Source organism: Ranitomeya imitator, chromosome 1 (genome assembly GCF_032444005.1).
Source record: "Ranitomeya imitator isolate aRanImi1 chromosome 1, aRanImi1.pri, whole genome shotgun sequence".
NCBI lineage: Eukaryota > Metazoa > Chordata > Amphibia > Anura > Dendrobatidae > Ranitomeya > Ranitomeya imitator.
In genome coordinates, this window is record NC_091282.1 from 905,048,200 (window position 1) to 905,285,127 (window position 236,928).

Genomic DNA, 236,928 nt, shown 5'->3' on the forward strand with positions numbered 1-236,928 from the left:
TATAGGATTTCTGAGGTTCTTAATCCTGTGTCTTTTCGTCTGACCCTTCCAGATTCTTTTTCCATACATAACGTATTCCATAGGTCATTGTTGCGGAGATACGTGGCACCTATGGTTCCATCTGTTGATCCTCCTGCCCCGGTTTTGGTGGAGGGGGAATTGGAGTATATTGTGGAGAAGATTTTGGATTCTCGTGTTTCTAGACGGAAACTCCAGTATCTGGTTAAATGGAAGGGTTATGCTCAGGAAGATAATTCCTGGGTTTTTGCCTCTGATGTCCATGCTCCCGATCTTGTTCGTGCCTTTCATGTGGCTCATCCTGGTCGGCCTGGGGGCTCTGGTGAGGGTTCGGTGACCCCTCCTCAAGGGGGGGTACTGTTGTGAATTCTGTGGCAAAGCTCCCTCCTGTGGTCACAAGTGGTACTTCGGCTGATTCTCTCTGTGAGCTTCTGTTGGTGGAGGGAAGTGGTACTGCGGCTTCTGAGTTTCCTCCCTCAGGTGATCTGGTGAGGTCGTTAGGTGCTTCTCTACTTAACTCCACCTAATGCTTTGATCCTGGCTTCCTGTCAATGTTCCAGTGTTGGACTTGCTTTTCCCTGGATCATTCCTGTGGCCTGCTGCTCTGCATAGCTAAGTTCTTCTTTGCTATTTGTTTGCTATTTTTTCTGTCCAGCTTGTCTAATTTTTTGCTGGAAGCTCTGGGACGCAAAGGGTGTACCTCCGTGCCGTTAGTTCGGTACGGAGGGTCTTTTTGCCCCCTTTGCGTGGTTTTCTTTAGGGTTTTGTGTAGACCGCAAAGTTACCTTTTCTGTCCTCGCTCTGTTAAGAAAGTCGGGCCTCACTTTGCTGAATCTATTTCATCTCTACGTTTGTCTTTTCATCTTAACTCACAGTCATTATATGTGGGGGGCTGCCTTTTCCTTTGGGGTATTTCTCTGAGGCAAGGTAGGCTTATTTTCTATCTTCAGGCTAGTTAGTTTCTCAGGCTGTGCCGAGTTGCATAGGCAGAGTTAGGCGCAATCCACGGCTGCCTCTAGTGTTGTTTGGAGAGGATTAGGGATTGCGGTCTGCAGAGTTCCCACGTCTCAGAGCTCGTTCTATGATTTTGGGTTATTGTCAGATCACTGTATGTGCTCTGACCTGTATGTCCATTGTGGTACTGAATTGCCTTTCATAACACCAACCTACCCTCCAGCTGCTGGATATACTGGAAGGATTGCTGTTTGTCTGTCATCACTAGCCAGACCCTGGCGCTAGTGTAATGTTAGGACTGGCGGAACGCACCAAGTAAGATGATATAGATGCGTTCGCAGTCCGGGGTCCACCGTGCAGGCGAAACCCGCTGCTAGTGAATGACAGACTATATGGCGGTACTAAAAGTATAAACACGTGGGTTAAACCTCACCCAACGTGAAGAAATCGATCTTGTTAAGTCACAGGACCGCGGTACCGCACATAGAGCACGAGCAAGTAGTCAGCGAACTTAACCCCGAAAGGGATTGAAGTCCGATTAGACCCTTGCTGGCACAACACCGCAACTGGGGGTGTAATGAACCTTATTAGTAATAAATGAGCACAAGAGTGCGTGCGATGCCGCACTGACGGACGCCACTAACCACCCAGGCTTGGGTATGGAAAGCGCAAGGCAAGCGCACGGCGCCGTACTGGCAGGCACAGCTATAGGACGCTGTGATGTGTGTAACATACAGATGGATAGTCGGGCGCTAGAGAGCTACCATCATCCGCGAGCAATCAACAACTCTAGGGAGGGATATTTAGGAGCTTTCATCCATCGACATACATCCATCTACACACACACATAATAATTGTACACTAGCGCATGGCCGTGCGGTCATGCGCAGTTTATATAGTTGCAGGACAGGAAGTGGCCACAGAAACTTTGCCCTTCCAAGACCTGCCAAGAGGACCAATGGAATGCGCTGCAGAGCCTGAGCACATGACCCTCGATCTCCAACGGGAGATCTTGCCCTGGGCATGCTCAGTGTGCGCAAATAAGGACTTAGTCCCAGAGAAGTCCGCTCGTTGCTGACCAGCACTGACTTTAATGGCAGGAGCTGAAGAAGCAGCAGTAACTCTCTGTACAGAGCGAGACCGAGCAAGACGCTGGGACCGACGTCATTGCTGAGCAGACTCCACTGCGGCTGGATAGGAATGGGAGACCGCAGAGGAGACGGCCCGAGATTCCCCCTGTGCAGAAGTGGGAACTCGAGACCTAACAGATACCTTTCTACCTTTGACTCTCTCTGTCTTATTGAATATAGGTTCTAATCGCTTTTCTGAGGTAGCCTATGTAGACTCTGGAGCTGCAGGGAACTTTATTCAGCTTGAGGCGGTCAGCAAATTCCGGATTCCCATTAGATCACTGGAGACTACCCGGCAGATAGCTTCGGTTGACGGCAGGCCCTTGCGGGAGACCGTTACCCTGGTCACTGAAGAACTGGAGCTATAAATTGGAGCCTTGCATCGGGAGAAGATTGCTTTCTATGTGTTGCCTTCACTGTCTTATACCTTTCTTCTGGGTCTTCCTTGGTTAAGAATTCATGAGCCCGTTCTGGATTGGCGTTCTGGTGATATTCTTCAGTGGGGCCATTCCTGCCAGACTGGATGCCTGCTCCCCATTCAGCCTGTAAGGTCTTCCCGGTCAGTGCCTGCAGATTTGCCTTCGGCCTACTCCTCTTTCGCGGATGTGTTCGACAAGAAGGAAGTGGAGAGTCTACCTCCACATCGTCCATATGATTATCCTATCAACCTCATTCCTGGGTCTAATCCTCCCAGGGGTCGAATTTATCCGCTGAACCCTCTTGAATCCCAAGCCATGACCGAGTATGTCCAGGAAAACCTAGCCAGGTGTTTTATCCGGAAATCCTCTTCACCTGCGGGCGCGGGTTTCTTCTTTGTTAAGAAAAAGGATGGAACTCCTCCTCCCTGCATCGACTACCGAGGTCTCAACAGTATCACAATTAAGAACAAATACCCGCTCCCTCTCATTCCGGAGCTCTTTGATCGGTTACGAGGAGCATGAATATTTATTAAACTGGATCTCCGTGGGGCTTACAATCTAATCCGTATCCACTCCGGAGATGAGTGGAAGACGGCGTTTAACACCAGAGATGGACACTATGAGTATTTGGTCATGCCCATCGGTTTGTGTAATGCTCCCACAGTGTTCCAGGAATTTGTTAATGATATCTTCCGAGACCTTCTGTACTCTTGTGTGGTAGTATACTTGGACAATATTCTTGTTTTCTCTCCAGATTTGTCAACCCATAGAAGGGACGTCCGTCTCGTTTTATTGCATCTGAGGGAGAATCGTCTTTACGAAAAATGTGCCTTCGAATTGTCGTCTCTTCCGTTACTGGGCTACATAATTTCTGATTCTAGATTACGCATGTATCCGGAGAAGGTATCCGCCGTGCTCAACTAGCCACGTCCTCATGGTATCAAAGCAATCCAGTGTTTCCTTGGCTTCGCATATTATTATTGGAAGTTCATCCCTCACTTTTCGTCTTTGATCAGTCCTATCACTTCTTTGATTCGCAAGGGGGCCAATGCTCACATCTGGACGTCTGAGGCCGAAGATGCCTTTGTGTCTCTGAAACAAGCCTTCGCCACAGCTCCCGTACTTCTGTAGTGGAAGACCTGTCAGTTCCTATTATGGTATCCATACTGTGGTGAAATTAATGCGATTTTGGTGGTGTCTGCCCATAATTTTTGGAAATGTGAACACTCCTGGTTGGGTGTTCATGTCCTGGGTTGGGTGCGGTGGAAGACCTGTCGGTCCCTATTGTACTATTTGTACTGTGTTGAAATTGGTGCCACTTCTGTGGTGTAACTCTCTCATTTGTTTAAATATGAACAATCCTGGTTGTGTGTCCATCTGCAGGATTGGGCGTAGTGAAAGTCTTGTCGATCCCTATTATACTATTTCTACTGTGGTGAAATTGATGCCATTTTGGTATTGTCTGTTAATAATTTTTGGAAATGTGAACACCCCTGGTTGCGTGTCCATCTGCTGAATTGGGTGTAGTGGAAGACTTGTCGGTCCCTATTATACTATTTCTACTGTAGTGAAATTGATGCCACTTTGGTATTGTCTGCCAATAATTTTTGGAAATGGGAACACTCCAGTTTGGGTGTCCATCTGCTGGATTGGGTGTAGTGGAAGACCTGTTGGTCCTTATTATACTATATCTACTCTCGTGAAATTTATGCCACTTCTGTGGTGTAAGGCCCTCATTTGTTTAAATGTGAACACTCCCTTGTTGGGTGTCTATCTGCTGGATTAGGCATAGTGGAAGACCTGTCGGTCCCTATTATACTATTTTTACTGTAGTGAAATTGATGCCACTTTGGTGGTGTCTACCAATAATTTTTGGAAATGTGAACACTCCTGGTTGGGTGTCCATCTGCTGGATTGGGTGTAGTGGAAGACCTGTCGGTCCCTATTATACTATTTCTACTGTAGTGAAATTAATGCCACTTTAGTGGTGTCTGCCAATAATTTTTGGAAATGTTTACACTCTTGGTTGGTGTCCATCTGCTGGATTGGGTGTTGTGGTAGACCTGTCAGTCACTATTTTACTACAGTATCTATACTGTTGTGAAATTTATGCCACTTTGGTGGTGCCTGTCCAATAATTTTTGGAAATGTGAACACTCCTGTTTGGGTGTCCATCTGCTGGATTGGGTGGAGTGGAAGACCTGTCGGTCCCTATTATACTATATCTACTCTCATGAAATTTATGCCACTTCTGTGGTGTCTGCCAATAATTTTTGGAAATGTGAACATGCCTGGTTGGGTGTCCATCTGCTGAATTGGGTGCAGTGGAAGACCTGTCGGTCTCTATTATACTATTTCTACTGTAGTGAAATTGATGCCACTTTGGTATTGTCTGCAATTAATTTTTGGAAATGTGAACACTCCTGTTTGGGTGTCCATCTGCTGGATTGGGTGTAGTGGAAGACCCGTCGGTCCCTATTATACTATATCTACTCTCCTGAAATTTATGCCACTTCTGTGGTATAAGGCCCTCATTTGTTTAAATGTGAATACTCCTGGTTGGGTGTCCATCTGCTGGATTAGGCATAGTGGAAGACCTGTCGGTCCTTATTATACTATTTCCACTGTAGGGAAATTGATGCCACTTTGGTGGTGTCCATCTGCTGGATTGGGTGTAGTGGAAGACCTGTCAGACACTATTATACAATCTATACTGTGGTGAAATTGATTCCACTTTGGTGGTGTCTGCCAATAATTTTTGGAAATGTGAACACAACTGGTTGGGTGTCCATCTGCTGGTTTGGGTGTAGAGGAAGACCTGTCGGTACCTATTATACTATTTCTACTGTCGTGAAATTTATGCCACTTCTGTGGTGTAAGACACTCATTTGTTTAAATGTAAACACTTCTGGTTGGGTGTCCATCTGCTGGATTGGGTGAAGACTTGTTGGTGCCTATTATACTATTTCTACTGTGGTGAAATTGATGCCACATTAGTGGTGTCTGTCAATAATTTTTGGAAATGTGAACACTCCTAGTTGGGTCTCCTTCATGCGTGTTGCCTGTAACGGTAGGCCTCCGAGAATGTCAGGCCTCCACTTCCTTGGACTCAACTACCCGTGTTACTATCCTTAAATTTTTCTGACAATGGTAGTCTATGAAACTGATATTTGTGCCACCTGAATGTGCCTCAGCATGAGATGTTACATGTTGTACCAGGGCTCCCAGCAAAGGAGGCCTACACCGATACCTCACCCTCCTCTTCTTACTGTGACGTTCAATTGAAAGCTGTAAATGCTGTCCCAGACCCCAATACCTCATGCCTGGCTGATTGCTGCAGTTCCATGCTACAATTTGTACTGTGGGTGAATTGATGCCACTTTCCTGGTGTCTGCCCCTCATTTGATGTATTTGACAGCATTTGGGGCCGTTATAAAGTGTTGTGCATGCGTTTGTCTTTGCCTCCAATTGACATACATGGCGTTCGGTTATTATTATTATTTATTGTTATAGCGCCATTTATTGCATGGCGCTTTACATGTAAGGAGGGGTATAGATAATAAAAACAAGTACAATAATCTTAAACAATGCAAGTCATAACTGGTACAGGAGGAGAGAGGACCCTGCCCACAAAGGCTCACAATCTACAAGGGATGGGTGAGAATACAGTAGGCGAGGGTAGAGCTGGTCATGCAGCGGTTTGTTCGATCGGTGGTTACTGCAGGTTAAAGGCTTGCCGAAAGAGGTAGGTCTTCAGGTTCTTTTTGAAGGTTTCGATGGTAGGTGAGAGTCTGATATGTTGGGGTAGAGGGTTCCAGAGTAGGGGTGATACGCGAGAGAAATCTTGTATACGATTGTGGGAAGAGGAGATAAGAGGGGAGTAGAGAAGGAGGTCTTGTGAGGATAGGAGGTTGCGTGTAGGTAAGTACCAGGAGACGAGGTCACAGATGTATGGAGGAGACAGGTTGTGGATGGCTTTGTACGTCATGGTTAGGGTTTTGTACTGGAGTCTCTGGGTAATGAAGGGTAATGAGCCAATGAAGGGATTGACAGAGGGGAGAAGCTAGGGAATAGCAGAGGGACAGGTGGATTAGTCGGGCAGCAGAGTTTAGAATAGATTTAAGGGGTGCAAGAGTGTTCGAGTGGAAGCCACAGAGCAGGGGGTTGCAGTAGTCAAGGCGAGAGATGTTGAGGGCATGGACTAGGGTTTTTGCAGATTCTTGGTTGAGGAATGAACGGATTCGTGAAATATTTTTGAGTTGAAGTCGGCAGGAAGTGGAAAGGGCTTCGATATGTGGTTTGAAGAAGAGATCAGCATTAAGGATTACCCGAGGCAGCGAGCTTGTGGGACTGGGGAGAGTGGGCAGCCATTTACTGTAATGGATAGATTCGTTGGGGGGTCATGTGAGATGGGGGAAAGATGATGAATTCTGTTTTGTCCATGTTAAGTTTCAGAAATCTAGCGGAGAAGAAGGATGAAATAGTGGACAGACATTGAGTGATTCTGGTTAGTAGGGAGGTGATATCTGGTCCAGAGATGTAGATCTGTGTGTCATCAGCATAGAGATGATACTGAAAGCCATGAGATTCTATGAGCTGTCCCAGGCCAAAGGTGTAAATGGAGAAGAGCAGGGGCCCTAGGAATGAACATTGTGGGACTCCGACAGATAGGGGGCGAGGTGAGGAGGTGGTGTGTGAGTGGGAGACGCTGAATGTCCGGTCTGTTAGGTATGATGAGATCCAGGATAGGGCCAAGTCTGTGATGCCAAGGGATGAGAGGGTCTTTAATAATAGTGAATGGTCCACTGTGTCAAAGGCAGCTGACAGGTCCAGGAGGAGGGGGACAGAGTAGTGTCGCTTGCTCTTGGCGGTTAAGAGGTCATCGGTGACCTTAGTTAGGGCAGTTTCAGTGGAGTGGTGTGACCAGAAGCCAGGTAGTAAGCGGTCAAAGAGGGAGCAAGAAGAGAGATGGGAGGACAGTTCAAGGTAGATGTGTTGTTCCAGTAGCTTGGAGGCATAGTTGAGAAGTGATATAGGGCGATAGCTAGATACAGAGGATGGGTCAAGAGAGGGCTTTTTGAGGATAGGTGTGATAGAGGCATGTTTAAAGCTTGAGGGGAAAACACCAGTTGTTAGTGAGAGGTTGAAGAGATGGATTAGAGTTGGGATGAAGACTGTGGTGAGGTTTGGGATGAAGTGGGATGGGATCGGGTCAATTGCACAGGTGGTGAGATGTGATCTTGAGAGTAGTGTGGAGAGTCAATCTTCTGTAATGGTGGAGAAGTTGGTTTTGGAGGTGGAGGGCTGGGAATGTTACGAATATTCAACAAATTAATTGGTGAATATTGCAAATTCGGCAATTGTAATCTGAACTGAACATTGAAATAATCGTTCCTCTCTAATCCTGACAAAAGAACAAAATTAGCTTGTTTACTGAATTGGTCAACCACCAATCAAAATCAGTTTTCCCACCAGAAAGAGGCAAATCTGTGGTTAAATCCATGGACAGATGAGTCCATGATCTCTTGGAATTGGCAATGGAGCCAATTCCCTGGCCTGCCGGTTATGATAGACTTTACCGTGTGCACAGACTTCACAAGCAGATATAAAATCTTTAATATCGTTATGCATGGACAGCCACCAAAAAAGTCTAGCAATGTCTTTCTGTGTAGCAGTACTCCCAGGATGACCACTCAAGACGGAATCACGAAACTCTTGTAATAGATACAATCTTAGGTACACAAGCACAAATAATTTGGACCCTGGAGTAGCGGAATGAGCCAACAACTGGACTTTACGGATCTCTTAAGGAACTCTTGCAACTCCGATGTTACCATAGAAACCAAAATTCCCTGAGAAATAATGGAGGACGGAGGTTCTGGAGGAGAAATTGGATTGACACTGCATGAAAATACATCAACTTTCACATTCTTAGACCCTAGACTGAATGTGATAGAAAAACTAAACCTAGAGGAAAAACAAGAACCATCTGACCTGTGTAGGAGTTAGCCCTTTAGCTGATTCAATGTAAGCTAGATTCTTGTGATCATTGACCACAGTAACTGGATGAACCGCCCCCTCCAAAAAATGCCTCCATTCCTCAAAGGCCAATTTAACGGAAAATATTAACTCACAATTCCCAACATTATAGTTTCTTTCCGTAGATGAGATTTTTTTTAGAAAAAAAAGCACATAGACCTAAGTTAGTCAGAGTTTTGGGCCCCTGCGATAAAACTGCCTCTACTCTGACCTCCGAAGCTTCCACCTCCACAATGAATAGTTCTTGGAGATCAGGTTTGATTAGAATGGGAACAGACATGAAATATTCTTTTAAGTTTGTTAAAGCCTTGATAGGATCCAGTGATCAAACCTTGTGGCTTGCTTCCTTATATGTAAGGTCAGTAAAAGGTTTAGCATTCTGAGAAAAACCCTTGATAAATTTTCTGTATTGTAAAGCTTTAAGAGCACAAGGTTGAACCCAATCAATTATGTCCTGCACCTTCTCATGGTCCATTTTAAACCTTTCTGCTGTCAAGATAACTCCAAGAATGAAATTTCCTGAACAAAAAAAAAATATTTTTCTCTAATTTAGCAAACAAAGAGTTCTTCCTCAACCTTTGTAATACAAGAAAGATATGTTACTGATGAGAGTCCAAATCCGAGAAAATTAGAATATCATTCAGGTAAATCACAACATATCTTCCAATGCAATCAGAGAAAATATAATTCATAAAATTTTGAAAAACAGCCGGTGCATTGGATATCCCATATGGCATGACAACATTTTCAAATAGACCCTTCGAAGTTAAGAATGCCATTTTCAACTCATCACCCTTCCGGATGCCTATCAAATTTTAAGCCTCCTCTAAGCTCAAGTTTAGAAAACCACCCAGCCCCCAGAAGCTGATAATATTGGTTGGGGATGAGTGGAGGTGGGTAAAAATTTTCAACTGTGGTTTTGTTTAGTTCTCGGAAATCGAGGTAGGGATGGAGACCACCATCTTTTTTTTTTACTAAGAAAATCTGGAAGCTACAAGGAAGGAGGCAGAATGGATATGACCCTTCCGAAAACTTTAATTTACATATTCTTTCATGATGGTGCATTCAGACCCAGAAAAATTGTAAAGGCGAGCTTTAGTTAATTTAACATTAAGGACAAGATTAAAAGCACATTCATAAGGACGATGGGGAGGTAGTATCTCAGCCTCTTTTTCTGAGAACACCACCGAGCTCATTCAGGTATCCCGGCAGATCCTTCAGACAAGCAGAGTGTATTTGTACAGACTTTAGACATTTATTGTAACAATTGGGGCTCCATTTAACAATCTCCTTCTGACACTAATCAATAACAGGATTGTGAATATGCAACCATGGAAGCCCCAGTGCCAACCAAGCAGGTAAATTATCTAAAACAAACCAGGACATGGATTCAGAGTGAAGTGTTCCCGCTTACAGCGTGAAATCTACCGTTACCATCTTGACCAAATTCTGGATTAACGGTGTTATGTCAATAGCAAAAATTTTAATTGGTCTTTCCAAACAAACTGTCCCTAATCCTAACTTCAGAACTAGCCCTGATTCAATAATGTTAGCAGCAGACCCACAGTTAATGAATGCCAATGTATTTATCAGTACTTTATCAGAGGAAGAAAAAGGTACCTCAGCATCTGTGTGACCCCCTCAGCCATCACTCAGACTCAGAGAACAAGGGGTGTCATGAAGTACCAGAGCTTCCTTAAGAATTTCGTAAAGTCCTTAGTGGAAAAAAAATATATATATATTTCTAGGCGCTTCCGGAAGACAAGGATAGTTCAAACTATCCTTGTCTTCCGGAAGCGCCTAGAAAGGAATTTTTTTTTTCTCTAACCATTGTATTCACATGCAATCCTTGGATCAAGACTGGCATAGTTCCTGCAATAGTGCTGCATACCAGAATATTATAAGGCGTGGATCCATCATACGGATCAATTGAATGTACATACAAGACATCCAAAGGGTGAGTGCAACAATATATATTTCTTGCTGTGAATATACACCTACACTTAGACTCTGCGCCCCTTGTCTCCCTTTTTATATCTCCTTCCGATATCCTTGTAAAGTCCTTAGTGGAACTAGAGCTGCATCTTTCCACAAAACTTCAGTGGACCACTGTCAGAATTCAGTTCAGTAGTCCTCAGCTGTGCGACCCCTCTGTGCCAGGTTCATGTTCTTACCCTTAGGAACCTGGATCCTGTCGTGTTAGTCATAGATCAGACCTAAAGTGTCAAAAACGGCATCCTCAGAAGACCATTCTGGGCATTGAGGGGACAAGGAAAATGCCCATAAGGACATGATTATTCCCACCTGCTGGAACTCATCCCCTGACGACTGGGGACGCAGGGTAAAAAATAAACTGCAACTCTCCCTCAACAACCTAAACTGGACTTTCCCGCCTGAAAATCTATCAGGAAGGGCCATTACAGGTTCGGTAGAGACCAACTGTACATCAGCGGGTACTGACATCACAGCCACTGACAGCAGTGGAGGGATATAGGAAGTATTAATAAAATTATCTGACCCTGCTCTTGATATTGTGATGACTACAGACTATGGCATTCCTTAGCCAGATCCTGAGTCATCTGCATTTAATTCGCCACCTAGTTATTAAGTGTGTGAGCAGGATCCCTACTGGTGAAAAAGAAAAACGTATATGCCAGACGTAATGTGATGCCAAGTCATTAATGTGACGCTGAGACACCTCTCACGGACAAGGCGAGCAATCACCTTGGACAAAAAAACACCTGGAGACAGTTCAGCACTTCCCAGCCTCAAATTTGATGGCCGGGCTGTCAAAGTACTGACAGCTTCAGCACTCCCCTGTACCAGATTGGACGGCTGAGCCGTCAGTAACTGCATCACAAACACACTGAGGGATAGAATCGTGACTTTTTTTTGAGGGTTTGCATTCGTTCATGTAAAGAATATGCCTACAACTGTGAACATTTGTTTTTCTTTTTATTATGAAGCAAACAACAAATAGGACATAATAACTGAATATGTCAGTGTATATAGCTATTCACATTCCCTAAAGTCAGTTCTTTGTAGAGCTTCCTTTTCCAGCAATAACAGCTGCAAATCGCTTTGAATAAGCCTTTGAGCTTTACACATCTTGTCACTGGGATTTTTGTCCATTCCTCAAGGCAAAATTGCTCCAGCTCCTTCAAGATAATTGGTTTCCTCTTGTGAACAGCAATATTCAAGTCTGACTACAGAGTATCAATTGGATTTATGTCTGGGGTTTCACTAGGCCACTCCAAAACATTTACACCTTTAAACCACTTGAGAATTGCTTTAGCAGTATGCTTTTGCTCATTGTCTTGTTGGAAGCTGAACCTCTGTCCAAGTCTCAAATCACTGACAGACTGAAAGAGGTTTTCCTCAAGTATATCCCTGTTTTTCACACCATCTTTCTTCCCCTTGACTCATACCATTTTCCCTGTCCCTGCTGCTGATAAACATCCCCACAACATGATGCCACCTGTTGTGAGTTCTGTTTTTGGGCTCCCTCTGGTGGTTACTGATGGTACTGGGTGATTTGTGTTCTGCTGTCTCTGGTGTCCACCTGTTCTATTAGGATTTGGGAGTTTCCTATTTAACCGGGCTTTCTTGTCATTTCCCCGCCGGCTATCAAGGTTATCAGAGTGTTTTGTTTCCTCAGCTTCTGGCTTCAGTAATCTTCAGGACAAGCTAAGTTTTGATTTTCTTGTTCCACGTTTTGCTTTATTTTTGTCTTGTCCAGCTTGCATATAATTGTCTCTTTGCTGCTGGTTGCTTTAGTGGGCTGTAATTGCTCCTCATGTTCCATGAGTTGGAACATGAGTTCAAGTAATTACAGGATGGTTTTTTGAAGGGTTTTTTGCTGACCGTGCAGTTTACTTTTGTATCCTCTGCTATCTAGTTTTAGCGGGCCTCATTTTGCTGAATCTGTTTTCATACTGTGTATGTGCCTTCCTCTCATTTCACCGTCATTATATGTGGGGGGCTGCTATTTCTGTGGGGTATTTCTCTGGAGGCAAGAGAGGTCTGTGTTTCTTCTAATAGGGGAAGTTAGATCTTCGCCTGGTGCGAGACGTCTAGGATCAACGTAGGCACGTTCCCCGGCTATTGTTATTTGTGTGTTCAGGTTTAGGGTCGCGGTCAGCTCAGGTTCCATCACCCTAGAGCTCGTTGGTGCTTGTCCTTTTGTGATTCCCTGCCATTGGAATCATGACAGCCACCACCATGTGGTGATGATGTTCTTGGGTTGATGAGCTGTGTTGGATTGGCACCAGACATAGCATTTACCGTGGTGGCCAAAAAGTTACATTTTGGTCTCATCTGACCACAAAACCTTCGCCATACATTTAGGGAGTCTCCCACATGTCTGTTAGCAAACTCAAAACGAGCCTTACAATTTTTGTGTAAAGGCTTTTTTTCTGCCCACTTTTCCATGAAGGCCACCTCTGTGGAGTGTTCGGCTTATTGTAGTCGTATGGACAGATACTTCAGTCGCTGCTTGGGAACTCTGCAGTTCCTTCAGAGTTACTTTTGGTCTCTGTGCTGCCTCTCTGATTCATGCCCTTTTTGCCCGGGCTGAGAGTTTTCTTGGCAGGTTTGTTGCGGTACCATGTTCTTTCCATTTGATGATAATAGATTTGATGGTGCTCCGGGGTGAGGGATCAGTGACCTGTCAGAATCCATACTGATGAATACATAATCAGATACCCTCATGAAGACCTGCTCCGGAGCACAAGCATTTCATTAACTCAAAACTGAAAATAAAGATTAACGACCACCGATACACCTTTTAACGGCGGCAGTTAAGGGTACTAATTCCTCAATGCTGCTTTTTTTTTTTTTTTTAAATAGTTTTTTTTTTTTTATTGAAAGCAAACATGCACAATACAATTTATGCACTGTCCAGTATTTTACAAAAATTTTAACATTTTCCAAACCCCCAACAATCCCAACCATACCCAAACCTCCCCCTCCCCTGACAGCTCCTTCCCAGTTATACTTTTGTTACCAGTATTGATGGTTCCTTGAGCCATTTGACTCACTTATGTTCGCTTGTTCCTCTAGCACTCTCTTCCTTTCAGAGGCTCTCACTCTCCCATTTCCCATAACTACTCATCCCAGCTCGAGCCACGGAGACCACATTTTGTCAAACGTTTCTATTTTCCCACGTCTTTTATAGACCCCCTTTTCCAGATTGAGACCATGTTTAACATAATTCAGGAATTCACCCCTCGTAGGCGGTTCCTCCTTGATCCAGTTCCTTGCTATTACCTTCCTTGCCATGTATAATAGCCTAGCTATTGCTATCTTCCAGATGTTATCCACTCTAATTTCCTCTACATATCCTAGTATACACACTATCGGATCTCTCGGCACTCTGCATTTATACGCCCCTTCCACACGGCTCATTACCACCAACCAGAAAGCAACCAGTCTTGGACATGTCCACATCATGTGGTATATTCCTGCATTCCCAGTCTTACATCTCGGGCATTCAGAGTCAGCAAGCAACCCCGCTCTGCACAACACTTCCGGTGATTTATAGACTCTGTGCAAGATGTACAGCTGCGATAGTCTATACGGCTCGCTCAGCGACACTCGTGGAACCGACTCCAACACCGATTCCCAGGTTTCATCCTCCATTGGGCCTAAATCTCTTTCCCATTTCGCTCTCGCTTTTAAAGGGAAGTCTAACAAATATGCATGTAGAAGGTCCTTATAAAGGGTGGTAATGACTCCCCTTGTGGACCCTTCCCCACACACGTATTCCAGAACTATGTCCTCTTGGATCTCAACACCACCGCCCCTGTTTTGAGCTTTAAAAGCATGTTTCATCTGAGCATATTGATACTCCCCAGTCGGTCTCAGTCCAAACTCCCCTTGCAGCTGCGAAAAGGACTTTAATCCTCGTTGTTGAACTATCTGAGCCACCAAGTGGATTCCTTTGGCCCTCCACTCCGTCAGCACTCCAAGGGCCGCAAACTCAACCAAATTATTATTAAACCATATCGGTGTAAATTTAGTCAGCCCCGTAACCCCCCGAATCTGTCGCAGTCTGGTCCATAATTTATATATCAAAAACATAGTTGGGTATAATTTCCCCAATACTCCCAAGGAACCATCCTCCAGACACTGCGCTACCGGTCGTCGGTCTGTCACCCTCTCCATCAAGCGCTGTACCGCACTGGAGGACACCTCCCGTGCCCAGCCCTTCAAATGTTGGCTCTGGGCTGCAAGAAAGTATAACTCAGGATTGGGTAAAGCCAATCCTCCATCTTCCTTGGGTCGCTGAAGCGTCTCCAGGCGAATACGTGGGTACCGCCTCCCCCATATCAGACTTCTAAATAGAGCATTAATCTGCCGGAATTTCCCACGTGGAATCCAAACTGGCGCGTTATGTAGGACGTAGAGTAATTTGGGCATCAGAACCATTTTAATTAGATTAACCCTCCCCACCACCGATAAGTGCAATTTATTCCATGCATCCACTTTTGCTTTAAGGGCGCCCACGAGAGGTGTCAAATTCCTATACAGAAACTCTGTAACTGGCATCGAGATCCATATTCCCAGGTATCTGAAAAGGGATACTACCCTAAGCCGCCCCTCTCCCAATGGCTCACTTCTGCTCTCCTCCACCCCATCCACCTCAAAGAGGACCGATTTATCCCAGTTTATCCTCAATCCCGATAAGTCTCCAAATTTCCCAACGATCTCGATAGCCCCATTCAAGGCTTCATCCGGGTCCGCTAGGAACAGTAGGATGTCGTCTGCATATAACGCAATCTTCTCCTCAACACTCCCATAACTGAACCCAGGGACTTCATCCGACTGTCGGATCTTGGCGGCCAATGGCTCCACAGCTAAGGCAAACAGAAGGGGCGACAGTGGGCAACCCTGCCTCGTACCTCTGGCCAGCTTTATAGGCTGAGAAAGTTCCCCATTCACTCTAATTCTAGCTGTTGGTAGTGAATATAACAGTTGAGTCCACGCCACAAATTGCGGGCCAATACCCATACATTTCAACACCCGCCAGAGATATCCCCACTCCACACTGTCAAACGCCTTATGGGCGTCCAAGGATGCAATAACCCTTCGGCCACAATTGTCAGACTTCAGCTGCAGGTTCATATGCAGCCTCCGCAGATTAACCGCTGTAGATCTGTCAGGCATAAAACCAGACTGATCCGGATGCACAAGGTTAGTAATGACACTAGACAGACGGGTAGCTAACACCTTGGCCAAGAGTTTGACATCAATGGTTAACAGAGAGATTGGCCGATATGACTCAGGCTTCCCCAGATCCTTATCCTCCTTCGGAATAACCACTATAATAGCCTCCCTCATAGATGCTGGGAGATACCCTTTACATCCAGCCTCCTCCAGTACTAACTTTAATCTGGGAATCAGCACTTCCTCCAAACTTTTATAGATTTCGGCTGGTAACCCATCAACCCCAGGTGCCTTCCCATTGGCCATAGACTTCAGCGCCCGACTCAGTTCCTCCTCGGTGATAGGGGCATCGAGGCTCACCCTATCCTCCTCACTCAATTTCGGAAGACCCAGACTCTCAAGGAAAGTCTCCGTATCTCCGGCTGATTCATTGACCCTGGAGGAATATAAGTCCGCGTAAAAGTCCGCAAAGACCTTTATAATATTAGGTGTTTCAGATACCCTGCTCCCCCCATCCGAAACCAACGAGTGTACATATGAGGTACTACGCTGAGCCGCGGCTACCACCGATAGCATGTGTCCCACTGTTTCTCCCTCCTGAAAATAAGCCACCCTCTGAAACTCCCGCTTCCTTTCAGCTTTTCCCAGCAGAATCTTTTCCATACAATTTTGCGCTGTTCTCAACCTTTTCTCTGCCTCGGAGGTCCCCAGTACTACCATCTCGTCCTCCGCGGCTTTAAACTCTTCCAATGCCACTCTCTCCGCTTCCCTTGTCCTCCTCTTACACCTACTAATGTCTCTAAAAAGTAGCCCTCTCAGGTACGCTTTCATTGCATCCCAAACAGTCAGAGCATCAGTACTCCCATCATTTAACGCAAAGAATTCCGTCACCTCCTTCCCTATACCGTCCAAGTCAATACTCTGTAACCAGTTAGGATGGATCTTCCATTCTCTCCCGCTTGTAGTCCGTGTCCCCAACAACCTAACCTCCACCTCAATTGGACTATGATCCGAAAGGGCCCTCGGCAGATAACGCACCTCCCCCACCATTGTGTCCAACAGGCGGTTACCCAGTGCCATATCAATTCTGGATAGCATAGCATGAGCCGGCGAATAGCACGAGTATCCTCTCTCCCCAACATGTCTGACTCTCCATAGATCAATCATGCCTAATTCACGCACATAGGTTCCAAATGTTGTAGTGTGCCCCTCCGACCTATTCTGGGCGTTCTTATTTTTATCCCAAAAGTCATCGCATATATTGTTCAAATCCCCAATAATTAAGAGTGGCAGTGGTTCCCATCGTTCCACCCTCTCCAATACCTCCCTGATCTTCTTACTTGAATATGGAGGTGGAATATACATTGCCGCAACACACAATCTCACTCCATACAATATACATTGTATCACCACATACTGACCCTCAGCATCCACGCATACTTTCACCTCTTCATACTGCACTCCCACCGGCACCAACACTGACACACCTCTTGAGTACGTCGAGAAGGTAGAGTGATACCCTTTCTGTATCCAACGTCTATTTAGTACGTCCACTTTCTCCTGTATCAAGTGTGTCTCTAGCAAGCATATCATAGAAGCCCGTTGATCCTTCGCATACTGCAAGCTCGCAGCTCTCCTAGACTTATCCGCCAGGCCTCTCACATTCCAGCTCAATATCTTAAAGCGGTCCCCTATTATGTGACTCATCATCCTTAGTTATGTCAATACTCCCGGTTCTGAGCTGTCTAACTTCCCTCCCCACCCTCACCCCTCCCCCCCCCTCCCCCACACCCCCCAATATTATACATTCTGCCTCTTATCAAGAGTGGGGCACCATCACCCGTTGCAAACACTCTTGCTAAACCTTCTCTTTCCGCCTCCCGCTACCGTTTATAACAGAATTCGGCGCAATTCTTAGAAGAACAGTATAATTAAACCTGTATTATATTACAACTGCAAGAAACTAAATAAACTTTTTAGTACGCTGCACACCCTTCCTCCCTCATATTTCACCGCCGCACCAGCTCTCCCAGTGCGTTCCCTGAGTAATACCCAACTCCACCCTTCAACCTTCACATTTCAATTACCAGTGTACTGTCAGTCAATCTCTTTTTTTCCCCTTTTTGAAAGAATTAAGATACCTCCCGACCAACCCGCCCCACATTTTCAATCTCCTTTCCCTTTAAGTTTTTTAGCGTTAAGATCTATCCACTGGGTAGCGTCCTCCGGCGTCTGGAAAAAGTGAATCTTATCCATCGCTACCACTCTCAGTCGTGCCGGAAACATCATGGAGTATTGCACTCCCAGTTCTCTCAGCCGTCTCTTGATACCCGTGAACATCATCCGTTGTTTCTGTACCAGGGCGGAATAGTCAGGGTAAATAGCAATTCTTTGACCTCCAATTGTCAGATCCGTCATGTCTCTAGCCTTCCTCAGGATAATGTCTCTGTCTCTGTAGTTTAGGATTTTGGCAAGCATGGTACGGGGACTTGCTCCAGGGACAGGTGGTTTCGGTGGGACCCTGTGGGCTCTCTCTACCGCAAATACTTTTGTCAGTGCTGCATCACCAAAAGTCTCAAGGAGCCAGCTTTCCTCAATGCTGCTTTTTAACAGAAGAGAGGAGAGAGAAATTGGGTACCTCCGGGGTCCCTGGACCTTCCTCCATCCCCCGTGATGTCCCCCGGCCAGCGGCGTCTTTCGGGAGGAAAATGACGGGCGCATGTGCAGTGCGCCCACATAGATCTGCCGGACTATTGGTTCATTTTGATCACTGTGTTAGACCCTATCACAGAGATCAAAATAAAAAAATTTAATCAAACCCCCTTTTATCACCCCCTTAGTTAGGTAAAACTAATAAAATTAAAAAAGTATTTCCATTTTTCCATTAGGATTAGGGTTGACCTAGAGTTAGGGTTGGGCTAGGGTTAGGGTTGGGGCTAGGGTTGGGTTAGGGTTGTGGTTAGGGTTATGATTAGGGTTGGGATTAAGATGTGTTGGGATTAGGGTTGGTGTTAGAATTGGGGTGTTTACACTGTTTAGGCACATCAGGGGGTCTCCAAACATGACATGGCACCCACCATTGATTCCAGCCAATTTTGCATTCAAAAAGTCAAACGGTGCTCCCTCCCTTCTGAGCTCTGCCATACAGTGGCTTTCCCCCACATACGGGGTATCAGGCTACTCAGGAGAAATTGCACAACAAATTTTGTGGTTAATTTTCTCCTGATACTCTTGCGAAAATAAAAAAAAATTGGTTCCAAAGAAATTTTTTGTGTGAAAAAAGTAAAATGTAAATTGTAAATTTTTTTCCTTCCACGTTGCTTTAGTTCTCGTGAAGCACCTAATGGGTTAATACACTTCTTGAATGTGGTTTTGCGAACTTTGAGGGGTTCAGTTTTTAGAATGGTGTAACTTTTGGGTATTTTCTGTTATATTGACCCCCCAAACTCACTTCAAATGTGAGGTGGTCCCTAAAAAAATGGTTTTGTAAATTTTGTTGGAAAAATTAGAAATCGCTGGTCAACTTTTAACCCTTATAACGTCCTAACAACAAAAAATTATATTTCCAAAATTGTGCTGATGTAAAATTGACATGTGGGAAATGTTATTTATGAACTATTTTGTGTGACACCACTCTCTGATTTAAGGGTACAAAAATTAAAAGTTTGAAAATCAAAAATTTTTTGCCAAATTTCCGTTTTTTTCATAAATAAACGCAAGTTATATTGAAGAAATACCTAGTACAAGATGTCACCAAAAAAATCTCAGAATCAGTGGGATACGTTGAAGCGTTTTCCAGAGCTATAACCTCATAAAGTGACACAGGTTATAATTGTAAAAATTGGCTTGGTCATTAAGTGCAAAATTGTCACTAAGGGGTTAAACAACAACCACAAGATGGATTTCACAAACCAGGTATCATTTTAATCAGTATAACAGTGCCAACCTGACACCGTCTGTAGGTTATTCAGCACAATCGTGCTGACAGGTTCCCTTTAAGCAGTTGCACAACTAGAGTCCGATAGGCCCTAGTGAAAAAATTTTGACCTGGGCCCCCACTTACATGTTGGGTAGATGTACGGGCCCTTGTAGCATTCTAGATCCTATAAAGACAATGCGTGTTCGCACCCCATGTAATAATGTGTCCCATTCTGGCTTTTTCCTGTGATAATCTCCCCTATCATGGCCTCCCAACCTGTTGTAATGTTTCATCCTATGCCCCTTATAATATTCCCATTTCCTGGTATCATGGTATCATCCTGGCAGATTGCCCCCCATCCTGCCCCCCCTTCCTTTTACAATGCCCCCCATCCTGGGCCCCTTCCTTTTACAGTGCTCTCCATCGTGGGCCCCTACTTTGTATAATTATCCCTATCCTGGGCTTCATGCTCGTATAATGTTTCCATCATATGTCCCTTCCTTGTATAATGCCCCAAATCCTGAGCCCCTTTCTCGTATAATGATTCTCATTCTGGCCCCCTTCCTTGTATAATGCCCCCCATCCTGGCCACCTTCCTTGTATAATACTCCCCATTCTGGGCCCCTTCCTTGTATAATTCCCCCATTCTGGCCCCCTTCCTTGTATAAATGCATCCTCTCCTGGGCCCCTTCCTTCTATAATGCTCTCCATCCCATGTCCTGGCATAATGTTCTGCCACTCTTTTCTAATACATTAAATAAAAAAATAAACAATACTTCTTTCTTTCCTCTGCTCCCAGGACGCCACTGCCATGCACCACTAGTGACTGGCACGCCGACATCAGCGTGTATTATAGTGCAGGGATCCGGTGGCTCCCTGCGCAGCAATACATTTCAGCTGAATCTGCTTCTTTGGATGCACATTCACCTGAAACAGGCATTGGAGTCAGCGGGCCTTTGAATATTTGTACCACAATTGGTACCACATTTTTCTGTAGCACAAATCAGAGTGTTGGCAGGAAAAACACTGTGTAAAATATTTGCGTTTTGATGTTTTTACTTGCACTTTTTTTCTTATTTATTTGAGTGGGTGAAAAACACTGCAAAAATGCAGAAAGAATTGAAGTGCTGCAGATTTGAGAAAACTCTTTGCAAATATGGAAGGAAAAGTGAGCAGAATGTGCATGAAATTCCCGAACTCTCACTCACTTTGCTAGTTCTGTAAAAAGCCCTTTTTTCTGCAGCAAAAGCCCAGCATGTGAACAAGCCCTTACTCATAAGCGGCATCTATAAGCAGTTTAACGAGGTTGGCCAAAGTTGGACGATGTGTTAAAGACCTGGCTTTAATCATTATTTTTCTAGGAATTTGGATGGGCACACACAGTGGCGTAACTACCATGGTTGCAGAGGTCACTATCGGGCCTGGCAGGTGAGGGGCCCACCAACACCAGCAAATACTTCAGCTGGATGTTCGTCTCTCGATGCACATTCAGCTGAAGTGTATTGCGCCGCACAGACCCATCTGGTTCGTGTGCCGCAATTGACACTGCTGGCCAATAAGAGGCAAGCAGCTGATGTCGGTGTACATGTGACTGAGGGCCTCTGTACTGCCTCTGTACAAATCCCTGGTTAGACCGCATATCGAGTACTGTGTACAGTTTTGGGCACCCGTGATTAGGAAGGATGTAATGGAACTAGAGTCAGAACAAAGGAGGGAAACAAAACTAATAAAGGGGATGGAGGAACTACAATGCCCAGAGATATTAGCAAAATTAGGATTATTTAGTCTAGAAAAAAGAAGACTGAGGGGTGATCTAATAACTATGTATAAGTATATAAGGGCACATGCAAATATCTCTCCGAGGATCTATTTATACCAAGGAAGGTGACGGTCACAAGGGGGCATTCTGTGTGTCTGGAGGAGAGAAGGTTTTTCCACAAACATAGAAGAGGATTCTTTACTAATAGGGCTGTGAGAATCTGGAATTGCTTGCCTGAGGAGGTGGTGATGGCGAACTCAGTCGAGGGGTTCAAGAGAGGCCTGGATGTCCTCCTGGAGCGTAACATGCGGATTCATCTGCGTTCAATAGACAGCAGCGCTTTTGACGCAGCACATAAATATAAAAAGACTGGTTTATTTTAAGTGTAACATGCTGCATAAATTGCTACAACTAACAGATAATAATTATAATATGTAACATTGCAAGTATGATTAAAACTCTTGTAGCCATCTTTGTATACTGAGGCCTATTTGATTAACGAAGTACTAGAAAATGAATTAAAGATATAATAAATCCACTCCATCATAGTTCTTCCTAGGCAGGTGTATTGCCTTTTCATTTGCCTGCAAAAAAGCCATAAATCATGATTAAAAAATTAATATTTGTTCAGAATTCTGCTGCTTGCTTCTAGAAGCAGACCTTAGATTAAACACTGAGAAGATGCCATAATAGCGAAACTCTGAGGATATGTTCCCGCAATCAGTAAACACTGCGTACTTGTGTGTCCAACCCGCAGCATCCATATGTTACAAAATAGCGGAACTGTGTGTCCAGTGATGCCCATGAATCATCTGCGGAGACGGACATGCAGCGCCTCTCTCCATACCGCAGCATGTCAATTTCTCTTGCTGAGACGCTAGAGAAATTTCACCCATAGGATGTATTGGACAGGGTGAATCCTCCCGCTTCAGTGAGCACATGCGGATTCACCTGCGTTCAATAGACGGCAGCGCTTTTGACGCAACGAACATATGCTGCGTCCAAAATGCTGACAGTTCCGGATCATGGGCACATAGCCTGAGTCGAGTAGATGACCTCGCTCCAAGGTTTTTATGTGCATTGTAACCAGCGTGCTTTCTGTGACTATAAGAAAAACTTTCTTGTGATTGTGCATCTCCACAGAGCTTCACCATTGGGAGGACGTGTCCCCTTTCTATTTTATTTTATGATAAGGAGATGAGAGACACCAAATTAGATGGTGTGTGCGACATGACATGTATCTTACAGTTATTAGCTTCTTTAGAAGGACGTAGATCTGGGGATTTATTCTGATGGAATATAGGCTGAACTGGATGGACAAATGTCTTTTTTCGGCCTTGCTAACTATGTTACTATGTTACTATGTCGCTTGCACGCTATAGTCAGCTGCTGGCTTCAGAAGAGGCGTGGGATTTTTTTCTATACATTAAAGAACACCAACTGAACGGGGGACATATACTAGAATGGGGCTCAGCATAAGGGACATATATCAAGATAAGTGAAATATACCAGGATGGGGCCCAGCATAAGGGACATATACCAGGATGGGGGATATACGAGGTATATCAGGATGGGGCCCAGGATAAGGGACATATATACCAGGATTGGGGACATATATACCAGGATGGAGAGGGGCGCAGGTCCAAATCTTGCACCAGGGCACAAAACTCATCGTAACAGATCAAAAGTCTAAAGAATCGCGACTCTTCTGTAAAGTGGTGTGGTGGTACTCTATAGATCACCCTTCCTCCCCTCTTGCATGTGGCCATTTGACCATGTGCCTCTTTAAGTGAAAGTAGATTGCATCACTATAAGTTTTGCAAAAAGTTTTTTTTCCCTGAAAACAATTTTCAAGATAGTTTAAGATCATGGCAGTTTAACATTTTAACACAGTTTAACTATGCTGGAGGTGAGACTTTCAGTGTTTATATTCAGTAGGTTTTGGTGAAATATGCTTCTTAATATAGTAGTTTTACAATAAAACTTCAAACAGAAGAATATAAAAAGACTGGTTTATTTTAAGTGTAACATGCTGCATAAATTGCTACCCACAACAGACAATAATTATAATATGTAACATTGCAAGTATGATTAAAACTCTTGTAGCCATCCTTGTATACCAATGCCTATTTGAAAAGAAGTACTAGAAAATACTAAAGAAGTACTAGAAAATTAATTAAAGGTATAATAAATCCACTCATCATAGTTCTTCCTAAGGAGGTGTATCGCTTTTTCATCTACCTGCAAAAAAAAGCCATAAATCATGATTAAAAAATTAATATTTGTTCAGAATTATGCTGCTTACTTCTAGAAGCAGACCATAGATTAAGCCCTGAGAAGATACCATAATAGCGAAACTCTGAGGGTATGTTCCCGCAATCAGTAAACACTGCGTACTTGTGTGTCCAACCCGCAGCATCCAGATGTTACAGCATAGTGGATGGGATTTCAAGAAATCCCATGACCACTGTGTGTCCAGTGATGCCCATGAATCATCCGCAGAGACGGACATGCAGCGCGTCTCTCCATACCGCAGCATGTCAATTTCTCTTGCTGAGACGCTAGAGAAATTTCACCCATAGAATGTATTGGACAGGGTGAATCCACCCGGTTCAATGAACACATGCGGATTCACCTGCGCTCAATAGACGGCAGCGCTTTTGACGCAGCGAACATATGCTGCATCCAAAATGCTGACAGTTCCTGATCATGGGCACATAGCCTGAGTCAAGTAGATGACCTCGCCCCAAGGTTTTTATGTGCATTGTAACAAGCGTGCTTTCTGTGAGTATAAGAAAAACTTTCTTGCGATTGTATATCTCCACGGAGCTTCACCATTGGGAGGACGTGTCCTCCTTTTATTTTATTTTGTGATAAGGAGATGAGAGACGCCAAATTAGATGGTGTGTGCGACATGGGCGAATAAAAGTCTTGACATCCGTTTGGATAACACTCGGGTGGAAGTATAAACAAGATCAAGAATTTACTTGTAAAAGATTACTGTAGATTTCAATAAAAGTCCTGTAATTGCTCTCCAAATAGTGATTTACTAGTCCTTGACTGTGCAACTGATTTTCATAGATTAGAGAATGTTCAGTAGTGTTAAAAATAGTAGCAGTCCAATATGACTAACCAAATTAATCACTGTTTTTGGAATAAATATTACTACAAAGAATTTATGAGTAGATTCTGAGAAAACTAACAGACTCCACATTCATGATCTGCATGTTTTTGAGTCTGTGTATTAGAATAATTAATTGAAAGGGGATGTGTTCAAAATAATAACAGTGTGGAGATCAATTAGTGAGGTCAATCATTCTGTGAAGAAACAGGTGTGAATCAGGTGGCCTTTATTTAAGGGTAAAGTCAGGATATGTTGTACATGCATTTCTCCTTGAAAGCATGAGAAATATGGATCGTTTGAGACATTGTTCAGTAAAACAGCGTATTTTGATTAAAAAAGTTGATTGGAGAAGGCAAAACGTATAAAGAAGTGCAGACAATGATAGGCTGTTCAGCTAAAATGATCTCCAATGCTATAAAATGGAAAACCAAACCAGAGAGACGTGGAAGAAAACGGAAGACTGCCATTCAAATGGATGAAAGAATAGCCAGAATGGCAAAGGCTCAGCCAATGATCAGCTCCAGGATGGTCAAAGACAAGTTACCTGTGAGCAGTGTGACAAGAGAAGATCCCTGTGTGAAGCTAATCTCTTAGCAAGAAGTCCCCACAAAGTCCCACTGTAAAAAAAAGACATGCACTGATGTGGATACAATTTTCCAAAGAACACATCACCTGGCGTAAAGAGAAATGGGGAAACATTTTGTGGACTGATGAAAGTAAAATTGTTCTTTTTGGGTCCCAGGGCCACAGACAGTTCATCAGACGACCCCCAAACTGATATGGGCATGTTTCTCTTACTATGGTGCCGGATCTATTTACCGCATAAATAGAAAAGGATTGGAGGGCACCACTAGGCAATATTTTCGTGGTTCTCCATAGGCATATAAGAAATGCTATGAAATAGAGAGGGAAAGAACATGCCCACAAGAATGGGAACACCCTCAACAAATGAAAGACATATACTTTATTAACAGATCCAAAAAGAGAACAATTAAACAGGACACAACAACAGCAATGTTAAAAACATTTAAAAACCACCAAGGGTATATATGCTAGTCATGCCTTAAAGGGAACCTGTCACCCCGTTTTTTGAGATTGAGCTATAAATACTGTTAAATAGGGCCTGCGCTGTGTGTTCCTATAGTGTATGTAGTGTACCCCGATTCCCCACCTATGCTGAGAAATAACTTACCAAAGTCGCCGTTTTCGCCTGTCAATCAGGCTGGTCAGGTCGGGAGGGCGTGGTGACATCGCTGGTTCTTCCTCAGCTTTACGTTGGTGGCGTAGTGGCGTAGTGGTGAAGACACAGCGCGCGATCTGCGCTGTCATCCCTTTCGTCGGTGGGGGCGGCCATCTTCCTGGGGCCGCGCGTGCGCAGATCGAGTGCTCTGCTGCACGGGGCTTCAGGAAAATGGCCGCGGGATGCCGCGCGTGCGCATTAGAGATCGCGGCGGCCATTTTCCCAAAGCCGAGTTTGCATCTCGGCTTTGGGAAAATGGCCGCCGCGATCTCTAATGCGCACGCGCGGCATCCCGCGGCCATTTTCCTGAAGCCCCGTGCAGCAGAGCACTCGATCTGCGCACGCGCGGCCCCAGGAAGATGGCCGCCCCCACCGATGCAAGGGATTACAGCGCAGATCGCGCGCTGCTTGTTCACCACTACGCCACTACGCCACCAACGTAAAGCTGAGGAAGAACCACCGATGTCACCACGCCCTCCCGACCTGACCAGCCTGATTGACAGGCGAAAACGGCGACTTTGGTAAGTTATTTCTCAGCATACATGGGGAATCGGGGTACACTACATACACTATAGGAACACACAGCGCAGGCCCTATTTAACAGTATTTATAGCTCAATCTCAAAAAACGGGGTGACAGGTTCCCTTTAATATAGAGGCAGTGACGGCCCACAAAACATCCCCTCAAAGCATAGAGATAAATATAATATGGCTCGCTAAGAAAATCACTTGGATAACAACAATATATTACTAAAAATATGGCATGGTCAAATTATCATATTAGGGGCCATACTTATTCACAGTACTGTGTAGTCAAAAGGCAGCAGTCACATACTGCAGAGAAAACGGTCCTGTATGAGAATACATACAGACAGTAACACATGGGTGAACCGAATAACTAACAAAGTACTGAAAATGTACCAAGTTGGGTCCAAGGTAACAAGGGTCACACAGCATTAGAAATTAATAAGAACGTTACCAAACTTTTTCTTGTAGTGAGAAAAAGAGAAAAGCCCAAATACTCAGACCAAAAGATGTGGGAATCCCCAAGTCCTAAACAAAGCCATGGTAGCTAAGAGGAAAGGAAGTGTGGGATGAACACCCACGCGTATTGCCAAACTAAATGCGACTTCTTCAGGGAAAGTAGCAACCTGAAGAAGCCAGACCTATTTACCGCATACCAGGGATCATAGACCAGTCTGCATATATTAAAATACTCTAAGAGGTCATGCTGCCTTATGCTGAAGAAGATATACCATTGAAATGGGTGTTCCAACAAGACAATGACCCTATACACACCAGTAAACGAGCAAAATCTTGGTTCCAGTCCAACAAAATTGAGGCTATGGAGTGGCCAGCCCAATCCCCAGACCTTAATCTGATAGGACACTGTGATGTGACATTAAAAATGTCACTTCCGTGGCAAAGTCAACAAATGCCAAAAAATTGTGGGATGTAGTTGGTTGATTTTAAGCAACATAGATGTGAAGCAGGTCTAAAAAACTTTAGGCATACAACTAAATATTAGGTTAGTGATTCACAGGAATGGTAAATTCATAAAACAAATAGTACATATTGTGAGTTTTGTAAAGACAAAAGCAGACACTGCTATTTTTGATAACAGTTCAATGTCCATTTTTTGTTATTTTTTTGTAAATTATATACATTTCTCTTCTTGTTTAGAATTAGAAAACAGTGTGCAATGTTCCCAATGCGTGGAAATAAAAATTGATTCTGTGATTAACTCATGTTTTTGAACACACTGCTGCTATTTTGAACACTACTGTAGATGGCCATTAACGCTGCAAGTTTACTGGCCCCAAAGGTTTTAACCCTGGAGTTATCCTGTTGTGGTGTGCAGTGCTCACTGACTACTTGCATTCTCCTCATGCCATGAAGGATTAAAGTTCCTGTCCTGATGTGGGACACTTCAATCTGCCTTCCTGATCCATTCTTGGGTCATGTAGCACTCGCATGATTTTTTTTCCAATATTACCCACTTAGCCATAGTTATTATGTGCATATTGCATGTATTAAAGGGAACCTGTCACCCCCCAAAATCGAAGGTGAGCTAAGCCCATCAGCATCAGGGGCTTATCTACAGCATTCTGTAATGCTGTAGATAAGCCCCCGATGTATTCTGAAAGATGAGAAAAAGAGGTTAGATAATACTCATCCAGGGGCGGTCCAGGTCTGTTTCTGGTGCGATGGGCATTGCTGGCCAGTCCGGGGCCTCCCATCTTCTTACGATGACATACTCTTCTTGTATTCACGCTGTGGAACTACTGCAGTGCGCAGGCGCCAGGAAAGGTGAGAGAGGCCCGGCGCCTGCGCACTACAGTACTTTGCTCTGCCCTCAACAGGGCAGACAAAGTACGCCTGCGCCGGAGCCGCAGCTTGAAAACAAGAAGAGGACGTCATCGCAAGCAGATGGGAGGCCCCAGACCGGACCTGCGACGCCCATCGTACCGGGACCGCCCCTGGGTGAGTATATTCTGACCTCTTTTTCTCATCTTTCAGGATACATCGGGGGCTTATCTACAGCATCCCAGAATGCTGTAGATAAGCCCCTGATGCTGTTGGCTTAGCTCACCTTCGATTTTGAGGGTGACAAGTTCCCTTTAAATTGCTTACTTGTAGCTATCTTCTCCTGTTTATAATGTGGTCCCTGTCCTCTTCTTCACCATGTGATGACAGTTCTGACTAGCAGGCACTTACAGCAACTTCTTTGTGGACCAGAAGTTGCTATTTCAATGTAAGCCTATGAGAGCCTTGATGTGTCTCATCAGACTTACATTGAGGAAGTGACTTATGGTCCACACAGAAGACACCAGTTTGTACTGCAATCACAAGATGCAGAAGAGAACTGGAACAGCACTATAGACATGAGAAGACTGTGATCGGTAGTTTAATTCATATACTGTACACTAAATAGGAAGGGCTAAAATATAATTAAAAAAAATGCTGCTATCTGGCACTTGCTCATTTACAGGGAAAAAAAAGTCATATGCATTAACTGCTCTATCTATAGTCTATACCTTCTCTTTGTGATACTGGGTTTAACTATTCTAACTTTTTCAATAGGTGTAGTCTTTTGTGCAGCTTAGACACCACATCACTATGTGTGTCTTTAGTTTACCCCTAGTTATTCACAATGGTGGACATTATTATGCATGATCCTGTGGCCTGACACTTCTCTGATTTTTTTTGCGGCTAAAAGGTTTCTTTCTAGACAGCTTTTACAGCATTGTGCATTTCTGTTCTGATTATACTAACTGGCAAACATAATTCTGCTGGCAAACAGAATTTTGTCTACCTACAGGATGAATGATGATTTTTTTATATACCTTTTTACCATTATCATCTGATTACTTAAATCTCTAAAAAAAGGATGTTATGTCCAGTATACGTTTTTTCCACTGCATCTCCATGTTGACACGAGGCATCTTTTAACCAAATTTTTACTTATCTATGTGTTGTAATTTAATAAACTGTATGTCTATTCTACATATGAATACAGACACTCCTTTTTATCAGATTTGATCTGGGTTTTTGTTTATGCATATTGTGTATGGGGTGTGACCTAGTCAAGGTCTGATGGAGGACTAATATGTATACTCATGCAGCACTATGTGTATAAATTGGATGGAGAACTATATGGACCCATTATTATTATTATTATTATTATTATTATTTATTTATATAGCACCATTGATTCCATGGTGCTGTACATGAGAAGGGGTTACATACAAGTTACAGATATCACATACAGTAAACAAACTAACAATGACGGACTGATACAGAGGGGCGAGGACCCTGCCCTTGCGGGCTTACATTCTACAGGATTATGGGGAAGGAGACAGTAGGTTGAGGGTTGCAGGAGCTCCGGTGTTGGTGAGGCGGTAGCTTCGATAGTGATGAGGCGGCAGCGGTGTCAGTGCAGGCTGTAGGCTTTCCTGAAGAGATGAGTTTTCAGGTTCCATCTGAAGGATCCGACTGTGGTTGATAGTCGGACGTGTTGGGGCAAAGAATTCCAGAGGATGGGGGATATTCGGGAGAAGTCTTGGAGGCGATTGGATGAGGAGCGAATAAGTGTGGAGGAGATAAGGAGGTCTTGGGAGGACCGGAGATCACGTGAGGGAAGATATCGGGAGATTAGTTCAGAGATATATGGAGGAGACAGGTTGTGGATGGCTTTGCAGGTCAGTATTAGTAATTTGAACTGGATACGCTGAGGGAATGGGAGCCAGTGAAGAGATTTGCAGAGGGTGGAAGCGGAGGAGTAGCGAGGAGAGAGATGGATTAGTCGGCCAGCAGAGTTAAGGATGGACTGGAGAGGTGCAAGGGTGTTAGCAGGGAGGCCACAGAAAAGGATGTTGCAGTAGTCAAGGCGGGAGATGATGAGGGCGTGCACAAGCATTTTAGTAGATTGGGGGTTGAGGAAAGGACAGATCCTGGAGATATTTTTGAGCTGGAGGCGACAGGAGGTGGAAAGAGCTTGGATGTGTGGTTTGAAGGACAGGGCAGAGTCGAAGGTTACTCCGAGGCAGCGGACTTCGGGTACGGTGGAAAGCATGATGTCATTGACTGCGATAGATAGGTCAGGTAAGGAAGATTTGTGGGATGGAGGAAAGATGATGAGTTCAGATTTGTCCACATTGAGTTTGAGGAAGCGAGAGGAGAAGAAGGAGGATATGGCTGATAGGCACTCTGGGATTCTGGACAGCAGAGCGGTGACGTTTGGGCCAGAGAGGTAGATCTGAGTGTCATCAGCATAGAGGTGGTATTGGAATCCATGGGACTTTATGAGTTGTCCCAAGCCAAGTGTATAGATTGAGAAGAGTAGGGGTCCTAGAACAGAGCCTTGGGGGACTCCAACAGAGAGAGGGTGGGATGAGGAGGTAGTATGGGAGTGGGAGACGCTGAATGTGCGGTTGGAAAGGTACGAGGCGATCCAGGATAGGGCGAGGTCTTTGATGCCAAAGGAGGAGAGGATCTGTAGTAGGAGGCAGTGGTCAACTGTGTCGAAAGCAGAGGACAGGTCTAGAAGGAGGAGTACAGAGTATTGTCCAGTAGCTTTGGCGGTAAGTAGGTCGTAAGTGATTTTGGTCAGGGCAGTCTCAGTTGAGTGATGGGGGCGGAAACCAGATTGTAGATTGTCGAACAACAAGTTAGATGAGAGGTAGGAGGAGAGTTCAGCATGGACGTGCTGCTCCAGGAGTTTGGAAGCGAATGGGAGCAGCGATATTGGGCGATAGCTGGACATAGCAGTTGGATCGAGGGTTGGCTTTTTAAGGATAGGCGTGATTGTGGCATGTTGAACGCAGAGGGGAAGGTGCCAGAAGTTAGTGATAGGTTGAAGAGGTGGGTTAGGGATGGGATAAGTGTGGTGGTGAGGTTGGGGAGGAGGTGGGATGGGATGGGGTCGAGCGCACAGGTGGTGAGGTGCGATTTGGAGAGGAGACAATTAAGCCCCCCTTCAGTGATGTTGGATAGGGAGATTATGGGGTTTGGGCATTGGTCTGGTATACAAAGGGGTTGTGGTGGTTGAACAATAAAGACTTGCCTTGTCTGGTTGATCTTATTTTTAAAGTGTGTGGCAAAGTCCTCGGCAGAGATGAGGGAGGTTGGAGGGGGCAGTGGGGGGCGGAGGAGGGAGTTAAAGGTTTTCTGTGTGGAACACTATGTGGGTCCATTATCCTCTATAGAGCACTATGTGAGGCTAATACCCACTTTTGGGGCCATTATACTATATTGGGCACTATGTGGAGCTAATATACTGTCTGGAAAGCAATGCAGGCCCCATAATACTGTATGGAAGACTATGTGGGGCCAATTATACTATATGAAGCAGTTTTCTGTGGTCATTATACTGTATGGAGGGCTGAGTGAGGATTACCCCATACTGTGATAGGAACACCATATTTTGCCGGGGAGGTTGAGGGAAGGGGGGTACAGTAGAGTCATCATACCGTGCGTATGGATGGTACGGTCTAGGAATTCACTGTTTGGGTATCTTACTGTGTTTGGGGGACACTATTGTTGTCTCCATACTTTATTATCTGTATTCTTCAAGGTTTATTATCCTTTGTTATTACAAATACCCTATGAGGGGGGCTACATTATTATGTGAGGGGGCTACATTATTATGTGAGGGGGCTACATTATACTATATGAGGGAGGCTGCATTATATTCTATGGTGTGGGTTGCATTATACCCTATGAGGGGGCTGCATTATACCCTGTGAGGGGGCTACATTATACCTTATAAGGGTGTTGCATTATAACCAGAGGGGGCTACATTATATTCTGTGGGGGGGCTGCATTAATCCTATGAGGGGGCTACATTATATTCTATGAGGGGGCTGCATTATACTACGAGTATATGAGGGGGCTACTTTATATTCTACTATATATTCTATTGTTTATATTCTACCCCATCCCCTGCTACATACCATAATTAAGACGTGTACTACCTTATATTATACGCTAATATTAGTGTGTTTTACCACACCATTGGTGGTCTTGAATTTATTTCTATGTAGCTACAAAGTGGGCCCAAGAATGATTTTCTCTGGTGGACCCAAGGTGCTCCAGTCCGACGCTGGTATTGCAGATGTGGTCCATTGCAATCTGTTGAACACCATTTTATGTATCTATATCACATGTTAAAAATAGAAAAATGAATTAATTTGCATTTATTTATACAAATTATTTTTTTTACCTTGCTCATCTCAGACCCTAATTATGGAAACATAAACTTCTGGAGAAGCAGCACTCATCATTGTGGTATGAACTGTCCCTCTAAAGTGAGAGAAAAATATACCGTTAAAACAAAGCACATTGTATAGTTCAAATAGACAATGTCACTACAATTCTATATTCCAGCTCTGAGTCTCTGCCTTTGCTCCGGTCTCCATTGTTTGGCTGCAGTGGTAAACTGATATCTAAAACTGATAGTGTCTCTATTAGAGATAACATCATCCTGATGTGACTTCGGGTGACTGATGTTTCATAACGTCATATGCTAATTCCCCACTAACATATTGGCTGGAGCCAAAAGAGGGCAATGGTGGCTTGCATTTCGTAGTAATACTTCCCTAAGGCCGGTGACCGTGGTGGTGGTGGTGACGCTTCTGTTACTGCTAGGGGTGCCTACATTATTACCTGTGATTTTTTTTTAATATTTTACACTACCTTGTCTATTGCTATTGCCACTTTTTCTTTCACCATACATTTTACACAACAATAGAATTAACTTTCTACAATCTCTTCAACCCCAACTATTCAACTCTTATATGCCCAGAAAGCAAAATGTGGCTGCAGTAGATGTGTGGCATGTATGGTTCCAAAATTGGACTGGTAAAAAAGTGTACCAATCAGAAATGCACAGTTAAATGTATACATTTTGTACAATTCTTTATCGATGTTTTTCAACAAAATTCAAAAATGACAAAATTAGAAATGCTAGGTTAGTGCAAGGTCAAAAAGCCAGCACCTGCTACATGGCGCTCTATTGATTATTTATTACTTATTATTTATTATTATTTATATAGCACCATTAATTCCATGGTGCTGTACATGAGAAGGGGTTACATCAAAATACAAAAATCACTTACAGTAAACAAAACTGACAATGACAGACTGGTACAGAGGGAAGAGGACCCTGCCCTTGCGGGCTTACATTCTAAAGGGTGTGGCATATATGGATGGAATATATGACTAGTAGAGCAAATATACTAAATTGATTGTGACACACACTTTGTGAGGTATACATTTGTAATTACCGTATATACTCGAGTATAAGCCGAGATTTTCAGCCCAAATTTTTGGGCTGAAAGTGCCCCTCTCGGCTTATACTTGAGTCACGGTGGGTGGCAGGGTCGGCGGGTGAGAGCGAGAGGGCGCTGAGGCATACTTACCTAGTCTCGGTGATCCTGGCGCTCCCCCTGCCGTCCCACGGTCTTCGGGTGTTGCAGCTCTTCCCCTCTTCAGCGGTCACGTGGGACCGCTCATTAGAAAAATGAATATGGACTCCACTCCCATAGGGGTGGAGCCGCATATTCATTTCTCTAATCAGCGGTAACGGTGACCGCTGATAGAGGAAGAGGCTGCGGCACCGAAGACCAGCTGTCCGGGGGAAGGAGCGGGACGCCGGGAGCAGGTAAGTATCGCATATTCACCTATCCCCGTTCGTCGCTCCATCTTCCTGGCGTCTCTCCGCTCTGACTGTGCAGGTCAGAGGGCGCGATGACGCATATAGTGTGCACGCCGCCCTCTGCCTGATCAGTCAGTGCGGAGAGACGCCGGGATGGGACGCCGGGACCTGCAAGCAAGAAAGGTGAGTATGGCATTTTTTTTTTATTGCAGCAGCAGCAGCAATGGCAGAGCTTTCTATGGTACATCAATGGGGCAATAATGAACGGTGCAGAGCACTATATGGAACAGCTATGGGGCAATAATGAACGGTGCAGAGCACTATATGGCACAGCTATGGGGCAATAATGAACGATGCAGAGCACTATATGGAACAGCTATGGGGCAATAATGAACGGTGCCTAGCACTATATGGCACAGCTATGGGGCAATAATGAACGGTGCAGAGCACTATATGGCACAGCTATGGGACAATAATGAACGGTGCAGAGCACTATATGGCACAGCTATGGGGCAATAATGAACGGTGCAGAGCACTACATGGCAGAGCTATGGGGCAATAATGAACGGTGCAGAGCACTATATGACACAGCTATGGGGCAATAATGAATGGTGCAGAGCACTATATGGCACAGCTATGGGGCAATAATGAATGGTGCAGAGCACTATATGGCACAGCTATGGGACAATAATGAACGGTGCAGAGCACTATATGGCACAGCTATGGGGCAATAATGAACGGTGCAGAGCACTATATGACACAGCTATGGGGCAATAATGAATGGTGCAGAGCACTATATGGCACAGCTATGGGACAATAATGAACGGTGCAGAGCACTATATGGCACAGCTATGGGGCAATAATGAACGGTGCAGAGCACTATATGGCACAGCTATGGGACAAAAATGAACGGTGCAGAGCACTATATGGCACAGCTATGGGGCAATAATGAATGGTGCAGAGCACTATATGGCACAGCTATGGGGCAATAATGAACGGTGCAGAGCACTATATGGCACAGCTATGGGGCAATAATGAACGGTGCAGAGCACTATATGGCACAGCTATGGGGCAAAAATGAACGGTGCAGAGCACTATATGGCACAGCTATGGGGCAATAATGAACGGTGCAGAGCACTATATGGCACAGCTATGGGGCAAAAATGAACGGTGCAGAGCACTATATGGCACAGCTATGGGGCAATAATGAACAGTGCAGAGCACTATATGGCACAGCTATGGGGCAAAAATGAACGGTGCAGAGAACTATATGGCACAGCTATGGGGCAATAATGAATGGTGCAGAGTACTATATGGCACAGCTATGGGGAAATAATGAATGGTGCAGAGCACTATATGGCACAGCTATGGGGCAATAATGAACGGTGCAGAGCACTATATGGCACAGCTATGGGACAATAATGAACGGTGCAGAGCACTATATGGCACAGCTATGGGGCAATAATGAACGGTGCAGAGCATTGTATATGGGGCACAGCTTTATATGGAGCATCTATGGGGCAATAATGAACTGTATGGAGCATTATATGGGGCTCCTGATTCAATATGGATATTCAAAAACACTTAACCTACTGATGTCTTAATTAATTTTACTTTTATTGGTTTCTATTTTTTTTTTGACATTAACCGGTAGCTGCTCCATTTTCCACCCTAGGCTTATACTCGAGTCAATAAGTTTTCCCAGTTTTTTGTGGCAAAATTAGGGGGGTCGGCTTATACTCGGGCCGGCTTATACTCGAGTATATACGGTACATGCCTGGATTTTAAGGAATTTTCTTTTGTATTTCAAAAAAAAAAAAAATTATTCTCCCTTTGCTAAAAGGACTGCATAAAAAAATGAATACCTTAATACAGTATCTTGTAACAAGCAAGTACATCATCTGACACTGATTTCAGATTTTTTTCTGCGAAACTATTATGTTGTCTTGTCTGTTCTTTTTAGTGCATTAAGAATGTTTGTAATTGTATTTCAAATGCAGCAGTACAGATGGCAGCTACACCAAATAACTGACTAGTGATGTGGAGTAGCTGGCATCTATGCCTCTATCACCTCTTCTATCTGTCGCTCTGATATTATTATTATTATTTATTATTTTAGCGCCATTTATTCCATGGTGCTTTACATGTGAGATATCAATTGAATCTCTAATAATCTATAATTTGCAGATTTCTACTCTCATCTTCATTACAGCAGTTATTCATCATATTACTGTCTGGAATATTTTACAATGCTTTACCGCTTTCTCTTCCTTTTTCTGAGCTGTGAGCTCTGAAGAAATCTATCTTAAAATCACTCTGACATAGAATTTTACACAGGCTCTGACAGTCCCTCTTGGTTGACTTGTCCATATTATGTGATGCGATAACTGCAGAGCATTATGAAGAAGCTAGCAAAGTATCGATTGAGATCATATCAGCATTCTATGATTGATGCAATCTTCTTCAATGTGTAAAATGGTGGTGGACTTTTTTTTTGCGATTTGCACAAATTAAATCAGAAATTGCTTGAATTTGCTGTGACCTGTAAATTTCAGAAAATTCAACTTGAATTTGATTCACATTCAATTGATTGGCTCATTTCTACTACTAACAGGAAACAGGCTAGAAAAGCCCTTTATATAATTACTTCTGCTTACCCAATTGTTTCATTGCTCATCTACCATTTTCATACCTTTGTATGTCTTGTGCTTAGATTTGCGGGCTAATTCATCAACAAGTTTTCACCAGAATTCTGATGTAGGACTGCTTGAAATGTTACTTTTTTTTTTTTTTTTGCAGAATTCAAATTTGTACAAGAAAATTTAAAATGTTATGTTTTATGCAAGTCTTGGCATGCTACTACAAATTTTTAAAAAGTGTGAGGGGCTAGGTCAGGATGGGGCCACGCATGCCCTACAAATTCAGCATAACTTATACCAAAAAAATCCCAGATGTACATTTCTGGTGGTGGCGCGCTGCAGGAGAAAGTTGTGCCAAAATTATTACAGAGGTGAATGCTTCTTAATGAAGTTAGCCCATCTTGCCCCGTTCAAAACGCTAGTCTTAATGAATCAGGGCCTAGATGCATAAATGCAGGACAAGCACATAAACTTTGATTTTGCCAGGCCTGTATCATGTAGTATCTGTCAGGACCTTTTTTCCAACTGTACTGAAAAGTAAACTACGGTATACTTTTCGATACAAGTGGATCCTGTTTTTTATTGTGGGAGTCAAAGTGTTGGGATTGAAGGACAGATATACATAGTATGCTAATAGATCTCATTAGCATATAGACCTGTGCATTAAATGTATTGTGTACAGAGTAAGAAATGTTTTAGAATGCAAGTAGATTTAAATGTGATAGTTCTACAATATTGAAAACTTGAATTAAAGCTCATCTAATAACCGAGAACTATATAAGGAAATAGTGGCTTGTAAATGTGACATTAGATGGAAGGACTATGCTGATATTGTGAAGTGTATGTATACAACTACTGTTGGACTTGCTTTCTTATTTCTTTTATACAGCAGTAATTAACTTTTCTGATGTTTAGTTAAAAATATCCTACTATTCGGGTATATTCACAGGAGTTAGATTATTTTTGTGAAATTTTGGTGACTAAAAATGAGACTGATTCATGCTAATAGGGTTGTCCTGGTGGTAATGATGAATGTCTGCACATCTCAATCCGATAAATGGTAAAGTAGCAGAAACCTCTCTAAGAAATCTGCTCTGTGAATTCACAATTCCTTGTGCTCAGTCGCTGTGCAGAACTATGGGCCCAAATCATTGTTGTGTGGGGGCGTGGCTATGTAGCTGAAGAAAGAGGATGCACCCTGGGAGAACTCCTAATATCCTGACTACATCCTGCCTTTAAGACCCCTTCTAAGTGTGGGCTACCTGTTGGGTCTGAGGCCCTTTGGACCCTGGAAGGTGTACGGCTGCTGCAAAGGAGCGCTGTGAGGACCTGAGAGATGCTGGGAGCCGAGGGAGCCTGCACGGTCGGCAGGATCCATGTGAGGCGGTGGCCATTTTACAAGCACGCGCTCTAACAAGCTACAGAGCGGCGCCAACTTCTGCCAGTGCCGGGACTCCCCCCTGAGCCTTGGGAAATCCCCGGTACCTGCAGGTGAGTGCGGCGGGGCTCTGGTGTGCTGGGAGCTGGAGGGACTCGGACTATAGTGCCGGTGTGAGGCGGTGGTCACTACACAAGCGCACGCTCTGACAGGAGGAGACGCGACGCTGATCACCATAATTGCAGCACTGTCTAGGAGGTGAGCACACATTCTGAACTCTATTAAGGGGACGGACGGTGAGTGCTCTGGAAAATTGGGCCCCACGCTCCCCTATCAGGAAGACACTTACCCTACCAGTGCTATTACTTTGGAGGGTGTGGCCCCCCTCCTTGCTGTTGCCTCTGCGGGTGCTGTGGCCCCCCCCCCCCGGTGCATGGAGCTCTAGTGCAGACTGGGAACTGCTGCATTTATTACTCTGAGCACCTCACCCATTTAGTGCTGCCTCATAATATAATATAAATACTTTACACTAGCCCTGCCATCTCTGTGACTGGAACTTGGCACTATTCCACAACTTCGGTTATTTTGCTGCCTCTCACTTCTGTCAGCTATGCAGCACTCCAAGGGATCAGGAGCTACAGACAGATTGAAAAGATATGCCAGAGATAACCCCTCGGATGGTGTGGGAACCCTTAGAAATAATCCTTTGCAGGCTCAGCGCAAAAGCTGCCCTTTTGATAGTAATGAAGAGGGTGAACAAGAAGAACTGACCCTCAAACAAGTATGTGAACAATTAATGCAAGCTATCTCCTTAACCAGATCATCTCTCACTGAAAAAATAGAAGATGTGCACACTGAGGTGGGCCATCTAAGGCAGGATATGCAAGCCATGAGAGGACGTATCACAGAGGTGAAAACGAGAGTGTCACAAATAGAAGACACCATCACGCCCAAGGAGGCTAAGTTGACAAGGGTGGCTGGCACTATAAACGCCAGGAAACAAAAAGCAGATGATTTGGAGAACAGACTGCGTCGGAACAATATCCAAATTATTGGTCTGCCGGAACGCTCAGAGGGCCAGCAACCTGAGCAATTTTTAGAGGGCTGGCTTAAAACCTCTCTGGGAGATGAATTCTCCTCAACATTCTCTGTGGAAAGGGCCCACAGGGTTCCCATAAGATCTCTCCCTCCTGGAGCCCCGCCGAGACCTTTTTTGGTGTGTCTTCTCAACTGCAAGGATAGAGACGCTATTCTACGACTGGCACGGCAGAAAAGCCCTATCAAATTTCATAATGCCACAATCTCGATCGTTCCGGATTTTTCTATGGAGCTTCAGAAACAACGGGCGCGGTTCATGGAAATAAAGAAACAACCCTAGACCAAAACGTTATGTACTCCATGATTTATCCAGCTCAACTACGAATTGTTCATGAGGGTTCTTCTATATTTTTCACTGATCTGGAGGAAGTGGCTGAATGGCTTCGTACCCACTGGGCGTCCAATGCAAAGAAATCCTAATGTATTTATGATACTACCAGAATTCTTTTTTCTCCTTTTTCTGATAATTGTATAATGGAGCTCTCTGTGTGGGCTGTTGTGAATTCTGTGGCCAAGCTCCCTCCTGTGGTCGTGAGTGGTACTGCGGCTTCTGAGTTTCCTTCCTCAGGTGATGAGGTTAAGTCGTTAGGTGCTGCTCTATTTAACTCCACCTGGTGCTTTGATCCTGGCCTCCAGTCAATGTTCTAGTATTGGTCTTGCTTCCTTCTGGATCGTTCCTGTGGCCTCTCTATCCTGCATAAGCTAAGTTCTGCTTGTGTTATTTTTGTTTGCTATATTTTCTGTCCAGCTTGCTATATTGGTTTTTTCTTGCTTGCTGGAAGCTCTGAGACGCAGAGGGAGCACCTCCGTACCGTTAGTCGGTGCGGAGGGTCTGTTTGTAGGTTTTTGTGTTGACCGCAAAGCTATCTTTCCTATCCTCGGTCTATTCAGTAAGTCGGGCCTCACTTTGCTAAATCTATTTAATCTCTGTGTTTGTATTTCATCTTTACTCACAGCCATTATATGTGGGGGGCTGCCTTTTCCTTTGGGGAATTTCTCTGAGGCAAGGTAGGCTTATTTTTTCTATCTTCAGGGCTAGTTAGTTTCTCAGGCTGTGCCGAGTTGCATAGGGAGCGTTAGGCGCAATCCACGGCTACCTCTAGTGTGGTGTGTTAGGATTAGGGATTGCGGTCAGCAGAGTTTCCACGTCTCAGAGCTTGTCCTATGTTTTTGGTAAATGTCAGGTCACCTTGTGTGCTCTGAACTTCAAGGTCCATTGTGGTGAGCAGCACTTTTAGACCTAATACTATCTAATAGACCTGACAGAATAACAAATCTGCAGGTGGTTGGGCATTTAGGAAATAGCGACCACAATATTGTACAGTTTCACCTGTCTTTCACTAGGGGGACTTGTCAGGGAGTCACAAAAACACTGAACTTTAGGAAGGCAAAGTTTGACCAGCTTAGAGATGCCCTTAATCTGGTAGACTGGGACAATATCCTCAGAAATGAGAATACAGATAATAAATGGGAAATGTTTAAGAACATCCTAAATAGGCAGTGTAAGCGGTTTATACCTTGTGGGAATAAAAGGACTAGAAATAGGAAAAACCCAATGTGGCTAAACAAAGAAGTAAGACAGGCAATTAACAGTAAAAAGAAAGCATTTGCACTATTAAAGCAGGATGGCACCATTGAAGCTCTAAAAAACTATAGGGAGAAAAATACTTTATCTAAAAAACTAATTAAAGCTGCCAAAAAGGAAACAGAGAAGCACATTGCTAAGGAGAGTAAAACTAATCCCAAACTGTTCTTCAACTATATCAATAGTAAAAGAATAAAAACTGAAAATGTAGGCCCCTTAAAAAATAGTGAGGAAAGAATGGTTGTAGATGACGAGGAAAAAGCTAACATATTAAACACCTTCTTCTCCACGGTATTCACGGTGGAAAATGAAATGCTAGGTGAAATCCCAAGAAACAATGAAAACCCTATATTAAGGGTCACCAATCTAACCCAAGAAGAGGTGCGAAACCGGCTAAATAAGATTAAAATAGATAAATCTCCGGGTCCGGATGGCATACACCCACGAGTACTAAGAGAACTGAGAAATGTAATAGATAAACCATTATTTCTTATTTTTAGGGACTCTATAGAGACAGGGTCTGTTCCGCAGGATTGGCGCATAGCAAATGTGGTGCCAATATTCAAAAAGGGCTCTAAAAGTGAACCTGGAAATTATAGGCCAGTAAGTCTAACCTCTATTGTTGGTAAAATATTTGAATGGTTTCTGAGGGATGTTATTCTGGATTATCTCAATGAGAATAACTGTTTAACTCCATATCAGCATGGGTTTATGAGAAATCGCTCCTGTCAAACCAATCTAATCAGTTTTTATGAAGAGGTAAGCTATAGACTGGACCACGGTGAGTCATTGGACGTGGTATATCTCGATTTTTCCAAAGCGTTTGATACCGTGCCACACAAGAGGTTGGTACACAAAATGAGAATGCTTGGTCTGGGGGAAAATGTGTGTAAATGGGTTAGTAACTGGCTTAGTGATAGAAAGCAGAGGGTGGTTATAAATGGTATAGTCTCTAACTGGGTCGCTGTGACCAGTGGGGTACCGCAGGGGTCAGTATTGGGACCTGTTCTCTTCAACATATTCATTAATGATCTGGTAGAAGGTTTACACAGTAAAATATCGATATTTGCAGATGATACAAAACTATGTAAAGCAGTTAATACAAGAGAAGATAGTATTCTGCTACAGATGGATCTGGATAAGTTGGAAACTTGGGCTGAAAGGTGGCAGATGAGGTTTAACAATGATAAATGTAAGGTTATACACATGGGAAGAGGGAATCAATATCACCATTACACACTGAACGGGAAACCACTGGGTAAATCTGACAGGGAGAAGGACTTGGGGATCCTAGTTAATGATAAACTTACCTGGAGCAGCCAGTGCCAGGCAGCAGCTGCCAAGGCAAACAGGATCATGGGGTGCATTAAAAGAGGTCTGGATACACATGATGAGAGCATTATACTGCCTCTGTACAAATCCCTAGTTAGACCGCACATGGAGTACTGTGTCCAGTTTTGGGCACCGGTGCTCAGGAAGGATATAGTGGAACTAGAGAGAGTACAAAGGAGGGCAACAAAATTAATAAAGGGGATGGGAGAACTACAATACCCAGATAGATTAGCGAAATTAGGATTATTTAGTCTAGAAAAAAGACGACTGAGGGGCGATCTAATAACCATGTATAAGTATATAAGGGGACAATACAAATATCTCGCTGAGGATCTGTTTATACCAAGGAAGGTGACGGGCACAAGGGGGCATTCTTTGCGTCTGGAGGAGAGAAGGTTTTTCCACCAACATAGAAGAGGATTCTTTACTGTTAGGGCAGTGAGAATCTGGAATTGCTTGCCTGAGGAGGTGGTGATGGCGAACTCAGTCGAGGGGTTCAAGAGAGGCCTGGATGTCTTCCTGGAGCAGAACAATATTGTATCATACAATTATTAGGTTCTGTAGAAGGACGTAGATCTGGGTATTTATTATGATGGAATATAGGCTGAACTGGATGGACAAATGTCTTTTTTCGGCCTTACTAACTATGTTACTATGTTACTATGTTCTGAATTACCTGTTTATAACAGTGGGCATCCAACCCAACAACAATACCGGATGCTGAACCTAGCGAGGGTATCCCCGTTTTCACTTAGTAATAGGAGCACAGGATTTCACTCCTATATTGTTTGGTTTTTGCTCTGTTTTTTATTTTATGTTTGTTCTATTTGTTATTTAGGTAGAAATCACCGCCAACAGTTCTGTTGTCCTCTGTGTGATGTCCCTAGACTCTGCCCGGACACCAATGTATACCATATTTTGACGTGTAAGTATGGGATCTGAAATAGTATGTATGGCCTGGAATGTGCAGGGTGTCAAATCTCCCCAGAAAAAAAATCAAGGTATTTTCACAGATCAAACACTATCATCCTCATGTCGTGGCGTTGGTAGAGACACATTTGACTAGAGACACAGCCCAATGTGTACAGAAACCATGGGTACAATGGTCCATTGACGCGTTTCACACTAGCTACTCGAGAGGGGTTTCATTGCTAATTCATAGAGATGTTAGATGGTAGGTTGGGGAGGCCCGGAGGGACTCTGAAGGTCATTTCGTTTTTGTACATGCATTAATTAACTCTCGTGAATACGTAATATTATGTGTTTATAACCCTCCTTCAGCTAATATATCAGTTCTTCGGATGGCAATGGGTTTTGCCCTAAACTTTCCAGACGCAAATGTCATTTGTATGGGGGATTTTAATCTAGTTATGGATAACCGCCTTGATAGACTGAGATTGGGTGATAAGATAGTTGGAGAGCCCCACTCTCAAGCTCCATCCCAATTGGCTTTATTTATGGAGGGAAGTGGATGGTTGGATCTGTGGAGAATACGCCACCCTGATATAAAAGGATATACTGGTCACTCATCCACCTGACGTTCTCTCTCTCGCATAGACTATATATTTAGATCTGAGGGATTGGCAATGTGGGTGGATAGCATTGAACATGGTAATAGGGGAATATCTGACCACAGCCCGCTCATTCATTAACATAAATACGGACAATCAAATAATGGCATAGTGTTAGGTGTCGAGTTCCCGCCTCTGCACAGAGGGAATCTTGAACCATCTTTGCTGCGGTCTCCCATTCTTTTCCAGCCGCAGTGGAGTCTGCTCAGCAGAGACATCGGTCCCAGCGTCTTGCTCAGTCTCACTCTGTGCATAGGGTTACTGCTGCTTTTTCTGCTTCTGCCATTGAAGCCAGTGCTGGGCAGCGGCGAGCAGACGCTTTTGGGACTAAGTCCTGCTTTTTCCCTTCTGAGCATGCCCAGGGTGAGATCTCACATTGGAGATCGAGGGTCACATGCTCAGATGCTGCAGCGGTTCTCATTGGCCCTTCAGGAAGGTCCTGAAGGTGCTAAACTTCTGTGGCAGCTTCCTATTGGTCCTTTATTGGAAGGTCCTATACATGCTGCAGCTATATAAGCTTCGCATGACCGCACGGCCATGCGCTAGTGTACAATTGTAATCGTGTGTGTGTTGATGAGTGCAAGTCGTTCCTTAAAAAACCCATCCCTTGTGTATGACTATTCGCGTAAGGTGTATGGCTGCAATCTAGCGCCCGGCTGAACTCACAGCGTTAACACACGAAACAGCGCCTACTGCTGTGACCGCCAGTACGGTGCCACGCGCCATTAGAGCGCTTCTTTAACCCAAGTCAGGGTGGTTAGTGGCGTCCGCCAGTACAGCACAGTTCGCACTCTCGTGCTAATTAATTATTAGTTTTGTTACGTGCCGTACTGCGGCCCTGTGACGCAACAGGGTTCGCTTCCTTCACACAGGGTGAAGTTAACCCGTGTGTGTATTCACATTGTACCGCCATATAGTCCGTCATTACTTGGCAGCAGGTTCCATCTCTGCACAGTGGACCCCGGGCTGCGAACGCACCTTATTCTATCGTATTATTTGGTGCGTTCCGCTAGCCCTAACATTACACTAGCGCCAGGGTCTGGCTAGTAATGACGGACAAACAGCAATCCTTGCGGTATATACAGCAGCCGGAGGGTAGGTTGGCGGCTCTCGAGAGCTCAACCTCAGCTGTGGATGTTACCGCAGTTGCTGTACAGGCTGCTAGCGTGGCTGCAGCAACCTTGTCCACTGCCACCCCTGTTCCGACATTATCTCGCCTCCCGCTGCCAGAAAATTTTTCTGGAGATAGCAAATCTTGTAGGGGATTCATGCGTCAGTGCTCTATTCACCTCGAGCTCCTGGCTGCACGTTTTCCCACAGAGCGGGCTAAGGTGGGATTTATTGTGTCTCTCTTGTCGGACAGGGAATTGGAATGGGCTACGCCGCTGTGGGAGCGTGGCGATCATGTGGTGCAGAGTGCTCCGCTGTTCCTGAGCACTCTGAAACAGGTCTTTTTAGGACCTCAAGTCACCCATGATACTGAGCTCCAACTGCTGGCATTAACTCAGGGTGAGTCCTTGGTCAGCCATTTTGCCGTCCACTTCCGCACTTTAGCTTCTGAGCTGGAGTGGTCAGATAAAGCCCTTTATTTTGGAGGGGGCTGGCTGATCACGTGAACAATGCTCTGGCCACTAGGGAGATTCCTGCCACACTGGAGGAGTTAATAACTGTCTCTACTCGTATTGACCTCCGTTTTAACGAGTGGAGGTTAGAGCGAGCCCAGTGTAGGCAGAGGTTTCGGCTGGCTCCTACCTTCGCCAAACCTCTGGAATCTCCGGTCCTGGTTCCTGAGTCACATGAGGCCATGGAAGTGTCACGAGCAGGATCTAAGTCCCGGACCGCTTGTGCACTCAAGGTCTGTCATGTTTGCCAGCAGTCAGGACATCTTGCCACCAGATGTCCCCAGCGGTCGAGGAAACGTCAGCATCTAGTGGTAGTAGGTGGAGGTACACTAGACACGGCGACGTTTGCCTCCAAATTGTCCTTTAAGGGGACAATTATTATAGGCTCATCCTCCCACTCGGTAGAGCTCTGCGTGGATTCTGGGGCGGAGGGCAATTTTATGTCGTCTGCCTTCGCCCAACGTCACGCAATACCCCTGGTTATGCTAGCTCAACCAGTAACGGTATGAGTGGTGAATGGGTTGACACTGCCCTCACAGATAACACACCAGACCATCCCTTTTACTCTGTCCATGTCGCCATCCCATCAGGAGATTATATCTCTGCTCGTCATTCCTGAGGGAATTGATGAGGTCCTGTTGGGGATACCTTGGCTACGGTACCACTCTCCTCATATCGAGTTGTCCTCAGGCAGAATTCTGGGATGGGGTGAATCTTGTGGGGGTAGGTGTCAGAGGGAGTGCGTTCAGGTTGCTACTACAGAGGTACCCGAAGATCTATCCTCTCTCCCCAAGCAATATTGGTCTTATGCAGACGTGTTATCCAAAAGGGCGGCGGAGACCCTTCCGCCCCATCGCCCCTATGACTGTCCTATTTATCTCTTGCCTGGTGCTGAGCCTCCCCGGTGTCGAGTCTATCCGTTATCTCTCCCGGAGACGGAGGCAATGTCACAGTACATCCAGGAAAATCTGGCAAGAGGATTCATTAGGAAGTCAGTGTCACCTGCTGGGGCAGGGTTCTTCGTGCAGAAGAAGAATGGGGAATTGCGTCCATGCATAGACTACAGGGGTCTTAACGCCATCACCGTTAAGAATAAGTATCCTTTGCCCTTGATATCTGAGCTCTTCGATAGGCTTCGGGGAGCAAGGGTATTTACTAAATTAGATCTGCGGGGTGCTTACAACCTGATTCGCATCCGTGAGGGGGACGAATGGAAGACGGCTTTTAACACCAGGGATGGGCACTATGAATATCTGGTGATGCCTTTCGGGCTCTGTAATGCCCCAGCCGTTTTCCAAGACTTTGTGAACGACATCTTCTGAGATATGCTCTCCACCTCGGTCGTAGTCTATCTGGATGATATTCTCATCTACTCTCCAGATATTGACTCCCACCAGAGAGATGTTTGCAAAGTCTTCGACCTCCTATGGGCAAACTCCCTCTATGCCAAGTTGGAGAAGTGTATGTTCGAGCAGGAGTCCTTACCTTTCCTAGGCTATATCATCTCCGCCCAGGGATTGGCTATGGATCCTGCCAAACTACAGGCTGTGATGGACTGGCAGGAACCTCATTCTCTTAAAGCGGTGCAGCACTTTATGGGGTTCATTAATTATTATCGCCAGCTCATTCCGCACTTCTCAACTTTGGTAGCTCCCTTGGTTGCCCTCACCAAGAAGGGGGCAAATCCCAAATTGTGGTCTGAGGAGGTCTCCAAGGCCTTTATCTCCATAAAGTCACACTTCGCTAGCGCTCCCATCCTACATCGCCCCAATGTAGATAAGCCATTTATCATGGAGGTGGATGCCTCATCTGTTGGTGCTGGAGCAGTCCTCTTCCAAAAGGATGCTCAAGGTCGGAAGCATCCTTGCTTCTTCTTTTCTAAGACCTTCTCACCAGCAGAGAGAAATTATTCAATCGGGGACAGGGAGTTGCTAGCCATGAAGTTGGCTTTCTCGGAGTGGAGACATCTCTTGGAGGGAGCTCGTTTTCCCTTCCAAGTCTTCACAGATCATAAAAATTTGGTGTACCTGCAGACAGCCCAGCGGTTAAATTCTCGCCAGGCCAGATGGTCCTTGTTCTTCTCCCGGTTTAATTTCACCCTCCATTTAATTTCTGGGGAGAAGAACATTCGGGCTGACGCTCTCTCTCGCTCCGTTGTGTCATCTGTGGAGGAGGAAGAGGAGCCTCGGCTTATTGTCCCCACTGAGAGCTTGAGAACTGTGGCCCCGATTTCGCTAGAGTCTGTGCCTCCGGGCAAGACTTTTGTACCATCCAGTTTGCGACCGGAGGTTCTCTCTTGGGCACACTCGTCCAGGGTGGGTGGACATTTTGGTTCCAAAAGGACACCTGAGTTACTGGCGAGGACATACTGGTGGCCGCATATGGCTCGTGATGTCGCAGAATATGTTCGGGCGAGTGTCTCTTGCAAGACATCAATCAAAATAAATGGAATAGGAACTAATAAATCTCAGTGTGTACATGTAATCCCTTTAAAACTTCACTTTTAATCATCTACATATAAAACCCTGACCCAGTATAAAACTTGGTTTGATACCATATATGATACAAAAATATATACCACCAAATAGATCACCTATTAAGGTCCTACACACAACTTACTGCTCATGCCTGCCTTACTGTGGAGGTTGGCACCCTAAGAAACAATTTTTTGGCGCCCCCACTCAACGCAGGCTGTCCCTCTCTTCCCTACAATATCCCTCTCAATATAGGTGGGAAAACAATATAGTAAAGAGCAGTGGTGAAAAAAAGCACACAAATATGCACACAAATAAATAAAACACCTTAGAGGCCTCAACAGGCACCCCCAAATACCATTAAAATGATCCAACACACTGCATAGATAACAGCTCAAACCATCAACCAATATTCAGTCCAAACGTGACTGTAGTTGTCCCATATCCATCATGGACAAATAATCATTCCATTGCAAGCCACAGTCCATTCAGGACCCACATAAATAAATAGAATATTTTGGTAGATAATGATGAAAATGACTTAGCGTGTGCTGGTATCGCCCCGACGCATTTCCCCGTTAACACTGTTCATCAGGAGGAAATCATGTGGTCATTGATAATGCCGGATGCTATACAGATGACTAGCATACCAAATGCCGGATGCTATATAGATGAGTAGCATACCAAATGCTACTCATCTATATAGCATCCGGCATTATCAATGACCACATGATTTCCTCCTGATGAACCGTGTTAACGGGGAAACGCGTCGGGGCGATACCAGCACACGCTAAGTCATTTTCATCATTATCTACCAAAATATTCTATTTATTTATGTGGGTCCTGAATGGACTGTGGCTTGCAATGGAATGATTATTTGTCCATGATGGATATGGGACAACTACAGTCACGTTTGGACTGAATATTGGTTGATGGTTTGAGCTGTTATCTATGCAGTGTGTTGGATCATTATAATGGTATTTGGGGGTGCCTGTTGAGGCCTCTAAGGTGTTTTATTTATTTGTGTGCATATTTGTGTGCTTTTTTTCACCACTGCTCTTTACAATATTGTTTTCCCACCTATATTGAGAGGGATATTGTAGGGAAGAGAGGGACAGCCTGCGTTCAGTGGGGGTGCCAAAAAATCGTTTCTTAGGGTGCCAAACTCCACAGTAAGGCAGGCATGAGCAGTAGGTTGTGTGTAGGACCTTAATAGGTGATCTATTTGGTGGTATATATTTTTGTATCATATATGGTATCTAACCAAGTTTTATACTGGGTCAGGGTTTTATATGTAGATGATTAAAAGTGAAGTTTTAAAGTGTGTCTCTTGCGCCAAGAACAAGTCCCCTTGGCAACGGCCAGCTGGTTTGCTTTACCCTCTGCCGGTGGTGAACAGGCCCTGGGAGATGGTCGGGATGGACTTTGTGGTGGGCTTACCCAAGTCTCGTAACTGCACCATTATCTGGGTGATCACCGACCATTTTTCCAAAATGGTGCACTTGGTGCCTCTTCCACGGCTACCTTCTGCACGGGCTCTGGCTGTGTTGTTCATCAAACATATCTTTTGCCTACACGGTATGCCAGACAAAATTGTTAGTGACCGGGGTCCCCAGTTTGCGTCTCGATTCTGGAGAGAGCTTTGTCGTCTACTCAGTATTGAGTTGAATCTCTCTTCGGCATATCATACCAAGACGAATGGGTTGGTAGAGAGGGCCAACCAGACCTTGGTCACATATTTATGACATTTTGTTTCTGCCAGACAGGATGACTGGGCATCCTTGCTACCATGGGCAGAGTTTGCGCTTAACACCGCCGTAGCCAACTCCACCGGTCAGACTTCATTCCTCCTAAATTACGGCCAGCATCCGCGTGTTCCTGTGCCCATGCCTGTGTCTTCCGTCGACTCCAGGGTGGCAGACTGGGCTGAGGAGGCATGGGACATTTGGGACCGCACTCAGGATGCCATTCGGGCCTCCAAGGAGAGAATGAGGTCCTCCGCTGATGCTCATCGGCGCCCCACTCCAACCTTTGCTCCTGGCGACTTAGTGTGGCTCTCTGCCCGTAACATCAGGCTGCGTGTTGAGTCCACTAAGTTTGCACCTCGCTACTTGGGTCCCTTCAAGGTCCTTGAACAGGTTAACCCTGTGGTCTACCGTCTGGCTGTTCCTCCACGCTTGGGTATCACCGACACCTTTCATGTGTCCCTCTTGAAACCCGTATACATGTCCCGGTTTTCCGAATCATCTGCCTGGACATCAGGTTTGTCTACGGACGATTACGAGGCGAACGCTATTTTGGGGTGCAAGGTGGTACGTGACAAAAAATTCTATTTGGTGGATTGGAAGGGTTATGGCCCAGAGGACAGGTCCTGGGAGCCTGCTGAACACATTCGAGCTCCACAGCTCATTGCTGCCTTCGAGCGTAGCAAGGTCCAAGGAGGGGGGGCCATGTTAGGTGTCGAGTTCCCGCCTCTGCACAGGGGGAATCTCGAACCATCTCTGCTGCGGTCTCCCATTCTTCTCCAGCCACAGTGGAGTCTGCTCAGCAGAGACGTCGGTCCCAGCGTCTTGCCCAGTCTCACTCTGTGCATAGGGTTACTGCTGCTTTTCCTGCTTCTGCCATTGAAGCCAGTGCTGGGCAGCGGCGAGCAGACGCTTTTGGGACTAAGTCCTGCTTTTTCCCTTCTGAGCATGCCCAGGGTGAGATCTCACATTGGAGATCGAGGGTCACATGCTCAGATGCTGCAGCAGTTCTCATTGGCCCTTCAGGAAGGTCCTGAAGGTGCTAAACTTCTGTGGCAGCTTCCTATTGGTCATTTATTGGAAGGTCCTATACATGCTGCAGCTATATAAGCTTCGCATGACCGCACGGCCATGCGCTAGTGTACAATTGTAATCGTGTGTGTTTTGATGAGTGCAAGTCGTTCCTTAAAAAACCCATCCCTTGTGTATGACTGTTCGCGTAAGGTGTATGGCTGCAATCTAGCGCCCGGCTGAACTCACAGCGTTAACACACGAAACAGCGCCTACTGCTGTGACCGCCAGTACGGTGCCATGCGCCACTAGAGCGCTTCTTTAACCCAAGTCAGGGTGGTTAGTGGCGTCCGCCAGTAGGGCACAGTTCGCACTCTCGTGCTAATTAATTATTAGTTTTGTTACGTGCCGTACTGCGGCCCTGTGACGCAACAGGGTTCGCTTCCTTCACACAGGGTGAAGTTAACCCGTGTGTGTATTCACATTGTACCGCCATATAGTCCGTCATTACTTGGCAGCAGGTTCCTTCTCTGCACAGTGGACCCCGGGCTGCGAACGCACCTTATTCTATCGTATTATTTGGTGCGTTCCGCTTGCCCTAACATTACACTAGCGCCAGGGTCTGGCTAGTAATGACGGACAAACAGCAATCCTTGCGGTATATACAGCAGCTGGAGGGTAGGTTGGCGGCTCTCGAGAGCTCAACCTCAGCTGTGGATGTTACCGCAGTTGCTGTACAGGCTGCTAGCGTGGCTGCAGCAACCTTGTCCACTGCCACCCCTGTTCCAACATTATCTCGCCTCCCGCTGCCAGAAAATTTTTCTGGAGATAGCAAATCTTGTAGGGGATTCGTGCGTCAGTGTTCTATTCACCTCGAACTCCTGGCTGCACGTTTTCCCACAGAGCGGGCTAAGGTGGGATTTATTGTGTCTCTCTTGTCGGATAGGGCGTTGGAATGGGCTACGCCGCTGTGGGAGCGTGGCGATCATGTGGTGCAGAGTGCTCCGCTGTTCCTGAGCACTCTGAAACAGGTCTTTTTAGGACCTCAAGTCACCCATGATACTGAGCTCCAACTGCTGGCATTAACTCAGGGTGAGTCCTTGGTCAGCCATTTTGCCATCCACTTCCGCACTTTAGCTTCTGAGCTGGAGTGGTCAGATAAAGCCCTTATCCCCATATTTTGGAGGGGGCTGGCTGATCACGTGAACAACGCTCTGGCCACTAGGGAGATTCCTGCCACACTGGAGGAGTTAATAACTGTCTCTACTCGTATTGACCTCCGTTTTAACGAGTGGAGGTTAGAGCGAGCCCAGTGTAGGCAGAGGTGTCGGCTGGCTCCTACCTTCGCCAAACCTCTGGAATCTCCGGTCCTGGTTCCTGAGTCACATGAGGCCATGGAAGTGTCACGAGCGGGATCTAAGTCCCGGACTGCTTGTGCACTCAAGGTCTGTCATGTTTGCCAGCAGTCAGAACATCTTGCCACCAGATGTCCCCAGCGGTCGAGGAAACGTCAGCATCTAGTGGTAGTAGGTGGAGGTACACTAGACACGGCGACGTTTGCCTCCAAATTGTCCTTTAAGGGGACAATTATTATAGGCACAGTATAGTATGGCACAGTTCGCACTCTCGTGCTAATTAATTATTAGTTTTGTTACGTGCGGTACTGCGGCCCTGTAACGCAACAGGGTTCGCTTTCTTCACACAGGGTGAAGTTAACCGGTGTGTGTCTTCACATTGTACCGCCATATAGTCCGTCATTACTTGGCAGCAGTTTCCATCTCTGCACGGTGGACCCCAGGCTGTGAACGCACCTTATTCTATCTTATTATTTGGTGCGTTCCGCTAGCCCTAACACATAGTCTGGAAGTTGAATCCATTCTGGCTAAAATTAATAGACTCCAATGATAGGACTGTTAACCAGTTGAATTGCTTCATTTCGTCCCTCCCGGAGCCCCAAAACACCAACCTATTTTGGGATGCCCTTAAGGCGTATCTAAGGAGATGTTTATCTTCTACAATCTCTTATATAAAAAGATGACCTCAAGAAGAGGAAGATGACGAGATGGAGCAACAACTGAAAGACTCGGAGACCACATATATATCTGATCCAACTAATGGTAATAGAATTGAGTGGCTAACTTCCCAGAGGTTATATGCTCAGCATACAGACACTAAATCTAAACGTAAATTATTTTTCACTTGTCAATCCTATTTTGAATTAGGAAGCCAAGCTAGTAAATTTCTGGCCTTCTTGGTACGCCATCACAACATATCTAATACTATATTACAGATTCGAACACCAGACGGATCACTAGAAATACTTCACTGTTTCCACGATTATTACAAGTCGCTATATACATCTAAGTGTGACTTTGATATTCTGGAAAACTTGGATTATTTATCGGATGTAGCATTTCCTGCACTGAGTTCAGCCCATCGAGCCTTCATGGATGCTGCATTCACCTTGAAGGAGATAGAGTGTGCTGTGATGGATATGGCCTCTGGGAAGGCTCCTGGTCCAGACGGGTTTCCCATTGAATTATATAGGAAATATCGTGACACACTGGCACCACTTTTATTGAGAGTGTTTCGGGGGATGTGGGAGGAAGGATCTATGCCTGACACCTTTTATGAGGCAAACATTATTATACTTAAGAAGGAGGGGAAAAACCCTTCGGAATGTGGATCTTACCACCCTATATCGTTGGTAAATGTAGATTATAAAATTTTTACGAAAATTCTAGCTACTAGACTAAACTCGATTATATTAGACCTTATACATCCGGACCAAACGGGCTTTATGCCGGGTAAAAATACTTCTATTAACATTAGACGAGTCCAGTCGGTGGTTCAATATAGCTCATTGGTGCCAGACAACTCCTGGGCATTGGCATCGCTGGATGCGGCCAAAGCCTTTGACTCCCTCGAGTGGCCCTTTCTATCAGCATGTCTGCAAAAATATGGTTTCGGGGATAAATTCTTAAAATGGGTAGGTCTATTATATATGAAGCCTAGAGCCCGTATAATTGTAAATGGCTCCATTTCTAAACCCTTTTCACTATACAGAGGGACCCACCAGGGGTGTCCCCTCTCCCCGGCCCTCTTCGCCCTCGCGATAGAGGCACTGGCGATACGCGTAAGGTCTTCTCCCGACATTAGAGGTATAGACATAGCTGGTCGTGTGGATATCATCGGTCTATACGCTGATGATATGGTGATATTTATGGATAAGGCGAAGGAAACATTGCCACAGGTAATTGCCACTATAAACAAATTTAGTAAATACTCAGGATCTATATACATAATTGTCTAAGGGGTACTTCCGTCTGTCTGTCTGTCCTTTTGTCATGGTTATTCGTTCGCTGATTGGTCTCGGCAGCTGCCTGTCATGGCTGCCGTGACCAATCAGCGACGGCCACAGTCCGATTAGTCCCTCCCCTACTCCCCTGCACTCACTGCCCGGCGCCCGCTCCGTAATGCCGCTCACACAGGGTTAATGGCAGCGGTAACGGCCCGCGGTGTAACGGACTCCGTTACCGCTGCTATTAACCCTGTGTGTCCCCCAACTATTTACTATTGATGCTGCCTATGCAGCATCAATAGTAAAAATATATATAAAAAAAAAAACCTGCTATACTCACCCTCCGCCACCTTTCTCGCTCCTCGCCACGCTCCCCGGACCGCTCCATTGCAAGCGGCAGCTTGCGGTGAGGTCCCGTCCCAGGGCTGGTGTGCGGCAAGGACCTGCCGTGACGTCACGGTCATGTGACCGTGCCGTCATCATAGGTCCTGCTCACACCAGCCCTGGGACTTGCAATGGAACTCGGCTTCAGGAAAATGGCCGCCGCCATCTCCATCTGCGCACGCGCGGCATCCCGCGGCCATGTTCCTGAAGCCCCGGACCTCCGGAAGATGGCCGCCGCCAGCGATAATCCGTAGACAGTGTTACAACGCCCCTGCGGAAGGTGAGTATGTGTTTATTTTTTATTTTTTTGCACCTGTGTCATACGTGGCTGGGCAATATACTACATAGCTGGCCAATATACTACATAGCTGGGCAATATACTACATGGGCTGTGCAATATGCTACGTGGCTCTGTGCTGTACGCAATATACTACGTGATTGGACAATATACTACATGGCTGAGCAATCTACTACGTGGCTGAGCAATATACTACGTAACTGGGCAATATACTACGTGACTGAGCAACGATACCCCTTAGACCCCAGTCCAGAGCCACTCACCTAGCCAAATTAGTTCTCATGCTTCGCACTGACGAGGGCCAACAGCCCGAAACACCGTGTCTGCTAATTGAGATACTAATTTGGCTTTTATCCTAAGTCATATTGCATGACTCGTTAAAAAGTTGATTGTGACTTGTAGGATCGCTACTTCCAACAGGTGGCGCTATAGAGTTTAAGTCCTCTTTTTCTCCGAAGAGGCAATTTGCATATTATACTCCCCTTGATCCATTAATTTGTATATTTGGAGTATGGGAGGAGGAGACTTGGGATCATTATATTGATATTTTCTTACGAGAGACGCTCTTTATGGCACGGAATGTGTTGGCACTGCGGTGGTTGGGGAGCTCATGTCCATCTCTGAGAACTTGGATCGACCTGGTAACTTCGATTATTCCATGAACGTACGCTGTACCAGAATAGAGGGTGTCTGGGCAAATTTGAAAAAATCTGGGGTAGATGGAATTCTTCCCATCTTACGCTATAGATATGTCATGATTGGCTTTGGTGCTGGTTGGGGGTATCGCATAGGGGACAGACTTTTAACAACTTGCATGCTCCTCCGTCAAAAATGTTACCCCAGTGATCAACTGCAGTAACATTTCTGGCTTAGGGTATGTGCACACATAGAAAGCTCCTTTGCGGATTTTTCCGCAGCAGATTTGATAAATCCGCAGTGCAAAACTGCTGCGGTTTTTCCTGCGGATTTATTGCGGCTTCTATTGCGGATTCCGCTGCGATTTTACATCTGCAGTTTTCTATTGGATCAGGTGTAAAAACGCTGCGGATTCCACACAAAGAATTGACATGCTGCGGAAAATAAAACGCTGCGTTTCCGTGCGTTTTTTTTTCCACAGCATGTGCACTGCGGATTTCGTTTCCCATAGATTTACATTGTACTGTAAACTCATGGGAAACTGCTGCGGATCCGCAGCTGCGGAAACGCTGCGGATCCGCAGCAAAATCCGCAACGTGTGCACATACCCTTAAGGTACCCCACAACTTTCCAATAATTTTTCGGGCAGGCTTTGACACACTCCCTCCTCATTAGCTTCATCCCACTTTGGCATAGCTGGACGAAACTAGCGTGAAAACATCAAAAGTTGCAACATTTTTCAAGGTGTTTTACAACAGAATTCTGGCAGAAACGCCCTTGTGAATCGAGCTCTTTGTGTCTTCACTATGTGTTTAAATTGATTTTACAGTCATATTCCTCTTCGTCTTTCCTCTCTTTCCTTAAGGCCCCTTCACATTAAGCGACGCTGCAGCGATACCGACAACGATCCGGATCGCTGCAGCGTCGCTGTTTGGTCGCTGGAGAGCTGTCACACAGACCGCTCTCCAGCGACCAACGATGCCGGTAACGAGGGTAAACATCGGGTAACTAAGCGCAGGGCCGCGCTTAGTAACCCGATGTTTACCCTGGTTACCATGCTAAAAGTAAAAAAAAACAAACACTAGATACTTACCTACCGCTGTCTGTCCTCCAGCGCTGCGCTCTGCTTCTCTGCTCTCCTCCTGTACTGGCTGTGAGCCGGAAAGCAGAGCGGTGACGTCACCGCTCTGCTTTCCGGCTCACAGCCAGTACAGGAGGAGTGCAGAGCACAGCGCTGGAGGACAGACGGCTGTAGGTAAGTATCTAGTGTTTTTTTTTTTTTACTTTTAGCATGGTAACCAGGGTAAACATCCGGTTACTAAGCGCGGCCCTGCGCTTAGTTACCCGATGTTTACCCTGGTTACCAGTGAAGACATCGCTGGATCGGTGTCACACACGCCGATCCAGCGATGTCAGCAGGAGTCCAGCGACGAAATAAAGTTCTGGACTTTCTTCAGCGACCAACGATCTCCCAGCAGGGGCCTGATCGTTGGTCGCTGTCACACATAACGATTTCATTAACGATATCGTTGCTACGTCACAAATAGCAACGATATCGTTAACAATATCGTTATGTGTGAAGGTACCTTTACACTGTATATTATATACCGTACATGGTAACATAGTAACATAGTAACATAGTTAGTAAGGCCGAAAAAAGACATTTGTCCATCCAGTTCAGCCTATATTCCATCATAATAAATACCCAGATCTACGTCCTTCTACAGAACCTAATAATTGTATGATACAATATTGTTCTGCTCCAGGAAGACATCCAGGCCTCTCTTGAACCCCTCGACTGAGTTCGCCATCACCACCTCCTCAGGCAAGCAATTCCAGATTCTCACTGCCCTAACAGTAAAGAATCCTCTTCTATGTTGGTGGAAAAACCTTCTCTCCTCCAGACGCAAAGAATGCCCCCTTGTGCCCGTCACCTTCCTTGGTATAAACAGATCCTCAGCGAGATATTTGTATTGTCCCCTTATATACTTATACATGGTTATTAGATCGCCCCTCAGTCGTCTTTTTTCTAGACTAAATAATCCTAATTTCGCTAATCTATCTGGGTATTGTAGTTCTCCCATCCCCTTTATTAATTTTGTTGCCCTCCTTTGTACTCTCTCTAGTTCCATTATATCCTTCCTGAGCACCGGTGCCCAAAACTGGACACAGTACTCCATGTGCGGTCTAACTAGGGATTTGTACAGAGGCAGTATAATGCTCTCATCATGTGTATCCAGACCTCTTTTAATGCACCCCATGATCCTGTTTGCCTTGGCAGCTGCTGCCTGGCACTGGCTGCTCCAGGTAAGTTTATCATTAACTAGGATCCCCAAGTCCTTCTCCCTGTCAGATTTACCCAGTGGTTTCCCGTTCAGTGTGTAATGGTGATATTGATTCCCTCTTCCCATGTGTATAACCTTACATTTATCATTGTTAAACCTCATCTGCCACCTTTCAGCCCAAGTTTCCAACTTATCCAGATCCATCTGTAGCAGAATACTATCTTCTCTTGTATTAACTGCTTTACATAGTTTTGTATCATCTGCAAATATCGATATTTTACTGTGTAAACCTTCTACCAGATCATTAATGAATATGTTGAAGAGAACAGGTCCCAATACCGACCCCTGCGGTACCCCACTGGTCACAGCGACCCAGTTAGAGACTATACCATTTATAACCACCCTCTGCTTTCTATCACTAAGCCAGTTACTAACCCATTTACACACATTTTCCCCCAGACCAAGCATTCTCATTTTGTGTACCAACCTCTTGTGCGGCACGGTATCAAACGCTTTGGAAAAATCGAGATATACCACGTCCAATGACTCACCGTGGTCCAGCCTATAGCTTACCTCTTCATAAAAACTGATTAGATTGGTTTGACAGGAGCGATTTCTCATAAACCCATGCTGATATGGAGTTAAACAGTTATTCTCATTGAGATAATCCAGAATAACATCCCTCAGAAACCCTTCAAATATTTTACCAACAATAGAGGTTAGACTTACTGGCCTATAATTTCCAGGTTCACTTTTAGAGCCCTTTTTGAATATTGGCAAAAAGTGGCAAAAAAAAATGGTGATAGATATTATAAAGCTCTAGCTACACAATTAAGAATATTTTTAGTTGAGTATCTTTGAAAAGTTCCTAGAATTTGTACTTATGAAGATATGGGACAAATAAACTAAATTTTAGCAACGGTTCAATACATACCATTTCAGTCAAGTTCCCACAATGAGTATTTGGTGCGTTTTTGTGTGTGCAATAAATGCATCATTTTACTGTTCCAGCAATGCGTATTGGATTTATAGAAATCATACGTTCATTGTGTTTGTTTGTTTTTTCACTGTGAAAACTGACATCTGGTAAGATTTTAAAAAATCTGCAAAATGTCAATTCCTTCTGTGGTAAATACTGTATACAATATCTTTTATTTACAGATTAATCTTATATACTTAAATGAGACGAGAAAACAGATAAAAATGTGTTTTTACTGCATTTCTGTAGCAGAAAAACAATAAAAGCACATATAATCCGCACATGACCTTATCAATAAAGTTTTATCAAATTTAAGTATTAGGAAGTTTTAAAAACAAAGCAATTTGACCTACAAAAAAGGGCCAAAATCTGCTGCTGAAAAAAACATAGTAAAAACGCATGTAAAATAATGCACTAAAATACACAATGAAAAAAATGCAAGTCACATAATTTAGCTAATTGGGGAAGAAATGCTGCAGTAAAATTGTAACATCAGAAACTGACTAAATACTTATAGTGTGAACCTAGCCTTGAAGTAATTTTTGAGATGGCAGACATTGGACATTATACCAATACAAAATGCATCAAATAAAATTTACAATATACTGAGCAGAATTGAGTAATGAATATATTTTAGGTGCTTTCCTTACCGATTAAAAACTGGACGATTTGATAAAACCTTCAAAAGGGTAAAGAAAAATGTCACCTTAGTTATGGGTCAAATGAGGATGTATGGAATCAGTACAAAATCCAGACATAACTAACAGGAACAGTTTACTAAGCTTAAAGGGAACCTGACAGATCCCCCATGACCCTCAAGCTGTCAGCATGTGTTTATTCTTATGCTGACACTCTGCCTAATAAGCCTTTTGTACAATAAAAAAAGAATGTGAAAAATCTCTTGCAATATAATAATTAGTGTCAGACTAGTGGAGGGGACGTTGTTTCCCAAAACTTGTGGTCCTAGTTATTATATCACCGTTTCCCTGATAACTTGATTTGCAAGAGCCGGCAGTATGCGAGTCTCACGAATGTGTGCAACTTTCATCATTTTGTCTCTGTGCTCAGTGTAACCTGGTGAACATTCCTTGTCTTAATGGGGGATCTATCAGGTGTCCTTTTAATTGAAAACTTGTCATCTTTTAGGACAAATAATAGCATTTACAGTACAATGCCAAAGCCAAGTTAGCTTGTCTTTGGACAAACTGAAAAAACTGCTATAAGCTATCTTCACACATTGCATCCTGTAAAAAAATGGATTGAAACAGATATGTGCACAAAAGTATCTCAAGCTGATAAGCATTTGACATATATATATTCTATGTACAGTTGTGCTTAAAAGTTTACATACCCCGGCTGAATTTTTGCTTTCTTGTTTGCTGGTACTCAGTGTGTGTACAAAAAAGCTAAGTGAGTTTCTGGAATCCAGACAGACTCTATCATCTTTCATCCAGCCACTGATGTTTCTGGATTGTGACTCATGGGGAAGTCAAAAGAATTGTCAATGGATCTACGGGAAAAGGTAGTTGAACTGTATAAAACAGGAAAGGGATACAAAAAGATATCCAAGGAATTGATAATGCCAGTCAGCAGCGTTTAAACTGTGATTAACAAATGGAAAATCAGGGGCTCTGTAAAAATAAAACCACAGACAGGTAGACCAACAAAAATGTCGTTCACAACTGCCAGGAAAATTGTTCGAGATGCAAAGAAAAACCCACAAGTAACATCAGCTGAAATACAGGATTCTCTGAAAACTAGCGGTGTGGTTGTTTCAAGATGCACAATAAGGAGGCACTTGAAGAAAAATGGACTGCATGGTTGAGTTGCCAGAGGAAAGCCATTACTACGCAAATGCCACAAAGTATCTAGCCTACATTATGCAAAACAGCACAGAGACAAGCCTCAAAACTTCTGGAACAAGGTAATTTGGAGTGATGAGACCAAAATTTTACTTTTTGGCCACAACCATAAACGTTACATTTGGAGAGGGGTCAACAAGACCTGTGATGAAATGAACACCATTACTACTGTAAAGCACGGAGCTGGATTGCTGATGTCTTGGGGATGTGTGCGCTACAAAGGTACAGGAAACTTGGTCAAAGTTGAAGGAAAGATGAATGCAGCATGTTATCAGCAAATATTGGAGGTAAATTTGCAATCATCAGCCCGGAAGCTGGGCACGGGATGTACTTGGACGTTCCAACATGACAACGATCTAAAACACAAGGCCAGGTCGGCCTGTCATTGGCTACAGCAGAACAAAGTGAAGGTTCTGGAGTGGCCATCTTAGTCTCCTGACCTCAGCATCATTGAGCCACTCTGGGGAGATCTCAAGTGTGCAGTTCATGCTAGACAGCCCAGGAATTTATAGGAACTGGAGGCATTTTGCCAAGAAGAGTGGGCAGCTTTACCATCTGAAAAAAAAGACTTCTAGCTGCAGCGCAGCATGGTGGCGCAGTGGTTAGCACAGCAGCCTTGCAGCGCTGGAGTCCTGGGTTCAAACCCCACCAAAGACAACATCTGGAAAGAGTTTGTATGTTCTCTCTGTGTTTGCGAGGGTTTCCTCTGGATACTCCAGTTTCCTCCCACATTCCAAAGACAATTCTGATAGGGAATTTAGATTGTGAGCCCCAACGGGATAGCGATGATAATGTGTGCAACCTGTAAAGCACTGCGGAATATGTTTGCGCTATATAAAAAAAAATAAAGATTATTATTATTGATGATGTTAGAAGGAGCAAAAAACGGTATTAAAGCATGGGGTATGTAAAGTTTTGATCAGGGTCATTTGGATGTTTTGGGTTGTCATTATGACTTAAAAAGAGACACCACATTAGTTTGACAATAAATGGCTTCACCCAACCATTAACCATGAGTGGAGAAAAAGTTTTGGTGTTATCATTCATATTCTCTGAAAAAAGGCCAAGAAAGCATAAATTCTGCCGGGGTATGTAAACTCTAAGGCTATGTGTCCACGTTGCAGAATTAAAGCAGAATTTTCTGCTTCAAGTCCGCACACCCTTGGCAGGAAAAACGCATGCGGATTTAGACGCTTTTTATACACGTTTTTATGCGATTTTAAAGCGTTTGTCTAATGCATGTCTATGAGTGCGTAATTGCAACGATTCCGCAAAAATAGTGAACATGCTGCGTTTTTTACTGCGATGCGTTTCCGCCATGGAAAAAACGCAGCATGGGCACATCAATTGCGGAATACATTAGAAATTAATGGGATGCTGTTTAAGCGTTTTAAATCACGGCAAATAGCTTAAAAAACACAACGTGGGAACATAGCCTAAATGTAAAAACAAACATATCTACTTTTAAAAGCATTCTTTACAGTACAAATGGATATGTTCAGTACACCACAAAACAAGCCTAAATTGCAGTCTATGGAAGGCTAATGCAAACAAATTGTCATACATCTGCATTTGTTTTTTTTTATACGTTTTTTTTCCATGTTTCTTGTTTTTCAGAAATCTAGGCACATGATTTCCCAACACTTCCCACACCATGTGACTTAAAAAAAAATCTGTTTTTTTTTTTTTTTTTTTTTTAAAACAACCTGTCAACACATTTTGTAATGTAAAATAAAAACAAGGCTGTAATGGCGCTGTAATACAGAATAAATGGATTCCTTTGGTGAAGCAATCTGTTTTGTTCTTCTTTATTTACCATTTGAAGTTTTCTGCAATTTAGATTTCAGTGCACAGGGGCCGGACTGCACACTGGGTTTTTTCTCCCTTTTTGTTATTCCCCAGTCCCTCTGCCCTGAATGACAGCTCGCTGATAAGATTTTAGAGGTAAGTCATTCACAGACCGGAGGTGAGAAAAGGGTCTCAGGAATCACAGACAGGGAGAAGACCCAGTGCACAGTCCTGCCCATGTGCCCCAAAACCTAATTAGCAAAAACAACTTCAAATGGTGATTAAAGAAGAGCAACAAATCAGATTTCTTCATAAAAGATATCAAATTAATCTGTATTGCAGCACCATTACAGCCATGTCTTTACTTCACATTACAAAATTGTGCTGACAGGCTCTCTTTAAATAAACAGACATTTTTTTAACAATATGTAAATGTGGTGTAAAACAAGCCTAAGAGGTGTGCCCCAATACTTTTATCCGTATAGTGTTGGTATATACAGTATTATATAAACACACAAAAAGTAAGGTGCACAGGTCAAAGGGTGTGTTAGATAGGTATATACATATATATAGAAATAAAGTAGATTTAGAATTATACAAACCTTATATAATGTATCTTTATTTATATTTTCCTGCCCAGTTGCATTTAAGTCTTGGTTTGCAGTATACCTTTAGGGTATAAAACATAGTAAATATTCTTACATTTGCACTTCAGTTTGCCTAATATTTTTTAGACTTTAGTTAAAGGGGTATTCTGGTTGGAAAAAGTTATCAAGTCTCCACATGATTGGTGATGAGACCCCCACTTATTGCCAGAAGCACTTTTTTTTCTTTTTAGAATGAAGAAACAATGCACATGTTCAGCGTTATGTGGCAGTCCCTTAAAGGAAGAATGAAACGGTGGTCAAGCACATGCACAGCTCTTCCCTTCTAAGGCTGCCGTCACACTAGCAGTATTTGGTCAGTATTTTACATCAGTATTTGTAAGCCAAAACCAGGAGTGGGTGATAAATACAGAATTGGTGCATATGTTTCTATTATACTTTTCCTCTGATTGTTCCACTCCTGGTTTTGGCTTACAAATACTGATGTAAAATACTGACCAAATACTGCTAGTGTGACGGCAGCCTAAGGCCGGGATCACACAAATGCGAGAAATACGTCCGAGTCTCGCATAGTAATACCCGGCATTGCCGCCGTCTCTCTGGAGCGGAGCGTGCAGCTCCATGTATTGCTATGCGGCCGCACTCTCCGCTCCTGAGTGACGGCGGCAATGCCGGGTATTACCATGCGAGACTCGGACGTATTTCTCGCATGTGTGATCCCGGCCTAATGGGGATAAAAGTGCTCTGTTCTGGTGATCAGTATGGATCCCAGCAGTCTGAGTGTGAGAGATCAAGTATGTACAGCTGTTTATCGCCATAGGTTCTTCTGTATAAGTCCATATGCTCCGCTGCATAAATCCGTATCCAGTGTAATTCCACTCAAGTTGCCGACTCTCACCTGATCTGATATTTCATGTATAAAAGACTAAAAAGACACACACTCACTATATCAACGCCACGGTATATATAAAAATAATTAAAATAATCTTAAGAAATAAAATACTTAAAGGGAACCTGTCACCCCGTTTTTTCAGATTGAGCTATAAATACTGTTAAATAGGGCCTGCGCTGTGCGTTACTATAGTGTATGTAGTGTACCCTGATTCCCCATGTATGCTGAGAAATACATTACCAAAGTCGCCGTTTTCGCCTGTCAATCAGGCTGGTCTGGTCAGGTGGGCGTGTTCACAGCGCTCTTTTCTTCTCCAGCTTTCCGTTGGTGGCGTAGTGGTGTGCGCATGTCCAAGGTCCGAATTCCCTGCGCCCACGTGAAGACACAGCGCGCGATCTGCGCTGTAATCCCTTGCATCGGTGGGGGCGGCCATCTTCCTGGGGCCGCGCGTGCGCAGATGGAGTGCTCTGCTGCACGGGGCTTCAGGAAAATGGCCGCGGGATGCCGCGCGTGCGCATTAGAGATCGCGGCGGCCATTTTCCCAAAGCCGAGTTTGCATCTCGGCTTTGGAAAAATGGCCGCCGCGATCTCTAATGCGCACGCGCGGCATCCCGCGGCCATTTTCCTGAAGCCCCGTGCAGCAGAGCACTCCATCTGCGCACGCGCGGCCCCAGGAAGATGGCCGCCCCCACCGATGCAAGGGATTACAGCGCAGATCGCGCGCTGTGTCTTCACGTGGGCGCAGGGAATTCGGACCTTGGACATGCGCACACCACTACGCCACCAACGGAAAGCTGGAGAAGAAAAGAGCGCTGTGAACACGCCCACCTGACCAGACCAGCCTGATTGACAGGCGAAAACGGCGACTTTGGTAATGTATTTCTCAGCATACATGGGGAATCAGGGTACACTACATACACTATAGTAACGCACAGCGCAGGCCCTATTTAACAGTACTTATAGCTCAATCTGAAAAAACGGGGGTGACAGGTTCCCTTTAAAATACTTTTTATAAAAATGGATATATATAGTGTATAGGGTGTGTGACACGGAAAAAAGTGGAGCCCACTCAGTATATAGAGAACACCAAAACCTAAAGCAAGGATCAAAAGAAGGAGGACCACCAGGCTAGGATGTGCAAATATTCAATTTTATTATTTATTATGGTAACAAATGGTAATATAGTATTATAAAATTATTAAAAAGATGTGCACTGCAGGATATATACTGCTATAAATATTACATAGGTATATACATAATAGTAACCCTCAGTAAAAAAAGGGGAAGGCAAAACCTGATGCTGAAAAGAGAAAAATATTTTTTGTGGAAAAAATATATATCTGTATAAAATATATATACCGTATATACACATATATATCTATAAGTGAATAAAGTGCTCAGGTGCTATAATAAACAAAGTGTTTGCACTGGTCCAGAATAATATAGGGCCAGCGTAAATATCAGAACACCGCTATGAATGTAAAAATAGTGATAAAAAGTAATTAAGAGCATACAGGTACCTTAGTGGGGTTACTGTCCTTGTGCACAACGCGCCCCGACGCGCATTTCGGTACAGTTTCCTTCGTCAGGGGGGGTAAATAACAGTATAACGCCAGGTTTTTATAATGCGTGCACTACAATGATTAGCCGCGGTCCGAGTACCCACAGCGCATGCGCAGCCAGGAGGTCCCGGAAGTCCCGGAGCACGACGTCACATGACTGGACGCACGGCATTATGGATCCGGCGTAACCAAGGCCACAGCGACGCTACACTCCAGGGCATTGGGGCACAGACCACGCATGCGCACAACTAGGAGCACGCAACCATTGGGTACAGATAAACAACAAGGTAACTAAGGACAGCGCGATCATCATATAGGAAATAAGTGGGGATTTATTCTAAAAAAACATATGGTGATTAAAAAAGGTCCCTAATTAGCCCATAAATGTGAGTCAAAAAATCCCGGAGTCCCGCGTCACGTGACCAGACGCACGGAGAAATCCGGCGTTATCAAGGCCACAGTGCAGCAATATCAGGGGCATAGACCACGCATGCGCATAACCAAAAACACACCCACAGTGGACGCAGATAAGAAGATAGAGTGACAATGGACAGCGCGATCATCATGATCGAATAGCGGGGGTGGCACTATTATGTATGTAAATATAACATGCAAAAGCCATTTAGCAATATCAAATATAACTAATTAGCTCAAACTAATATGGGTCAAAAAAAAATACCACAAAGGGACTGCAATGATATTATATATACATATATAGAGAGCCATATACATGGACAAAACGTGAAAGAGAAATATAAAAATAAAAAAATATATAAAAAAATAAATAAAAATAAATAAAGTAGAAAAAAGAAATAAAAATAATGAATATAAATATAAAAATAAATATGAAAATAAATATAATAATAATAAATAAAAATAAATTGTTAATAAATCCCCACTTTTTTGCATCACAACACCCTGGAGTGTGCTAGTCACTTTATATTGTATACGTTCAGGTTTGGGCACCTATGACTGTGCACCTCCCCTATTTAGGCTGTGCTTAGCATCTTCTATATCACAGCTTTATCCAGTAAACTTTTCTATTTAATCTGATTATTGATAAGACATTTCCATGCTGTGCTTGTAGCGATTAAAAAAACCCCGCCAGAATTGTTTTTTTTGGTCGCCGCAACATTGCATTAAAATGCAATGATGGGCGATCAAAAGAACATATCTGCACCAAAATGGTATCATTAAAAGCGTCAGCTCGGCACGCAAAAAATAAGCCCCCAGCCAACCCAAGATCACGAAAAATGGAGACGTTTACAGGTATCGGAAAATGGCGTAATTTTTTTTTTTAAGCAAATTTGGGAATTTTTTTTCACCACTTAGATAAAAATTAACCTAGACATGTTTGGTGTCTATGAACTCGTAATGACCTGGAGAATCATAATGGCAGGTGAGTTTTAGCATTTAGTGAACCTAGCAAAAAAGCCAAGCAAAAAACAAGTATGAGATTGCACTTTTTTTGCAATTTCACTGCACTTCGACTTTTTTTTCCCATTTTCGAGTACACTACATGCTAAAACCAATGATGTCTTTCAAAAGTACAACTCGTCATATTGACGGAAAAATAAAAAAGTTATGGCTGTGGGAAGAATGGGAGCGAAAAACGAAAACGCAAAACCTAAAAAAGCTGGGGTCATGAAGGGATTAAAGTCACTATAAGGCTGGAGTCACACTCAGCGTAAGACAATACGGTCCGTAATATGCTGAAAAGTCCCCAAAATAGTGGTCCGTAGCTCCTCCGTAGGCAGGGTGTGTCAGCGTATTTTGCGCATGGCATCCTCCGTATGTAATCCGTATGTATATATATTATTACTTCATACAGCGCTAGATAGCTTTAACCCCTTAGCGACCGCCGATACGCCTTTTAACGGCGGCCGCTAAGGGTACTTAAACCACAGCGCCGTTAATTAACGGCGCTGTGGAAAAAGTAAATAGCGCCCCCCAAAGTCGGATTTTCTCCGGGGTCTCGGCTGCCGGGGGTAGCCGAGATCCCAGAGAACATGATTCAGGGGTTTTTTACCGACCCCGCATTTGCGATCGCCGGTAATTAACCGTTTACCGGCGATCACAAAATAAAAAACGATATCTCTTATTAATTTCTCTGTCCTCCGATGTGATCGCACATCAGAGGACAGAGAAAAGGGGTCCCAGGTAGCCCCCGATACTCACCTATCTCCCCCGGTGCTCCTCGTGGCTCCCGGTGGGCGCCGCCATCTTCAAAATGGCGGGCGCATACGCAGTGCGCCCGCCGGCCGGCATCGGGAGAATCTTTGGGGTCTTGGCTGCCGGGGGTACCCGAGACCCCAAAGAACATGATCGGGGTCGGTTTTACCGACCCCTGTTTTGCGATCGCTGGTAATTAACTGTTTACCGGCGACCGCAAAAAAAAAAAAAAAAATCAAAGTGTAATTCTCTGTCCTCTGATGTGATCGCACATCAGAGGACAGAGAAATAGGGGGATTCGGGGACCCTATCATACTCACCGGTGTCCCTGGATCCTCCTGCTGCTCCTCCTGGCTGCCGGGGAAAAGAAAATGGCGGGCGCATGCGCAGTGCGCCCGCCATCCATCGCCATCTGCCAGCCGACAGGAGAAGAGCAGTTGGGGCTAAAATTAGGGTTAGGGCTAGGGTTAGGGCTAGGGATAGGGCTAGGGTTAGGGCTAGGGCTAGGGCTAGGGTTAGAGCTAGGGTTAGGGCTAGGGTTAGGGCTAGGGTTAGGGTTGGGGCTAAATTTAGGGTTAGGGTTGGGGCTAAATTCAGGGTTAGGGTTCTTTCACACTTACGTCGGTACAGGGCCGTCGCAATGCGTCGGCCCGACATACCGACGCACGTTGTGAAAATTGTGCACAACGTGGGCAGCGGATGTAGTTTTTCAACGCATCCGCTGCCCAATCTATGTCCTGGGGAGGAGGGGGCGGAGTTACGGCCACGCATGCGCGGTCAGAAATGGCGGATGCGACATACAAAAAAAGTTACATTGAACGTTTTTTGTGCCAACGGTCCGCCAAAACACAACTGATCCAGTGCACGACGGACGCGACGTGTGGCCATCCGTCACGATCCGTCGGCAATACAAGTCTATGGGCAAAAAAACGCATCCTGCGGGCACATTTGGAGGATCCGTTTTTTGTCCAAAACGACGGATTGCGACGGATGCCAAACGACGCAAGTGTGAAAGTAGCCTTAGGGCTAGAGTTAGGGTTAGATTTGGGGTTAGGGTTTGGATTAGAGTTGGTATTAGGGTTAGGGTTGGCATTAGGGTTACGCTTGGGATTAGGGTTAGGTTTGGGATTAGGGATAAGGTTAGGGTTGTGATTAGGGGTGTATTGGGATTAGGGTTAGGTTTGAGGTTAGAGTTGAGATTAGGATTAGGGGTGTGTTGGATTTAGGGTTTTGATTAGGGTTATGGTTAGGGTTGACATTAGGGTTGTTTTGGGGTAAGGGTTGTGATTATCGTTAGGGTTAGTGATTAGGATTATGGATCGGGTTTGGATTAGGGTTAGGGGTGTGTTGGGGTTAGGGTTGGAGCTAGAATTGGGGGGTTTCCACTGTTTAGTTACATCAGGGGGTCTCCAAACACGACAGCCAATTTTGCGCTCAAAAAGTCAAATGGTGCTCCCTCCCTTCTGAGCTCTGCCGTGCGCCCAAACAGTGGGTTACCCCCACATATGGGGCATCAGCGTACTCGGGATAAATTGGACAACAACTTTTGGGGTCCAATTTCTCCTGTTACCCTTGTGAAAATAAAAACTTGGGGGCTACAAAATCTTTTTTGTGGAAAAAAAAAATATTTTTTTATTTTTACGACTCTGCATTCTAAACTTCTGTGAAGCACTTGGGCATTCAAAGTTCTCACCACACATCTAGATAAGTTCCTTGGGGGGTCTAGTTTCCAAAATGGGGTCACTTGTGGGGGGTTACTACTGTTTAGGTACATCAGGGGCTCTGCAATCGCAACATAATGCCCACAGACCATTCTATCAAAGTCTGCATTCCAAAACAGTGCTCCTTCCCTTCCGAGCTCTGCCGTGCGCCCAAACAGTGGTTTACCCCCACATATGGCACATCATTGTACTCGGGATAAATTGGACAACAACTATTGCGGTCCGATTTCTCCTGTTACCCTTGTGAAAATAAAAACTTGGGGGCTACAATATCTTTTTTGTGGAAAATTTTTTTTTTTTTTTTCACGACTCTGCATTCTAAACTTCTGTGAAGCACTTGGGCATTCAATGTTCTCACCACACATCTAGATAAGTTCCATGGGCGGTCTAGTTTCCAAAATGGGGTCACTTGTGGGGGGTTTCCACTGTTTAGGCACATCAGGGGCTCTCCAAACGCGGCATGGCGTCCAATCTCAATTCCAGACAATTCTACATTGAAAAAGTAAAACGGCACTCCTTCTCTTCCAAGCTCTGCGGTGCGCCCAAACAGTGGTTTACCCCCACATATTGGGTATCAACGTACTCAGGAGAAATTGCACTACAACTTTTGTGGTCTAATTTCTCCTGTTACCCTTGTGAAAATAAAAATTTGGGGGCAAAAAATCATTTTGGTAGAAAAAATGCAATTTTTTTATTTTCACGGCTCAATGTTATAAACTTCTGTGAAGCACATGGGGGTTCAAAGTGCTCACCACACATCTAGATAAGTTCCTTAAGGGGTCTAGTTTACAAAATGGTGTCACTTGTGGGGGGTTTCCACTGTTTAGGCACATCAGGGGCTCTCTAAACGTGACATGGCGTCCAATCTCAATTCCAGCCAATTCTGCATTGAAAAAGTCAAACGGCGCTCCTTCACTTCCAAGTTCTACGGTGCGCCCAAACAGTGGTTTACCCCCACATATGGGGTATTGGCGTATTCAGGAGAAATTGCATAACAAAATTTATGGTTACATTTCTGTTTTTACACTTGTGAAAGTAAAAAAAAATGGTTCTGAATTAAAATGTTTGCAAAAAAAAGTTAAATGTTCATTTTTTCCTTCCACATTGTTTCAGTTCCTGTGAAGCATGTAAAGGGTTAATAAACTTCTTGAATGTGGTTTTGAGAACCTTGAGGGGTGTAGTTTTTAGAATGGTGTCACACTTCGTTATTCATATGAGGGCGCCCTCTGCTGGTTGTCCTCATATGAACTCGAGCCTGGGAGCTTTCTAGGAAAGTTTCCACGCTCCAGGAACAGCCAGCAGAGGGTGCCTCACCGCAAATGAAGGTAAATATAGGTAATTGACCTACTTTACCTTCATTCTCCGGGTTTTTCCAGCAAGGAGCAGCGCTGCATTAGCAGAGCTCCTGGCTGCAAAATTTTTTAACATCTTCAGATGGATTTACATCGTGGGACCTTACAGATCTTCGGAAGGTATGTATATTGTTGGTTTATTTTTACTTTGTTACAGAGCGAGGGTCTTCAGAAGGATTGAGCGTAGAATAAATTATTAAAACAACCTTTGTTTTTATTTCATTAAAATAATTTTTAATAATGTGTGTGGTTTTTTTTAACCCTTTACTAGTATTGGATTAATAATGGATAGGTGTCATAATTGACGCCTCTCCATTATTAATTTGGCTTAATGTCACCTTACAATAGCAAGGTGACATTAAACCTTCATTACCCCATATCCCACCGCTACACGGGAATGGGAAGAGAGTGGCCAAGTGCCAGAATGGGCGCATCTTCCAGATGTGCCTTTTCTGGGGTGGCTGGGGGCAGATGTTTTTAGCCAGGGGGGGGGGCAATAACCATGGACCCTCTCCAGGCTATTAATATCTGCCCTCAGTCACTGGCTTTACTACTCTGGCGGAGAAAATTGCGCGGGAGCCCACGCCAATTTTTTCCGCCATTTAACCCTTTAATTTAATAGCTAGAACGGCCAAATTTTGCATATACACACTACTAACATTAGTAGTGTGGAATATGCAAAAAAAATGGGGATATGAGATGGTTTACTGTATGTAAACCATGTCTCATATCATGTCGGGTTTAGGAAGGAGATAGCAAAAGCCGGCAATTGAATTACCGGCTTTAAAGCTATCTAGCGCTGTATGAAATAAAAATATATATACATATATGTGTCTCACTGACATTATATATATATATATATATATATATATATATATATATATATATATATATATATATATATATATATACATACCTATTCTATGTGTACACATTTATTCTGCCTATTCTATTGTAAGCTGTCAGTGTGATTTTACTGTACACCACACTGAATTGCTGGCTTTTCTCTCTAACACCGCTGCGTATTTCTCGCAAGTCACACTGCTGGTCCGTGTGTAATCCGTATTTTTGGGGCTTCCATAGACTTTCATTGGCATTTTTTTGCGCAATACGGTGACAAACGCAGCATGCTGCGATTTTCTACGGCCGTAGAAAGCCGTATAATACTGATCAGTAAAATACGGCAGATAGGAGCAGGGGCATAGAGAATAATTGGGACGTTTGTTAGGCGAGTTTTACGGACGTATTTTATGCGCTCATACGTCCGTAAAACTCGCTAGTGTGACGCCGGCCTAAGGCTCGAGGCACACACAATGTATAAAAAATCTGTCCGATTTTGTCTGCTGAGAATCGCACAAATGTTCTCCGTATGGTGATCCGTATCTCATCCGTGTGCTATCCCATGATGCTTTTTTTTCTCATTCGTATGGTGAGATTTTCTCACACACTTGCAAAATGAGCAAATAATGGCTGAGCCATTCCTGTCATCTGCCCAATGCCTGAGAATTTCTCGAAAGTCACCCTGATGGTCGATGGTCCGTGTGCTGTGCAATTTTTTCTCACACCCATAGACTTGCATTGGCGTTTCTCAGCTGAGATACGCAGACAATCGCAGCATGCTACGATTTCACTCGCATGCGTAATACGGACGAGAAAAAAACAGATGATGGGAGCTGCCCCATAGATTAACATTGGTCCAAGTTCTATGCGATTTTTTATCGCATAGCACTCGCCCGTATTACAGACTAGTGTGACCCCGGCCTAAGAAGTGCGTCATCATAAAACATCCAATGAGGTTCTGCTGAAGTCACCTGCAGTCAGAGGCTGCAGCATTCCTGCTGCTGGCGGAACGGTGATGTCTCCTCTTCCTTTGTCAAAGTGCTTCTACCACAGCAGGTCTCCAAATCACAGCTCTCACAGAGCTGTGCTTGAAAAATATCTGTAGATCGAAACGTTGCCACAGAGGGCAGAATAAAGGAACTGCGATTCTTCACCAACGTATGAGGTGCTGTCTTCATTCTCTATTTGAATGTTTGGATATTTTCCGGCAAGGACTCTCTGGAATTGACGTGCGCCTCTCTTGTGGTAATAGTTAGCCCTTTATTTGCTACTAGATGGTGGCCCGATCCTAACGCATCGGGTATTCTAGAATATGCATGTCCATGTAGTATATTGCGCAGTCCACGTAGTATATTGCACAGCCCACGAAGTATATTGCCCAGCCACGTAGTATATTGCCCAGCCACATAGTATATTGCCCAACCACGTAGTATATTGTCCAGCCACGCAGTATATTGCCCAGCAACGCAGTATATTGCCCAGCCACGCAGTATATTGCCCAGCCACGTAGTATATTGCCCAGCCACGTAGTATATTGCCCAGCCACGTAGTATATTGCACAGTCACGTAGTATATTGTCCAGCCACGTAGTTTATTGCCCAGACACGTAGTATATTGTCCAATCATGTAGTATATTGTCCAGCCACATAGTATATTGCCCAGCCACGTAGTATATTGCCCAGTCACGTAGTATATTGCCCAGCCACGTAGGATATTGCCCAGTCACGTAGTATATTGCCCAGTCACGTAGTATATTGCCCAGCCACGTATTATATTGCCCAGTCACGTAGTATATTGCCCAGCCACGTAGTATATTGCCCAGTCACGTAGTATATTGTCCAATCATGTAGTATATTGTCCAGCCACATAGTATATTGCCCAGCCACGTAGTATATTGCACAGCCACGTAGTATATTGCCCAGCCACATAGTATATTGCCCAGCCACGTAGTATACAGCACAGCCACGTAGTATATTGCCCAGCCACGTAGTATATCGCCCAGTCACGTAGTATATTGCACAGCCACGTAGTGTATTGCACAGTCACGTAGTATATTGTCCAGCCACGTAGTATATTGCCTAGACACGTAGCATATTGCCCAGTGACATAGTATATTGCCCAGACACGTAGTATATTGCCCAGTGACGTAGTATATTGCCCAGTCATGTAGTATATTGCCCAGTGACGTAGTATATTGCCCAACCTGTTGTGAATTCCGCTCTTGGGCTCCCTCCGGTGGTTGTAAGTGGCACTTTTGTGAGTTCTGCTCTTGGGCTCCCTCTTGTGGTTTCTAGTGGTATGACTGCTCCTTGGAGTTAGCTGTCATCAGCTGCCTCCACTTATCGTCTGCTATTTAAGTCTGGCTCTTTCTTCAGCCTGTGCCACTTGTCAATGTTTCCTGGCTGGATTCTCATCTCTGCTTGGATTTTCCTGGTTTCCTGACCAGTTCTGCAAAGATAAGTTCTGGCTTTGCTCATTTCAGTCCACCTGTTGTGGACTTATTGTTCTGTGCATTCTATATTTGTCCAGCTTGTCAGTATGGATTTTTTCTGTTAGCTGGAAGCTCTGGGAAGCAGATTTAACCTCCCCACCTTTAGTCAGGTGTGGAGATTTTGTAAACTCTGTGTGGATTGTTTTGTAGTTTTTATACTGACCGCACAGTATCCTTTCCTGTCCTATCTATCAAGTTAGACTGGCCTCCTATGCTAAAATCTGATTTCATTTCTGCGTATGTTATTTTCCCCTCCTCTCACCGTCAATATTTGTGGGGGGCTATCTTTCCTTTGGGGATTTTCTCTGAGGCAAGATAGGTTTCCTGTTTCCATCTTTAGGGGAAGTTAGATCTTAGGCTGTGCCGAGGGGTCTAGGGAGAGTCAGGTACCCCCATGGCTATTTTTAGTTGCGCTGCTAGGTTCATGGTTTGCGGTCAGTACAGATACCACCTCCTTCAGAGCTTGTCTCATGTTGTTCCTAAACCACCAGATCATAACAGTACAAGTGGCCAAAAATGAATTAAATGTATCTCAAAAGAAGGAAAAGAAAGTTCTGAACCATTTTTTTTCTGTGCTTTGGTTTGTCTTTTTTTTTTTCCTCTTGATATCTGGGTGGTTCAGGATATATGTTTTGGCATGGATGTTCAGGGTTTGTTTTCTCGTGTGGATCAACTTGCTGCAAGAGTACAGAGTATCCAGGACTATGTTGTCCAGACTCCGGCTTTAGAGCCCAGAATTCCTACTCCTGATTTGTTTTTTGGGGACAGATCCAAGTTTTTGAACTTTAAAAATAACTGCAAATTGTTTTTTGCTTTGAAACCCCGTTCTTCTGGTGATCCCATTCAGCAGGTGAAAATCATCATATCCTTGCTGCGTGGTGACCCTCAAGACATTATTGAATGTAGATGCATTTTTTCAAGCGCTCGGATTATTGTATGACGAACCTAATTCTGTGCATCATGCAGAAAAAACCCTGTTGGCCTTGTGTCAAGGTCAGGAAGCGGCATAGTTATACTGCCAGAAATTTAGAAAATGGTCTGTGCTCACTAAATGGAATGAAGAGGCTCTGGCTGCTATTTTCAGAAAAGGTCTTTCTGAAACCCTTAAAGATGTTATGGTGGGCTTTCCTACGCCTGCCGGTTTGAGAGCGAATCTATGTCTCTAGCCATTCAGATTGATCGGCGTCTGCGCGAGTGCAAAGCTGTGCACCATATGGCAGTATCCTCTGAGCATAGTCCTGAACCTATGCAATGTAATAGGATTTTGACTAGAATAGAACGGCAAGAATTCAGACGTCAGAATAGGCTGTGTTTTTACTGTGGTGATTCGGCTCATGTTATCTCTGATTGCCCTAAGCGTACTAAGAGAGTCGGTAGGTCTGTTACCATTAGTACTATACAGCCTAAATTTCTCTTATCTGTGACCCTGATTTGCTCATTGTCGTCCTTTTCTGTCATGGCATTTGTGGATTCAGGCGCTGCCCTGAACTTAATGGACTTAGAATTCGCCAGGCGCTGTGGTTTTTACTTGCAGCCTTTGCAGAGCACTATTCCTTTGAGGGGCATTGATGCTACACCCTTGGCCAAGGATAAACCTCAGTACTGGACACAGATGACTATGTACATGGCTCCTGCACATCAGGAAGATTGCCGTTTTCTGGTGTTGCATAACCTGCATGATGTTGTTGTGCTGGGATTTCCATGGTTACTGGAACATAATCCGGTGCTGGATTGGAAAACTATGTCGGTGACTAGTTGGGGTTGTCGAGGAGTACATAGTGACGTTCCTTTGATGTCCATTTCCTCTTCCCCCCTCTTCTGAGGTCCCTGAGTTTTTGTCGGATTTCCAGGATGTATTTGATGAGCCCAAGTCCAGTTCCCTTCCTCCACATAGGGACTGTGATTGTGCTATTAACTTGATTCCTGGTTGTAAGTTCCCTAAGGGCCGACTTTTCAATCTGTCTGTGCCAGAGCATGCCGCCATGCGGAGCTATGTTAAGGAATCTTTGGAGAAAGGGCATATTCGGCCCTCTTCGTCACCATTGGGAGCGGGTTTCTTTTTTGTTGCTAAGAAGGATGGCTCCTTGAGACCCTGTATTGATTATCGTCTTCTTAATAAGATCACGGTCAAATTCCAATACCCCTTGCCTTTGCTCAGATTAAGGGGGCTAGTTGGTTTACTAAGATTGACCTCCGAGGGGCATATAATCTTGTTCGTATTAAACAGGGTGACGAATGTAAAACTGCATTTAATATGCCCGAAGGCCATTTTGAATACCTTGTGATGCCATTTGGGCTCTCTAATGCTCCATCTGTGTTCCAGTCTTTCATGCATGATATTTTCCGCAATTATCTTGATAAATTCATGGTCGTATATTTGGATGATATTTTGATTTTTTCCAATGATTGGGAGTCTCATGTGAAGCAGGTCAGGATGGTGTTCCAGATCCTTCGTGATAATGCTTTATTTGTGAAGGGGTCTAAGTGCCTATTCGGAGTTCAGAAGGTCTCTTTTTTGGGTTTTATTTTTTCTCCCTTGTCTATAGAAATGGATCCTGTTAAGGTCCAAGCTATTCATGACTGGATCTGTTATGACCTGGTGGTTAGGAGCACCCGAAATGACCTGATGGTTAAACCGATACAGGACAAGCTCTGGGAAGTGGGAACTCTGCTGACCGCAATCCCTAATCCTATCACACACACTAGAAATAGCCGTGGAGCGTACCTGACATGGCCTAGACGCCTCGTCACAGCCTAAGAACTAGCTAGCCCTAGAGATAGAAAATAAAGCCTACCTTGCCTCAGAGAAATTTCCCCAAAGGAAAAGGCAGCCCCCCACAAATATTAACTGTGAGTAAAGATGAAAGTCACAAACACAGAAATGAAACAGGTTTTAGCAAAGGGAGGCCAGACTAACTAAATAGACAGAGGATAGGAAAGGTATCTTTGCGGTCAGCACAAAAAACTACAAAAGACCACGCAGAGTGTGCAAAAAGACCCCCACACCGACTCACGGTGCGGAGGTGCCACTCTGCATCCAAGAGCTTCCAGCTAGCAAGACAAAATCATGAAAGCAAGCTGGACAAGGAAACAATGAGCAGAAAATAACAATCGGGGACTTAGCTTCTTGCAGGAAGAGACAGGTCACCAGAAAGATCCAAGAGCGAATTGAACCAGTACAGGAACATTGACAGCTGGCATGGAGTAACGATCTGAGTGGAGTTAAATAGAGAAGCCAGCCTAAGAATAACCTAGGTCACCTGTGGAAGGAACCTCAGAACCAGCAACTCCACTCACAGCCACCAGAGGGAGTCCATGGACAGAACTCGCCGAAGTACCATTCATGACCACAGGAGGGAGTTCGATAACAGAATTCACAACAGTACCCCCCCCTTGAGGAGGGATCACCGAACCCTCACCAGAACCCCCAGGCCGATCAGGACGAGCCAAATGAAAGGCACGAACCAGATCGGCAGCATGAACATCAGAGGCAACAACCCAGGAATTATCTTCCTGACCATAACCCTTCCACTTGACCAGGTACTGGAGTTTCCGTCTCGAAATACGAGAATCCAAAATCTTCTCCACCACATACTCCAACTCCCCCTCGACCAACACCGGGGCAGGAGGGTCAACGGAAGGAACCATAGGTGCCACATATCTCCGCAACAACGACCTATGGAACACATTATGGATGGCAAAAGAAGCTGGAAGGGCCAAACGAAATGACACAGGATTGACAACTTCAGAAATCTTATAAGGGCCAATGAAACGAGGCTTAAATTTAGGAGAGGAAACCTTCATAGGAACATAACGAGACGACAACCAAACCAAATCCCCAGCACAAAGTCGGGGACCAACACAGCGACGGCGGTTAGCGAAACGCTGAGCCTTCTCCTGGGACAATGTCAAATTGTCCACTACGTGAGTCCAAATTTGCTGCAACCTGTCCACCACAGTATCCACACCAGGACAGTCCGAAGGCTCAACCTGCCCTGAAGAAAAACGAGGATGGAAACCAGAATTACAAAAAAAAGGCGAAACCAAAGTAGCCGAGCTGGCCCGATTATTAAGGGCGAACTCAGCCAAAAGCAAGAAGGACACCCAATCATCCTGATCAGCAGAAACAAAACATCTCAGATATGTTTCCAAAGTCTGATTGGTTCGTTCGGTTTGGCCATTTGTCTGAGGATGGAAGGCCGAAGAAAAAGACAAATCAATGCCCATCTTAGCACAAAAGGACCGCCAAAACCTTGAAACAAACTGGGAACCTCTGTCCGAGACGATGTTCTCCGGAATGCCATGCAAACGAACCACATGCTGGAAAAACAATGGCACCAAATCGGAGGAGGAAGGCAATTTAGACAAGGGTACCAAATGGACCATCTTAGAGAAGCGATCACAAACCACCCAGATGACCGACATCCTTTGAGAGACAGGGAGATCTGAAATAAAATCCATGGAAATATGCGTCCGGCAAGGGCAAAAGCAACCCACTGGCACGAGAACAGCAGGGCTTAGCCCGAGCACAAATCCCACAGGACTGCACAAAAGAACGCACATCCCGTGACAAGGAAGGCCACCAAAAGGATCTAGCCACCAAATCTCTGGTACCAAAGATTCCAGGATGACCAGCACCGAACAATGAACCTCAGAGATAACTCTACTAGTCCATCTATCAGGGACAAACAGTTTCTCCGCTGGACAACGGTCAGGTCTATCAACCTGAAACTTCTGCAGCACCCGCAGCAAATCAGGGGAGATGGCAGACAAAATTACCCCCTCTTTGAGAATACCAGCCGGCTCAGGAACATCCGGAGAGTCAGGCACAAAGCTCCTTGAAAGGGCATCAGCCTTCACATTCTTAGAGCCCGGAAGGTATGAAACCACAAAATCGAAACGGGAGAAAAACAGCGACCATCGAGCCTGTCTAGGATTCAACCGTTTGGCAGACTCGAGATAAGTCAAATTCTTGTGATCCGTCAAGACCACCACGCGATGCTTGGCTCCTTGAAGCCAATGTCGCCACTCCTCGAATGCCCACTTCATAGCCAACATCATAATTGCGCTCAGCAGGCGAGAACTTTCTAGAAAAGAAAGCACATGGTTTCATCACCGAGCCATCCGAACTTCTTTGAGACAAAACAGCCCCTGCTCCAATCTCAGAAGCATCAACCTCGACCTGAAACGGGAGCGAAACATCTGGCTGACACAACACAGGGGCAGTAGAAAAACGACGCTTCAACTCCTGAAAGGCCTCAACGGCCGCAGATGACCAATTGACCACATCAGCACCTTTCTTGGTCAAATCAGTCAACGGTTTAACAACACTAGAAAAATTAGCGATGAAGCGACGCTAAAAATTAGCAAAGCCCAGGAACTTCTGCAGGCTCTTCACAGATGTAGGCTGAGACCAATCATAAATGGCCTGAACTTTAACAGGGTCCATCTCGATAGTAGAAGGGGAAAAAATGAAACCCAAAAATGAAACCTTCTGAACCCCAAAGACATTTAGACCCCTTCACAAACAAGGAATTCACACGAAGGACCTGGAACACCATTCTGACCTGCTTCACATGAGACTCCCAATCATCCGAAAAGACCAAAATATCATCCATATATACAATCATGAATCTATCCAGGTACTCTCGGAAGATGTCATGCATAAAGGACTGAAACACAGATGGAGCATTAGAAAGCCCGAATGGCATAACCAGGTACTCAAAATGGCCCTCGGGCGTATTAAATGCTGTTTTCCATTCATCGCCCTGTTTAATACGCACAAGATTATATGCCCCTCGGAGATCTATCTTGGTGAACCAACTAGCCCCCTTAATCCGAGCAAACAAATCAGACAGTTCTGGGACAGATAAATTGAACAGTCGGCCCTTAGGAAACTTACTACCAGGAATCAAATCAATAGCACAATCACAATCCCTATGAGGAGGTAGGGCACCGGATTTGGGCTCATCAAATACATCCCGGTAATCCAACAAAAACTCAGGGACTTCAGAAGGAGTGGAAGACGAAATTGACAGCAGTGGAACATCACCATGTACCCCTTGACAACCCCAGCTGGACACAGACATTGATTTCCAATCCAATACTGGGTTGTGGACCTGTAGCCATGGCAACCCCAAAACGACCACATCATGCAGATTATGCAACACCAAAAAGCGAATATCCTCCTGATGTGCAGGAGCCATGCACATGGTCAAATGAGTCCAGTACTGAGGCTTATTCTTGGCCAAAGGCGTAGCATCAATTCCTCTCAAAGGAATAGGATACTGCAAGGGCTCCAAGAAAAAACCACAGCGCCTGGCAAACTCTAAGTCCATCAAATTCAGGGCAGCGCCTGAATCCCCAAATGCCATAACAGAATAGGATGACAAAGAGCAAATCAGAGTAACGGACAAAAGAAATTTAGACTGTACAGTACCAATGGTGGCAGACCTAGCGAACCGCTTAGTGCACTTAGGACAATTGGAAATAGCATGAGTGGAGTCACCACAGTAAAAACACAGCCCATTCTGACGTCTGTGTTCCTGCCGTTCAGCTCTGGTCAAAGTCCTATCGCATTGCATGGGTGTTATGAACAGGTAATTCAGAATCACAATGGACCTTGAAGTTCAGAGCACACAAAGTGACCTGACATTTACCAAAAACATATGACGAGCTCTGAGACGTGGAAACTCTGCTGACCGCAATCCCTAATCCTATCGCACCACACTAGAGGTAGCCGTGGATTGCGCCTAACGCTCCCTATGCAACTCGGCACAGCCTGAGAAACTAACTAGCCCTGAAGATAGAAAAATAAGCCTACCTTGCCTCAGAGATATTCCCCAAAGGAAAAGGCAGACCCCCACATATAATGACTGTGAGTAAAGATGAAATACAAACACAGAGATGAAATAGATTTAGCAAAGTGAGGCCCGACTTACTGAATAGACCGAGGATAGGAAAGATAGCTTTGCGGTCAACACAAAAACCTACAAACAACCACGCAGAGGGGCAAAAAGACCCTCCGCACCGACTAACGGTACGGAGGTGCTCCCTCTGCGTCTCAGAGCTTCCAGCAAGCAAGAAAAACCAATAAAGCAAGCTGGACAGAAAATATAGCAAACAAAAATAACATAAGCAGAACTTAGCTTATGCAGGATAGACAGGCCACAGGAACGATCCAGGAGGAAGCAAGACCAATACTAGAACATTGACTGGAGGCCAGGATCAAAGCACCAGGTGGAGTTAAATAGAGCAGCACCTAACGACTTAACCTCATCACCTGAGGAAGGAAACTCAGAAGCCGCAGTACCACTCTCATCCACCAAAGGAAGCTTATAGACAGAACCAGCCGAAGTACCACTCACGACCACAGGAGGGAGCTTGGCCACAGAATTCACAACACATGGGCTCAGGCCTCTGCTCAGAGAGTACCACCAAATGGTGCACAGCTTTGCGCTCACGCAAACGCCGATCGATCTGAATGGCCAAGGACATAGACTCATTCAGACCAGCAGGTGTGGGAAATCCCACCATAGTATCCTTAAGGGTTTCCGAAAGACCCTTTCTGAAAATTTCCGCCAGGGCACACTCATTCCACTGAGTAAGCACAGACCACTTTCTAAACTTCTGACAATATACCTCCGCTTCATCCTGACCCTGACACAAAGCCAGCAAGATTTTCTCTGCCTGATCCACTGAATTTGGTTCATCATAAAGCAATCCAAGCGCCAGAAAAAATGCATCAACATCACACAATGCAGGATCTCCTGGCGCAAGGGAAAATGCCCAGTCTTGAGGGTCGCCACGCAAGAAAGAAATAATAATTTTCACTTGTTGAACGGGATCACCAGAGGAGCGGGGTTTCAAAGCAAGAAACAGTTTACAATTATTTTTGAAATTCAGAAACCTAGATCTAGCCCCAGAAAACAAATCAGGAATAGGAATTCTAGGTTCTAACATCGGATTCCGAACTACAAAATCTTGAATGCTTTGTACCCTTGCAGTGATATGATCCACACAAGAGGACAGACCTTGAATGTCCATATCTACACCTGTGTCCTGAACCACCCAGAGATTAAGGGGAAAAGAAAGACAAAACACACTGCAGAGAAAAAAAAAATGGTCTCAGAACTTCTTATCCCTCTATTGAGATGCATTAATACTTTGGGCCAGCTGTACTGTTATGACCTGGTGGTTAGGAGCACCCAAAATGACCTGATGGTTAAACCGATACAGAACAAGCTCTGGGAAGTGGGAACTCTGCTGTCCGCAATCCCTAATCCTATCACACACACTAGAAATAGCCGTGGAACGTACCTGACATGGCCTAGATGCCTCGTCACAGCCTAAGAACTAGCTAGCCCTAGAGATAGAAAATAAAGCCTACCTTGCCTCAGAGAAATTTCCCCAAAGGAAAAGGCAGCCCCCCACAAATATTAACTGTGAGTAAAGATGAAAGTCACAAACACAGAAATGAAGCAGGTTTTAGCAAAGGGAGGCCAGACTAACTAAATAGACAGAGGATAGGAAAGGTATCTTTGCGGTCAGCACAAAAAACTACAAAAGACCATGCAGAGTGTGCAAAAAGACCCCCGCACCGACTTACGGTGCGGAGGTGCCACTCTGCATCCCAGAGCTTCCAGCTAGCAAGACAAAATCATGAAAGCAAGCTGGACAAGGAAACAATGAGCAGAAAATAACAATCGGGGACTTAGCTTCTTGCAGGAAGAGACAGGTCACCAGAAAGATCCAAGAGCGAACTGAACCAGTACAGGAACATTGACAGCTGGCATGGAGTAACAATCTGAGTGGAGTTAAATAGAGAAGCCAGCCTAAGAATAACCTAGGTCACCTGTGGAAGGAACCTCAGAACCAGCAACTCCACTCACAGCCACCAGAGGGAGTCCATGGACAGAACTCGCCGAAGTACCATTCATGACCACAGGAGGGAGTTCGATAACAGAATTCACAACATGGATCCAACCCACATCTGTGAAGGGACTTCAAAAATTTTTGGGCTTTGCTAATTTCTATCGCCGTTTCATTGCCAACTTTTCCAGTGTGGTTAAGTCCCTTACTGATTTGACGAAGAAAGGCGCTGATGTGACGAATTGGTCCTCTGAGGCTGTTGAGGCCTTTCAGGAGCTTAAACGCCGATTTACTTCTGCCCCTGTGTTGCGTCAACCGGATGTTTCTCTTCCTTTTCAGGTTGAGGTCGACGCTTCTGAGATTGGGGCAGGGGCCGTTTTGTCTCAGAGGGAGTCTGATGGTTCTTTGATGAAACCGTGTGCTTTTTTTTCCAGAAAGTTTTCGCCTGCGGAACGCAATTATAATGTCGGCAATCGGGAGTTGTTGGCTATGAAGTGGGCGTTTGAGGAGTGGCGACATTGGCTTGAGGGAGCTAAACACCGTGTTGTGGTCCTGACCGATCATAAGAATCTGATTTACCTCGAGTCGGCCAAGCGGCTGAATCCTAGACAGGCTCGATGGTCCCTGTTTTTCTCCCGTTTTGATTTTGTGGTCTCGTATCTTCCAGGATCTAAGAATGTTAAGGCTGATGCCCTCTCTAGGAGTTTTTCGCCTGATTCTCCTGGAGTCCTGGAGCCGGTTGGCATTCTTAAGGAGGGGGTGATTCTTTCTGTTATCTCCCCTGATTTGCGGCGGGTGCTTCAGGAATTTCAGGCTGATAGGCATGACCGCTGTCCAGTGGGGAAGCTGTTTGTTCCTGATAGATGGACAAGTAAGGTAATTTCTGAGGTTCATTGTTCAGTGTTGGCTGGTCATCCTGGGATTTTTGGTACCAGAGATTTGGTTGCTAGGTCCTTTTGGTGGCCTTCCTTGTCTCGCGATGTGCGTGCTTTTGTGCAGTCCTGTGGGACTTGCGCCCGGGCCAAGCCTTGCTGTTCCCGCGCTAGTGGGTTGCATTTGCCTTTGCCGGTCCCTGAGAGGCCCTGGACGCATATTTCCATGGATTTTATTTCGGATCTTCCTGTTTCCCAGAAGATGTCTGTTATCTGGGTTGTTTGTGACCGGTTCTCTAAAATGGTCCATCTGGTACCTTTGCCTAAGTTGCCTTCCTCCTCAGATTTGGTTCCATTGTTTTTTCAGCATGTGGTTCGTTTGCATGGCATTCCGGAGAATATTGTGTTTGACATATTTTATCACTGACTGCCTCCTTTGGCCTCACTCAATGGTCCTCTGAGGCCACTCACAAAGATGGCCACACGCTGGACCTCATCTTCACCCGCCTCTGCTCCCTTACTAATCTCACTAACACACCCCTCCCCCTGTCTGACCACAACCTACTGACATTCTCGTCCCTCTCCCCTCCTAGTGTGCAACCCTCACTCCACAAACTCACTCACCCTCGCAGAAATCTCAAACATCTCAACTTACAATCACTCTCGCCCACTGCCCCTCTTAGCTGCTCAACCCTGCTCCTCCAAAACCAGCTTCTCCACCATGACAGAAGATCAGCTCTCCACCCTCCTGTCAAGATCACACCTCACCACCTGCACGCTTGACCCGCTCCCATCCCACCTCATCCCTAACCTTTCCATGGTCTTCATCCCAACCCTAACGCACCTCTTCAACCTCTCACTCACAACAGGTGTCTTTCCCTCATCCTTCAAGCATGCCAAGATCACACCCATCCTCAAAAAGCCCTCCCTCGACCCATCCTCTGTGTCTAGCTATCGCCCAATATCTCTTCTCCCTTATGCCTCCAAATTGCTGGAGCAACACGTCCATCTTGAACTGTCCTCCCACTTCTCCTCCTGCTCCCTCTTTGATCGGTTACAATCAGGCTTCCGTTCCCATCACTCAACTGAAACTGCCCTAACTAAAGTCACCAATGACCCTCTAACTGCCAGGAGCAAGCGACACTACTCTGTCCTCCTTCTCCTGGACTTGTCTTCTGCCTTTGACACTGTTGACCACTCCCTTTTGCTACAAATCCTCTCATCCCTTGGCATCAAAGACTTGGCCCTTTCCTGGATCTCGTCATATCTGACAGACCGAACATTCAGTGTCTCCCTCCCCCACACCACCTCCTCACTTCGCCCCTTGTCAGTCGGTGTTCCTCAAGGCTCTGTTCTAGGACCCCTACTCTTCTCCATCTACACTTTCGGCCTGGGACAGCTCATAGAATCCCACGGTATGCAGTACCATCTCTACGCCGACGACACGCAGATCTACCTCTCCGGACCTGACCTCTCCTCCTTGCTTACCAAAATCCCGCACTGTCTGTCTGCCATTTCAGCCTTCTTTTCTGCTCGCTTTCTACAACTGAACATGGACAAAACAGAATTCATCATCTTTCCCCCATCTCACTCTACCCCTCCACCACATCTATCCATCAATGTCAATGGCTGCTTACTATCCCCAGTCCCACACGCCCGGTGCCTCGGGGTGATCCTCGACTCTGCCCTCTCTTTCAAGCCACATATCCAAGCCCTTGCCTCCTCCTGTCGTCTCAAACTCAAAAATATTTCCCGGATCCGTGCTTTCCTTGACCGCAACACTGCAAAAACGCTAGTGCATGCCCTTATCATCTCCCGCCTCGACTACTGCAACCTCCTACTCTCTGGACTCCCCTCTAGCACTCTGGCACCACTCCAATCCATCCTTCACTCTGCTGCCCGACTAATCCACCTGTCCCCCCGCTATTCCCCAGCCTCTCCCCTGTGTCAAGCCCTTCACTGGCTTCCTATCGCCCAGAGACTCCAGTTCAAAACCCTCACACTGACATACAAAGCCATCCACAACCTGTCTCCTCCATACATCTGTGACATGGTCTCCCGGTACCTACCTACACGCGACCTCCGATCCTCCCAAGACCTCCTTCTCTACTCCCCTCTCATCTCTTCTTCCCATAACCGCATCCAAGACTTCTCCCGTGCTTCCCCCATACTCTGGAACTCTCTACCCCAACACATCAGATTTGCGCCTACCATAGAAACCTTCAAAAAGAACCTGAAGACTCATCTCTTCCGACAAGCCTACAGCCTGCAGTGATCCTCAACCTACTGAACAGCCGCACAGCCAGCTCTTCCCTCTCCTAGTGTATCCTCACCCACCCCCTGCAGACTGTGAGCCCTCGCGGGCAGGGTCCTCCCTCCTTATGTACTCGTGTGCCTTGTTATCTGCTCATGTTTAATGTAATTGTCTATATTTGCCCCGTATTCACATGTAAAGCGCCATGGAATAAATGGCGCTATAAAAATGTATAATAATAATAACAGAGGTTCTCAGTTTGTCTCTAGATTTTGGCGGGCCTTTTGTGCTAGGATGGGCATTGATTTATCTTTTTCTTCGGCGTTTCATCCTCAGACTAATGGCCAAACTGAGCGAACTAATCAGACCTTGGAGACCTATTTGAGATGCTTTGTGTCTGCTGATCAGGATGATTGGGTGTCTTTCTTGCCGTTGGCCGAGTTTGCCCTTAATAATCGGGCTAGTTCGGCTACTTTGGTTTCACCTTTCTTTTGTAATTTTGGTTTTCATCCTCGTTTTTCTTCTGGGCAGGTTGAGCATTCTGATTGTCCTGGTGTTAATTCTGTGGTGGACAGGCTGCAGCAGATTTGGACTCATGTGGTGGACAATTTGACGTTGTCTCAGGAAAGGGCTCAACGTTTTGCTAACCGCCGTCGGCGTGTTGGTCCCCGGCTTCGTGTGGGGGATTTGGTTTGGTTGTCTTCTAGTCATGTTCCTATGAAGGTTTCTTCTCCTAAGTTTAAGCCTCGGTTTATTGGTCCTTATAAAATTTCTGAAATTATTAATCTGGTGTCTTTTCGTTTGGCTCTTCCTGCCTCTTTTGCCATTCATGATGTTTTCCATAGATCTTTGTTGCGGAGATATGTGGTGCCCGATGTTCCCTCGGTTGACCCTCCTGCCCCGGTGTTGGTTGAGGGAGAGTTGGAATATGAGGTTGAGAAGATTTTGGATTCTCGTTTTTCGAGGCGGAGGCTTCAGTATCTTGTCAAGTGGAAGGGTTATGGCCAGGAGGATAATTCTTGGGTTGTCGCCTCCGATGTCCATGCTACCGATTTGGTTCGTGCTTTTCACTTGGCTCGTCCTGATCGGCCTGGGGGCTCTGGTGAGGGTTCGGTGACCCCTCCTCAAGGGGGGGTACTGTTGTGAATTCCGCTCTTGGGCTCCCTCCGGTGGTTGTAAGTGGCACTTTTGTGAGTTCTGCTCTTGGGCTCCCTCTTGTGGTTTCTAGTGGTATGGCTGCTCCTTGGAGTTAGCTGTCATCAGCTGCCTCCACTTATCGTCTGCTGTTTAAGTCTGGCTCTTTCAGCCTGTGCCACTTGTCAATGTTTCCTGGCTGGATTCTCATCTCTGCTTGGATTCTCCTGGTTTCCTGACCAGTTCTGCAAAGATAAGTTCTGGCTTTGCTCATTTCAGTCCACATGTTGTGGACTTATTGTTCTGTGCATTCTATATTTGTCCAGCTTGTCAGTATGGATTTTTTCTGTTAGCTGGAAGCTCTGGGAAGCAGATTTACCCTCCACACCTTTAGTCAAGTGTGGAGATTTTGTAAACTCTGTGTGGATTGTTTTGTAGTTTTTATACTGACCGCACAGTATCCTTTCCTGTCCTATCTATCAAGTTAGACTGGCCTCCTATGCTAAAATCTGATTTCATTTCTGCGTATGTTATTTTCCCCTCCTCTCACCGTCAATATTTGTGGGGGGCTATCTTTCCTTTGGGTATTTTCTCTGAGGCAAGATAGGTTTCCTGTTTCCATCTTTAGGGGAAGTTAGATCTTAGGCTGTGCCGAGGGGTCTAGGGAGCGTCAGGTACCCCCCACGGCTATTTTTAGTTGCGCTGCTAGGTTCAGGGTTTGCGGTCAGTACAGATACCACCTCCTTCAGAACTTGTCTCATGTTGTTCCTAAACCACCAGATCATAACACCAACCACGTAGTATATTGCCCAGTGACATAGTATATTGCCCAGTCACGTAGTATATTGCCCAACCACGTAGTATATTGCCCAGTGACGTAGTATATTGCCCAGCCATGTAGTATATTGCCCAGTTACGTAGTATATTGCCTAGTGACGTAGTATATTGCGCAGCAACGTAGTATATTGCCGAGTGACGTAGTATATTGCCCAATGACGTAGTATATTGCCCAGTGACGTAGTATACAGCACAGAGCCACGTAGTATATTGCACAGCGAAGTAGTATACAGCACAAAGCCACGTAGTATATTGGCCAGTCACGTGGTATATTGCCCAGCTACGTAGTATATTGGGGTGGGTACACGCTGCGGACCATCGCTTTCCAGTGCCTGCTCAGGTAATTATGTAGCTACTTTGGGTCAGCCTCTGTGCGGCCATTACTAGAGATACTATGTCTATGGTCTACATATATGTTTCCTGGCATGGCCGGGTATAACATTGTACTCTTGTTTGTTTCCCCTGATTGTTATAATACAAGTCGATTCTACTTATATCTCCTAAAGTGGATTTTGTTACATTGCTACTAATGTGATGGTGCTCATGCTTGTTCCCCTGCCATTTCCTTGTGCACATTGTGGCTTGAGTACTTTTTTCCTCTCCTCCTGGCTTTGCCAAATGTCCTGTTTTTATAACTTATCAATAAAGATTTTGTTATATTTTCTCTTTAATTTTATTGTTGGGTGTTTTTTGATCGTACTTTTTTCTTTGGTATTATGTAGTATATTGCCCAGCCAGGTTTGTCACAGGTTAAAAAATAAAAAATAAACATACACTCACCTTTCCGAGGGCCCCTTGTAGTCCACGGCAGCTTCCGGTCCCAGGTTTGGTATGAGCGCTGGACCTGTGATGACGTCGCAGTCACATGACCGTGCCGTCATGGCAGGTCTTTCTAGCACAGGCGCGCAGGGCCTGTGATGATGTCGCGGTCACATGACCGTGATGTCATGGCAGGTCCTTCTCCCATACCATCTTTGCCACCGGAACCTGCAATGGAAGATGGCGGCCGGCGCATGCGACTACGGAGGGTGAGTATAGCAGGTTTTTTTATTATTATTATTTTTAACATTACATTTTTTACTATTGATGCCGCATAGGCAGCGTCAATAGTAAAAAGTTGGGGACACACAGGGTTAATAGCGGCGATAACGGAGTGTGTTACCCGCGGCATAACGCGGTCCGTTACTGCCGACATTAACCCTGTGTTAGCGGTGACCGGAGGGGAGTATGCGGACGACAGGCACTGACTGCAGGGAGTAAGGAGCGGCCATTTTCTTCTGGACTGTGCCCGTCGCTGATTGGTCGCGGCAGCCATGACAGGCAGCTGGCGAGACCAATCAGCGAATGAATAACCGTGACAGAAGGACAGACAAACGGAAGTGACCCTTAGACAATTATATATAAGATGAGGTGCTGTGAATTGTTTATTCTTTGGATAAGTATCAGAAAGTCATACTAATAAGTCAAAATCCCCAATCCCCCCCACTTCCAATTGTATTTTTTGCACACTTTTTTGCACTTTTTCCGTGTGCGCAGCATTTGTGCTCTTTCTACTCTTTCCGTAGCGGCAGCACTCTGATTAGTTCCGCTGCTGATCAAAGTCTTCGCCAAGGGACTTTTTCTTTTTTTAGCTAGTTAGAGTAGAGGACGTTACAGTGTAACGTTTTAGAAAAAAAGTAGTACAGTGTAGTTTCATAGATCGTGAGGTAGTGTGCTAGAGTAGCGGATGTCACAGTGCAAGTGACATCCTGTTTTGTTTTAGAAAAAAAATTAATAGTAATTATTACAGTGCAGTTTCATAGATAGTGATGTAGCGTATGTAGCGGATGTCGCAATGGAAGTCATGTTGAATGTTGTTTTCGAAAAAAATAATTGTGCTGAATACATTTTAAGGTAGTGCATTAAGGGAGCGTACTCCACATTGTTATTGCCGTCTGTTTTTCTTTTGCAAAAAAAAAAAAGAATTGTTTGTGTAACACCCCAGGTAACCGGTTGTTACAGTGATATTGCCTTCCTTTTCGGGGAGGGTGATATCGTGCTTGGAGGCAAGGAGGAATCCCTTTAACAGGTAATACACCTACAAGCAACACATTCTGAATCCAGGCCAGCAGGGGGAGCTCTGAACTCGGATTCAGGGGAGCTTCCCCAGATATATATATTCTGGACTGGAGGAGGAGTTGGTTTGTTGGTCCAGGGAGACTAGAACAGACAGTTGGAGTTAGACAGTGGAGGAGAGCGAATCACGTGCAGCTCCAGTAGCGGAAGAGAACCTGAATGGTTGCAGTCAGTAGCGTAGCTACTGGGGGGGCAGAGGGGGCCATCGCCCCGGGCCCCGCACTCTGAGGGGGCCCACCGGGAGCTATGCTACTGCAACTGCATCGGCGCCCGCAGCGCGCCGATGCAGTTACATTCTGCGACAGAGCAGGGAGAATCGATCTCCCTGCTCTGTAGCTATGGGGCCCCTGGGCAGGCGGGGGGGCCCGGTGCCAGCAGTGGGCCCCCTGCCTGTCATCGCATGGTGAGCTGTATCAGCATCTAGCCGATACAGCTCACCGCAGTGATGAGGGAAGGAGCGCTGCGCTGTGCTCCTCCCATCATCCCCCACACCGTCTGACAGCGGGCGCGATGACGTCACCGCCCAGCGCCCGCTGTCAGAACAGCAGGAGCAGGAAGCACCGCTGGAACAAGGAGGAAGTGAGGTGAGTATTTATTTGCTATGTTTCTATGTGGGCTGCCTTATTCAACAGTATCTGCCTATAGGGGAGGGAGTGCTGCCTCATATACAGTATCTGCCTATAGGGGGGAGTGCTGCCTCATATACAGTATCTGCCTATAGGGGGGAGTGCTGCCTCATATACAGGATCTGCCTATAAGGGGGGGGGGGGGAGTGCTGCCTCATATACAGGATCTGCCTATAGGGAGGAGTGCTGCCTTATATACAGTATCTGCCTATGGGGGAGGGAGTGCTGCCTTATATACAGTATCTGCCTATAGGGGGGAGTGCTGCCTTATATACAGTATCTGCCTATGGGGGGGTAGTGCTGCCTTATATAAAGGATCTGCCTATAGGGGGGGGGGGGGGGGAGTGCTGCCTCATATACAGGATCTGCCTATGGGGGGGAGTGCTGCCTCATATACAGGATCTGCCTATGGGGTGGTGCTGCCTTATACTACAGGGTCTGCCTATGGGGGGTGCTTTAAACTACAGGGTCTGCCTATAGGGGTGCTGCCTTGTGCTATATTGAGGACTATCTGGCACATTATACTATATAGCGGTTATCTATGGGGCCATCATACAGTGTGGGGATTACAGTGTTGGAGCCATCAAACAGTTTGAAGGCTACTAAGGGGTCAGTATACTGTGTGGGTGGTATTATACAGTTAGGGGGCATTATACTGTGTATAGGGGAGCTGTACGGGGGGAGACTCGGGACATTATTAAATTTAAAGTGGGCACTTATTGTAATAGGGGAACTCAGGTTACTGTGACTATCAAAGGGGCACACAGAGGGCATTATTACTTTCTAGGGGGCAAAATGTGGGCTCTGTTTTCTAGGGCACTTGCACCCGACATTACTATATTATAGAGGGGTGCTTTAGAATTTAGAGGGTACAGAGAACCACAGAATAGGTGCAGTAATAGGGTCACATACGGCAGCAGAGGCTCAGTATTGGGGTATCAGGTGCAGTAATAGGGACACACGGCAGCAGCGGCTCAGTATTGGGGTATCAGGTGCAGTAATAGGGACACATACGGCAGCAGCGGCTCAGTATTGGGGTATCAGGTGCAGTAATAGGGACACATACGGCAGCAGCGACTCAGTATTGGGGTATCAGGTGCAGTAATAGGGACACATACGGCAGCAGCGGCTCAGTATTGGGGTATCAAGGGCAGTAATAGGGACACATACGGCAGCAGCGGCTCAGTATTGGGGTATCAGGTGCAGTAATAGGGACACATACGGCAGCAGCGGCTCAGTATTGGGGTATCAAGGGCAGTAATAGGGACACATACGGCAGCAGCGGCTCAGTATTGGGGTAGCAGGTGCAGTAATAGGGACACATACGGCAGCAGCAGCTCAGTATTGGGGTATCAGGTGCAGTAATAGGGACACATACGGCAGCAGCGGCTCAGTATTGGGGTATCAAGGGCAGTAATAGGGACACATACGGCAGCAGCGGCTCAGTATTGGGGTAGCAGGTGCAGTAATAGGGACACATACGGCAGCAGCGGCTCAGTATTGGGGTATCAAGGGCAGTAATAGGGACACATACGGCAGCAGCGGCTCAGTATTGGGGTAGCAGGTGCAGTAATAGGGACACATACGGCAGCAGCGGCTCAGTATTGGGGTATCAGGTGCAGTAATAGGGACACATACGGCAGCAGCGGCTCAGTATTGGGGTATCAAGGGCAGTAATAGGGACACATACGGCAGCAGCGGCTCAGTATTGGGGTATTAGGTGCAGTAATAGAGACATACGGCAGCAGGGGCTCAGTATTGGGGTATCAAGGGCAGTAATAGGGACACACGGCAGCAGCGGCTCAGTATTAGGGTATCAGGTGCAGTAATAGAGACACATACGGCAGCAGGGGCTCAGTATTGGGGTATCAGGTGCAGTAATAGGGACACATACGGCAGCAGCGGCTCAGTATTGGGGTATCAGGTGCAGTAATAGAGACACATATGGCAGCAGTGGCTCAGTATTAGGATATCAGGTGCAGTAATAGAGACACATACGGCAGCAGCGGCTCAGTATTGGGGTATCAGGTGCAGTAATAGTGTTCTGCCCATCTTAATGCCAGTGCCAGGCAGCAGCTGCCAAGGCAAACAGGATCATGGGGTGCATTAAAAGAGGTCTGGATACACATGATGAGAGCATTATACTGCCTCTGTACAAATCCATAGTTAGACCGCACATGGAGTACTGTGTCCAGTTTTGGGCACCGGTGCTCAGGAAGGATATAATGGAACTAGAGAGAGTACAAAGGAGGGCAACAAAATTAATAAAGGGGATGGGAGAACTACAATACCCAGATAGATTAGCGAAATTAGGATTATTTAGTCTAGAAAAAAGACGACTGAGGGGCGATCTAATAACCATGTATAAGTATATAAGGGGACAATACAAATATCTCGCTGAGGATCTGTTTATACCAAGGAAGGTGACGGGCACAAGGGGGCATTCTTTGCGTCTGGAGGAGAGAAGGTTTTTCCACCAACATAGAAGAGGATTCTTTACTGTTAGGGCAGTGAGAATCTGGAATTGCTTGCCTGAGGAGGTGGTGATGGCGAACTCAGTCGAGGGGTTCAAGAGAGGCCTGGATGTCTTCCTGGAGCAGAACAATATTGTATCATACAATTATTAGGTTCTGTAGAAGGACGTAGATCTGGGGATTTATTATGATGGAATATAGGCTGAACTGGATGGACAAATGTCTTTTTTCGGCCTTACTAACTATGTTACTATGTTACTATGTAATGTGCAGAGAGTTAATTATCATGTTATTCAAGTTGTGGCCACTGGAGGTCATCAGTTGCCTACTTTTCATGTTGTTTACCAACCTTTCCCTCCTAAGAGCAATGTCTTATGGGTTAGTTCCGCCCACATTCTTCTTGTGAAGACAAGCTTCAGTAGCCATTTTTTCCTGAGATCTGCAGAGAGGCACACGTGCTCCTGTCTCGCTTACTTTCTTACCCCTGTCCTAACGGATCTCGTTTTTCACCAGTCATCCACTATGATCAGTCATCCACTATGATCAGTCATCCACTATGATTATTCATTGAACATCCACTTTGTACATCAACATCATTCACTATTCGATCATCTACTATGAATACTGTCCACTATTGTTGTTCAACGTTATAGTTTTGGTTATCATCACCCTAATAAATAAGACTTAAGCATCAACACAGTCTGTTTACTGGGATGTGGATGAAGGTTTAGCCATATGTTGGAATCCACACAGCATCCTACGTGGAGGAAGACAGAACAAATAGGGACACATACAGCAGCAGCGGCTCAGTATTGGGGTATCAGCAGGATGAGGGGTTTGTGCAGGTTGGGAATAGATGGTGATGGCTGGAATGTGAGAAGTGAAATGTGTCTTTGTTGTTTTCTCTGCAGACGAGTTGTAGCTGGAAGAAGTTGTCATGTCGGTCTGGGCCAGATGGAAAAGATGGGAAAAGTGACGATTCCATTATAAAGAACGTCAATGGTAAGTCATTATCTATAACTGTGCTGTGATCTCTTATATGTTCTGTAGGGCTAGTATCTACCACTGACCATATGGCGGTAATATCCAAGTTGGTCGTTATAAAGAGATTATCTTCAGTAATAGCGCGGTCATCTACTGGGGTTCTCCACTATTAGGGGGCGTCATCGAGTTGTAATCAAGGTTACCTGGTTAGGGGCCCACTCAGAAGCTTCGCCCCCCCTGGACCGAAACCCTAGCTACGCCTCTGGTTGCAGTGATAGCATGTGTTGGAGTAGAGAAGCAAAGGAGAGCAAAGGAGCTCGGAGCGGAACTGTGATTGGGCACCCTCTGAGCTGAAGGGCAGGAACCGGGCACCAGGAGCCCGTACTTCAAGTCCCACAGCAGAACCAGAAGGACAGAAGATTGCAAGTCATCTGTCCGCACCCACACCTGAAGGTGCAGCAGTACATAGAGCCCGAGTCGTGATAGAGACCCTGTAAAAAGGCTCACATTACCTACCATACGGGTTACTGTCCCAGGACAGGAGAGAGAGAACTTTGTAAGGGAGCCACAGGCAGCAAGGACCTCGCTTAAGAGCGTGAGTAGAAAGGCTTACAAACCTCACCTGGGAGAGGGATCCACCATGGTCTCTGGGCCGGCCGGACCACATCACCACTTGTTGCTGGTACCCTGGACTGTGGCTTACTACAACCAGTAAACCAGGTAAAGAGACTGTAATCCTGTTACCTCTGTTTATTCTGGTACCACACCATGCTTGTCAAATACACCGGGAGCCCTGGGGACCCAGCTTCACCTGTGGGAAGCTATACCATCCCAGCTGCAGTACCATCATCGCCAGAGGACCCCCTTAAGCAGAGTTGGTCATCCCTGACCGAGTAAAATAGGTGGTGTCACAAACTTTTATTATTTTCACAATCCCTTTAAAGACTATCCCTTTTACTTGGGCGCACAGGGCCACGGACCGGGTCGCTGCCACCGTGACCACCCCTTTAACGATGACTGGACCCGGTATCGAGTGCCCCACGGACCTGGTGGGCGTTCTATTTGCACCAAGAAAAATTTTAGGCAGTGCATTAGGGGAGCGTACGTCACATTGTTAGTCTGTTCAAAACAAGTGCAAAAAAAAAAAGATTAGTTAACACCAAATAACTTTATAGGTAGTGCATTAGTGTTGTGAACGTCACTGCAGTTTTTTTTATTAATATACAAACTTTTCTTTTTTTACATCTACTGATTTTTCTTTTCATTTTTTTCTTCTAAGTGTACCTTCTAAATTTTTCCTTTTTTACTTTTTTCTCTACTTCTTTCTTCACTACTTTTTAATAAATAGTACCATTTAACTCCCATTCAGACGGTGACGAAAGTGGAAAAGAGGGTAGTAAGACTGACTGTGGTATAAATAGCAGAACCTCCTCCTGTCGCCGGAGACGTAAAAGAGGAAAACGGGCTGAACAAATTGCACCCTCGGAGAAGAGTGATAAAGAGGAGACAGGGACAGGTGCCAACAAAGATAATGTCCTTGAGATAAAAGACACTTTGTCCTTGACAAAACTCAGCACTGAAGTAGCCGAGGAAGTGGGAAATTTAAAACTGTCCCTGGGTGGTGGTAGGGCTCCAACAGCTGGTATCGCAGTTGGAGAACAACTCCAAAGAAAAATGCAGGAGAAGCTGTCACCACCTAAACAGGTCACATTTTCTGGTATGGCTGCCCCCGCCATCCTGACATCACCTTGTGGAGCACTGTCATTCCCCTGTGTCAGTGTTTCTGTCAGCACACCATTGTACTCAGTCCTAGCGGTTGCTACTGACAAGGACACGTCAGTCACCCCCGGAGTCTGTGTCACACCCCACAGTATGGTAAACCCTCAAGTTCCTTTCTAACAGGGTGTCAGCTTCAAAGGTTTTATTTACCACATCACTGTCAGTCCTCTGGGGGTACACGTCAGGAAACATCATGTCGGTAAGTTGGGCAGATGAACCCTTCACACTGGTTACCCCAATGTCTGACCTGTCAATTCTAGGACGTATTACTGACTTAACGTATGCCACTGCAACAACAGAGAGACTTCCATCCTCCTGCTGTAGAGGAACGCCCTCCCCCCACAAATCCGAGAATAACTTACAGTCCCGGCCTACTATCACCGGACAAGGTAAGTTTGGAACTATGGCGGCCTCCAGACTTGAATGGCCGCTGACCGTCTCGAGTTGCACCAAGGCCACTGAATAAATCTTAGTGTCCCCATGGATGCATAAATCAAGTGTAGATGACGGACAGCACTCCCTTACTTGGGCGCTCGTTCCATATCCAGGGAACCCACCTGGGTAACACGTCACAGTCTGCACAAAGGAACAGCGCTCCACCGGGTGTATCGATAAAAATAAATCCTTTATTTAGCCATAGAACAAAAGCGACGTTTCGACCATATGCTGGTCTTTTTCAAGCATACAAACATGGCTGACAGGCGGTCTTAAATATCGTGGACACCACACAGGGAGCCAATCGCTACCAAGTACCGCCCATCTCACAATATAAATCAACATTATGTAAACATATATAAAATAGACATCAGGCATTATAATATACATATAGATAAAGTAACATTCATTCCCTTCACAATACCAGTGAAAAACGATCACTTAAAGCACTAAAACCCAATATTTGTTTACACTTTAGCTCTCCTCGATCTCACCGCCTGTATACGTTGCCATAGTGAACAACACTTCCTGTATGTGACTAGCACACGTACCGCACTTAGCATAGCCAATCTCATTTGGTCTAACATAAAGCATCTAACATTAACCAATCGTATGATCTCTTATACTCACATATCACTACCGGTATCCACCAACGCTATGATTACTAACCATGTCCGAAGGCAGTGGGGCGCAGGCACAGCCACGTCAGAGCAGTGTCCACACGCTAAGTGCGGTACGTGTGCTAGTCACATACAGGAAGTGTTGTTCACTATGGCAACGTATACAGGCGGTGAGATCGAGGAGAGCTAAAGTGTAAACAAATATTGGGTTTTAGTGCTTTAAGTGATCGTTTTTCACTGGTATTGTGAAGGGAATGAATGTTACTTTATCTATATGTATATTATAATGCCTGATGTCTATTTTATATATGTTTACATAATGTTGATTTATATTGTGAGATGGGCGGTACTTGGTAGCGATTGGCTCCCTGTGTGGTGCCCATGGATGCATGTGACCTCAATCTACCTTTCAGATATTACAAATTTATGCTCTACAGCCCTTACTAGGGTCACCGAGCTCCCCGAATCGACCATACCAAATACCTCTTCTACATCTGCGTTCAATTCTAGTACACATCCACGTAACCTCTTGCCGGGTGGGTAGTTCATAGAGCACATTGGACACACATAGTACAATTGCCCCAGGCAACAGTTCGATGATGCATTCACTGCCGCCTCTTTTCCTGCTACCACCTCTATTTGGGTTACCGCCCCCTTTTGGGAATCTGCCCTCTTTAGGTTCACTACCCCCTTTTGGTACTCCACCCCCTTTTGGGCAACTACGCTCTTTTGGGATACCGCCCCCTTTTGGAACTCCACCCCTTTTTAAACAACCATCCCTGTTTGGGTTACCGCCCCCTTTTTTGGGGACACCACATTATTAGGGACACCACCCCTTCTCTGGGGTACACCCAACGGTACTCTCAGGCACCAGTTCACATATGTCTATTTGGGTCGCACTGGCCCTTTAAGATTCTGCAAAAAGAAATTTTTTTTTTTTTTTCCAATTCTCCAGCTCCTGCTGGTAATCACAAGCCGCTGCTGCTGAACCTCTTGCTGCAACTGCAGGTGCACTCCACAATGCTCTGTACTGCTCCACTGCAGACTTCGTGGACCCGCCGATCCACAGCAAGACGCTTGTCACCTTTGTAACCACGCCGAGTTACAGCAAGACGCTTGTCAACTTCGTAACCCCGCCGAGTTACAGCAAGACGCTTGTCACCTTCGTAACCCCACCGAGTTACAGCACAAACACAATTTCTCGGACCCACCGAGCCACAGCAAACTTTGTGATTGTATTGGGGAACCGTTCTGCCCGCATTCGAAACACCAATTGTAGCGTTTCACCCACTACGTGTCTTGGGGAACACTCGCTTGGCAGCAGAATAATCATAGACAGGCACGTTTTTTTCAGATAAACAGTCCATGTGGTTTATTATACTCAGCATAAACCACTGTAGGCCATGTTTCATATCACATACCTCACATAGTCCTTTACTTCATCATATATGGCTTTACAAATCATTCATTATTCAAGCCTGTATCTCTCCAGTCACCGGGTGACTGCACAGTTCAGCAACTGTCCTATGTTAGTGCACACAGTTCTTTTCCCCATGCCAGGGGTTACCTCTTAGGAGCTCCTGCTCCACAGGTTGACTCCACGTCAGTCCAAGGTCCACAACAGGACCGTCCAGGTCAATGGTCTCACAGTGCTTCCAGGACAACTCCACTCCCACGAGCATCCAACACTGACCATGCAGAACCTACAGCACACAGGCTACTCAGTGCCAAAGCCCAACCATGTGCTATTCAGGAATTCCCAGGATTTCCAACACAGGCTTCCAGGGCCTTGCACTTGGACCATACAGATCCAAACACAGGAACCACACAGGCACATGTGACCCACACCCTGGTCACGTTATATACCTTTTAACCACTCCCCTGGGTGGGAGTGTGGGTGGCTAGTTTGTCCCACCCATCTCACACAACTAGCCCTGCCAATCTCCCATTAGAACTTACACATTTACATGTGGGACTACAGGTCCCAGACCACAACATAACTTTAGATTGACAGCGCAGAGTGTCCTCCTCTGCGACACACATACCTGCCATCTACAATTCTGCCAGTCACTGTTTCATCACATTTATGCCTACAAGCGCATCTTGAAGCACACACACAGCGCCCCCTGGCTGTAACGTGGGTCACTGCACCACAATATACATTTATTTAAATATATATATATATATATATATATATATATATATATACTTATATTGGTACTGCTACACAATCAAGTGTATTACCGTGTCTTGGTCACTATGTATATATCTTATGGCATATTGTCTCTCTTATGCTTTTATCTGTTAAATGTATATATTGATATGTTATGTGCCTGTTAAATAGGGAGAGCGTAGTACTGAAGTTTGTCCACTAGATGGGAGTATCTTAGAATAGTGTAAATAGCACTAGAAAGGAGTTCCACATAGTTAGGCACTAGTTAATGTAGGAGGGGTCAACTGCAGTTAAGAGAGTTAACTTCCTCATTAGAGTCAAAAGTGCCCGGGCACCCAAACAGTCCATACGGGCTTGAGTGCCCAGGACAATAGCAACAACCCCGCAACGTTCTTTTTTTTAAGAGTAAAAGCCCAGCCATCCACAGCAACGGACCGGAACAGCAAAGACCAGTAAAGAAGCAGGCAAGGAGAGAAACAAGACAGTACGGGGGCACACTTAGCCCTAAGATGTGGCAGCTTATAGTTTGGGTGGATGCCCTCAGTACCGAGGTGAAGCGGTTGATGGGGGAGCTTCCAGAAGCAGTGAGCTTGGAGCAGGAGGACGTTGGGTCACCACAAAGCACAGTACAGAAGGGCAGGTCGCTCCTCAAGTGGCAACTAGCTTCGGAGATGGAAACTATCTTGTCTGGGACGAAATAGACAAAGGAATGCCTAACCATAGCAGAGCTGAATTGGGAGGACACTGAGGAACCATGCGGCACGGGATGACCCTGGTATGTGTTGTGTGACAGGAAGGAAGGTGCAGGGAAAGAAGAAGAGATGTGTAATGCAAAGTCTGTTTTAAATGCTGTGAAGAATCTGGATGTGCTGCGTAAAGCTAACAGTAAAGTTGTTTATTTGAAAGTTGAAAAGGACTGTATCTCAATCTTTATTATGCCGACTGATGGGAACCCACAGCAAAGCAGAGGTGTCCCTGACGGTGCAGAGAGTGGAATTAGTGGTACACAAAGTAATGGACAATGTTTTCATGTATCGGGAGACCAGTGTTGTGAATTCTGTGGCAGAGCTCCCTCCTGTGGTCACAAGTGGTACTTCTGCTGATTCTCTCTGTGAGCTTCCGTTGGTGGAGGGAAGTGGTACTGCGGCTTCTGAGTTTCCTCCCTCAGGTGATGTGGTGAGGTCGTTAGGTGCTGCTCTACTTAACTCCACCTAGTGCTTTGATCCTGGCTTCCTGTCAATGTTCCAGTATTGGACTTGTTTTCCTCCTGGATCGTTCCTGTGGCCTGCTGCTCTGCATAGCTAAGTTTTCCTTTGCTATTTTGTTTGTTTTTTTTCTGTCCAGCTTTTCTATTTGTTTGCTGGTAGCTCTGGGACGCAGAGGGTGTACCTCCGTGCCGTTAGTTCGGTACGGAGGGTCTTTTTGCCCCCTTTGCGTGGTTTTTAGGGTTTTGTGTTGATCGCAAAGTTACCTTTCCTATCCTCGCTCTGTTCAGAAAGTCGGGCCTCACTTTGCTAAATCTATTTCATCTCTACGTTTGTCTTTTCATCTTAACTCACAGTCATTATATGTGGGGGGGCTGCCTTTTCCTTTGGGGTATTTCTCTGAGGCAAGGTAGGCTTATTTTCTATCTTCAGGCTAGCTAGTTTCTCAGGCTGTGCCGAGTTGCATAGGAAGCGTTAGGCGCAATCCACGGCTGCCTCTAGTGTTTGTTGGAGAGGATCAGGGATTGCGGTCAACAGAGTTCCCACGTCTCAGAGCTCGTTCTATGTTTTTGGGTTATTGTCAGATCACTGTATGTGCTCTGACCTCTATATCCACTGTGGTACTGAATTGCCTAGTCTTAACAGTACAGGAAGCCAAAAGTACTAATGATTCTCAATAGAGGGAAAAAAGAAGTTCTGAGACCATTTTTTTTTCTCTGCACTGTGTTTTGCCTTTTTTTTCCCCTAGACATTTGGGTTGTTCAGGACACAGGTGTAGCAATGGACATTAGAAGTCTGTCTTCATGTGTGGATCAGCTCTCGGCAAGAGTACAAAAGATTCAAGACACTATTGATCAGAAATCTATGTTAGAACCAAGAATTCCTATTCCTGATTTGTTTTTTGGAGATAGAACTAAGTTTCTGAGTTTCAAAAATAATTGTAAACTATTTCTGGCCTTGAAACCTCGCTCCTCTGGTGATCCAGTTCAACAGGTTTTGATCATTATTTCTTTTTTGCGTGGCGACCCTCAGGACTGGGCACTTTCTCTTGCGCCAGGAGATCCTGCATTAAGTAATATCGATGCGTTTTTCCTGGCGCTCGGATTGCTGTACGACGAACCTAATTCAGTGGATCAGGCAGAAAAAAATTTGCTGGCTCTTTGTCAGGGTCAGGATGAGATAGAGTTATATTGTCAGAAATTTAGAAAGTGGTCCGTGCTCACTCTATGGAATGAATCTGCGCTGGCAGCTATGTTCAGAAAGGGTCTCTCTGAAGCCCTTAAGGATGTCATGGTGGGATTTCCTATGCCTGCTGGTTTGAATGAGTCTATGTCTTTGGCCATTCAGATTGGTCGACGCTTGCGTGAGCGTAAATCTGTGCACCATTTGGCGGTATTACCTGAGCTTAAACCTGAGCCTATGCAGTGCGATAGGACTTTGACCAGAGTTGAACGGCAAGAACACAGACGTCAGAATGGGCTGTGTTTCTATTGTGGTGATTCCACTCATGCTATCTCTGATTGTCCTAAGCGCACTAAGCGGTTCGCTAGGTCTGCCACCATTGGTACGGTACAGTCAAAATTTCTTCTGTCCGTTACCTTGATCTGCTCTTTGTCATCGTATTCTGTCATGGCATTTGTGGATTCAGGCGCTGCCCTGAATTTGATGGACTTGGAGTATGCTAAGCGTTGTGGGTTTTTCTTGGAGCCCTTGCAGTGTCCTATTCCATTGAGAGGAATTGATGCTATGCCTTTGGCCAAGAATAAGCCTCAGTACTGGACCCAGCTGACCATGTGCATGGCTCCTGCACATCAGGAGGTTATTCGCTTTCTGGTGTTGCATAATCTGCATGATGTGGTCGTGTTGGGGTTGCCATGGCTACAAGTCCATAATCCAGTATTAGATTGGAAATCCATGTCGGTGTCCAGCTGGGGTTGTCAGGGGGTACATGGTGATGTTCCATTTCTGTAAATTTCGTCATCCACCCCTTCTGAGGTTCCAGAGTTCTTGTCTGATTACCGGGATGTATTTGATGAGCCCAAGTCCGATGCCCTACCTCCGCATAGGGATTGTGATTGTGCTATCAATTTGATTCCTGGTAGTAAGTTCCCAAAAGGCCGATTGTTTAATTTATCTGTGCCTGAGCACGCCGCTATGCGCAGTTATGTTAAGGAGTCCCTGGAGAAGGGGCATATTCGCCCGTCATTGTCGCCATTAGGAGCAGGGTTCTTTTTTTGTAGCCAAGAAGGATGGTTCGCTGAGACCTTGTATAGATTACCGCCTTCTAAATAAGATCACGGTTAAATTTCAGTACCCCTTGCCGTTGTTATCTGATTTGTTTGCTCAGATTAAGGGGGCTAGTTGGTTCACCAAGATAGATCTTTGTGGTGCGTATAATCTTGTGCGAATTAAGCGAGGCGATGAATGGAAAACTGCATTTAATACGCCCGAGGGTCATTTTGAGTATCTTGTAATGCCATTCGGACTTGCCAATGCTCCATCAGTGTTTCAGTCCTTTATGCATGACATCTTCCGAGAGTACCTGGATAAATTCCTGATTGTGTACTTGGATGACATTTTGATCTTCTCGGATGATTGGGAGTCTCATGTGAAGCAGGTCAGAACGGTTTTTCAGGTCCTGCGTGCTAATTCTTTGTTTGTGAAGGGATCAAAGTGTCTCTTTGGTGTGCAGAAGGTTTCATTTTTGGGGTTCATCTTTTCCCCTTCTACTATCGAGATGGATCCTGTTAAGGTCCAAGCCATCCATGATTGGACTCAGCCGACATCTCTGAAAAGTCTGCAAAAGTTCCTGGGCTTTGCTAATTTTTATCGTCGCTTCATCTGCAATTTTTCTAGTATTGCTAAACCATTGACCGATTTGACCAAGAAGGGTGCTGATGTGGTCAATTGGTCTTCTGCTGCTGTGGAAGCTTTTCAAGAGTTGAAGTGTCGTTTTTCTTCTGCCCCTGTGTTGTGTCAACCAGATGTTTCGCTTCCGTTCCAGGTCGAGGTTGATGCTTCTGAGATTGGAGCAGGGGCTGTTTTGTCGCAGAGAGGTTCTGATTGCTCAGTGATGAAACCGTGCGCCATCTTTTCCAGGAAGTTTTCGCCTGCTGAGCGAAATTATGATGTGGGCAACCGAGAGTTGCTGGCCATGAAGTGGGCATTCGAGGAGTGGCGTCATTGGCTTGAAGGAGCTAAGCATCGCGTGGTGGTATTGACTGATCATAAGAACTTGACTTATCTCGAGTCTGCCAAGCGGCTGAATCCTAGACAGGCTCGTTGGTCGCTGTTTTTTGCCCGTTTTGACTTTGTGATTTCGTACCTTCCGGGCTCTAAAAATGTGAAGGCGGATGCTCTGTCTAGGAGTTTTGTGCCCGACTCTCCGGGTTTGTCTGAGCCGGCGGGTATCCTCAAGGAAGGAGTAATTGTGTCTGCCATCTCCCCTGATTTTCGGCGAGTGCTGCAAAAATTTCAGGCTAATAAACCTGATCATTGTCCAGCGGAGAAACTGTTTGTCCCTGATAGGTGGACGGATAAAGTTATCTCTGAGGTTCATTGTTCGGTCTTGGCTGGTCATCCTGGAATCTTTGGTACCAGAGAGTTAGTGGCTAGATCCTTTTGGTGGCCATCTCTGTCGCGGGATGTGCGTACTTTTGTGCAGTCCTGTGGGATTTGTGCTCAGGCTAAGCCCTGCTGTTCTCGTGCCAGTGGGTTGCTTTTGCCCTTGCCGGTCCCGAAGAGGCCTTGGACACATATCTCTATGGATTTTATTTCAGATCCCCCCGTCTCTCAAAAGATGTCAGTCATTTGGGTGGTCTGTGATCGCTTCTCTAAGATGGTCCATTTAGTACCCTTGTCTAAATTGCCTTCCTCCTCTGATTTGGTGCGATTGTTCTTCCAGCATGTGGTTCGTTTACATGGCATTCCAGAGAATATCGTTTCTGACAGAGGTTCCCAGTTTGTTTCGAGGTTTTGGCGAGCTTTTTGTGGTAGGATGGGCATTGACTTGTCTTTTTCCTCGGCTTTCCATCCTCAGACTAATGGCCAGACCGAACGAACCAATCAGACCTTGGAAACATATCTGAGATGTTTTGTTTCTGCTGATCAGGATGACTGGGTGTCCTTTTTGCCTTTGGCTGAGTTCGCCCTTAATAATCGGGCCAGCTCGGCTACCTTGGTTTCGCCATTTTTCTGCAATTCTGGGTTCCATCCTCGTTTCTCTTCAGGACAGGTTGAGTCTTCGGACTGTCCTGGTGTGGATACTGTGGTGGACAGGTTGCAGCAGATTTGGACTCATGTAGTGGACAATTTGACCTTGTCCCAGGAGAAGGCTCAACGTTTTGCTAATCGCAGACGCTGTGTGGGTCCCCGACTTCGTGTTGGGGATCTGGTTTGGTTATCTTCTCGTCATATTCCTATGAAGGTTTCCTCTCCTAAGTTTAAACCTCGTTTTATTGGTCCGTATAGGATTTCTGAGGTTCTTAATCCTGTGTCTTTTTGTCTGACCCTTCCAGATTCTTTTTCCATACATAATGTATTCCATAGGTCATTGTTGCGGAGATACGTGGCACCTATGGTTCCATCTGTTGACCCTCCTGCACCGGTTTTGGTGGAAGGGGAGTTGGAGTATATTGTGGAGAAGATTTTGGATTCTCGTGTTTCAAGACGGAAACTCCAGTATCTGGTTAAGTGGAAGGGTTATGCTCAGGAAGATAATTCCTGGGTCTTTGCCTCTGATGTCCATGCTCCCGATCTTGTTCGTGCCTTTCATGTGGCTCATCCTGGTCGGCCTGGGGGCTCTGGTGAGGGTTCGGTGACCCTTCCTCAAGGGGGGGTACTGTTGTGAATTCTGTGGCAGAGCTCCCTCCTGTGGTCACAAGTGGTACTTCTGCTGATTCTCTCTGTGAGCTTCCGTTGGTGGAGGGAAGTGGTACTGCGGCTTCTGAGTTTCCTCCCTCAGGTGATGTGGTGAGGTCGTTAGGTGCTGCTCTACTTAACTCCACCTAGTGCTTTGATCCTGGCTTCCTGTCAATGTTCCAGTATTGGACTTGTTTTCCTCCTTGATCGTTCCTGTGGCCTGCTGCTCTGCATAGCTAAGTTTTCCTTTGCTATTTTGTTTGTTTTTTTCTGTCCAGCTTTTCTGTTTGTTTGCTGGTAGCTCTGGGACGCAGAGGGTGTACCTCCGTGCCGTTAGTTCTGTACGGAAGGTCTTTTTGCCCCCTTTGCGTGGTTTTTAGGGTTTTGTGTTGACCGCAAAGTTACCTTTCCTATCCTCGCTCTGTTCAGAAAGTCGGGCCTCACTTTGCTAAATCTATTTCATCTCTACGTTTGTCTTTTCATCTTAACTCACAGTCATTATATGTGGGGGGCTGCCTTTTCCTTTGGGGTATTTCTCTGAGGCAAGGTAGGCTTATTTTCTATCTTCAGGCTAGCTAGTTTCTCAGGCTGTGCCGAGTTGCATAGGGAGCGTTAGGCGCAATCCACGGCTGCCTCTAGTGTTTGTTGGAGAGGATCAGGGATTGCGGTCAACAGAGTTCCCACGTCTCAGAGCTCGTTCTATGTTTTTGGGTTATTGTCAGATCACTGTATGTGCTCTGACCTCTATGTCCACTGTGGTACTGAATTGCCTAGTCATAACAGACCAGGTCACAGTTACATCAGAGTGTTCGGCCATGACTACCGCCCTGGTCCAGCCCCTTACAGTGGCAAGGTAAGATAAGGACATCCCTTTTTTTCCTTATACTTGACCACTAACATGTTGCCACTGCATTGGGCTCTACTGTCGCCCTTTCTCCACAGGTGCCAAATTAGTGGTTAGGGAGGCTTGATTTTTTTGCACAGTGCCACATGCAACTGTACCTCTGACACAGAGGGTCTTGAAGAGTGGGGTGCTGGGGTAAAAGTTATCTATGTAGAGGTGATAACCTTTATCCAGCAGTAGGAGCAGAAATTCCCACACAATTTTCCCACTCACCCCTAGGACAGGGGGGCATTCAGTGGGTCAATATGGGTGTCCTTCCCTTCATAAACCCTAAAGCTGTGGGTGTGCCCTGAGGTACTTTCATACAGCTTGTACAGATTAATTCCTTAACAGGCCCTATTGCTGGGCAGGTATAGTTGGAATCTTAGACTCCCTTTGAATTGAACCAGAGATTCATCTATACAGATGATCCTTTGGGGGTTATGCGCCTCAGAAAATTTTCTGCTGAAGTGGTCAACTATTGGCCAAATTTTACATAGACAATCAAAGTTAGGGGAGGACACTGCGCATTATCACTATAATGCAAAAATGTTTGCATTGCTTCAAATCATGTCCTTTTCATAGCCATACGGAATATTGTAGAGTATATTACTCCAGTATTGCCGAAGCTCTGTTTTTTTTACTATGTCCATATGCAACACAATGTCCAGCTAGCATATGGCGACGTGGGATTTGGAGTGAAAAATTGATGGGCATACAAATTTGTCTGGGCCATCACAAGATAATCTATTTCAGTGAGGCCTTTAACATCAAATTGGATTCCTGAGCTGGCCATGAAATCTGGAATAACAGGCTGATAATTTTCTGGAGAGTGAGTCCATATTGGATCAATTGCTTTAGGGGTTGCCTGGATCCTAGGTCGCCCTGCTGGGGTTCCCTCCTTACTACAGTAGATGAGTAGGAGGAGAAATAGGAATAGAGGAACGTGGGAGCTTCCTCACTGGCTGTATCCGTGTCGGAAGCAAGGAAAGTCTCCTCTGGTGACTAGAGTCTTGAAGAATAGGCCATTTTTATTTTATTCTTCAAAACACTGGGGATGTGAGTGTAAGTGGTGCTTTTACACTTGTATTGTGTGGGGCTTGTGTAAGGCTACGTTCACACTATCGTTGTGCGCCGCTGCGTCGGCGACACGACGCACAACGCACCGAAAAACGGTGCGTTTTTCGATGCGTGCGTCGTTTTTTGATGAAAATCGGACGCAAGAAAAATGCAACTTGTTGCGTTTTCTTGGTCCGACGCTAGCGTCAAAAAAGACGCACGTGTCGGAAAACGCAACAAGCAAAAACGCATGCGTCTCCCATGTTAAACATAGGGGCGCATGACGCGTGCGTCGCCGCTGCGTCGCCCGACGCTAGCGCGACGCACACTAGCCGAACGCTAGTGTGAACGTAGCCTAATTCGACCGCTATCACCTGACAACTAGAGGATAAAGTTGACAAGCTGACCAAGGAAATGTGCACATGGAAAGAGCAAGCCAACAGCTTTCGCCAGGTAGAAGCGCACGTACAAAGCTTGGAAAGAGCGTGAAAAGGTCTGTCAACAGCTGGCAAAGGAAAGTTTGAAGGTGGCGAGCATGGAAGTCGCCAACTCTGCGCAGCTGGATCAGGTGCGTCACCTGGAGTCCGAGCTCTCAGCAGTCAAGGCCCGGCTTGTAGCGAAGGAAGCACAGCGGTTCCAGGAAATTGCTAGAGGATTATCTCGTGAGAAGGAAATGGTGGCAGATTTACAGGCCGAATTAAAAACACTAAAAGGGCATCTGGAACAAGAAAAGGCCCTGAGACAAATGGCGGAGAACAGGTTGGATGAGCTGGAGAAGGACATCTCTGAGCTCAGAGGTCACCTGACAGCGTCGCACAGTGTGAATAAGGCCTTAGGCGAAAATGTGGTAGTGCTCCGAGAAGCCGTAAGAGGTCTTCTGCCAGAGGAGAAGTTACGGGTTAGACACGTACAGCAGCCATGCCCGAGTGATAACAAGGCGGAGCCGCAGATGTCCATCTTGGCAAGGAATGTTGAGAAGTGTGAAGCGGAGGAAGAATTAGCGCTAAAAGCAGAACAAGACAGTTGTCCGGTCGCGGCAGATGTCTTGATGGAAAGGTCCGAGGTAAAACAGGAGCCGCCCGTCCATGAAGAGAGTGAGACCCCGCTATTCAAGTGTGTGATGGATGTACCCGAAGATGTGCAAGAAGCCTGTAGCGGTGAAGGTGTGCAGGAGGCCTTTAAGAAGGGGGTTGAAGCGCATAGTGTGAACTGGGCCCCAGAGACGAAACAGTTGGTGATACTGTCGACTAAGGAAGTCACAGTGAAGCGGGTGGCTATTCTGAAGGATATGCACCCACAGTGTCTCCGTACGAAACGGATGATCTTGTTGAGGAACAAGGAAGCAGCTCGACGTTTGGAGCATGCCAGGAAAGCGCAAAGTTGGCTGGGCTTTGTGGAAGACGTCATTCGAGTACCCAGAAGTCTGGTGGGGAAAGTCATTTGTAGGTTTGGAAAAGTGATGCAGGACCTGGTGAATAGATCCGGTGTGGCAAGAGTGAGGATTCTAGATGTTGGCGAAATCCAGGTAACTGGTGAAGATGAGATGGTTCCATTTATTGTAACTGGCTCAGTAGATAGCCTTAGGAACATTCGAGTACTTCTTGAATACCGGGTGACATATTTAAAGGAGATAGAGCAGCTAAGACTGGAACGTCTGAAGATTAATAAACAGCTGCAGAATATAAGATGGCGACCACTTCCAACCCAGGGTATGGAGGTACGAAAAGGTACCCTAAAGAATAGAAGAGTTCAAAGTAGTGACTCCTCTGTTAGCTCGAGGCTGAGTGACCCAGGTGGGAGACCTGGTAGCAGACGTAGTAGCAAAGGGTCAGACTCAGACCAGACAGTCAGCTCGACTGTAAGTGGGTTGACCAAAAAGGGTCTTCTGACACAGACAGATGGTGACTCAAGGGTTGAAGCCCAAGGCCGACAAACTGACCGCTGGGGGTGGGAGAGGCCTATCAAAGGTGACGTGGGTTCCCGGTATCGGAACCACGGGTTTATGTCATGTGTCCACCCCAATAGGGTTGAACAAAGGGGGGAGGTATGTGGTGCAGTGACCCACGTTACAGCCAGGGGGCGCTGTGTGTGTGCTTCAAGATGCGCTTGTAGGCATAAATGTGATGAAACAGTGACTTGCAGAATTGTAGATGGCCGGTATGTGTGTCGCAGAGGAGGACACTCTGCGCTGTCAATCTAAAGTTATGTTGTGGTCTGGGACCTGTAGTCCCACATGTAAATGTGTAAGTTCTAATGGGAGATTGGCAGGGCTAGTTGTGTGAGATGGGTGGGACAAACTAGCCACCCACACTCCCACCCAGGGGAGTGGTTAAAAGGTATATAACGTGACCAGGGTGTGGGTCACATGTGCCTGTGTGGTTCCTGTGTTTGGATCTGTATGGTCCAAGTGCAAGGCCCTGGAAGCCTGTGTTGGAAATCCTGGGAATTCCTGAATAGCACATGGTTGGGCTTTGGCACTGAGTAGCCTGTGTGCTGTAGGTTCTGCATGGTCAGTGTTGGAGGCTCCTGGGAGTGGAGTCGTCCTGGAAGCACTGTGAGACCATTGACCTGGACGGTCCTGTTGTGGACCTTGGACTGACGTGGAATCAACCTGTGGAGCAGGAGCTCCTAAGAGGTAACCCCTGGTATGGGGAAAAGAACTGTGTGCACTAACATAGGACAGTTGCTGAACTGTGCAGTCACCCGGTGACTGGAGAGATACAGGCTTGAATAATGAATGATTTGTAAAGCCATATATGATGAAGTAAAGGACTATGTGGTATGTGATATGAAACATGGCCTACAGTGGTTTATGCTGAGTATAATAAACCACATGGACTGTTTATCTGAAAAAAACGTGCCTGTCTATGATTATTCTGCTGCCAAGCGAGTGTCCCCCAAGACACGTAGTGGGTGAAACGCTACAATATGTATAAATATATAAGTGGTGGTAGTGCACTTAAATCATATGTTAACCTATAGGAAAACACTGATAACATATGGCACCAGGACGAGAGAGAAGGGCAAAGGCATAAACATATTTTACCATAACCCCTACACCACTGTCAGAGGAACCACAACACAAGTCCCAAAGCCAGATTGTATTTTGGATTATAATAAGTACATGGGGGGTGTAGATCTCTCAGATCACATCTTCAAACTATACAGTGTCATGCGAAAAGCTAAAGTATGGTAGAAAAAAATGGCCGTGCACATTGTACAGATGTCACTGTACAATTCTTTTGAACTGCAGGTACTACAGGGACATTTCTTCAGTTTCAGGAGGTAGTCTTCAAGGTCCTAAAGTTTGGCACTCAAGAAAGTGAAGGTCCCAGTACTTCTGAAACTGATAGTGCCCGTATTGTCCCAGGTCAAAATTCTCCAGCAGATATTGCCCACACTGCAAAGAAGGGAAGAACACAAAAAAAGGTGCAAAGTATGTTCCAAGAGGGCAATCCAAAAAGACACAATTTACTGTTGTGAAACCTGGCCTTTGCATTAATGATTGCTTCAAAGAGTACCACACGTCCACAAATTTATAAAACTTTTTACCCTATTGACACAACACACTTTCTGATGTACTCCACACAACTTACACATACCATTTCATTATAAATGTAAATGTAAGGGGGATGACCAGACCGCTGGTACCTGCGTGCAGGGTCCAGAACTGAAAAGGCTGCATCCCCTGTTCCATGAGGGAAGCTTTAGTGAGGCACACCTTCCCCTGTTGCCTGGGGGAGGCTTTGGGAGCTGGACCTTCCTGCTGACAGAGAGGTGGGACTCTATAAAGGGGAGAGCGCGCACAGCAGCAGAGCAGTTTGGTGCGAACCCAGGGCAGCGTGCAGAGAGGTGAGCAGTGCGCTCTGCTTCCCATTCCCCCACCGAGTACAATTCCCCCATCAACTGCAAAGGGACCACACCAGAGAAGGAGATAAGCCGGGAGTGCTGCAGCAGTCCAGAGAGAGAGACTGCTGCACTCAGGGAAGCAGTACGCTCAGCAGCAGCTCAGAGAGAGACTTGGTGGGACCAGTGAGTGCTGCGGCCCCAGAGCATTCGTACAGCGCTGACCCATGCACAAGTACCGCCACCACTGCCAGAGACTGTGAGGAGTGACGTGCAGGGTGCCCATTGGTCACCACGGTGTGAGGCGTGGAATGTACTGGGCTAGTGAGTACTGTGTGCTTGCTGCCAGAGAGAAAACGGGCGCAGTACCCCGCCAGAGTAGAAGCGCGCCAGTGGTTGTCGGCGCTCCAGTCTTAGCAGGAACAGGCAGCGCACAGCATAGAGAGAAAAGTGCAGTGCGCCCAGTAGCTGACAGATCGAGGTGCCGTGTGCTTCATGACTGTGAGTACAGCGCACTTGCCGCAAAGAGAGAACCGAGTACTTTGGTAACCCACCTTACCAGCATATATTTTCCCGCTCACGGGAAACCCTGATTGTGCTGCGGCCTTGTTTGCTCTGGCCGCATATGTTCATGGACTAGGGGCTCAGTGGAAGGTACCGGACACCGACCACTGCCACCAGAAGATGGGAATTGAAGCCCATAGGACCCCATAGGAAAAGACACTGTGTCGCCCCTTGCCAGCGCCATTGACTTCCCAGCTGGAGTCACAGTTTGAGGAACTTCAGATACAAGTGTTTCACAAGAACTGCCACCAACTGAACCATTGTTTTTCAACTCACAATATCCTTTGCCATGTGAACTATTTCATCCCCTTTACCTCCCTGCGTGGAGTATTCCCCTGTTATTAATCTTGTTAATCCTTGCTCTGCCTCCTGTCCATCACTGCATCCCGCGCACTTCTTACATTTGGCGTAGTCAGCAGGATGCAGTCTACGGGCGCAGAGGTGGCAGACCAAGCGGTTAGGGGAGCTCCAAGGGCCAGTATAACACTGGGGAAAATATTGAGTAACCTCCCTAAGTTTACAGGGAACAACATTGTGCTCTGGAGCTGGACTGAGAGAGTCAGGGGTATGTTGAGGATGTACCCCATGACCCCCCCCCCCCGTAATGGAGGCAGGGATTGCCGTGATGGCTCTGGATGGAGAGGCTAGGATCTCCATTATGTTACGGCCTCCCCATGAGTGCGATACCTTAACAAGGTGCTACAAATTCTAGAAGAGATGCACGGAGACTCCACAGATGTCAGAGAATTGCGCAAGCATTGTTTCCGCCGTGTACAAAGGGAGGAGGAGTCCATGACCCAATACATGAATGCGCTGCAGGAGATCCATGCTGCGATTGTAAAGCGAGGTGTCATAGGCGTAGGACCCCCTGACATAATGCTGCGAGACCAGCTAGTGACAGGCTGTAGAGATGCGCTGCTTAAGCAAGCCTTGCATGAGCGCCTGCAAGCTAACCCATTCATGGCTTTTTCAGAAATGGGGCAGAAGCGCACAAAAGAGAGCAGGAGCAGGGATGGTAAGGAGCCGCGATGTACCTACCCCGAACAAGGAATAGCCAGATTGGTCCCGCAAATTACGGCAGGGAATGCAGAAAATATGGGAAGAAATCGAGAACCTGAAGGAAGTCCTTGCTGCCAACTTGGAGTCCACACTCATACCCCAGGGTAACTTACGTCAAGAGAAGAAAGATATTAGAGGAAAGATGCAGAGCATAAGGGAAACTCCAACTGCAGCCCCAAAATTTACTTCCAGATCCTGGTGTGAAGAGCAACTACAGAGGGGGTTTGTCTCTCGGAGAGGACGGCGATCCAGACCAAAGTGTCCACCAGACATGCCCAGAAGTGGTTGTTGGACGTATGAAAGAATGGGGCACCTGTCGAGAAGTTGCCCCACAAGAGAAAGCGGACAGCGAAGATCCGCTTCCCCCTCTGAAAGTCCTGCTAATTGAAGAGAACGCTTCTCCTGGAAGAAATGGTACAGTGAGCGAAGGGGAACCTCATCCAGACCAAGGCAGAGCCATGACATCGGACGCTGAGAAGGCATTGTCTGCCTACAGTGAGATGTCTGCACTGCTCAGACGTGTGGAGGAGAATCGGGTGGAACGCCATATTGGATCCAAGGGTCGAGTCTGTGAGGATCAACCCGAAGGGGAGAAAGTGCCAAATGTCTCTGAAACACCCACTACCACAGTTCCATATTGTGAGGAGGAAAAACCACTTGCTTCTTTCCTTGAAATGGAAGGGTCATTGCCCTCTAGCCCAAGGGAAGAACATAGGCCTGAAACTCCAGAGATAGTTGCTCCATCGAACTCAGACGTACTCCCGTCTTCTGCAACCCAACCTGACTCTACCATTCAACCTGAAGTTCCGAATAACCCTAATGAGAAAGTCAAGAGGAGCATCAAGGTACTCTGTATGACCATGCAGGTGATTCGCCCCTGCGAGAGGCACAGGACAATTCCTTTAGGGAGAACCTGGTGCAAGAGAGGCAGGCATGGATGCGAAAATTGTGGGCATTGATCCCACCTCCGAAGAACATAAAGGAGCATGAAGAACTCTCGCCCGTGGAATGGTGAGCTAAAGGAGAGGGGGAATATAAGGGGGATGATCAGACTGCGGGTACCTGCATGCCAGGTCCAGAACTGAAAAGGCTGCATCCCCTGTTCCGTGGGGGAAGCTTTAGCGAGGCGCACCTTCCCCTGTTGCCTGGGGGAGGCTTAGGAGAGCCAGACCTTCCTGCTGACAGAGGGAGGTGGGGGTTCTATAAAGAGGAGAGTGTGCGCAGCAGCAGAGGAGTTTGGCGTGAACCCAAGGCAGGGCGAAGACAGGTGAGCGGCCACTCTGCTTCCCTCATCGAGTACCGACGCTGCGGCAGCTCCATCAACTGAAAACCGCACCAGAGAAGGAGAGAAGCCGAGAGTGCTGCAGAGAGAGAGAGACTGCTGCGCTCAGGGAAGCCGTGCACTCAGCAGCAGCTCAGAGAGAGACTTGGCGGGAAGATAGTGCACCTGGGACCAGTGAGTTCTGCGGCCCCAGAGCATTCGTACAGAGCAGGTCCATGCTCAAGCACCGCCACCAGAGACTGTGAGGAGAGACATACAGGGTGCCCATTGGTCACCATGGAGCATGGCGTGGAATGTACCGGGCTAGTGAGTACTGTGTGTGTGCTGCCAGAGAGAAAACGGGCGCAGTACCCTGCCAGAGAAGCAGCGCGCCAGTGGTTGTCGGCGCTTCAGTCTTGGCAGGAACAGGCAGCGCGCAGCATAGAGAGAAAAGTGCAGCGCCCCCAGTAGCTGACAGAGATCGAGGTGCTATGTGCTTCATGACCGTGAGTACAGAGCACGTGCCGAAAAGAGGGAACCGAGTACTGGATAGACTTTTGTAACCCACCTTACCAGCATATATTTTCCCGCTCATGGGAGACCCTTATTGTGCTGCGGCCTTGTTTGCTCCGGCCGCATATGTTTATGGACTAGGGGCTCAGTGCAAAGTACCGGACACCGACCACTCCGGCCAGAAGACGGAGCATTGAAGCCCATATGACCCCATAGGATAAGACACCGCGTCAGCCGTTGTCGGTGCCATTGACTTCCCAGCAGGAGTCACAGTTTGAAGAACTTCTGATACAAGTGTTTCACAAAAACTGCCCTTAACTGAACCGTTGTTCTTCCACTCACAATATCCTTTGTTAGTTGAACTGCTTAATCCTCTGTTTAACCCTTTACTGCCTACGTGGAGTATTCCCCTGTTATTTAACTTGTTAACCCTTGCTCTGCCTCCTGTCCGTCACTGCATCCCACGCACCTGCTTACATATACACCAGTAAAACCAAAAGTATTATTAGCATTTCTATAACTTTATAAATCCCTTTAGGGTTTAGTTTCCAAAATTGAGTCACTTGTGGGAGATTTCCACTTTTTAGGCACATCGGGGCTCTCCAAATGAGGCAAACTGTGTTTCAGTGACAAATCAGAAGGCCAGATTGCCACTTAAATATCGTTAGGTATAACAGTGTTCAGGCACACTATCTAAGAAAATAAATAGTGATTGTGTGTGACATAGTGACTGACTGTGGGCCTAAGGTTGTGAAACAGCAGGTTGCAAGAGGGGAATGCTACATACAACATGAGTGGGAAAAAGCAGTATCATGGTGGAAGGGGGAATAGAGTTTGTGTTCGACATGTACCTGGGTTAGCTGTTCATGAAAGTGCAACTGAACAAACACCGTCTTGTCCTATCCAAAGTCCACTGACAACATCCGTTACTGGAAGGCCTACTCGACTCCCTTTCTTTGGCAGCCGCTCAGCAATATGCTTTGCAGATGAGACTCAGAAAGGTCACATGCTCCAGTGGATGGCAAGCGCTGCATCAGATGACCTCGCCTCCTCCTTAACATCACACACAGTACAATTCTCAGAGGTGGCACCTCAATCACCCTTGTTTCACCCTGCATCACAAACTTCCAAATGCCCAACTGACTGTGGGGAACCACAGATGGGTAATTTTGCAGAGTTGTTCACACATTCTATTCCATGGTCATCAGAGGTCTGCTCCGAAGAATCACAGAATCCAGAGGAGGCAAGCATCTGCACTGATGCCCCCAAGTTTTTCATGTTGGATCCAGACACTGACAAAGTAAAGTCTGAGCAGAATCCGGACCCTTGCCATGAGATGTGAACCTCCGGGGGTGGAGGTGATCCTGATGAGACTCAGATACTAGAGACCGTACTGTGGTATCAGGGCAGGAAGAGGAGGAGAATGACTCTCAGGATGAGGAGTGTGAGAACAGAGAATGACAATGAGGTTTTAGAACCCACTTGGTGTGAACCCAGAGGTACGTAGCTGAGTAGCTCAGCAGAGGAGGAAGACAAGGAGGTTATGTTGCGGCTTCCCATACAGACACAAAGTGATGCAACCATAACAAGCACTGCATCCTCAGCCCCAACTCTGGCTGTCGCCAGCACTGGTCGCGAATGTGCAGTTCACATTGGCGGCAAGGGTTTCCTAGCCTGGGCCTTTTTTGAGACTGCAAAGGATGACCCAACTCACATTATCTGCCAAATTTGCAAAAAGAAGACTCAGTAGAGGCAAAAATTGCAGTCATTTGATAACTGCATGACTGGACCGGCACATGCCTGATAAACAAACCTTAGTGTGGGAATCTCACTGCACTAAAATGCGGACTAACTGGCCTCGCCAACCACCGGCCATCCCATCAACCAAATCTGCTGCTTCTTCCTCCTCCGTCACCGTGCTAAATGTTCTCACACATGTCTCCAGCCGCAGAAACTCCACTTGTTTACCCTCTACAGTTGGGGTGAGTGAGAGCCCATCAGCTGTTATGGAAGTGGGCATGACTGCTGTTTTTGTGTCACCTAGCACAACACATCTTTCTCAATCCACTATAATATCTCCACCTGCACCTCACTCACAGTCCAGCATTTGTCCTGTTCTTCGCACTCCACCCTCTTTCAGCACAGCAGCCTGCCTTCAGTTCTGCAGTTGTGGCATGCTACACATGCAAAAACTAAGAGCTTGAATTCCACCATCTCCTATCTGTTGGTCACAGAAATGCTGCCTTTCCACCTGGTGGTTACAGACGGTTTCAGAAAGTTGATGGCTGTTGCAGTCCCTTAGTACCATTGCCCAGTCACCATTACTTCTCTAAGAAAGGTGTGCCTGCACTACCCCAGCATGTCGCAGACAACATCATACGTTCCCTGAAAAAAATCAATGCCTACCAGGGTGCATTTCACCACTGACACCTAGATGAGCAAACATGGAAAGGGGTGTTACATCTCACTGACTGGGTACTGAGTGACTCTGGTGGCATTGTGAGCAGATGGTCAAGGGGATGCTCCACAAGTCTTTGAATCCCCAAGGCTTGCGGGACAAACCTCTATATCTAACAGTTCCTCCACTGCTTCTGGCTCCGCCATCTCCTCTAGGGCATCCACTTGTGCCCTCAACCTCTCCCATAATCAGACACGCATTCCAACTGTGCAGATAGAATCCCCCCACCTCTGTACTGCACAGCGAGGGCTCACCACAATCAGGCAGTGTTCAAATTAATATGCCTTGGAGATTGCAATCGCACAGCTCAAGAGTTGTGGGCAGCTATTCAGGTCGAGTAACAGCAATGACTGTCTTCAGTGAACCTGGAGCAAGTGTAGGCCGTGTGTGATAACGGTGCAAACCTGGTGGTGGCCCTATTCCGTTGGCAACCTCACACATGTGCCTTGCATTGCTCACATTCTCAACCTTGTACAGCAATTTTTCAGCCACTATCCCGGCCTGGATGTGCTGCTGCAGAAAGCATGGTCGCAGTGTGCTCTCTTCCGCCGATCGTACCTCTCAGGTCATCGACTTGCATCGCTACAGAGGTCTTTTGGCCTACTGGTTCACCATTTGATTTGTGATGTTCCGACACGGTGAAATTCCACTCTGCACATGTTGAAGCGACTGTGGCAGCAGCAATGAGCCCTGGTGCAGTATGTCCTTTTGCATAGCTTGGGGCAAAGCAGTACGGACATAGTCCAAATCACGCTTATGTAGTGGGCACAGATGAAGGACCTCTACACCCCTCAGCATAGCTTTGAAATGGCTACTAAGATCATTAGCACTGACAATGCCGTTGTCAGCATTGCTATACTGGTCACTTACATGCTGGAGCACACTTTGAACAGTCTGCGTGAAGAGGTAATGGTCCCAGAGGAAGAGGTGGAAGCAGAGGATGCGGAAAGGATAATAATATCTCAACTTTCTGATCTGTGGTTGCAGAGGCAGGTGTCATGGTAGTGTGGCTTACAATGATGGAGGGGCGCTCATGGTACCAGACAAACTGTTGGTGAAGGTGTAGGAGCTGAGGAACAAATGGAGGAGGATGAGGTGATGGGCGCACAACAGTCAGGAGATGAAGAGTATAATAATTTCCTCTCTGTTGTCTGTGGTTGGTGGGAGGGGACAGAGGAAGCAACTTTGACTGTTACCCCTCCACCAATAGACCATAGACTTGGACCTCATGGAAGCTTCAACACATGAGCTCCTTCTTGGTGCACCATCTTCAACATGATGCCCATATTCTTAGGGATAGAAATAGTGCTGAGCTGACTACTGGGTTCCCACTTTGTGAGATCCACGGTACAAGAGCAAATTTAGTCAGATGCTTCTCCCCCCAGAAAGGGAAGCGCGCATGCTGGAGTATTGAAACACGCTTGTAGACAATCTTAAGAGTGGTTTCCCCCAAGATGGCAGCCAAGAGCAGTGTGCATCCCAGTTCTAGATATCCAACCTCGGTACAGGGGTCATCGCAAAAACATTATCAGCAGTATTAGTGGAATAAGCTATTTCTGTTGTTTCACATATTTTTTGGACCAGCCCGTGCACCAGCAGAACAAAGTACAAATTTGACACATTGTGAACGACTGGAGAGGATGGTGCAGGAGTATTTGGAGCTCAGTATTAATGCCATCATAGGTGGGTTTGGACCCTTTGGCATTTTGGTCTTCAAAAATGGACAAGTGGCCTGAGCTCACCTGTCATGCCTGGGAGGTTTTGTCATGCCCAGCTGCCATTGTTCTCTCAGAAGAACATGTCTTCAGTGCTGCTGGTGGTTTCTTGATTGATAAGCGTATCTGGTTGTCCCCTAAAAGTGTAGACCACCTAACTTTCATCAAAATGAACAAGTCATGGATCTCCAAAGACTTTTGTACCCCAGTCATAGACTGGGCAGACTAGGTGATGGTGTAATGTTTAGTGTCATGCATTGATCTTGCATTATTGCAGTCTGTGCCACCTTTGTGGTGGCTTCTGTGCCTGCTGTTGCTAATACTGCTGATGTTACAATTTTATGAAATGTGGAGAATCCAAGATGGGTCTCCATCTGGTGGGTTGCCAGTAGTGGAAGGTATGTCAGGAGCTATTATACTGTTTCTACTCTGTGGAAATTGATGCCACTTTAGTGGTGTATGACAATAATTTTTTGAAATGTAGAGTATCCAAGTTGGGTCTCCTCATGTGTGTTGCCTTTAGAAGTAGGGCTCCCAGATGGGCATACTTGCACTTACTATCAACTAGCTGTGTTACTTTCCTTACATTTTTCTATCAATAGTACTGTATGAAACTGATGTTTGTGCCATCAGAGTGTGGCTGTAAAAAAAAAAAAGAAAAATTGGAGGTGTTACATGAGGTATCAGGGCTCCCAGCTAAGAAGGTTTACATCGCTCCCTTAATCACCAGGTCCTCATTGAAACTTCAATTACAAGCTGTAAATTTTGGGCCTGACCCCGATACCTCATGCATGGCCCATGGCTGACTGCTTCTGTGTCATTATAAAAGGTTCTACTTTGGTTCAATTGATCAGTCAGCAACCTGTGTTACTTTCCTTACATTTTTCTACCAATAGTACTATATGAATCTGATGTTTGTGCCATCTGAGTGTGGCTGGGAAAACAAATTGGAGGTGTTGCATGCGGTATCAGTGCTCCCTGCTAAGAAGGCTTACACCGCTTCCTTAACCACCAGTTCCTGATTGAAACTTCAATTGCAAGCTGTAAATGCTGGGCCAGACCCTGATACCTCATGCATGGCCCATGGCTGACTGCTGCTGTGCCTTTTGCAAATTTCTACTGTGGGTCAATTTATGACATTTTTCATGGTTGTCTGCCCCTTATTTCAGCTGTTTGGGAATCTTTTTGTCACCCCTTAAGGTGTTGTGTATACATTTCGTTTGGCCTCCCATTTAATCTCATGGAGTTTGGGTACGTTCGTCGAACATGTTCTAAACATTCGGTGAATCGAACCGAACCAAACCTTGAGAAGTTCACTCATCTCTAGTTATTACCTCATAAAGTGACACTAGTCAAAATTGAAAAAATTGGCCTGGTCAGGATGGTGAAAACAGTCTTCACGGTGAAGAGGTTAAAAGTCTGAATATGCCAATCATTATAAATATTGTGAATTGATCAGGACATTTACATACCATCTTCCATCATGTGAAGGTGGACTCAGCCATGTGTCATGGTTAGTTTGTAATAAGAACCATCTGTGTTCAAGAAAAAAAGAGAAAAATGGAAATGAGTAACACACGACTACATGATCTAACTACAGGTGAAGATAAAATTCTGCAAAGACTTTAGTTGTACGGAGCAATAGAAAAAGATTGCTTACAAAGTAACTTGCCTCAAAACACATAATATTGTCTCAAAAAGTTAGTAATGTCATATTCTGTAATAAGAAACTAAGGTGATGTAAAATATAAGGATTATATCTTGTTGAGCCAACCAAGTTAAAAGTAACCTGTTAGCACAGGTGTCCCCAACTCCAGTCCTCAAGGCCCACCAACAGGTCATGTTTTCAGGATTTCCTTAGTCTTGCCCAGGTGATAATTGCATCACCTGTGCAATACAAAGGAAATCCTGAAAACATGATCTGTTGGTGGGCCTTGAGGACTGGAGTTGGGGAACACTGTGTTAGCAGGTTTTCAGTCCATGCCTTTGATTTATAGAAAAATAAATGATATCTGCGCATTTTAATGCAAATGAGCCAAAAGTTCAAGGGGCTTGGCCCTGCACTTACAGTACTCTGGCCTTTCTTCCTCTTTCCCTGCAGGCCTTCTATCAGTGACTGATAGTTCACTCTTCCCTGTGACCTGATTCCCTGCCTAAGATCTCGCACAAGTTCTATGGCACATGTGTGCAGTAAGGTCCTGATGATGTTCAACAGCTGGACAATCGATTTTTGCATACGCTGCACCTGGGAATGATGATGTGGAGCGCCCCCGTGGGCCGTGGGGTACTCGGTACCGGGTCCTTCGGTTCTCAAGGGGGATGTCACGGTGGCTGACCCGGTCCGTGGCCCTCGGGAGGTCCGTTGTAAAGGGAAAGGTCTTTAAAGGGGAATTGTTCGTGACGCCACCTGTGGTATTCGGTCAGGGTGACCGACGCTGCTTAGGGGTCCGCTGGGGTGATGTTATGGCAGCTAGATGGTATACCTTCCCACAGGTGAAGTGTGTCCCCAGGGCTTCCCAGTATGTAGATGGTGATGGTGAGAGGCGTAGTGAAGAACGAGGACACAAGGTTGCAGTCTCTTTACCCTTACTGAAGGCTTCAGCATCCACAGTCCAGAGCACCAGATCACAGGGCAGGCAGAGTCCGGCTGGTTTGGAGGCAAATCCAGAGTCCCTTTATCCAGGTGGAAATCAGTAGCCTTCCTCTAGTGCTGCAGTGTTGTAGTCCCTTACTGCTAAGCTTCTCATAAGGTCCTCACAACTGTTGTAGATGTTATAGATGTTATGTCTTTCTCTCTGTCCCCCAGATTGATAGGACAACCCGTATGACTGGTGGCTTGAGGCTGTTTACAGGGACTCTAGCATGCCCCGGCTTCTGAAAGTTGCCACCGAGCCTCCTGGGTGTGGGGCGGATCAGTAACTTGCAATTAGCTGTCCTGCCAGTCTCTGAAGTAAAGCGTAGAGATCCTTACTCCCTTGGTATTCTGGCTACTGGGATCCTGCGCCTCAGAAGGAAGCAGCCTACTCCTGGCTGATCTCCCTCTGATATCCTCTTCTGTTCTGCTTTCAATCCGTCTGTTCCCTAGGAACTGCAGCACTTCATGCCACAGGGCTCCTCTCCCTCTGTCTTCCTGACAGGAACTGAACTCTTTCCCTCCAGATCAGGATGCTCTTATAGGGGAGTTCACCTTAAACAGGCTAACAGCTCCCCCTTCTGGTCTGGAGTGTGAACATGTTGCATGCATTGTGTTTACCAGGTGAAGAGATCTCCTTTATTGCCTTCAAACGTAACATCACTCCCCCCTAGAGGAGAATGATATTACTGCAATGACCAGGACCCTGGGGCACTGCAGATGCATGCCGAGATCTTGGGCAGGGGAGCAGGTCACACAGAAGAGTGAACTGTCAATCACTGACAGGAGGCAAAAGAACACGGCACTCATATAGTATATAGAGGTGCATACGGAGCCCAATCAGTAGCAATGCATGCAAAAAGAACTTGGCACCGAAATATAGATTTTCAAGGTGATTTAATTAATCGCAGAGCTGTAGGAGAGATCAGGGCAACATAGGGTCTTATCCGAGAAGTATTAGGATAAATTGAAAGGAAATCTTTGGATATGATCCGCGCTGCTGAATGAAATATAGGTCCAGGCGTGTTTTGGAATAAAAGATGGTGGTTTAATCTACGCGTTTCAAAGTCCAAATGACTTCATCAGGAAAATTACCACATATATATTGAAACAAAGAAGGGTTGCTGTTTAAACAAACAAAAAAACGAAACGCGTAGATTAAACCACCATCTTTTATTCCAAAACATGTCTGGGCCTATATTTCATTCAGCAGTGCAGATCATATCCACAGATTTCCTTTCAATTTATCCTAATACGGTTGCTTTCTGACCCGTTGATATGCTGCAGTTAACACCTTTACGATATCTACACGCTCTTTCAAAAGCATACATGTCACGCCGTTTACGGCAATAAAGGGGCAGGACGGCGTATTGGAACCCGCACCTGTCCCTGCCACTAAAAGGGACCCTGACTTTCCCTTATCTCGGGGGTACCTATGAAGGTTAGGAGGCCCGAGCCGCCAGCGTATCCCTGTCTCCTGTGCAGACCCTATAAGTGACCCCCTCTCCCCCAAGAGAGGTGTACTGCACCAGAGTATAAATAACACCAAAACAGAAATGGAAAAGAAAAACCAAACTTAGCTTTATGCTGCAAAGCACAGCAGGAAGAAACACCAGATGAGACGAACACAGCAGTAGAACAACAGTTCCCAGCTAGCTGCTACTTCTGGCTTGGTCGCTGAAGAATGAACTAACACCGACAGTCAGCTGATGAGCCAGGTGACCTTTTAAAGGATGGAAGGAGTGGTCACCATAAACTTCAGCTGAGCCAGAAGCAATGCAATAACACAAGCGGCCACCAGAGGGGGAAAAACTGCATTAACCCCTGATTACCAAAAAGGAAAAAAGGTATTAAACTTAAGCAAACCAGATCTGCCACAAATCCAAAATTGGATCGTGACAATATATCAGGTTAATGTAATATGAGTGTATGTTCTAAATGTCTATTGGATAAGACCCTATTTGCGTTGATTTCTCCTGCAGTTTTATCTTTGACCCAAGAAGTAGGACAGGCAGTAAATTCAAAATTACACTCACCTTTTATGAATATCTAGAAAGCATGTAATAAAGCACAACAGCTGCAGCAGAGCCATTCTTCAGCAAATGAGCATAAGATATCCAGAACAGAAAGGAGAGGTTTGTGGATGGTTTCAGCACTTACTGATAAATGATGAGACCTCTATCCCTGAAATGTCAAACAAAAACGTGGTTTATTCTACATGTTTCAAAGTACAAAGGACTTCTTCATCAGGAAAGACCAAAATTCTTTCCTGATGAAGAAGTCCTTTGTACTTTGAAATGCGTAGAATAAACCACGTCTTCGTTTGGCATTTCTGGGATATAGGTCTCATTATTTATCAGCAAGCGTGGAAACCATCCACAAACCTCTCCTCTCTGTTAAGGTGATTTAATTGAAAGTTGCAATTCACAGTGAAAACATAACGTTTCAGTATGTTTCATCCCATTGCGTCTAGACTTTCCTTGTGCAAATGAGAATAAAGCTGATTCCTCTATACTGTGACAGCCCTTGAGATATTTGTAGACAGCTATTAAGATTCCTCACAGTCTATTTTGCAAACTAAACATTCCCAAATCCTCTAACTGTTCCTCATAGCACATGGTTAGCATACTGGTCACCACTCTGCTCACTTTTATTTGAACTTGCTCCAGTTTGTAAATGTCTTTTTTAAAATGTGGTGCCCAGAACCAGACACAGTATTCTAGATATGGCCTGACCAAGGAGGAGTAGAGGGGGATAATTACTTCATGTGTTCTAGATTGCACGCTTCTGTTATTGCAACCCAAAATTGTGTTTGCCTTGTTTTTTTGCTACATCACACTGCAAGTCTTTTTCACATGTGCTGTTGCTTAGCCCTATTCCTCCCATTCTGTATATGCTTTTTTATTTTTTCTTGCCCAGATATAGGACTTTGCATTGCTCCTTATTAAAAACCATTCTATTGGTTGCTGCCCACAGTTACTGTTTGTTTAGATCTTTTTGAATCTTCTTTCTATCTTCTCTAGTATTAGCTATCCTTCCTAGCTATTCGTCAACAGCAAATTCCTTAATCTAAATAATTGATAAAGATGCTGAACAACACAGGGCCCAGGACAGAGCCCTGTGGTACCCCACTTGAAACATTCCTCCCACTGGATGTGCAACCGTTTATGACCACTCTTTCGGTCCGATCACTAAGCCAGTTATGAATCAAACTAACAGTTAACTAGTCCATTCCAAACGTGGTCATTTCTTCAAATAGGATACTTTCTTAAATGCTGCGTTGTTAAGATATAATACACTGCTCAAAAAGATACATGGAACACTAAAATACCACATCCTATATATCGCTGAATGAAATATTCCAGTTGCAAATCTTTATTCATTATATCGTGAAATGCGTTGAGAACTATAAAACAAAAAAATGATTAATGTAAATCAAAATTAATATCCCATGGAGGTCTGGATTTGGAATGATACTCAAAATCAAAGTGGAAAAACAAATTACAGGCTCATCCAACTTCAATGGAAAAGCTTCAAGACAAAGAAATGTTGCTCTGTAGTTTGTGTGGCCTCCACGTGCCTCTATGACCTTCCTACACCGCCTGGGCATGCTCCTGATGAGTTGGCGGATGTTCTCCTGAGGGATCTCCTTCAAGACCTGGATTAAAGCTTTAGTCAACTCTTGGACAGTATGTGGTGCAATGTGGCATTTGTGGATGGAACATGATGTCCCACATGTGCTTGATTGGATTCAGGTCTGAGGAACAGGCATGCCAGTCCATAGCACTAATGCCTTCATCATGTCACGATTCCCCTGACCGCTGTCACCAATTGGTCAGGATTCACACCGTGACCGTCACCCCTACGTCACGGATTGAGGTGACTTTAGGCCAACAGACAGCTATCACATGTGCAGGGGGGCTTATCTTAGTTATCCCTCCACTCCACGATGTGATGAAAAACCACACACAAGGCTATTGACCTCTTAGTTTACAGCAGGGGCTTATTTTAGGTATCCCACTGCTTTTCTATATACCACGAACTGCAGGGATTTATGTATATCCCGCTTACAGTTCCACTTAACACTTGCAGCTCTCTGGCGCCCCCTTACTCTCAGGTCAGATTAGGTACTGCACCCTGGGTAATTAGTCGCCAGAAAGGCTGCCTGCTATGTACTGGCTATTGGGCACGCTGCAGCGACGCGATAAACTACTCCCACTTAGGCAGGAAGAATAATTATCAACGCCGCAGTCGCTACAGCAGCACCCCAAAAGCCTGCACACGGTATCGCCGCCACCAGCTTCGATTAAACGGGTCCGAAGCTAACCCAACACAACAGTAGTGTATTTCCCTTCAGAAGACTTAGGGTACGGTTTAGAACAGTAGAACAAACTAATATTAAATATTATATTCCATAAAAATTAGGCAGTGCTTTATCTAAAATATTTTATAAAGATGTTACAAATGAGACAATTGCAAATATGTACACGGGTAATTATAACATAAAGGGAATAAAGGAGAAAAGATAACACTCACATGTTCAAAGCATGGCAGGCCCCCAGGCTAGGGCAGTTTTCCATACGTCCCAGCTCATGGGATGTGCCAGTGGCGTAGGAAGAGGGGCGCGGGGGGGGGGGGGGCGGGCTGCCCCGGGCGGCACAATGCGGGGGGCGGGCATCTAGCCCTGCTGGCACAAGCATCTTTTCATTCAGTGCAGGGCCAGGCAGTGCAGGCACATCGGGGTTAAGAATGCAGCGTGACTTTGTTTGTGGGCGGAGAGAGCACTTCTCCTGCTCTGCTTCTCCGCCCGCCCCTCGCTGGCTGCTGTGAAGTGAACACTTATTAGGACAGGCAGATTCTGGAGGAGCTCCTTCCTTGCCGCCCTGAGTGAGTGCGATGTATCTTTGTATTCTGACAGTCTGGGTGACCTGGGGCGGCCACAGCTGATATATATATACTTCAGCAGCCGCCCAGGCCCCCAGCACCTGTCCTGTATATGTATATACTGTATCTGTACAGCCTGCATGACAGTTTATATAATATATATACAGGACAGGTGCTGGGGGCCTGGGCGGCTGCTGAAATATATACACTGCACAGTACCATCACTCCCCTGTATATATACAATGCACATAGTGCCACTGCCCTGTATATATACACTGCACAGTACCACTGCCCTGTATATATACACTGCACAGTACCACTGCCCTGTATATATACACTGCACAGTACCACTGCCCTGTATATATACACTGCAGAGTACCACTGCCCTGTATATATACACTGCACAGGACCACTGCCCTGTATATATACACTGCACAGGACCACTGCCCTGTATATATACACTGTACAGTACCACTGCCCTGTATATATACACTGCACAGGACCACTGCCCTGTATATATACACTGCACAGGACCACTGCCCTGTATATATACACTGCACAGTACCACTGCCCTGTATATATACACTGCACAGGACCACTGCCCTGTATATATACACTGCACAGGACCACTGCCCTGTATATATACACTGCACAGGACCACTGCCCTGTATATATACACTGCACTGTACCACTCCCCTGTATATATACACTGCACAGGACCACTGCCCTGTATATATACACTGCACAGTACCACTGCCCTGTATATATATACACTGCACAGTACCACTGCCCTGTATATATATATATATACACTGCACAGTACCACTGTCCTGTATATATACCCTGCACAGTACCACTGCCCCTGTATATATACACTGCACAGTACCACTGCCCCTGTATATATACACTGCACTGTACCACTGCCCTGTATATATACACTGCACAGGACCACTCCCCTGTATATATACACTGCACAGTACCACTGCCCCTGTATATATACACTGCACAGTACCACTGCCCTGTATATATACACTGCACTGTACCACTGCCCTGTATATATACACTGCACAGGACCACTGCCCTGTATATATACACTGCACAGGACCACTGCCCTGTATATATACCCTGCACAGTACCACTGCCCTGTATATATACACTGCACAGTACCACTCCTCCTGTATATATACACTGCACAGTACCACTCCTCCTGTATATATACACTGCACAGTATCACTCCTCCTGTCCTGTATATATACACTGCACAGTACCACTCCTCCTGTATATATACACTGCACAGTACCACTCCTCCTATCCTGTATATATACACTGTAGAATTTACAATAGCTATCACTCATGTTAGAAGTGAAATCTGGCATTGTACTATACCTAGATTACTCTGCCGTATCTGGGCATCATGAATCGTGGTATGTGTTAAAGGGGGGACCCACTGAGACTCTTTTGCCCAGGGCCCTCAAAAACCTGGAGCCAGCCCTGGGGGTGGGCCACTGGGCCGGCGCTGCAGCTGTTTAACGCTATTGACGTGCGGGCCCGCGCCCGCACGTCAATAGTTAACAGCCGCCAGCCAATCTGAGGCTGGCAGCTGACGTCAGTCCCAGTGTGCATGTCGCCGGCGTCTGACATCATTGTCAGTCGCCGGCAAGTGCACGTTTCAGCTGCATGGAAAGAGCAGGAGCGCGGTCAGGTAAGCAGAACTTGTTTTTTTTTTTGCAGTCCCGATCATGTGATGGTAACATTCACCGGCGAAACAATTTAACTTCTCCATCTGAGCTCTTATTCCTGCTGGGGGGGTGCCAAGCTCGGGAACAGCCCGGGGCGGCAAAAGCTCTAGCTACGCCTCTGGGATGTGCTCAGCTCTTCCAGAAAAATAGGACAAGAAGGAAGCTGGGGATGTGTGCAGACAGTTATAACTTCAGCCTGTAACATCCCAGAAAGGGGTTGGATCACCTCGTCCCTCCTACCTCTTCAGTTAACTAATTTTTTCTAATCTATATCTAATTTCGATAACTCCGCTACAAAACATGTCATAGTCCTAACCAACTCATCATTCATCTCGGATTAACGTGAGCATTCTAATGAGATCAAATATGTCCTATCTGGGATACATATTTACAGAGAAAACCCTACTTCTTTACCAGACGGAGTTAGAAGCCCGAGTTTCAAGGGATGGGTAGATACACCGAGTGAGAATACGAATATATATTTTCGTGTTCCTAACGTAAACATGGTGCATAATATCGTACAAAAACCAAACAAAGAATATTTCATGAATTTTGGAAACTTTTAGACACTTCTAAACAGTTCTCTGCTAGAGGAAAATTTGAGCCTAGTCGTAAATTCCTTTCAGCAATAAAACCTCTCTTCCCCCATACATTGGCAAAGCAGCTCTTGGCTGAGTGAAAGGGAAGGAATTTGAAGCTACAAACTGGTGCAGCATCACTCCAAGAAGGGGGGCTTAGCCCACGCAGGCTAGCAAGAACACTAACTTATGATATTTCATACCATATCGTGACACCTCCCCCTTTTGGTGTGCCTGGCGGGAGAGTCCATCTGCATTCCCATGCTCTTTGCCCGTTTTGTGTTCAATGGTGAAGTCAAACTGCTGAAGGGCAAGGCTCCAGCGTAGCAACCTGCCGTTGGTTCCACACATGGCGTTTAGCCAGCGCAGAGGGTTGTGGTCGGTCACCACAGTGAAGGGGCGACCGTACAAGTAGGGCTGCAAGCGCTGCAGGGCCCAGACTATGGCCAGGCACTCCTTCTCGATGGTGGAGTAGGCCACTTCCCTCGGCAAAAGCTTCCGGCTCAGGTATAACACGGGGTGCTCTTGGTCCTCCGAGTCAACCTGGCTGAGCACAGCACCAAGGCCAAACTCGCTGGCGTCAGTCTGCACCAAGTACGGTCGACTGCTGTCGACTGCTTTCAACACAGGGGCGTTGCACAGTGCGGTTTTCAACGCCTGGAAGGCCCCCTCACAGCCATCTGTCCAGTTGACGATGTGGGGTAGCTTCTTCCTGGTGAGGTCCGTCAAAGGTTTTGCCAGGCTACTATAGTGCTGTACGAAGCACCTATAGTACCCTGCAGTGCCCAAGAAGGACATCAACATCACCTCTTTCTTGGTCACGGGAGTGGGCCAGTTCACGATCACTCCCACTTTGTCAGGCTCTGGCTTCAGGGTGTTCCCGCCTACCCGGTGCCCCAGGTAGTGAACCTCCCTCATGCCCATCTGGCACTTTCCCGGCTTGATAGTCAGTCCTGCTTGGTGAATTCGCCTGAGCACCTCCTCGAGATGCTGCAGGTGTTCCTCCCAGGAGGAACTGAAGATGGCAATGTCATCCAAGTACGCCACGGCGTACTTCTCCAGTCCCTGAAGCAGGAGGTTGACCATCCACTGGAAAGTGGCAGGGGCATTCTTCATGCCGAAGGGCATGACCGTGGACTCGTACAGTCCAAAGGGTGTGATAAAGGCGGACTTCTCTTGTGCCTCAGGGCTCAAGGGAATCTGCCAGTATCCTCGACTCAGATCCATTATTGTTAGGTAATTTGCGCCAGCTAACTTCTCAAGCAGCTCCTCGATGCGCGGCATTGGGTGCGCATCCGAGGCTGTGATGGTGTTGAGCCCCCTGTAGTCCACGCAGAACCGGGTGGTCCGGTCCTTCTTTGGCACGAGAACTACAGGTGATGCCCACGCGCTCTTTGACCGTCGAATCACCCCCAGCTGTAACATCTCATCGATCTCTTGGCGCATAGTCTGCTGCACCTGGTCAGAGATTCGATAGGGTGTTCAGCGTAGTGGGGCGTGATTCCCGGTGTCCACCTCGTGGACTGCTAACTGAGTCCTCCCAGGTCAGTTTGAGAACACGACCCGGAAGGGTTCCAGTGTGGTTTGCAACTGCAACCGCTGGGATTCAGTTAACGAGGCGCTTACCTCCACGTCCTCGATGGACCCATTGGCCTTGGCTTGGGCCAGCATGTCCAGGAGGGTGTCTTCCTCCCCGTCTTCGGGCAAGCTGCAGACCGGTAGGACGAAAGGTTCACGTTCGTGATGAGCCTTCATCATGTTGACGTGAAAGGCCTTTCGCCTACCCCGAGCGTGGTCAAGCGTGACCACGTAAGTGACCGGGTTGAGCTGTTGGTGGACGACGTACGGGCCCTCCCAGGCTGCCTGAAGCTTATCCGTTGGTACGGGGACCAGCACCCACACCTTTTGACCCACGTGGTAGGTCCGCTCCCGGGCGTTCTGGTCATACCAGTGCTTCTGATCAGCCTGAGCCTGCGTCATGTTGTCATGCACCAACTGCGTCAAGGTCTGAAGCGCATGACATACTCCACTATGGACACTTCAGAAGGGTTCGGCTCCTCTTCCCAGGATTCTCTTACCAACCCAAGTGGTCCCCGGACTCGCCTGCCGTACAGGAGCTCGAAGGGGGAGAACCCCGTCGAGGCCTGCGGAACCTCTCGGTAAGCGAACAGCAGGTGTGGGAGGTACCGCTCCCAGTCGCGCCCTTGAGTCTCAACCAGCATGCGTAGCATATGTTTGAGGGTACCATTGAAGCGTTCACACAGGCCATTGGTCTGTGGGTGATACGCACTCGATACCAGGTGCTTCACCTGCATTCTCTTACAGAGAGCCTCCATTAGGCGAGACATAAATTGGGTCCCTTGATCAGTAAGCATTTCCCTGGGAAACCCTACACGTGAAAAGATGGCCAACAGGGCATCCGCCACCTTATCTGCCCTAGTTGACGACAGAGCTACTGCCTCTGGGTACCGGGTAGCATAGTCTACCACAGTAAGGATGTATTGCTTTCCAGAGCTGCTGGGGACGGCCAGCGGGCCCACAATGTCCACCGCGATCCTCTGGAAAGGCTCCTCTATCACTGGCAAAGGGATCAGGGGAGCCTTAAGAGCAGGCCCCGCCTTCCCCACTCTTTGACAGGTGACACAGGAGCGGCAGTAGTTTGACACATCTGTCCCCATCTTAGGCCAATAGAAGTGTTGAGACAGCCGGGCCTTAGTTTTGCTGATCCCCAAGTGTCCAGCTAGCGGGATCTCATGGGCAATCTGCAACAACTCACCCCGGAATTGCTGTGGGACGACCAGCTGTCTTTCCCTCAACCACTCCTTTTGTGATTCTCCGGGTACTGTCTCCCGATACAACCTTCCTCGTTCCCAGAACACCTTCTCCTTATCAGTCTCGGAGAAGAGCGTCCCGGCAAGTTGTCTCAAACTCTCTAGGCTCGCATCTGTGTGCAGAGCGGCCTGAAACTCCTGGCTAGGGGAAGCCAAAAGCGACGTCAGGGTCCCTTCTCCACGGGAACCCTCTTGGACCTGCTCTGGGTCCACCTCTGGTTCAGTCACAGTAATGACTGAGGAGGGTCCGGAAGGCAGACAGTTATCTGTGTTCCGGGCACTCTGACTGCGGGTGACAGCAGCTACGTAGGCTGTCTCCCCGGGGGTTTCTACAGGCCCATCAGCCGATGCTGCTATGGGCTCTACCTCCCCATCCACCCCCAACACTCCAGGGGCAGTGCTACTTATGGGCCAGTTACCTTCCTCGGTGGCACTGGTCACTTTCATGGCATAACCTTCCTCACGGTTCCCATGCATCTCCCCATTTCCTGTAGCACCGACCCTTGCCCCTGTTAGGGGTTCCTCAGCCGTCTCACTCCGCAGAGCGACGTGGCTGGGCACGCCTGTACCTATGGACACATTAACCTTCACAGAAAAATCATTATCAGGTTCAGCTGGCACCGGTACAACATTTTCACCATCAATCCTAGGGAAAAATGGTTATTAGATGCATCATTACAAGATAAAGCATGGTCAGGTAACACATGCGATTTCCCATCATCATCAGGGTTAACTTTACCCTCAATAGTAGATTGGGGAGGGGTGTCAGGGACGTAGTATGCAACCATCCTCCCCAAATCAGTCCCCAACAAAACATCAGTGGGCAAATTATCAGACAGCCCCACTTCCTTCACCCCGCTCCCGGCACCCCAATCAATAAAAACCCGGGCCATCGGTAAGGGACAGCTGATGCCCCCAATCCCAGTGACAGTTAGGGTTTTCCCCGGAATGATTTCTTCAGGGGCCGCCAGTTCGGATGAGGGTTCGTTCAGCCCCGGTGTCCTTGAGGCCTGTAGCAACATGGCCTCCCACAGTGACGGGCTGTACGTTGTCACCACACCACACCACCCACCAAAAGAACTGCTGCATTAGGCCCTGGGGCTTTGGCTGGGGTGTTCTTCTGCTTGGTTGGGCAGGAGGGACTGATATGACCAGTCTGATGGCAGGTGAAACACTTGCGAGGTTCGGTGGTAGGTCTGGTGCTGTTGGCTACGGGGACAGGACCTCTGGAGTGCTGGCTGGCAGGGATACTGGCGTTGGTTGCAGGCTTACCCCCTCTCCAGCTGGTGGTGACTGGCTTCCGCACTTCCGATCTACGGTTGGCCTCATAGGCATCGGCAATCTGCGCTGCTTTCGTCACGTCTTTGGGTTCTCTGTCCATCACGAACTGTCGCACCTCAGCTGGGCAAAGATGAAAGAACTGGTCTTGGATCATCAGGTCTCGCAGCTGTGCAAAGGTGGTCACTGACAGTCCTTGGGTCCACTGGTCAAAATGGGTCCCCAGTCCATGCACCACATCACTGTAACTGTCGTGTGGGCCACGTTGGAGGGTCCGGAACTTTCTACGGTACACCTCGGGAGTAAGCTGGTACTTTGCTATCAGGGCCTGCTTGATGGCCTCATAGTCTCCATCTTGTTCTTGAGGGAGGGCAGCAAACGCCTCCAGAGCCTTGCCTCTCAGCCCTGGTGTCAGGTATCGGGCCCATTCATCTGTAGGCAGCCGGTACTGTCTGCAGGCTTTCTCAAAGGCCCGCAGAAAAGTGTCCAAGTCCCCATCCTTCTCCATAACAGGGAAGTGATCGGGCCGGGGCTTCGGTGTCTGAGCACTGCTGGGCTCACGGCTGGACTGGGACGACCCCTGCATTTGCAGTTGCTCTAACTGCAGCTGGTACTCCCGCTCCCCTTGCCGCTCGGCTCGCTGGGCCTCTCGCTCGGCTCGCTCATGGTATTGCTGAGTCAGCTGCCGATGTCCCTCTAGGTCATCTGTGGCGCATTGTTGCAGAGCCAGCTGCAGGAGGAGGTCTGCACCCCCCTGGTTGCCAGTAGGGCCCGTATTCAGTGGTTGGACCTCTGCTGCAGCCTCATGTTCGCTTGTGCTGGCTTCTGCGGCCTCTGGGCTCTGTGGCCTGGCTTGGTCGGCTTCAAATTGCACCAGTTCAGCGACCATTTGAGTCTTGGTCTTACCCTGGTGGTTCAGGCCATGGTACGTGCATATCCCAGCAAGAGAGTCCTTCTTCTGCTGGGTGTACCAGGCTTCTCCTTTCGCAGCCATTGTTGCCAAATAAAAGATAGGATAGAAAAATGAAGAGAAAGGGAGGGGATAATTACCAGTACACAATTGTCTCACAACTAAAAAACACTGAGTTCGTTCTCCAAACTTATTTGCGCAGAGTCCTCGCAAGAACTTTCTGCAAGATTTTAGTGAGAGGAATGATTGCTCAAACCAAATCACTAATGCTCTAAGATATCCCACCGCCTTGCCACCAATTGTCACGATTCCCCTGACCGCTGTCACCAATTGGTCAGGATTCACACCGTGACCGTCACCCCTACGTCACGGATTGAGGTGACTTTAGGCCAACAGACGGCTGTCACATGTGCAGGGGGGCTTATCTTAGTTATCCCTCCACTCCACGATGTGATGAAAAACCACACACAAGGCTATTGACCTCTTAGTTTACAGCAGGGGCTTATTTTAGGTATCCCACTGCTTTTCTATATACCACGAACTGCAGGGATTTATGTATATCCCGCTTACAGTTCCACTTAACACTTGCAGCTCTCTGGCGCCCCCCTTACTCTCAGGTCAGATTAGGTACTGCACCCTGGGTAATTAGTCGCCAGAAAGGCTGCCTGCTATGTACTGGCTATTGGGCACGCTGCAGCGACGCGGTAAACTACTCCCACTTAGGCAGGAACAATAATTATCAATGCCGCAGTCGCTACAGCAGCACCCCAAAAGCCTGCACACTATATCGCCGCCACCAGCTTCGATTAAACGGGTCCGAAGCTAACCCAACACAACAGTAGCGTATTTCCCTTCAGAAGACTTAGGGTACGGTTTAGAACAGGAGAACGAACTAATATTAAATATTATATTCCATAAAAATTAGGCAGTGCTTTATCAAAAATATTTTATAAAGATGTTACAAATGAGACAATTGCAAATATGTACACGGGTAATTATAACATAAAGGGAATAAAGGAGAAAAGATAACACTCACATGTTCAAAGCATGGCAGGCCCCCAGGCTAGGGCAGTTTTCCATACGTCCCAGCTCATGGGATGTGCTCAGCTCTTCCAGGAAAATAGGACAAGAAGGAAGCTGGGGATGTGTGCAGACAGTTATAACTTCAGCCTGTAACATCCCAGAAAGGGGTTGGATCACCTCGTCCCTCCTACCTCTTCAGTTAACTAATTTTTTCTAATCTATATCTAATTTCGATAACTCCGCTACAAAACATGTCATAGTCCTAACCAACTCATCATTCATCTCGGATTAACGTGAGCATTCTAATGAGATCAAATATGTCCTATCTGGGATACATATTTACAGAGAAAACCCTACTTCTTTACCAGACGGAGTTAAAAGCCCGAGTTTCAAGGGATGGGTAGATACACCGAGTGAGAATACGAATATATATTTTCGTGTTCCTAACGTAAACATGGTGCATAATATCGTACAAAAACCAAACAAAGAATATTTCATGAATTTTGGAAACTTCTAGACACTTCTAAACAGTTCTCTGCTAGAGGAAAATTTGAGCCTAGTCGTAAATTCCTTTCGGCAATAAAACCTCTCTTCCCCCATACATTGGCAAAGCAGCTCTTGGCTGAGTGAAAGGGAAGGCATTTGAAGCTACAAACTGTTGCAGCATCACTCCAAGAAGGGGGCTTAGCCCACGCAGGCTAGCAAGAACACTAACTTATGATATTTCATACCATATCGGGACACCTTTATCATGCAGTAACTGCTGACACACTTCATCCACATGAGACCTAGCATTGTCATGCATCAGAATGAAAACAGGGCCCACTGCACCTGCATATGGTCTCATAATGGATCTGAGAATCTCATACTGGTACCTAATGGCAGTCAGGGTGCCTAAGCCTAGCACATGGAGGGCTGTGTGGCCCTCCTAAGAAATGCCTCCCCACACCATTACTGACCCACTGCCAAACCAGTCATGTTGGAAGATGTTGCAGGCAGCAGAATGTTATCCACGGCGTCTCTAGACTTTCACATCTGTCACATGTGCCCAGAGTGACCAATAAAGCGCGTGTGCACAGCTGCTAGTGGTGCAAAGGTAGGCTCCCACACCTTGGAGTATATAAAGAAAAGACCTTGCACTCAACTTAGATGCTCTGGTGAAATTTTTAATGTAGTACTCATAAACGTTTCGGTCCAATACAACAGGACCTTCATCAGTAACGTACTGAAAGATAATTGGAGAGACAACCGTGTCTCTGAGCACACTGAACGCAGCGTCTTAGGAAACGTGGAATAACGTTAAATCAGGGACCTAATCCCAACTGTTAGAGTGAGAGGAGAAGTGTGCCAGGAAGCAGACACGGAGTCCTCCGCTCGTCGAAACGTTTATGAGTACTACATTAAAAATTTCACCAGAGCTTCTAAGTTGAGTGCAAGGTCTTTTCTTTATATGTGCCCAGAGTAAACCTGCTCTCATCCGTGAAGAGCCCAAGGCACAGTGCGAATCTGGCAATCTTGGTGTTCGCTGGCAAATGACGGCCTGCACGGTGTTGGGATGTAAGGATAACACCCACTTGTGAATGTCGGGGCCCTCGTACTACCCTCATGGAGTCTGTTTCTGACAGTTTAAGCAGAAACATGGATGTAAATGGCCTGCTGGAGGTCATTTAGCATGGCACCGGGAATGATCCTCCTGTTCCTTCTTACACAAAGAAGGCAGTAGCGGTCCTGCTGCTGGGTTTTTGCCCTCCTTCAGCCCCTTTCACATCTCCTGGTGTACTGGCCTGTCTCCTGGTATCTGCTCCATGCTCTCAACACTGTGCTAATATCAAAAGGCTGACCGACACATCCAAAAAGAAAACAGTTGTGAACAGGTATTTACTAAGAGTAGTTATCTCCATATATAAACAACAAATAAAGTAGCACTCTGTAATGCTATAGCATGCAAACATGAAATATATGAACTTTAAATGGTATTACTGCACTAGAAAATTAGAAAAATTGAGAATACTTAGAGCATAAAGCACTAATTTATGTGTACCCAGCAGCCATAAGGCGGGACTCGTTGCTGGGAACATGCCTGAGTGAATGCCCTCCTGGGCTAAAGCCTAAATTTATATGGGAAGATAGGATCATGCTGTAATTAAAAATGACTGAGGCTGAGGGGTGCAGTGCTCAGTCATAGAGCCTATGTATACAAATATTAAAAGATTGACCATAGAAAATATAAATAAGATGCATTGACCAATAAGGAATGATGTTCGGTAAATTCCTGACTACATGGTCTCTCTTTATTCTGTCTCTTCCTCTAGAGACTAGGGAAAAGCTGAGAGCTCAATTTGAAAACACCCAATGGTATTTAATACAGCGGATAGGTGGCTCCACACCAATTCCGTAACATATCTCGAATGTTGTGTGCACGCAGAGAAAGGGTTTTTGGGGAGGGTACGGGGAGGGACAAAGGTTACGAAAATTTGTTATTACTGTCCATTTGCCTTGTTAACTTTAAAAATTTAATAAACAGAATTACAAAAAAAAAAAAAGAAAATATAAATAAAAAACGAGGCAAAAACCATCTTATTGTCTCACAAGAAATGATCTGTCATTCAGCTCCATCAGCGGAAAAATAAAAATGTTATAGCTCTCAGAATAAATAATTATTTTTTTCTATAAAATAGTTTTTATTGTGTAAAACATAAAAAAAACTATATAAATGTGGTATCGCTGTAATAGTACTGACCCGAAGAATAAAGCTGCCTTATCAATTTTACCATGCGCGGAACGGTATAAAAAAAAACAAAATTCCTGCATTGTTGTTTTTTGAGTATTTAAACTCCAAAAATCAAAATAGAAAGCGATCAAAAAATGTCATGAGCCTGAAAATGGTACCAATAAAAATGTAAACTCGTCCCCAAAAAATTAAGCTCCCGCAAGACTGTGTCGGTTGAAATCTGGAAAAATTATAGCTCTCAAAATATGGTGATGCAAAAAACTTGCTTTTGAAAACATAAAAAACAGAAAAACCTAATAAAAATATGGTATCGCTGTAATCACAGTGACCCGAAGAATAAAGTTGTCTAATCACTTATACAATACGAGGAATGGTGTAAAAAATAAATAAAGCCAAATCTTCACCTGTTGTTGATTTGTTCATTCTGCCTCCCAAAGATCACAGTAAGGCTCGGAGCACATTTATCCTACGCTCTGCACTGACCTCTTACACTGGGGTTTCTGTGTAAATCTCTGAAAAACGAGATTCAGATGTAACCCCCGGCGGAATATTCCCTATAATGAGGCAGATGGAGGCACTGGGAACGATGTCTAGCCTGTGATCCATCGGTGTCCGTCTTTTTATTAGGAGCTCATAAAAGTACAGTCGGCCACAGTTTTCATGCACTTCTTAAAAAAAGGACACTGCTGGACAGAGGCAAGACGAGTCCAGAGTAACTCTGCTGCCTCATTATAGTGAGTGGCTCCCTCTGGGGTTTCATTTGAATTACGCCACTCAGAGACTTAGAGGGAAACCACGATGTAAGTGCTCAGCATAGAGTGCAGATAAATGTAATCCCAAATATTATGTAAAATGTTCCCAATTAAAGATTCAACTCAATCCACAAAAAAGTCCCCACTCAGGTCTGTCATCTGTTAATGGAAATATAGGGGGTTTCCACATTACTGGTAGCACAAAGGCTATGGAAAAGTGAAAATGCCCTCGCCCCCCCCCCCAAAGAAATTCAACAACTTCTGTGCTCCCAAATCCAAATGCCCCCCTCCCTTCTGATACCCATTGTGCCTAATCCACATTTAGCAATCAAAAAAATGCGTTAAACCGCACCTTACACCCATACGGCCTTAATAGGCTTAGTGGTGCACGTCACTGCCAGGGGGTCAGCCCAGCTACAAAGTCCAATCCATAACAAAGAAGAAGACAGCGCCACACCAGTCAGTGAAAAATGACTTACAGATTTAATCTGCCATCTGCCGCAGATGGCAGATTTAATCTGTAAGTCATTTTTCACTGACCGGTGTGGCGCTGTCTTCTTCTTTGTTATAATCCACATTTAGCGTCCGCATGTTTGTCATTTCTGTGGTGATGAGAGCCTGCCTAATTTACAGGTGCATGAGCTGGGCACAATGTAGAGGCACTACAACATACTGATCACTACAATGGCAGTTTGCAATTTTCACTAAGCAACATCCACTGCTGCTTGTTTCTGGAAAACTCCCATGGAGTCACAATCATCGCAACAACTGTAAATATATTACCAAAGGGGTATAATTTCCAAAATGGGGTCACTTGAGGAGGCACTCTGCTCTTCTAGCACTTAGGGGTGTGAACAGGATGTCCTCAAACTATTATAGAAAATTCTGCACTCCCGGATGCTTTCTGTATAACCGTACTGCTTAGCCATATGGCAAGACTCGGGAGGAACAGAGTGCTATTTGCCAATAGCGCTCCGTCCCTCCTGAGTCTCACCGTATGACTAAATACCACTGTACAGCCGCATTTGGGTATTTCTACTTTCAGCACAAATTGTGGGACAAATTTTGGTGCCATTTTTACTAATTTTGCTGTGTGAAAATGTAAAATCTGGGACTAAAACTAAATTTTAGTGGTATAAAAATAATAATTTTTTTCTTCATTGCCCAATGGTATAAAATCCTGTGTCCCACCTGTGTTGTAAATATAATCACTGCACTCCTACATGAATTCATTGAGAGGTGTAGTATGTAAAATTGGGTCTCTTATGGGGGGGTTCTGCCAATGTGATCCTCAAACCCGTGCAGCAAAATGAATTATTATTATTATGCTTTTGCTTATATAGCCCTATCTTATTCTGCAGCGCTTTACATACATTGTCATTGCTGTCCCCAATTGGGCTCACAATCTTAATTCCCTATCAGTATGTCTTTGCAATGTGGGAGGAAACCCACGCAACCACGGGGGGAACATACAAACTCCTTGCAGATGTTGTTCTTGGTGGGATTTGAACCCAGAACTCCAGCGCTGCAATGCTAACCACTGAGCCACTGTGCTGCCCATGTAAACTCCAATATGGCGCTTTTTCCCTTCTGAGCTTTGCACTGTGCATCAAAAGCAGTTTTCGACCACATATGGGGTATCGGCGTAATCAGGAGAAATTGCACAACAAATGTTGTTTTCTCCTGCAATCCTTGCAAAAATGTTAAAAAGTGGGGCTAAAACATTTTTGTGGGTAAAATATATTTGTTTTTCATTTTCACGGATCAACGTTGTAAAATTCTGTGAAAAACCTGTTAGTTCAAGGTGCTCACCACACATCTAGATAAATACTTGAGGGGTCTAGTTTCCAAAATGGGGTCACTAAAAATACTATTTTTATGGTATAGTAAAATTCGATTTTTTTATTTTCACTGTTCTACATTATAAACTTCTGTGAAGCAGCTTGGGGTTCAAGGTGCTCACCACACATCTAGATACATTCCTTGAGTGATCTAGCTTCCAAAATGGTGTCACTTGTGGTGAGTTTCCACTGTTTAGGCACATCAAGGGCTCTCCAAAGACGACATGGCATCCGCTAATTATTCCAGCAAATTTTTCATTCAAAAAGTCAAATGGCACTCCTTCTCTTCCGAGCCTTGCGGTGTGCCTAAACAGTGGTTTGTCCCCACATATGGGATATCTGCATGCTCAGGAGAAATTGCAAAACAAATTTATTGGTCCATTTTTTCCTGTTACCCTTGTGAAAATAAAAAACTTGGGGTCTAAAGTAAAAAAAATTTGTGACAAAAAGTTGAATGTTCATTTTTTCCTTACACATTCCAAACATTCCTGAATGGTTAATAAGCTTCTTGAATGTGGTTTAGAACACCTTGAGAGGTGCAGTTTTTAGAATAGTGTCACTCTTAGTATTTTCTGTCATATAGACCCCTCAAAGTCACTTCAAATGTAATATGATCCCTAAAAAAATAGTTTTGTATTTTTGTTAGAAAAATTAGAAATTGCTGGTCAACTTTAACCCTTATAACTTCCTAATGAAAAAAATAATATGTTTAATTGTGATGTAAAGTAGACTTGTGGTAAATGTTATTTATTATGTATTTTGTGTGAAATTACTTTCTGATTTAAGAGCAAAAAAGTAAAATTTTGAAAATGGTAAAGTTTTAATTTTTTGGGGCAAATGTCCATTTTTTTCACAAATAAGCGCAGGTCATATTGAATAAATTGTACCACTATCATGAAGTACAATATGTCACTAGAAAACAGTCTCAAAATCTGTGGGATCCGTTGAAGCATTCTAGAGTTATTACCACATAAAGTGACACTGGTTAGAATTGTAAAATTTGGCCCGGTCATGAAGGTAAAAACAGGCTCAGGGGTAAAGGGGTTAATTGCTTGGGAACCTTTGGGATATTGTCACTTTTTCCAGACTATTATCATCAGCCCCCAGGCGTGGGCTTTCTGTCTGCTGGTGTCTGGTTTACCAAGACAGAGAGGAGCCAGAAGACCGTAACGTCTGATTTCTCCTACTCCTGATTAGAAGCACTTCACCTTCGTATTAAGTGGTGCAGGTTTCTTTTAGCAATGCAGGTGTTAATCTGCTCAGTTAGGAAATCTTGGAAGTTTGTGGTTGGAGGTTGTTTGAGAAGTCGTTTAGTGGATTTATCTGAGACTGTTGCTAAGTTTTGGGTGTGTGCTAATTCCCCTCCTTCTCCTACTTTGGTTTGATCCCATCCTCCACACTCCCCTGTGTATATCTCTGTTTGTGTGAGTATATTTGTATGATTGGTATTTTCCTTTATCCCTGTTTGTATTACCTTGTTAGTCTGGTTGGTGTATTAGGGTACACTACTACTCCTCTCTTCCCTGGGTGGGGGGGTACAGACTGAGATCGGATTCAGGAGCTAAGGCAAGGTATGTGGCCCTGGTGTCTTCACCATCAGAAGTAATCCGGGGAACAGGGCAAGCTAGGGTGCAGCTAGCATTAGGGACAGGGAATGAGCCCCTGGTCCCTGGAAACCCAACAACAGAGTCGTGACAGCTGGTTATGAAAATTACACAGAAGCTCACGCCTTTCTTTGTATTTTATTCTTAATTATGCACAGGATGTACACAGCTGCTGCTGAATACAACTCCCATCATTGTCAATGCTGAGAGCTGACTAAAGCAGTCAGCCCCTGGGATCAACGCGAACTGTACTTCTTTTCCCAGGCATCTGTATTTGTCACACAGGCGGCACATGGATGTGAAACATGGACACATGGACATGGACAGCAAACGGATACACAGATGTCACATACGTACATATGAATGGCATACGGACACGGACCACAGATCTCACCAGAACTGTTTTTTCCTGTACATGAATCGCCAGGACGTGTGAAGAAGGCCTTACATAAATTACTAACTTGAGGCCGGCTGTAGGTGAGGGAAGATGGGGAGATGACAAAAGCTATAAGCGAAGGCAAAGCTCCATGCACTTGCAGCTTATCTGCATGCAAATTTGGAGATAGATTTCTATAAAATGAAGACAGGGACATCATCAGCCTTGCAGGGTTAGTTTGAGATCTAAAAACCTACTGACAATTTCCATTTAAGAGTGTCACAATCCATTTTTGGATTCGTGACAGCTCTGGCTCTGCTTTAATTTAAACGTTGTTTTTTGCTTTCATGCCAGCAAGGGCTTCCTTGCTGGCACCTTGCTGGAAGCTGCTGTGTTGCTAGGTCAGCTGATGTGGGTGGTGGGCACTCCCACCATCACTTAAATAATCACATGACACATCAGCTGACTGTTGGTAATAGTTTTCTATGTATGCCAGCCTTGGTGTTGCAGCTCTCTGGTGTCAGTGCTGAATCTGTTTCCGTATCCTTTACGGTGTGGAGCTTGGCAGCAGAGCTTGGAGCTAAGTTGCTTGATTATATACCTTGCCTGTCTCGCGCTTGTCACAATCCCCTGTGTTTGTACTATCTGCAGTGGTGAGGCTAGTGCGGCGCCCCAGGGTCCTGGTCGTCGCAGTGATATTGCTTTCCTCTTGGGGAGAGTGATGCTACGTTTGGAGGCAAGGAAGGATAACTGCATCCAGGTATCACAAACATGCAACACACATTCACACTCCAGGCCACCAGGGGGAACTTCTGCTCCTACTTATTAGGTCACTCCCCATATATAAATATAACTGGTAGTCTGTAGGCAAAGTTAGTTAGTTCCTGACAGAGCTCCAGACAGGAGTTCTGTAGAAGTTAGTTCCAGACATCCATCTGAGGAGGACAGAGGGTCAGCGGAGCTGTGCATGCCCTCAGAGCTGCAGCTCCCAGAGACAGACATTGAAAGGCAGAATTGCATTGCAGCGAGCGTGAAGGAAGTCAAAGCAAAGAAGAGGATACCAGAAGGGGACCAGCCCGACTCCTTCTGAGGCGCAAAATGCCGGTAGCCGGAACACCGAGGGAGTAAGGACCTATACGCCTTATTTCAGAGACTGGCAGGACAGCTAATGGCAGGTTACCTGTCCACACCTACACGCAGGAGGCACGGTGACACCCACAGTGCCGGGTTATCTATGAGACCCTATAAACAGGCTCAAGTCACCAGTCATACGGGTTTTGTCCTATCCTATACGGGGGACAGAGAGCGCGAAACATCATATCTGTGAGACCCTTATGTGAAGCCATAGGCAGTAAGGGGCTACACCACTGCAGCGCAAGGGAAGACTACTGATTTCCACCTGGACAAGGGAACTCTGGACTTGCCTCCAAACCGGCCAGACTCTGCCTGCCCTGTGGTCTGGTGCTCTGGACTGTGGATGCTGAAGTCTTCAGTAAAGGTAAAGATACTGCAACCTTGTGTCCTCGTTCTTCACTGCGCCATTCACCATACCACCATATACATACTGGGAAGCCCTGGGGACATACTTCACCTGTGGGAAGGTATATCGTCTAGCTGTCATAACATCACCCCAGCGGACCCCTTTAAAGCAGTGTCGGTCACCCTGACCGAATACCACAGGTGGCGTCACGAACATAAACTTTATCCCTTTAAAGACCTTTCCCTTTTACATGGGCGCCCAGGGCCACGGACTGGGTCACAGCCACCGTGACATCCCCCATGTGAAACAGAAGAACCCGGTACCAAGTACCCCTTGCCCACGGGGCGACTTACTTTGGCGTCACAAACAGGATCTACTAAACCCCGTGAATCGGGTCATGTGTGCCTAGAGACTGTGCCAGAACTGTGCCTGAACCGTATTTTATTGAGAGACTGTGTATTGCAAAAAGACCACCAAAATTGCCACCAAAACCACCACCATTACAGCGCTATGAGGAGCGCTGGAGAAGAAGGGCATGCTATCGTGGGCGGGAACTGAGAAGCGTGAAAAATAATGGCCGCCCAGTCCAAGTATCTCTGTACCCTGAGGATGTGTCCATCAGCAACAGAGATCCGCCTTCTGATCCTAAATGGCGGGAGGAGACCAAGAAGAAGGAACCACCTCCGAAGGAGAGAGTGGGAAAGAGACCTGGACGCAGAGAGCCATGTGGAGGACACCATGGCCAGCAGGCTGGAACCAGAGCATGGGGTGGAAGTGGAGGACTCCCTCAGAGACCTGGAAAGGAGCCGCGGCAAGCCGTCACCAGTCGACCCTGCCCTCCTGCAGACCGGAGTGGAAGCTCTTATCGACCAGCTCCTGCAGATACAGTTAGATGCCAGGACCATCTGCAAGCCAGCACCCGTGGAAGACGTGCAGGAGCCGTGTCCCATCCAGCAGCCCTTGACACCGGAGGAGGAGCGCGGCACAGGAGATGCTGCGAAAGGTAGGAACGAGAACTCTGCCCCAGTAGCCGAAGACCTCTTAGTGGGCCCTGTAGCTGCACCACCCTGTTATGGGTTCTCCCGACTCCAGATCCTTGTGGAGTGGGACCAGGCCATGGGGATGGAACAGTTCCTGAAGACCTCGATCCAACCCGACAGCCTACCTGGAGAGGTATTTGTGGAGAAAACCATCTACCGCTGGGTGAATCCCAGATCAAATCTCATGTGGTTCCCCGGGGCAGCCAAACAGGAGGGAGAAACCCTAGAGGTCCTGAGCTGGGATAAATACCAGCAGCAACTCGCCTGCAGACGGGAAGAAAGGGAGGAGGAATACCAGGCCTGGCGCAGAGCCTTTGACAAAAGGGATCTGCAAGCCAAAGCCCAGGCCCTTAAGGACCGCCATGTAAACCAGGCCCCGCTTAAGCAGGGTGCTGTGGTAACCTTTAAACTGAAAGGAGACTGGGGCTTCATAAAGGAGCAGGGGTTGTACGCCGAGGTGTTCCTTAATCGGAGGGACATGGAATCTCATCTCTGGGAAGGACACCCGGATAGGGATCTGTACCCAGGAGACCATGTCACATACACTAGGCAAAAAGGGGTGGTACGCTTTAAACGTCCACAAGTACAAAGACTCCATGTCCAAGCCGCCCAGCTCCAAGACACCAGCCATGCCACCTCGTGCCGTAACAGCATCCCCTTGTGCCAAAGCGGCCACAACTATCACTACTCCCACTGTCACCCTCACCTGCACCACCACTAAGACTATGGTATGTACCATCACCACTACGGAGACTGCAGTACCCACTAGGTGCATCACCTGCACCAAAGCTGTTGTGGAGCAGAGGTCAGTAGGCACCCAAACCCACATCAGGAGTGAAGGCGCACTGTATGTAGCACCTGGTAGCCACCCATATCCAAAGGGACAGCCTTTACCAGTGCTACCCCAGTAGAACAAAGGAAATCTGAAATTACAGTATATAGCTCACCATTAACTCTTTGCTGCTACCACAAAAAGTTCACTGTTAAAAAGTTTATTAAACCCAACCAGGGTTTCCATTTAAAGGGGTCGCTGTAGTGAGTTCCGTTCTGGAGCTCCCTCCTGTGGTTGCTCATGGTATTTTTGCGAGTTCTGCCCTTGGGCTCCCTCTGGTGGTTTCGAGTGGAACTGCTGCTCCGTTAGGTGGCTGTAGCAGCTGCCTTCACTAATCGCCTTGCCTGGGTTTGTTATTTAAACCTGCTCTGGGCTTTAGTCCATGCCTGCTGTCAATGTTCTTGGTTGGATTTGATTCTTCCCTTGGATTTCTCATATGGCCAGTCCTTGTCTGCTAAAGATAAGTTTTGCTAGTTTTGTTTGTCCATTTGTTTGGACTCTATTGCTTGCATTTTGTCTCTTTTGTCCAGCTTGTCACTATGTCTTATTCAGGCTAGCTGGAAGCTCTGGGAAAGCAGATTTGCCCCTCCACACCGTGAGTCGGTGTGGAGTTCATTTTTGTAAACTCTGCGTGGATTTTGTAGTTTTTAATACTGACCGCACAGTATCCTTTGCTCTCTGTCTATCTAGTTTAGTTTTGGCCTCCCTTTGCTGAATTCTAATTTCATTTCTGAGTTCGTCATTTCCCTCTCCTTTCAGTCAATATTTGTGGGGGGCTATCTTTCCTTTTGGGGGTTTCTCTGAGGCAAGATGGCTTTCTATTTCCTTCTTTAGGGGTAGCTATATCTGAGGCTGTGACGAGGTGTCTAGGGAGTGTCAGGAACATCCCACGGCTATTTCTAGTTGTGTTGTTAGGATTAGGGACTGCGGTCAGTAGAGATACCACCTTCTCAGAGCTCGTTCCATGTTGCATTTTAGCCACCAGGTCATATCAGTGTGGCCTCTTAACCACCAGGTCATAACAGTACAGCAGGCCAAGAATGAATTGAATGCATCTCAAAAGAAGGAAAAAAAAAAGAGTTCTGAACCATTTTTTTTCTGTGCTCTGTTCTGTCTTCTTTTTCCTCTTGATATCTGGGTGGTGCTGGATATATGCTCTGGTATGGAGGTTCAGGGTTTGTTTTCTCGTGTGGATCAACTTGCTGCAAGAGTCCAGAGTATCCAAGAATATATTGTTCAGACTCCGGCTCTAGAGCCAAGAATTCCTACTCCTGATTTGTTTTTTGGGGACAGATCCAAGTTTTTGAACTTTAAAAATAGCTGCAAATTGTTTTTTGCTTTGAAACCCCGTTCTTCTGGTGATCCCATTCAGCAAGTGAAAATCATCATATCCTTACTGCGTGGTGATCCTCAAGACTGGGCATTTGCTCTTGAAACAGGGAATCCGGCATTATTGAATGTAGATGCATTCTTTCAGGCGCTCGGATTGTTGTATGACTAACCTAACTCTGTAGAGCATGCTGAGAAAACACTGTTGGCCCTGTGTCAGGGTCAGGAAGCGGCAGAGTTATATTGCCAGAAATTTAGAAAATGGTCTGTGCTCACTAAATGGAATGAAGAAGCGCTGGCTGCTATTTTCAGAAAAGGTCTTTCTGAAACCCTTAAAGATGTTATGGTGGGCTTTCCTACGCCTACCGGTTTGAGCGAATCTATGTCTCTAGCCATTCAGATTAATCGGCGCTTGCGTGAGCGCAAGGCGGTGCACCATATGGCAGTGTCCTCTGAGTGAAGTCCTGAGCCTATGCAATGTGATAGGATTTTGACTAGAGCAGAACGGCAGGAATTCAGACGTCAGAATGGCCTGTGTTTTTACTGTGGCGATTCAGCTCATGCTATTTCTGATTGCCCTAAGCGTACTAGGAGGGTCCCTAGCTCTGTTACCATTAGTACTGTGCAGCCTAAATTTCTCTTGTCTGTTACCCTGATTTGCTCATTGTCGTCCATTTCTGTTATGGCATTTGTGGATTCTGGCGCTGCCCTGAACTTAATGGACTTAGAATTTGTCAAGCGCTGTGGTTTTTCCTTGGAACCTTTGCAGAGTCCTATTCCCTTAAGGGGGATTGATGCTACGCCATTGGCCAAGAATAAACCTCAGTACTGGACACAGTTAACCATGTGTATGGCTCCAGCACATCAGGAAAATATTCGTTTTTTGGTGTTGCATAATTTGCATGATGTTGTTGTGCTGGGTTTTCCATGGTTACAGGTACATAATCCAGTGCTGGATTGGAGATCTATGTCTGTGACTGGTTGGGGTTGTCAGGGGATACATAGTGATATTCCTTTGATGTCCATTTCCTCGTCCCCTTCTTCTGAAGTTCCTGAGTTTTTGTCGGATTTCCAGGATGTATTTGATGAGCCCAAGTCCAGTTCCCTACCTCCTCATAGGGACTGCGATTGTGCCATTAATTTGATTCCTGGCTGTAAGTTCCCTAAGGGCCGACTTTTCAATCTGTCTGTGCCAGAGCATGCCGCTATGCGGAGTTATGTAAAGGAGTCCTTGGAGAAAGGGCATATTCGCCCGTCTTCGTCACCGTTGGGAGCGGGATTTTTTTTTGTTGCCAAGAAGGATGGCTCCTTGAGACCCTGTATAGATTATCGCCTTCTCAATAAGATCACTGTCAAATTCCAGTATCCGTTACCTTTGCTTTCTGATTTGTTTGCTCGGATTAAGGGTGCTAGTTGGTTTACTAAAATCGACCTCCGAGGGGCGTATAATCTTGTGCGTATTAAACAAGGTGATGAATGGAAAACAGCATTTAATACGCCTGAAGGCCATTTTGAATATCTTGTAATGCCATTCGGGCTCTCTAATGCTCCATCGGTATTTCAGTCCTTTATGCATGATATCTTCCGGAATTATCTGGATAAATTTATGATTGTGTATTTGGATGATATTTTGGTTTTCTCCGATGATTGGGAGTCTCATGTGAAGCAGGTTAGGATGGTGTTTCAGGTCCTTCGTACTAATGCGTTGTTTGTGAAGGGGTCTAAGTGCCTCTTTGGAGTTCAGAGGGTTTCTTTTTTGGGTTTCATTTTTTCTCCCTCGGCTATTGAAATGGACCCTGTTAAAGTCCAGGCCATTCATGATTGGACTCAACTTACATCTGTAAAGCGCCTTCAGAAATTTTTGGGCTTTGCCAATTTTTATCGTCGCTTTATTGCTAATTTTTCTAGTGTTGTGAAGCCTCTGACCGATTTGACGAGGAAGGGCGCTGATGTGGTGAATTGGTCCTCTGCGGCTGTTGAGGCCTTTCAGGAGCTTAAACGTCGTTTTACTTCTGCCCCTGTGTTGCGTCAGCCAGATGTTTCTCTCCCTTTTCAGGTTGAGGTTGATGCTTCTGAGATTGGGGCAGGGGCCGTTTTGTCTCAGAGAAATTCTGATGGCTCTTTGATGAAACCTTGTGCCTTCTTCTCCAGAAAATTTTCGTCTTCTGAGCGTAATTATGATGTCGGCAATCGGGAGTTGTTGGCTATGAAGTGGGCATTTGAAGAGTGGCGACATTGGCTTGAGGGAGCCAAGCATCGCGTGGTGGTCTTGACTGATCACAAGAATCTGATTTACCTCGAGTCTGCTAAGCGGTTGAATCCTAGACAGGCTCGGTGGTCTTTGTTTTTCTCACATTTTGATTTTGTGGTCTTGTATATTCCTGGATCTAAGAATGTGAAGGCTGATGCCCTTTCTAGGAGTTTTTTGCCTGATTCTCCGGGAGTTCTTGAGCCGACTGGGATCCTCAAGGAGGGGGTGATTCTTTCTGCCATCTCCCCTGATTTGCGGCGGGTACTTCAGGAGTTTCAGGCTGATAAACCTGACCGCTGTCCTGTGGGGAAATTGTTTGTTCCTGATAGATGGACTAGTAGGGTAATTTCTGAGGTTCATTGTTCGGTGTTGGCTGGTCACCCTGGGATTTTCGGTACCAGAGATTTGGTGGCTAAGTCCTTTTGGTGGCCTTCCTTGTCGCGGGATGTGCGTTCGTTTGTGCAGTCCTGTGGGACCTGTGCTCAGGCTAAGCCTTGCTGTTCCCGTGCCAGCGGGTTGCTTTTGCCTTTGCCTATTCCTGAGAGGCCCTGGACGCATATTTCCATGGATTTTATTTCTGATCTTCCTGTTTCTCAGAAGATGTCTGTCATCTGGGTGGTTTGTGACCGGTTTTCTAAGATGGACCATTTGGTGCCGTTACCTAAGTTGCCTTCCTCTTCTGATTTGGTTCCATTATTTTTTCAGCATGTGGTTCGTTTGCATGGTATTCCGGAGAATATTGTGTCTGACAGAGGTTCCCAGTTCGTTTCTAGGTTTTGGCGGTCCTTTTGTGCTAGAATGGGCATTGATTTGTCTTTTTCTTCTGCATTCCATCCTCAGACAAATGGCCAAACAGAGCGAACCAATCAGACCTTGGAAACCTATTTGAGATGCTTCGTGTCTGCTGATCAGGATGATTGGGTGACCTTTTTGCCGTTGGCCGAGTTTGCCCTTAATAATCGGGCTAGTTTGGCTACCTTGGTTTCGCCTTTTTTTGTAACTTTGGTTTTCATCCTCGTTTTTCTTCAGGGCAGCTTGAGCCTTCTGACTGTCCTGGTGTGGATTCCGTGGTGGACAGGTTGCAGCAAATTTGGACTCATGTGGTGGACAATTTGACGTTGTCTCAGGAGAAGGCTCAGCGTTTTGCTAACCGTCGTCGGTGTGTTGGTCCCCGGCTTCGTGTTGGGGATTTGGTCTGGTTGTCTTCTCGTCATGTTCCTATGAAGGTTTCTTCCCCTAAGTTCAAGCCTCGCTTTATTGGGCCTTATAAGATTTCTGAAATTATCAATCCAGTGTCTTTTCGTTTGGCCCTTCCAGCTTCCTTTTCCATTCATAATGTGTTCCATAGATCCTTGTTGCGGAGATATGTGGTACCTATGATTCCCTCCGTTGATCCTCCTGCTCCGGTGTTGGTTGAGGGGGAATTGGAATATGTGGTAGAGAATATTTTGGATTCTCGTTTTTCGAGGCGGGAGCTTCAGTATCTGGTCAAGTGGAAGGGTTATGGCCAGGAGGATAATTCTTGGGTTGTTGCCTCTGATGTTCATGCTCCCAATTTGGTTCATGCTTTCCATTTGGCTCGTCCTGATCGGCCTGGGAGCTCTGGTGAGGGTTCGGTGACCCCTCCTCAAGGGGGGGTACTGTTGTGAGTTCCGTTCTGGAGCTCCCTCCTGTGGTTGCTAATGGTATTTTTGCAAGTTCTGCCCTTGGGCTCTCTCTGGTGGTTTCGAGTGGAACTGCTGCTCCGTTAGGTGGCTGTAGCAGCTGCCTTCACTAATCGCCTTGCCTGGGTTTGTTATTTAAACCTGCTCTGGGCTTTAGTCCATGCCTGCTGTCAATGTTCTTGGTTGGATTTGATTCTTCCCTTGGATTTCTCATATGGCCAGTCCTTGTCTGCTAAAGATAAGTTTTGCTAGTTTTGTTTGTCCATTTGTTTGGACTCTATTGCTTGCATTTTGTCTCTTTTGTCCAGCTTGTCACTATGTCTTATTCAGGCTAGCTGGAAGCTCTGGGAAAGCAGATTTGCCCCTCCACACCGTGAGTCGGTGTGGAGTTCATTTTTGTAAACTCTGCGTGGATTTTGTAGTTTTTAATACTGACCGCACAGTATCCTTTGCTCTCTGTCTATCTAGTTTAGTTTTGGCCTCCCTTTGCTGAATTCTAATTTCATTTCTGAGTTCGTCATTTCCCTCTCCTTTCACAGTCAATATTTGTGGGGGGCTATCTTTCCTTTTGGGGGTTTCTCTGAGGCAAGATACTGTAGCTTTCTATTTCCTTCTTTAGGGGTTGCTATATCTGAGGCTGTGACAAGGTCTCTAGGGAGTGTCAGGAACATCCCACGGCTATTTCTAGTTGTGTTGTTAGGATTAAGGACTTCGGTCAGTAGAGATACCACCTTCTCAGAGCTCGTTCCATGTTGCGTTTTAGCCACCAGGTCATATCAGTGTGGCCTCTTAACCACCAGGTCATAACAGTTCGCATAAGTAAAGGGATCCTGTGTTTGCACAAGTTGCCTTAAAGAACTGTGAATCATGCACTATGCATGATCAAAAATTTTTCCTGTAAATAGTTTGCACCTTCTTAATGGTGCTTCCTACTGGTTTTACAAAAGAAGCTTTTAAAGAGACTGCTTCTAGGGAGATTGCTTCTAATGTTGCTCGAAAGTGTTTTGTTTTCCAGAGACCTAAAGAAAAACCCATCTGGCGCGGCAGTATTCAGGGTCTGGATACACGCCTTGTAGACCACCCAAAGCCAACGTTGAGGGTTAATGAGGGGTTCCCTCCCATCGTTATTGCTGATACTAAGTTATTGATTAACTTGAATATTAATGATTGACTTGCGTACTAATTGCACTACCTCAGTATTGAAAAGACTTGAAAGTTGATGTGCTGCACTTTGTTGAGCCAAAGACAGATAGTTAGTATATTGCTGAATTAATATATACTGAATAAAAATAAATCGAGACTTGTAGTTAGTGTTGTGTGTAGAAAGAAGTAAAAATGTTTGATGTTGCACCTTTGAATCAGATAGACGTGATGTAGTATACCCGTAGGGGTAAGAGAATTCTACACTTTTGAATAAAACTGAAAAGAGAATATAGTAAACCCATGTGGGGTCAGTTAATGAACTGTGCGGTCACCCATGGTAACTGGACAGAGTAAGGTCCAGCATGTTTAGAGACTGCAACTTAATGTCGTTTACTATGAAGTGCTGTGGAGTATGTGTTAAGCCTGTGTTATACACCATGACCTCAAGTGGTTTATGACGTGTAAATAAACCAATTAGACTTGTGCCTACTGTGTTCCATGGACATTCATGAACTGTTCGGCTTGCGGTCGCCCACGGTAACTGGACAAAGAGGTCCAGCATGTTTAGGGACTGCGACTTACAGCCGTTTACTATGAAGTGCTGTGGAGTATGTGTTAAGCCTGTGTTATACACCATGACCTCAAGTGGTTTATGACGTGTAAATAAACCAAATAGACTTTTTTAATGTGGAGAACCATGCCTGTCTATGGTTATCCTGTTGCCAGGCGAGTATTCCCCAACCCGCTAGTGATCGCTGCATCACAACTGGTAATGGAAGCCAGGATCCCAGTGGGTATCACCAGCAGCAAAACAGAACATTATTGTCAATTATTACCAGTCTAGTAGGGGAATATTGAATTTTATTATTTTTTATGCATTCTGGGCCCATTGAGAAAGCTTTAGATACTAAGAGCCCTCAAGGAATGCAGTAAATGCTTTAATGAGGTGAGGGTTCCCTCTGCCCTTTCCTAAGCCCGTTAGGTTAAGTTCAGAGCAATAATCAGAAGTCTCCGGATATCTGACAGGAAGAACAAGGCTGCATACAGAAGCATTCCTGATAGTCATCAATATGTGCAACTTACGTTCCATTGGTGGCATTTAGATGTTCAACATAAGCCACACCACGTCTGTCTCTAGTAATACTTGCACCTTCTCCTGAATTTACTCCAGCAACAGTTATGTACATCTCAGCAATTATTGGCGTGTTTGATAGCTGTAAAACTGCTGATTGATAGTTTGATGCTTCATTCAACGTCTGGTGAATGGAGAAAAGGCAATGAGAATCGTTTATTTATTACCTTTTATTACAATGGAATCAAGAAAGTGTAAATTATCTCAAATTTCCAATATTTCTGTTGATCTATGACTGGTCATCAATGCACAGCGCAACAGCACCGACTAGTGAAAATAAACCCTGAATGGGCAAGTAAATGGAAATTAATGCAAAAAGCAACTTGCTTTTCCAACATTGGAAATAAATATTAACTCAGTGACTAGTATATTTAGCTAACTTGGCCCCAGCCCTTGTACAATTTTGACATAACCATTTCTTCAATATTTCTCAATATATGTCCATAAGAGATTACAATATCACTTGCAATTTTTCTTTATTATATAGACACATTCATGAATTGTTGACAAACTGTGGTAATCACTGCAGTATTCCACCCTATTCCAGTTGGTGGGGATCTAAGTGCCAGGACCTTCATCAATCCTGAAAATGAAGGGGTGTTTTATAAGGTTGATTTTTACACATAGGTTTTGTGAGGTAGAGATATTCTATTTTTTTGCAGCCATTTGACCACAATGTAAGGTTTAGTATAAATTTCACAAAGAATCCTCATCAAAGAACTAACATGTCGCTTTTAATTTCACAGTGCAGTTTTAATATCTTATCGGAAAGACACTTGCAGAATAGATAGCAAGGTGATTTTTTATATGAAAATCACTATTAGTTTATTTAATACTTAACCCCTTCACCCCGAAGCCTGTTTTCACTTTCCTGACCAGGCCAATTTTTTCAATTCTGACCAGTGTCCCTTTATGCGTTCATTTGTGAAAATATGAGATTTGGCAAAAAATTTGAAAATTTAGCAATTTTCTAAATTTTTATGCCCTTAAATCAAAGTGTTATGTCATGCAAAATAGTTAATTAGTAACATTCCTCACATGTCTACTTTACATCAGCACAATTTTTGAAACATATTTTTTTATTAGGACGTTATGAGTGAAAAGCTGACCAGCAATTTTTCATTTTTACAATAAAATTTACAAAACCATTTTTTTAGGGACCACATCACATTTGAAGTGACTTTGAGGGGCCTACATGACAGAAAATATAAACAATTTACATCATTCTAAAAAACTGCACCCCTGGAGGTGCTCAAAACCACAAGTTTTTTAACCCTTCAGGTGCTTCAAAGTAATTAATGGAATGTGTTAAAAATTAGCATTTAACTTTTTTCACAAAAATGTTACTTTCTACTCATTTTTTTATTTTCACAAGGGTAGCAGGAGAAAATGGACCCCAAAATTTGTTGTGCAATTTCGCCTGAGTACACCAATAACCCATATGTGGAAAAAAAGTACTGTTTGGGTACACGGCAGGGCTTGGAAGGAAAGAGTGCCATTTGTCTTTTTGAATGCACAATTTACTAGAATCATTGGTGGATGCCATGTCGCGTTTGGAGAGCCGCTGATGTGCCTAAAGAGTGGAAATCCCCCACAAGTGACCCCATTTTTTAAACTAGACCCGTCAATGAACTTATTAAAGTTGTGGTGAGCACCTTGAACCCCCAACTGTTTCAAAAAAGTTTATAATGTTGAACTGTGAAAATAAAAAATCACATTTTTCCCACAAAAAATTTCTTTTAGCCCTTTTTTTTATTTTCACAAGGGCAACAAGAGAAAATGCACCATGAAATTTGTTGTGCAATTTCTCCTGAGCATGCCGATACCCTATATGTGGAAGAAAACTTCTGTTTGGGCGCATGACCGGGCTCAGAAAGGATGGAGTGATGTTGTGCAACAGTTTTTTATGCTCCTGATGTGACTAAACAGTGGAAACTCCCCATAAGTTACCCCATTTTGGAAACTAGACCCCTCAAGGAATTTATCTAGATGTGTGGTGAGCACCTTGAACTCACAGGTGCTTCACAGAAATTTTCAGCTTTGACCCATGATAACAAAAAACAAATATATTTTTCCCATAAAAAAATGTTTTATCCCCAAGTTTTAACAATTTTGCAAGGATAGCAGGAGAAATTAGACCCCAAAATGTGTTGTGCAATTTATCCTGAGTACACTGATATCCCTTATGTGGTTGAAAACTACATTTGAGGCACAGTTTAAACATACTGACCATTTGGCCATTAAACCAAATTAAATCAAGAAGTGTCTTTTGTTTTTTCATTAAAAAGATCAATTTTTATTTACATATTTGTTAAAAGGTTTACACATAACAGTAAAATAGTAAATGTCTATAAGATTGCTAACTGGCATTTTAGTAATAAATATAGGAGCAGTATAAGAGGGTTTCTAGTCCCAATTCTTCCTTCGTTTTGATGTGCACATGTTTCAGCTGACCTATAATAAATTGTAGTTATTGGTTTGGAGGCACTATTTTATTGTTATGTGTAAACCTTTTAACAAATATGTAAATAAAAATTGATCTTTTTAATGAAAAAACAAAATAAACTTCTTGATTTAATTTGGTTTAATGGCCAAATGGTCAGTATGTTTAAACATTTAATGGAGTGTTGCCCACCGTATGTATAGGAGAATGGGCTTGGGTTATATGTTTATCATTTGAGGCCCGGTGCAAAGCTCAGAAGGGAAGAAGCTCCATGTTGGAGTTCAGATTTTGCTTGGATTGGTTTGAGGCTGACATGTTACATTGGTAGAACCCCTGAGATGTCAGAAGAGCAGACCCCCCCCATAAATGACCTCAGTTTACAAACTACATCTCTCAATGAATTCTTCTAGGGGTGAAGTAATCATATTGACACCACAGTTGTGTCACAGAATTTTATTTCATTGGGCAGTGAAGAAGAAATAATTATATTTTTAACACCAAAATGTTGTTTTAGCCCCAGATTTTATATTTTCACACTGGGAAATGGGTAAAAATGGCACCAATAGGTGTCTGAATGTAGAAATACTTCATATGTGGCTATACAGTACTGCTTAGCTACACGGCGAGACTCGCTATTTGCCTCCTGTAGTGCAGATTTTCCTAGAATAGTTTGCGGATTCCATATATATACAGACCCAATTTTTTTTTAATTATACCCCTTTGGGAATTTAACTACAGATGTAGTGATGATTTTGACTCCATTGGTGTTTTCCAGAAACAAGCAACAGTGGATGTTGCTGAGTGAATTTTGCAAACTGCCATTGTAGTGCCCAGCAAGTTGTAGTCCCCAGTATATTGTGGTGCTCAGTATCTTTGTGCCTAGCACATGCTTCTGGAAACATTCACCTGTAAATTAGGCAGTCTGTCATCAATGCAGAAATGCCAAACATGTGGATGCTAAATGTGGTTTAGGCACACTCTGGGGTTCAGAAGGAAGGGGGCGTTTGGATTTGGGACCACAGATTTTGCTGAATTTTCTTTTAGGGGCAAGGAGCAATAGCGCTATTCCAGAGCCTTTGTACTACCAGTAACGTGGAAGCCCCCTATATTTCTGTTAACAGATGAAGGACATGAGTGGATTGAGTTGAATTTTTTGTTGGGAACATTGTACATAATATTTGGGATCACATTTATCCTGCGCTCTACACTGAGCACTTATATTGGGGTTTCCATCTAAATCTCCAAGTGACGTGATTCAAATGAAACCCACGAGGGAGCCACTCGCTATATTGAGGCAGCAGAGATACTCTGGACAGTGTCTGGCCTCTATTCAGCCTTTTCACTCTTTTCAGAAGTGCACAGAAGTGGCGGACAGCGCTTTTATGTGCACCTAAAATGACAGAAAGAGTCGGATCACAGGTCAGATGGCACCCACAGTGACTCCATCTGCCTCATTATAGGTATAGGGAATCTTCCACCGGGTGTTCCATCTGAATCTTGTTTATCTAAGCTTTACACGAAATCCCTGGTGTAGATGCTCAAGATAAATGTGAGCTAAGCTTTACTGCGATCTTTGGGAGGCAGAATGAACAAATCAACAGCAGGTGAAGAATTGTTTTTATTTATTTTTATGCCACTCCTCGTGCGGTATAAATGATTAAACGACTTTATTCTTTGGGTTGGAGCGATTACAGTGATACCAGATTCATATCTAGTTTTTATGTTTGGCTGCTGTCACACTAAAACACGCTTTTTATTGCAAAAACAAGTTTTTGCATCCCCATATTTAGTTAGCATTAATCTTTCCATATTTCTTATGACAGACTCATGTATTTTTTGTGGGACGAGTTGACGTTTTTATTGGTACTATTTTCAGGCTCATGAAATTTTTTGATCGCTTTCCATTCTGTTTTTTGGCAGGCAGAATGTAGAAAAACAGCAATTCAGGAATTGGTTTGGGTTTTTATTTTTATTCCGTTTTGGCACTTTTACACAATAAAAACTATTTTCTGGAAAAAAATATATTTTTACATTGCTTTTTTTCTGAGAGCTATAACTTTTTTGCTTGTTTTTTGCGGGACAAAATGATGTTTTCAGTGATACCATTTTTATTTTTGTTCATCTTTTTGATTGCGTTTTATTCCACTTTTTATTCGGTGGTATGGAGATAAAGTATAGTTTTTTTTTGCCTTGTTTTTTATTTAGTTTTTTTTATCAGTATTCACTGAAGGGGTTAACTAGTGGGACAGTTTTATAGAATGAATAGACATGAATTGTCCCTGCCCTGATTGCTGGTTTAATAATCTGCAATGTTTTTGCATTGTAGGGCATTACATCAGCATTGGTGTTGAGTGAACGTGGTCAGATACAGTGTTGTCCGAGCATGCTTCGGTGCTAACAGAGTATCTTCGGTGTACTCGAATACTGTGTTCGAGTTACCGCGGCAGCACATCTCGTGGCTGTTCGACATCCGCAACACATGCAGGGATTGCATAACAAACAGGCAATCCCTGCAAGTGTTGCTGCTGTCGTACAGCTGTAACACATGCAGTCACTGCGACTTAAACATAGTATTCGAGCACGCTGAAGAAACTCTGTTAGCACTGAAGCATGCTCGGACAACACTGTATCTGACCATGTTCCCTCAACACTAATCAGCGTCTCTCTGAACAGGAGCTTACAGGCCACCATCCCTGGGTGACCCCGTGGTGACCCCAGGGTTACCCCATGACCATCTTTTGGCGACTGTGGATTGTGTTGTGACGATGGAAGCAGAGAGGGCGCTCCCTGTCTCTGCGATGCCCCTCAATGTTGCTGTCACTAGTGACAGCTGCATCAGAGGGGTTAAACGCCCATGATTAGTGCTATCACCAATCATGGGCATTGTAGACTGTGAGCCCTCGTGGGCAGGGTCCTCTCTCCTCCTGTACCAGTTGCGACTTATGTTGTTCAAGATTATTGTACCTGTTTTTATTATGTATACCCCTCCTCACATGTAAAGCGCCATGGAATAAATGGCGCTATAATAATAAATAATAATAATAATAATTGTTGCAGGGTGTCAGCTCTCAATATAGCCCAGCATTTCATCATGGCAGTGCTCAGTGTATATGTATGGCGCATTTCGTAAAGGGGTTAAAGTGGATTTTGAAAAAACATCCACCTTAGAAAAATCCATGCAAACATTCCCTATGGCCATGGTCAGAGTTTTTTTAAGGTGGAAAACTAAAAATCCAACCTGTTTTGTACTTGGAATTAAGACACCGGTGGTCTAAAAGACGGTCAGGGAAACTTCGTCTGTCATTTTCCTGCAGTAGTTTCACTTCAAGAAAATGCAGTGGTGTTTTTCTTGAAGCATAATTCTTTGTCGTCTTTATAGTGATTTTTGTGGTGGCTTTGCAGACGGTGTCCTTACATATAGAACAGTGGCCACCAGTAGAATAGTCAGGTCACTCCTTTTAGCTGCTTCACAGCTTTTGAAGACTGAACATATGCACAGTAAATCGCTTTGACATTTCTGTATAAATGTTCATTACAGTAAGAACTTTTTCATGCTGAATCCACCTGCAAAAGATGTCATGTGTGCATATGCTAAAACTTCAGGAATCATGTTATTTAGTCAGTGTACCCATTGCCATAACCTGTGTGCCCTGGTTTCTGTATAAGTTGTCATTTGGTCCCCCTTTTTTATGTCTTTTATATTTTAATATTATGATTTAATAAAATTCTATATTTTATATACATCTCTTGATTTGGTTTATTCACAATTTTGAGTAGGTATACTAATTGTGTTTCAGTGAATATCCATATTAATGTTGTAATATATTTGTGAGCTAGTCTCACTTTGGATGATGTCACACTTATATATAAATGAACATTACAGCCTTCAAACTGGAAATATGTTTTGGAGCGGTGTATAGCATTAATTAGCATATGTACTTACATTTCGTATGAGCCAGCTGACAGGACTTCCACTGAATATTAGAGAGAAGATGTTCTTCAACAAGGACATGTTGTTCTCTGTGTAGAAAAATAATTCATTTGTGTTTATGTTTATCAAATGGAAAGAGGGAGGCATATCAAAAGAATATAATGTTGTCTGCAGAACCTGCAGGGCATGAAGCAGATTATCTAAAGCTGACAGTAAATTAAGGTTTGCAAGAGACGTCAAAAGCAATAAAAAAGATTATGTTATTATGTCAAAAGTATAAGAAATGTCAAAGATGCTATAGGATTTTTACAGGATGAAAATGATGAAATGGTAAGAAAGGATGTTGAGAAGGCTGTACTTTTAAATTCCTATTTTGCATCAGTTTTCTCTCACCGTGTGCGGAATTTATTATGAAATATATGAAATACAGAAATTTTGGAAGTACATAATAAACTTTATCATTCATTTGGAACTTCTAGTGTGCCGGAGTTATTTTTAATTTCCTTCCATGACAGAATCACTGACTGAGTGAATCAGGGAAATGCTGTAAATATAGTATATCTTGACTTCAGCAAAGCATTTAACAAAGTATCTCATACCATCCTTATTGAAAAAATGACTAAGTATGGAATGGACAAGGCATCTGTTAGGTGAAATCATAACTGGCTTAGTGATCGGACCCAAAAAGAGTGGTCGTAAATGGCTGCATATCGAGTTGGAAGAATGTCTCAAGTGGGGTACCACAGGGTTCTGTCCTGGGCCCTGTATTGTTCAACATCTTTATCAATGGTTTAGATGAAGGAATTGAGGGTACACTGATTAAATTTGCTGATGGCACAAAGCTAGGAGAGATAGCTAATACTAGAAAAGAGAGAGAGGATTCAAAAAGGTATAAATAAACTGAAGCAGTGGGCAGCAACTAACAGAATGGTTTTTAACAAGGAAAAATGCAAAGTACTACATCTGGGCAATAAAAATGAAAAAAGCATATGGAGAATGGGAGGAATAGGGCTAAGCAACAGCACATGTAAAAAAAGACTTTGGTATACTAATAGATCATAAACTGAACATGAGTTAACAGTGTGATGCAGCAGCAAAAAAGGCAAATGCAATTCTGGGATGTATTATGTATTATGGGGCAGCACGGTGGCGCAGTGGTTAGCACTGCAGCCTTGCAGCGCTGGAGTCCTGGCTTCTAATCCCACCCAGGACAACATCTGCAAAGAGTTTGTATGTTCTCTCCGTGTTTGCATGGGTTTCCTCCGGGTACTCCGGTTTCCTCCCACATTCCAAAGACATACTGATAGGAAATTTAGATTGTGAGCCCCATCAGGGACAGCGATGATAATGTGTGCAAACTGTAAAGCGCTGCGGAATATGTTAGTGCTATATAAAAATAAAGATTATTATTATTTTTATTAACAGAAGCATACAGTCTAGATCACGAAAAGTCATTATTGCTCTCTACTCCTCTTTGGACAGACCTCATCTGGAATACTGTGTCCAGTTTTGGACACCACATTTTAAAAAAGACATCAACAAACTGGAGCAAGTTCAGAGAAGAGCAACCAGAATGGTGACCTGTCTGCAAACCATGTCCTCTGAGGAATGGTTACAGGATTTGGGAATTTTTAGTTTGCAAAAAAGAAGACTGAGAGGAGACTTAATAGCTGTCTACAAATATCTCAAGGGCTGTCACATTGTAGAAGGATCATCTTTATTCTTATTTGCACAAGGAAAGACTGGAAGCAATGGGATGAAATTGAATGGGAGGAGACACAGATTAGATATTAGAAAAAAACATTTTGACAGTTAGCGTGATCAATGAGTGGAACAGGCTGCCACGAGAGGTGGTGATTTCTCCTTCCATGGAAGTCTTCAAACAGAGGCCGGACAGACATCTGTCTGGGATGATGTAGTGAATCCTGCTTTGAACAGGGGGTTGGACCAGATGACCCAGGAGGTCCCTTCCAACTCTACCATCCTACGATTAATTCAGAAGTGCCTCATCATGTGCATTTCTTCATCCGACTGGTCCTGTCTTGGATCTTCTAATCACAACTCCCTGGCCGTGATTGACAGCCTGCATATCGGTCTTACCATAATGGGAAGTGTATGCAAACTAACAATCATGCAGGATTAGTCCTGCCTCAAATACATATATGAAGCTGCTGCAGGATTAAATTCAGTTTTTAAAACATTGCAACCAGTGGCGTAACTAGATTCTCATGGGTCTCGGTGCAAAATTTGGGCAAGCCCCCTCACCTGCTTGTTGGTCAGATGTTGGTCAGGTGTTTGGGCCCATATAGTGTTCTAATTCTTATAACGACATATGAGTTGCCCTCCCTCCCTCATTATGAAATTAATGTTATACTGGGTCTCTTCCAGGTATATATGCCCCCCTTCATGGTCCTCTTCTTGGTATATATGTCCCCCAACCTGAGCCCCATCCTGGTAAAGTTCCTCCATCCTGGTATATGTTCCTCCATCCTGGTATACATTCCCCTTCCTGGTATTTGTCCCCCATCTTGGTATATATCCCCTGTCCTGGTATATGTTCCCCATCCTGGTATATGTTCATCGTCATGATATATGTCCCCAGCCCTGGTATACGTCCCCCATCTTGGTATATGTCCCTCTCGTCCTCGTATATGTCCCATCCTGATATATTTTACACACTAATTGCTGAAGGTACAGCAAAAAAGGCAGGAAGGTGTATACAAGGTCAGAGATAGTGGTCCGTCATGCACAGTGATGAAAAAGATTATTTGATGCAGATTGCATAACCCCTCTGTACTATACCTACACTGTGCCCTGCTTACAGAGCGGAGGTTGGCACCCTGGTCAGTGGATATGGTGCCCCCGCTCCATGACGGCTATCCCTAGGAAGCCCTTATAGACCACTAACCCCAAAAGATATACCATATATATTATCTGGAGACAGAGGGTTTGTGGGTGCTAACACAATTTATATGATCAAATCCCAATCCACAAATGCATTATCAAACAATTCTTTACTGATTAGATATCTATAGATACAGCAAAAGGCTCAATCCTCAAATAGGATATTAGATAGTGACCAAAACGATGTCCATACATATCAACCACCCTTAAATACATAAGTAAGATATAGAATAAAGCATGATGGCAAAGGAATAGTCAGAGGGATACTTATCAATTAGATGTCATGTGACCTCTATGCGTTTCACCACACGGCTCATCAGGAGGTTCGATAGATGGATGTTGCATGGTCTAAATACATGTTCTTTGTCCCCTTTTATGATTTAATAATAAAGGTTTAACATTTTATCTGTCTTTAATGTTGTTTTTAAAATCACACTGTCTGTATTGATTATGTAATGTCCTGACTACTAGTATTGGCCTCTGGGGATAGTGTGAGTCCTCCCCTCACAGTGGATTGACTGTGAGCAATTGATGGCCTTTCTAGGTGATGAGTATTAGTCAATGTTTCCACTCTCAGTAGAAATCAGTAAACAATGTCACTGTCTAACTGCTTTTCGTGGGGGGAAGTATTATTCAATGCTTCCCCTCCTAGTGAAATAGCAGTTACGATTTCACTGACTGGTTAGCCTTTATAGGGGTAACTATTGTTCAGTACTTCTTTATGTATTAGGCATATAATATAGAATGTTGACTTTGATTTCATAATATTCATTTAAGTAACGTTTGGCATAAAGTGGCCGGAGACCACTAGTTAGCATTTGCCACCAATAGAGACTGAATGCGCTAAAATGTTAACCAGCTGCCTCCCCAACATGTTACGCTGATGCTGGCTTATTACAGGAAATGAGGCTGCAAAAAGGCTATTCTGGATTTTTTATTTTTTGTGCTTTACAGTTATTACGGTACATTTTGCACTTTAATAGACCAGACTTTTATGTCTGCGACGATATCAAATGTCTTTATTTTTAACTAGATGGTAGCCCGATTCTAACGCATCGGGTATTCTAGAATATGTATGTAGTTTATTTATGAAGATTTTAGAATAATACATTGGATACACAGGATTCGGCCGGCCGGGTTCAAATCTGCGCCGGTCGCTGATTGTTCGTGGCCGGCCATGTAGTATATAGCACAGCCACATAGTATATAGCACAGCCCATGGAGTATATAGCACAACCCACGGAGTATATAGCACAGCCCACGGAGTATATAGCACAGCCCGCGTAGTATATTGCACAGCCCGCGCAGTAGCATGCATGCAGTTTATAACACAGGCCACGTAGTGTATAACACAGGCCATGTAGTGTATAGCACAGCCCACGCAGTATATTGCACAGCCTGCATAGTACATTGCACAGCCCGCGTAGTACATTGCACAGCCCGCGTACTATATTGCACAGCCCGCGTACTATATTGCACAGCCCACGTACTATATTGCACAGCCCACAAAGTACATTGCACAGCCCACGCAGTACATTGCACAGCCCGCGCAGTACATTACACAGCGCATATTGCACAGCCCACGTAGTATATAGCACAGCCCACGCAGTATATTGCCCAGCCCACGTAGTATATTGCCCAGCCCACGTAATATATTGCACAGGCCACGCAGTATATAGCAATGTGGGCACCATATCCCTGTTAAAAAAAAGAATTTAAAAAAAAAATAGTGATATACTCACCCTCCGTTGGCCCCCGGATCGAAGTGGTTACCGATGCTCCTCGTGACGCTCCGGTCTGAAGAGTGCATTGCGGTCTCGCGAGATGATGACATAGCGGTCTTGCAAGACCGCTACGTCATCATCTCACAAGACCGCAATGCATGGAGTGGTCACCGGGGCGTCGCGAGGAGCCGGAAAGGCCAGTTTCTGATCCGGGGGGGGCCGATGGATGGTGAGTATATAACGATTTTTTATTTTTTTTATTATTTTTAACATTAGATCTTTTTACTGTTGATGCTGCATAGGCAGCATGAATAGTAAAAAGTTGGTCACACAGGGTTAATAGCAGCGTTAACCGAGTGCGTTACACTGCTGTCAACGCTGCCATTAACCCTGTGTGAGCGCTGACTGGAGGGGAGTACGGAGCGGGCACTGACTGCGGGGAGGAAGGAGCGGCCATGTTGCCGCCGGACTGTGCCCGTCGCTGATTGGTCGTGGCTGTTTTGCCGCGACCAATCAGCGACTTGGGATTTCCGTTACAGACAGACAGAAAGACAGACAGACAGAAAGACAGAAGTGACCCTTAGACAATTATATAGTAGATGGGGGAAAAAGACAGTGATTCAAATTTTTTTTTTTCATATTTTTAAAATATATATATATTTTGCTTTTTTTATACCACTATATTGCAGAATATAGCTAAAATGACAGCTTCCTGGGCTTAATTGGAGTACAAACATGGCAACCCTATGCTTCACAGGGGAGGACTGATATGTGCTGGAATACATGACCCTGGGACTGTGAACCTTGAATGCATAACTTAAATGCCACTGTCAGAGATTTATGGGGCTAATAGCAGCTATCATACTTCAGCTCCAATTGCTGCTGTCACAGACAGATGCTGGCTGCCTGGCTGGATAGCACAGCTGGCATGTGCTGGGTATGGTATAACATGGGCTGTTATATACTACGTGGCTGTGCTATATACTACGTGGCTGTGCTATATAGTACGTGGGCTGTGTTATATAGACCGCAATGCACTCTTGGGACCGGAGCGTCGCGAGGAGCATCGGTAAACGCCCCAGCTGGATCCGGGGGCCGACGGAGGGCGAGTATATAACTATTTTTTATTTTAATTCTTTTTTTAACAGAGATATGGTGCCCACATTGCTATTTACTATGTGGGCTTTGTTAGATACTGTGTGGGCTGTGTTATATACTGCATGGGCTGTGTTATATACTACATCGCTCTGCTATATACTACGTGGCTGTGTTATATACTACATCTCTGTGCTATATACTATATGGGTTGTGCTATATACTACGTGGCTGGGCAATATACTACGTGGCTGAGCAATATACTACGTGGCTGGGCAATATACTACGTGGCTAAGCAATATACTATGTGGCTGAGCAATATACTATGTGGCTGGGCAATATACTACATGGCTGGGCAATACACTACGTTGCTGGGCAATATACTACGTTGCTGGGCAATATACTACGTGGCTGTGTTATATACTACGTGGCTGTGCTATACACTATGTGTCTGTGCTATTTACTATGTGGGCTGTGTTATATACTACGTGGCTGTGTTACATACTACGTGGCTGGGCTATATACTACGTGGCTGTGCTATATACTATGTGGGCTGTGTTATACGCTACTTGGCTGTGCTATATTTCTCTGCTGTATCCGTGCATCATGAATCGTGGTATGTGTTAAAGAGGGGGCCCACTGAGACTTCTTTCACCCGGGGCCCTCAAAAACCTGGCTTCACTGATTGGTCACGCCCGGCCGCGAACAATCAGCGACAGTCGCAGTCCGCCCGCGAATTGGCACGGAATTTGAACCACATTTCGCTAATTGGTCGCGTCCGGCCGCCCAAATCCTGTGTATAAATTGCATTATTCTGAAAACTTCATAAATAAACTACATACATTTTCTAGAATACCCGATGCGTTAGAATTGGACCACCATCTAGAATAGTATAATTCACTTCCCATAGGCCTCTATATAGTATAATGCACCCCATAGGCAAAATATATATATAGTATAATGCACTCCCATAGGCATCTATAGTATAATGCACTCCCCATAGATCTCCATACAGTGTAATGCATTCCCCATAAACACACTCTATATAGTATAATGCACTTCTATAGGCAGACTCTATATGGTATAATGCACCCCCATATGCAGACTCTATATGGTATAAAGCACCCCAATAGGCAGACTCTATATAGTATAATGCACTTCCCATTGGTAGACTCTATATAGTATAATGCACATGCCACACGCAGACTCTATATAGTATAACACAATCCCCATAGGCCTCTATACAGTATAATGCTCTCCCCATAGGAATCTATATAGTATAATGCATCCTCATAGGCAGACTCTATATAATGTAATGCACTCCATAGGCCTCCATAGTAAAATGCACTCCCCATAGGTAAACTCTATATAGTATAATGCACCCTCATAGGCAGACTCTATATAGCATAATGAACCCCATAGGCATCTACAGTATAAAGCACTCCCCATCGGTAGACTCTGTATAGTGTAATGCAGTCCTCATAGGTCTGTATAGTATAATGCACTGCCCATAGACCTCCATACAGTATAATGCATTACCCATAGGCAGACTCTATATAATATAATCCACCCCCATAGGCAGAATCTATACAGTATAATGCACTCTACATAGACAGACTCTATATAGTATAATGCACTCCATATAGGTAGACTATTTAGTATAATGCACTCCTTATAGGCAAACTCTACATAGCATAATGCATCCCACATAGGCATTTATATAGTATAATGCACCATCATAGGCAGATTCTATATAGTATAATGAACTCCCATAGGCATCTATGGTATAAAGCACTCCCCATAGGCAGACTCTATGTAATATAATGTACTCCTCATAGGCCTGTACAGTATAATGCACTCACCATAGAGTATAATGCATACATAATATACTTCACCCCTTAGGCAGACTCTATATAGTATAATGCACTCCCAATAGGTAGATTTATTTAGCATAATGCATTCCTTATAGGCAGACTTTTTATAGTATAGTGCACCGCACATAGGCATCTATATAGTATAATGCACCCCCATAGGCAGACTCTATATAGTATAATGAACTCCCATAGTTATCTACAGTATAATCCACTCCCTATAGGCAGACTCTATATAGTATAATGCACTTTGCATAGACAGACTCTATATAGTATAACACATGCCCCATAGGCCTCCATACAGTATAATGCTCTCTCGATAGGCATCTATATAGTATAATGCATGTCCATAGGCAGACTCTATATAGTGTAATTCACCCCCATAGGCCTCTATAGTATAATGCACTTCCCATTGGTAAACTCTATATAGTATAAAGCACCCCCATAGGTAGACTCTATATAGTGTAATACACTCCTCATAGGCATGTATAGCATAATGCATTCCCTATAGACCTCCATACAGTATAATACACTCCCATAGGCAGACTCTACTTAGTATAATGCACTCCTTATAGGCAGACTTTGTATATTATAATGCACCTCACATAAGCATCTATATAGTATACTTCACCCCCATAGGCAAACTCTATATGGTGTAATGTACCCCATAGGCCTCTATAGCACAATGTACTCGACATAGGCAGACTCCTGATAGTATAATGCACTCCCTACCAGCAGACTCTATATAGTATAATGCAACCCCATAGGCATCTAGGGGTCCTGGCGTGACACACAGGCATCTCATCACATATGGGTAAGAAGAATTATTGATGTGCCACCTCTCCCAAGTTTTTTGTTGCTATTACATCCTTCTTCTTTTTCCATTCATGGTGACACCTGTAGCAATGAAACAAACTATTTAAGCTATGGATGTATCAGCTGTTTTGCATCTTTACTATTTGGTACACACTACAGACCCTGGGATTGGTATCATCTCCAGATCTTCCCTGTCCCTTTATTATTATCTCCATGGGATGCTAATTTTATGTACTTATCTACATTTGCCCCTTTTTTTTTGGATGTTTACATACACATTTTTGCCTGTGCAGTCACAACATGGTTGCATGATTGCTCACCTGTTTTTTTTTTTTTACTATTGTATTTTCATTGTGATTTAATTATATAACTATCTGTCTTGCTTTTGTGATAAATACAATTTGTGTGTGTTTTCTAAGGTTAACAACACTAAGTACTTATTTACATGTATTTTCTATACCGGGATATTAGCTTCCTATGTTTCTGATTTATATAGTATAATGCACTCCCCATAAGCAGACTCTATATATTATAATGCACCCCCATAGGTCTCTATAGTATAATTCACTCTCCATAGACAGACACTATTTAGCATAATGCATTTTCTATAGGCAGACTCTGTATAGTACAATGCACACCCCATAAGCAGACTCTATATAGTATACAGCACCCCCATATGCAGACTCTATATAATATATATATATATATATACTATAAAGCACTCCTCATAGGCAGACTCTATATAGTATACAGCACCCCCATATGCAGACTCTATATAATATAATGCACCCCATAGGTACCTATAGTATAATGCACTCCCCATAGGCAGAATCTATATGGTATAAAGCACCCCCATAGGCAGACTCTATATAGTATAATGCACCTGTTTGTTAGGGAATCCCCATATGTGTTCAAGCTGTCTAGCAGCCGCAAATCATACAGCTGCGTCAACATAAACTAAATCTCCAAGCATGCCAAAATTCTTGGAGACCACCCGAGCATGCTCGGGAAATCTCGAGTGACGAGTATACTCGCTCATCACTAATGAAGTCCAATTTAGTTCTGATGATCGAACACAGATCACTGAAGAGACCGATCGACACTCAGGAGTAGCAGTATTACCAAACTGTGCGAAACAGATGATTTAGGAGAAGTACAGATGCAGTTCCAAGAGCATCTGAGGAAGTCCAAGGAATGTGGGCAAAGGAAGAAACTCCTGCAACCGAAGAGCCCATGGTATCTGAGGAACAACCCACGAGGAGGATGTTAACACGAGAAGTGAGTAGGCCTGTGATGTTGACATATGAGACACTTGGGGAACCGAGTCAAGTGCCAAGGACTGTCGATTGGAAGCAGGTATCCCTGCCTACGGACCCGATAATCCCACTTCAGTGGTATTCACCATCGAGAGGCAGTATGGAAGATGTTGCCTGGGGGAAGACTTGTTTTCATGCTCTGATTTAACTTAAAAGACTTTGTAGAAACAAAGAACTGTTAAGGCCTAGTAAGAGAGAGAGAGCTGGTTGAAGACGTACAAAAAGCTCCAGCTGAAGAGATGCTGTTTGTTTTAATTGTCTATTTCTTACAGGAGTCCTACAAGTTAAAGGTCTTAACAATAGAAACTTGATTCCAGCTCACCCACTTGCTCTATGCTCATCCACCTGGGGCTCAGACACCGGCCTCACATCAAGAAAAAATTGGAGTCCGGCTAAACAGGACTGGATTTTCCTTTTATTTTTCAAAAGAAAATATAGTGCATACAAAAGAATAATTTACATGATCGACATGACCGAGTCGACGCGTTTCGACTGCACTAAGTAATCATGAATCACTAAGTCATGAGTAAGACTGCTTAGTGCAGTTGAAATGCATCGACTGGGTCATGTCAACCATGGAAATTCTTCTTTTGTATGCGCTATATTTTCTTTTGAAAAATAAAAGAAAAGGAAAATCCAGTCCTGTTGAGCCGGACTCCAATTTTTTCTATTATCCTTGTCATAAGAATGTTTCTAAATGTTTTGCCAATATGTATATAAAGTTACACGACTCCCAACACTGTCTCAGAATTGGTCAGATCGACCAATTAAGGCAAATGTCGAGGATGACATTCAAAAATTAGCAAAGAGTGTGACATGCAGAAGTAGTGCCAAGTGCTGTTGCTTCAAAAGCATCCAGAAACTAGAGGGGTTAACACAATCACAGGAGACAGGGGATGGTTAAAAGAGCCCCAGGGGAATTGTGGGGAACTTGTTTGCTATTCTGGCAGAAGCCTAAGGGTACCGTCACACTATAACATTTTGATCGCTACGACGGTACGATTCGTGACGTTCCAGCGATATCGTTACGATATCGCTGTGTCTGACACGCAGCAGCGATCAGGGATCCTGCTGAGAATCGTACGTCGTAGCAGATCGTATGGAACTTTCTTTCATCGCTGGATCTCCCGCTGTCATCGCTAGATCGGTGTGTGTGACACCGATCTAGCGATCTAGCGATGCGATCCAGCGATGCGTTCGCTTGTAACCAGGGTAAACATCGGGTAACTAAGCGCAGGACCGCGCTTAGTTACCCGATGTTTACCCTGGTTACAAGCGTTAAACTAAAAAAAAACAAACAGCACATACTTACATTCTGGTGTCCGTCAGGTCCCTTGCCGTCTCTGCTTCCCGCACTGTGACTGCCGGCCGTAAAGTGAAAGTGAAAGCACAGCGGCTGTGCTTTCACTTTCACTTTACGGCCGGCAGTCACTGAGTGCGGGAAGCAGACTGCAAGGGACCTGACGGACACCAGATGTAAGTATGTGCTGTTTTTTTTTTTTTAGTTTAACGCTTGTAACCAGGGTAAACATCGGGTAACTAAGCGCGGTCCTGCGCTTAGTTACCCGATGTTTACCCTGGTTACCCAGGGACCTCGGCATAGTTGGTCGCTGGAGAGCTGTCTGTGTGACAGCTCCCCAGCGACCACACTACGATTTACCTACGATCACGGCCAGGTCATATCGCTGGTCGTGATCGTAGGTAAATCGTATAGTGTGACGGTACCCTAAGAGATGAGTGGTGTGTGATCTGTCTCTCACAAAAGTTCAGGCAAGTGGACCATAGGGACATAGGATTCCATTAAAGAGTGAAGCTGTACTGCTAGTTGAGAAAGTCTATCATGAGCAGGAAGATAAGAACTTGTGTCACAGGGATCAAATCCCTCAGCAAACCCTCCCCCCTCCTCCATCTCATTGTGCTACAAGGAATGCTGTGTACTACTGTGCCTTTGTAAAGAGTCTTGATTTGTGCTGAACTGTGCTATCAAAAAGACTGTTAGTTAATGTGCCTTTAAGAATCAGCTGTACTGTTTATGAAGCCTGTGCTTAACCCCTTAGCGACCGCTGATACGCCTTTTAACGGCGGCCGCTAAGGGTACTTAAACCACAGCGCCGTTAATTAACGGCGCTGTGGAAAAAGTCCATAGCGCCCCCCAGAGGCCGATTTTCTCCGGGGTCTCGGCTGCCGAGGGTAGCCGAGACCCCAGAGAACATGATTCGGGGGTTTTTTAACCCACCCCGCATTTGCGATCGCCGGTAATTAACCGTTTACCGGCGATCGCAAAAAAAAAAAAAAAAAAAAAAGCGATCTCTTTTTAATTTCTCTGTCCTCCGATGTGATCGCACATCGGAGGACAGAGAAAAGGGGTCCCAGGAGGCCCCCCAATACTCACCTAGCTCCCCCGATGCTCCTCGTGTCTCCCGGTGGGCGCCGCCATCTTCAAAATGGCGGGCGCATGCGCAGTGCGCCCGCCGGCCGGCACCGGGAGAATCTTTGGGGTCTCGGCTGCCGGGGGTAGCCGAGACCCCAAAGAGCACGATCGGGGTCGGTATTACCGACCCCTGTTTTGCGATCGCCGGTAATTAACTGTTTACCGGCGACCGCAGAAAAAAAATAAAAAAAAATGAAAAGGGTAATTCTCTGTCCTCTGATGTGATCGCACATCAGAGGACAGAGAAATAGGAGGATTCGGGGACCCTAGCATACTCACCTAGGTCCCTGGATCCTCTTGCTGCTCCTCCTGGCCGCCGGCAGCAGAACATGGCGGACGCATGCCCAGTGCGCCCGCCATCTGTCTCCATCTGACGGCCGGCAGGAGAACAGCAGTTGGGGCTAAAATTAGGGGTAGGGTTAGGGGTAGGGTTAGGGTTAGGGGTAGGGTTAGGGGTAGGGTTAGGGGTAGGGTTAGGGGTAGGTTAGGGGTAGGGGTAGGGTTAGGGGTAGGGTTAGGTTAGGCGTAGGGTTAGGTTAGGGGTAGGGCTAGGGTTGGGGCTAAATTTAGGGTTAGGGTTGGGGCTAAATTTAGGGTTAGGGTTGGGGCTAAACTTAGGGTTAGGCTTCTTTCACACTTACGTCGGTACGGGGCCGTCGCAATGCGTCGGCCCGACATACCGACGCACGTTGTGAAAATTGTGCACAACGTGGGCAGCAGCTGTAGTTTTTCAACACATCCGCTGCCCAATCTATGTCCTGGGGAGGAGGGGGCGGAGTTACGGCCACGCATGCGCGGTCAGAAATGGCGGATGCGACGTACAAAAAAACGTTTCATTGAACGTTTTTTTGTGCCGACGCTCCGCCAAAACACAACTGATCCAGTGCACGACGGACGCGACGTGTGGCCATCCGTCACGATCCGTCGGCAATACAAGTCTATGGGCAAAAAACGCATCCTGCGGGCACATTTGCAGGATCCGTTTCTTGTCCAAAACGACGGATTGCGACGGAATGCCAAACGACGCAAGTGTGAAAGTAGCCCTAGGGCTAGGGTTAGGGTTGGGGCTAAAGTTAGGGCTAGGGTTGGGGCTAAAGTTAGGGTTAGAGCTGGGATTAGGGTTAGGGTTTGGATTAGGGTTCGTATTAGGGTTAGGGTTGGCATTAGGGTTACGCTTGGGATTAGGGTTAGGTTTGGGATTAGGGTTAAGGTTAGGGTTGTGATTAGGGGTGTATTGGGATTAGGTTTAGGTTTGAGGTTAGGGTTGAGATTAGGATTAGGGGTGTGTTGGATTTAGGGTTTTGATTAGGGTTATGGTTAGGGTTGACATTAGGGTTGTTTTGGGGTAAGGGTTGTGATTATGGTTAGGGTTAGTGATTAGGATTATGGATGAGGTTGGGATTAGGGTTAGGGGTGTGTTGGGGTTAGGGTTGGAGCTAGAATTGGGGGGTTTCCACTGTTTAGGTACATCAGGGGGTCTCCAAACACGACAGCCAATTTTGCGCTCAAAAAGTCAAATGGTGCTCCCTCCCTTCTGAGCTCTGCCGTGCGCCCAAACAGTGGGTTACCCCCACATATGGGGCATCAGCGTACTCGGGATAAATTGGACAACAACTTCTGGGGTCTAATTTCTCTTGTTACCCTTGTGAAAATAAAAACTTGGGGGCTACAAAATCTTTTTTGTGAAAAAAAAAAATTTTTTTATTTTCACGACTCTGCATTCTAAACTTCTGTGAAGCACTTGGGCATTCAAAGTTCTCACCACACATCTAGATAAGTTCCTTGGGGGGTCTAGTTTCCAAAATGGGGTCACTTGTGGAGGGTTTCTACTGGTTAGGTACATCAGGGGCTCTGCAATCGCAACATAATGCCCACAGATCATTCTATCAAAGTCTGCATTCCAAAAAGGCGCTCCTTCCCTTCCGAGCTCTGCCGTGCGCCCAAACAGTGGTTTACCGCCACATATGGCGCATCAGCGTACTCGGGATAAATTGGACAACAACTATTGCAGTCCAATTTCTCCTGTTACCCTTGTGAAAATAAAAACTTGGGGGCTACAATATCTTTTTTGTGGAAAAAAAAATATTTTTTATTTTCACGACTCTGCATTCTAAACTTCTGTGAAGCACTTGGGCATTCAAAGTTCTCACCACACATCTAGATAAGTTCATTGGGGGGTCTAGTTTCCAAAATGGGGTCACTTGTGGAGGGTTTCTACTGGTTAGGTACATCAGGGGCTCTGCAAACGCAACATAATACCCGCAGACCATTCTATCAAAGTCTGCATTCCAAAACGGCGCTCCTTCCTTCCGAGCTCTGCCGTGCGCCCAAACAGTGGTTTACCCCCACATATGGGGTACCAGCATACTCAGGACAAATTGGACAACAACTTTTGGGGTCCAGTTTCTCTTGTTACCCTTGTGAAAATAAAAATTTGGTGGCTAAAAAATCTTTTTTGTGGAAAAAAAAAATATTTTTTATTTTCACGGCTCTGCATTATAAACTTCTGTGAAGCACTTGGGCATTCAAGGTTCTCACCACACATCTAGATAAGTTCCTTGGGGGGTCTAGTTTCCAAAATGGGGTCACTTGTGGAGGATTTCTACTGTTTAGGCACATCAGGGGCTCTCCAAACGCGACATGGCGTCCGATCTCAATTCCAGCCAATTCTACATTGAAAAAGTAAAACGGCACTCTTTCTCTTCCAAGCTCTGCGGTGCGCCCAAACAGTGGTTTACCCCCACATATTGGGTATCGACGTACTCAGGAGAAATTGCACAACAACTTTTGTGGTCTAATTTCTCCTGTTACCCTTGTGAAAATAAAAATTTGTGGGCAAAAAGATCATTTTTGTAGAAAAAATGCAATTTTTTTTTTTCACGGCTCTACGTTATAAACTTCTGTGAAGCACATGGGGGTTCAAAGTGCTCGCCACACATCTAGATAAGTTCCTTAAGGGGTCTAGTTTCCAAAATGGTGTCACTTGTGGGGGGTTTCCACTGTTTAGGCACATCAGGGGCTCTCCAAACGCGACATGGCGTCCAATCTCAATTCCAGCCAATTCTACATTGAAAAAGTAAAACGGCACTCCTTCTCTTCCAAGCTCTGCGGTGCGCCCTAACAGTTGTTTACCCCCACATATTGGGTATCAGCGTACTCAGGAGAAATTGCACAACAACTTTTGTGGTCTAATTTCTCCTGTTACCCTTGTGAAAATAAGAATTTGTGGGCAAAAAGATCATTTTTGTGTAAACAAAAGCGATTTTTTATTTTCACGGCTCTACGTTATAAACTTCTGTGAAGCACTTGGGGGTTCAAAGTGCTCACCACACATCTAGATAAGTTCCTTAAGGGGTCTAGTTTCCAAAATGGTGTCACTTGTGGGGAGTTTCCACTGTTTAGGTACATCAGGGGCTCTCTAAATGTGACATGGTGTCCGATCTCAATTCCAGCCAATTCTGCATTGAAAAAGTCAAACGGCGCTCCTTCACTTCTAAGTTCTGCGGTGCGCCCTAACAGTGGTTTACCCCCACATATGGGGTATTGGCGTATTCAGGAGAAATTGCATAACAAAATTTATGGTTACATTTCTGTTTTTACACTTGTGAAAATAAAAAAAATGGTTCTGAATTAAGATGTTTGCAAAAAAAAGTTAAATGTTCATTTTTTCCTTCCACATTGTTTCAGTTCCTGTGAAGCACGTAAAGGGTTAATAAACTTCTTGAATGTGGTTTTGAGAACCTTGAGGGGTGTAGTTTTTAGAATGGTGTCACACTTCATTATTTTCTATCATATAGACCCCTCAAAATGACTTCAAATGTGATGTGGTCCCTAAAAAAAAATGGTGTTGTAAAAATGAGAAATTGCTGGTCAACTTTTAACCCTTATAACTCCCTAACAAAAAAAAATTTTGTTTCCAAAATTGTGCTGATGTAAAGTAGACATGTGGGAAATGTTATTTATTAACTATTTTTTATGACATATCTCTCTGATTTAAGGGCATAAAAATACAAAGTTTGAAAACTGCAAAATTTTAAAAATTTTCGCCATATTTCCGTTTTTTTCATAAATAATCGCAAGTAATATCGAAGAAATGTTACCACTAACATGAAGTACAATATGTCACGAAAAATCAATCTCAGAATCAGCGGGATCCGTTGAAGCGTTCCAGAGTTATAACCTCATAAAGTGACAGTGGTCAGAATTGCAAAAATTGGCCTGGTCATTAAGTACCAAATTGGCTCTGTCACTAAGGGGTTAAGAGTCTTGAATTGCATTGGACGTGCTGTGATATTAAACTACACTGGTCATCTGTTCATGGGGACTCTATCAATTGTGTCTGTGTAAGCAAGTGGATCCATCTTGTGCCTGAGGAAACTGCAGTGCATGGTCGCCCAGAGTAAGGGTTCCCACAAAGTTCCAAAGAATTCATGAGACCTGTCCCGCCCCTATCTGAACCTAGCGGCATGCACATAACAAGTATAATGCACTCTCTATAGGCAGACTCTATATAGTGTAATGCACTCCCCATAGGCAGACTCTATATAGTATAATGCACTTCCTATGGGTAGACTCTAGTATAATGCACTCTCTATAGGCAGACTCTATATAGTAAAATGCACACCCATAGGCATCTATAGTGTAATGCACTCCCCTTAGGCAGACTCTATATAATATAAAGCACCCTCATAGGCAGCCTACAGTATATATAGTATAATGCACTTCTCATAGGCAGACTCTATATAGTATAATGCACGCCCATAGGCCTCTACAGTGTAATGCACTCCCCAAAGGCAGACTCTATATGGTATAAAGCACCCCCATAGGCAGACTCTATGTAATAAAATGCACTTCCTATAGGCAGACTCTATTTAGTATAATGCACTCTTTATAGGCAAACTCTATATAGTATAATGAACTCTTCATGGGCAGACTCTATGTAGTATAATGCACCTCCATGGGCAGACTCTATGCAGTATAAAGCACCCCCATAGGCAGACTCTATTGTTATGACCTGGTGGTCAGGACAATAATGGACCTGGTGGTTAAGAGCACACGGAATGACCTGATAGTTACTGATAATTAAGGACGAGCTCTGGGACGTGGGAACTCTGCTAACCGCAATCCCTAATCCTATCAAACACACTAGAAATAGCCGTGGATTGCGCCTAACGCTCCCTATGCAACTCGGCACAGCCTAAGGAACTAGCTAGCCCTGAAGATAGAAAAATAAAGCCTACCTTGCCTCAGAGAAATTCCCCAAAGGAAAAGGCAGCCCCCCACATATAATGACTGTGAGTAAGATGAAAATACAAACACAGAGATGAAATAGATTTAGCAAAGTGAGGCCCGACTAACTGAACAGACCGAGGATAGGAAAGGTTACTTTGCGGTCAGCACAAAAACCTACAAAAAGACCACGCAGAGGGCGCAAAAAGACCCTCCGCACCGACTCACGGTGCGGAGGCGCTCCCTCTGCGTCCCAGAGCTTCCAGCAAGCAAGACAACAATAAAAATAGCAAGCTGGACAGAAAATAGCAAACCAAAGAAATACAAGCTGGAACTTAGCTTCTGCTGGGAAGACAGGTCACAAGAACGATCCAGGAGAGAACTAGACCAATACTGGAACATTGACAGGTGGCATGGAGCAAAGATCTAAGTGGAGTTAAATAGAGCAGCCAGCTAACGAATTAACCTCGTCACCTGTGGAAAGAAACTCAGAAACACCCACCAGAGGAAGTCCATGGACAGAACCAGCTGAAGTACCATTCATGACCACAGGAGGGAGCCCCACAACAGAATTCACAACAGTACCCCCCCTTGAGGAGGGGTCACCGAACCCTCACCAGAGCCCCCAGGCTGACCAGGATGAGCCAAATGAAAGGCACGAACCAGATCGGCAGCATGAACATCAGAGGCAAAAACCCAGGAATTATCTTCCTGACCATAACCCTTCCACTTGACCAGGTACTGGAGTTTCCGTCTCGAAAGACGAGAATCCAAAATCTTCTCCACCACATACTCCAACTCCCCCTCAACCAACACCGGGGCAGGAGGATCAATGGATGGAACCACAGGCGCCACGTATCTCCGCAATAACGACCTATGGAACACATTATGGATGGCAAAAGAAGCAGGAAGGGCCAAACGAAATGACACAGGATTGATAACCTCAGAAATCTTATACGGACCAATGAAACGAGGCTTAAACTTAGGAGAGGAAACCTTCATAGGAACATAACGAGACGACAACCAAACCAAATCCCCAACACGAAGTCGGGGACCCACACAGCGCCGGCGGTTAGCGAAACGTTGAGCCTTCTCCTGGGACAATGTCAAATTGTCCACCACATGAGTCCAAATCTGCTGCAACCTATCCACCACAGTATCCACACCAGGACAGTCCGAAGACTCAACCTGCCCTGAAGAGAAACGAGGATGGAAACCAGAATTGCAGAAAAACGGCGAAACCAAAGTAGCCGAGCTGGCCCGATTATTAAGGGCGAACTCAGCCAACGTCAAAAAGGACACCCAATCATCCTGATCAGCAGAAACAAAGCATCTCAGATATGTTTCCAAAGTTTGATTAGTTCGTTCGGTATGGCCATTTGTCTGAGGATGGAAAGCCGAGGAAAAAGACAAATCAATGCCCATCCTTGCACAAAAGGATCGCCAAAACCTCGAAACAAACTGGGAACCTCTGTCAGAAACGATGTTCTCCGGGATACCATGTAAACGAACCACATGCTGGAAAAATAATGGCACCAAATCAGAGGAGGAAGGCAATTTAGACAAAGGTACCAAATGGACCATCTTAGAAAAGCGATCACAAACCACCCAAATGACCGACATCTTTTGAGAGACGGGGAGATCCGAAATAAAATCCATAGAAATATGCGTCCAAGGCCTCTTCGGGACCGGCAAGGGCAAAAGCAACCCACTGGCACGAGAACAGCAGGGCTTAGCCCGAGCACAAGTCCCACAGGACTGCACAAAAGAACGCACATCCCATGACAAAGACGGCAACCAAAAGGATCTAGCCACCAAATCTCTGGTACCAAAGATTCCAGGATGCCCAGCCAACACAGAACAATGAATCTCAGAGATAACTCTACTAGTCCATCTATCAGGGACAAACAGTTTCTCCGCTGGGCAACGGTCAGGTCTATCAGCCTGAAATTTTTGCAGCACCCGCCGCAAATCAGGGGAGATGGCAGACAAAATTACCCCCTCTTTGAGAATACCCGCCGGCTCAGGAACACTCGGAGAGTCAGGCACAAAACTCCTTGACAGGGCATCAGCCTTCACATTCTTAGAGCCCGGAAGGTACGAAACCACAAAATCAAAACGGGAGAAAAATAACGACCATCGAGCCTGTCTCGGATTCAACCGTTTGGCAGACTCAAGATAAGTCAAATTCTTGTGATCTGTCAAGACCACCACGCGATGCTTGCCTCCTTCAAGCCAATGACGCCACTCCTCGAATGCCCACTTCATGGCCTACAACTCACGATTACCAACATCATAATTACGCTCAGCAGGCGAAAACTTTCTAGAAAAGAAAGCACATGGCTTCATCACCGAGCCATCAGAACTTCTTTGCGACAAAACAGCCCCTGCTCCAATCTCAGAAGCATCAACCTCAACCTGAAACGGGAGCGAAACATCTGGCTGGCACAACACAGGGGCAGAAGAAAAACAACGCTTCAACTCCTGAAAAGCCTCTACAGCTGCAGAAGACCAATTGACCACATCAGCACCCTTCTTGGTCAAATCAGTCAACGGTTTAGCAACAGTAGAAAAATTAGCGATGAAGCGCCGATAAAAATTAGCAAAGCCCAGGAACTTTTGCAGGCTCTTCACAGATGTCGGCTGAGTCCAATCGTAAATTGCCTGGACTTTAACAGGGTCCATCTCGATAGTAGAAGGGGAAAAAATGAACCCCAAAAATGAAACCTTCTGAACTCCAAAGAGACACTTTGACCCCTTCACAAACAAGGAATTCGCACGAAGGACCTGGAACACCATTCTGACCTGCTTCACATGAGACTCCCAATCATCCGAAAAGACCAAAATATTATCCAAATACACAATCAGGAATTTATCCAGGTACTCTCGGAAGATGTCATGCATAAAGGACTGAAATACTGATGGAGCATTGGAAAGCCCGAATGGCATAACCAGGTACTCAAAATGGCCCTCGGGCGTATTAAATGCTGTTTTCCATTCATCGCCTTGTTTAATACGCACAAGATTATACGCCCCTCGAAGATCTATCTTGGTGAACCAACTAGCCCCTTTAATACGAGCAAACAAATCAGACAGCAACGGCAAAGGATACTGAAATTTGACTGTAATTTTATTAAGAAGCCGGTAATCAATACAAGGTCTCAAAGAACCATCCTTCTTGGCCACAAAAAAGAACCCTGCTCCTAACGGTGATGACGACATGTGAATATGGCCTTTCTCCAAGGATTCCTTTATATAACTCCGCATAGCGGCGTGTTCAGGCACAGATAAATTGAACAATCGGCCCTTAGGAAACTTACTACCAGGAATCAAATTAATTGCACAATCGCAATCCCTATGAGGAGGTAGGGCACTGGCTTTGGGCTCATCAAATACATCCCGATAATCCGACAAAAACTCTGGAACTTCAGAAGGAGTGGAAAACGAAATAGACAAAAATGGAACATCACCATGTACCCTCTGGCAACCACAGCTGGACACAGACATAGATTTCCAGTCCAATACTGGATTATGAACCTGTAGCCATGGCAACCCCAAAACGACCACATCATGCAGATTATGCAACACCAGAAAGCGGATATCCTCCTGATGTGCAGGAGCCATGCACATGGTCAATTGGGTCCAGTACTGAGGCTTATTCTTGGCCAAAGGCGTAGCATCAATTCCTCTCAATGGAATAGGATACTGCAAGGGCTCCAAGAAAAAACCACAGCGCCTAGCAAACTCCAAGTCCATCAAATTCAGGGCAGCGCCTGAATCCACAAATGCCATAACAGAATAGGATGACAAAGAGCAAATCAGAGTAACGGACAATAGAAATTTAGACTGTACCGTACCAATGGTGGCAGACCTAGCGAACCGCTTAGTGCGCTTAGGACAATCGGAGATAGCATGAGTGGAATCACCACAGTAAAAACATAGCCCATTCCGACGTCTGTGTTCTTGCCGTTCAGCTCTGGTCAAAGTCCTATCACATTGCATAGGCTCAAGCCCATGCTCAAATAGTACCGCCAAATGGTGCACAGCTTTACGCTCACGCAAGCGTCGATCGATCTGAATGGCCAAGGACATAGACTCATTCAGACCAGCAGGCATGGGAAATCCCACCATGACATCCTTAAGGGCTTCAGAGAGACCCTTTCTGAAGATTGCTGCCAGGGCACATTCATTCCACTGAGTGAGCACAGACCACTTTCTAAACTTCTGACAATATATCTCCGCTTCATCCTGACCCTGACACAGAGCCAGCAAGATTTTCTCTGCCTGATCCACTGAATTAGGTTCGTCATAAAGCAATCCAAGCGCCAGGAAAAACGCATCAACATCACGCAATGCCGGATCTCCTGGCGCAAGGGAAAATGCCCAGTCTTGAGGGTCACCACGTAACAAAGAAATAATGATCTTTACTTGTTGAACAGGGTCACCTGAGGAGCGAGGTTTCAAGGCAAGAAACAATTTACAATTATTTTTGAAATTCAAGAACTTAGATCTATCACCAAAAAACAAATCAGGAATTGGAATCCTAGGCTCTGACATCGGATTCTGAACCACAAAATCTTGAATGTTTTGTACCCTTGTAGTGAGATTATCCATCCAAGAGGACAGACCTTGAATGTCCATGTTTACACCTATGTCCTGAACCACCCAGAGGTAAAGGGGAAAAGAGAGACAAAACACACTGCAAAGAAAAAAAAATGGTCTCAGAACTTCTCTTATCCCTCTATTGAGATGCATTAGTACTTTGGGCCACCTGTACTGTTATGACCTGGTGGTCAGGACAATAATGGACCTGGTGGTTAAGAGCACACGGAATGACCTGATAGTTACTGATAATTAAGGATGAGCTCTGGGACGTGGGAACTCTGCTAACCGCAATCCCTAATCCTATCAAACACACTAGAAATAGCCGTGGATTGCGCCTAACGCTCCCTATGCAACTCGGCACAGCCTAAGGAACTAGCTAGCCCTGAAGATAGAAAAATAAAGCCTACCTTGCCTCAGAGAAATTCCCCAAAGGAAAAGGCAGCCCCCCACATATAATGACTGTGAGTAAGATGAAAATACAAACACAGAGATGAAATAGATTTAGCAAAGTGAGGCCCGACTAACTGAACAGACCGAGGATAGGAAAGGTTACTTTGCGGTCAGCACAAAAACCTACAAAAAGACCACGCAGAGGGCGCAAAAAGACCCTCCGCACCGACTCACGGTGCGGAGGCGCTCCCTCTGCGTCCCAGAGCTTCCAGCAAGCAAGACAACAATAAAAATAGCAAGCTGGACAGAAAAATAGCAAACCAAAGAAATACAAGCTGGAACTTAGCTTCTGCTGGGAAGACAGGTCACAAGAACGATCCAGGAGAGAACTAGACCAATACTGGAACATTGACAGGTGGCATGGAGCAAAGATCTAAGTGGAGTTAAATAGAGCAGCCAGCTAACGAATTAACCTCGTCACCTGTGGAAAGAAACTCAGAAACACCCACCAGAGGAAGTCCATGGACAGAACCAGCTGAAGTACCATTCATGACCACAGGAGGGAGCCCCACAACAGAATTCACAACAGTACCCCCCCTTGAGGAGGGGTCACCGAACCCTCACCAGAGCCCCCAGGCTGACCAGGATGAGCCAAATGAAAGGCACGAACCAGATCGGCAGCATGAACATCAGAGGCAAAAACCCAGGAATTATCTTCCTGACCATAACCCTTCCACTTGACCAGGTACTGGAGTTTCCGTCTCGAAAGACGAGAATCCAAAATCTTCTCCACCACATACTCCAACTCCCCCTCAACCAACACCGGGGCAGGAGGATCAATGGATGGAACCACAGGCGCCACGTATCTCCGCAATAACGACCTATGGAACACATTATGGATGGCAAAAGAAGCAGGAAGGGCCAAACGAAATGACACAGGATTGATAACCTCAGAAATCTTATACGGACCAATGAAACGAGGCTTAAACTTAGGAGAGGAAACCTTCATAGGAACATAACGAGACGACAACCAAACCAAATCCCCAACACGAAGTCGGGGACCCACACAGCGCCGGCGGTTAGCGAAACGTTGAGCCTTCTCCTGGGACAATGTCAAATTGTCCACCACATGAGTCCAAATCTGCTGCAACCTATCCACCACAGTATCCACACCAGGACAGTCCGAAGACTCAACCTGCCCTGAAGAGAAACGAGGATGGAAACCAGAATTGCAGAAAAACGGCGAAACCAAAGTAGCCGAGCTGGCCCGATTATTAAGGGCGAACTCAGCCAACGTCAAAAAGGACACCCAATCATCCTGATCAGCAGAAACAAAGCATCTCAGATATGTTTCCAAAGTTTGATTAGTTCGTTCGGTATGGCCATTTGTCTGAGGATGGAAAGCCGAGGAAAAAGACAAATCAATGCCCATCCTTGCACAAAAGGATCGCCAAAACCTCGAAACAAACTGGGAACCTCTGTCAGAAACGATGTTCTCCGGGATACCATGTAAACGAACCACATGCTGGAAAAATAATGGCACCAAATCAGAGGAGGAAGGCAATTTAGACAAAGGTACCAAATGGACCATCTTAGAAAAGCGATCACAAACCACCCAAATGACCGACATCTTTTGAGAGACGGGGAGATCCGAAATAAAATCCATAGAAATATGCGTCCAAGGCCTCTTCGGGACCGGCAAGGGCAAAAGCAACCCACTGGCACGAGAACAGCAGGGCTTAGCCCGAGCACAAGTCCCACAGGACTGCACAAAAGAACGCACATCCCATGACAAAGACGGCAACCAAAAGGATCTAGCCACCAAATCTCTGGTACCAAAGATTCCAGGATGCCCAGCCAACACAGAACAATGAATCTCAGAGATAACTCTACTAGTCCATCTATCAGGGACAAACAGTTTCTCCGCTGGGCAACGGTCAGGTCTATCAGCCTGAAATTTTTGCAGCACCCGCCGCAAATCAGGGGAGATGGCAGACAAAATTACCCCCTCTTTGAGAATACCCGCCGGCTCAGGAACACTCGGAGAGTCAGGCACAAAACTCCTTGACAGGGCATCAGCCTTCACATTCTTAGAGCCCGGAAGGTACGAAACCACAAAATCAAAACGGGAGAAAAATAACGACCATCGAGCCTGTCTCGGATTCAACCGTTTGGCAGACTCAAGATAAGTCAAATTCTTGTGATCTGTCAAGACCACCACGCGATGCTTGCCTCCTTCAAGCCAATGACGCCACTCCTCGAATGCCCACTTCATGGCCTACAACTCACGATTACCAACATCATAATTACGCTCAGCAGGCGAAAACTTTCTAGAAAAGAAAGCACATGGCTTCATCACCGAGCCATCAGAACTTCTTTGCGACAAAACAGCCCCTGCTCCAATCTCAGAAGCATCAACCTCAACCTGAAACGGGAGCGAAACATCTGGCTGGCACAACACAGGGGCAGAAGAAAAACAACGCTTCAACTCCTGAAAAGCCTCTACAGCTGCAGAAGACCAATTGACCACATCAGCACCCTTCTTGGTCAAATCAGTCAACGGTTTAGCAACAGTAGAAAAATTAGCGATGAAGCGCCGATAAAAATTAGCAAAGCCCAGGAACTTTTGCAGGCTCTTCACAGATGTCGGCTGAGTCCAATCGTAAATTGCCTGGACTTTAACAGGGTCCATCTCGATAGTAGAAGGGGAAAAAATGAACCCCAAAAATGAAACCTTCTGAACTCCAAAGAGACACTTTGACCCCTTCACAAACAAGGAATTCGCACGAAGGACCTGGAACACCATTCTGACCTGCTTCACATGAGACTCCCAATCATCCGAAAAGACCAAAATATTATCCAAATACACAATCAGGAATTTATCCAGGTACTCTCGGAAGATGTCATGCATAAAGGACTGAAATACTGATGGAGCATTGGAAAGCCCGAATGGCATAACCAGGTACTCAAAATGGCCCTCGGGCGTATTAAATGCTGTTTTCCATTCATCGCCTTGTTTAATACGCACAAGATTATACGCCCCTCGAAGATCTATCTTGGTGAACCAACTAGCCCCTTTAATACGAGCAAACAAATCAGACAGCAACGGCAAAGGATACTGAAATTTGACTGTAATTTTATTAAGAAGCCGGTAATCAATACAAGGTCTCAAAGAACCATCCTTCTTGGCCACAAAAAAGAACCCTGCTCCTAACGGTGATGACGACATGTGAATATGGCCTTTCTCCAAGGATTCCTTTATATAACTCCGCATAGCGGCGTGTTCAGGCACAGATAAATTGAACAATCGGCCCTTAGGAAACTTACTACCAGGAATCAAATTAATTGCACAATCGCAATCCCTATGAGGAGGTAGGGCACTGGCTTTGGGCTCATCAAATACATCCCGATAATCCGACAAAAACTCTGGAACTTCAGAAGGAGTGGAAAACGAAATAGACAAAAATGGAACATCACCATGTACCCTCTGGCAACCACAGCTGGACACAGACATAGATTTCCAGTCCAATACTGGATTATGAACCTGTAGCCATGGCAACCCCAAAACGACCACATCATGCAGATTATGCAACACCAGAAAGCGGATATCCTCCTGATGTGCAGGAGCCATGCACATGGTCAATTGGGTCCAGTACTGAGGCTTATTCTTGGCCAAAGGCGTAGCATCAATTCCTCTCAATGGAATAGGATACTGCAAGGGCTCCAAGAAAAAACCACAGCGCCTAGCAAACTCCAAGTCCATCAAATTCAGGGCAGCGCCTGAATCCACAAATGCCATAACAGAATAGGATGACAAAGAGCAAATCAGAGTAATGGACAATAGAAATTTAGACTGTACCGTACCAATGGTGGCAGACCTAGCGAACCGCTTAGTGCGCTTAGGACAATCGGAGATAGCATGAGTGGAATCACCACAGTAAAAACATAGCCCATTCCGACGTCTGTGTTCTTGCCGTTCAGCTCTGGTCAAAGTCCTATCACATTGCATAGGCTCAAGCCCATGCTCAAATAGTACCGCCAAATGGTGCACAGCTTTACGCTCACGCAAGCGTCGATCGATCTGAATGGCCAAGGACATAGACTCATTCAGACCAGCAGGCATGGGAAATCCCACCATGACATCCTTAAGGGCTTCAGAGAGACCCTTTCTGAAGATTGCTGCCAGGGCACATTCATTCCACTGAGTGAGCACAGACCACTTTCTAAACTTCTGACAATATATCTCCGCTTCATCCTGACCCTGACACAGAGCCAGCAAGATTTTCTCTGCCTGATCCACTGAATTAGGTTCGTCATAAAGCAATCCAAGCGCCAGGAAAAACGCATCAACATCACGCAATGCCGGATCTCCTGGCGCAAGGGAAAATGCCCAGTCTTGAGGGTCACCACGTAACAAAGAAATAATGATCTTTACTTGTTGAACAGGGTCACCTGAGGAGCGAGGTTTCAAGGCAAGAAACAATTTACAATTATTTTTGAAATTCAAGAACTTAGATCTATCACCAAAAAACAAATCAGGAATTGGAATCCTAGGCTCTGACATCGGATTCTGAACCACAAAATCTTGAATGTTTTGTACCCTTGTAGTGAGATTATCCATCCAAGAGGACAGACCTTGAATGTCCATGTTTACACCTATGTCCTGAACCACCCAGAGGTAAAGGGGAAAAGAGAGACAAAACACACTGCAAAGAAAAAAAAATGGTCTCAGAACTTCTCTTATCCCTCTATTGAGATGCATTAGTACTTTGGGCCACCTGTACTGTTATGACCTGGTGGTCAGGACAATAATGGACCTGGTGGTTAAGAGCACACGGAATGACCTGATAGTTACTGATAATTAAGGATGAGCTCTGGGACGTGGGAACTCTGCTAACCGCAATCCCTAATCCTATCAAACACACTAGAAATAGCCGTGGATTGCGCCTAACGCTCCCTATGCAACTCGGCACAGCCTAAGGAACTAGCTAGCCCTGAAGATAGAAAAATAAAGCCTACCTTGCCTCAGAGAAATTCCCCAAAGGAAAAGGCAGCCCCCCACATATAATGACTGTGAGTAAGATGAAAATACAAACACAGAGATGAAATAGATTTAGCAAAGTGAGGCCCGACTAACTGAACAGACCGAGGATAGGAAAGGTTACTTTGCGGTCAGCACAAAAACCTACAAAAAGACCACGCAGAGGGCGCAAAAAGACCCTCCGCACCGACTCACGGTGCGGAGGCGCTCCCTCTGCGTCCCAGAGCTTCCAGCAAGCAAGACAACAATAAAAATAGCAAGCTGGACAGAAAAATAGCAAACCAAAGAAATACAAGCTGGAACTTAGCTTCTGCTGGGAAGACAGGTCACAAGAACGATCCAGGAGAGAACTAGACCAATACTGGAACATTGACAGGTGGCATGGAGCAAAGATCTAAGTGGAGTTAAATAGAGCAGCCAGCTAATGAATTAACCTCGTCACCTGTGGAAGGAAACTCAGAAACACCCACCAGATGAAGTCCATGGACAGAACCAGCCGAAGTACCATTCATGACCACAGGAGGGAGCCCGACAACAGAATTCACAACACTCTATATAGTATAAAGCACCCTTATAGGCATACTATATATAGTATAATGCATGCCCATAGGCAGACTCTATATAGTATAATGCACGCCATAAACTCCGAGCGCCTGCTCATCTCAGGGCAGCCAAGTAATGACCTCATCGCTCCTGCTGTCAGTATCTGTGACCAGGGACATCAGATGCTGAGAGAGGGAATGATGTGAGAGTGAGCATGATGCTCCCTGTCTCATCAGTGCCTTACCGGCTCATAGGCTACATAGCGGCCGTGTGGCAATGCAGGGATATAGAGTCTCCCAGCTCTGCCGCAGAGTGTAACTGTATGAGCACACTGTAGATGCCCATACAGTTAACAGTAGCGTAGTTCTGTATGGGCCCCTTAGAGTGCGGGTCCTGGGGCAACCGCTCCCTCTGCCCCCTTGGTAGCTATGCTACTGGTTGTGTCTAAAATAATAATGTGGGTGCATTTCATTTTTGGAAGTATTATTGACGATCTTGTCTTATCTCAGATATTTGCCATGCATTTTTTTTCCTGTTTGTTGTCCAGCACAGTTGAGTTCAAGACTAACATATAAACCACCAATCAGGATACATTTGCCCCTATGTGGCGCTGTGGTATTTCAGGATAAAAATATTTTCTCTCTGTATAGCTTGGCTTCATTTACAGGTCTCTCCCTATTTGCTGCAACATTTCAAAGTAAAACATAGCTCCTTGTAATAAGGGAGCCTGTTGGAATTTCATATTGTCTGTGGTAAGAGCAACATGTACTATATCTGCCGACAGGTTCCCTTTAACACAGCCACTTATAAAGGATTCAGGCATTCCATTAATAGGCTGTTTCTGAGTGAAGGAAGAGTTCCACAGCTATCATAAAAAAGGTTATGTACACAAACAAGCCGAAATAAAAAGTACTGTACCTCTAGCATTTGCAGATATCGTAAATTCGTATGGCCTTTGTCCAGTAAAAAGCCCAACAAAACCCACAAAAGTAGTTCCTGTGTATGCAATCTGAAATTTAAAGGACAGGGTAACCAATCATTTAAGGCCTTTTAAAAGAACACAAACAGTTGAAAAGGATAAAAATATGTAAACTTCCGTCATGACTTTCCTTTATGGGGAATCTGTTAACAGGTTTTTGCTATGTAATCTGACAGCAGCTTGAGGTAGAGACAGAGACCCTGATTCATTATATAGTGACAAAAGTCTGCTAATCAGTGCTGGGGACATGGTTGGACTAGGATGCATGAGAACAGTTGTCCTGTAATGATAATCTCCTGCTAATAAAATGTAACATGGTGCTGGGTGGTAGCCGTGGGTGAGGTACTCTCTTACGCCTCGGCACATTACATGAAGGTGGGAGTCCTGTCTGAGTGTGTGGACTTCATTTAAAGGGGGTGCTACACCTTAGCAGGCTGCATGTTATCGATGGCTTGGGTTGGCCAGGTCCTGATGTTGAGCAGTTGAATGAGGGAGACCACCAGTCAAAAATAAGCTTTTTATAGAATGATAACTTGGTGGGGCGTATGTGTAACAGATAGCGGGTACACAGCTTGAAGAATGTTTCCTTCACAATACGGAGCATTTTTACACACAGTGTCAATTTCTTTCTCTTAAAGCACTTGGTCTCTGTCTCCACTGTTTCACCTTCCTTCACCACCACCCAGCTCAATGCTACAGTCCAGTTAGTGAGAGTTCTATTCTCAACCTGCGGATCCCCGTCTTCTTTTCCCCTGAAGGAAATTAGTTTGCCAATATGGCTGGTACTTAGCTTTTCTGCTACTGATGCCTTGGATCTCCTGCCCGGTGAACTCTCTTCATCTCACGTTCATTGTTACGTCCTGGCCCGTTACCTCTCTGAATTATAAACTGAGGGCCGTACTGCTAAACGTCCTGTCCCAGAACCAGTCTTCGGCACACCACTCTGTCCTCTATCCAGTTTCACAATCTCCACTCAGGTCAGGGGCACCCATGTCACCTGGCTCTGATGATTAGTCAAACCTTAGGGTCCAGTGTGCAACCAAAGCAGACCTATCTAACTTCCTGACAGGAAACTGTCTCTGCCCCTCTACCTTGGCTTGGTACTAAGACTTGTAGTTATGTGTTAGTTTGTTTAATGTGCTCCTTCTACTGTTACTAGTCTGCATACCATCTGCCTTGCTGACTAACCTTCTGCAATCCTCCACATGGATTTACCTCTCTGTTGCAGTAAGAATAATTCACTGAAACAATTGTATTTTGTAGCAATTAAAATATAAACTTAGTTATTTACTTATTAAAATATATTATGTGAGACTAACCGCATTAATAATAATAAAAAAGTGGGGAAAGTGCCTAACCCTATAACAATACTATCTGATCCTACTTTGGTGAGGAGGTTGGCACCCTAAACCTGTGCAAATGGCGCCCCTGCTCACCGATGACTTGCCCTTCTTACCCTGCAGCACCCTATGGTGGCAAAGCACTGATAGATAGGGCTCAGAACTAACTTGTTAGTTTGGTTACTTATTATTGCCAAAAGATATCATTAAAAGTGCCAAGTGCAAAATATGCAAAATATACAGTGAGGTAGGAAAAGGTAGCAGCAGCAAATATCACTTGATATGGACAACAGAAATATAATTATTAGTCCTTTTTGTAAAAAGGGGGTAAGGTGCCTTACTCTATAACAACTGTGGTAGAGCGCCTCACTCCGCTGGACACAGAGGTATCTATGGAACACCGTCTCTTTAAGAAATTGCTTGGTTTATTGTAGCAGCATCAACCAAGCTTAAAAGTAAACACAGCCCTCCGGTCCAAACAGCAAAACAAAAGAAAGAAAACAATCCTTTTTCCTAGCGGGATCAGACCGCTAACATACAGCAATGTGCACGGTTCAGTTAGGGCACACAACTCCCTGGAGTCCTATCGCTCCAGGAACCACTGGAATCTCTGCCAGTTCGCCATTTAAGCCCTGACCTTGTGACTCCTCCATCATGTGACTGAACACATCAGGAACCACTGAACACTGGAATCTCTGCCAGTACGCCATTTAAGCCCTGACCTTTTGACTCCTCCATCATGTGACTGAACACATGATTCTGACATCACACAGGTCCTGGCAGTTTTTCAGGAGGAGATACGTGGACATTCTACCTCCCGCTCTATGAATGTCCACTAAAACCAGCCCATTATATAACTTTATATTTACCGTCCCAACACACAGCGCTGGAGGAAACTAATCTGGTTTCACGTCACTGAAGTGATCATGCGCCGTGACACGTATCTCCCCTCCATCACTTCACCAGTGGCTCTGTCACACAACGCTATCTGATCCTACCTTGCTGTGGAGGTTGGCACCCTAAACCTGGGCAAGTGGTGCCCCCACTAACCAATAACTCACCCTTCTTACCCTTCAGCACCCTATAGTGGCAAAAAGATCAGAGTTAGGGCTCAGAACCAAGTAATTAGCTTGGTTATTTGTTCTTATCAAAATATATAATAAAAAGTGCCAAGTGCTAAAAATGCAAAATATATAGTGAAGTACAAGATAGCAGCAGTAAATATCACTTAATATGAACAACATACATTTCCATGGTCCTTTTTAAAAAAAAATTGTCAAGATGAAACCATTATTATTTTCTGTAATATGCAACCCTTTTAACATCTACAAGAGAAAAAAGTAAATGAAAACCCTGATATAACTAAGTAAAAAAAGCAAAAATGCATTTAAATAACACAGAGTTTTTAGTAATACTGTTTTTTGATCAAAAAATAGCACAAAAGCCATCCCACCTCGTCACGGTAACTCTGATCGGGACAGTCCTAAACTATCTAATATTAAAACCTTACCATGTGTCAATGTTGACCTCAGTGTGAATAAGGGCAGATGAAGGGACTGAGCCCAAACAGTGAAACACTAGACTAGGGAAGCCTTATATAGTTTCTAGCTCAGAAACAACTTAAGTTAAGCTCAATTTTGTGTTTTTTTTCTGTGTATTGTTGCATTCTGTGCAATCCGGGGTGTGGCCTCCCTGTTTCTGAGCTAGAAACTATATAAGGCTTCCCTAGTCTAGTGTTTCACTGTTTGGGCTCAGTCCCTTCATCTGCCCTTATTCACACTGAGGTCAACATTGACACATGGTAAGGTTTTAATATTAGATAGTTTAGGACTGTCCCGATCAGAGTTACCGTGACGAGGTGGGATGGCTTTTGTGCTATTTTTTTGATCAAAAAACAGTATTACTAAAAACTCTGTGTTATTTAAATGCATTTTTGCTTTTTTTACTTAGTTATATCAGGGTTTTCATTTACTTTTTTCTCTTGTAGGTTTTAATGTTTTGTGGCCATTTTGAACATGCGTTTTACCTCTGCATGTATACCAACTTAAGTTAAGCTCAATTTTGTGGTTTTTTTTTCTGTGTATTATTGCATTCTGTGCAATCCGGGGTGTGGCCTACCTGTTTCTGAGCTAGAAACTATAAAAGGCTTCCCTAGTCTAGTGTTTCACTGTTTGGGCTCAGTCCCTTCATCTGCCCTTATTCACACTGAGGTCAACATTGACACATGGTAAGGTTTTAATATTAGATAGTTTAGGACTGTCCCGATCAGAGTTACCGTGACGAGGTGCGATGGCTTTTGTGCTATTTTTTGATCAAAAAACAGTATTACTAAAAACTCTGTTATTTAAATGCATTTTTGCTTTTTTTACTTAGTTATATCAGGGTTTTCATTTACTTTTTTCTCTTGTAGGTTTTAATGTTTTGTGGCCATTTTGAACATGCGTTTTACCTCTGCATGTATACCAACTTAAGTTAAGCTCAATTTTGTGTTTTTTTTCTGTGTATTGTTGCATTCTGTGCAATTCGGGGTGTGGCCTCCCTGTTTCTGAGCTAGAAACTATATAAGGCTTCCCTACTCTAGTGTTTCACTGTTTGGGCTCAGTCCCTTCATCTGCCCTTATTCACACTGAGGTCAACATTGACACATGGTAAGGTTTTAATATTAGATAGTTTAGGACTGTCCCGATCAGAGTTACCGTGACGAGGTGGGATGGCTTTTGTGCTATTTTTTGATCAAAAAACAGTATTACTAAAAACTCTGTTATTTAAATGCATTTTTGCTTTTTTTACTTAGTTATATCAGGGTTTTCATTTACTTTTTTCTCTTGTAGGTTTTAATGTTTTGTGGCCATTTTGAACATGCGTTTTACCTCTGCATGTATACCAACTTAAGTTAAGCTCAATTTTGTGTTTTTTTCTGTGTATTGTTGCATTCTGTGCAATCTGGGGTGTGGCCTCCCTGTTTCTGAGCTAGAAACTATATAAGGCTTCCCTAGTCTAGTGTTTCACTGTTTGGGCTCAGTCCCTTCATCTGCCCTTATTCACACTGAGGTCAACATTGACACATAGTAAGGTTTTAATATTAGATAGTTTAGGACTGTCCCGAACAGAGTTACCGTGACGAGGTGGGATGGCTTTTGTGCTATTCTTTTATCAAAAAACAGTATTACTAAAAACTCTGTTATTTAAATGCGTTTTTGCTTTTTTTACTTAGGTATATCAGGGTTTTCATTTACTTTTTTCTCTTGTAGGTTTTAATGTTTTGTGGCCATTTTGAACATGCGTTTTACCTCTGCATGTATACCAACTTAAGTTAAGCTCAATTTTGTGTTTTTTTTCTGTGTATTGTTGCATTCTGTGCAATCCGGGGTGTGGCCTCCCTGTTTCTGAGCTAGAAACTATATAAGGCTTCCCTAGTCTAGTGTTTCACTGTTTGGGCTCAGTCCCTTCATCTGCCCTTATTCACACTGAGGTCAACATTGACACATGGTAAGGTTTTAATATTAGATAGTTTAGGACTGTCCCGAACAGAGTTACCGTGACGAGGTGGGATGGCTTTTGTGCTATTTTTTGATCAAAAAACAGTATTACTAAAAACTCTGTTATTTAAATGCATTTTTGCTTTTTTTACTTAGTTATATCAGGGTTTTCATTTACTTTTTTCTCTTGTAGGTTTTAATGTTTTGTGGCCATTTTGAACATGCGTTTTACCTCTGCATGTATACCAACTTAAGTTAAGCTCAATTTTGTGGTTTTTTTTTTCTGTGTATTGTTGCATTCTGTGCAATCCGGGGTGTGGCCTCCCTGTTTCTGAGCTAGAAACTATAAAAGGCTTCCCTAGACTAGTGTTTCACTGTTTGGGCTCAGTCCCTTCATCTGCCCTTATTCACACTGAGGTCAACATTGACACATGGTAAGGTTTTAATATTAGATAGTTTAGGACTGTCCCGATCAGAGTTACCGTGACGAGGTGGGATGGCTTTTGTGCTATTTTTTGATCAAAAAACAGTATTACTAAAAACTCTGTGTTATTTAAATGCATTTTTGCTTTTTTTACTTAGTTATATCAGGGTTTTCATTTACTTTTTTCTCTTGTAGGTTTTAATGTTTTGTGGCCATTTTGAACATGCGTTTTACCTCTGCATGTATACCAACTTAAGTTAAGCTCAATTTCGTGTTTTTTTTCTGTGTATTGTTGCATTCTGTGCAATCCGGGGTGTGGCCTCCCTGTTTCTGAGCTAGAAACTATATAAGGCTTCCCTAGTCTAGTGTTTCACTGTTTGGGCTCAGTCCCTTCATCTGCCCTTATTCACACTGAGGTCAACATTGACACATGGTAAGGTTTTAATATTAGATAGTTTAGGACTGTCCCGATCAGAGTTACCGTGACGAGGTGGGATGGCTTTTGTGCTATTTTTTGATCAAAAAACAGTATTACTAAAAACTCTGTGTTATTTAAATGCATTTTTGCTTTTTTTACTTAGTTATATCAGGGTTTTCATTTACTTTTTCCTCTTGTAGGTTTTAATGTTTTGTGGCCATTTTGAACATGCGTTTTACCTCTGCATGTATACCAACTTAAGTTAAGCTCAATTTTGTGGTTTTTTTCTGTGTATTGTTGCATTCTGTGCAATCCGGGGTGCGGCCTCCCTGTTTCTGAGCTAGAAACTATATAAGGCTTCCCTAGTCTAGTGTTTCACTGTTTGGGCTCAGTCCCTTCATCTGCCCTTATTCACACTGAGGTCAACATTGACACATGGTAAGGTTTTAATATTAGATAGTTTAGGACTGTCCCGATCAGAGTTACCGTGACGAGGTGGGATGGCTTTTGTGCTATTTTTTGATCAAAAAACAGTATTACTAAAAACTCTGTGTTATTTAAATGCATTTTTGCTTTTTTTACTTAGTTATATCAGGGTTTTCATTTACTTTTTCCTCTTGTAGGTTTTAATGTTTTGTGGCCATTTTGAACATGCGTTTTACCTCTGCATGTATACCAACTTAAGTTAAGCTCAATTTTGTGTTTTTTTTTCTGTGTATTGTTGCATTCTGTGCAATCCGGGGTGTGGCCTCCCTGTTTCTGAGCTAGAAACTATATAAGGCTTCCCTAGTCTAGTGTTTCACTGTTTGGGCTCAGTCCCTTCATCTGCCCTTATTCACACTGAGGTCAACATTGACACATGGTAAGGTTTTAATATTAGATAGTTTAGGACTGTCCCGATCAGAGTTACCGTGACGAGGTGGGATGGCTTTTGTGCTATTTTTTGATAAAAAAACAGTATTACTAAAAACTCTGTTATTTAAATGCATTTTTGCTTTTTTTACTTAGTTATATCAGGGTTTTCATTTACTTTTTTCTCTTGTAGGTTTTAATGTTTTGTGGCCATTTTGAACATGCGTTTTACCTCTGCATGTATACCAACTTAAGTTAAGCTCAATTTTGTGTTTTTTTTCCTTTTAACATCTAAACTGTTTTTTAACAGAAAAATCACCATAATTAACCCAGTTATCAACTCAAAGCGTTTCGCCTTATCCATGGTTCATCAGGACTAGTAAATTAGGCAATTTTATAAGAGGCCTGCATCAGCACACCGAGTCTGGGGGAACCATCCTTGTGTGACCACAGATGCTTTATGATGCGGCCCAGTCCAAACTAGGTCTTTCTGGTATGATGACTACCGGAGCCAGATAAGTAGTCTCTTTGTAAAATTGCCTAATTTACTTCCTGCTATCCCAAGACCTTCCTCAGTCTCTATACAGTGTATTGAACATAAGATATGTTCCTTTGGCCATGTGGCGAAATGTCAGTAGGTGAAACAACTGTAGGCAGTAAGCACATACTCATTATGCAATGCACAATATCCGATACAGTGCAGAGAGTAAAGGAAGGAGGCATTGTACAGACCTGAAAGCCCCTGTGATAACTATATCACATCATATGCAGGATATTGTTCTTTAACTAATTAAAAATAGTATTTCTAAAGCCCAACCCTTGTAATATTCAGTAATAAGAGGATTCAGTGAAAAACATACAGCCCAGAGTCCCCTTTTTAAATGTTACCATATACAGATGTTACCTTCCCATTCCTAATAAAATCCACATCTATTGTAATTTCTTTAAACAGGTCTGCATAGAATAAATCCATGTTTCTCCCATGGTAAATATTTCCTTTTGGATCTTCAGCTATAATACTCGTGCATGCCCTAAAAAAATGTTCAAATATTTGTTACTACCAACAATTAAAGTGTATATTCCAATAGTATAGTTGATATCAGTATGGCATCCTTGCATATATTTGCTGCTGTATTACAATATTACAAATATTGTCAATGTCATAGTGAAATTGGGATTATGCTTAGAGCCCCATCCCAACAATCTTTGGGTTGCAGTTCTAGGCCTCACTGACAAGCTAGTCTTTTTTATAATATTTTATAAAATTGACTGAAAATTTCAGTAGTATTCCGGATCCAGTCATCATCTGTAATTAAAAGAAAACTAAAAAAAAGGTATTGCAAAACGGGACAATAACACAAATATGTACTATTATGGTGTCAATGCTTTATTAACAAGAAAATCACGTAAAATATAAATAAAATAATAAAAAAAAAGGGTACTGTCTTCCATTGCGGAACAAAAGGGAGTCTCTGTTACTGTGGAGGGAGGCACTTTGTCGCTTTTTTTCTTCATCTGATGTAGTGTAGAATTTGAGGGGAAAGTGGGAAATGTACTCTGAAAGCGATCAGTGTTGTTTTCTATAGGAGATGAATCCTGGCTGGAACAAGTGATAGTGGTCTACACCAGATGAAGAAAAAAAGCGAAGATGAAGGACTTCAACTATAGACGTCACTGGGGAGTCAGTGTATTAGATGTACACATACACTATAAACTATATAAAGTATATACTGAGTTCATGTGTATAGTTTATAGTGTATCTCTATGATCACTGTATTACCTGTACACTATACACAATATACAGAGCTCCTCTGCATAATGTCACTGGTGATCACTGGATTAATTGTGCAGTGTACACAATATACAAAGCTCCTGTATATAATATAACTGGTGATCGCTGTATTACCTGTACCCTGACCTTATATACAGAGTTCCTGCTTATAATGTCACTGGTGATCACTGTATTGTCTGTACGCTGACACTCTATACAGAGCACCTGTGTATAATGTCACTGGTGAGTCACTGTATTAGCTGTACACTGACACTATATACAGAGCTCCTGTGTATAATGTCACTGGTGATAGTTGTATTGCCTATACGCTGACACTATGCAGAGCTCCTGTGTATGTCACTGGTGATCCCTGTATTACCTGTATACTACGAGAGATAGCTCCTGTGTATAATGTCACTGGTGTGTCACTGTATTGCCTGTACACTGACATTATATACAGAGCTTATTTAACAAAGAGGACAATAGGAGTGTTTTTTCCTCCAAAAATTTACTGTATATATATGCCATATAATTGCGGTGGGCTACAGTACTTGGTAAGAGAACCTTTAGCTAGTGTTAAATATGTTGGCAACTTAATTGTGTATATTATATTGAACTTCCATTTCTCTTCCTCTGGCATGATCATTATAGCACCCTGATCGGTCTATTATATTTTTTGGCTAATAGTGAATTAATATTTATTAAATAATGATTATCATATATAGATTTTCTGACTAATTATATTTCACTAAGAGCCATAATAATGACTTTTTGATGGTCAGAGGATAGGTATATCCAAGGTATTCCCTCTAGCTTATTTTTAATACGATATTGACTTTATTATGATAGTACTGGATTCCATTCATTGGTGTCCTTGTCTTGCACTTTATATGTTTGTTTGTTTTTAAATTATTCTACATGTGCACTAAAATATTTCTATAATTTTTTTTTTAAAAACCCACTACTATTGTCCTTCTTTTTTTATATATGGTATTTTTGGAGTTGTTTATGAGCAGCCAAGTGTAGGTCCTTGTTTTTTTTTATTATGGGTTTGTGTTTAATCATAGATACAGAGCTTGTATATATAATGTCATTGGTGATTACTGTATTACCTGTACACTGACACTATACACAGAGCTCCTGTGTATAATGTCACCGGTGATCCCTGTATTACCTGTACAATTACACTAAATACAGAGCTCCTGTGTATAATGTCACCGTTGATCCCTGTATTACCTGAACTCTATATACTATATACAGTGCTCTTGTGTATAATGTCTCTGGTGATCCCTGTATTACCTGTACACATACACTTTATTTACAGTAGAGCCACAGTGTAAAATATCATTAGTGATCGCTGTATTACCTGTACACTGACACTATATACAGAGTTCCTCAGAATAATGTCACAGCTTGAACAGTTGTGGTTCCATCTTTGTTAAATTTTAGCTACAGTATTCTGACTGATAATTAAAGCTTTGCTGATATTCTTGTAGCCTTTGCCTTTCTGGTGTTAAGAAATTATTTTCTTTCTTAGGTTTTGTAAAATTACTGTTCCACGTGATGCCATTGCTGACAGCATGAATTGGGAAGAAGTTTTCTTTTTTAGGTAACACACTCGTATATAGTCAACTGTCTGCTGGATAAAATTAGACGTATCTGTGGATCAATTCTTGTTAATTAGAATTTTGTAGACTAAAATTTAGCTCTGCTCGTAATAATTTCATTAGGGTGTACTCATTTTTGCCACATGATCTTGAATTAATTTGTTAGGAAAATTATTTTTTTGAGTGTGCAAAATAACAAATCTTGTTTTAATCTTAGGGGCCATATTTGTGGGAGTATTTTGTAGTATGGTGTTGGTGTCCCGTAGAAGATGTGGATTCTGAAAGGAAATAAAAGATTTTTTGACAAATCTACTGGGGTGTACTCATTTATGCTGAACACTGTATATGATACCTTAATATTTCTTCATAAACAGTATAATTAAAATTAATAAATCAGACTTTATATACATCATTACACTTACATAGATTCGTAGAAAAGATTTAACACTACAGCTTCACTTGTAAGAATGTTCCCTGCTTTTGCTATTCCACGTATCTCTCCAGCGTATGCTTCTTCTGCAAAAAAATCTAAGTAAACATTTGCCAGACTAAGCAATACTGGCCTGGTCCAATTCGGTTCAAGCAAGCTAGAAGACAAAAAAAAATCAGTAAACCTTTGCTGATTTAACTCGCTGATCATGTAAAAATATGCACGGTAATTAGAATTGAAATATTCAGAACTTAAAACTACCGGTAGGTAAACGTTCCGGTGAGGTCGTACAGGAAACTTAGCTTACATCTCTTTTAGCTATAAAGGGGTATTTGCATCTCAGCTACTCTGCACACTGGCTAGAGGTAGTTGGGGCTATGGAGCTGAGAAGAATTCGATACGCTATTTCATTGAGGCTAATGAAATATCGTTCATTTTTCATCCAGAGACAATTTTTCATCCATATTGTCATACCTATGCCATTTGGGTGCCATCCATATGTCTGTTTTTGACATCCATATGGCATCTGTAAGACTTCAGTTTATACATGAATTTAAAAAAAAATTGAACCTTTTCTTATATTAATAATTGCATTAGATCTATTGAAAACTCTTCCAATTGGCATTTTTTTTGCAGTGATTGAAATATATAAGCAAGCATTATCTGAAAAACGTAGCAGACTAGCACATGCTGCTATTTTTCTCACAAAGAACGTTGGTACGTGTAAAAATATAGTTTGAATTTCATTTTTTTACAAGGACAGCACAAAGGCCAAAAAATACATCTGTGAGGACGTACCCATACTCTCAGAGAAGTGATTGGGAGATACTGAAAGAGTGTAGCAATATAATCGCTGCCAACATAATCCATGCACTGTCCTGACTAAATGGAAATAAATCTCTGCTCACACTCTAACTTTATTAAAGTGTACCCACAAAATTACAAAATTCACACAGGGAAAAAGATACAGTACAATGAGTATGCAGATACAACATTATTCTGAAATATGAAAATACATTCTCTGGCCATCTTCATAACACATTACACCTAGAATCCTGTCTCTCCATTGAATTGAACCAACTTGCAGTAAAGTTCTAGCCTCCCATGGAGGCTATTGAAGCATGGCAAAAGTAAAAAAAAAAAGTTAAAAAAAATGTGAAAAAAATAAAAAAAATATAAAAGTTTAAATCACCCCCCTTTCGCCCCAATCACAAAACGACAGATTTGGACGGAAACAAAAAGACTGAAGTGTGAAAGAGGCCTAAGGGTATCTGCTCGCGTTGCGGATTCTCTGCGGATCTGCAGCGTTTTTTGAGGTGCAGAAACGCTGCAGATCAGCAATTGATTTACAGTACAATGTAAATCAGTGAGAAAAAAAAAATGTTGTGCACACTTTGAGGAAAATCCGCTGCAGAAACGCTGCGGATTAAAAGAAGTAGCATGTCACTTCTTTTTTGTGAATCTGCAGTGTTTTCATACCCATTCCATTATAGTAAACCGCAGGGGTAAAAACCGCAGCAAATCCGCAAGAAAACCGCAGCCAGCAAAAACGCACAAAAAAACACTGCGGAACCGCACAAAAAACGCTGCGGAAGCGCAGGTGCGTTTCCTGCCAAGAGAGGCAGAATCCACACCAGAAATTCCTAAGCCTAATCCGCAACGTGTGCACATAGCCTAAGGCTGCAAACATACATGCAATATTATTATTATTATTATTATTAATTATTTATATAGCACCATTGATTCCATGGTGCTGTACATGAGAAGGGATTACATACGAATTACAGATATCACATACAGTAAACAAACTAACAATGACGGACTGATACAGAGGGGTGAGGACCCTGCCCTTGCGGGCTTACATTCTACAGGATTATGGGGAAGGAGACAGTAGGTTGAGGGTTGCAGGAGCTCCGGTGTTGGTGAGGCGGTAGCTTCGGTTGATTTGTAACATATGGAGGACCTGCCCCACCTGCAATGCAGCATACAGGTTTTGTGCACTGTACTGCCTAAACCATTGATGGCAAACCTATTACACGCGTGTCAATGCTGACACGCGTAGTCATTTTCAGTGGCCCCATAGAAATTAAGCATCCTTTAGCATGGCAATCCGTTCCGATTTGTTATCGGATCAGATGCCATGCAGGAGGTCTGTGCCGGAGATCTGTAGGCCCAAACAAGAGAGCTCCGGTGCAGAGCGTCTAGGCCTGGGACTTCCGGTAGGCCCGAACTCCCGGCTGGCGCAGCAGGGAGCAGCGCAATGCCGCCCAAACAACAGAGCTCCGGCACAGAGCGTCTAGGCCTGGGACTTCCGGTAGGCCCGAACTTCCGGCTGGCGCAGCAGGGAGCAGCGCACTTCTGAGGCCTGAGGTGATCGCTGTCTGGAGGCCCTGTGATTGCTGTCTGCAGGCCCTGTGATTACTACAGCAACCATCATCCAGTGAACTGTGGGGTGTCATTGGCCATTACTGAGATAAGTGAGGGGGAGGCTGGAAGAGGCCTGTGCTATGGGTGCCGTTTACCACCATTAATTTACATAAGGAACGCCATCTTGCAGCATAGTACAGACTCCATTTCACCACCATTACTGTTGTGCATCCTTATTAACCCCTATTTCTGCTTATTATCTCTGCCCTTTCCTAAAAGTTACATGTGCCATCATATGGTCAGTTAGGTTAGTTATTATTATTATTATTATTATTTATTGTTATAGCGCCATTTATTCCATGGCGCTTTACATGTGAGGAGGGGTATACATAATAAAAACAAGTACAATAATCTTAAACAATACAAGTCATAACTGGTACAGGAGGAACGAGGACCCTGCCCGCGAAGGCTCACAATCTACAAGGGATGGGTGAGAATACAGTAGGTGAGGGTAGAGATGGTCATGCAGCGGTTTGGTCGATCGGTGGTTACTGCAGGTTGTAGGCTTGTCTGAAGAGGTGGGTCTTCAGGTTCTTTTTGAAGGTTTCGATGGTAGGCGAGAGTCTGATGTGTTGTGGTAGAGGGTTCCAGAGTAGGGGTGATACGCGAGAGAAATCTTGTATACGATTGTGGGAAGAGGAGATAAGAGGGGAGTAGAGTAGGAGATCTTGTGAGGATCGGAGGTTGCGGGTAGGTAAGTACCGGGAGACGAGGTCACAGATGTATGGAGGAGACAGGTTGTGGATGGCTTTGTACGTCATGGTTAGGGTTTTGTAGTGGAGTCTCTGGGCAATGAGGAGCCAGTGAAGGGATTGACAGAGGGGGGGGAGGCCGGGGAATAGCGGGGGGACAGGTGGATTAGTCGGGCAGCAGAGTTTAGAATAGATTGGAGGGGTGCGAGAGTGTTAGAGGGGAGGCCACAGAGCAGGAGGTTCAAGTAGTCAAGGCAAGAGATGATGAGGGCATGGACTAGGGTTTTTGCAGATTCATGGTTGAGGAATGACCGGATTCATGAAATATTTTTGAGTTGAAAGCGGCAGGAAGTGGAAAGGGCTTGGATATGTGGTTTGAAGGAGAGATCAGCGTCAAGGATTACCCCGAGGCAGCGAGCTTGTGGGACTGGGGAGAGTGGGCAGCCATTTACTGTAATGGATAGGTTCGTTGGGGGGGTCGCGTGAGATGGGGGAAAGATGATGAATTCTGTTTTGTCCATGTTAAGTTTCAGAAATCTAGCGGAGAAGAAGGATGAAATAGTGGACAGACATTGAGGGATTCTGGTTAGAAGGGAGGTGATATCTGGTCCAGAGATGTAGATCTGTGTGTCGTCAGCATAGAGGTGATACTGAAAGCCATGAGATTCTATGAGCTGTCCCAGGCCAAAGGTGTAAATGGAGAAGAGCAAGGGCCCAAGGACTGAACCTTGTGGGACTCCGACAGATAGAGGGCGAGGTGAGGAGGTGGTGTGTGAGTGGGAGACGCTGAATGTCCGGTCTGTTAGGTATGATGAGATCCAGGATAGGGCCAAGTCTGCGATGCCAAGGGATGAGAGGGTTTGTAATAATAGGGAATGGTCCACTGTGTCAAAGGCAGCCGACAGGTCGAGGAGGAGGAGGACAGAGTAGTGTCGCTTGCTCTTGGTGGTTAAGAGGTCATTGGTGACTTTAGTTAGGGCAGTTTCGGTGGAATGGTGTGACCGGAAGCCAGATTGAAGGCGGTCAAAGAGGGAGCAAGAAGAGAGATGGGAGGACAGTTCAAGGTAAATGTGTTGTTCCAGTAGTTTGGAGGCATAGGGGAGAAGTGATATAGGGTGATAGCTAGATACAGAGGATGGGTCAAGAGAGGGCTTTTTGAGGATAGGTGTGATGGAGGCATGTTTAAAGCTTGAGGGGAAAACACCAGTTGTTAGTGATAGGTTGAAGAGATGGGTTAGGTGTTATGTTTGCTAATGACAGGTGTTATGAAGGCAATCCAGAAACACAGTCTGCTTAGCGATCAGAGCGCACACAGTGATCTGACAAATACCCAAAAATACAAGAACGAGCTCTGAGACGTGGAAACTCTGTAGACTGCACACCTGATCCTATCCTAAACACAACTAAAAGCGGCTGTGGATTGCGCCTAACAACTACCTAGGCAACTCGGCACAGCCTAAGAAACTAGCTAGCCTGAAGATAGAAAAATAGGCCTGACTTGCCCCAGAGAAATTCCCCAAAGGAAAAGGCAGCCCCCCACATATAATGACTGTGAGTAAGATGAAAAGACAAAACGTAGGGATGAAATAGATTCAGCAAAGTGGGGCCCGATATTCTAGGACAGAGCGAGGACAGTAAAGCGAACTTTGCAGTCTACAAAAAACCCTAAAGCAAAACCACGCAAAGGGGGCAAAAAAAACCCACCGTGCCGAACTAACTATCGGCACGGCGGTACACCCTTTGCGTCTCAGAGCTTCCAGCAAAACAAAAGACAAGCTGGACAGAAAAAAAGCAACAAAAAAGCAAAAAGCACTTAGCTATACAGAGCAGCAGGTCACAGGAACAATCAGGAGAAGCTCAGATCCAACACTGAAACATTGACAAGGAGCAAGGATAGCAGCATCAGGCGGAGTTAAGTAATGAAGCAGTTAACGAGCTCACCAGAACACCTGAGGGAGGAAGCTCAGAAGCTGCAGTACCACTTGTGACCACAGGAGTGAATTCAGCCACAGAATTCACAACAGTACCCCCCCCCTTGAGGAGGGGTCACCGAACCCTCACCAGAGCCCCCAGGCCGACCAGGATGAGCCGCATGAAAGGCACGAACAAGATCGGAAGCATGAACATCAGAGGCAAAAACCCAGGAATTATCTTCCTGAGCATAACCCTTCCATTTAACCAGATACTGGAGTTTCCGTCTAGAAACACGAGAATCCAAAATCTTCTCCACAATATACTCCAATTCCCCCTCCACCAAAACCGGGGCAGGAGGCTCAACAGATGGAACCATAGGTGCCACGTATCTCCGCAACAACGACCTATGGAATACATTATGTATGGAAAAGGAGTCTGGGAGGGTCAAACGAAAAGACACAGGATTGAGAACCTCAGAAATCCTATACGGACCAATAAAACGAGGTTTAAATTTAGGAGAGGAAACCTTCATAGGAATATGACGAGAAGATAACCAAACCAGATCCCCAACACGAAGTCGGGGACCCACACGGCGTCTGCGATTAGCGAAAAGTTGAGCTTTCTCCTGGGACAAGATCAAATTGTCCACTACCTGAGTCCAGATCTGCTGCAACCTATCCACCACAGAATCCACACCAGGACAGTCCGAAGACTCAACCTGTCCTGAAGAGAAACGAGGATGGAACCCAGAATTGCAAAAAAATGGAGAAACCAAGGTAGCCGAGCTGGCCCGATTATTAAGGGCGAACTCAGCCAACGGCAAAAAGGACACCCAATCATCCTGGTCTGCAGAAACAAAACATCTCAGATATGTTTCCAAGGTCTGATTGGTTCGTTCGGTCTGGCCATTAGTCTGAGGATGGAAAGCCGAGGAAAAGGATAGGTCAATGCCCATCCTACCACAAAAGGCTCGCCAAAACCTTGAAACAAACTGGGAACCTCTGTCAGAAACAATATTCTCAGGAATGCCATGCAACCGAACCACATGCTGAAAGAACAAAGGTACCAAATCAGAGGAGGAAGGCAATTTAGCCAAGGGCACCAGATGGACCATTTTAGAAAAGCGATCACAGACCACCCAAATGACTGACATCTTTTGAGAAACGGGAAGGTCAGAAATGAAATCCATCGAAATATGTGTCCAAGGCCTCTTTGGGACCGGCAAGGGCAAAAGCAACCCACTGGCACGAGAACAGCAGGGCTTAGCCCTAGCACAAATCCCACAGGACTGCACAAAAGTATGTACATCCCGTGACAGAGATGGCCACCAGAAGGATCTAGCCACTAACTCTCTGGTACCAAAGATTCCAGGATGACCAGCCAACACCGAACAATGAAGTTCAGAGATAAGTTTATTAGTCCACCTATCAGGGACGAACAGTTTCTCTGCTGGACAACGATCAGGTTTATTCGCCTGAAATTTTTGCAGCACCCGCCGCAAATCAGGGGAGATGGCAGACACAATGACTCCTTCCTTGAGGATACCCGCTGGCTCAGATAAACCCGGAGAGTCGGGCACAAAACTCCTAGACAGAGCATCCGCCTTTACATTTTTAGAGCCCGGAAGGTACGAAATCACAAAGTCGAAGCGGGCAAAAAATATCGACCAACGGGCCTGTCTAGGATTCAAGCGCTTGGCAGACTCGAGATAAGTCAAGTTCTTATGATCAGTCAATACCACCACGCGATGCTTAGCTCCTTCAAGCCAATGACGCCACTCCTCGAATGCCCACTTCATGGCCAGCAACTCTCGATTGCCCACATCATAATTACGCTCAGCGGGCGAAAACTTCCTGGAAAAGAAAGCACATGGTTTCATCACTGAGCAATCAGAACCTCTCTGTGACAAAACCGCCCCTGCTCCAATCTCAGAAGCATCAACCTCGACCTGGAACGGAAGAGAAACATCTGGCTGACACAACACAGGGGCAGAACAAAAACGACGCTTCAACTCCTGAAAAGCTTCCACAGCAGCAGAAGACCAATTAACCAAATCAGCACCCTTCTTGGTCAAATCGGTCAATGGTTTGGCAATGCTAGAAAAATTACAGATGAAGCGACGATAAAAATTAGCAAAGCCCAGGAACTTTTGCAGACTTTTCAGAGATGTCGGCTGAATCCAATCCTGGATGGCTTGGACCTTAACTGGATCCATCTCGATAGTAGAAGGGGTAAAGATGAACCCCAAAAATGAAACTTTCTGCACACCGAAGAGACACTTTGATCCCTTCACAAACAAAGAGTTAGCACGCAGGACCTGAAAAACCATTCTGACCTGCTTCACATGAGACTCCCAATCATCTGAGAAGATCAAAATGTCATCCAAGTAAACAATCAGGAATTTATCCAGATACTCACGGAAGATGTCATGCATAAAAGACTGAAACACAGATGGAGCATTGGCAAGTCCGAACGGCATCACTAGATACTCAAAATGACCCTCGGGCGTATTGAATGCAGTTTTCCATTCATCTCCTTGCCTGATTCTCACCAGATTATACGCACCACGAAGATCTATCTTAGTGAACCAACTAGCCCCCTTAATCCGAGCAAACAAGTCAGATAACAATGGCAAGGGATACTGAAATTTAACAGTGATCTTATTAAGAAGGCGGTAATCAATACACGGTCTCAGCGAACCATCCTTCTTGGCTACAAAGAAGTACCCTGCTCCCAGTGGTGATGACGATGGGCGAATATGTCCCTTCTCCAGGGATTCCTTCATATAACTGCGCATAGCGGCGTGTTCGGGCACGGATAAATTAAATAATCGACCTTTAGGGAATTTACTACCAGGAATCAAATTGATAGCACAATCACAATCCCTATGCGGAGGTAGAGCATCGGACTTGGGCTCTTCAAATACATCCTGATAATCAGACAAGAACTCTGGGACCTCAGAAGGGGTGGATGACGAAATCGACAAAAATGGAACATCACCATGTACCCCCTGACAACCCCAGCTGGATACCGACATGGAATTCCAATCCAATACTGGATTATGGGTTTGTAGCCATGGCAACCCCAACACGACCACATCATGCAGATTATGCAACACCAGAAAGCGAATAACTTCCTGATGTGCAGGAGCCATGCACATGGTCAGCTGGGCCCAGTATTGAGGTTTATTCTTGGCCAAAGGTGTAGCATCAATTCCTCTCAATGGAATAGGACACCGCAAAGGCTCCAAGAAAAACCCACAACGTTTAGCATAATCCAAATCCATCAGATTCAGGGCAGCGCCCGAATCCACAAACGCCATGACAGAAAACGACAACAAAGAGCATATCAAGGTAATGGACAGAAGGAATTTGGACTGTACAGTACCAATGACGGCAGACCTAGCGGACCGCCTAGTGCGCTTAGGACAATCAGAAATAGCATGAGTGGAATCACCACAGTAGAAACACAGACCATTCAGACGTCTGTATTCCTGCCGTTCAACTCTAGTCATAGTCCTATCGCACTGCATAGGCTCAGGTTTAACCTCAGGCAGTACCGCCAAATGGTGCACAGATTTACGCTCGCGCAAGCGTCGACCGATCTGAATGGCCAAAGACAAAGACTCATTCAAACCAGCAGGCATAGGAAATCCCACCATGACATCCTTAAGAGCCTCAGAGAGACCCTTTCTGAACAAAGCTGCCAGCGCAGATTCATTCCACTGAGTGAGTACTGACCATTTCCTAAATTTCTGACAATATACTTCTATATCATCCTGACCCTGGCACAAAGCCAGCAAATTTTTCTCAGCCTGATCCACTGAATTAGGCTCATCGTACAGCAATCCGAGCGCCAGGAAAAACGCATCGACACTACTCAATGCAGGGTCTCCTGGCGCAAGAGAAAATGCCCAGTCTTGAGGGTCGCCGCGCAAAAAAGAAATAATAATCAAAACCTGTTGAATAGGATTACCAGAAGAATGAGGTTTCAAGGCCAGAAATAGCTTACAATTATTTTTGAAACTTAGAAACTTAGTTCTATCTCCAAAAAACAAATCAGGAATAGGAATTCTTGGTTCTAACATAGATTTCTGATCAATAGTATCTTGAATTTTTTGTACATTTATAACGAGATTATCCATTGAAGAGCACAGACCCTGAATATCCATGTCCACACCTGTGTCCAGAATCACCCAAATGTCTAGGGGAAAAAAAAAAAGTGAACACAGAGCAGAAAAAAAAAAAAAATGATGTCAGAACTTTTTCTTTCCCTCTATTGAGAATCATTAGTTGGCTCCTTGTACTGTTATGTTTGCTAATGACAGGTGTTATGAAGGCAATCCAGAAACACAGTGTGCTTAGCGATCAGAGCGCACACAGTGATCTGACAAATACCCAAAAATACAAGAACGAGCTCTGAGACGTGGAAACTCTGTAGACTGCACACCTGATCCTATCCTAAACACAACTAAAAGCGGCTGTGGATTGCGCCTAACAACTACCTAGGCAACTCGGCACAGCCTAAGAAACTAGCTAGCCTGAAGATAGAAAAATAGGCCTGACTTGCCCCAGAGAAATTCCCCAAAGGAAAAGGCAGCCCCCCACATATAATGACTGTGAGTAAGATGAAAAGACAAAACGTAGGGATGAAATAGATTCAGCAAAGTGGGGCCCGATATTCTAGGACAGAGCGAGGACAGTAAAGCGAACTTTGCAGTCTACAAAAAACCCTAAAGCAAAACCACGCAAAGGGGGCAAAAAAAACCCACCGTGCCGAACTAACTATCGGCACGGCGGTACACCCTTTGCGTCTCAGAGCTTCCAGCAAAACAAAAGACAAGCTGGACAGAAAAAAAGCAACAAAAAAGCAAAAAGCACTTAGCTATACAGAGCAGCAGGTCACAGGAACAATCAGGAGAAGCTCAGATCCAACACTGAAACATTGACAAGGAGCAAGGATAGCAGCATCAGGCGGAGTTAAGTAATGAAGCAGTTAACGAGCTCACCAGAACACCTGAGGGAGGAAGCTCAGAAGCTGCAGTACCACTTGTGACCACAGGAGTGAATTCAGCCACAGAATTCACAACAGTTAGGGTTGGGATGAAGACTGTGGTGAGGTTTGGGATGAGGTGGGATTAGTTAACCCCTAATTGCCTGCAGGGCTAACTATAAATCTTCTCTCACTGCCCCTCTCATGGAGAAACCACAAAATAAAAAAAACAAAGTTAAGTAAAGGGAGTGGTAGTAGCAGTAGCCGACCCTTTCAAGAGACATGGACTGAGATGTATGGCATTATAGAAAAAAATGGCAGAACATTTTGCGTTCTATGTAGTGAAACGGTAGTAAGCAGAACGTGGAATATAAATAGACATTTTGAAACTAATCATTCCCAGCTCTTGAAAAAAGTGAGGATGAAAGGAAGGAATACATTTCCAGGCAGCTACACCTTCATAAGAGCCAATCTAATTCCATCCTTAAATTTGTAAAAAGCTCTACAAATTTAACATCTGCAAGTCTGAGCATTGCTCACTCCATAGCTCAGCATGGAAAAGCACTCAGTGAGGGAGAATTTATTAAAGAAACTCTCTTAAGATGTGCACCAGTTCTATTTCATGATATGCAGAATAAAGGTGCAATTATTAAGAGAATATCTGAGTTACCACTCAGTAGAAATATCATAAAAGACCGAATAATGAGACTGAACACAAACGTACAACATCAATTAAAGAGAGACATAAGTAATTGTAAATATTTTTCGATCTCTCTTGATGAAACTACTGATGTCACATCACATGCTTAGTTGTTCATTATTGGTCGATATTCTGATGGTCTCACAATGAGAGAAGAGTTGATAAAGTTAGTATCAGTGCCAACAAGTACATCAGGAAGTGAAATATGTAAGGTTGTTATGCAAACATTCTGTGACCTAAGCATTGATATCTCTAAAGTTGTGTCAATGACGACAGATGGGGCACCAAACATGGTGGGGAAAAAAGTCGGATATGTTAAATTGTTTACGGAAGGTATTGGACATCCGATTGTGCCTTTTCATTGTATTATCCATCAGGAGGCTTTATGTGCCAACGCAGGATTCACTGACTTAAACGACTTAATGTCAATTGTTACAAAAATAGTTAATTTAATATCTGCTCGCCCCCTTCACAAGCGAGAATTCTCTGCACTTTTACTGGAGGTTGATTCCACCTACAGTGGACTGCTGATGTACAATAATGTAAGATGGCTGAGCCGAGGCAAAGTTCTTGAGCGCTTTGTGGAGTGCTTTGAAGAAATTAAGGTATTTCTTGAGGATAAGGATCTGGGAAACTTTCCTCAGCTCTATGATTCTAAGTGGGTCAACAACCTGATGTTTTTTACAGATCTCTCTGTTCATAGTAATGAACTGAACTTAAAGCTACAAGGTTTTGGCAAAAGTATTGACGTTATGTTTGGATACATAAAAGCTTTTGAAAGTAAACTTAAAATTTTCAAGCGAGATGTAGAAACTAAAACTTATAAGTAGGATTGAGCGAAACGGATCGTTCATTTTCAAAAGTCGCCAACTTTTGGCAAAGTCAGGTTTCATGAAACCCGACCCGAACCCTGTGTGGGGTCGGCCATGCGGTACTTTCGCACCAAAGTCGCGTTTCGTATGACGCGCTTGGCGCCATTTTTTCAGCCAATGAAGGAGCATGGGCAGAGTGATGACATAGGTCTTAGGGGCGTGGACACCTATCGTGATCTTGTCACTTGTGCGCTGTAGCGATTTGAAATGTGTAACACCAGCTTTTCTGTTCAGGGACGGAGGGGAGAGAGAGAGAGAGAGAAAGAGAGAGAGAGAGAGGGAGAGGGAGAGAGAGAGAGAGAGAGAGAGAGAGAGAGAAAAAAAAAATTCCCATTGACTTTGCATTGGGTTTCGTGCTTCGGTCAATCCCCGACTTTTCACCATAATCGGCCGATTTCACTCGACTCGACTTTAGAGATAGTCGGGTTTCGCCAAACCTGACTTGACCCTAAAAAAGTTAAAGTCGCTCAACCCTACTTATAAGTATTTTCCTCGAGTAACAAAGTATTTTGAGAAGTCCAGTGCAGCTGTACAAAATGAAATGGAACCCTTGCATATAAAGTACCAGCTTGTTTTAGACTCGTTACTGGACCAGTTCAGTGATAGATTTAATCAATTTAGAAGCCTAGAACAGACCATGAAAATAATTATGTATCCTGATGTAGTAGTCTACAGTAGTTTGGAATTAAATGGTTTCCAGTGGATACAAATTGATGATTTGGAGATGCAACTTGCAGAATTTCAGGACAGCATCTGGGCTCAGGTGTTTGTTGACTTGAGGTCAAAGGTTGAGAATCTAGAAAGGTGCCGCTTGGAGAATCAAGAGGAGTGCCACTATGAACAGGAAATTTGGATTGCCTGGAATAGGTTACCAGACACTTTTAGCACCCTGAAAAATATAGCAATGGCTTTACTCACTATTTTTCCCTCTACCTACTTTTGTGAGACCTTATTCTCAGCATTAAATAATATCAAAACCAACAAAAGAAACAGATTGACAGATGACCTTAGTAGCGCTTGCTTGGGCTTGAAGTGTACAAAATACCAACCTTCAATTGAACATTTAGCCAATGAAATTCAGCAACAAAAAAGTCACTAAATCAGTGATGGCGAACCTGTGACAGTCCAGCTGTTGCAAAACTACAATTCCCATCATGCCTGGCCATTCAAAGCAAAAGCTTTGGCTGTGAAGACATGATGGGAATTGTAGTTTTGCAACAGCTGGAGTGCCACAGGTTCGCCATCACTGGAAGAATTCCCCCTCCCCCTCACTTATCTTAGTTCACGGCACCCCACACAAGTTAAATAATAGCAAGACCAAGGTGACACCCCACCCAAGTTATGTTCGTTTTTTGGCGAATTTTGACACACCAAGCTCAAAAGGTTGCCCATCACTGGCCTAAACAATGCAGAAGGATTGCTACAGCATACATTTGGTGTATCTTCATAGCTCAGAAGTTGGGGCTGAGACTACTAAGGAAGAAACTCCAAAAGTGGTCAGGGAAAACACCAGAAGAGCAGCAGGTATTCATGTGGAGCTACAGCAGTGGTCTCAAACCATTCTTATCTTGAGAGCCACATTCAGCTTTGAAAAATGGTCACAAGCCACATTATATGAGAAAAAAAAAATGTTAACAGCAGTATAATCAATAGAATAAAAGGAAACAACTGAAACAAGAGGTTGGAGGATGGCTCCTGACTAATTCCTCAGCTTCCACAGTCGCTATTGACTTAGATATTTATGTGGTTAAGCTGCCAGGATTGGAGTTATCTCAGGTCCTGGATGAGTTATGCGTGGCTCTCACTGTTTAGGCTGTGTGCACACCTTCCGGATTTTTTGCGTTTTTTTCGCGTTTTTCGCTATAAAAACGAGATAAAAACAGCTTAAAAAATGCATACATATGCATCCCATCATTTATAATGCATTCCGCAATTTTTGTGCATATGTTGTGTTTTTTTCACGGAAAAAAAACGCATCACGGTAAAAAACGCAGCATGTTCATTAATTTTGCGGATTTTTTGCGGATTTCCCACTATATTATTGCATTGAGAACCTCCGGAAAAATCCACAAAAACGCCTAAAAAAAAACCGCATGCGGATTTCTTGCAGAAAATGTCCGGTATTGTTCATGAAATTTCTGCAAGAAATCCTGACGTGTGCATATAGCCTAAAGGCTGTTTTCAGAGTGCCCCCAACAAGGCTGGTCAGCTGAGTATATCCGCAGAGGCTGTTTTCAGAATACCCCCCCAGAGACTGTTTTCAGGGTACCCCAAAAAAGCTGCTTTGCAGAGTACCCCCAACATGGCTGTTTTGCAGAGTATCCCCCGCCTCCAAAAAAACACAAAAACAGTGGTACTCTTCAGTGGAATGTTAAGTGATTTTTCTATCCACATTTGTTTGCAGGGCAATTTTCCTGCTCTTACCCCCATTTTATTTTCTTTTACAGACCCACAGCCATTTTCCAACCATTTTATAGCACAAAACTGGCATCGCCATTGTTCTTCTATGGAGTTCGGGTCAAAGTATGGATAGAATTCTGATACCTGAACCGAACTTTGGTTGAACCCGACGAACCCGAACATCCACGGGTCCGCTCATCCCTATTGGTGATGTCATGCTTACAGATACATAAAGCGCTGTGGAATATGTTGGCGCTACATAAATAAACACTAATAGTATTATTATACCTGTCAGACACCATCAGCAGGTATTATACACCTGTTCTATTTATTAAAATAGCACAGGCGCACGATACCAGCTGATCATGCACATGTCCCTGGAGGTATCTATAGACAGGACATAACAATATAGAAGTGACTGAAGATGGAGTGATCCTTATCAGACTGTAGTCTTCTCTGGGTTGGCACCGTCAACAGTGGCGCGTAACATCTCAACACAGTCTCGGGAAGCGGGTGGATTTACCGTACTTAAAGGTGTCTAGCATGGTACTGAGTCCAACATAGAGACCGGTGGAGCGGGACTTTGCTCTGCGGCGTACACAGATCCTGGGTGACAGGGCTCGGGCCTAGTCCTCTGCCTCTCTCGGCGTCGCACACCTGATACAGTCCCTGATGTCAAGTCTGCGTCTCCTCTAGTCGCGGAGGATGGCGGGGGTCTATCGCCTAGTAGTACATCAGCAGTGGGCTGAAGGAGTTTCGTTGGCTCGGGCTATATACACGGCACACTCTGTCCTGTCAGCAGACACCACACCCAACTCATCACTCGGCTTTCCCGCCCTGGCTCTGCTCTGTGCACATAGCTCTGCACGGCTCCACTGGCACACTAATCCCCCCAGTACTACAGCTCCTTTCCTCCTGGATGGCAGCAGCACAGCCAGTCACAGGCCTGATACTCTCAGGTGGGGGACGGGGCAGCCGCTCACTGCTCTCATCCGTGCTGCTCTCCGTGCTGCTCTGCACCGGCGTCTGACTGACTGGCTTCGTGCGCATTTTTCCCTTTTTGTCCCCGATGCTGTGTGCTCTCTGCAGCGCCCCAGAGACCTGGTCGTTGCAGTATGGCCCCAAGGTGAGTAGCGGTATGTCCGATGGCACTAAAGAGTTCTCCTGACCAGGTATCACCAGAACACATTACACTTCACACTCCGGCCACTAGGGGGAGAAAAAGGCTTCATTTATTGGGCCACTCCTCACACTGGTAAAACTAGGGGCTGGGGAGGAAGTTAGTCAGAAGCTGACTGGGTTGGAACCAGGCAACATCCCGTGGCAGGGGGTGTTGCGGGGAGAAGACACAGGGGGTCCCTGTCAGGCGTGGGAACCTGGCAGGTGCCTAGCGACAGAACAGAACGTTACGGAACCGTGCCTGCACACCTTGCGGCGGTATCCTAAGGAAGAGACAAGAGGGGAAGAATATTGTGGAACAGTGTAAACGAGATCAGCACAAAGGAGAGCCAGTAAGAGTCGTGCCGAGAGAGGAAGGCAACATCTTACTGAGGCGCGTAGTCGGTGGCCGGATCACTGTAGGAGTAACTGACTTCACGCATTACTTCAAATTCCGCTGGACAGTCAATTATAGGTTGGCTGTCTACCTTCTACACCTACGAAGACATAGGGGGCAACATTGGGAGAGGGGCATCTCTAGGGTCTCGGAAGACCTCCAAGCCTTCCCGTCAAACGGGTGGCGCCCTAGCCATAACATATCTGGGGGACGTTAGAAACTAGCAACATCTGGAACCAAAGAAAGAGAGAGAGAGAAAGCTGTAGAGAATGAACGAAAGAGAACAGCAGTTGTGAGGACTATTCCGAGTGCTCAGCAGGGTAGGACTACAACACACAGGCGCTATTGGTAGGCAACGATTTCCATCTGCGAGGGAAACTCTGGATGTGCCCATCGGACCGGCTGGTCTCTGATAGCCCGGTTGAACGTGCTCTGGACTGGGTGTACTGAAGCCTTCAGTAAAAGGTAAAGAGACTGCAACCCTGTGTCCTCGTTATTGCCTGCACCTCACACCATCACCATCCCCCCTACTGGGAAGCCCTGGGGACATACTTCACCTGTGGGAAGGTATACCATCCAGCTGTCATTCCATCACCCCAGCGGACCCTACAGCAGCGTAGGTCACCCTGACCGAACACCACAGGTGGCGTCACAAACTCCTGACAGACTTTACCACCACCTTTATTGGACGCCCCTTAGCAGGGTCGCGGACCGGGTCTAGCCACCGTGACAGCCTCAGAACCGAACCAGAGAGGCCCGGTACCGAAACGTTGTGGCCCTGTGTCTGGGGGCGCTTCAACTTGGCGTCACGAACAGGATCGTACTTAAGCCTGAAAAATTGGGTCATGTGTGCCTTGGAACTGTGATTGAACCGTGTTGGACTGTGATTTATTACAAAGACTGTGTATTGTTATCTGCCGCAAGCTTCCCGCCAAAACTGCCGCCATTGTAGCGCCACGAGGAGCGCAAGAGAAGAAGAAGGGCGTGGAAGTAGGCGTGAGCGAGCTGAAAAGCGCGAAAAGTAATGGCCGCCCAGTCTAAATATTTCTGCACCGTGAGGACGTGTCCGTCAGCAGCAGAGATCCGCCTCCTGATCCTCAATGGGGGGTGGAGGAACAAGAAACATAACCGCCCACGAAGAAGAGAGCGGGAAAGAGACCAGGAGGCGACCCACGTGGAGGACGCCATGGCCAGCAGCTCAGACCCAGACTGCGGGGTTGAAGCAGAGGGCTCCCCCAGCTACCCGGATGAGCCCAGCAGCCAAACGTCCACTACTGGGACCGGTCTCCTGCAGAATGAGATGGAAGATCTCATGGAGCAGCTGCTCCAGTGGCGGCTGGAGGCTAAGGCACCGTGCCAAGAGACACCGGCGGAAGAACCCCTGATTCCGGACCCTCTGCTAACACCGGAGCCGACCGCAAGGGAAGAAGTCGCCTTGATCGGTGAGTCTGCTGACCCCGTCCCGCCGGCAAAGGACCTGTTAATCGGCCCAGTCGCAGCGCCTCCTCTCCCTGGGACCCATAGACTCCAGCGCCTTCCACAATGGGACCAACCCACGGGCATGGAGCACTTCCTCAAGGCCCCGATCTCGCCGCTTACCATACCAGGCGAGGTCTATGCAGAGCGTACGGTGTGCCGCTGGGTGAACCCGGGATCGAACATCATGGAGTTCCCTGGAGTGCAGACACAGGAGGGAGAGATGGTGGAGGCCCTTAGCTGGGAGCAGTACCAGGGCCAGCTGGATCGGCGGTGGGAGGAAACAGAGAGACAGCACCAGGCCCAGTGGGAAGCCCACTACTGGCGGGACCTTGAAGTGAAGGATCGGGCCCGCAAGGACCGTGCCACTCACCAGGCCCCACGCAGGCAGGGCACCGTCATTGAGTTCCGGATCCGTGGGGGATGGGGCTTCATTAAGGAGCCGGACCTATATTCCGAGGTCATTGTAAACCGGAGGGATGTAGAGTCCCATCTTAGAGAAGGCCACCCGGATCGGGACTTGTACAAGGGGGACAAAGTGACCTACACCCGGCACTTCGGGGAGAGGGGTTGGTTCGCCCTGAATGTGTGCAAGCAACCAGCCCCCATGTTGTCATCAACCAAAGCGGCGGAGAAGTCATCCCCCATAGCGAGGGTGCCCCCTTGTGATCGAACCACGACTGTCACTAAGACCACGGTGGTGACCCCTACATGCACTGTTGTAAAGACCACCACCTGTACTGTGGATACTGTTACTACGGTGGTGGCGGAGAGCTCGACATCGGAAGAGGTTGGCGTCTCGGTTGCTGCGAGGTCCAGCACAGTTGCAACACAGACCCATGACTGGAGTCCAGGAGCTCCTGTGACCACGCCGAGTGCCCATGCGTACCCGGCGGGATGGCCCCGCCCACTGCTGCCGGCGGAGCTGTCCCGGTCATCAGAATCGCTGAAATAAACCTCGAAGACCTGAAAATTTGTAAATAGTTAACTGTTCCTGCTGCTACCTCCAAACCCGTCTAGGGTTAACTCCTAGGGATCCCTTTGTTGACCCGGGATCCCTATTGTTTTCTATTGTTTGTCCTTTTTCTACTGTTCATCACTGTTTAAAGACTGCCGAATCATGGACGGTGAATGATTCACAAACTGGTCTTGTAAATAGTTGCACCTTCTTAAAGGTGCCCCCTACTGGTTTTATAAGTCAAAGAAGACTTTGCGAAGACTTTGCGAAGACTTTGTGAAGACTTGCTGCAGAAAGACTTGCTTGCCGAAAAGAGAATCTGCACAGAGACTTGGGTCCCTCTTAAAGGGAATGTGTGATGATTGTTTTACTGAAACGTTAATAATGTTAAAGGATTTAGAAATTTTTGATAATGTTAATAAAGATTGAGGACAGGAAAGTCTGAAGTGAGCCCATAGGGGTTAGAGAGAGAGTCCTCCTGAGAAAAGTAGAAAGATGGTCGGCACAATGGCAGTAGGCTCAGCCAAAGGAGCTAGGCGGTCCTGCATTGGCGAAGTGAGAACGGAAAAGAAAGTTGAGTTGTTATAGTACTTGTTAGTAGGCCTTTAGTGGGTTCAGCTTATACGCCCTTAAAGGAAGAGTTAGGTTAATGTTCGAAAATTTTTGCACTTAGTAGAATACCCGGCTGGGTACAGAAAGTTATTTATAGTCTAAATGTTATTTAAAAATATTTAATCCTGTTATTGTTTGTAACGTTCAAGTGTCCTTACCTCCCATAAAGGGAAGCACCTTTTCTATTTATTGTTCTTAGCATTTAAAAAAATTTTTGTATGTCTTTCACCGCATTATATTGTTGTTCTTCTCACCAGTCCAGGAGTACTGGATTTAACCGGGGGGGAGTGCAGCGCCCCAGAGACCTGGTCGTTGCAGTATGGCCCCAAGGCGAGTAGCGGTACGTCCGATGGCACTAAAGAGTTCTCCTGACCAGGTATCACCAGAACACATTACACTTCACACTCCGGCCACTAGGGGGAGAAAAAGGCTTCATTTATTGGGCCACTCCTCACACTGGTAAAACTAGGGGCTGGGGAGGAAGTTAGTCAGAGGCTGACTGGGTTGGAACCAGGCAACATCCCGTGGCAGGGGGTGTTGCGGGGAGAAGACACAGGGGGTCCCTGTCAGGCGTGGGAACCTGGCAGGTGCCTAGCGACAGAACAGAACGTTACGGAACCGTGCCTGCACACCTTGCGGCGGTATCCTAAGGAAGAGACAAGAGGGGAAGAATATTGTGGAACAGTGTAAATGAGATCAGCACAAAGGAGAGCCAGTAAGAGTCATGTCGAGAGAGGAAGGCAACATCTTACTGAGGCGCGTAGTCGGTGGCCGGATCACCGTAGGAGTAACTGACTCCACGCATTACTTCAAATTCCGCTGGACAGTCAATTATAGGTTGGCTGTCTACCTTCTACACCTACGAAGACATAGGGGGCAACATTGGGAGACGGGCGTCTCTAGGGTCCCGGAAGACCTCCAAGCCTTCCCGTCAAACAGGTGGCGTCCTAGCCATAACATATCTGGGGGACGTTAGAAACTAGCAACATCTGGGACCAAAGAAAGAGAGAGAGAGAAAGCTGTAGAGAATGAACGAAAGAGAACAGCAGTTGTGAGGACTATTCCGAGTGCTCAGCAGGGTAGGACTACAACACACAGGCGCTATTGGTAGGCAACGATTTCCATCTGCGAGGGAAACTCTGGATGTGCCCATCGGACCGGCCGGTCTCTGATAGTCCGGTTGAACGTGCTCTGGACTGGGTGTACTGAAGCCTTCAGTAAAAGGTCAAGAGACTGCAACCCTGTGTCCTCGTTATTGCCTGCACCTCACATCACCACCATCCACCCTACTGGGAAGCCCTGGGGACATACTTCACCTGTGGGAAGGTATACCATCCAGCTGCCATTCCATCACCCCAGCGGACCCTACAGCAGCGTAGGTCACCCTGACCGAACACCACAGGTGGCGTCACGAACTCCTGACAGACTTTACCACCACCTTTATTGGACGCCCCTTAGCAGGGTCGCGGACCAGGTCTAGCCACCGTGACAGCCTCAGAACCGAACCAGAGAGGCCCGGTACCGAAACGTCGTGGCCCTGTGTCTGGGGGCGCTCCACTCTCCAACGGCTCTCCCCGCCCCTTCTGTCAGCAGGAAGCTCCGTCTTGTCTTGCAAGTGCTTCCCATCGGTTGCAGAGGAAGGTCTGCCTCCTTAAAGCTTCCCCCCGGGAACAGAGGATGCAGCCCTTTCAGTTCCAGACCGGGCATGCAGGTACCCGCGGTCTGGTCTATCTTCTTACACGTGAACAGCAGCAAATATGCATATATCCAATTTAATAAGACAGGTGCCAATGGCGCATTCATCTTGTCAAGGATCTGTAGCCATGACGTCACTTGTACCAATCATCTCCCCAAATGGAAGTGTTGCAGAGTAGAGATGAGCGAACCCAAACTGAACTCTGGTGCTGAACTCTGAACAAGGATTTCTCATAGAAGTAGGTTTTAGTGTTCGCAGTTCCCACAATTAAGCTTTTTGAAAGGCTACAGCACAGCTAATCAACAAGATTTTTGGCTGTGGGCTGTTGTGAATTCTGTGGCTGAGTTCACTTCTGTGGTCACAAGTGGTATTGCAGTCTCTGGGCTTCCTCCCTCAGGTGTTTTGGTGAGCTCGTTGGCTGCCTTGCTATTTAGCTCCACCTGAGTCTGTCTTCCTTGCTCCTTGTCAATGTTCCAGTGTTGGATCTGAGCTACTGCATCTTTCCTTGGGCCTGCTGCTCTGCTAGATAAGTGCTTCTAGTTTGTTTTCTGTTTTTTCTGTCCAGCTTGCTATTAACTTTTGCTGGAAGCTCTGAGAAGCAAAGGGGTGCACCGCCGTGCTGTTAGTTCGGCACGGTGGGTCTTTTTTGCCCCTTTGCGTGGTTTTCGTTTTAGGGTTTTTTGTAGACTGCATAGTTCTCTTTGCTATCCTCGCTCTGTCTAGAATATCGGGCCTCACTTTGCTGAATCTATTTCATTCCTACGTTTGTCTTTTCATCTTGCTAACAGTCATTATATGTGGGGGGCTGCCTATTCCTTTGGGGTATTTCTCTGAGGTAAGTCAGGCTTGTATTTCTATCTTCAGGCTAGTCAGCTCCTCAGGCAGTGCCGAGTTGCATAGGTAGTGATAGGCGCAATCCACTGCTGCTTATAGTTGTGTGAGGATAGATCAGGTACTGCAGTCTACAGAGATTCCACGTCTCAGAGCTCGTCCTATTGTTTTTGGTTATTGCCAGATCTCTGTATGTGCGCTGATTACTGCACGCTGTGTTGCCTGATTGCCAGCCATAACAGTACAAGGAGCCACACCAATGATTCCCAATAGAGGGAAAAAAGAAATCCTGACATCATTTTTTTTTCTTAGCTCTGTCTTCAGTCTTTTTTTTCCCCTAGACATTAGAGTGCTTCAGGACACAGCTGTGGACATGGATATTCAGGCTCTGTGCTCCTCAATGGATAATCTCGTTGTAAATGTACAAAAGATTCAAGATACTATTGATCAGAAATCGATGCTAGAACCAAGAATTCCGATTCCTGATTTGTTTTTTGGTGACAGAACTAAGTTCCTGAGCTTCAGAAATAATTGTAAGCTATTTTTGGCCTTGAAACCTCATTCTTCTGGTAATCCTATTCAACAGGTTTTGATTATTATTTCTTTTTTGCGCGGCGACCCACAGGACTGGGCGTTTTCTCTTGCACCAGGAGATTCTGCATTGAGTAATGTTGATGCATTTTTCCAGGCGCTGGGATTGCTTTACGATGAGCCTAATTCAGTGGATCAGGCTGAGAAAAATCTGCTGGCATTATGCCAGGGTCAGGATGATGTAGAAGTATATTGTCAGAAATTTAGGAAGTGGTCAGTACTCACTCTGTGGAATGAATCTGCACTAGCGGCTTTGTTCAGAAAGGGTCTCTCTGAAGCTCTTAAGGATGTAATGGTGGGATTTCCTATGCCTGCTGGTTTGAATGAGTCTATGTCCTTGGCCATTCAGATCGGTCGTCGCTTGCGCGAGCGTAAATCTGTGCACCATCTGGCGGTATTGTCTGAGAGTAAACCTGAGCCTATGCAGTGCGACAGGACTATGACTAAAGTAGAACGGCAAGAACACAGACGTCTGAACAGACTGTGTTTCTATTGTGGTGATTCTACTCATGCTATTTCTAATTGTCCTAAACGCACTAGGCGGTTCGATAGCTCTGCCGTTATTGGTACTGTACAGTCCAAATTCCTTTTGTCCATTACCTTAATGTGCTCTTTGTCATCGTATTCTGTCATGGCGTTTGTGGATTCAGGCGCTGCCCTGAATCTGATGGATTTGGATTATGCTAAACGTTGTGGATTTTTCTTGGAGCCTTTGCGGTGTCCTATTCCGTTGAGAGGAATTGATGCTACACCTTTGGCCAAGAATAAGCCTCAGTACTGGGCCCAGCTGACCATGTGCATGGCTCCTGCACATCAGGAAGTTATTCGCTTTCTGGTACTGCATAATTTGCATGATGTGGTCGTGTTGGGGTTGCCATGGCTACAAACCCATAATCCAGTATTGGATTGGAACTCTATGTCGGTAACCAGCTGGGGTTGTCAGGGAGTACATGGTGATGTTCCATTTTTGTCTATTTCGTCATCCATTCCTTCTGACATCCCAGAGTTCTTGTCTGACTTTCAGGATGTATTTGAAGAGTCCAAGTCTGATGCCCTACCTCCGCATAGGAATTGTGATTGTGCTATTGATTTGATTCCTGGTAGTAAATTCCCTAAGGGTCGTTTATTTAATTTGTCCGTACCTGAACACACCGCTATGCGCAGTTATGTGAAGGAGTCCCTGGAGAAGGGACATATTCGCCCATCGTCGTCACCATTGGGAGCAGGGTTCTTTTTTGTAGCCAAGAAGGATGGTTCGCTAAGACCGTGTATTGATTACCGCCTTCTTAATAAGATCACTGTTAAATTTCAGTATCCCTTGCCATTGATTTCTGACTTGTTTGCTCGGATTAAGGGGGCTAGTTGGTTTACTAAGATTGATCTTCGTGGTGCGTATAATCTGGTGAGAATCAGGCAGGGAGATGAATGGAAAACGGCATTTAATACGCCCGAGGGTCATTTTGAGTATCTGGTGATGCCGTTCGGACTTGCCAATGCTCCATCTGTTTTTCAGTCTTTTATGCATGACATTTTCCGTGAGTATCTGGATAAATTCTTGATTGTTTACTTGGATGACATTTTGATCTTCTCAGATGATTGGGAGTCTCATGTGAAGCAAGTCAGAATGGTTTTCCAGGTACTGCGTGCTAATTCCTTGTTCGTGAAGGGATCAAAGTGTCTCTTCGGTGTGCAGAAAGTTTCATTTTTGGGGTTCATCTTTTCCCCTTCTACTATCGAGATGGATCCGGTTAAGGTTCAGGCCATCCAGGATTGGACTCAGCCGACATCTCTAAAAAGTCTGCAGAAATTCCTGGGCTTTGCTAATTTTTATCGTCGCTTCATCTGTAATTTTTCTAGCATTGCCAGACCATTGACCGATTTGACCAAGAAGGGTGCTGATTTGGTTAATTGGTCTTCTGCTGCCGTGGAAGCTTTTCAGGAGTTGAAGCGTCGTTTTTGCTGTGCCCCTGTGTTGTGTCAACCTGATGTTTCTCTTCCGTTCCAGGTCGAGGTTGATGCTTCTGAGATTGGTGCAGGGGCGGTTTTGTCACAGAGAGGTTCTGGTTGCTCAGTGTTCAAACCATGTGCTTTCTTTTCCAGGAAATTTTCTGCTGCTGAGCGTAATTATGATGTGGGCAACCGAGAGTTGCTGGCCATGAAGTGGGCATTCGAGGAGTGGCGTCATTGGCTTGAGGGTGCTAAGCATCGCGTGGTGGTATTGACTGATCATAAGAACCTTACTTATCTTGAGTCTGCCAAGCGCTTGAATCCTAGACAGGCCCGTTGGTCGTTATTTTTTGCTCGTTTTGATTTTGTGATTTCATACCTTCCGGGCTCTAAAAATGTGAAGGCGGATGCTCTGTCTAGGAGTTTTGTGCCCGACTCTCCGGGGTTATCTGAGCCGGCGAGTATCCTCAAGGAAGGAGTCATTGTGTCTGCCATCTCCCCTGATTTGCGGAGAGTGTTGCAGAAATTTCAGGCTAATAAACCTGATCGTTGTCCGGCCGAGAAACTGTTCGTCCCTGATAGGTGGACTAGTAAAGTTATCTCTGAACTTCATTGTTCGGTGCTGGCCGGTCATCCAGGAATCTTTGGTACCAGGGAGTTGGTTGCTAGATCCTTCTGGTGGCCATCTCTGTCACGGGATGTGCGTGCTTTTGTGCAGTCCTGTGGAATTTGTGCTAGGGCTAAGCCCTGCTGTTCACGTGCCAGTGGGTTGCTTTTGCCCTTGCCGGTCCCGAAGAGGCCTTGGACACATATTTCGATGGATTTCATTTCTGACCTTCCCGTTTCTCAAAAAATGTCGGTCATTTGGGTGGTCTGTGATCGCTTTTCTAAAATGGTCCATCTGGTGCCCTTGGTTAAATTGCCTTCCTCCTCTGATTTGGTGCCTTTGTTCTTCCAGCATGTGGTTCGTTTACATGGCATTCCTGAGAATATTGTTTCTGACAGAGGTTCCCAGTTTGTCTCAAGGTTCTGGCGAGCCTTTTGTGGTAGGATGGGCATTGACCTATCTTTCTCCTCGGCCTTCCATCCTCAGACTAATGGCCAGACCGAACGAACCAATCAGACCTTGGAAACATATCTGAGATGTTTTGTTTCCGCTGACCAGGATGATTGGGTGTCATTTTTGCCGTTGGCTGAGTTCGCCCTTAATAATCGGGCCAGCTCGGCTACCTTGGTCTCTCCATTTTTCTGCAATTCTGGGTTCCATCCTCGTTTCTCTTCAGGACAGGTTGAGTCTTCGGACTGTCCTGGTGTGGATTCTGTGGTGGACAGGTTGCAGCAGATCTGGACTCAGGTAGTGGACAATTTGACCTTGTCCCAGGAGAAAGCTCAGCTTTTTGCTAATCGCAGACGCCGTGTGGGACCCCGACTTCGTGTTGGGGATCTGGTTTGGTTATCTTCTCGTCATATTCCTATGAAGGTTTCCTCTCCTAAATTTAAACCTCGTTTTATTGGTCCGTATAGGATTTCTGAGATTCTCAATCCGGTGTCTTTTCGTCTGACCCTCCCAGACTCCTTTTCCATACATAATGTATTCCATAGGTCGTTGTTGAGGAGATACGTGGCACCTATGGTTCCATCTGTGGAGCCTCCTGCCCCTGTTTTGGTGGAGGGGGAATTGGAGTATATTGTGGAGAAGATTTTGGATTCTCGTGTCTCTAGACGGAAACTCCAGTATCTGGTCAAATGGAAGGGTTATGCTCAGGAAGATAATTCCTGGGTTTTTGCCTCTGATGTCCATGCCCCAGATCTTGTTCGTGCCTTTCATGTGGCTCATCCTGGTCGGCCTGGGGGTTCTGGTGAGGGTTCGGTGACCCCTCCTCAAGGGGGGGGTACTGTTGTGAATTCTGTGGCTGAGTTCACTTCTGTGGTCACAAGTGGTATTGCAGTCTCTGGGCTTCCTCCCTCAGGTGTTTTGGTGAGCTCGTTGGCTGCCTTGCTATTTAGCTCCACCTGAGTCTGTCTTCCTTGCTCCTTGTCAATGTTCCAGTGTTGGATCTGAGCTACTGCATCTTTCCTTGGGCCTGCTGCTCTGCTAGATAAGTGCTTCTAGTTTGTTTTCTGTTTTTTTCTGTCCAGCTTGCTATTAACTTTTGCTGGAAGCTCTGAGAAGCAAAGGGGTGCACCGCCGTGCTGTTAGTTCGGCACGGTGGGTCTTTTTTGCCCCTTTGCGTGGTTTTCGTTTTAGGGTTTTTTGTAGACTGCATAGTTCTCTTTGCTATCCTCGCTCTGTCTAGAATATCGGGCCTCACTTTGCTGAATCTATTTCATTCCTACGTTTGTCTTTTCATCTTGCTAACAGTCATTATATGTGGGGGGCTGCCTATTCCTTTGGGGTATTTCTCTGAGGTAAGTCAGGCTTGTATTTCTATCTTCAGGCTAGTCAGCTCTTCAGGCAGTGCCGAGTTGCATAGGTAGTGATAGGCGCAATCCACTGCTGCTTATAGTTGTGTGAGGATAGATCAGGTACTGCAGTCTACAGAGATTCCACGTCTCAGAGCTCGTCCTATTGTTTTTGGTTATTGCCAGATCTCTGTATGTGCGCTGATTACTGCACGCTGTGTTGCCTGATTGCCAGCCATAACAGTGGGCATGTCTACAGCCACCACAACCATAATTGGCATGGCTGTGATTGGCCAGTGCACCATGTGACCCAGCCCGTATAACCGCTAGATCATGGGTGGCGCCACCATTCTGCTCTGACTAGTGTGGGGACAGGAAGAAGTTTGAGTGAGGGACAGTGTTGGTTCTGTGGAGATACTCTGCAAAACAGCCTGTGTGGTTGAACTCTGTAAAACAGCTTTCGTGGGTGTAGTCTGCAAAACAGCCTCTGTGGGTGTACTTGGGAAAACAGACTGTTTGGGTGTACGCTGCAAAATTGCCTCTGTGGGGGGATTCTGCAAAATAGCCTGAGTGAGTATACTCTGCAAAACAGCCTGTTGGCAGTGGACAGGCGAATGAGCCTGTCTGTGATCACACCACCTGCCATGCTCAACACATGTTCTGACAGTACACTTGTCACAGGGCATTCCAGCACCTCCAAGGCATAAAGAGCAATCTCAGGCTATGTATTCAATTTGGAGACACAGAAGTACTCAAGAGGCACATTTCGTGTAGTGCCAGATGGATGGCTCACGAAACCACAGCCAACGTATTCATCAAAAAGTAGAAGTGACTGCTGCAATTCTTGGGGCTCAGACTGCTTGCCTGATTTGAAAGGGGGTGAGGTGGAAGACAGATGCCCATGGGCCGCTGGTGCAAACTCTGCTCTTTCAGCAGGGACCAGGTAGAAGACAAAGCAAAGAAACTGGAGGCACTCTCAGCCATCCGATCTAAAACAGCCTCTACTTGTTCTGGCCTTACCATTCGTCCAGTGGTACTCGAGCCTACGAAATTACACATAACTTCCTGTTGCTTGTATGCACCAGAGGTAGATGTTTTATTTGGGCACATAGCAGGCACAGATTGACCACATTCTCTCTCTGCAGCAGCTACAGCACCACCAGCAGCACCATGGCCATGGTCCCCTCTTTGATCTAATTCTTTGCACCCCAGAAAGTGCAGAGTATTACACGGCTTGTATACAGAAAGAGAGTGATCAGTGGACTATTACACTGCCTATATGCAGAATGCCCCCCCACAGAGCTTGTTTCCTGAGTACCCCAGGAGGCTGTTTTGCAAAGTACCCTCACAGAGTACTCCCACAAAGTTTCACCCCTTTAATTCTGAACTATCGTTCATCCCTGTCCTACCCTGCCACTCTTCCTGTTCTGTCCCATTTCCTACCACCACCATGTAACCCTCTACTCCCTGCAAGTGGAGTGCATTTATTGTTAAATAAATACTTTAACTCTTGATCTGCCTCCTGTCCGTGGCGACATCCCGCGTTCCTGCAGATTATTACACACGCGCGGAGCCCGGCAGCTATCTGTAGGCAGGACACAACACTCACAACCTGATATGAAAGTAAATCATAGATGATGGCAGTTTTTTAATTTAATTTCTAAATGGGTTTTGCAAATATTTATTTGCTTGTGACTCGCAGCCAAATCACTACTTTAAATAATCGTGCAAATCCAGTACAACAGCAAGTCACAAACAAACTGCACAATTTAATGTCTAGCTACCAAAGTCACCATGAACTCAAACCAATGTTATTCAATTGGGCTGTTGAGATGACAGATTTTTCACATCTGCCGAGTGTCCATGTTAAAAAAAACTGCAGCATGCACTAGTTTCTTCTGCATTTCGAATGAGACTCGCCTATTCAAGTCTACGGGTGCACAAAAAAATACAAATGCATAATGATCATTTGTATAAGATCTGATTTTTATGGATACATTGCAATTATTAACTTAGGTAAATATTTTGGATTTGTAAGTTGTATTAACTGCTGTATGAATCAGATGCCATATGGATGTTAAAACCCGACCTTCAGATAGCAAACAGATGGCATATGGATGACAATACAGATGAGGAATCATAGTTTTCCTCTGGATCTAAATCCAGAACATATATTTTACATGTTTGCGTGAACTTAGCCTATAGATTATACGATTGTTAGACAATGGACAATTTTAAAACTTACCGAAAGAAAATATCTATATATCTTTTCAACTGGGTTACGTTGTAATTCTGCAAAATATGTTCCCAACGCTGCTCAGGGCTGAGATCCAAGCTAATATTATATCGTGGTGCTGCATAGTCCTTGACTTCAGAGGTCAATGACGGAGAGCAAAAAAGTAATGGTAGCAAAAGATACATCCAAAGCATAGTAGAGATTATCAACTTGATCCACAACACAACTGGCATGGTAAAAGCTCTTACCGGACTGTCACAGGGTCTGCTATGTATATTATTATAATAGAATTGTGTGGGAGGTCACTGTTTGCATGAGCAGAGTCCAAGCATACAAACGGTGCAGCAAAGGTGCACAGTGCAAGGTTGTAAACATGGTAAATGGGTGTTTTGTAAATTATGTAGTACTACACTCTTAGGGTCATTGTGTAAAGATTGGTCTCATGATCTTGATAAAATAGCCTACCCTGAATGACCTCTAATGTCACATGAAAACAATACATATCAGCATGACATTAAAGTTGAGGATATAGAATAATTATCATATGCATTTCAGATGTCCTGACCGACAAATTCCTGCAAAAAGATTTGCTGCCTATGGTCATACATCTGTAGACATTTAGGCCAGGTCTACATGGTGTCTGTTTGAAAAACATGAACACTCTGCTCTTGCATTTCAAAACTGCATTTAATGATTCAAAATTGGGTTGGGTTGCAACCTGTGACCCACCATAACATGACAGAGCCATTCAGCAATTATGCACATTTAAGGTATTGAATATGCACATATTGGACTACAGTATAAGTAAAGGGTGAATTTAATATAGTAATTATTGATAACTAGGTATGTATAAGAGAAGCACAAATCAATTGTATGTGAATCAAATAGACTTCAAATTTTTAGGAACTCGCTAACCCTTGGCTGGCCTCCCCATAATGTCTTGCAGCTTTCACATCAAATGGTATATAGCAAAGCTAATCAGGAGGGACTATCATAGTGTTGCATCCACTTCTATGTTTGTTCTCTCTGTTTCTTATGTTATAACCATGCTGCGCCACGCTTTTATTACAGACGCCACTTGGTAAGGCCGGTTTCACACGTCATTATATTTCCAGTACTGGAAAAAAAACGGTACTGGAGATATCCATGTCAGTGTGTTCATGTGTCCGTGTGTGTTACTATGTGCAGTACACATGTGGCAACTGTGTGCCACCTGTGTGCCGTATCAGTACCACACGGACGGCCGCCGGGGATGAAGCGCTACAGTAAGTGCTGTTCCCCGATGGTTGGTGCTGAAGCCGGCTCTCGTCATTCTCCCCTGTTCTGCTGGTGATCAGCGTGAGCAGAGGAGAATGATGCCTGAATGATGACAGCAGGTGGGGGCTTTTGGGACTCCTACCCCCCATCATCTGGCACCTACTGCCGCTAATAACAGTGACAGCAGGTGCGGATGATCGGGGTATTGAACAGCAGCCTCCTGTGATCTAACTAAATAAACGACTGAAAAACCCGATGTGGGTTCCCCCTATTTTCTTTAACAAACCAAGCAAAACTCACAGCTGGGGGTTGCAACCCTCAGTTGTCAGCTTCGGCAAGGTTGGTCATCAAGAATAGAGGGGTCCCCACTAGGGTTGAGCGACTTTTACTTTTATAGGATCGGGTCGGGTTTCAAGAAACCCGACTTTCTCAAAAGTCGGGTCGAGTGAAATCGGCCGATCCTATAGAAAAGTCGGGGTCGGGGTCGGCCGAAACACGAAACCCAATGCAGTGCATTGGGTTTCTAATGGTTCCCAGGGTCTGAAGGAGAGGAAACTCTCCTTCAGGCCCTGGGATCCATATTTAAGTGTAAAATAAAGAATTAAAATAAAAAATATTGCTATACTCACGCTCTGACGCGCCCTGGTACTAACCGGCAGCCTTCCTTCCTTAGAATCAGCGCGTGAAAGACCTTAGATGACGTCGCGGCTTGTGATTGGTCGCGCGACCGCCCATGTGCGTCCGAGGGTGAGTATATACCTAATATACCTAATATACTCACCCTCGGACGCGCCCTGCTTCTTTCCGGCAGCCTTCCTTCCTAAGAATCAGCGCTTGAAGGACCTTCGGTGACGTCGCGGCTTGTGATTGGTCGCGTGAGCGGTCACATGGGCGGTCGCGCGACCAATCACAAGCCGCGACGTCATCTAAGGTCTTTCACGCGCTGATTCTAAGGAAGGAAGGCTGCCGGTTAGTACCAGGGCGCGTCAGAGGGTGAGTATAGCAATATTTTTTATTTTAATTCTTTATTTTACACTTAAATATGGATTCCGATACCGATTTCCGATATTGCAAACATATCGGAACTCGGTATCGGAATTCCAATACCAGATTCAGAAGATCGCCGACCTCATGGCCGACCCCACACAGGGGTCGGGTCGGGTTTCATGAAACCCGACTTTGCCAAAAGTCGGCGACTTCTGAAAATGGCCGACCCGTTTCGCTCAACCCTAGTCCCCACGCTCTTTTTTTAATTATTTAAATAAATAATTTTAAAAAACGGCGTGGGTCCCCCCATTTTTGACAACCAGTCTTGCTAAAGCTCACAGCTGGGGGCTGCTATTCTCAGGCTGGTAAGGGGTCATAGATATAGGCCCCAGCCTAAAAACAGCAGCCCGCAACTGCCCAGAAAAGGCACATCTATTAAATGAGCCAACTTTGGTGCTTGGCCCGGCTCTTGCCCTGTAGCGGTGGCAAGTAAGGTTCATAATTGTGGATTTGATGTCACCTCTGTAATGTCAGGTGAAATCAAGCCCACGGCTTAGTAATGGAGAGGTGTCTGTAAGACATCTCTCCATTACTAGTCCTATAGTTATATGTTAAATAAAGACACAGCCAGAATAAAATACTTTATTTGAAAAAATGACAAAGACACCTTTAATATTCTAAATTAAACCATACATACTGCAACACCTAATTCCCCAAAGCCCTCGATCTCCTGTAATAAAAATAAAATAAGAAAACAACAATATACCATACCTGTCCGTTGTTCTGTCCCACGCTATCCATGTCTGGGGGCTAAATAGTTTTCAACCTGGACGGTGCCAAGATGCGACCATCCCAGCTGAAAACCACTGGTGAATGAGATGCTGAGAGTGCAGCATTATTCACCAACTGTAACATCATTACCAGCATTTTCCCACAGTCCTGAAGTCACCACAGTTCAGCCCGGCCTCAATGATGCCACTGCTGGTGAATGATGCACTATTTGAGGTCTGCAAGCAATGCATTTTTTTGTTATTTTGACCATTTCTCATTTTCAGAAAATAATTACAAAATTTATTGCTTGGAACTTCAGAGACATGTTGTCAGCAGTTTATAAAATAAAAGAACAATTTACATTTTACTCAAAAATATACCTATAAAGAGAAAAATCAGACAAACTGAACATTTTTCAGTGGTCTCTTATTTTTTGCCAGAGCTGTATACGTGTATATATATACTAGCTATTGAACCCGTTCTACGCCCGGGTGGTGAGCATTTATATTGGTATATGGTCTCCATCCTGGTATGTGCTGCTCCATCCTGCGTCCCCATCCTGTCATATGCTGCTCCCATCCTGCGTCCCCATCCTGTCATGTGCTGCTCCCATCCTGCACCCCCATTCTGACATGTGCTGCTCCCATCCTGCGCCTCCATTCTGACATGTGCTGCACCCATCCTGCGTCCCCATCCTGTCATGTGCTGCTCCCATCCTGCGTCCCCATCCTCTCATGTGCTGCTCCCATCCTGCGCCCTCATTCTGACATGTGCTGCTCCCATCCTGCGCCCCCATTCTGACATGTGCTGCTCCCATCCTGAGCCTCCATTCTGACATGTGCTGCACCCATCCTGCGTCCCCATCCTGTCATGTGCTGCTCCCATCCTGCGTCCCCATCCTGTCATGTGCTGCTCCCATCCTGCGCCCCCATTCTGACATGTGCTGCGCCCATCCTGCACCCCCGTTCTGTCATGTGCTGCCCTATTCTGTCATGTACTGCTCCCATCCTGCGCCCCTGTTCTGTCATGTTCTGCTCCCATCCTGCGCCACCGTTCTTTAATTTGCTGCTCCCATCCATATGCCCCATACGCTGCTCCATAAAGGTTTATGGCCCCCATAAAATGCTCCATAGTATATGCCCCGTACACTGCTCCATAAAGGTTGATGGCCCCCATAAGATGCTCCATAGTATATGCCCCCGTACACTGCTCCATAAAGGTTTATGGCCCCCATAAGATGCTCCATAGTGTATGCCCCGTACGCTGTTCCATAAAGGTTTATGGCCCCCATAAGATGCTCCATGGTATATGCCCCCGTACACTGCTCCATTATGGTTTATGGCCCCCATAAGATGCTCCATAGTGTATGCCCCGTACGCTGTTCCATAAAGGTTTATGGCCCCCATAAGATGCTCCATACTATATGCCCCCGTACACTACTCCATTATGGTTTATGACCCCATAAGATGCTCCATTGTATATGCCCCCGTACACTGCTCCATTATGGTTTATGGCCCCCATAAGATGCTCCATAGTGTATGCCCCCGTACGCTGTTCCATAAAGGTTTATGGCCCCAATAAGATGCTCCATACTATATGCCCCCGTACACTGCTCCATTATGGTTTATGGCCCCATAAGATGCTCCATAATATATGCCCCCGTACACTGCTCCATTATGGTTTATGGCCCCCATAAGATGCTCCATAGTGTATGCCCCCGTACGCTGTTCCATAAAGGTTTATGGCCCCCATAAGATGCTCCATACTATATGCCCCCGTACACTGCTCCATTATGGTTTATGGCCCCATAAGATGCTCCATAATATATGCCCCGTACACTGCTCCATTATGGTTTATGGCCCCATAAGATGCTCCATACTATATGCCCCCGTACACTGCTCCATTATGGTTTATGGCCCCATAAGATGCTCCATAATATATGCCCTCGTGCACTGCTCTATTATGGTTTATGGCCCCATAAGATGCTCCATAATATATGCCCTCGTGCACTGCTCCATTATGGTTTATGGCCCCATAAGATGCTCCATAATATATGCCCCCGTACACTGCTCCATTATGGTTCATGGCCCCATAAGATGCTCCATAATATATGCCCCCGTACACTGCTCCATTATGGTTTATGGCCCTATAAGATGCTCCATAATATATGCCCTCGTACACTGCTCCATTATGGTTTATGGCCCCATAAGATGCTCCATAATATATGCCCCCGTACACTGCTCCATTATGGTTTATGGCCCTATAAGATGCTCCATAATATATGCCCTCGTACACTGCTCCATTATGGTTTATGGCCCCATAAGATGCTCAATAATATATGCCCCCGTACACTGCTCCATTATGGTTTATGGCCCCATAAGATGCTCCATTGTATATGCCCCGTATGCTGCTGCAATATATATTAAAAAAAATACCATACTCACCTATGGTCGCTGGGCGCCGAGTGCTGGGGGGCCTGAGCAGACGAGGACACCGATGCGCTGTGGGGGTTAGGTGCCGGTATCGCTGCCAGCTCAGGCCCCCCAGCACTTACTATATTCACCTGGCCCCGTTCCACCGCTGCGCGCCGCCATCTTCCGGGTCCTCTGGCTGTGACTGGTCAGTCAGAGGGCGGCGCCGGCGCGCATTAAGCGCATCATCGCGCCCTCTGAACTGAAGGTCACAGGCCGAGGACCGGGAAGATGGCGGCGCGCAGCGGTGGAACGGGGCCAGGTGAATATAGCTCATACTTACCCTCCTGGCGGTCCCTGCTTCTCTGTTGGAGATTGCGGTGTGCATTCAGTGCTTACGCATACCGCGATCTCCTGGGAGCGTCACTCTGTGAGGCCCAGACTGCGCCGGCGCTTGCGCAGTCTATAAAGGCTTCAGACAGAGTGACGCTCCCAGCGTTATATTATAGCTATATATATATATTGTATATATATATATACTGTATATATATATTAATATTCACTATGTAAACTAGGGGACAGCTCAGTGAGGGATCACATAGACCCCCCCTACAGGCCCGCCCCAGGGCATGAGCATATCATTAACTCAAAACTGAAAAGAAAGATTAAACAACCACAAGACCAGGTATCATTGTAAGGTCAGGGTCGCACTTGCGAGTTCAATGCGAGAAACTCGCGCATCAAGTCCCGCCACTGCCACTGGCACTCGGGACCGGAGAATTCAGCTGCATAGAAATACATGCAGCCGCAAACTCCGGTCACAAGTGCTGGCGGCAGTGCTGGGACTTGATGTGAGAGACTCGCGCGAGTTTCTCGCATTGAACTTGCAAGTATGACCCCGGCCTAATCAGCATAACGGCGCCGCCCTGACACTGTAGGTTACTGTGCACAATCCTACTGACAGGTTCCCTTTAAGTATATAGCCAGGTCTTGTGTATATAGCATACAGTAAGGTGCTGTGTATATTTATAGTGTAGATACGCATGCTGTGTGTATTAGATAGTGTGGACTCTACACTATATACACAGGCACATTTCTACACTATACAATATACACCGCTCTATACCATGCTTTATAACACAGTATATAGTGTGGAGCTCTGTATATGGTGTGGTCGCCATTCTACAAATTATATACACAGGTGTAGCACCCACTAAGTAACAATATCACAGTTCCACAGGACATACTACAATATAGTCCACGTATTGGTACAGTACACGTAACAACCCAGGAATTCAGTTGTTACAGTTGTGATGCCATGCCTGGAAACGAGGAAGATCCCTTTAACAGGTAACATGTATACACAACACTGTTCTGACTCGAGGCCAGAAGGGGGAGCTCTAAACTCGGCTTCAGGGTAGCTTCCCTATATATTCTGGCTGGAGGAGGAGTTAGAAAGGAGTCTGTGAGGAGAACTGGAGCTAAGCAGACATGCGGCTCTGCAGCTGCTGACAGGAGCAGTCAGTCGGTAGGAGACAGTGAGGGGAGAAGGAGCACAGAAGGAGACTGGTGAGGAGCTGCGAGTGGGCTCCCTCCAGGTTCATGCGCAAGACATCGAGGCTGTGGGGGGAACTGTATGCCCCACAGCAGAAACTGGAGGGCAGGAGATTCCAAGTCTCCTGGCCACAATTACACCTGAAGGCACAGCAGCATACTGTATACACTGTGCAGAATTATTAGGCAAGTTGTATTTTGATCACATGATACTTTTTATACATGTTGTCCTACTCCAAGCTGTTCAGGCTTGAGAGCCAACTACCAATTAAGTAAATCAGGTGATGTGCATCTCTGTAATGAGGAGGGGTGTTGTCTAATGACATCAAAACCCTATATAAGATGTGCTTAATTATTAGGCAACTTCCTTTCCTTTGGCAAAATGGGTCAGAAGAGAGATTTGACGGGATCTGAAAAGTCCAAAATTGTGAGATGTCTTGCAGAGGGATGCAGCAGTCTTAAAATTGCCAAACCTTTGAAGCGTGATCACCGAACAATCAAGCGTTTCATGGCAAATAGCCAACAGGGTCGCAAGAAGCGTGTTGGGCAAAAAAGGCGCAAAATAACTGCCCATGAATTGAGGAAAATCAAGCGTGAAGCGTCCAAGATGCCATTTGCCACCAGTTTTGCCATATTTCAGAGCTGCAACATTACTGGAGTAACAAAAAGCACAAGGTGGGTGATACTCAGGGACATGGCCAACGTAAGGAAGGCTGAAAAACGACCACCGTTGAACAAGAAACATAAGATAAAACATCAAGACTGGGCCAAGAAATATCTTAAGACTGACTTTTCAAAGGCTTTATGGACTGATGAAATGAGAGTGACTCTTGATGGGCCAGATGGATGGGCCAGAGGCTGGATCAGTAAAGGGCAGAGAGCACCACTCCGACTCAGACGCCCGCAAGGTGGAGGTGGGGTACTGGTATGGGCTGGTATCATCAAAGATAAACTTGTGGGACCTTTTCAGGTTAAGGATGGAGTGAAGCTCAACTCCCAGACCTACTGCCAGTTTCTGGAAGACAACGTCTTCAAGCAGTGGTACAGGAAGAAGTCGGTATCAGCTCACGTGTCCTTAAAGTGTGTGCAGACCAGCTGTGTACTGTCTTTACGCGCCTATTTAATGGAAGTCTACAAACACAGAGGGTACCGGTGTTATGGAAAACTTCCTGTCTGGTGCCGGTACCCAAGACGACTTCTCCTGCAACCCTAAATGACTATCGTCCTGTAGCCTTAACATCTCATGCTATGAAGGCCTTGGAAAGATTAGTGCTTGCTCACTTAAGACCGAGGGTCAATGCTTTTATTGATCCCCTTCAGTTTGCTTACCGACATAGATTGGGGGTGGATGATGCTATCCTTTCTCTGTTACATAGGGTACATTCATTTCTGGAGATTGATGGAACCACGGTGCGAGCGATGTTCTTCGATTTCTCGAGTGCATTTAACTCCCTGCAGCCACTTTTACTACACAAAAAGATGACTGATATGAAGGTGGAGGAGGGGATGAGAAATTGGATAACTGACTACCTATCAGATCGGCCACAGTTTGTACAGATGGGAGCAGTGGTGTCAAGCAGATTATTGAGCAGTGTAGGTGCCCCCCAGGGAACGGTGCTTGCGCCCTTTCTATTCACACTGTATACTTCAGACTTTCAGTATAAATCTGAACTTTGCCATCTTCAAAAATTTTCGGATGACTCTGTGGTTGTGGGATGCATTAGGGGAGATCAGGGGGATGAGGAATATAGAAGGGTGGTGTCGAATTTCGTGGATTGGTGCAATGGTAACTATCTGCAGCTAAATGTTAAGAAAACCAAGGAGTTGGTGGCCAACTATAGCAGGATAAAGTTGGAATGCTTACCGATCACTATTGCTGGTCAGGAGGTCGAGCAGGTGGAGAGTTACAAATATTTGGGGGTCCATTTGGATAGCAAACTGGACTGGAGATGCCACTCAGAGTTTGTCTACAAGAAGGGGATGAGCAGACTGTATTTCCTAAGGAAACTGAGGTCTTTTAATGTGTGTAGCAAAATGTTAGAAATGTTTTACCAATCTGTGGTGGCAAGTGCCATCTTTTTTGCAATCACGTGCTGGGGTAGTAGTGTGCGGGCCTCTGATGCTAATAAGCTGAATAAGATTATTAAGAAGGCAAGTTCTGCTGTCGGCTGCAATCTGGACTCTTTTGGGGAGGTAGTGGAGAAAAGAACTCTGAGAAAGTGTATGACAATTATGAACAATAATGCACATCCATTATATGAGCTATTCATGAGACAGAAGAGCACCTTCAGCAACCGGCTAATACTTCTGAGGTGTAAGAAGGAAAAATATAGGAAATCGTTTGTGCCAACTGCCATGGGAATGTACAACAATAACATTAGGGTTAAACCACCAAGGTGAAAGTCTACTTATTTCTCTACATTTCAGTTCACTCGTTGTGTATGTCCTATTCTAATGTATAATGTTCTTCTGTCAACAAACTGTCATGTCAACTATGGAATTCCTTTATGATTTTTATGATTTAAGTTGTGCTGCTGTGATACCATAATTTCCCACGGGATCAATAAAGTGTATCGTATCGTATCGTATCGTTCAAGAAAAACATGATTTTCATGCAGGACAATGCTCCATCACATGCCTCCAACTACTCCACAACGTGGCTGACCAGTAAAGATCTCAAAGTAGAAAAATTAATGACATGGCCCCCTTGTTCACCTGATCTGAAGCTATCTAGCGCTGTATGAAGTAATAATATATATATATATGTGTCTCACTGACATATATATATATATATATATACCTATTCTATGTGTACACATTTATTCTACCTATTCTACTGTAAGCTGTCAGTGTGATTTTACTGTACACCGCACTGAATTACCGGCTTTTCTCTCTAACAGCGCTGCGTATTTCTCGCAAGTCACACTGCTGGTCCGTGTGTAATCCGTATTTTTGGGGCTTCCATAGACTTTCATTGGCGTTTTATTTGCGCAATACGGTGACAAACGCAGCATGCTGCGATTTTCTACGGCCGTAGAAAGCCGTATAATACGGATCAGTAAAATACGGCAGATAGGAGCAGGGGCATAGAGAATAATTGTGCCGTTTGTTTGGCGAGTTTTACGGACGTAGTTTCTGCGCTCTTACGTCCGTAAAACTCGCAAGTGTGACGGCGGCCTAAGAGGCTTCATTGCACTTTTGGATTGTCATTATTGGTTTGTTTTTTATATTCCTATGGCCAAACAAAAATAAATCTTGGGAAAACCTGTTTAAATAGGCTACCCCAAGTAATCCCCTCTCCTCGGGATATGGGCTTACTTGTCAATTGCTGAGATCACCATAATCTCGAGAATCAGAGCTCTGAAGAGCATCATATAACTAGAGCTGTGGTTGATCCTGCGTACTATTCACATGTGGCTCCTCAAATAACTCCTTTAATACACCACTCCAGCATTTTTTTATTGCATGGCTGGAGTGGTTCTTTAAATGTAAGTCCGCTACTCACTGTATCATACTCACCTTACGCTGCCTTCATTGGTCTCCAGCATTGCTCTGGTTCGTCTCCTGTGAAAAGTGACCCTATATAAGGCTACTTTCACACTTGCGTCGGTACGGGTCCGTCGCTAAGCGTTGGCGCCACGTACCGACGCACGATGTGAAAATTTGGCACAACGTGGGCAGCGGATGCAGTTTTTCAACGCATCCGCTGCCCATTGTAAAGTCCTAGGGAGGAGGGAGGCGGAGTTCCAGCCGCGCATGAGCGGTAGGAAATGGCGGATCCGACGTACAAAAAAACGTTACATTGAAAGTT

General features: G+C 45.2%; 1 protein-coding gene across 1 annotated transcript; it reads right to left on the reverse strand.

Moving 5' to 3' along the window:
* Positions 1-21,762: 21,762 nt before the first annotated feature.
* On the reverse strand, positions 21,763-226,388 carry LOC138658207 (N-acylethanolamine-hydrolyzing acid amidase-like). The gene is made up of 11 exons (XM_069745717.1): positions 226,147-226,388; positions 197,828-197,992; positions 194,932-195,058; positions 187,454-187,544; positions 158,583-158,659; positions 152,148-152,320; positions 119,619-119,681; positions 62,517-62,583; positions 58,915-58,943; positions 32,493-32,572; positions 21,763-23,646 (listed from the first exon to the last, which is right to left on the reverse strand). The coding sequence occupies exons 1-10, from the start codon at positions 226,368-226,370 to the stop codon at positions 32,503-32,505; spliced, it is 1,086 nt and encodes a 361-aa protein (XP_069601818.1). The 5' UTR covers positions 226,371-226,388; the 3' UTR covers positions 21,763-23,646; positions 32,493-32,502.
* Between the last annotated feature and the right edge of the window lie 10,540 nt (positions 226,389-236,928).

What these genes read in the sequence shown, in the direction of transcription:
- LOC138658207 (XM_069745717.1), bottom strand. Translation starts at nt 226,370, where the DNA reads ATGCCAGTTGTGTTGTGGATCAAGTTGATAATCTCTACTATGCTTTGG. An exon ending in CTAAATGCCACCAATGGAAC is followed by an intron (nt 119,682 to 152,147) that starts GTAAGTTGCACA and finishes TCTTGAACACAG; the next exon opens with ATGGTTCTTATTACAAACTA. An exon ending in CCTTCACATGATGGAAGATG is followed by an intron (nt 62,584 to 119,618) that starts GTATGTAAATGT and finishes TATACCCTAAAG; the next exon opens with GTATACTGCAAACCAAGACT.